This window comes from Ranitomeya imitator, chromosome 1 (assembly GCF_032444005.1).
Source record: "Ranitomeya imitator isolate aRanImi1 chromosome 1, aRanImi1.pri, whole genome shotgun sequence".
In the NCBI taxonomy this organism is placed as follows: domain Eukaryota; kingdom Metazoa; phylum Chordata; class Amphibia; order Anura; family Dendrobatidae; genus Ranitomeya; species Ranitomeya imitator.
In genome coordinates this window covers 347,893,795-348,182,152 of record NC_091282.1, presented here as the reverse complement: position 1 = coordinate 348,182,152, position 288,358 = coordinate 347,893,795, and the positions used below count along the sequence as shown (strand labels likewise).

The following is a 288,358-nucleotide window of genomic DNA, read 5'->3' as shown; positions in this document are numbered from 1 at the left end:
GCACAAGGGGGGTGGGGAGGGGTGGGAGGTGACGCCAAACTTTAATTTAAACAAAAAAAACAAAAAAAATTAATCTTTCATTCCTTCTCTCCTGCGAGCGCTGCTTTCAGCCGAGCAGGACAGAAGGGATGAATGGTGGCTTCAGCAGCACACACAGGGGACAGTGCTTACTATATCGCTGTTCCGTGTGGTCCTCAGGCGGCACACGGATGGCAAAGGACAGCATCCGTGTGCGGTACGTATTTACACGGACCCATTGACTTTAATGGGTCCGTGTGATCCGTGCGCTCCCACAAACACTGACATGTCTCCGTGTTTTGCAAACGGACACACGGTCCGTGAAAACACGCTGACATGTGCAGAGACACATTTATTTTAATGTGTCTACGTGAGTCAGTGTCTCCGGTACGTGAGGAAACTGTCACCACACGTACCGGAGCCACTGACGTGTGAAACCAGCCTAAAACTGTACAGTGGTCTCTTTATTTTTGCCAGAGCTGTACATCCACTGTTACCTTGTTGCAAAGTCACAATATCAGATTTTTTATTGGAAGTTATTTTCTTTACTACATGAATAAGCGAAGTGTAGCAATGAAGTTGCATTACTTAACCAGAAATTTTTTTTTGTAATATCAGTCATAGCAAGTAAAAAGAAACAGTGAGACAGAAGTGTCAGAAGTGTAGACTAGTGGCCCTTTTAGAAGAAAAGGTGTGGGGTCTGGAAGAAAGAATAGCAACTTTGAAACTCATCAAAGAGAATGAAGACTTTCTAGACAGAACAGAAGCATCTCTACTGGTCACAGAAGGTGAAAAAAGTGTCAGAGAACCTCCAAAAGCAGATGAGTGGAAGCATGTGACCAAAAGAAGCAAGAAGAACATGGAGAAATCACCAACCACACAACTGAAGAACCGATATCAAATCTTTGCAGAGGATGAAGATGGCACACCTAAGGATGAAGCAATACCAGCAAGCAAAAAAGAAAAGGGCACACAGCAACAAGTGACAGCAAAAAGTACAGCCAAGAAGCAACGAAGAGTGGTGGTGGTGGGAGACTCACTACTGAGAGGCACAGAAGCAGCCATCTGCAGACCGGACATAACTGCAAGAGAAGTATGCTGCCTTCCAGGTGCGATGATCAAGGATGTGACCGATAGGATACCAAAGCTCTTCAGCTCCAAGGACGTCCACCCATTTCTTCTGATACATGTTGGCACCAATGACACGGCAAGGAAGGACCTACCGACAATCTGCAAAGACTTTGAAGAGTTGGGGAGGAAAGTAAAGGAACTGGATGCACAGGTAGTTTTTTCTTCTATCCTTCCAGTAGACGGGCATGGCACCAGGAGATGGAACAGGATCCTTGATGCAAACAACTGGCTAAGACGATGGTGCAGACAACAAGGATTCGGATTCCTGGACCACGGTGTGAATTACTTGTACGATGGACTCCTCGCCAGAGACGGACTCCACCTCAACAAACCTGGGAAACACACATTCGCCAGAAGACTCGCTACACTCATCAGGAGGGCGTTAAACTAGAAGAAGAGGGGACGGGAAGAAAAACATTAGACTTGAACAAAGAAGATCCAGGAAAACATACTCAGAAGGGAGGTAAGAACATTTCTAAAACAATCCACAGCGAGGAGATTGGAACAAAACAAAATCCTCTAAACTGCATGCTCGCAAACGCCAGAAGCCTGACAAACAAGATGGAAGAACTAGAAGCAGAAATATCTACAGGTAACTTTGACATAGTGGGAATAACCGAGACATGGTTAGATGAAAGCTATGACTGGGCAGTTAACTTACAGGGTTACAGTCTGTTTAGAAAGGATCGTAAAAATCGGAGAGGAGGAGGGGTTTGTCTCTATGTAAAGTCTTGTCTAAAGTCCACTTTAAGGGAGGATATTAGCGAAGGAAATGAGGATGTCGAGTCCATATGGGTCGAAATTCATGGAGGGAAAAATGGTAACAAAATTCTCATTGGAGTCTGTTACAAACCCCCAAATATAACAGAAACCATGGAAAGTCTACTTCTAAAGCAGATAGATGAAGCTGCAACCCATAATGAGGTCCTGGTTATGGGGGACTTTAACTACCCGGATATTAACTGGGAAACAGAAACCTGTGAAACCCATAAAGGCAACAGGTTTCTGCTAATAACCAAGAAAAATTATCTTTCACAATTGGTGCAGAATCCAACCAGAGGAGCAGCACTTTTAGACCTAATACTATCTAATAGACCTGACAGAATAACAAATCTGCAGGTGGTTGGGCATTTAGGAAATAGCAATAGTAAAAAATAGTAAGAAATATCAATAGTAAAAGAATAAAAACTGAAAATGTAGGCCCCTTAAAAAATAGTGAGGAAATGGTTGTAGATGACGAGGAAAAAGCTAACATATTAAACACCTTCTTCTCCACGGTATTCACGGTGGAAAATGAAATGCTAGGTGAAATCCCAAGAAACAATGAAAACCCTATATTAAGGGTCACCAATCTAACCCAAGAAGAGGTGCGAAACCAGCTAAATAAGATTAAAATAGATAAATCTCCGGGTCCGGATGGCATACACCCACGAGTACTAAGAGAACTAAGTAATGTAATAGATAAACCATTATTTCTTATTTTTAGGGACTCTATAGCGACAGGGTCTGTTCCGCAGGATTGGCGCATAGCAAATGTGGTGCCAATATTCAAAAAGGGCTCTAAAAGTGAACCTGGAAATTATAGGCCAGTAAGTCTAACCTCTATTGTTGGTAAAATATTTGAAGGGTTTCTGAGGGATGTTATTCTGGATTACCTCAATGAGAATAACTGTTTAACTCCATATCAGCATGGGTTTATGAGAAATCGCTCCTGTCAAACCAATCTAATCAGTTTTTATGAAGAGGTAAGCTATAGGCTGGACCACGGTGAGTCATTGGACGTGGTATATCTCGATTTTTCCAAAGCGTTTGATACCGTGCCGCACAAGAGGTTGGTACACAAAATGAGAATGCTTGTTCTGGGGGAAATTGTGTGTAAATGGGTTAGTAACTGGCTTAGTGATAGAAAGCAGAGGGTGGTTATAAATGGTATAGTCTCTAACTGGGTCGCTGTGACCAGTGGGGTACCGCAGGGGTCAGTATTGGGACCTGTTCTCTTCAACATATTCATTAATGATCTGGTAGAAGGTTTACACAGTAAAATATCGATATTTGCAGATGATACAAAACTATGTAAAGCAGTTAATACAAGAGAAGATAGTATTCTGCTACAGATGGATCTGGATAAGTTGGAAACTTGGGCTGAAAGGTGGCAGATGAGGTTTAACAATGATAAATGTAAGGTTATACACATGGGAAGAAGGAATCAATGTCACCATTACACACTGAATGGGAAACCACTGGGTAAATCTGACAGGGAGAAGGACTTGGGGATCCTAGTTAATGATAAACTTACCTGGAGCAGCCAGTGCCAGGCAGCAGCTGCCAAGGCAAACAGGATCATGGGGTGCATTAAAAGAGGTCTGGATACACATGATGAGAGCATTATACTGCCTCTGTACAAATCCCTAGTTAGACCGCACATGGAGTACTGTGTCCAGTTTTGGGCACCGGTGCTCAGGAAGGATATAATGGAACTAGAGAGAGTACAAAGGAGGGCAACAAAATTAATAAAGGGGATGGGAGAACTACAATACCCAGATAGATTAGCGAAATTAGGATTATTTAGTCTAGAAAAAAGACGACTGAGGGGCGATCTAATAACCATGTATAAGTATATAAGGGGACAATACAAATATCTCGCTGAGGATCTGTTTATACCAAGGAAGGTGACGGGCACAAGGGGGCATTCTTTGCGTCTGGAGGAGAGAAGGTTTTTCCACCAACATAGAAGAGGATTCTTTACTGTTAGGGCAGTGAGAATCTGGAATTGCTTGCCTGAGGAGGTGGTGATGGCGAACTCAGTCGAGGGGTTCAAGAGAGGCCTGGATGTCTTCCTGGAGCAGAACAATATTGTATCATACAATTAGGTTCTGTAGAAGGACGTAGATCTGGGGATTTATTATGATGGAATATAGGCTGAACTGGATGGACAAATGTCTTTTTTCGGCCTTACTAACTATGTTACTATGTTACTATGTTACAAAAACAGTTGTCTCAACAAAATGCTGTGATTTAATCCTTTAGTGACCGGGGCAAACTTTTAAAATCTGACCACTGTCATTTTATGTGGTAACTAGGTGAAGAGCCCGGCGTTGCCTGGGCATAGTAAATATCTGTGGTTAGTTATAGCACCTCACGTCTCTTATTTTCCCATCACGCCTCTCATTGTTTTGAACAGCTGACATGTGCCCGTAATAGGCGCGGGCAGAATCGCGATCTGCCCGCACCTATTAACTAGTTAAATGCCGCTGTCAAACGCAGACAGCGGCATTTAACTACCGCTTCTGGCCGGGCGGCCGGAAATGACGTCATCGCCGACCCCCGTCACATGATCGGGGGTCGGCGATGCTTGTGAATGGTAACCATAGAGGTCCTTGAGACCTCTATGGTTACTGATTGCCCGTCGCTGTGAGCGCCACCCTGTGGTCGGCGCTCACAGCACACGTGCAATTCTGCTACATAGCAGCGATCAGCAGATCGCTGCTATGTAGCAGAGCCGATCGTGCTATGCTTGCTTCTAGCCTCTCATGGAGGCTATTGAAGCATGGCAAAAGTAAAAAAAAAAAGTTTAAAAAAATGTGAAAAAAATAAAAAAAACATAAAAGTTTAAATCACCCCCCTTTCGCCCCAATCAAAATAAATCAATAAAAAAAAATCAAATCTACGCATATTTGGTATCCACGCGCTCAGAATCGCCCGATCTATCAATTAAAAAAAAGTATTAACCTGATCGCTAAACAGCGTAGCGGGAAAAAAATTCGAAACGCCAGAATTACGTTTTTTTGGTCGCCGCGACATTGCATTAAAATGCAATAACGGGCGATCAAAAGAACGTATCTGCACCGAAATGCTATCATTAAAAACGTCATCTCGGCACGCAAAAAATAAGCCCTCAACCGACCCCAGATCACGAAAAATGGAGACGCTACGAGTATCGGAAAATGGCGCAATTTTTTTTTTTTTTTAGCAAAGTTTGGAATTTTTTTTCACTACTTAGATAAAAAATAACCTAGTCATGTTTGGTGTCTATGAACTCGTAATGACCTGGAGAATCATAATGGCAGGTCAGTTTTAGCATTTAGTGAACCTAGCAAAAAAGCCAAACAAAAAACAAGTGTGGGATTGCACTTTTTTTGCAATTTCACCGCACTTGGAATTTTTTTCCCATTTTCTAGTACACGACATGCTAAAACCAATGATGTCGTTCAAAAGTACAACTCGTCCCGCAAAAAATAAGCCCTCACATGGCCAAATTGACGGAAAAATAAAAAAGTTATGGCTCTGGGAAGGAGGGGAGCGAAAAACGAACACGGAAAAACGAAAAATCCCCTGGTCATGAAGGGGTTAATGACCAGGCCAATTTTTACAATTCTGACCATTGTCCCTTTATGAGGTTATAACTCTGGAACCCTTCAACGGATCCCAGTGATTCTGACATTGTTTTCTTGTGACATATTGTACTTCATGATAGTGGTAAAATTTCTTTGATATTACCTGCATTTATTTGTGAAAAAAACGGAAATTTGGCGAAAATTTAGAAAATTTTGCAATTTTCCAACTTTAAATTTTTATGCAATTAAATCACAGAGATATGTCACACAACATACTTAATAAGTAACATTTCCCACATGTCTACTTTACATCAGCACAATTTTGGAAGCAACTTTTTTTTTTGTTAGGGAGATATAAGGGTTAAAAGTGGACCAGCAATTTCTCATTTTTACAACACCATTTTTTTTAGGGACCACATCTCATTTGAAGTCATTTTGAGGGGTCTATATGATAGAAAATACCCAAGTGTGACACCATTCTAAAAACTGCACCCCTCAAGGTGCTCAAAACCACATTCAAGAAGTTTATTAACCATTCAGGTGTTTCACAGGAATTTTTGGAATGTTTAAATAAAAATGAACATTTAACTTTTTTTCCACCAAAAAATTACTTCAGCTCCAATTTGTTTTATTTTACCAAGGGTAACAGGAGAAAATGGACCCCAAAAGCTGTTGTACAATTTGTCCTGAGTACGCCGATACCCCATATATGGGGGTAAACAACTGTTTGGGCACATGACAGAGCTCGGAAGCGAAGGAGCGCCATTTGACTTTTCAATGCAAAATTGACTGGAATCGAGATGGGGCGCCATGTTGCGTTTGGAGAGCCCCTGATGTGCCTAAACATTGAAACCCCCCACAAGTGACACCATTTTGGAAAGTAGACCCCCTAAGGAACTTATCTAGAGGTGTGGTGAGCACTTTGACCCACCAAGGGCTTCACAGAAGTTTATAATGCAGAGCCGTAAAAATAAAACAAAATTTTTTCCCACAAAAATTATTTTTTAGCCCCCAGTTTTGTATTTTCCCGAGGGTAACAGGAGAAATTGGACCACAAAAGTTGTTGTCCAATTTGTCCTGAGTGCGCTGATACCCCATATGTGGGGGGGAACCACCGTTTGGGCACATGGGAAGGCTCGGAAGGGAAGGAGCGCCATTTGGAATGCAGACTTAGGGTACCGTCACACAGTGGCACTTTTGTCGCTACGACGGTACGATTCGTGACATTCCAGCGATATCCATACGATATCGCTGTGTCTGACACGCAGCAGCGATCAGGGATCCTGCTGAGAATCGTACGTCGTAGCAGATCGTTTGGAACTTTCTTTCGTCGCTGGATCTCCCGCTGTCATCGCTAGATCGGTGTGTGTGACACCGATCTAGCGATGCGTTCGCTTGTAACCAGGGTAAACATCGGGTTACTAAGCGCAGGACCGCGCTTAGTAACCCGATGTTTACCCTGGTTACCAGCGTAAATGTAAAAAAACAAACAAACAGTACATACTTACATTCCGGTGTCGGTCAGGTCCCTTGCCGTCTGCTTCCCGCACTCACTGACTGCCGGCCGTAAAGTGAAAGCAGAGCACAGCGGTGATGTCACCGCTGTGCTGTTCATTCACTTTACGGCCGGCAGTCAGTGAGTGCGGGAAGCAGACGGCAAGAGACAGACACCGGAATGTAAGTATGTACTGTTTTTTTTTTTTATGCTGGTAACCAGGGTAAACATCGGGTTACTAAGCGCGGTCCTGCGCTTAGTAACCCGATGTTTACCCTGGTTACCCGGGGACCTCGGCATCGTTGGTCGCTGGAGAGCTGTCTGTGTGACAGCTCTCCAGCGACCACACTACGACTTACCAACGATCACGGCCAGGTCGTATCGCTGGTCGTGATCATAGGTAAATCGTATAGTGTGACGGTATCCTTAGATGGAATGGTCTGCAGGCGTCACATTGCGTTTGCATAGCCCCTTATGTACCTAAACAGTGGAAACCCCCAAGTGACACCATTTTGGAAAGTAGACCCCCTAAGGAACTTATGTAGATGTGTTGTGAGAGCTTTGAACCCCCAAGTGTTTCACTACAGTTTATAACGCAGAGCCGTGAAAATAAAAAATATTTTTTTTTCCACAAAAATTATTTTTTAGCCCCCAGTTTTGTATTTTTCCAAGGGTAACAGGAGACATTGGACCATAAATATTGTTGACCAATTTGTCCTGAGTACGCTGATACCCGATATGTGGGGGGGGGGGAACCACCGTTTGAGCGCATGGCAGAGCTCGAAAGGGAAGGAGCATCATTTGGAATGCAGACTTAGATGGATTGGTCTGCAGGCGTCACATTGCGTTTGCAAAGACCCTAATATACCTAAACAGTAGAAACCGCCCACAATTGACCCCATATTGGAAACTAGACCCCCAAGGAACTTATCTAGATGTGTTGTGAGAACTTTGAGCCCCAAAGTGTTTCACTACAGTTTATAACGCAGAGCCGTGGGCGCATGGGAGGGCTCGGAAGGGAAGGAGCACTGTTTTACTTTTTCAACGCAGAATTAGGCTAGTTTCACACTAGCGTTCCCCTGATGTGTGGCGGGCTGCGGACTTCCTCCGTGAAGCCCCGCACTCAGCCGCACCTCCCCGCATGCGACCTGCGTACCTATATTTAACATTAGGTACGCAGGTCGTGCAGCTGTAAGCGGATGGTGCCGCATGCGTCGTTTTGACGATGCGGCAACCAGCGGAGACGCAGCCATGCAGCATTTCTTTTTGCCGCATCGTCAAAACGACGCATGCGGCACCATGCTCTGAGCAGGCGCTGTGAAGCCACCTCCCTCCCTGCAGGACCCGGATGCCGCGGCCATTTTGGATCCGGGGCCTGCAGCGAGGAAGGAGGTAAGAGACCTTCGGGGGGCTCCGGGGATCTCAGGGAAGCACGCAGGGAGCCCCCTCTCTGCGCGATGCTTCCCTGTACCGCCGGCACACCGCGATCATGTTTGATCGCGGTGTGCCGGGGGTTAATGTTCCGGGAGCGGTCCGTGACCGCTCCTGGCACATTGTGCCGGATGTCAGCTGCGATAGGCAGCTGACACCCCCCCGCGATCGCTATGACGTACTATCCCGTCAGTGGGCATACGGGCCCACCCCACCTCGACGGGATAGTACGTCAGATGTCAGAAAGGGGTTAAAAATGTAGCAGTAATATTTTCATTTTTTCAAGGAAATTTACATTTATTTTTTTTAGGAACTTATCCAGGTTTGAAGTGACTTTGGGGGTCCTATATATTGAAAAACCCCAAAAAGTGATACAATTTTAAAAACTGCACCCCTCAATATATTGAAAACGGTTGTCAGATAGTTTATTAACCCTTCAGGTGATTTTCAGTTATTAATGTAAAGTGACATAACAGAAACTAACAAATTTATTTTTTCCTCCTTCATGTCGCTAACTTCTGAACAGGTTACTATAGCCAGCAGACTCTAAGGCTGCTGTTTGGCCGTGAATTGCCATGGCAAACATCAGGACCACACAATCATGATCTCTGGGTGCCGACTGGGTTAAATAGGAAGCTCCCACACTCTGTTAACCATTTATGCAGTCATTTTCCAGAGTAGCATCTAAAAGGTTAAACAGATATGAATGGTGCCATCGCTGATTGTGGCTAATGCAGCAAGTTGTGTACTGCCAACAGCTGCTGGATTGTCAACTGTGTGGGGATGCTATTCTCTTATATCTTAGGTCAGTAAAGACGTATTGGCGGTTATTAAGAGGTTAAATGGCTTGAAGTTAAATTGAAGCTTTCAGAAAGTAACAGATTATGCTTCTTGACAGACTATGTAGATTTCAAGAGAAAATTGAACTTTTAGAAAAGTCTAACCCACACCTCTATTCTCCTAACATGGGGGACAAAGATAGAGTTGACTCATTTTTATCTTGCATCAGTCACCAAGCTAGCTATTTAAAGCAACATTCCAGTTCAGTTGTTTTTATTGAACATCATATTTTCAGAGATATGAGTCATTACCTGGACAATTCTGGAGCTATATCAGACTGCATAAACACTGCATGTCTAAACTATAAGGAAATTAAGGAGGCTAGAAACTTTTGCAACTGAACCCTCACCTTTTACATTTGGTGTCAGCGTTTGTTTTATAGTTATCTAGTTTTTAATAATTGTTATTTGTCTATTTAATCAGCATATATATACATTTTAGTAAAATGTATAAATTCATCATCTCCATGCTATTAGAGTAGCTAGTAAAGGCCTGGAGGCTGAATGCAGAAAACATTATTCAGCTCAACAAATGTTGACTTTTTTTTTTTTTATGTTTATGTTTACAAATACATTATCTTTAGGTAGTTTGAGCTGCTGATTTCAGATATGTTATCAGATTGTCTCTAGCACGTACCATTTACATTAAATTTTCATTTAGCATTACTAATAGGCATTATATGAAATGCAAATACATTTACACATCGTTCTTTTGACAGCAATAATTGTAATTAGTAATAATGCATAATAGACTCGGTTTGTTATAATATACTGCACTTGATGTCTTGTCTAACCATGCAACATACTGATTATGCACGCTCAGGCATGACAAGGGTTTGAATGTTTTCATGGCAATGTAGTCTAATATATAGCAGCAGTAATGATGTATCATTCCTTCTTGGTGATGTCTGTTTTAATGACTATTTCATAAGGAGGAAAACAGTCTAAGGCCGGCGTCACACTCAGCGTATAAAAATACGGTCCGTAATTTACGGCCGTAATACGCAGAAAAGTCCCCAAAATAGTGGTCCGTATCTCCTCCGTAGGCAGGGTGTGTCAGCGTATTTTGCGCAAGGCATCCTCCGTATGTAATCCGTGTGGCATCTGTACCGCGAGATTTTCTCGCAGGCTTGCAAAACCGACATACGGATATACAAGGGATCCATGTGCTCAAAAAATAATAAAAACATATGCACTGTTATATATATATATATATATATATATATATATATATATGTTAGTGAGATACACACACATTATATATATATATATATATATATATATATATATAATATATATATATATAAAGAAAAAAATTAGAACAGCATCATATTACCAAACTTGCGGTGCAAAGCTTTCCAAACCAATATCCAAGTGGTTCCAATAATATAAGAAAAAAAGGAAAACAGCACACAAAAAAATAGAAAAAAGTGGGCTTTAATGCCTGGACGGCGTGGCAACGTTTCGGATTTCCAATCCTTTTTCAAGCAGTGAATATACAAATGAAGTGGGTTTATATAGCTAATACAAATGTTCTCTATTAAACATCATTAAAATAATACTCATATTTTTAACATTAGTGCTGATAGACTCCATATTTTAGTAAAGTGCATTAGTGTCCATGTGCATATATCTACCAATACATCATAAAAATGATAACCATCATGTACAGTGCACTATAAATATCACACATATATAGTAATGAGCAATTAAACCTAAACAGATGTCCCAATCTAGTACATAATTAGATAGAAAGCACACTTACAGGCATATCGCCGTTTGTATGCAGTTCTCGGCGTCTTCCTGGAGTCACTGCGCATGTCTATAGCAACTGACCCATAGCATTCTGGTCAGCGCCTGCGCAATAGTGCTCTGAAGACATCAGCGCCATTTTGGATAAGGGGATAACTAAACTTCTCGGCGTCTTCCTGGAATCACTGCGCATATCTATGGCGTCTGACCTCTCACACATATTATGGTCAGCGCCTGCGCACTAGTGATCTGAAGATATTAGCACCATTTTGGAAAAGGAATTAACCTTAATTCCATGAAAGAACATAAACAACTCTGCCTTTCTGCAACAAACCTTTATATTTGAAACAGCGCTAGCCGCATAAAGGTCTTTTAAGTGTCAAACTATTAAAGACCATAGTATAAATTTATTGGGCTAAAACAAGCGCTATAGGTTATATATTAGAACGCACCCTCACATGTCTTAATAAGGAAAAACTTATTTATATCAGATTTTTATAACGGTCCTGGCAAAGGCCCATAATTGATTTAATAAACTCTCCCAACTACGTGGGTATCATAAATCAAGACTGGAGTACAGAGAAATAAATTCCCCATAATCCCCATGTATCCTTCATTAGGAAAACCGTAATGAGCTTTCATCATGTTACTATAGAAAAATATAAAGACAAGTGAGTGCCATTCATATATTTATTGAGATAACAGCAGAGTAATAATAAATAGCTCATTACGCTCATTTATGCGCTCATACGTCCGTAAAACTCGCTAGTGTGACGCCGGCCTAATAAATAGAATTAATTAACAAGCTGTAGAATGTTGCACCAATGTCAAAATAATAGTGACACATTTTGTTATATATGTGGTAACTATAGTCCTAAAACCCAGAAAAAGAACATATCTGGAGCTGTGAAGAAGGCTTATTAGTTATACAGTACTTCGCGTCAAAATTGGTGACCAGCTTATAGCATGAGCTACTCATATGTTGCCCATCTTGTGCTACCAGTTTATGACTTTGGCTAAAGTGTGTGTGACCATTTATGCGATTTGCCATCCCAATGATCGGGAGGCAGCAGCAAGATCATATAAGTGAAGGAAGAAAAGCTTGAAGTATTTGTCATGCAGACATAACAAAGAACAGGAGGTTTATTGAGTATCCCAACCTTGCCTTGGCATTGAAACCAGTATCGCACGACAAAAGTCTACCAATTACAAAACCGCCACAGGTGTGGACAATAGAGGATGAGGAGGTGAAGATGGCTGAATGAACTGAGATGAAAGGTGAACATGCTGTTCATATGAAGGAAACTTGTAAGAACTTGCAGCTTATGTTGAACAACATTCAATATACCATAGCTGTAAGGGTATGTGCATACGTTGCAGATTTCCTGTGGATCAGCAGTTTTTTACGCTGCAGATCCGCAAGTGATTTACAGTACAATGTAAATCAATGGAAAAAAAATGCTGTGCTAATGGTGCGGAAATCTCCGCACGGAAAACGCAGAGGATTAAAAGAAAGACCATGTCAATTCTTTGTGCGGATCTGCAGCGTTTCTGTACCCATTCCATAATAGAAATCCGCAGGGGTAAAAATGTATGAAATCCGCCCAGAATCTGCAGTAATTCCACAACAAAAATGCACAAAATCCGCAAAAAAAAGCGCAGATTTTGATCTGCGTTTTCTGCCAAGAGATGCAGAATCCGCGCAGAAAATTCCACAGGCAAATCTGCAACGTGTACCCATACCCTAAAAAAAACAAAAACAAACATGGACTGCACATATAAAAAATCATACATTTATCTAACATGTGGTTCTTTGTTTAACATTCTGAACAGACTGTATCAACCAGTACTCCTCCTATTTGACCCATATGCTTTTTAAATTAGCAGGAGACTGCCAGAGGGGGTCAGCATATTTTTGCTCAGTCTGTGAACATGTGGAACGTGAGTTTTTTTAGATGCTGTGTGGTGGGCACTGCTTCTGTGATGGTGTGCCTGCGGGATGGTGTGACCTGGAGCCATGGGGGCTTTCCCTTGCAAAATGTATGCTGTGGGGCACTGGATATCTCCTTCTGCTAGTAGGCTGTTACTTTGGCAAATGGAGCTGCACTTTTTGAGCTAGGGCCTAACAGAGAGTTCACTGTGACGTGGTAGTCTTCATACAGCTTGATCAGAATGTTAAACTAAGAACCTCATGTTCAGTTTGTAAATGTTTACTTTGCTGCATGAGTGGGATGCATGCTAGTCACAACCCACCGACAGGCTGAGAGTCAATGAAGTCAGACGTTCCGGGGTCAATACCAAAAGAGCACGTAGTCAACTAAAGGAAAATATGAAGTCGGAAGTCAGATCACATTCCAGGGTCAGAATACCAGAAAAATAGCAGATAAGCAAAGGGGCAATAACAAACGGGTAGTCAGAACATGGTTGAAAGGTCAGCAGCACAAGATCAGAATTTTACAGCACAGGGATCATGCGGACACACACCAGAGAGCATAAGCTTTTGACTGGCAGTGATCTGGGCCAGACAGCTCACCTAAATACCATGGCAATTGCTTAGACAAGGGAGGACCTGTGGAAATCTCTGCACCCCCCAGTCTCAGATAGGTCAACCGCGCTGTCAATCAAAACAGTGACAGCTCAGCATGCCCCGGCACAGGATAGGATAACAGAGCTGTCCATCACTGAGTACCAGACACTCTGAGCAGAGGAATTTTGCTAATTAGATGTAGAGAAAGACATTGACTGCACATCCAAATATCACACATTAATCTATGATATATTATATGGTCTGTACATTTTTTTATCTTTTGCTCGGACAAGCACTTCTCCCATTTGACCCAGGTGTTCTTAACCTCTTCACGATCTTAAACGTATCCATACATCCTGGCTGAGAAGGGTTCCCGGCCTAGGACATATGGATATGCCCTGGCTCATGGGCGGACATACTGCCGGTTCAACCGATGTGACTGCACCGGGGCCCAGAGGCTCCGGGGGGCCCCTGCAGGGCGGCTAATAATGAGGGCAATCTGGCCAGTTTATCCGGCCCCGAGACTCCGGGGGGGGGGGGGGGCCCTGACCAGATTGCCCTCATGTGCGGCAGGTAGGGAGCAATCCCTGCAGCTCCGCTGCCTGAAACAGAGAATGGGAGCAGAGCTGCAGGGAATGGATCCGTCTCACTCTCACTTCCTGCCTTTTCTTGCTGCAGTGCGAGTGCTGACTGAACTATCCTCCCACATTCCTCTGCGCATTGTGGGGGCGGAGCCACAAGATCCCAGAAAATTCAGAGGCCCGTGTGCGTAGCTGCTCCCGACACCATGGCAACCACAACCGGGGCCCCCAGGGGCCAGCCGCGCAGTCCGGTGCAGGTGAGGAGCAGGCGTCCGTCCCTGAGGTAGGACAGAGCACAAGCTGCCTAGTGCAGGCTCCTTGTCCCCTACAAGAAAGGGGAGAATAAATAATAAGGCTCGAAACCTGCACATAGGGGATGGACACCCCGTGCCAGAGTAGTCACTGGGACCGGGAGGGTGCTGGGATCTGCAGACGCAGAGCAAGAGGAACCTGACATCTCCATGCTGTTTACCACACAGTGGTCCTATGTTAGATGTCTTCCTTGTCTAGGGCTCTTATATGGGCAACCGGACTTCCAGCACCTGTCCTCTGATTAGAGGACCTCTTCCCTCCGATGTCCAGGTGTGTGGGGGAGAGGGGCTCGTCGACACCATCTGCGCTGTAATGCCTATGCATTTCAGCATGGAAAGCAAGAATCCTGCCTCTGTATGCTGAAGCTGGCCGGCGTGTGACATCACCTCCTGCCGACGGCTTCAGACCCAAAGTTCTTGCGTGTGCGCGCCCAGTGTGACACACTGCCTGGATCCGCAAAGGCGGAGGAGAGCTCAGAGAGGCCTCCAGCTGAAGAAACCCCTGCAGACCTTACCCAAAGGTGCAGACTGGAGGAGGGTCCCGAGTCCATAACGGTCATGGGAGCAGCGCTCGGGGACGAGAGGTAAGTCTGCTTCCCCTGCTGCCCGGCCTGAATCTATTTTCCCCCGATTACTGTTGCCGGCACAACACACCATGGATGACCTCTTCATCCCTAGTAGGGATAGGAAAGAACACTGAAGGGGTGGATGTGGGAGGGGTTATTTAACCTCTTTGATATTTCTTGTCCCTATTAGGGAAGGGGTAACATCCTCCGGTGTGCTGTCGTGGGGGTTACTAGAGAAAAAATGTTTCCAAAATTGTGCAGATGTAAAGTAGACATGTGGGAAATATTATTTATTAACTATTTTGTGCGACATACCGTAACTTTCTGATTTAACCCCTTAGTGACGGAGCCAAACTTTTGAAATCTGACCAGTGTCACTTTATGTGGTAATAACTCTGCAACGCTTCAACAAATCCCAGTGATTTTGAGACTGTTTTTTCATGACATATTATACTTTATGAAAATGGTAAATTTAGGTCAATATGTTTTGTGTTTATTTATAAAAAATATCAAAAATTTGAGAAAAATGTTAAAAAATTAGCAATTTTTAAAATTTGAATGATTATCCCTTTAATCCAGATAGTCATACCACAGCAAAACATTAATAAATAACATTTCCCACATGTCAGCTTTACATCGGCATCATTTGTAAAATGTTATTTTATTTTTTTAGCATTTTAGGAGGTTTAAAATTGTAGCAGCAATTTTTCATTTTTTCAAGGAAATTTACTAAATTTATTTTTTTAGGGACTTATCCATGTTTGAAGTGACTTTAGGGGTCTCATATATTGGGAAACCCCCAAACGTGATACCATTTTAAAAACAGCACCCCCTGACATATCAAAAACTGCTGTCAGGTAGTTTATTAACCCTTCAGGTGCTTTACAGGAATTAATGCAAGTGGTATGACAGAAATGAAAATGTGTATTTTTACCACCTAAATGCCTCTAACTTCTGAACAGATTACTACAGCCGTCAGACTCTAAGGCCGCTATTTGGTCATGAATTGCCATGGCAAACATCAGGACCACACAATCATGATCTGAGGGCACCAATTTGGATAAAGAGGAAGCCCCCACACTCTGTTAACCATATATAATGATGTAGTCACTATTTACAGCAGCATCTATTGGGTTAAACAGATTTGGACGGTGCAAACACTGATCGTGGCTGATGCAGAAAGTTGTCAGCTATAGTGCACAACCGACAGATGCTGGATTGTTACCTGTATGGGGAGGCTATTCTCTTATATGTAAGGTCAGTTAAAAGGCGTATTGGCTGTCATTAAGGGGTTAATTCCTTTCTGACACTAGATATAATAATCCATCCATGTGACCTGGGCCTATCTGACCAGGGACTACACGATCGCCTGACCACACGGGTGGTGTGTGGGCAATCGCCACCAGGTGTCAGCTGATTCTGACAGCTGACACCCGGCACTAAGTGCCAGGAATGGTCACGCTCCGCTCCCGACACTTTAACCCCAGAAATACTGCTGCGGTGCCCCAGAGTCCTGGTCGTCGTAGTGGTATTGCTTTCCTCTCGGGGAGAGTGATGCTACGTTTGGAGGCAATGAAGGATAACTGCGTCCAGGTATCACATACATGCAAAACATTTCACACTCCAGGCCACCAGGGGGAGCTTCTGCTCCTATTTATTAGGTCACTCCCCACATATATATAACTGGTAGTCAGTAGGGAAAGTTAGAACGTTCCAGACCAGAGTCTGAGGAGGATGGAAGGTTAAAGGAGCTGTGCATGCCCTCAGAGCTGCAGCTCCCAGAAAATGACATTGAAGGCAGAATTGTATTCCAGCAAGCGTGTAAGGAGAGGAAGCAAAAGGAGAGGATACCAGAAGGGGACCAGCCCTGCACAGGCTGACTCCTTCTGAGGCGCAGGATCCCGGTAGCCAGAACACCGAGGGAGTAAGGACCTTTATGCTTTACTTTAGAGACAGGCAGGACAGCTAATTTCACGTTACCTCTCCGCCCCTACACCCAGGAGGCACGGTGGCACCCCTTAGAGGCTGGGGCATGATAAACCGCCTCAAGCCACCAGTCATACGGGTTTGTCCTATCCGGGGGACAGAGAAAGACAGAACATCTACAACAGTTGTGAGGACCTTATGAGAAGCTTAGCAGTAAGGGACTACAACACCACAGCGCTAGAGGAAGGCTTTTATTTCCACCTGGACAAGGGGACTCTGGACTTGCCTCCAAACCGGCCGGGCTCTGCCTGCCCTGTGATCTGGTGCCCTGGACTGTGGATGCTGAAGTCTTCAGTAAAGGTAAAGAGACTGCAACCTTGTGTCCTTGTTCTTCACTGCGCCAGTCATCATTCACCATCTTCACACTGGGAAGCCCTGGGGATACACTTCACCTGTGGGAAGGTTTACCATCTAGCTGCCATAACATCACCCCAGCGGACCCCTTAAAGCAGCGTCGGTCACCCTGACCGAATACCACAGGTGGCATCACGAGCACAAACTTTATCCCTTTAAAGACCTTTCCCTTTTACACGGACGTTCCAGGGCCACGGACCGGGACAGCCACGGTGACATCCAGACAGCAATAGCAATTGGATATTATAAAACTTAACCTTTAATAGGTTTCTCTAAAATTGTATATAAAATCATGAAAACAAGACCCCCAAAAAGGGGGGTGGGGAAGGGGGGGACCCTAGTGAAATGAAGTGCCCTATTGCCCAACACAAAAAGAGAAAACCATACAAAAAGACAAAAAACATGCACAAATTTTTTTGTTTACTGAACAATACTATGGGTATCACAAACAGTAAATGTCCCAAGACAAAAAAAAACTAAATTCTGCTATGGTGGAGAAATTTTTTTTAGGACTGCTGCTGCAAGAACCTAATTTCGAAGAAACCACTAATTGAACAGAAATCAGAAATATTGATCAGGGTTGTATATAAACTGTGTATCCGTATGGACTGGTACACCATCTAGTGTCCCAAATGCAACATCATATCCAATATTCGTGCAGCATACTTAGGTCTAAACACTGAGTCTGGCAACCTGTGTGTCCTTAGACTCTGATACTGTATCAACAAGGCTTGCTACAAAATTAGTTTATCAATTATTTCTATGTACCAAATCTCACTGTTACTGTTAGTAACAAAAGCAGCATAAACATGAGGCTATAAAACCAATGAGAGGGAAATCATCTGCAGAAAGTATAATCACATATACAGTGGGGCAAAAAAGTATTTAGTCAGTCAGCAATAGTGCAAGTTCCACCACTTAAAAAGATGAGAGGCGTCTGTAATTTACATCATAGGTAGACCTCAACTATGGGAGACAAACTGAGAAAAAAAAATCCAGAAAATCACATTGTCTGTTTTTTTAACATTTTATTTGCATATTATGGTGGAAAATAAGTATTTGGTCAGAAACAAAATTTCATCTCAATACTTTGTAATATATCCTTTGTTGGCAATGACAGAGGTCAAACGTTTTCTGTAAGTCTTCACAAGGTTGCCACACACTGTTGTTGGTATGTTGGCCCATTCCTCCATGCAGATCTCCTCTAGAGCAGTGATGTTTATGGCTTTTCGCTTGGCAACACAGACTTTCAACTCCCTCCAAAGGTTTTCTATAAGGGTTGAGATCTGTTGACTGGCTAGGCCACTCCAGGACCTTGAAATGCTTCTTACGAAGCCACTCCTTTGTTGCCCTGGCGGTGTGCTTTGGATCATTGTCATGTTGAAAGACCCAGCCACGTTTCATCTTCAATGCCCTTGCTGATGGAAGGAGGTTTGCACTCAAAATCTCACGATACATGGCCCCATTCATTCTTTCATGTACCCGGATCAGTCGTCCTGGCCCCTTTGCAGAGAAACAGCGCCAAAGCATGATGTTTCCACCACCATGCTTTACAGTAGGTATGGTGTTTGATGGATGCAACTCAGTATTCTTTTTCCTCCAAACACGACAAGTTGTGTTTCTACCAAACAGTTCCAGTTTGGTTTCATCAGACCATAGGACATTCTCCCAAAACTCCTCTGGATCATCCAAATGCTCTCTAGCAAACTTCAGACGGGCCCGGACATGTACTGGCTTAAGCAGTGGGACACGTCGGGCACTGCAGGATCTGAGTCCATGGTGGCGTAGTGTGTTACTTATAGTAAGCCATGTTACATTGGTCCCAGCTCTCTGCAGTTCATTCACTAGGTCCCCCCGCGTGGTTCTGGGATTTTTGCTCACCGTTCTTGTGATCATTCTGACCCCACGGTGTGGGATTTTGCGTGGAGCCCCAGATCGAGGGAGATTATCAGTGGTCTTGTATGTCTTCCATTTTCTAATTATTGCTCCCACTGTTGATTTCTTCACTCCAAGCTGGTTGGCTATTGCAGATTCAGTCTTCCCAGCCTGGTGCAGGGCTACAATTTTGTTTCTGGTGTCCTTTGACAGCTCTTTGGTCTTCACCATAGTGGAGTTTGGAGTCAGACTGTTTGAGGGTGTGCACAGGTGTCTTTTTATACTGATAACAAGTTTAAACAGGTGCCATTACTACAGGTAATGAGTGGAGGAAAGAGGAGACTCTTAAAGAAGAAGTTACAGGTCTGTGGGAGCCAGAAATCTTGATTGTTTGTTTCTGACCAAATACTTATTTTCCACCATAATATGCAAAAAAAATGATAAAAAAACAGACAATGTGATTTTCTGGATTTTTTTTTCTCAGTTTGTCTCCCATAGTTGAGGTCTACCTATGATGTAAATTACAGACGCCTCTCATCTTTTTAAGTGGTGGAACTTGCACTATTGCTGACTGACTAAATACTTTTTTGCCCCACTGTATATATGAAATCGGAACCATGCTTCCTCATCAAATATTTCTATGAGCATTCCTTTGTGATTAGATTGCGGACCTCTTGTACCTTTATCGTATTTCATACATTTATACGCTGACACAATGTTATGATCTGGTAATTCAGTACCACAATGGACATAGAAGTCAGAGCACATACAGTGACCTGACAATAACCCAAAAATATAGAACGAGCTCTGAGACGTGGAAACTCTGCTGACCGCAATCCCTAATCCTCTCCAACCATACACTAGAGGCAGCCGTGGATTGCGCCTAACGCTCCCTATGCAACTCGGCACAGCCTGAGAAACTAGCTAGCCTGAAGACAGAAAATAAGCCTACCTTGCCTCAGAGAAATACCCCAAAGGAAAAGGCAGCCCCCACATATAATGACTGTGAGTAAAGATGAAAAGACAAACGTAGAGATGAAATAGATTTAGCAAATTGAGGCCCGACTTTCTGAACAGAGCGAGGATAGGAAAGGTAACTTTGCGGTCAACACAAAACCCTACAAACAACCACGCAAAGGGGGCAAAAAGACCCTCCGTACCGAACTAACGGCACGGAGGTACACCCTCTGCGTCCCAGAGCTTCCAACAAGCAAGAAAAAACAAATAAGCAATGCTGGACAGAAAAAACAGCAAACAAAATAGCAAAAGCGGAACTTAGCTATGCAGAGCAGCAGGCCACAGGAATGATCCAGGAGGAGACAGGTCCAATACTAGAACATTGACTGGAAGCCAGGATCAAAGCACTAGGTGGAGTTAAATAGAGCAGCACCTAACGACTTCACCACATCACCGGAGGAAGGAAACTCAGAAGCCGCAGTACCACTCTCCTCCACCAACGGAAGCTCACAGAGAGAATCAGCCGAAGTACCACTTGTGACCACAGGAGGGAGCTCTGCCACAGAATTCACAACACACAAATGGACAGCATGTTAACATAAACCCACTGATATGGGTGGATCTCACCACAAGTTGCAGAGAATTTACTCTGTATTCTGTTTCTCTAAATCGGTGAGATGAAGGTGAAGCCTCAGATATAACTAGCGTTTCATCCTTGCGGAATCATCAGGGGAGTATAGTGACCTGCCGCTGACCGTGACATCCCCCTGTGAACCGCAGCACCCGGTACCAAGTACCCCACGGTCCCATGGGGGCGATCCACTGTGATCGAATGAAATCGCAGCATTCCAGGAGCCGGCAGAGAACTGACAGCCCCTCTGACTTTGGATCGGATACCCCGCGGTGTCACGGAAAAGGAAGGAAACTTGATGATCATGCCCAGTGCATGAAAAGCAAGTCTCTCTGTCAGTGCAGAACTGACAGTTTCTACAGCATGGGGATGTCGCTGCATCCCCATGCTGTAGAAGCGATCAGCCTGCAAAAAATGATAGTCCCACTATGGGACTAAGTAAAAAAAAAGTTAAAAAAAAGTAAGTTTTTTCTAATAATTGTAAAAATATTTAAAAAATAATAATAAGAATGAAAAAATATTGTATCAATAATTAAAAATTTGAATGAAAAAAATATAAACAATAAAAGTACACATATTTGGTATCGCCTCGTCCGCAACGACCGACCTCTAAAACTGTCCCACAAGTTAACCCCTTTAATGAAACTCATAAAAAAACAGGGCAAGAAGCAATGCTTTATCATCATACCGCCAAACAAAAAGTGGAATACCAGCAATACAGAATACCAGCAAGCAAAAAAGAAAAGGGCACACAGCAACAAGTGACAGCAAAGAGTACAGCCAAGAAGCAACGAAGAGTGGTGGTGGTGGGAGACTCACTACTGAGAGGCACAGAAGCAGCCATCTGCAGACCGGACATAACTGCAAGAGAAGTATGCTGCCTTCCAGGTGCGATGATCAAGGATGTGACCGATAGGATACCAAAGCTCTTTAGCTCCAAGGACGTCCACCCATTTCTTCTGATACATGTTGGCACCAATGACACGGCAAGGAAGGACCTACCGACAATCTGCAAAGACTTTGAAGAGTTGGGGAAGAAAGTAAAGGAACTGGATGCACAGGTAGTTTTTTCTTCTATCCTTCCAGTAGACGGGCATGGCACCAGGAGATGGAACAGGATCCTTGATGCAAACAACTGGCTAAGACGATGGTGCAGACAACAAGAATTCGGATTCCTGGACCACGGTGTGAATTACTTGTACGATGGACTCCTCGCCAGAGACGGACTACACCTCAACAAACCTGGGAAACACACATTCGCCAGAAGACTCGCTACACTCATCAGGAGGGCGTTAAACTAGAAGAAGAGGGGACGGGAAGAAAAACATTAGACTTGAACAAAGAAGATCCAGGAAAACATACTCAGAAGGGAGGTAAGAACATTTCTAAAACAATCCACAGCGAGGAGATTGGAACAAAACAAAATCCTCTAAACTGCATGCTCGCAAACGCCAGAAGCCTGACAAACAAGATGGAAGAACTAGAAGCAGAAATATCTACAGGTAACTTTGACATAGTGGGAATAACCGAGACATGGTTAGATGAAAGCTATGACTGGGCAGTTAACTTACAGGGTTACAGTCTGTTTAGAAAGGATCGTAAAAATCGGAGAGGAGGAGGGGTTTGTCTCTATGTAAAGTCTTGTCTAAAGTCCACTTTAAGGGAGGATATTAGCGAAGGAAATGAGGATGTCGAGTCCATATGGGTCGAAATTCATGGAGGGAAAAATGGTAACAAAATTCTCATTGGGGTCTGTTACAAACCCCCAAATATAACAGAAACCATGGAAAGTACTTCTAAAGCAGATAGATGAAGCTGCAACCCATAATGAGGTCCTGGTTATGGGGGACTTTAACTACCCGGATATTAACTGGGAAACAGAAACCTGTGAAACCCATAAAGGCAACAGGTTTCTGCTAATAACCAAGAAAAATTATCTTTCACAGTTGGTGCAGAATCCAACCAGAGGAGCAGCACTTTTAGACCTAATACTATCTAATAGACCTGACAGAATAACAAATCTGCAGGTGGTCGGGCATCTAGGAAATAGCGACCACAATATTGTACAGTTTCACCTGTCTTTCACTAGGGGGACTTGTCAGGGAGTCACAAAAACACTGAACTTTAGGAAGGCAAAGTTTGACCAGCTTAGAGATGCCCTTAATCTGGTAGACTGGGACAATATCCTCAGAAATAAGAATACAGATAATAAATGGGAAATGTTTAAGAACATCCTAAATAGGCAGTGTAAGCGGTTTATACCTTGTGGGAATAAAAGGACTAGAAATAGGAAAAACCCAATGTGGCTAAACAAAGAAGTAAGACAGGCAATTAACAGTAAAAAGAAAGCATTTGCACTACTAAAGCAGGATGGCACCATTGAAGCTCTAAAAACTATAGGGAGAAAAATACTTTATCTAAAAAACTAATTAAAGCTGCCAAAAAGGAAACAGAGAAGCACATTGCTAAGGAGAGTAAAACTAATCCCAAACTGTTCTTCAACTATATCAATAGTAAAAGAATAAAAACTGAAAATGTAGGCCCCTTAAAAAATAGTGAGGAAAGAATGGTTGTAGATGACGAGGAAAAAGCTAACATATTAAACACCTTCTTCTTCACGGTATTCACGGTGGAAAATGAAATGCTAGGTGAAATCCCAAGAAACAATGAAAACCCTATATTAAGGGTCACCAATCTAATCCAAGAAGAGGTGCGAAACCGGCTAAATAAGATTAAAATAGATAAATCTCCGGGTCCGGATGGCATACACCCACGAGTACTAAGAGAACTAAGTAATGTAATAGATAAACCATTATTTCTTATTTTTAGGGACTCTATAGCGACAGGGTCTGTTCCGCAGGATTGGCGCATAGCAAATGTGGTGCCAATATTCAAAAAGGGCTCTAAAAGTGAACCTGGAAATTATAGGCCAGTAAGTCTATCCTCTATTGTTGGTAAAATATTTGAAGGGTTTCTGAGGGATGTTATTCTGGATTATCTCAATGAGAATAACTGTTTAACTCCATATCAGCATGGGTTTATGAGAAATCGCTCCTGTCAAACCAATCTAATCAGTTTTTATGAAGAGGTAAGCTATAGGCTGGACCACGGTGAGTCATTGGACGTGGTATATCTCGATTTTTCCAAAGCGTTTGATACCGTGCCGCACAAGAGGTTGGTACACAAAATGAGAATGCTTGGTCTGGGGGAAAATGTGTGTAAATGGGTTAGTAACTGGCTTAGTGATAGAAATCAGAGGGTGGTTATAAATGGTTTAGTCTCTAACTGGGTCGCTGTGACCAGTGGGGTACCGCAGGGGTCAGTATTGGGACCTGTTCTCTTCAACATATTCATTAATGATCTGGTAGAAGGTTTACACAGTAAAATATCGATATTTGCAGATGATACAAAACTATGTAAAGCAGTTAATACAAGAGAAGATAGTATTCTGCTACAGATGGATCTGGATAAGTTGGAAACTTGGGCTGAAAGGTGGCAGATGAGGTTTAACAATGATAAATGTAAGGTTATACACATGGGAAGAAGGAATCAATATCACCATTACACACTGAATGGGAAACCACTGGGTAAATCTGACAGGGAGAAGGACTTGGGGATCCTAGTTAATGATAAACTTACCTGGAGCAGCCAGTGCCAGGCAGCAGCTGCCAAGGCAAACAGGATCATGGGGTGCATTAAAAGAGGTGTGGATACACATGATGAGAGCATTATACTGCCTCTGTACAAATCCCTAGTTAGACCGCACATGGAGTACTGTGTCCAGTTTTGGTCACCGGTGCTCAGGAAGGATATAATGGAACTAGAGAGAGTACAAAGGAGGGCAACAAAATTAATAAAGGGGATGGGAGAACTATAATACCCAGATAGATTAGCGAAATTAGGATTATTTAGTCTAGAAAAAAGACGACTGAGGGGCGATCTAATAACCATGTATAAGTATATAAGGGGACAATACAAATATCTCGCTGAGGATCTGTTTATACCAAGGAAGGTGACGGGCACAAGGGGGCATTCTTTGCGTCTGGAGGAGAGAAGGTTTTTCCACCAACATAGAAGAGGATTCTTTACTGTTAGGGCAGTGAGAATCTGGAATTGCTTGCCTGAGGAGGTGGTGATGGCGAACTCAGTCGAGGGGTTCAAGAGAGGCCTGGATGTCTTCCTGGAGCAGAACAATATTGTATCATACAATTAGGTTCTGTAGAAGGACGTAGATCTGGGGATTTATTATGATGGAATATAGGCTGAACTGGATGGACAAATGTCTTTTTTTCGGCCTTACTAACTATGTTACTATGAATAAAACACGATCAAAAAGATGGATATAAATAAACATGGTACCGCTGAAAACATCATCTTGTCCCGCAAAAAACAAGCCACTGTACAGCTCCAACAGCGAAAAAATTAAAAAGCTATAGCTCTCCAAATTTAGCGATGCAAAAATAATTATTTTGTCTGTAAAATAGTTTTAATTGGGTAAAAGCGCCAAAACATTGAAAAAACGATATAAGTGGGGTATAGCTGCAATCCTACTGACCTGAAGAGTAAAACTGGCTTATCTATTTTACCACACACGGAAAGGCATAAGCACCCCTCACCCTAAAAAATAATTCCTGAATTCCTGGTTTTTGTTCATTCTGCCTCCCAAAAATTGGAATAGAAAGCGATTAAAAAATGTCATGTGCCCGAAAATGGTACCAATAGAAACATTCTCGTCCCACAAAAAACAAGCCATCACATGACTCTGTGTTCCAAAACATGGAAGAATTATAGCTCTCAAAATATGGTGAGGCAAAAATTAGTTTTTGCAATAAATAGCGTCATTTAGGCTATTTTCCCACATCAGGCTTTTTCATTCCGGCGATTACGGCTCTTTTGTGAAAAACCGGAACCGTTTTTTCCCCATTGACTTTTATTAGTGCCGGATGGCCCAGCGTTCCTTGTAGGAAACTGCTGCTGCAGCAGAAGAGGTGCTTCCATAAGAAGACCGATGGGGTGGAGAAAGATCTGGAGCAGGATCACAATCGGTATGTTTCTTTCATGCATCATGGAACCACAAAACACACACTACACCTAACACATAAAAACAAAAGATCCTTACAGAAAGAACAATGCACACAACACATAGAAACAGATCATTGGACTCCTCACACAACATAAACAGAATGATCATTATAGATATAAAAATGTACACAACACATAAAAAGGCTAACTACAAGCACATAATTGTTATGTTATTTTTCTTCTAGAGTTTGGATTTTTTTAATTTTCACAGCTCAGTGTTATAAACTTCTGTGAAGCACCTGATGGTTCAAGGTGCTTACCACACATCTAATTACATTCCTTGAGGGGTTTAGTTTCCAAAATGGGTTCATTTAGGGGGGTTGAGGGGGGGGGTTCCACGGTTTAGGCACCTCTGGGGCTCTCCAAATGGGATATGATGTGCGCTAATGATTCTAGGAAATGTTACATTCAAAATGTCAAATGATTCTCCTTCCCTTCCGAGCCCTTACTTGCGCCCAAACAATAGTTTTCTCCCTCATATTTGGCATTGGAGAACTCAGGATAAGTTGCACAACAAACTGTATGATGCAATTTCTCCTTTTACCCTTATGAAAATGCTATATTTTGTGCTAAAATCATATTTGTGGGGAAAATGTAAATTTTTTTTTATGGCTCAACATTATAAACTTCTGTGAAGCACATGAGGTTTCAATGTGCTCACAACACATCTAGATGAGTTCCTTGAGGGGTCTAGCTTCCAATATGGTGTCACTTGTGGGGGATTTTTACTGTTTAGTCACATCAGGAGCTCTCCAAACTCGACATGGCATCCACCAATTGTTCCAGCAAATTTTGTGTTCAAAAAGTCAAATGGCGCTTCTTCCCTTCCAAGCTCTTCTGTGCGCCCAAACAGTGGTTTTCTCCCTCATATGGGGTATTGGCATGCTCAGGAGAAATTACACAACAAATTTTGGGGTCTATTTTTTCCAGTTACCATTGTCAAAATAAAAAAAATGGATCTGAAGTCAATTTTTTGTGAAAAAAATTTAAAAGTTATTTTTTTTTTCTTCAAAAAATTCCTGTGAAGCACCTAAAGGGTTAATAAACTTCTGGAATGTGGTTTTGAGCATCTTGAGAGGGGTAGTTTTTACAATGGTGTCGCTTTTGGGTATCATCTATCATATAGACCACTCAAAGTGACATCAAATGTAATGTGGTCCATAAAACAATGGTTTTGTAAATTTTGCTGAAAAAATGTAAAATCGCTGGTCAACTTTTAACCCTTATAACTTCTTAAGAAAAAAAAATTTTGGTTACAAAATTGTGCTGATGTAAAGTAGACATGTGAGAAATGTTATTTTTCACTATTTTGTGTGACATATCTCTGTGATTTAAGGGCATGAAAATTCAAAGCTGGAAAATTACAAAATTTCCACATTTTTGCCAAATTTCCATTTTTCCACAAATAAAACGCAAGTCATATCGAAGAATTTTACCACTATCATGAAGTACAATATGTCACGAAAAAAATACTCTTAGTATCACCAGGATCTGTTGAAGTGTTCCAGAGTTATTACCTCAAAAATTGACAGTGGTCAGAATTGTAAAAACTTGCCCAGTCATTAACCCCTTTACCCCCAAGGGTGGTTTGCACGTTAATGACCAAGCCAATTTTTACAATTCTGACCACTGTCCCTTTATGAGGTTATAACTCTGGAACGCTTCAACGGATCCCGGTGATTCTGACATCGTTTTCTCGTGACATATTGTACTGCATGATAGTGGTAAAATTTATTTGATATTACCTGCGTCTATTTATGAAAAAAACTGAAATTTGGCAAAAATTTTGAAAATTTCGCAATTTTCCAACTTTGAATTTTTATGCAATTAAATCACAGAGATATGTCACACAAAATACCGTACTTAATAAGTAACATTTCCCACATGTCTACTTTACATCAGCACAATTTTGGAACCAAAATTTTTTTTTTTTAGGGAGTTATAAGGGTTAAAAGTTGACCAGCAATTTCTCATTTTTACAACACCTTTTTTTTTAGGGACCACATATCATTTGAAGTCATTTTGAGGGGTCTACATGATAAAAAATAACCAAGTGTGACACCATTCTAAAAACTACACCCCTCAAGGTGCTCAAAACCACATTCAAGAAGTTTATTAACCTTTCAGGTGTTTCACAGGAATTTTTAGAATGTTTAAATAAAAATGAACATTTAACTTTTTTTCACAAAAAATTTACTTCAGCTCCAATTTGTTTTATTTTACCAAGGGTAACAGGAGAAAATGGACCCCAAAGGATGTTGTACAATTTGTCCTGAGTACGCAGATACCCCACATGTGGGGGTAAACCACTGTTTGGGCGCATGACAGAGCTCGGAAGCGAAGGAGCGCCATTTGACTTTTCAATGCTAAATTGACTGGAATTGAGATGGGACGCCATGTTGCATTTGGAGAGCCACTGATGTGCCTAAACATTGAAATCCCCCACAAGTGACACCATTTTGGAAAGTAGACCCCCTAAGGAACTTATCTAGATGAGTGGTGAGCACTTTGACCCACCAAGTAACATAGTAACATAGTAACATAGTTAGTAAGGCCGAAAAAAGACATTTGTCCATCCAGTTCAGCCTATATTCCATCATAATAAATCCCCAGATCTACGTCCTTCTACAGAACCTAATAATTGTATGATACAATATTGTTCTGCTCCAGGAAGACATCCAGGCCTCTCTTGAACCCCTCAACTGAGTTCGCCATCACCACCTCCTCAGGCAAGCAATTCCAGATTCTCACCGCCCTAACAGTAAAGAATCCTCTTCTATGTTGGTGGAAAAACCTTCTCTCCTCCAGACGCAAAGAATGCCCTCTTGTGCCCGTCACCTTCCTTGGTATAAACAGATCCTCAGCTAGATATTTGTATTGTCCCCTTATATACTTATACATGGTTATTAGATCGCCCCTCAGTCATCTTTTTTCTAGACTAAATAATCCTAATTTCGCTAATCTATCTGGGTATTGTAGTTCTCCCATCCCCTTTATTAATTTTGTTGCCCTCCTTTGTACTCTCTCTAGTTCCATTATATCCTTCCTGAGCACCGGTGCCCAAAACTGGACACAGTACTCCATGTGCGGTCTAACTAGGGATTTGTACAGAGGCAGTATAATGCTCTCATCATGTGTATCCAGACCTCTCTTAATGCACCCCATGATCCTGTTTGCCTTGGCAGCTGCTGCCTGGCACTGGCTGCTCCAGGTAAGTTTATCATTAACTAGGATCCCCAAGTCCTTCTCCCTGTCAGATTTACCCAGTGGTTTCCCGTTCAGTGTGTAATGGTGATATTGATTCCTTCTTCCCATGTGTATAACCTTACATTTATCATTGTTAAACCTCATCTGCCACCTTTCAGTCCAAGTTTCCAACTTATCCAGATCCATCTGTAGCAGAATACTATCTTCTCTTGTATTAACTGCTTTACATAGTTTTGTATCATCTGCAAATATCGATATTTTACTGTGTAAACCTTCTACCAGATCATTAATGAATATGTTGAAGAGAACAGGTCCCAATACTGACCCCTGAGGTACCCCACTGGTCACAGCGACCCAGTTAGAGACTAAACCATTTATAACCACCCTCTGCTTTCTATCACTAAGCCAGTTACTAACCCATTTACACACATTTTCCCCCAGACCAAGCATTCTCATTTTGTGTACCAACCTCTTGTGTGGCACGGTATCAAAAGTGCTTCACAGAAGTTTATAATGCAGAGCCGTAAAAATAAAAAATCATATTTTTTCACAAAAATGATCTTTTCGCCCCCAATTTTTTATTTTCCCAAGGGTAAGAGAAGAAATTGGACCACAAACGTTGTTGTAAAATTTGTCCTGAGTACGCTGATACCCCATATGTGGGGGTAAACCACTGTTTGGGCGCATGGCAGAGCTCGGAAGGAAAGGAGCGTCATTTGACTTTTCAATGCAAAATTGACAGGAATTGAGATGGGACGCCATGTTGCGTTTGGAGAGCCACTGATGAGCCTAAACATTGAAACCCCACACAGGTGACATCATTTTGGAAAGTAGACCCCCTAAGGTACTTACCTAGATGTGTGGTGAGCACTTTGACCCACCAAGTGCTTCACAGAAGTTTATAATGCAGAGCCGTGAAAATAAAAATTATTTTTTTTCCCACAAAAATTATTTTTTAGCCCCCAGTTTTGTATTTTCCCAAGGGTAACAGTAGAAATAGGACAACAAAAGTTGTTGTCCAATTTGTCCTGAGTACGCTGAAACCCCATATGTGGGTGGGGGGGGAACCACCGTTTGGGTGCATGGGAGAGCTCGGAAGGGAAGGAGCGCCATTTGGAATGCAGACTTAGATGGAATGGTCTGCAGGCGTCACATTGCGTTTGCAGAGCCCCTAATGTACCTAAACAGTAGAAACCACCCAAAAGTGACCCCATATTGGAAACTAGACCCCCCAAGGAACTTATCTAGATGTGTTGTGAGAACTTTGAACCCCCAAGTGTTTCACTACAGTTTATAACGCAGAGCCGTGAAAGTAAAAAATCTTTTTTTTCCACAAAAATTATTTTTTAGCCCCCAGTTTTGTATTTTCCCAAGGGTAACAGGAGAAATTGGACCCCAAAAGTTGTTGTCCAATGAGTCCTGAGTACGCTGATACCCCGTATGTTGGGGTAAACCCCTGATTGGGCACAAACAGAGAGCTCGGAAGGGAAGGAGCACTGTTTTACTTTTTCAACGCAGAATTGGCTGGAATTGAGATCGGACGCCATGTCGCGTTTGGAGAGCCCCTGAAGTGCCCAAACAGTGGAAATCCCCCAATTATATCTGAAACCCTAATCCAAATACACCCCTAACCCTAATCCCAACGATAACCCTAACCACACCCCTAACCCTGACACACCCCTAACCCTATTCCCAACCCTATTCCCAACCGTAAATGTAATCCAAACCCTAACCCTAACTTTAGCCCCAACCCTAACCCTAACTTTAGCCCCAACCCTAACTGTAGCATTAACCCTAGCCCCAACCCTAACCCTAGCCCTAACCCTAATGGGAAAATGGAAATAAATACTTTTTTTTAAAAATTCTTATTTTTCCCTAACTAAGGGGGTGATGAAGGGGGGTTTGATTTACTTTTATAGCATTTTTTTTTAGCGGATTTTTATGATTGGCAGCCGTCACACACTGAAAGAACCTTTTTATTGCAAAAAATATTTTTTGCGTTACCACATTTTGAGAGCTATAATTTTTCCATATTTTGGTCCACAGAGTCATGTGAGGTCTTGCTTTTTACGGGACGAGTTGACGTTTTTATTGGTAACATTTTCGGGCATGTGACAATTTTTGATAGCTTTTTATTCCGATTTTTGTGAGGCAGAATGACCAAAAACCAGCTATTCATGAATTTCTTTTGGGGGAGGCGTTTATACCGTTCCGCGTTTGGTAAAATGGATGAAGCAGTTTTATTCTTCGGGTCAGTACGATTACAGCGATACCTCATTTACATCATTTTTTTATGTTTTGGCGCTTTTATACGATAAAAACTATTTTGGAGAAAAAATAATTATTTTTGCATCGCTTTATTCTGAGGACTATAACTTTTTTATTTTTTCGCTGATGATGCTGTATGGCAGCTCGTTTTTTGCGGGACAAGATGACGTTTTCAGCGGTACCATGGTTATTAATTTCCATCTTTTTGATCGCGTGTTATTCCACTTTTTGTTTGGCGGTATGATAATAAAACGTTGTTTTTTGCCTCGTGTTTTTTTTTTTTACCGCGTTCACTGAAGGGGTTAACTAGCGGGACAGTTTTATAGGTGAGGTCATTACGGACGTGGCGATACTAAATATGTGTACTTTTATTGTTTTTTTATTTAGATAAAGAAATGTGTTTATAGAAACAATATTTTTTTTTTGGGGGGGGGGGGAATTTTTTGAGGAATTTTCTTAATTTTTTTTTTACACATGTGAATATATATATATTTTTTATACTATAACATTGCCCCGGGGTGGGGGGGGGGGGGGAGGGGGCATCATGTTATAGTGTAAGATCGCTGATTTGACACTTTGCTGTGCACTGTGTCAGATCAGCGATCTGACATGCACAGCTCCAGGCTTCACAGTGCCTGCTCTGAGCAGGCGCTGTGAAGCCTCCTCCCTCCCTGCAGGACCCGGATGTCGCGGCCATCTTGGATCCTGGCCTGCAAGGAGGAGGAGAAGGTAAGAGACCCTCGTAGCAACGCGATCACTTCACGTTGCTCCGGGGGTCTCAGGGAAGCCCGCAGGGAGCCCCCTCCCTGCGCGATGCTTCCCTATACCACCGGCACACTGCGATCATATTTGATCGCGGTGTGCCAGGGTTTAATGTGCCGGGAGCTCCTGGCACATTGTGCCGGATGTCAGCTGCGATAGTCAACTGACACCCGGCCGCGCTCCCCCCGTGAGCGCGGCCGATCGCTATGACGTACTATCCCGTTGGTGGTCATACGGGCCCACCCCACCTTGACGGGATAGTAAGTCACATGTCAGAAAGGGGTTAACATGCAAATCACCCTCGGGGGTAAAGAGGTTAAGGGCATAAAAATTAAAGCTTGAAAATTGCTAAATTTTCACCAAATTTTTTATTTTTCTTTCACAAATAAAATGCAAGTCATATTGAAAATTTTTTACAACTGATATATGCAGAAGTGGAGCATTTGTTTCTATTATACTTTTCCTCTAATTGTTCCACTCCTGGTTTTGGCTTACAAATACTGATGTAAAATACTGACCAAATACTTATATTGTGACCGTAGCCTAAGTCATGAAAAAACAGACTCAGACTTAGTGGGATCCGTTGAAGCGCTCCAGAGTAATTACCACACTAAGTGACACTGGTTTACAATATTAAAATTTGGCCTGGTCGTGAAGGTGAAAACAGGCTTGGAGAGGGAGAGGGTGAAATGGTTAAAGAAAACAAACAATTCTTCTCACCTTCTCCTGGCCCCAGGATGCCAGGCGGATGCTTTGGTCTGCCCACACGTGACGGGCACACAATGTCAATTGACAGCCTGTGACTGGCCAACAGCGTGAACTGCAGTGCAAGTTGCCAGTGGGTATCTGCACCAGGCATGGGCTGACATACCGCCTGTTCAACCTGTGCAACCGCACAGGGGCCCAGAGCGGGAGGGGGCCCCCAACGGGCATACAAAGCAGTGAATGTGAATGACAGCCGGCGGTAGTATTACTGCTAACAGGAGAAGCAGGGGGACCCGCTCTTCTGCACGCATGTGATATGACAGTTAAACGGGTCCCCCTCCTCACCTGCTAGCATATATTATGCTGCTGTCCAGACGGCTGTCACTGCTGTGGTCTGCGGTGAGGTGACGGGTAGCAGACGCTGGACCAGGAAGAGAGGAGTCACTGAAGCTTGCTCAGGACCTGTGATGAGGCCACAGGAGGGGAGGAGTCAGGACTCACATGATTAGGGGTCTCCGTGTATTGCAGGACTCTGTTGTGCTGTCATGGTGCTAGACGGTAAGCTTATGTGTAATGTCAGGAGTTGTTTACAGTGTGTGTATGAGGTGTACGGAGCGGAGCCGTGTGTGTGTATAAGGTGTACGGAGCAGAGCCGCGTGTGTGTATGAGGTGTACGGAGCGGAGCCGTGTGTGTTTGAGGTGTACGGAGCGGAGCCGTGTGTGTGTATAAGGTGTACGGAGCGGAGCCGCGTGTGTTTGAGGTGTACGGAGCGGAGCCGTGTGTGTGTATGAGGTGTACGGAGCGGAGTCGTGTGTGTGTATGAGGTGTACGGAGCGGAGCCGTGTGTGTATGAGGTGTACGGAGCCGCGTGTGTGTATGAGGTGTACGCAGCAGAGCCGCGTGTGTGTATGAGGTGTACGGAGCGGAGCCGCGTGTGTGTATGAGGTGTACGGAGCGGAGCCGCGTGTGTATATGAGGTGTACGGAGCAGAGCCGCGTGTGTGTATGAGGTGTATGGAGCGGAGCCGTGTGAGTGTATGAGGTGTATGGAGCAGAGCCGTGTGTGTATGAGGTGTATGGAGCAGAGCCGTGTGTGTATGAGGTGTATGGAGCAGAGCCTTGTGTGTGTATGAGGTGTATGGAGCAGAGCCGTGTGTGTATGAGGTGTATGGAGCAGAGCCGTGTGTGTATGAGGTGTATGGAGCAGAGCCGTGTGTGTATGAGGTGTATGGAGCAGAGCCGTGTGTGTATGAGGTGTATGGAGCAGAGCCGTGTGTGTATGAGGTGTACGGAGCAGAGCTGTGTGTGTGTATGAGGTGTACGGAGCAGAGCCGTGTGTGTATAAGGTGTGCGGAGCGGAACCATATGTGTGTATGAGGTGTACGAAGTGGAGCCGTGTGTGTGTGTGTGTATGAGGTGTACGGAGCAGAGCCGTGTGTGTATGAGGTGTGCGGAGTGGAACCGTGTGTGTGTATGAGGGGTACGGAGCGGAGCCGTGTGTGTGTGTATGAGGTGTACGGAGCGGAGCCGTGTGTGTATGAGGTGTACAAAGCGGAGCCGTGTGTGTGTATGAGGTGTACGGAGGGAAGCCGTGTGTGTGTATGAGGCGTACGAAGCGGAGCCGTGTGTGTGTATGAGGCGTACGGAGCGGAGCCGTGTGTGTGTATGAGGTGTACGGAGCGGAGCCGTGTGTGTGTATGAGGTGTATGGAGCGGAGCCGTGTGTGTATATGAGGTGTACGGAGTGGAACCGTGTGAGTGAATAAGGTGTACGGAGCGGAACCGTGTGTGTATGAGGTGTACGAAGCGGAGCCGTGTGTGCGTATGAGGTGTACGGAGCAAAGCCGTGTGTGTATAAGGTGTCCGAAGCGGAGCCATGTGTGTGTATGAGGTGTACGGAGCGGAGCCGTGTGTGTGTATGAGGTGTACAGAGCGGAGCTGTGTATGCAAGGTGTACGGAGCAGAGCCGCGTGTGTAGGAGTAAATATTTGTGGCCATTATACAGTATGTAGTATCATGTGGGGCCATCATACAGTATGTAGCATCATGTGTGGCCATTATACAGTATGCAGCATCATGTGTGGCCATTATACAGTATGTAGCATCATGTGTGGCCATTATACAGTATGTAGTATCATGTGTGGCCATTATACAGTATGTAGCATCATGTGTGGCCATTATACAGTATGCAGCATCATGTGTGGCCATTATACAGTATGGAGCATCATGTGTGGCCATTATACAGTATGGAGCATCATGTGTGGCCATTATACAATATGGAGCATATGTGGCCATTATACAGTATGGAGCATCATGTGTGGCCATTATACAGTATGGCGCATCATGTGAGTGTGGCCATTATACAGTATGGAGCATTATGTGTGGCCATTATACAGTATGGAGCACTGTGTGGCCATTATACAGTATGGAGCATCGTGTCTGGCCATTATACAGTATGGAGCATCATGTGTGGCCTGTTGTGAATTCTGTGGCAGAGTTCACTCCTGTGGTCACGAGTGGTACTTCGGCTGATTCTCTCTGGGAGCTTCCGTTTGTGGAGGAAAGTGGTACTGCAGCTTCTGAGTTTCCTCCCTCAGGTGATCTGGTGAGGTCGTTAGCTGCTTCTCTACTTAACTCCACCTGATGCTTTGATCCATGCTTCCTGTCAATGTTCCAGTGTTGGACTTGTGTTTCTCTGGATCATTCCTGTGGCCTGCTGCTCTGCATAGCTAAGTGCTTCTTTGCTATTTGTTGCTATTTTTTCTGTCCAGCTTGTCTATTTGTTTTGCTGGAAGCTCTGGGACGCAAAGGGTGTACCTCCGTGCCGTTAGTTCGGTACAGAGGGTCTTTTTGCCCCCTTTGCGTGGTTTTCTTTAGGGTTTTGTGTAGACCGCAAAGTTATCTTTCCTATCCTCGTTCTGTCTAGAATATTGGGCCTCACTTTGCTGAATCTATTTCATCCCTACGTTTGTCTTTTCATCTTACTCACAGTCATTATATGTGGGGGGCTGCCTTTTCCTTTGGGGTATTTCTCTGAGGCAAGGTAGGCTTATTTTTCTATCTTCAGGCTAGTTAGTTTCTCAGGCTGTGCCGAGTTGCATAGGGAGCGTTAGGCGCAATCCACAGCTGCCTCTAGTTGTGTTTGGAGAGGATCAGGAATTGCGGTCTACAGAGTTTCCACGTCTCAGAGCTCGTTCTATTATTTTGGGTTATTGTCAGATCACTGTATGTGCTCTGATCGCTATGTACATTGTGTTACTGAATTGCCTAGCATAACAGTGGCCATTATATAATATGGAGCACTGTGTGGCCATATTTTTTTGTTTATAATTACTGTTTATGAAACAGTGTGATCAGCAATGCTAAATGGCTGTGGTTCGGATGTGGATATGGGTGTGACTAGTTGTGACATGGGTGTGGTCAGAGGCGTGGCTTAAAATTTGCCGCTGAACACGCCACAAACTTTATCCCTCTTTCCCCTCTTTAAAAGTTGGGAGGTATGGTTTAACTGCGCCCCTACTTGAATATGTTTGAGGAAAAGGTGTGTGTAAATGGGTGTGGCTTAAAAATGGCTGTGGTTTTCCTACACAAACACAGAACCTGTTGTTAAAAATTTGAATCCCACCCCTGCCTATATGTTTACATAACTTTGTTGCGCGCTATTGGGGGGGGGGCCGGGAGGATTTCTTGCACAGGGGCCCTCTGCAGTCTGTGTCCGCCCCTGGCACCAGGGCCGCCATCAGGGCATTACTGCCCTGACTGGCATATGGGGCCCGATTGTTGTGAATTCAGTGGCAGAGCTCCCTCCTGTGGTCACAAGTGGTACTTCGGCTGATTCTCTCTGTGAGCTTCCGTTGGTGGAGGAAAGTGGTACTGCGGCTTCTGAGTTTCCTTCCTCAGGTGATGTGGTGAAGTCGTTAGGTGCTGCTCTATTTAACTCCACCTAGTGCTTTGATCCTGGCCTCCAGTCAATGTTCTAGTATTGGACCTGTTTCCTCCTGGATCGTTCCTGTGGCCTGCTGCTCTGCATAGCTAAGTTCCGCTTTGCTATTTTGTTTGCTGTTTTTTTCTGTCCAGCTTGTCTATTTGTTTTTTCTTGCTTGCTGGAAGCTCTGGGACGCAGAGGGTGTACCTCCGTGCCGTTAGTTCGGTACGGAGGGTCTTTTTGCCCCCTTTGCGTGGTTTTTGTAGGGTTTTATGTTGACCGCAAAGTTACCTTTCCTACCTTTCCGGGCCTCACTTTGCTAAATCTATTTCATCTCTACGTTTGTCTTTTCATCTTAACTCACAGTCATTATATGTGGGGGCTGCCTTTTCCTTTGGGGTATTTCTCTGAGGCAAGGTAGGCTTATTCTCTATCTTCAGGCTAGCTAGTTTCTCAGGCTGTGCCGAGTTGCATAGGGAGCGTTAGGCGCAATCCACGGCTGCCTCTAGTGTGGTTGGAGAGGATTAGGGATTGCGGTCAGCAGAGTTCCCACGTCTCAGAGCTCGTTCTATGTTTTTGGGTTATTGTCAGGTCACTGTATGTGCTCTGACCTCTATGTCCATTGTGGTACTGAATTACCTTATCATAACACCGATCAGCAAAGGGGGCTCTCATCGGGCCCTGTCTCTTCTGCTGATCGGGCCCCAGTGGCAGGCTTCTGCTCCGTGCAGTAACTGAACCTGCGTCCAAGACGCAGGTTCATTTACTCTATTGCCGTGCGGGCCCGGGCCCACACGGCAATAGTTAAAGCCGCCAGCCAATCAGAGGCTGGCAGCTGACATCAGACATATGACGTCATAGTCATTCACCGCAAGTGCGTGCTTGAGACGTCTAGAGGGATCATCATTGCCGCAAGAGCGCGTCCAGGTAAGAAGAAAGTTTTTTTTTTTTTTAATTGAAAGCAATATGTTTCATCGGCAGAATGGATACACATAGATACACGCACGGGGCAGAATGGAGACAAATGGGAGACACTAGGGCAGAATGGGAGACACGGGGGCAGAATAGAGACAAGGGGCATGATTGGAGACACGGGGGCAGGATTGGAAACACGGGGGCAGAATGGAGACAGGGGGCAGAATGGAGACAAGGGGCAGGATTGGAGACACGGGGCAGGATGAAGGCAGATGGGGCAGGAATATGGGGCAGGATGGAGACAGATGGTGCAGGATCATGGGGCAGGATGGAGACACATGGTGCAGGAATATAGGGCAGTATGGAGACAGATAGTGCAGGATCCTGGGGCAGGATGGAGACAGATGGGGCAGGATGGAGACAGATGGGGCAGGATGGAGACAGATGGGGCAGGATGGAGACACATGGTTCAGGAATATGGGGCAGGATGGAGACAGATGGTGCGGGATGGAGACAGATGGGGCAGAATGGAAACAGATGGGGCAGGATCATGGGGCAGGATGGAGACACATGGTGCAGGATCATGGGGTACGATTGAGACAGATGGTGCAGAATCATGGGGCAGGATGAATACGATGGAGACAGATGGGGCAGGATCATGAGAAAGATGGGGCAGGATCATGGGACAGATGGGGCAGGATGATGGGACAGATGGGACAGGATCATGGGACAGATGGGGCAGGATGGGGAGATCAGATGGGGCAGGATGAGACATCACATGGAGTCAGGATGGGAGAACATATGGCTGGAGCCAGGAATGAGACACACAGGGGTCAGGATGGGGGAAATTATTACTGAAGTGAGGTGTTTATTTTATTTTTTGAAGACACTGTTTTAAATGGGGGTGGCGATCCTGTTACAACTGTCGCCTTTTTTTCTTCATCTGGTGTAGTTTCGAATTTGGGCAAAACAAAGTAATGTGTTCTGCAAGCGGAGCTCTAGATAACTGTGTTCTTTCATGCAGAGATGAGCCCTGTCTGTAAGAAGTGACGGCGGTCTGTGCTGGATGAAAATGAAAAGCAAAGATGAATAACTTCACCTAGAGACATCACTGGTGAGTCAGTGTGTTAACTGTGCAATGACACTATACACTGTATAATATATATAGCGGTCCTGTGTACAATGTCACCAGTGGTCACTGTATTACCTGTACACAGACACTGCATACTAAGTACAGATCTCCTGTGTATAATGGCACTTATGGTGATATTAGTATTGTGGTTTTTTTTTACTACTGATCAGTATTTTAGTATTCAGTTACTATGTGGTGGTGATATGTTGTCCGACTATGGTGTGGAGGTATTTGTTCTTTATATGTGGCATTATTGGTCACTATGTGGTGTTAATATGGTGTCTGGTCATGGTGCAGTGGCATTGGTCCCCTGTATGTGATATTATTGGTCATTTTAAAAAATTGAAAAATACAAATATACCTAACTTGTATTGGATATTTTAACAAATGATTAATAGGATAGAGTAGAGTAAAGAGTAATTTGTAAAGCGCTGCGGAATATGTTGGCGCTATATAAATAAAATTATTATTATTATTATTATAGTAGGGCCCGGCCAAAAGAGTCTACCTAGTTGTGGTGGCAGCTTAAAAAAATCTTTTGACTGTGGACAGTTCGAGGGGTGGAGGTGGAGCCTGGGAGGTGTCACACGGGGACCCTGAAAATTTTGCCAGTATGGGGCCCCGAAATTCCTAGTGGCAGCCCTGCTCTGCACCACAACACATTTCAGCTTAAAGGAAACCTGTCACCAGGAAAAATGCTATTAACCTGTAGATATGGGGTTAATCTACAGGTTAAGAGCGTTACTAACCTGACCGGGGCATGCACTTAGAAAATGAATTTTACCCCCTACCCCCCCCCCCCCCCAGTTTTGACTTCAGTCACTGGCTCTGCATGGTCAGTCACTGACGAGGCGCGGTCACAGCTGCCACTCTTAACCATAGAGTGGTGACCGAACCAGCGCCAGTGCCGCTCCCATGATTCAAACCAGCACACTGTAGGTCAGACCTGGGCAAGATGCGGCCCTTTTCCTTTGGGGTATTTCTCTGAGGCAAGGTAGGCTTATTCTCTATCTTCAGGCTAGCTAGTTTCTCAGGCTGTGCCGAGTTGCATAGGGAGCGTTAGGCGCAATCCACGGCTGCCTCTAGTGTGGTTGGAGAGGATTAGGGATTGCGGTCAGCAGAGTTCCCACGTCTCAGAGCTCGTTCTATGTTTTTGGGTTATTGTCAGGTCACTGTATGTGCTCTGACCTCTATGTCCATTGTGGTACTGAATTACCTTATCATAACACCGATCAGCAAAGGGGGCTCTCATCGGGCCCTGTCTCTTCTGCTGATCGGGCCCCAGTGGCAGGCTTCTGCTCCGTGCAGTAACTGAACCTGCGTCCAAGACGCAGGTTCATTTACTCTATTGCCGTGCGGGCCCGGGCCCACACGGCAATAGTTAAAGCCGCCAGCCAATCAGAGGCTGGCAGCTGACATCAGACATATGACGTCATAGTCATTCACCGCAAGTGCGTGCTTGAGACGTCTAGAGGGATCATCATTGCCGCAAGAGCGCGTCCAGGTAAGAAGAAAGTTTTTTTTTTTTTTAATTGAAAGCAATATGTTTCATCGGCAGAATGGATACACATAGATACACGCACGGGGCAGAATGGAGACAAATGGGAGACACTAGGGCAGAATGGGAGACACGGGGGCAGAATAGAGACAAGGGGCATGATTGGAGACACGGGGGCAGGATTGGAAACACGGGGGCAGAATGGAGACAGGGGGCAGAATGGAGACAAGGGGCAGGATTGGAGACACGGGGCAGGATGAAGGCAGATGGGGCAGGAATATGGGGCAGGATGGAGACAGATGGTGCAGGATCATGGGGCAGGATGGAGACACATGGTGCAGGAATATAGGGCAGTATGGAGACAGATAGTGCAGGATCCTGGGGCAGGATGGAGACAGATGGGGCAGGATGGAGACAGATGGGGCAGGATGGAGACAGATGGGGCAGGATGGAGACACATGGTTCAGGAATATGGGGCAGGATGGAGACAGATGGTGCGGGATGGAGACAGATGGGGCAGAATGGAAACAGATGGGGCAGGATCATGGGGCAGGATGGAGACACATGGTGCAGGATCATGGGGTACGATTGAGACAGATGGTGCAGAATCATGGGGCAGGATGAATACGATGGAGACAGATGGGGCAGGATCATGAGAAAGATGGGGCAGGATCATGGGACAGATGGGGCAGGATGATGGGACAGATGGGACAGGATCATGGGACAGATGGGGCAGGATGGGGAGATCAGATGGGGCAGGATGAGACATCACATGGAGTCAGGATGGGAGAACATATGGCTGGAGCCAGGAATGAGACACACAGGGGTCAGGATGGGGGAAATTATTACTGAAGTGAGGTGTTTATTTTATTTTTTGAAGACACTGTTTTAAATGGGGGTGGCGATCCTGTTACAACTGTCGCCTTTTTTTCTTCATCTGGTGTAGTTTCGAATTTGGGCAAAACAAAGTAATGTGTTCTGCAAGCGGAGCTCTAGATAACTGTGTTCTTTCATGCAGAGATGAGCCCTGTCTGTAAGAAGTGACGGCGGTCTGTGCTGGATGAAAATGAAAAGCAAAGATGAATAACTTCACCTAGAGACATCACTGGTGAGTCAGTGTGTTAACTGTGCAATGACACTATACACTGTATAATATATATAGCGGTCCTGTGTACAATGTCACCAGTGGTCACTGTATTACCTGTACACAGACACTGCATACTAAGTACAGATCTCCTGTGTATAATGGCACTTATGGTGATATTAGTATTGTGGTTTTTTTTTACTACTGATCAGTATTTTAGTATTCAGTTACTATGTGGTGGTGATATGTTGTCCGACTATGGTGTGGAGGTATTTGTTCTTTATATGTGGCATTATTGGTCACTATGTGGTGTTAATATGGTGTCTGGTCATGGTGCAGTGGCATTGGTCCCCTGTATGTGATATTATTGGTCATTTTAAAAAATTGAAAAATACAAATATACCTAACTTGTATTGGATATTTTAACAAATGATTAATAGGATAGAGTAGAGTAAAGAGTAATTTGTAAAGCGCTGCGGAATATGTTGGCGCTATATAAATAAAATTATTATTATTATTATTATAGTAGGGCCCGGCCAAAAGAGTCTACCTAGTTGTGGTGGCAGCTTAAAAAAATCTTTTGACTGTGGACAGTTCGAGGGGTGGAGGTGGAGCCTGGGAGGTGTCACACGGGGACCCTGAAAATTTTGCCAGTATGGGGCCCCGAAATTCCTAGTGGCAGCCCTGCTCTGCACCACAACACATTTCAGCTTAAAGGAAACCTGTCACCAGGAAAAATGCTATTAACCTGTAGATATGGGGTTAATCTACAGGTTAAGAGCGTTACTAACCTGACCGGGGCATGCACTTAGAAAATGAATTTTACCCCCTACCCCCCCCCCCCCCCAGTTTTGACTTCAGTCACTGGCTCTGCATGGTCAGTCACTGACGAGGCGCGGTCACAGCTGCCACTCTTAACCATAGAGTGGTGACCGAACCAGCGCCAGTGCCGCTCCCATGATTCAAACCAGCACACTGTAGGTCAGACCTGGGCAAGATGCGGCCCTTTTCCTTTGGGGTATTTCTCTGAGGCAAGGTAGGCTTATTCTCTATCTTCAGGCTAGCTAGTTTCTCAGGCTGTGCCGAGTTGCATAGGGAGCGTTAGGCGCAATCCACGGCTGCCTCTAGTGTGGTTGGAGAGGATTAGGGATTGCGGTCAGCAGAGTTCCCACGTCTCAGAGCTCGTTCTATGTTTTTGGGTTATTGTCAGGTCACTGTATGTGCTCTGACCTCTATGTCCATTGTGGTACTGAATTACCTTATCATAACACCGATCAGCAAAGGGGGCTCTCATCGGGCCCTGTCTCTTCTGCTGATCGGGCCCCAGTGGCAGGCTTCTGCTCCGTGCAGTAACTGAACCTGCGTCCAAGACGCAGGTTCATTTACTCTATTGCCGTGCGGGCCCGGGCCCACACGGCAATAGTTAAAGCCGCCAGCCAATCAGAGGCTGGCAGCTGACATCAGACATATGACGTCATAGTCATTCACCGCAAGTGCGTGCTTGAGACGTCTAGAGGGATCATCATTGCCGCAAGAGCGCGTCCAGGTAAGAAGAAAGTTTTTTTTTTTTTTAATTGAAAGCAATATGTTTCATCGGCAGAATGGATACACATAGATACACGCACGGGGCAGAATGGAGACAAATGGGAGACACTAGGGCAGAATGGGAGACACGGGGGCAGAATAGAGACAAGGGGCATGATTGGAGACACGGGGGCAGGATTGGAAACACGGGGGCAGAATGGAGACAGGGGGCAGAATGGAGACAAGGGGCAGGATTGGAGACACGGGGCAGGATGAAGGCAGATGGGGCAGGAATATGGGGCAGGATGGAGACAGATGGTGCAGGATCATGGGGCAGGATGGAGACACATGGTGCAGGAATATAGGGCAGTATGGAGACAGATAGTGCAGGATCCTGGGGCAGGATGGAGACAGATGGGGCAGGATGGAGACAGATGGGGCAGGATGGAGACAGATGGGGCAGGATGGAGACACATGGTTCAGGAATATGGGGCAGGATGGAGACAGATGGTGCGGGATGGAGACAGATGGGGCAGAATGGAAACAGATGGGGCAGGATCATGGGGCAGGATGGAGACACATGGTGCAGGATCATGGGGTACGATTGAGACAGATGGTGCAGAATCATGGGGCAGGATGAATACGATGGAGACAGATGGGGCAGGATCATGAGAAAGATGGGGCAGGATCATGGGACAGATGGGGCAGGATGATGGGACAGGATCATGGGACAGATGGGGCAGGATGGGGAGATCAGATGGGGCAGGATGAGACATCACATGGAGTCAGGATGGGAGAACATATGGCTGGAGCCAGGAATGAGACACACAGGGGTCAGGATGGGGGAAATTATTACTGAAGTGAGGTGTTTATTTTATTTTTTGAAGACACTGTTTTAAATGGGGGTGGCGATCCTGTTACAACTGTCGCCTTTTTTTCTTCATCTGGTGTAGTTTCGAATTTGGGCAAAACAAAGTAATGTGTTCTGCAAGCGGAGCTCTAGATAACTGTGTTCTTTCATGCAGAGATGAGCCCTGTCTGTAAGAAGTGACGGCGGTCTGTGCTGGATGAAAATGAAAAGCAAAGATGAATAACTTCACCTAGAGACATCACTGGTGAGTCAGTGTGTTAACTGTGCAATGACACTATACACTGTATAATATATATAGCGGTCCTGTGTACAATGTCACCAGTGGTCACTGTATTACCTGTACACAGACACTGCATACTAAGTACAGATCTCCTGTGTATAATGGCACTTATGGTGATATTAGTATTGTGGTTTTTTTTTACTACTGATCAGTATTTTAGTATTCAGTTACTATGTGGTGGTGATATGTTGTCCGACTATGGTGTGGAGGTATTTGTTCTTTATATGTGGCATTATTGGTCACTATGTGGTGTTAATATGGTGTCTGGTCATGGTGCAGTGGCATTGGTCCCCTGTATGTGATATTATTGGTCATTTTAAAAAATTGAAAAATACAAATATACCTAACTTGTATTGGATATTTTAACAAATGATTAATAGGATAGAGTAGAGTAAAGAGTAATTTGTAAAGCGCTGCGGAATATGTTGGCGCTATATAAATAAAATTATTATTATTATTATTATAGTAGGGCCCGGCCAAAAGAGTCTACCTAGTTGTGGTGGCAGCTTAAAAAAATCTTTTGACTGTGGACAGTTCGAGGGGTGGAGGTGGAGCCTGGGAGGTGTCACACGGGGACCCTGAAAATTTTGCCAGTATGGGGCCCCGAAATTCCTAGTGGCAGCCCTGCTCTGCACCACAACACATTTCAGCTTAAAGGAAACCTGTCACCAGGAAAAATGCTATTAACCTGTAGATATGGGGTTAATCTACAGGTTAAGAGCGTTACTAACCTGACCGGGGCATGCACTTAGAAAATGAATTTTACCCCCTACCCCCCCCCCCCCCAGTTTTGACTTCAGTCACTGGCTCTGCATGGTCAGTCACTGACGAGGCGCGGTCACAGCTGCCACTCTTAACCATAGAGTGGTGACCGAACCAGCGCCAGTGCCGCTCCCATGATTCAAACCAGCACACTGTAGGTCAGACCTGGGCAAGATGCGGCCCGCGGGCCGCATCCGGCCCGCCTGATGATTTTAAGCGGCCCGCCAGCTAGCTGTCGCTTCTGACAGCCGCCCCCGGCACCGCTCGGCCAGCCGCTTCTGAAAAAAAAAATTGCGCCATTTTCCGATACCCGTAGCGTCTCCATTTTTCGTGATCTGGGGTCGGTTGAGGGCTTATTTTTTGCGTGCCGAGATGACATTTTTAATGATAGCATTTCGTTGCAGATACGTACTTTTGATCGCCTGTTATTGCATTTTAATGCAATGTCGCGGCGACCAAAAAAACGTAATTCTGGCGTTTTGAATTTTTTTCCCGCTACACTGTTTAGCGATCAGGTTAATGCTTTTTTTTAGTTGATAGATCGGGCGATTCTGAGCGCGGCGATACCAAATATGCGTAGATTTTATATTTTTTTTATTGATTTATTTTGATTGGGGCGAAAGGGTGGTGATTTAAACTTTTATATTTTTTTTAACATTTTTTTCAACTTTTTTTTTTTACTTTTGCCATGCTTCAATAGCCTCTATGGGAGGCTAGAAGCAGGCACAACTCGATCGCCTCTGCTACATAGCAGCGATCTGCTGCTCACAGCCACCAGCGATCAGTAACCATAGAGGTCTCAAGGACCTCTATGGTTACAATGGAGACGCATCGCCGACCCCCGATCATGTGACGGGGGTCGGCGATGACGTCATTTCCGGCCGCCCGGCCGGATGCAGTAGTTAAATGCCGCTGTCTGCGTTTGACAGCGGCATTTAACTAGTTAATAGGTGCGGGCAGATCGCGATTCTGCCCGCGCCTATTACGGGCACATGTCAGCTGTTCAAAACAGCTGACATGTCCTGGCTTTGGTGCGGGCTCACCGCAGAGCCCTGCATCAAAGCAGGGGATCTGACCTCGGACATACTATCCCGTCCGAGGTCAGATAGGGGTTAAGTGAGTTTTTACCTGTCCGATGGGTGGCGTTTCATCTTCATTTTTCCACCCCGTCCGTCCCGGTTGTCCGCCATATGTTAGTGAATTAGAGTACCTGTGCATCATAGTTGGTGCGTGTGCAATGCAATCTTCGATCGTGCACGCGCAGCATACTTTGCCCAACTGCGGGCAAAGCCAAAAAGCATTACTCCGCATGCGCCTGCGCACTATGTCCTGGAAGTATTTCGCTGTGTTGCGGGACATAGTTCGTGGGCACATGCGCAGTAATGCTTTTCGGCTTTGCCGTACTCTAATTCACTAACATAGTGCGGACAACAGCGACGGACGGGGTGAGGAAATGCAGATGAAACGCCGCCTATCGGACCGGTAAAAACTCATTTAAATATCCCGTCAATTTGAGGTGACAGGTTCCCTTTATGATGGCTACAAACCTCGTTTTACACCTGGTATGGAGGAGAAATAACTGTCCCCCCCACAGATCAGCACCCACAAACACACCTGACAGAAGTGTCCACCTACAGTTAGTTGGTGTATAGTAAGCCCCTAACCTGGCCAGCCAGAAGCCATATCTGTATATATAAGGTAATTGTGGCTGTCCTGTCGCTCCGCCTAACTATGAAACACTATTTTTGCTGGAGACGTGCGCTCCTTTCCCGCCTAAACTGCTCCAAACCAATCAGAAGGCGCAGTTCTCCCAGCGCAATCACAGTTCCAACTATTACGCAATGTAACTGATACACCTCCTCCCGGGGCAGAGCAGCGAGAGGCTACAGGCTTGACCAGCCGGCTCCACCCTCAGGCGATCACCTGACCTGTTTCCTTGCGTGTCAGAGTTCGAGCGAAGACCCTCAATGTCCCGTACACTACAAAATCAAATACAGGGTAACTGGGCGGAATTGGGGGGTTGTGCAATGATTAGGCCGTGCATAGGCTGCGCTGCTGGTGTAGTGACGGCCTGAGCTTCCGTGTGTGATTACTGTCTGCAGAGGAGGAATGGAGGAGGCTATTGTATGTGTAGTGTGCAGCTCGCACTGAGGTCGTGGTTCTGTTCGCTCTGATAAAAGAAGACTTTAGACTATCTCTTGGGGCATTCTCCATGTTGTAGAGTGTTGTCACCAGCTATTCCATCCGAACAGGGCACTTTCCCATGTCCATAACCCCCACAAGAACTTGATGTAGCCCCGCTTGTTAATGACGCCGGAGAAACTTGTGCAGGTCCCTCGTTTGTGTGCACATGTTGCGGTTTTTTCGCGTTTTTCCCAATAAAAACGCTATAAAACCGCAAAAAAACACGAGGCTGAAGTTGGTTTCTTATTCGTTCAGTTTCTTATTCGGAGCTGAAGTTGGTTTCTTATTCGTCGGTTTCTTATTCAGCAATTTATTCTTTTCTGTTTTTTATAGGTTTAACAACAAAAAATAATCATCACAATAATAAAAGACAATGCAGCGAGGAGCCCTGATGTGAATACGCTTAAAAACGGCTACAAAAACAATAAAACTGGCACAAAAATGGGCACCAAAGAGCACTGAAGAAAGGGTTAAATGCCTTTGGGCCACTGATCTCACACTGCAGACATATAGAACAGGGAGCCCCACATCAAAACCAGTTATTTCCAGCCTGGCCCAAATGGGTTCTGGGCATCAGAACTGGCATCAAAGTGGGCAAACAGCCCATTTTCACAGATTTGAATACGTAACTGATGTTTTTAAGGGGTTAAATGCCTTTGGGCCACTGATATGACACTTACAATACACAGAAAGTGATGCCCTGCATCAAACCCAGATCCCTTCAGCCTGGCCCAAATGGGTTCTGGGCACCAGAACTGGCATCAAAGTGGGCAAACAGCCCATTTTCACAGATTTGAATAAGTAACTGATGTTTTTAAGGGGTTAAATGCCTTTGGGCCACTGATACGACACTTAAAATACACGGATAGTGATGCCCTGCATCAAACCCAGGTCCTTTCAGCCTGGCCCAAATGGGTTCTGGGCACCAGAACTGGCATCAAAGTGGGCAAACAGCCCATTTTCACAGATTTGAATAAGTAACTGATGTTTTTAAGGGGTTAAATGCCTTTGGGCCACTGATACGACACAAAAAATACACAGACAGTGATGCCCTGCATCAAACCCAGGTCCCTTCAGCCTGGCCCAAATGGGTTCTGGGCACCAAAACTGGCATCAAAGTGGGCAAACAGCCCATTTTCACAGATTTGAATAAGTAACTGATGTTTTTGAGGGGTTAAATGCCTTTGGGCCACTGATATGACACTTACAATACACAGAAAGTGATGCCCTGCATCAAAACCAGGTCCCTCCAGCCTGGCCCAAATGGGTTCTGGGCACCAGAACTGGCATTCACGTGTGCAAACAGCCCATTTTCACAGATTTGAATAAGTAACTGATGTTTTTAAGGGGTTAAATGCCTTTGAACCACTGATACGACACTTAACATACAAAGACAGTGCTGTCCTGCATCAAACCCAGGTCCCTTCAGCCTGGCCCAAATGGGTTCTGGGCACCAGAACAGGCATCAAAATGGGCAAACAGCCCATTTTCAGAGATATGAATAAGTAACTGATGTTTTTAAGGGGTTAAATGCCTTTGGGCCACTGATATGACACTTACAATACACAGAAAGTGATGCCCTGCATCAAAGCCAGGTCCCTTTAGCCTGCCCCAAATGGGTTCTGGGCACCAGAACTGGCATCAAAGTGGGCAAACAGCCCATTTTCACAGATTTGAATAAGTAACTGATGTTTTTAAGGGGTTAAATGCCTTTGGGCCACTGATACGACACTTAAAATACACAGATAGTGATGCCCTGCATCAAACCCAGGTCCTTTCAGCCTAGCCCAAATGGGTTCTGGGCACCAGAACTGGCATCAAAGTGGGCAAACAGCCCATTTTCACAGATTTGAATAAGTAACTGATGTTTTTAAGGGGTTAAATGCCTTTGGGCCACTGATACGACACTTAAAATACACAGATAGTGATACCCTGCATCAAACCCAGGTCCCTTCAGCCTGGCCCAAATGGGTTCTGGGCACCAGAACTGGCATCAAAGTGGGCAAACAGCCCATTTTCACAGATTTGAATAAGTAACTGATGTTTTTAAAGGGTTAAATGCCTTTGGGCCACTGATATGACACTTACAATACACAGAAAGTGATGCCCTGCATCAAACCCAGGTCCCTTCAGCCTGGCCCAAATGGGTTCCGGGCACCAGAACTGGCATCAAAGTGGGCAAACAGCCCATTTTCACAGATTTGAATAAGTAACTGATGTTTTTAAGGGGTTAAATGCCTTTGGGCCACTGATATGACACTTACAATACACAGAAAGTGATGCCCTGCATCAAACCCAGGTCCCTTCAGCCTGGCCCAAATGGGTTCTGGGCACCAGAACTGGCATTCACGTGTGCAAACAGCCCATTTTCACAGATTTGAATAAGTAACTGATGTTTTTAAGGGGTTAAATGCCTTTGAACCACTGATACGACACTTACAATACACAGAAAGTGATGCCCTGCATCAAACCCAGGTCCCTCCAGCCTGGCCCAAATGGGTTCTGGGCACCAGAACTGTCATCAACTGCCACCAACTCCGATTAACGGGTCCGGAGCCAACGCAAATCAGTAGCGCAATTCACCTCAGAGGACACAGTTCGTTATAGAGCAGAAGAGACAAGATAGCAATTAAATATTTTACTCCATGAAAAATTAGGCAGTGTTTACAAAGTATAAAAAGATATTAGAAAGGAGACAATTCATATATACCGTATTTTCTTGTGTATAAGACGAATGGGCATATAAGACGACCCCCAACTTTTCCATATAAAATATGGAGTTTGGGATATTTGCCGTATAAGATGGGGGACATCTTATACGCCCAGTTATCTTATACGCCAAGTGCGGTGGGGATGGTTCCCAGGGTCTGGGGGAGAGGAGACTCTCCTTCAGGCCCTGGGATCTATATTCATGTAAAAAAAAGAATAAAAATAAAAAATATGGGATATACTTACCCTCCGACAGCCCGCGACTCTCAGCGGCGCAAGAGGCGGCCTCCGTTCCTAAGGATGCATTGAACGAAGGACCTTTTGATGACGTCGCGGTCGCGAGACCAGTCGGGTGACCGTGACGTCATCGAAGGTCCTTCGATCTATGCATCCTTAGAATTGGAGGCCGGCCCTTGCACCGATGAGAGCCGCGGGCCGTCGAAGGGTAAGTGTATCCCATATTTTTTATTTTTATTCTTTTTTTTTACATGAATATGGATCCCAGGGCCTGAAGGAGAGTCTCCTCTCCTTTAGATCCTGGGAACCATACAGGAGCACTCCCTGCACATGCCGTACCCGGCATAGAAGACGACCCCCGACTTTTGAGATGCTTTGCAGGGGTTAAAAAGTCGTCTTATACGCCGGAAAATATGGTACATTACAGATTACAAAATAAAAAAGGATTAACATTGAAAAGAGAACTTACAGGTTATGTCATGGTATCATCTTGGCTGGCACTGTGGCTTAGGCTACTTTCACATTAGCGTCGGGCTCGGCCCGTCGCAGATTGTCGGGCCAGGTACCGACGCATGCTGTGGAAGCGCCGCACAATGGGGGCAGCGGATGCATTTTTTCCACGCATCCGCTGCCCCATTGTGAGTTGCAGGGAGGAGGGGGCGGAGCTTCGGCCGTGAATGCGCGGCCGAAAATGGCGGACACAATGCACAAAAAAGTTACATTGAACGTTTTTTTGTGCTGGCGGTCCGCCACAACACGGCACAACCGTCGCGCGACGGTTGTGACGTGTGGCAATGCGTTTGTAATGAAAAAATGCATCCTGCAGACAACTTTATTATCTTGGCTGGCTTGTGGCTTAGGAGGATAAATACATCCAGATGCATGGAACAGCTTTGCCAAGCTGTGTTAGATCGCTTCCCGGCCAAGACTGAACGCTGGTCTAAGAGTATAGTGACTTATACTTCTGAGCTTGTGACATCACTAAAGGGCTGGTTAATGATATGCACTGATCGGATAGTTCTTTACCTTATTCCAAGGTCTCAGACAAAGGCATTCCTGAGTGAGAGGGGAGGGACAACGGGTGGCTTTGCCGGATTGGTCACCTGCAGTTTAAAGCCACACCCTGCCCACCATTAGTATCAGGTTGCCCAGTCTCTATCATAGGCTTTGTTTCGGGTAGGAGTGAAGCTGAGTGGGGGGAAGAGCAAGGGGTCGCAGCTGCATTGTGAGTGTGTGGTTAGCCATGTCCTTCTTAAACTACACTCACAATATGACAATTTTTGGCATTATCGTGACAGCAGCACAGGGCCATATAAATTCTTCAATGAAGCTGGCAGGCTCGTCTTACATTACGGCTGTATAGAGGGGGGAGGGAGAAAGAGTGGCTTAGAATTCCAGCTTTGTGTGGGCAGGCAGAGGAAATTGCAGGTCAGAGTGCTGTATGTGTAATTGAAGTAATCAGGACTTCTTCCTATTTCCTGACATATGCACTGTGGTATCAGTGGCTCAAAGGCATTTAACCCCTTAAAAACATCAGTTACTTATTCAAATCTGTGGAAATGGGCTGTTTGCCCACTTTGATGCCAGTTCTGGTGCCCAGAACCCATTTGGGCCAGGCTGAAGGGACCTGGGTTTGATGCAGGGCATCACTGTCTGTGTATTGTAAGTGTCGTATCAGTGGCCCAAAGGCATTTAACCCCTTAAAAACATCAGTTACTTATTCAAATCTGTGAAAATGGGCTGTTTGCCCACTTTGATGCCAGTTCTGGTGCCCAGAACCCATTTGGGCCAGGCTGAAGGGACCTGGGTTTGATGCAGGGCATCACTTTCTGTGTATTGTAAGTGTCATATCAGTGGCCCAAAGGCATTTAACCCCTTAAAAACATCAGTTACTTATTCAAATCTGTGAAAATGGGCTGTTTGCCCACTTTGATGCCAATTCTGGTGCCCAGAACCCATTTGGGCCAGGCTGGAGTGACCTGGTTTTGATGCAGGGCATCACTGTCTGTGAATTTTATGTGTCATATCAGTGGCCCAAAGGCATTTAACCCCTTAAAAACATCAGTTACTTATTCAAATCTGTGAAAATGGGCTGTTTGCCCACTTTGATGCCAGTTCTGGTGCCCAGAACCCATTTGGGCCAGGCAGAAGGGACCTGGGTTTGATGCAGGGCATCACTGTCTGTGTATTTTAAGTGTCGTATCAGTGGCCCAAAGGAATTTAACCCCTTAAAAACATCAGTTACTTATTCAAATCTGTGAAAATGGGCTGTTTAACCCTTTCTTCAGCGCTCTTTGGTGCCCACTTTGATGCCCATTTTTGTGCCAGTTTTATTATTTTTGTAGCCGTTTTTAAGCGTATTCACATCAGGGCTCCTCGCTGCATTGTCTTTTATTATTGTGATGATTATTTTTTGTTGTTAAAGCTATAAAAAACAGAAAAGAAAAAATTGCCGAATAAGAAACTGAACGAATAAGAAACCAACTTCAGCCTCGTCAAAAAAACAGCATACAATAATCATCCCATCATTTAGAATGAATTCCGCATGTTTTGTGCACATGATGCGTTTTTTTCCGCGGTAAAAAACGCAACATGTTCATTAACCCCTATCTGACCTCGGACTGGATAGTACGTCCGAGGTCAGATCCCCTGCTTTGATGCAGGGCTCCGCGGTGAGCCCGCACCAAAGCCGGGACATGTCAGCTGTTTTGAACAGCTGACATGTGCCCGTAATAGGCGCGGGCAGAATCGCGATCTGCCCGCACCTATTAACTAGTTAAATGCCGCTGTCAAACGCAGACAGCGGCATTTAACTACTGCATCCGTCCGGGCGGCCGGAAATGCCGTCATCGCCGACCCCCGTCACATGATCGGGGGTCGGCGATGCGTCTCCATTGTAACCATAGAGGTCCTTGAGACCTCTATGGTTACTGATGACCGGTGGCTATGAGCGCCACCCTGTGGTCGGCGCTCACAGCACACCTCTATTTCTGCTACATAGCAGCGATCAGCAGATCGCTGCTATGTAGCAGAGCCGATCGCGTTGTGCCTGCTTCTAGCCTCCCATGGAGGCTATTGAAGCATGGCAAAAGTAAAAAAAAAAAGTTGAAAAAAATGTTAAAAAAATAAAAAATATATAAAAGTTTAAATCATCCCCCTTTCTCCCCATATCGCCGCGCTCAGAATCGCCCGATCTATCAACTAAAAAAAAGCATTAACCTGATCGCTAAACAGCGTAGCGGGAAAAAAATTCAAAACGCCAGAATTACGTTTTTTAGGTCGCCGCGACATTGCATTAAAATGCAATAACGGGCGATCAAAAGAACGTATCTGCACCGAAATGCTATCATTAAAAACGTCATCTCGGCACGCAAAAAATAAGCCCTCAACCGAGACGCTACGGGTATCGGAAAATGGCGCAATTTTTTTTTTTTTTTTAACCCCTTTCTGCCATTGGACGTAATATTCCGTCCATGTGGGGTGGGCCTTAATTCCCAAGGACGGAATATTACGTCCAGCGCGATCGGCCGCGCTCACGGGGGGAGCGCCGCCGATCGCGGCCGGGTGTCAGCTGCTTATCGCAGCTGACATCCGGCACTATGTGCCAGGAGCAGTCACGGACCGCCCCCGGCACATTAACCCCCGGCACACCGCGATCAAAGATGATCGCGATGTGCCGGCGGTGCAGGGAAGCATCGCGCAGGGAGGGGGCTCCCTGCGGGCTTCCCTGAGACCCCCGCAGCAACGCGATGTGATCGCGTTGCTCCGGGGGTCTCCTACCTCCCTCCCTGCAGTAAGTCCCGGATCCAAAATGGCCGGGGATCCGGGTCCTGCAGGGAGGGAGGTGGCTTACCAAGTGCCTGCTCAGAGCAGGCATTTGGTAACGCTGCACTGCTCTCAGACAGATCGGTGATCTGTCAGAGTGCTGTGCAAACTGGCAGATCACCGATCTGTATTGTCCCCCCCTGGGACAAAGTAAAAAAGTTAAAAAAAAAATTTCCAAGTGTGTAAAAAAAAAAAAAAAAATCCTAAATAATGAAAAAAAAAAAAAAATATTATTCCCATAAATACATTTCTTTATCTAAATAAAAAAAACAAAACAATAAAAGTACACATATTTAGTATCGCCGCGTCCGTAACGACCCGACCTATAAAACTGGCCCACTAGTTAACCCCTTCAGTAAACACCGTAAGAAAAAAAAAAAAAAAAACGAGGCAAAAAACAACGCTTTATTATCATACCGCCAAACAAAACGTGGAATAACACGCGATCAAAAAGACGGATATAAATAACCATGGTACCACTAAAAGCGTCATCTTGTCCCGCAAAAAACGAGCCACCATACAGCGACAACAGCAAAAAAATAAAAAAGTTATAGTCCTCAGAATAAAGCAATGCAAAAATAATTATTTTTTTCTATAAAATAGTTTTTATCGTATAAAAGCGCCAAAACATAAAAAAATGATATAAGTGAGGTATCGCTGTAATCGTACTGAACCGAAGATTAAAACTGCTTTATCAATTTTACCAAACGCGGAACCGTATAAACGCCTCCCCCAAAAGAAATTCATGAATAGCTGGTTTTTGGTCATTCTGCCTCACAAAAATCGGAATAAAAAGCGATCAAAAAATGTCACATGCCCGAAAATGTTACCAATAAAAACGTCAACTCGTCCCGCAAAAAACAAGACCTCGCATGACTCTGTGGACTCAAATATGGAAAAATTATAGCTCTCAAAATATGGTAACGCAAAAAATATTTTTTGCAATAAAAAGCGTCTTTCAGTGTGTGACAGCTGCCAATCATAAAAATCCGCTAAAAAACCCGCTATAAAAGTAAATGAAAAAAATGTATTTATTTCCATTTTCCCATTAGGGTTAGGGCTAGGGCTAGGGTTAGGGCTAGGGTTAGGGCTAGGGTTAGGGCTAGGGTTAGGGCTAGGATTAGGGCTAGGGTTAGGGCTAGGGTTAGGGCTAGGGTTAGGGCTAGGGTTGGGACTAGGGTTAGGGTTAGGGTTGGGGCTAGGGTAAGGGCTAGGGTTAGGGTTAAGGCTACAGTTAGGGTTGGGGCTAAAGTTAGGGTTAGGGTTTGGATTACATTTGCGATTGGGATTAGGATTAGGGGTGTGTCTGGGTTAGAGGTGTGGTTAGGGTTACCGTTGGGATTAGGGTTAGGGGTGTGTTTGGATTAGGGTTTCAGTTATAATTGGGGGGTTTCCACTGTTTAGGCACATCAGGGGGATCTCCAAACGCGACATGGCGACCGATCTCAATTCCATCCAATTCTGCATTGAAAAAGTAAAACAGTGCTCCTTCCCTTCCGAGCTCTCCCGTGTGCCCAAACAGGAGTTTACCCCAACATATGGGGTATCAGCGTACTCAGGACAAATTGGACAACAACTTTTGGGGTCCAATTTCTCCTGTTACCCTTGGAAAAATACAAAACTGGGGGCTAAAAAATAATTTTTGTGGGAAAAAAAGAGATTTTTTATTTTCACGGCTCTGCGTTATAAACTGTAGTGAAACACTTGGGGGCTCAAAGTTCTCACAACACATCTAGATAAGTTCGTGGGGGGGTCTAGTTTCCAATATGGGGTCACTTGTGGGGGTTTCTACTGTTTAGGTATATTAGGGGCTCTGCAAACGCAATGTGACGCCTGCAGACCATTCCATTTAAGTCTGCATTCCAAATGGCGCTCCTTCCCTTCCGAGCCCTCCCATGCGCCCAAACGCTGGTTCCCCCCCACATATGGGGTATCAACGCACTCAGGACAAATTGGACAACAACTTTTGGGGTCCAATTTCTCCTTTTACCCTCGAGAAAATACAAAACTGGGGGCTAAAAAATAATTTTGAGGGGAAATTTTTTATTTTATTTTCACGGCTCTGCGTTATAAACTGTAGTGAAATACTTGGGGGCTCAAAGTTCTCACAACACATCTAAATAAGTTCCTTGGGGGGTCTAGTTTCCAATATGGGGTCACTTGTGGGGGGTTTCTACTGTTTAGGTACATTAGGGGCTCTGCAAACACAATGTGACGCCTGCAGACCATTCCATCTAAGTATGTATTCCAAATGGCGCTCCTTCCCTTCCGAGCCCTCCCATGCGCCCAAACGCTGGTTTTCCCCCACATATAGGGTATCAGCGCACTCAGGACAAATTGCACAACAACTTTTGGGGTCCAATTTCTCCTGTTACCCTCAGGAAAATACAAAACTGGGGGCTAAAAAATTATTTTTGTGGGAAAAAAATTTTGTTTTATTTTTACGGCTCTGCATTATAAACTTCTGTGAAGCTCTTATTGGGTCAAAGTGCTCACCACACATCTAGATAAGTTCCTTAGGGGGTCTACTTTCCAAAATGGTGTCACTTGTGGGGGGTTTCAATGTTTAGGCACATCAGTGGCTCTCCAAACGCAGCATGGCGTCTCATCTCAATTCCTGTCAATTTTGCATTGAAAGGTCAAACGGCGCTCCTTCCCTTCCGAGCTCTCCCATGTGCCCAAACAATGGTTTACCCCCACATATGGGGTATCAGAGTACTCAGGACAAATTGTGCCACAACTTTTGTGGTCCAATTTCTTCTCTTACCATTGGGAAAATAAAAAATTGGGGGCAAAAAGATAATGTTTGTGAAAAAAAATGATTTTTTATTTTTACGGTTCTGCATTATAAACTTCTGTGAAGCACTTGGTGGGTCAAAGTGCTCCCCACACATCTAGATAAGTTCCTTAGGGGGTCTACTTTCCAAAATGGTGTCACTTGTGGGGGGTTTCAATGTTTAGGCACATCAGTGGCTCTCCAAACGCAACATGGCGTCCCATCTCAATTCCAGTCAATTTTGCATTGAAAAGTCAAATGGCGCTCCTTCCCTTCCGAGCTCTGCCATGCGCCCAAACTGTGGTTAACCCCCACATATGGGGTATCAGCGTACTCAGGACAAATTGTACAACAACTTTTGGGGTCCATTTTCTCCTGTTACCCTTGGTAAAATAAAACAAATTGGAGCTGAAGTAAATTTTTTGTGAAAAAAAGTTAAATGTTAATTTTTATTTAAACATTCCAAAAATTCCTGTGAAGTACCTGAAGGGTTAATAAACTTCTTGAATGTGGTTTTGAGAACCTTGAGGGGTGCAGTTTTTAGAATGGTGTCACACTTGGGTATTTTCTATCATATAGACCCCTCAAAATCACTTCAAATGAGATGTGGTCCCTAAAATAAAATGGTGTTGTAAAAATGAGAAATTGCTGGTCAACTTTTAACCCTTATAACTCCCTAACCAAAAAAAATTTTGGTTCCAAAATTGTGCTGATGTAAAGTAGACATGTGGAAAATGTTACTTATTAAGTATTTTGTGTGACATATCTCTGTGATTTAATTGCATAAAAATTCAAAGTTGGAAAATTGCAAAATTTTCAAAATTTTCGCCAAATTTCCGTTTTTTTCACAAATAAACGCAGGTAATATCAAAGAAATTTTACCACTATCATGAAGTACAATATGTCACGAGAAAACAATGTCAGAATCACCGGGATCTGTTGAAGCGTTCCAGAGTTATAACCTCATAAAGGGACAGTGGTCAGAATTGTAAAAATTGGCCCGGTCCATAACGTGCAAACCACCCTTGGGGGTAAAGGGGTTAATGGCAGGTTAGTTTTAGCATTTAGTGAACCTAGCAAAAAAGCCAAACAAAAAACAAGTGTGGGATTGCACTTTTTTTGCAATTTCACCGCACTTGGAATTTTTTTCCCGTTTTCTAGTACACGACATGCTAAAACCAATGATGTCGTTCAAAAGTACAACTCGTCCCGCAAAAAATAAGCCCTCACATGGCCAATTTGACGGAAAAATAAAAAAGTTATGGCTCTGGGAAGGAGGGGAGTGAAAAACGAACACGGAAAAACGAAAAATCCCAAGGTCATGAAGGGGTTAATTTTGCGGGTTTTGTTTTTTTTTGCAGATTTCCCACTACAAAATGCATTGGGAAATGTCCGGAAAAATCCGCATCAAAAACGCATGCAGATTTCTTGCAGAAAATTTCAGGTTTTTCTCAGGAATTTTCTGCGAGAAATCCTGAACGTGTGTACATAGCCTAAAGTTCCCAGTGACTGCAGCTAATATCATATCAGTATTATGGGCTGTAGAAGTCTCGTTCCTAATCCTACTCGTTAATTATGGTTTTCCAATGTGTTTGCAAATAATGTCGGCTGTCTGTGATTTTTCTATAAGCTGCTTAGAAACAAAGAAAGGAAAAAAATGAAGTTGTCACCCGTGGTTGGCATATTTCTAGACTACATTATGGGGGTCAATTTAGCGACGATGCTGAACTTAGTTATTTGTCCAGTTTTTTATTCGGAACTGAAGTTGGTTTCTTATTCAGCAATTTTTTTTCTTTTGTTTTTTTTTATAGGTTTAACAACAAAAATTAAGCATCACAATAATAACATACAATGCAGCGAGGTGCCCTGATGTGACTATACATGGGTTCTGGACATCAGAATTGGCATAAAAGTGGGCAAACAGCCCATTTTCACAGATTTGAATGCAAAACTGATGTTTTTAACCCCTTCATGACCTTGGGATTTTCCGTTTTTCCGTGTTCGTTTTTCGCTCCCCTCCTTCCCAGAGCCATAACTTTTTTATTTTTCCGTCAATATGGCCACGTGAGGGCTTATTTTTTGCGAAACAAGTTGTACTTTTGAACGACATCATTGGTTTTAGCATGTCGTGTACTGGAAAACAGGAAAAAAAATTCCAAGTGCGGTGAAATTGCAAAAAAAGTGCAATCCCACATTTGTTTTTTGTTTGGCTTTTTTACTAGGTTCACTAAATGCTAAACCTGACCTGGCATTATGATTCTCCAGGTTATTACGAGTTCATAGACACCAAACATGTCTAGGTTCTCTTTTATCTAAGTGGTGAAAAAAAATTCCAAACTTTGCTAAAGTAAAAAAAAAAAAAAAAAAGGCGCCATTTTCCGATACCCGTAGCGTCTCCATTTTTCATGATCTGGGGTCGGATGAGGGCTTATTTTTTGCGTGCCAAGCTGGCATTTTTAATGATACTATTTTGGTGCAGATTAGTTCTTTTGATCACTCGTTATTGCATTTTAATGCAATGCCGCGGCGACCAAAAAAAACGTAATTCTGGCATTACAAATTTTTTTCTCGCTACGCTGTTTAGCGATCAGGTTAATCCTTTTTTTTATTGATAGATCAGATTGGGCGATTCTGAACTCATCAGATCGCTGCTATGTAGCTTATTAACAGGCTTGCTATGAGCGCCGACCACATGGTGGTGCTCGCAGCTAGCCGGGATCAGTAACTATGGAGGTCTCAAGGACCTCTATGGTTACCATTCTGATGCATCGCTGACCCCCGTCACATGATCGACAATGCGCTAATTTCCGTCCGGAAGCATCGGTTAAATGCCGCTGTCAGTGTTTCACAGCGGCATTTAACTAGTTAATAGCGGCGGGTGAATCGCGATTTCACCCGCCGCTATTGGGGCGGCATGTCAAAACAGCTGATATGTCTTGGCTTTGATGCGGGCTCACCGCGGAGCCCTGCATCAAAGCCGGGGATCTGACCTCGGACGTACTATCCCGTCCGAGGTCAGAAAAGGGTTAAGGGGATAAATGTTAGGCCACTGATCTCACACTAAAAATACACAGATATTGATCTTCTGCATCAAACCCAGGTCCCTCTAGCCTGGCACAAATGGGCTCTGGTCATTAGAACTGGCATCAAAGTGGGCAAACAGCCAATTTTCACAGATTTGAATAAGTAACTGATGGTTTTTAAGGGGTTAAATGACTTTGGGCCACTGATCTCACACTAATAATACACAGACATTGATGCCCCACAAGAAACACAGGACCCTCCAGCCTGGCCCAAACAGATGCTGGGCATTAGAATTGGCATCAAAGTGGGCAAACAGCTGATTTTCACAGATTTGCATAAGTAACTGATGTTTTTAAAGGGTTAAATGACTTTGGACAACTGATTCCACACCACCATTACATACATAGTGATGCTGTCCATTAAACCCAGGTCCCTCCAGCCTGGCCCAAATAGGTTCTGGACATCAGAAATGACATCAAAGTGGACAAGTAGCCAATTTTCACACATTTGAATAAGTGATGTTTTTTCAGGAGTTAAATTACTTCGGGCCACTGATCTCACATCACCATTACATACATAGTGATATCAAACCCAGGTGACTTTAGCCTGGCCCAAAAGGGTTCTGGCCCTCAGAATTAGCATCAAGTTTGGCATAAAAACAATTTTCACAGATTTGAATAACTGGTGATTTGAAGGGGTTGAGATCACTTAAAAACATCAGTTATTTATTCAAATCTGTGAAAATGGGCTGTTTGCCCACTTTGATGCCAATTTTGATGCCCAGAACCCATTTGGGCCAGGCTGGAGGGACCTGAATTTAGGGTATGTGCACACGTTGCGGATTCTCTGTGGATCCGCAGCATTTTTTGCAGTGCAGAAACGCTGCAGATCCGCAATTGATTTACAGTACAATGTAAATCAATGAGAAAAAAAAAATGCTGTGCACACTTTGCGGAAAATCCGCTGCGGAAACGCTGCGGTTTAAAAGAAGTACTGTAGCATGTCACTTCTTTTTTGTGAATCTGCAGCGTTTTTGTACCCATTCCATTATAGAAAACCGCAGGGGTAAAAAACGCAGCAAATCCGCAAGAAATCCGCAGGTGCGTTTTCTGCCAGGAGAGGCATAATCCGCACCAGAAATTCCTAAGCCTAATCCGCAACGTGTGCACATAACCTTAATGTGGGGCTCCCTGTTCCATATGTCTGCAGTGTGATATCAGTGTCCCAAAGTCATTTAACCCTTTCATTATTGCCCACTTTGATGCCCATTTTTGTGCCAGTTTTATAATTTTTGTAGATGTTTTTAAGTGTGTTCACTTTAGGGCACTTCACTGCATTGTATGTTATTGTGATGCTTATTTTTTTGTTAAACCTATAAAATGCAGAAAAGAAAAAATTGCTGAATAAGAAACCAACTTCAGCATCGTAATTTAGCGACTTTTGGTGTTTTCATTATTAAACCTTCAGTCTAAGTAACCTACACACAGCCGTACATATGACTCATCGAGTTCAGTGTTTTAACCCCTACCTCATCCTGTCCTTAGATTACATATCAAAAAATTGCTGACAGATTCCCTTTAAGATGTTCAGTGCTTCACAAATGATTAAAAGTTTGTTTCTCGTGCCCTTTTAGGTACATGGCTGTCGCAGAGTTTAGCGCTGCAAAGGACAGACCGAGCTATGTGTAATTCTTCATTTTTCCTTCTACAGCCACTGCGAAATAACATCTCATCATTGGAGGTTGTGTTATAGAAGCTGGACCCATGCTGATTGGTTAATTTCAGGGGGTTGTCTAAGGGTATGTTCCCACGATCAGGAATTAGCTACGCTTTGGACACAGCGTATTTTCACTCGGTCCAAAACGCTGCGTTCTAATCACGCAGGTAAATCTGCATGTGTTCATTGAACCATGCGGATTTACCGCATCCAAATACATTCTATTGTTGAAATTTCTGTTGTGGAGGCTAGTGGCTCTGCAAGAGAACTTGACTTACTGAGGCTTGTAAAACCACACCGCAGGTGATTTGCAGGCGCACATGCATGCATAGTGGACATGGGATTTCTAGAAATCGCATCCATTATAGGCTCTAACATCTAGCTGCTGTGGTTTTGATGCTGCGTACAGTTTTCAGTGTCAAAACCACAGCAATTCCTGATCGTCAACATGTACCCTAAGGATACGTGCTCACGATCAGTAAACGCTGCAGGTTGGATGTTGCGTACTTCTGCAGCGTCCAACCCGCAGCGTCCAGATGTTACAGCATAGTGGATGGGATTTCAAGAAATCCCATGCCCACTATGTGTTCAGTCCATGGAGACAGACATGTGGCGCATTTCTTCAGACCGCATCATGTTTATTTATCTTGCGGAGATGCTAGACTCTGCAAGAGAAACTTCACCTGTACAATGTATTGGATGCGGTGAATCCACACGGTTCAGTGAACACATGTGGATTCATCCTCATTAAATTGCTGGCATCACTTTGGCCGCAGCGGGCATGCGCTGCGTTCAAAGCGCGGCAAATTCCTGATCGTGTGCACATACCCTAAGTCAGACTTCGTTTACTCTGGTCTCTGCTTATAGTTAGTGATGAGCGAGTGTACTCGATGCTCGGGTGACCTCAGAGTATTTGACTGCTCAGAGATTAAGTTTTCACCGCCTCAGCAGCATGATTTACAGCTATTAGCCAGCTTTATTACATGTGAGGATTCCCTAGCAACCAGGCAACCCCCACATGTACTCAGCCTGGCTAATAGCTGTAAATCATTCAGCTGAGGCGATGAAAACTTAATCTCCGAACACTAACAAATATTCGGAGGTCACCTAAGCGTGCTCGAGAAAACCCGAGCAGCGAGTACACTCGCTTATCACTACTTATGATCTTTCAAACATCCGTGTTTGTTCACACACGTTAAAATAATCATCTGAGTTATCAGTGTTTGTAATTTTTCTTTTCATTTGTGAAAAACACTGATGGTAAAAACTGACAGTCTCTTCTTTCCTTTGCAACGTTAATCAAGGTAGAATGTAGGACCTGTAATTACATCCTTAGGCCGGGATCACACATGCGAGAAACACGTCCGTGTCTCGCATGTGAAATACAAGCTCTGGCGCCAGCACTCCAGAGCAGAGCGTGCGGCTCCATGTGTTGCTATGCGGCCGCACGCTCCGCTCTGGAGTGCCGGCGCCAGAGGAGGGATTTCACATGCGAGACACGGACGTGTTTCTTGCATGTGTGATCCCGGCCTTAAAAGCAAGACATTTATCAGTGCCACGACAAAAAAAGTATACACAAATCGAGAGTTTGCGAACAGTAAGACAAAAGCTGTTGTCTATATGGCAACATGTCCATGCCCACTCAACTGTGTAGGTAAAACCAAAAGCGAGCTCAGGAGAAAGGTTCTTGATCATATCGGATACATTAAAAGAAAGGAGGATACTTCACTTGCTAGGCATATGCTTAGCTTTAAAGTTCCAAGCAGTAGAGGTTGTACGTTCTTCCCTGAGAGGAGGTGACTGGGACCAGTTGCTCCTCCAGAAGGGAGAGTAGATGGATTCATAAATTACAATCTAACTGTCCAAAAGGATCAATGAATCCTTGTCATTTTCTTGCTTCATTCGCTCTTTAACCCTTCATATAACTTTCTGCAGTCTTTAATATTAATCCAGAATCCTGTATTAAATCTTTTATAACCACAATTATGTATTTTGTATCTAACTTTCATGTATTTTATCGCATACTGGCATTTTCCTGATCCATTCCAATAAAAGAAAAGGATTTACCTTTTGTGAAGAAACCAGATTGTATCTTAATTTCCCAGACAACCATGTTTTTTGCAAACCAAAAGAACTGGCTTTTTATCTGTATATTGGCTTGTGAATTTAAGTGTTTATGTCTAGTGGGTCAAGAAGACAGACTTGCCAACTGATATACTATCTAGCATACTGTGTAAAGGTACCTTCACACTGAACAACTTAACAACGATAACGATAGCGATCCGTGACATTGCAGCGTCCTGGATAGCGATATCGTTGTGTTTGACACGCAGCAGCGATCAGGATCCTGCTGTGACATCGTTGGTCGGAGCTAGAAGGCCAGCACTTTATTTCGTTGCTGGATCTCCCGCTGACATCACTGAATCGGCGTGTGTGACGCCGATTCAGCGATGTCTTCACTGGTAACCAGGGTAAACATCGGGTTACTAAGCGCAGGGCCGCGCTTAGTAACCCGATATTTACCCTGGTTACCATTGTAAATGTAAATAAAAACAAACACTACATACTTACATTCCGGTGTCTGTCGCGTCCCCCGGCGTTCTGCTTCCCTGCACTGTGTCAGCGCCGGCTGGCCGTAAAGCAGAGCACAGCGGTGACGTCACCGCTCTGCTTTACGGCCGGCGCTGGGAGCTTTCAAGGAAAGTTCCCACGATCTATGAACAGCCAGCAGAGGGCGCCTCACCGCTAATGAAGCTAAATATAGCTCATTGATCTATATTTAGACTCATTCCCCGGGGTTTTGCAGCGAGGAGTAGCATTGCATTAGCAAAGCTCCTGGCTGCAAAATGTTTTAACCCCTTCAGAAGGATTTACATCGTTGGACTTTACAGATCTGTGGAAGGTTAAGTATATTGTTGGTTTATTATTTTTTTTTTGTCACAGAACGAGGGTCTTCACTGAGTGGATTGGGCGTTAAATAAAAAATTACAACAACCTTTGTTTTTATTTCATTAAAATAATTTTTAATAATGTGTGTGTGTATTTTTTTAACCCTTTCTTTCAATTGGATTAATAATGGATAGGTGTCATAATTGACGCCTCTCCATTATTAATTAGGCTTAATGTCACCTTATAATTGCAAGGTGGCATTAACCCTTCATTACCCCATATCCCACCGCTACACGGGAATGGGAAGAGAGTGGCCAAGTGCCAGAATAGGCGCATCTTCCAGATGTGCCTTTTCTGGGGTGGCTGGGGGCAGGTGTTTTTAGCCAGGGGGGGGCCAATAACCATGGACCCTCTCCAGGCTATTAATATCTGCCCTCAGTCACTGGCTTTACTACTCTGGCGGAGAAAATTGTGCGGGAGCCCACGCCAATTTTTTCCGCCATTTAACCCTTAAATATAATAGCTAGAACGCCCAAATTTTGCATATACACACTACTAACATTAGTAGTGTGGAATATGCAAAAAAAATGGTGATATGAGATGGTTTACTGTATGTAAACCAGGTCTCATATCATGTCGGGTTTGTGAAGGAGAAAGCAAAAGCCGGTAATTGAATTACCAGCTTTAAAGCTATCTCGCGCTGCATTAAATATAAATATATATATATATAGGTGTCTCCCTGACATAGAATAGGTATATATACATATATATATGTGTATATATCTACTCTCATCTAACCTGTCAGTGTGATTTTACTGTATTCTGCGCTGAATTGCCGGCTTTTCTAAGGACACGGGTGCGTAAAAATCGGACAGTACTCGCATGGTGCGAGTGCTGTGCGTTTTTTTTCTCGCACCCATTGACTTGCATTGGCGAGTCTCGTCCGAGAATCTCCGCAATACGCAGCATGCTGCGATTTTTTTCTCAGCCGACACAGATTTTTCTCAGTCCGATTTCGGCTGGGAAAAAAATCGCAAATGGAGTGTCACATATTGATTTACATTGGTCCGAGTGCAATCCGATTTTTTTATCGGATTGCACTCGTCCGTTTTCCTCACAAGTGGAGATGAGCCCTAATACTGATGATTTTGGCATACAACTCCTGATAACCCAAAAAACCTGTCTCAATAAATTAGCATATCAAGAAAAGGTTCTCTAAACCAGGGGTCCCCAACTCCAGTCCTCAAGGCCCACCAACAGGTCATGTTTTCAGGATTTCCTTAGTCTTGCCCAGGTAATAATTGCATCACCTGTGCAATGCAAAGGAAATCCTGAAAACATGACCTGTTGGTGGGCCTTGAGGACTGGAGTTGGGGACCCCTGCTCTAAACGACCTATTACCCTAATCTTCTGAATCAACTAATTAACTCTAAACACATGCAAAAGATACCTGAGGCTTTTATAAACTCCCTGCCTGGTTCATTACTCAAAACCCCCATCATGGGTAAGACTAGCGACCTGACAGATGTCAAGAAGGCCATCATTGACACCCTCAAGCAAGAGGGTAAGACCCAGAAAGAAATTTCTCAACAAATAGGCTGTTCCCAGAGTGCTGTATCAAGGCACCTCAATGGTAAGTCTGTTGGAAGGAAACAATGTGGCAGAAAACGCTGTACAACGAGAAGAGGAGACCGGACCCTGAGGAAGATTGTGGAGAAGGACCGATTCCAGACCTTGGGGAACCTGAAGAAGCAGTGGACTGAGTCTGGTGTGGAAACATCCAGAGCCACCGTGCACAGGCGTGTGCAGGAAATGGGCTACAGGTGCCGCATTCCCCAGGTAAAGCCACTTTTGAACCATAAACAGCGGCAGAGGCGCCTGACCTGGGCTACAGAGAAGCAGCACTGGACTGTTGCTAAGTGGTCCCAAGTACTTTTTTCTGATGAAAGCAAATTTTGCATGTCATTCGGAAATCAAGGTGCCAGAGTCTGGAGGAAGACTGGGGAGAAGGAAATGCCAAAATGCCTGAAGTCCAGTGTCAAGTACCCACAGTCAGTGATGGTGTGGGGTGCCATGTCAGCTGCTGGTGTTGGTCCACTGTGTTTCATCAAGGGCAGGGTCAATGCAGCTAGCTATCAGGAGATTTTGGAGCACTTCATGCTTCCATCGGCTGAAATGCTTTATGGAGATGAAGATTTCATTTTTCAGCACGACCTGGCACCTGCTCACAGTGCCAAAACCACTGGTAAATGGTTTACTGACCATGGTATTACTGTGCTCAATTGGCCTGCCAACTCTCCTGACCTGAACCCCATAGAGCAGGGGTCCCCAACTCCAGGCCTCGAGGGCCGCCAACAGTGCAGGTTTTCAGGATTTCTTTAGTATTGCATCGGTGGTAATGTGATCATCTGCACAGGTGATGATTCCAACCCCTGTGCAATACTAAGGAAATCCTGAAAACCTGCACTGTTGGCGGCCCTCGAGGCCTGGAGTTGGGGACCACTGCCATAGAGAATCTGTGGGATATTGTGAAGAGAAAGTTGAGAGACGCAAGACCCAACACTCTGGATGAGCTTAAGGCCGCTATTGAAGCATCCTGGGCCTCCATAACATCTCAGCAGTGTCACAGGCTGATTGCCTCCATGCCACGCCGCATTGAAGCAGTCATTTCTGCCAAAGGTTTCCCGACCAAGTATTGAGTGCATAACTGAACATTATTATTTGTTGGTTTTTTTGTTTGTTATTAAAAAACACTTTTATTTGATTGGATGGGTGAAATATGCTAATTTATTGAGACAGGTTTTTTGGGTTATCAGGAGTTGTATGCCAAAATCATCAGTATTAAAACAATAAAAGACCTGACAAATTTCAGTTGGTGGATAATGAATCTATAATATATGAAAGTTTAATTGTAATCATTACATTATGGTAAATAATGAAATTTAACACTATATGCTAATTTTTTGAGAAGGACCTGTAAGTATGTAGTGTTTGTTTTTTCCACATTTGCACTGGTAACCAGGGTAAACATCGGGTTACTAAGCGTGGCCCTGCGCTTAGTAACCCGATGTTTACCCTGGTTACCCGGGGACTTTGGCATCGTTGGTCGCTGGAAAGCTGTCTGTGTGACAGCTCTCCAGCGACCACACAGCGACGCTGCAGCGATCGGCATCGTTGTCTATATCGCTGCAGCGTCTCTTAATGTGACGGTACCTTAAGTCTGTAATAGTGACTGTACATAGGGTGTGTTAAGCTTTGTTTATTAATGTGTGCTTATATGCTGATAGTGCTACTTAATCCCATCACCATTGTTTACCTTATTTTGATGTTGGACTGAAGGACCCTGAGTAATTCTAAAAATAGCTCACATGCCTTGGGTATAAAAAGACTCAGAGATCATATCCTGGGGAACTGAAGTAACACAGCTACCAGCCAGACATTCTGCAAACCACCCCACAGACAAGAGAACGGACTGCAGCCAATTCATCATGGCACCATCACGAGGGACACTGATCTATGATTCTATAGGAAACAACCTAGGGGTTTTCAGCTCTGGTTGGAAGGACACAGATCTGATCCAGTGACCATCTCTGAACCATGGATGTGTTTGGAGAAAGCCAGATTTGGGACCTGCTGGTCACCTGGTTCCATGGAGATGGTCAGATAAGCCAGGTGGTGACTCTCGTGTCAACTGGCTTTGGACCTTGTATGGACTCTATGGACAGTTCTTCGTCATATCTCTATGCTTGTCAGTACCTCTTCTCTGTGTGTGCATCCACAGATGAAGTAGCGACCCTGGGAGCTCTGACATCATGTCATACTGGAAATACGTGGAGACGCAGTGATCTTTTATATGCGCCCATGTAATCAAGCAATTCCAGCCATGTTGGGATTGTTCTGTTTGCTATTGTGTGCTGTGGTTCAATAAAGTATTGCCACACTGTTTTACCTTAACCCTGTGTTGTCTGTGTAGTGTATTGTCCACTGGGAGATAGAGCGGGCGTTCAGTGGTATGCGCCGTGGTCCATGCAGTCTTGCTAAAGACAGCCGGGCCAGCGGACGAGCACCCACTGACCCCGTTTCTTCACAATTGGTGGCAGCAGTGGGACACTACTCAGCCCGGCGGAATCGTGGAGCTGCAGGGGACTGGTGTTCATAGACACCGTCCAGGGCTTCACAACCAGGGAGGTATACAGACAGACCCAGCAGACCATTGATGAGGCATGCACAGCAGGTTTCGGATGTCACTATATCCAAACCCACCAAATCGGCCTTGGGAAGAGGACCAGAGTAGCTATATGACCTCAACAAAAAACGGAAACTACAGGAGATGTTCCAGCTTCAACGGATTGACTAGAATTTAATGCAGGAGCTACGGAATGTGGAGGAAGCCATGCGTGGACCCAATGGATACCAGTTGTTACTCTTCAATTACGTATGGAGTTTATTTTTGTAAGGAGCATATGGAATATGCTCTAAGGAAACTTGATGATCGGAAGCCTATCATGTCTGGTTCATTAATATAGGGGAGGAATGGGAAGAAACCAGATTGTATCTTAATTTCCCAGACAACCATGTTTTTTGCAAACCAAAAGAACTGGCTTTTTATCTGTATATTGGCTTGTGAATTTAAGTGTTTATGTCTGGTGGGTCAAGAAGACATTTGCCAACTGATATACTATCTAGCATACTCGTATGCATGATAGGCGGTTGCCTTTGTTTGTTGTACAATTGGCTGATGAATTTGAGCCCCTTTGCTATCGTAGCACTCAATAGACTTAGGATTACATATTGCACCTCTACCATTGGTGCAACTGAGAACGCCAACAGCAGAAGGTGGGACTAACTTACCCTTAAATATGCGTCAGTTTGGCGCCACACATGGCCTGCAACCATGCCGATACGTTCTATCATTCATGACTGAAAGAAAAATAATCTGCTAATAACTGCTAGCCCCTGATCATAGCAGTCACAAATTTTGATGAAACGCGTAGGGATTGATTAATGTATATGGGCTTTACTTATTTCTGTGCTAAGGGGAGAATTTAGTCATATTGCACAATTATCATTGGACTAATTCCCTAGGGATTTTGGCATTTAATATTCAAAAGGAAATGGATCTGAAAAAATATTTCCCTTTCTTTCTAATTAATTGCACTGATAGCACCATCCTAAACACAGCTACTGTACTGTCACATCGTTACACATACGAGCGGCAATAATATTTAATAAATCGAATGACCTTAGACCTCAGTCCAGAGCCTCTCACCTAGCCAAATCAGTTCTCATGCTTCGCACTGACAAGGGCCAACAGCCCGAAACACCGTGTCTGCGAATTGAGATACTGATTTGGCTTTTATCCTAAGTCATATTGCAAGACTTGTTAATGGGTTGATTGTGACTTGTAGGATCGCTACTTCCAACAGGTAATTTGCATATTACCCACTAAAATTCAGTGTCTTGCTATTAAAAAAAAATCACATTCCTCTATAGGAGCATGGTTATAAGATCTAACTGCAATGATAAGGATAAAATATCAACAACAAAATAGACTGATGCTTAACAGCAACCAGAGGAATATTATTTTCGATCTGATTAAATCCTCTAGTTGCAAAAGCTACATCTACATAGCCTTTGTATAGGATTGGTGCATTTTATATTCATCAATAGTGTAAAACGTTTTCTTAATCCCTACAATCAAATTTCATATTAGGACAGTGAACAATCTGGCACTTTGTATTTCTTTAAATGTATTCACTTATTGTACCATTTTTATTAATACTATTAAAAGTTACATTTTAAATTTTCACTGCAATTGAAATAGTCAGTGAATTATATTTACTTAGTTGGAGAAATAGTTTGCTTTGAATTATATTTACTTATTTGGAGAAATAGTTTGCTTTTATTTAACCCCTTCCCGACCTGTGAAACAGCGTATGCGTCATGAAAGTTGGTGCCAATCCGACCTGTGACGCATATGCTGTGTCACAGAATGATCGCGTCCCTGCAGGCCGGGTGAAAGGGTTAACTCCAATTTCACCCGACCTACAGGGACAGGGGAGTGGTACTTTAGCCCAGGGGGGTGGCTTCGCCCCCCCGTGGCTACGATCGCTCTGATTGGCTGCAGTTAGGGCTAGGGTTGCACTTAGGGCTAGGTTTGCACTTAGGGCTAGGGTTGCACTTAGGGTTAGGGTTGCACTTAGGGCTAGGATTGCACTTAGAGTTGCACTTAGGGCTAGGGTTGCACTTAGGGCTAGGGTTGCACTTAGGGTTAGGGTTGCACTTAGGGCTAGGGTTGCACTTAGGGCTAGGGTTGCACTTAGGGCTAGGGTTGCACTTAGGGCTAGGGTTGCACTTAGGGTTAGGGTTGCACTTAGGGTTAGGGTTAGAATTAGGGCTAGGGCTGGAATTAGGGCTAGAATTAGGCTATGTGCACACGGTGCGGATTTGGCTGCGGATCCGCAGCGGATTGGTCGCTGTGGATTCGTAGCAGTTTTCCATCAGGTTTTCAGTACCACGTAAACCTATGCAAAACCAAATCCGCTGTGCCCATGGTGCGGAAAGTACAGCGCGGAAACCGCAGCGTTTTACACCTGCTCCATAATAGGAATCCGCAGGTGAAATCCACACAAAAAACACTGGAAATCCGTGGTAAATCCGCAGGTAAAGTGCAGTGCGTTTTACCTGCAGATTTTTCAAAAACGGTGCGGAAAAATCCCCACACAAATCCGCAACGTGGGCACATAGCCTTAGGGTTAGGGTTAAGATTAGGGTTAGGGGTGTGTTGGGGTTAGGGTTGTGGTTAGGGTTGGGATTAGGGTTAGGGGTGTGTTGGAGTTAGAATTAAGGGGTTTCCACTTTTTAGGCACATCAAGGGGTCTCCAAACGTGACATGGCGCCACCATTGATTCCAGCCAATCTTGCGTTGAAAAAGTCAAATGGTGCTCTCTCCCTTCCGAGCCCCGACGTGTGCCCAAACAGTGGTTTACCCCCACATATGGGGTATCAGCGTACTCAGGAGAAACTGGACAACATCTCTTGGGGTCAAATTTCTCCTGTTACCCTTGGGAAAATTAAAAAATTCTGGGCTAAAAAATTATTTTTGAGGAAAGAAAACTTATTATTTTCACGGCTCTGCGTTATAAACTTCTATGAAGCACCTGGGCATTCAAAGTGCTCACCACACATCTAGTTAAGTTCCTTGGGGGGTCTAGTTTCCAAAATGGGGTCACTTGTGGGGAGTTTCTACTGTTTAGGCACATCAGGGGCTCTGCAAACGCAACGTGACGCTCGCAGAGCATTCCATCAAAGTCTGCATTTTAAAACGTCACTACTTCTCTTCCAAACCCCGACGTGTGCCCAAACAGTGGTTTACCCCCACATATGGGGAATCTTCGTACTCAGGAGAAACTGGACAACAACTTTTGGGGTCAAATTTCTCCTGTTACCCTTGGGAAAATAGGAAATTAACATAGTAACATAACATAGTAACATAGTTAGTAAGGCCGAAAAAAGACATTTGTCCATCCAGTTCAGCCTATATTCCATCATAATAAATCCCCAGATCTAATAAATAATAATAATAATATTATTAATAATAATAATATAATAATAATATAATAATAATATAATAATAAATAATAAATTCCGGGCTAAAAAATCATTTTTGAGGAAAGAAAAAATTGTATCCTATTGCCCATGTGAAAATGAAACAATTGAGGCTAAAAGAAATTTTTTGTGAAAAAAAAGTACTTTTTCATTTTTACGGATCAATTTGTGAAGCACCTGAGGGTTTAAAGTGCTCAATATGTATCTAGATAAGTTCCTTTGGGGGTCTAGTTTCCAAAATGGGGTCACTTGTGGGGGAGCGCCAATGTTTAGGCACACAGGGGCTCTCCAAACGCGACATGGTGTCCGCTAACGATGGAGATAATTTTCCATTCAAAAAGTCAAATGGCGCTCCTTCCCTTCCGAGCCCTGCCGTGCGCCCAAACAGTGGTTTAACCCCACATATGAGGTATCAGCGTACTCAGGACAAATTGGACAACAACTTTTGTGGTTCAGTTTCTCCTTTTACCATTGGGAAAATAAAAAAAATAGTTGCTGAAAGATCATTTTTGTGACTAAAAAGTGAAATGTTCATTTTTTCCTTCCATGTTGCTTCTGCTGCTGTGAAGCACCTGAAGGGTTAATAAACTTCTTGAATGTGGTTTTGAGCACCTTGAGGGGTGCAGTTTTTTAGAATGGTTCACTTTTGGGTATTTTCAGCCATATAAACCCCTCAAGCTGACTTCAAATGTGAGGTGGTCCCTAAAAAAAATGGTTTTGTAAATTTCGTTGTAAAAATGAGAAATTGCTTGTCAAATTTTAACCCTTATAACTTCCTAGCAAAAAAAAATTTTGTTTCCAAAATTGTGCTGATGTAAAGTAGATATGTGGGAAATGATATTTATTAACTATTTTGTGTCACATAACTCTCTGGTTTAACAGAATAAAAATTCAAAATGTGAAAATTGCGAAATTTTCAAAATTTTCGGCAAATTTCCGTTTTTATCACAAACGCAGAATTTATTGATCTAAATTTACCACTAACATGAAGCCCAATATGTCACGAAAAAACAGTCTCAGAACCGCTAGGATCCGTTGAAGCGTTCCTGAGTTATTACCTCATAAAGGGACACTGGTCAGAATTGCAAAAAACGGTCAGGTCATTAGGGTCAAAATAGGCTGGGTCATGAAGGGGTTAAACTCACTCAGGGTACTTATCTAAAGATGGAAAAATAGTTAGAATTAAGAGTCCTCAGTGGTTGATACCTTTTAGTGGCTAACTGAAAAGATGGTAACAAATTGCAAGCTTTCAAGACTATGCAGGTCTCTTCTTCAGGCATAGACTAATACAAAATCTGAAAAATCACATATTTATGCACAACACAGCACAGAAATAATGCCATGGGTAAGACAGGTGACAAGAAGCAGAACTACCATTATGGGAGAGTGATAAACTGTGAATTGAGCGAGTCCAGCCACATGAGACCACCTGCTCCTGAGTATCCTGACATTGCTAAAGGTACCTTCACACATAACGATATTGTTAACGATATCGTTGCTTTTTGTGACATAGCAACGATATCGTTAACTAAATCGTTATGTGTGACAGCGACCAACGATCAGGCCCCTGCTGGGAGATCGTTGGTCGCTGGGGAAAGTCCAGCACTTTATTTTGTCGCTGGATCTCCCGCTGACATCGCTGAATCGGCGTGTGTGACGCCGATTCAGCGATGTCGTCACTGGTAACCAGGGTAAACATCGGGTTACTAAGCCCAGGGCCGCGCTTAGTAACCCGATGTTTACCCTGGTTACCGTTGTAAATGTAAAAAAACAAACACTACATACTTACATTCCCGGTGTCTGGTCATGTCCCTCTCCTTCAGCTTCCCGCACTGACTGGTGAGCGCCGGCCAGCCATAAAGCAGAGCACAGCGGTGACGTCACCGCTGTACTTTACGGCCGGCGCTCAGTCAGTGCTGGAAGCTGAAGGCGAGGGACATGACCAGACACCGGGAATGTAAGTATGTAGTGTTTGTTTTTTTACATTTACAACGGTAACCAGGGTAAACATCGGGTTACTAAGCGCGGCCCTGCGCTTAGTAACCCGATGTTTACCCTGGTTACCCGGGGACTTCAGGATCGTTGGTCGCTGGAGAGCTGTCTGTGTGACAGCTCTCCAGCGACCAAACAGCGACGCTGCAGCGATCAACATCGTTGTCGGTATCGCTGCAGCGTCGCTGAGTGTGAAGGTACCTTAACTGAAACCCAAGCCTGGATAACTCCTTAAACCCCTTTACCCCCAAGGGTGCTTTGCACGTTAATGACCAAGCCAATTTTTACAATTCTGACCACTGTCCCTTTATGAGGTTATAACTCTGGAACGCTTCAACGGATCCCAGTGATTCTGACATTGTTTTCTCGTGACATATTATACTTCATAATAGTGGTAAAAATTTCTTTGATATTACCTGCGTTTATGAAAAAAACGGAAATTTGGCGAAAATTTTGTAATTTTCCAAATTTTAATTTTTATGCCCTTAAATCATAGAGATATGTCACACAAAATACTTAATAAGTAACATTTCCCACATGTCTACTTTACATCAGCACAGTTTTGGAGCCAACATTTTTTTTTGTTAGGGAGTTATAAGGGTTAAAAGTTGACCAGCAATTTCTCATTTTTACAACACCATTATTTTTTTTAGGGACCACATCACATTTGAAGTCACTTTGAGGGGTCTATATGATCCAAAATACCCAAGTGTGACACCATTCTAAAAACTTCACCCCTCAAGGTGCTCAAACCACATTCAAGAAGTTTATTAACCCTTCAGGTGTTTCACAGGAAGTTTTGGAATGTTTAAAAAAAAAATTAACATGTAACTTTTTTTTCACAAAAAATTTACTTCAGCTCAAATTTGTTTTATTTTACCAAGGGTAACAGGAGAAATTGGACCCCAAAAGTTGTTGTACAATTTGTCCTGAGTGCGCCTATACCCCATATGTGGGGGTAAACCACTATTTGGGCGCATGGCAGAGCTCGAAAGGGAAGGAGCGCCATTTGACTTTTCAATGCAAAATTGACTGATGTGCCTAAACATTGAAACCCCCCACAAGTGACACCATTTTGGAAAGTAGACCCCCTAAGGAACTTATCTAGATGTGTGGTGAGCACTTTGACCCACTAAGTGCTTCACAAGTTTATAATGCAGAGCCGTAAAAATAAAAAATCATATTTTTTCACAAAAATGATCTTTTCGCTCCCAATTTTTTATTTTCCCAAGAGTAAGAGAAGAAATTGGACCCCAAAAGTTGTTGTGCAATTTGTCCTGAGTATGCTGATACCCCATATGTGGAGGTAAACCACTGTTTGGGCGCATGGCAGAGCTCGGAAGGGAAGGAGCGCCATTTGACCTTTCAATGCAAAATTGACAGGAATTGAGATGGGACACCATGTTGCGTTTGGAGAGCCCCTGATGTGCCTAAACAGTGGAAACCCCCAATTCTAACTGAAACCCTAACCCAACCACACCCATAACCCTAATCCCAACCCTAACCCTAATCCCAACCATAACTCTAACGACATCCCTAACCCTGACACACCCCTAACCCTAATCCCAACCGTAAATGTAATCCAAACCCTAGCCCCAACTTTAGCCTTAACCCTAGCCCTAACCCTAATGGGAAAATGGAAATAAATACATTTTTTTTAATTTTTGCCTAACTAAGGGGGTGATGAAGGGGGGTTTAATTTACTTTTCTAGCGGAATTTTATGACTGGCAGCCGTCACACACTAAAAGATGCTTTTTATTGCAAAAAATATTTTTTGCGTTACCACATTTTGATAGCTATAATTTTTCCATATTTTGGTCCACAGTCATGTGAGGTCTTGTTTTTTGCAAGATGAGTTGACGTTTTTATTGGTACCATGTTCGGGCACGAGACATTTTTTGATTGCTTTTTATTCCGATTTTTGTGAGGCAGAATGACCAAAAAACAGCTATTTTATGAATTTCTTTTTTTTTTGGGGGGGGGGGGGGGGCGTTTATACCGTTCCACGTTTGGTAAAATTGATAAAGCAGTTTTATTATTCGGGTCAGTACGATTACAGCCAGACCTCATTTATATCATTCTTTTATGTTTTGGTGCTTTTATACGATAAAAACTATTTTCTAGAAAAAATAATTATTTTTGCATCTCTTTATTCTGAGGACTGTAACTTTTTTATTTTTTCGCTGATGATGCTGTATGGCGGCTCGTTTTTTGCGGGACAAGATGACGTTTTCAGCGGTACCATGATTATTTATATCCGTCTTTTTGATTGCATGTTTCCACTTTTTGTTCGGCAGTATGATAATACAGTAAAGCGTTGTCTTTTGGCTTTTTTTTTACGGTGTTCACTGAAGGGGTTAACTAGTGGGACAGTTTTATAGGTCGGGTCGTTACGGATGCGGCGATACTAAATATGTGTACTTTTATTGTTTTTTTTTTTATTTAGATAAAGAAATGTATTTATGGGAACAATATATATATATATATATATATATATATATATATATTTTAGGAATTTTTTTTAAAATTTTTTTTACACGCGCATCATGTTATAGTGTAAGATCGCTGATCTGACACTTTGCTGTGCACTGTGTTAGATCAGCGATCTGACGTGCCCCCCTGGAGGCTTCCCGGCGCCTGCTATGAGCAGACGCTGGTAAGCCACCTCCCTGCAGGACCCGAATGCAGCCCCGCTGCCATTTTGGATCCGGGGCCTGCAGGGAGAAGGTAGGAGACCCTCGGAGCAACGCGATCACATCGCGTTGCTCCGAGGGTCTCAGGGAAGCCCGCAGGGAGCCCTCTGCCTGCGCGATGCGTCCCTATACCACCGGAACACTGCGATCATGTTTGATCGCAGTGTGCCGGGGGTTAATGTGCGGGGGCGGTCCGTAACTGCTCTTGGCACATAGTGCTGGATGTCAGCTGCGGGTCATTCCATGTCAAGTGAACCAATGATTTTTACCACTATATTTTTAATTCTTTTGAGATTTTGTTATTTGGTAATAGTGTGTCAGAGAATGCAAAATGTGAAGAAAAAAAATTCTAGATTTTTTTTATTTTTTATTGATTTTTAAAGTTCGGAAAAAGTGCGAATTTCGGTGTTGCCTGCCTTTACATTTCTCCCCATAACTCAGGCTAGAAAGAAGATAGAAACAAAATAAACACCATTCTACTCAAAACTGTACAGGCTTTCACCAGATATGTCACAAGAGTATCTTTGATAATATTTTACCTATGCGAACGCAAGCACAAAACTTTAAAACGCATTTCCGAAAAAAACTTTTAATTTACAAATTTCAAAAACTGCACATGTGCCTGATATGCTCCTAGCCACATCTGTACCAAAATACAAGCTGGGATTGTGATGAGATCCTATTTTAAAAAATAAAACTATTACAGTGTCAATTCGAAAATCTCGCATTCAGATCTGTTCAGCCTGTGGGGTCTATATTTGCCAAATAATCCATGATTTTTAGATATTACTGTATTATTTTATTATGTTACAGCGTAGAAGCAGGAGAGGGCAGAGGAGAAAGCTTTGTTAGGGCTGAGAATGACCAGGGGTGTAGAAAGGATAACCTTCGACACTCAACAAGTCCACAAATATTTACTCTCAATGGAAAATGATTTATTGGTAGACATCCAGCAAAAAAACAGACATTAGAACTCCAACGTTTCGGCATACAATGCCTTTGTCAAGGAAGTCTGTATATGATCCGAAATATTCTCAATATGCCATTTGCCAAAAAATGGCTTACTGAAGAGGAATAATGGCTGTAATCATAGGAGATAATCCTACTATGTCGTTTGCCAAAAAATTGGCTACTGAGGATGAATCATGACCAAAGCCGGATACTAAATCAGGGAGGTCCACAAATGTGTGACCGCATACTTAAGGAGGATAAGCTGCCGGCGTGCGTCCCGAGGTTTAATGGAAAGGAGGATACTGGAAACACCATGTGAACAGAAAACACCCTGTAAGAACGAGAGAAAAAAAGGGAATTATATTTTTTTTGAACAATAAGAAAATTGGGTACCAAACGGACAAAACAAAAGGGATACATAAAAAATGAAAACCCAGGATGAAAAGAGAAAGGTAATATATAACAGTGAATAAATATCCTAATTAGGTCCATATCAAAGTGCATGTGAACGTTGTCACAAAGAATAAGAAGTATACACGCAACTTATATATATATATATATATATATATATATATATATATATATATATATATATATATATATATATATATATATATGTGTGTGTGTGAATGTGTGCGTTTACATTCATACCCATCCATCTACATCCATGCAAAGAGAGGGAAAAACCCAATCAAGGGCAGATCAATAGAGAAAAGACACCATAATATACCTGTATATGATCCGAAATATTCTCAATATGCCGTTTGCCAAAAAATGGCTTACTGAAGAGGAATAATGGCTGTAGAAAAACCCAAAACAATATGGCATGAACTCCAATCCTTAATAGAGACGAGTGTAATTCCATGTGCGATAACATATCAATAGCCAGACACTAGGTCAGGGAGGTCTACCCACATAACAACCAATATACCCATATGTACAGGGAAGGAAAACCTTTCAAAAGAAAATCAATCAGGATAAAGTAATAATATACCTGTAATCATAGGAGATAATCCTACTATGTCGTTTGCCAAAAAATTGGCTACTGAAGATGAATCATGACTGTAAAGAAACCCAAAGCAATATGGCATAAGTTCCAATTGTTAATAAAAAGCCATGTATAGCCAAATGAGCACCAAAGTGTAGACCATACCCAAAGCAGGATACTAAATCAGGGAGGTCCACAAATGTGTGACCTCATAACTATAATAAACAAGAGTACCAATAAATATATGGTGGCACATGACCATGAAAAGTCACTGGTCACATAGAGAAGGCAAAGTCCCCAACTATGACATACCTAAGGAGGATAAGCTGCCGGCGTGCGTCCCGTGGCTTCAGGGCAGGGTGACGTGCAGTGTGCCGTAAACCCGGTATATATGTCATAAAATCCATGAGGTCACATCCGTTTATACGAGTGACACTCGTATGCAGCGCGGAAAAAGCCGACAGAAAGACGGCGCGTGTGCAGTATGCCGGGATATGTGCTTAGAGACCAATACAAGGTAAGCCGATGACAGAAGACGGCGCATGCGTGGTGCACCGAAAAACTTCACGTAGATGGGCAAACAAATGCAGCCAAAAAATAAGATAGTTAGACACTTATCCCGCAGGGAGAGGGTATATCAAGAAACACTAACTCAAACCATAACAGAAATATACACAAAGACTAATTATCATGTGAATCAAAACCGTGGAGGGACAAAACTAACCACCAGGAATGGACCTAAGGATATAAAGATATAAATAAAAACTCTCAGTGAGAGAAAAAAAGGAGAAAGAAAAGATAAAAGCGACATATATGCAATGCATAGTATATACATAATTTTCAAATCGCATAAAAGCGACATACTGTCATAATACCACATCACAGTGTGCAAACAAGATCCCATGGAGAAAATCTATATTCTCAATCTAAGGTTATGTGTAAAGGTTAGGAAGGGAAATACCCCAGCAAGAAAAGCGACTTTGAGAGGAAGGTGGTAATCACAATGGCACCTAGAAGGAGGGAATCATACAGAGATAGTCAACATAAGTGATCAATGACATAAAAATAAACCATAAAAACAAATAGACCATAACTAATTCTGTATAGCCTCATATTCCCTATTCATGTCTTGTGGATGCAGTGTCTGAAGGGTGAAAATTCAGACAGCTCTCTCTTTTAATTTCTGAACCCTATTCCCACCACGCCTAGAGGAGGGAATACTCCCAAGCACTTGAAATTTCAATTGTGAAATTGAATGTCCAGCTGAAATGAAGTGAAACGGAACCGGTAGCATGGTGCGGTTGCACCGGATGGTAGATTTATGCTGAGAAATGTGGTCTCGGATATGTTGGGTAGTCTCCCCAACATATCCGAGGCCGCAGGGGCATTTAATTAAATATATTACATGGGAGGAGTCACATGTAAAAAAACCTTTGATCGGGAAAAGTTTCCCCGACCTCGGATGGGAAAAAGTGTCGCCCCTGGTTATATTTGAACACTGTGGGCAATGTAAACACAGAAATGTGCCCTGTCTTTGTGTTGCCAAGAGGGTTTGCCGCTGCAGTGTCTTTTTAGAGCCTATATCGGCCCGTACTAGCATGTTTTTAATGTTTGGTGGTCTCATAACAAATTAGAGGTGGAATGGAAAATTCCAATGTGGAGGGGTAGGCCTTGTTTTTAAACAGATTGGTATAGGAGTGGTAAGTAGTAACAAAGGTTACTTTTTCCTTTGAGCACCACATAACTCGAAGAGTGCACCACTTTTGAAATGACCAGGGGTGGTCAGTGACTGCAGAGCAGACGACAGGCCAGCAGCTCCAGCCTCCAGAGGCCATATTCACACCAAATCTTAATACCCAGGCAACTCCTCAAATGGAGGGAGAAAAATATTCTTAACATCCAGTTCATGTATTGTACAAACCAGGACTACGAAGAGGAGGAGAGTTTGTGAAAACCTCGGTTACAGTAAGCAGAAAGGGGACTCAGCAATACCAGACTGTCATCCCATGTAGTGAAACAGAAATAAAAACAAGGGTTTTTTCATTCAGCAAAGAGGGTGACGTCCATGACGTGGTAGAAGGAGGCACAAGATCGGCAATGGATGACATAACTGGTGATGTGACCTGTGAATATGATCGGCACTGGTGGCGGCTACTGTACTCTCCAAAGATTGTGAAAATGAAGAAGTAGAAGTGACTTTTATGCAGCTTCTGGTCCAGCGCCGTCCTTTGTGTATCCAAGAAAACCAGACATTGTAAAAGTTAACAAAAATCAGATATGAACCGAGGTGGAGCCGAGCACCATGACAGGCCGTCCATACTCTGACGCAAAAGGAAATGGCCATTGCTAGTAAGCGCTTATGGACAAGATTAAATTTCACCTACTAGAAGGGACACATTGATGCTAAAAGGCCAGTGTAAAAACCTACTATTAATTGTTTGATTAGTTCATATTTTATAAAACGAGGATTTAACTACTGTACAATTCTTCTTAAACACTTCATAAATGACATGTTTAGTGATACATTACTGTTTAGGTACATTAGGGGCTCTGCAAACGCAATGTGACGCCTGCAGACCATTCCATCTAAGTCTGCATTCTAAATGGCGCTCCTTCCCTTCCGAGCCCTCCCATGCGCCCAAACGGTGGTTCCCCCCCCACATATGGGGTATCAGCGCACTCAGGACAAATTGGACAACAACTTTTGGTGTCCAATTTCTCTTGTTACCCTCGGGAAAATACAAAACTGGGGGCTAAAAAATAATTTTTTTGGGAAAAAATGTTTGTTTTATTTTTACGGCTCTGCATTATAAACTTCTGTGAAGCCCTTGGTGGGTCAAAGTGCTCACCACACATCTAGATAAGTTCCTTAGGGGGTCTACTTTCCAAAATGGTGTCACTTGTGGGGGGTTTCAATGTTTAGGCACATCAGTGGCTCTCCAAACGCAACATGGCGTCCCATCTTCAATTTTACATTGAAAAGTCAAATGGCGCTCCTTCGCTTCCGAGCTCTGTCATGCGCCCAAACAGTGGTTTACCTCCACATATGGGGTATCGGCGTACTCAGGACAAATTGTACAACAACGTGTGGGGTCCATTTTCTCCTGTTACCCTTGGTAAAATAAAACAAATTGGAGCTGAAGTAAATTTTTTGTGAAAAAAAGTTAAATGTTCATTTTTATTTAACCCCTTTCTGCCATCAGACGTACTATTGCGTCCATGGGGGGTGGGCCCTACTTCCCAAGGACGCAATAGTACGTCATATGCGATCGGCAGCGCTCACGGGGGGAGCGGCGCCGATCGCGGCCGGGTGTCAGCTGCCTATCGCAGCTGACATCCGGCACTATGTGCCAGGAGCGGTCACGGACCGCCCCCGGCACATTAACCCCCGGCACACCGCGATCAAAGATGATCGCGATGTGCCGGCGGTACAGGGAAGCACCGCGCAGGGAGGGGGGCTCCCTGCGGGCTTCCCTGAGCCCCCCGCAGCAACGCGATGTGATCGCGTTGCTGCGAGGGTCTTGCCGCCCTCCCTCCCTGCTCCAGGTCCCGGATCCAAGATGGCCGCGGATCCGGGTCCTGCAGGGAGGGAGGTGGCTTCACAGAGCCTGCTCAGAGCAGGCACTGTGAAGCCTGCACTGCTGCATGTCAGATCAGTGATCTGACAGAGTGCTGTGCAAACTGTCAGATCACTGATCTGTGATGTCCCCCCCTGGGACAAAGTAAAAAAGTAAAAAAAAAATTTTCCAAATGTGTAAAAAAAATTAAAAAAAAATATTCCTAAATAATGAAAAAAAAAAAAAAATATTCCCATAAATACATTTCTTCATCTAAATAAAAAAAAAACAAAACAATAAAAGTACACATATTTAGTATCGCCGCGTCCGTATCGACTCGCCCTATAAAACTGGCACACTAGTTAACCCCTTCAGTAAACACCGTAAGAAAAAAAAAAAAAAAACGAGGCAAAAAACGACGCTTTATTATCATACCGCCGAACAAAAAGTGGAATAACACGTGATCAAAAAGACAGATATAAACAACCATGGTACCGCTGAAAGCGTCATCTTGTCCCGCAAAAAACGAGCCACCATACAGCATCATCAGCAAAAAAATGAAAAAGTTATAGTCCTGAGAATAAAGCGATGCCAAAATAATTATTTTTTCTATAAAATAGTTTTTATCGTATAAAAGCGCCAAAACATAAAAAAAATGATATAAATGAGATGTCGCTGTAATCGTACTGACCCGAAGAATAAAACTGCTTTATCAATTTTACCAAACGCGGAACGGTATAAACGCCTCCCCCAAAAGAAATTCATGAATAGCTGGTTTTTGGTCATTCTGTCTCACAAAAATCGGAATAAAAAGCGATCAAAAAATGTCACGTGCCCGAAAATGTTACCAATAAAAACGTCAACTCGTCGCGTAAAAAACAAGACCTCACATGACTGTGTGGACCAAAATATGGAAAAATTATAGCTCTCAAAATGTGGTAACGCAAAAAATATTTTTTGCAATAAAAAGCGTCTTTCAGTGTGTGACGGCTGCCAATCATAAAAATCCGCTAAAAAACCCGCTATAAAAGTAAATCAAACCCCCCTTCATCACCCCCTTAGTTAGGGAAAAATAAAAAAATGTATTTATTTCCATTTTCCCATTAGGGCTAGGGTTAGGGCTAGGGTTAGGGCTAGGGTTAGGGTTAGGGCTAGGGTTAGGGCTAGGGTTAGGGCTAGGGCTAGGGTTAGGGCTAGGGTTAGGGCTAGGGTTAGGGTTAGGGCTAGGGTTAGGGTTAGGGTTAGGGCTAGGGTTAGGGCTAGGGTTAGGGCTAGGGTTAGGGTTAGGGCTAGGGTTAGGGCTAGTGTTAGGGTTAGGGCTAGGGTTAGGGCTAGGGTTAGGGCTAGGGTTAGGGCTAGGGTTAGGGCTAGGGTTAGGGTTAGGGCTAGGGTTAGGGTTAGGGCTAGGGTTAGGGCTAGGGTTAGGGTTAGGGCTAGGGTTAGGGCTAGGGTTAGGGCTAGGGTTAGGGCTAGGGTTAGGGCTAGGGTTAGGGTTGGGGCTAGGGTTAGGGCTAGGGTTAGGGCTAGGGTTAGGGCTACAGTTAGGGTTGGGGCTAAAGTTACAGTTAGGGTTTAGATTACATTTACAGTTGGGAATAGGGTTGGGATTAGGGTTAGGGGTGTGTCAGGGTTAGAGGTGTGGTTAGGGTTACCGTTGGAATTAGGGTTAGGGGAGTGTTTGGATTAGGGTTTCAGTTATAATTGGGGGGTTTCCACTGTTTAGGCACATCAGGGGCTCTCCAAAAGCGACATGGCGTCCGATCTCAATTCCAGCCAATTCTGCGTTGAAAAAGTAAAACAGTGCTTCTTTCCTTCCGAGCTCACCCGTGTGCCCAAACAGGGGTTTACCCCAACATATGGGGTATCAGCGTACTCAGGACAAATAGGACAACAACTGTTGGGGTCCAATTTCTCCTGTTACCCTTGGGAAAATACAAAACTGGGGGCTAAAAAATAATTTTTGTGGGAAAAAAAAGATTTTTTATTTTTACGGCTCTGCGTTATAAACTGTAGTGAAACACTTGGGGTTCAAAGTTCTCACAACACATCTAGATAAGTTCCCGGGGGGGTCTAGTTTCTAATATGGGGTCACTTGTGGGGGGTTTCTACTGTTTAGGTACATTAGGGGCTCTGCAAACGCAATGTGACGCCTGCAGACCATTCCATCTAAGTCTGCATTCAAATGGCACTCCTTCCCTTCCGAGCCCTCCCATGCGCCCAAACAGTGGTTTCCCCCCACATATGGGGTATCAGCGCACTCAGGACAAATTGGACAACACATTTTTGGGTCCAATTTCTCCTGTTACCCTCGGGAAAATACAAAACTGGGGGCTAAAAAATAATTTTTGTGGGAAAAAAATTTTGTTTTATTTTTACGGCTCTCCATTATAAACCTCTGTGAAGCCCTTGGTGGGTCAAAGCGCTCACCACACATCTAGATAAGTTCCTTAGGGGGTCTACTTTCCAAAATGGTGTCACTTGTGAGTGGTTTCTACTATTTAGGTACATTAGGGGCTCTGCAAACGCAACATGGCGTCTCATCTCAATTCCTGTCAATTTTGCATTGAAAAGTCAAACGGCGCTCCTTCCTTTCCGAGCTCTCCCATCCGCCCAAACAGTGGTTTACCCCCACATATGGGGTATCAGCGCACTCAGGACAAATTGTACAACAACTATTGGGGTCCAATTTCTTCTCTTACCCTTGGAAAAATAAAAAATTGGGGGCGAAAAGATAATTTTTGTGAAAAAATATGATTTTTTTATTTTTACGGTTCTGCATTATAAACTTCTGTGAAGCACTGGGTGGGTCAAAGTGCTCACCACACCTCTAGATAAGTTCCTTAGGGGGTCTACTTTCCAAAATGGTGTCACTTGTGGGGGGTTTCAATGTTTAGGCACATCAGTGGCTTTCCAAACGCAACATGGCATCCCATCTCAATTCCTGTCAATTTTGCATTGAAAAGTCAAACGGCGCTCCTTCCCTTCCGAGCTCTCCCATCCGCCCAAACAGTGGTTTACCCCCACATATGGGATATCAGCTTACTCAGGACAAATTGTACAACAACTATTGGGGTCCAATTTCTTCTCTTACCCTTGGAAAAATAAAAAATTGGGGGCGAAAAGATAATTTGTGTGAAAAAATATGATTTTTTATTTTTACGGTTCTACATTATAAACTTCTGTGAAGCACTTGGTGGGTGAAAGAGCTCACCACACCTCTATATAAGTTCCTTAGGGGGTCTACTTTCCAAAATGGTGTCACTTGTGGGGGGTTTCAATGTTTAGGCACATCAGGGGCTCTCCAAACGAAACATGGTGTCCCATCTCAATTCCTGTCAATTTTGCATTGAAAAGTCAAATGGCGCTCCTTCGCTTCCGAGCTGTGCCATGCGCCCAAACAGTGGTTTACCCCCACATGTGGGGTATTGGCGTACTCAGGACAAATTGTACAACAATGATTGCGGTCCATTTTCTCCTGTTACCCTTGGTAAAATAAAACAAATTGGAGCTGAATTAAATTTTTTGTGAAAAAAAGTTAAATGTTCATTTTTATTTAAACATTCAAAAAATTCCTGTGAAGCACCAGAAGGGTTAATAAACTTCTTGAATGTGGTTTTAAGCACCTTGAGGGGTGTAGTTTTTAGAATGGTGTCACACTTGGGTATTTTCTATCATATAGACCCCTCAAAATGACTTCAAATGAGATGTGGTCCCTAAAAAAAAATGGTGTTGTAGAAATGAGAAATTGCTGGTCAACTTTTCACCCTTATAACTCCCTAACAAAAAAAAATTTTGGTTCCAAAATTGTGCTGATGTAAAGTAGACATGTGGGAAATGTTACTTATTAAGTATTTTGTGTGACATATATCTGTGATTTAATTGCATAAAAATTCAAAGTTGGAAAATTGCGAAATTTTCATAATTTTCGCCAAATTTCCGTTTTTTTCACAAATAAACGCAGGTACTATCAAAGAATTTTTACCATTGTCATGAAGTACAATATGTCACGAGAAAACAATGTCAGATTCACTGGGATCCGTTGAAGCGTTCCAGAGTTATAACCTCATAAAGGGACAGTGGTCAGAATTGTAAAAATTGGCCCGGTCATTAACGTGCAAACCACCCTTGGGGGTAAAGGGGTTAAACATTCCAAAAATTCCTGTAAAACACCTGAAGGGTTAGTAAACTTCTTGAATGTGGTTTTGAGCACCTTGAGGAGTGCAGTTTTTAGAATGGTGTCACACTTGGGTATTTTCTATCATATAGACCCCTCAAAATGACTTCAAATGAGATGTGGTCCCTAAAATAAAATGCTGTTGGAAAAATTAGAAATTGCTGGTCAAATTTTAACCCTTATAACTCCCTAACAAACAAAAAATTTTGGTTCCAAAATTGTGCTGATGTAAAGTAGACATGTGGGAAATGTTACTTATTAAGTATTTTGTGTGACATATCTCTGTGATTTAATTGCATACAAATTCAAATTTGGAAAATTGCGAAATTTTCAAAATTGTCGCCAAATTTCCGTTTTTTTCACAAATAAACGCAGGTAATATCAAAGAAATTTTACCACTATCATGAAGTACAATATGTCACGAGAAAACAATGTCAGAATCACCGGGATCCGTTGAAGCGTTCCAGAGTTATAACCTCATAAAGGGACAATGGTCAGAATTGTAAAAATTGGCCCTGTCCATAACGTGCAAACCACCCTTGGGGGTAAAGGGGTTAAACATTTTTCAAATAACTACAACCACTGGGAAAATCTCCCCGAATAAATCACATACAAAAACAGAAACAGAAGTCCTGGAACTGTTTAAATATAGGGATATTAAACTAGTATCTTCTGTATACCATATTGACATTTCCATATATGTAAATAAGACCAAGAGTCTGATTTAACCTGCAAACAAAAAAGATATTTGCCATCCAGCGAAGGTTCATTTATACTGTGTATTACAAGCCGGGAAAGTTAGTTTAGTGTGTAGAGGCGAAAATATTTTTCCTGACTCTCGACCGTAAACCTACCAAGTGGTATACTTACCTTTTTGGTATTAAGTCTAAAGACGTGCAGTATGAATAGATATGACAGAAACAAAGTCCAATTACATATACACAATAGCAGACTTTATTTTCAACATCATCTAAATGTTATGTTCACATCACTGCCACTAAGTATAAAGACATGCCCAGTACAAATTACTGTGATAACAACAGAGTCCAAAGACATGCTCAGTGTCAGTATTGTAATTGTGATGTAATTAGAGGAGGCATCTCATGATGTGGTGGGGGGACCTGTGAGGTCATTAGACAAGCCTCCGCTCTAGCTAAAGGTACCTTCACACTGAATGATATCGCTAGCGATCCGTGATGTTGCAGCGTCCTGGCTAGCGATATCGTTCAGTTTGACAGGCAGCAGCGATCAGGATCCTGCTGTGACATCGTTGGTCGCTGCAGAAAGTCCAGAACTTTATTTCGTTGCTGGACTCCCTGCAGACATCGCTGAATCGGCGTGTGTGACGCCGATTCAGCGATGTCTTCACTGGTAACCAGGGTAAACATCGGGTTACTAAGCGCAGGGCCGCGCTTAGTAACCCGATGTTTACCCTGGTTACCAGCGTAAAAGTAAAAAAAAAAAAACACTACACACTTACGTTCCGCTGTCTGTCCCCCGGTGCTGTGCTTCTCTGCACTGTGAGTGCCGGCCAGCCGGAAAGCAGGGCACAGCGGTGACGTCACCGCTCTGCTTTCCGGCTGCTGTGCTTACACAGTGCAGAAAAGCAGAACGCCGGAGGACAGACAGCGGAAGGTAAGTATGTAGTGTTTTTTGTTTTTTTTTTACTTTTACGCTGGTAACCAGGGTAAACATCGGGTTACTAAGCGCGGCCCTGCGCTTAGTAACCCGATGTTTACCCTGGTTACCAGGGGACTGGCATCGTTGGTCGCTGGAGAGCTGTCTGTGTGACAGCTCTCTAGCGACCAAACAGCGACGCTGCAGTGATCGAGATCGTTGTCTGGATCGCTGCAGCGTCGCTTAATGTAACGGTACCTTAAGGCCTGTACCACACGTCCAGATAATTCCGGTACCGGAAAAATCGGTACCGGAATTATCCGTGTTCGTGTGCTTACAGAGCACATCAGTGTGGCACACGTGCGGCAGTTGTGTGCCGCCCGTGTGCCAACTGAGGACCACACGGACCGTGCAGGAGACAGCACTACAGTTAAGCGCTGTCCACTGCGTGCGGTGCTGAAGCCGGTATTCATCCCTTCTTCCGAGCAGCGTTAGCTGGAAAGAAGGAATGAATAATCTTTTTTTTTTTCCCCCTTTAAAAATAAAGTTTGTGCGTCCCCTCCCGCCTCCCATCCCCTGTGCGTCCCCCCCCCGCTTGCCATAAAATACTCACCGACACCCAGCTCCAGCGATGTCTCCTCTCAGCGCCGGCAGCAGGCCCTATGTGAGCGGTCACGTGGTCCCGCTCATTACAGTGAGGAATATGCGCAAATTCCTCACTTTAATGAGCGGGACCACGTGACCGCTCACACAGCACAGGCTGCAGCCGCTGAGAGGAGACATCGGTGGAGCTGGGTGTCGGTGAGTATTTCATGGCAAGCGGGGGGGCGCACAGGGGATGGGAGGGGACGCACAAACTTTATTTTTAAGGGGAAAGAAAAAAAAAAAGATTATTCATTCCTTCTTTCCAGCGAACGCTGCTGGGAAGAAGGGATGAATACCGGCTTCAGCACCACACGCGGGGGGGACAGTGCTTACAATAGCGCTGTCTCCTGCACGGCACACGGACAGCATCCGTGTGCAGTACGGGTTTTACACGGACCCATTGACTTTAATGGGTCCGTGTAATACGTGCGCTCCCACGAACACTGTCATGTCTCCGTGTTTTCCAAACGGACACACGGTCCGTGAAAATACGCTGACATGTGCACAGACACATTGATTTTAATGTGTCTACGTGAGTCAGTGTCTCCGGTACGTGAGGAAACTGTGACTTCACGTACCGGAGCCACTGACGTGTGAAACCGGCCTAAAAGATGATTGACTGTGTTATATGCCAATCACTCCTGGGAGATGCATCAGCACCTTTAACTGGTGTTAATGATGTACATCAATAGTGAAGGACCTTCATAGGTCCTAAAAGTCTCTGAAAACTGGCAGGCCATGCCATAACTCCATAGGCCATTGATTATACTGCTGGTTGGGTGAAACATGTTGGGCCGAGGTTGATTTTTTGGTTTTATTTGCAGTCAAACAGACATTATATCTTAGCTTCACTGCAGGCACACTGCCTATCTCCTACGCACTATCTAAGACTTGGGGCCGGCGTTACTGTCTGGCTCTCCCGGGTAAGTGCTGGGGCCCTGGACAAACGGGGTGACCACTTGCGCACGCTGGTATCCATTTTCTGCTGTGTCTGGTCCTGCTCTTGGGGGCATACCCATCTTGCTGTTGCTGCCCGTCACTTCCCCCTTACAGACTATAGCAGTAGCGGTGGGACCCGTGCTGTGAGATTCTAACAAGAAAGTAGCAGGGAGGACACCCTCACGCCTCCCCTCGGGCAGTAGCGTTACGTCTCATGGTGGCTATATGTTCCACTCCCAGTGCTCCCACCTTTTTTGGCTGTAAGCAAAATGATGAAGGGGGGGTGATATATGTGAACTAGGATGAGGGGGCAGGCTGGGCCCTGTGGGGGATATATGTGAGGGTTCAGGAGTGGGGCTGGCGTGGATGAACCCATGTCTTGCAAGTTATGTGTGCTGGACTCATACCAGTGGTTCTCCTGATTATATAATTTTATATAATATACAGTCCCATGTAAAAGTTTGGGCACCCCTGGTCAAAATTACTGTTGTTGTGGATAGTTTTAAAACATTTTTAAAAATTACAAAAAGGAAAATGGGCCAACTCTACAATAACAAGAACTAGTTGCTTCCACGCCCGGAGACCGTGGGACATGCAGGGACCGCGTCAGGAGCGCTGGGAGCAGGTGAGTATTTCATATTCACCTTTCCGCGTTCCACCGACGCCCCGTCTTCTGCGTCCTCGGCACTGACTGTTCAAGTCAGAGGGCGCGATGACGTATTGGTGTGCGCGCTGCCCTCTGCCTTGAACAGTCAATGCGGAGAGACGGGATGCTGAGGAGCAGCGGGCAGCGACGAGAGGTGAGTATGTCATTTTTTTTTATTTTTTTTTAAGTGGAGCAGCAGCATTACATGTGGCATATTGTTATATGGAGCATCTATGGGGCCATAGAGAACTGCATGGAGCATTATATGGGGCATCTATGGGGCCATAATCAATTGCATGGAGCATTACATGGGGCATCTATGGGGCCATAATGAACTGCATGGAGCATTATATGGGGCATCTATGGGGCCATAAAGAACTGCATGGAGCGTTATATGAGGCATCTATGGGGCCATAAAGAACTGTATGGAGTATTATATGGGGCATATTTGTATGGAGCATCTTGTGGGGCCATAAAGAACTGTATGGAGCATTATATGGGGCTCTTGATTCAATATGGACATTCAAAAACACTTAACCTACTGATGTCTCAATTAATTTTACTTTTATTGGTATCTATTTTTATTTTTGACATTTAGCGGTAGCTGTTGCATTTTCCACCCTAGGCTTATACTCGAGTCAATAAGTTTCCCAGTTTTTTGTTGCAAAATTAGGGGGGTCGGCTTATACTCGGGTCGGCTTATACTCGAGTATATACGGTATATACAAAGATGTTACAGATTGGCTCAGAGCTTAGCAGAGGGAAGCACTCCTCAGAGCAACGGACAGAACCACAAAGTACTGTGTTTTCCAGAACTGTCAAATGACAAAAACCCAAACTCGACTTTTTATTAGGTAAAGGTTACACTCACATACCTCCCCTTAGTGAGCTCATAAAGGGGGCTGATCGTGAGATGTGCTAGGTCTTTAGAGGACTTTGAAATTCCCAACTTTCAGGATATCTTTGTCCCTGGAGGTCCCCGAGAGGGAGATATTGTTGCCATGTTTCCTATCATAACTTTACCTTTCTATAGAGGTGAAACATGGCATGGATAGCATCATCCGTGATTAAGTTGGAGGTGATTAGCTGGCCTTTCTGTGATGAGTGAATGCGTTTTATTCGTGCCTTCGTTATATATCTCCGAGAAATATCGGATTGATGCAAACTCCAATATTCATCACTGACCACTGGCTTCAGAGTGCCTGAGATAATTCCTTTTGAAATCCCTGTACTTCTGCGCCTCAGAGTATACGAATTGTTCTCAGTAGATCTCCTGTTATAATAACCTGTTCATGGCACAAGGTCTTGCTTCAATGAAGGTTTTAGTGTGAGCTCAGTCTCACTTCACCAGTTATAATTAATCTAATTTTTTTCAATGTAAGGTGAATATGTCCCTTGTCCGGAAAGGTATTTATGGATTTTACAATTGTCTCTACGAAGGTATATAATAAAAGTTACATTTTATGCATTCATCTGTTGCTGGATGCCAGGTATTATTTGTCTAATAGAACAATTTGTAAATAGTCTATTATAAAAACAGCACAATTTTTGGATCTGTTTAGAATAAGAGCTAGTCAGTCTGACCTGACACGATTATAAGCTTCCCCCTTGATATGGTAGTACATTTTCATCACTGATCTGCTTTAAATATAGAACATATCTTGTTATTGGGCTTCTAAATATGTGGGATTTTCCAATTATGTCCTGATAATGCATCCTACCTAAGGTCATTATTTTCCTATTTCTAGATCCTATGACTTGCCTCAAGTTTGCTGTGTCTATATGATGATTAATACAAGAGCCTTTCTCAGGCTCATCCTACTTTTTCCGTGAAACTTAAAAGCAAGTTATGACAGTGTCTGCTGACTACGTGTTATGCTTTCTATATCTTTCCACATTCCAGATAGTTGTATAATCAGGAGGTGGGAAGTTGGCAATAACCTGACTGCCATTCAGATGATGCAAGACTTCCGGGCAACAAGAAAAAGTTCTTTGTGTTGGTTATGACACATCCCTGCTGCAGAGAAAAGACAGGACCCTGATAATGTTATACAGAAAAGCAGATTAGGTGGGCAGTGCTGTAATTATATTACAGTGAAATGCCTTTAATATGACTTCTGATAATCATGAAAGTCTTATATAATCTGACTCTTCTTTCCAGCGCAGGAACAGAAACTGCAGACCAAGCAACACATTTTTCTGAATTAAAGTGAACCTGACAGCTGATACATGCTGCCCAATCCACAGGCAGCATATATCAGACACTGGCTGTATGATCACAGCCAGGTGTGTTTGGCTCTGAAATGCTGCGGCATATTGGAGAAAAGCATAAGTCAGAAGCCGCCGGGGACCCATCTACGCTTGAGACTATACTAACAAAATTATTCACCAATTAGTAGAAATGTCCCCCTATAAATATCTAAGGCAAAAAAAATTTTTTTCCCCTATAAAAAAAAAAACTGTAGTGTAGACAATACGGAAAGAACAGCTGAGAGGGCAATTGAAAAAGTTCATAGATGGATATTGCTATAATGCCCAAATGCTTACAATTCGTGGTAGGTAGAGGAACAACTAAAAACATATATAGGAAGAAAAGAGAGAGAGAGATTGTGGTGCAATCATTTAATAGAATAAATACCTTGAGACATGGTAAAGAGATAAAGCCAAATGGAGGACAGGAGGGGGCGCATACCGCTAGAGACTAGTCGGACAGTGGAGTCCTTAGAGACTTCTAAAGTGTGTTTTTGTCTGAAATGCCACAGTGTTTGAGTCAAACATACCGCTCTGGCAAAAATTAAAAGACCATCACATCAAAACCTTGTCATGGGCAGCCTAATCTCCAGACCTGAACCACATTGAAAACCTCTGGAATGTAATCAAGAGGATGATGGATAGTCACAAGCCATCAAACAAAGAAGAACTGCTTAAATTTTTGTGCCAGAAGCAGCGTGAAAGACTGGAAAGAATGCCAAGACGCATGAAAGCTGTAATTAAAAATCATGGTTATTCCACAAAATATTGATTTCTGAACTACTTTTTTTTAGATCAAGTACTTTTTATTAAGGCATATGTAAAAAATGTAATACAGACTGACACAAATTTCAGACAGATACCAAAATTACAAAGCAGATTGATACATTTTCATTTAACATGATCTAGCCCCTTTACCCAGTAGACCCCCCCCCCCCCCCAAACCCCATCCAAATATCCTTTATTGTCAAACGGGTACCCCTCCTCTTAATAAATTTATACACTGCTTTACAAAAGCTCAGCCGCACAAGTACAATTTCTGCAGAGGTAATTAACCGACTCCCAACCTACTCTGCAACTGATGCCACACCTGGACAATCTATCCTTCCGCCCCACACATTTTCAGATTTTGTATGTTGACCTCTCTTAATTCCTTTCCATGAGGACAATAAAGTAAATTTTATTCACAAACTCTTTTTGACTGGTGGTTTTTCCTCTAGCCAATGCCAATGAGCTTCCTAGCAGCATATAGCAATCTTACAATAGCCAGTTTCCCACATTCATCCGTAGCAATATCATCCATACATCCCAGGAGTCAGGTCAGTAGGTTATGCACAATATTTACTTCTTGAATCAGATTGAGCACTTTCACCCAAAAGGGCTGAAGGCAAGAACACGACCACATCAGGTGTAGAAGGTTGGCTCCTTCCTCAGAACACCTTGGACATTTTGAGTCTCCTCAGACCTGCCTTCATCATCCATAACTGGGTCCTGTAAACTCTATAGACTAAATATAGCTGTGACACCCTTTTAACCTCTCTTAAAGAAACCTTGGGAATATATTGTAATATGGAATCCCACTGAGACTCCGATAAAGGACCCAGGTCCGCCATCCATTTTTCCTCAACATTAACGGATGTCTTAGTAAAAAAGTGTCCAACAGGCCCCTGTTCATCAAAGTGATGAACCCACTCGAATTCCTCCGAGGTCCTATGAGATTCAACAAACTATCTGACTGCAGAACCACACCTGACACTTCGTTTTGTTTATTTAGGGCATGTCTCAGCTGCAGTTACTGGAAAAAATCTTCTGGCTCAGAGCAAACTCATTCCTGAGCATTTCAAATGTTTTAATAACACCTCCATCGAACAACTGAGTCATGAACCAAATGCCAATACACCTCCACTGGCTGAATCCCCGCAATCTCATGAGCTCCGTCATTCTAGGGTCAAACCAAATCGATGCATATCGCGTAAATTCTGTCACCCCCCTCCGCTGTTTAATTTTCTGCCAAACTTTCCTCATCATAACTATGGTTGGGAATTTTTCTTGGTTCAGTATAAATCTACCTGCTTCCAAACTAGTTAACAATGGACCCTTCCCCACTATATATTAAGTGATTATCCCAGCTAATGTATTTTGGCTAGATTCTCCCCAGCCCACCATATGCTGACATTGAGACGCAATATAATATATCCAGGGGTTAGGGACTGCCAATCCACCCTCGTCCTTTGATCTCTGCAGATGCTCTAATTTGATGCTTGCCCGTCCACCCTTCCAAATCAGATCCCTAAATAGAGTCTTCTATAAAATTTGCTCTGGGCCAACCACACTGGAGCATTATGCAGTATATCAGTGTTTCTCAACTCCAGTCCTCAAGACCCACCAACAGGTCAAGTTTTCAGGATTTCCTTAGAACTGCACAGGTGATAATTTCATTGCCTGCTCAAGCAATAGTTCCATCACCTGTGTAATAGTAAGGAAACCCTGAAAACATGACATGTTGGGGGGTCTTGAGGACTGGAGTTGAGAAACACTGCAGTATATAGAGCAGCTGAGGCATAAGTATCGTTTTGATCAGATTGACTCTACCTGCCACAGACAGAAATAGTTTCTTCCAGGCCCCAATCTTCTGCTGAAATTTCCCAAGCAAAGGAGTCAGGTTGAGCCGCACATAGTCCTCTATCTTAGCCGAAATTATAATACCTAAATATTTAAACTCAGAAACCATCCGTAAGGGAATCACAGAATCCACAGTCAGAGGAGCCGCCACGACCAAGAGGAGCAACACAGACTTGTCCCAGTTAATAGATAGTCCCGAAAGAGCCCCAAATTTAGTAATGCTATGCATAGCCACTCTCAAAGACTCCTGCGCATCTTACAGAAATAATAATACATCGTCCGCGTACAGGGCTATCTTGATTTCTGAACTCTTCCTGAGTTAAAACATTAGTATTGTTGTTTCTAAATGATTATGGCCTTGTTTTCTGTGCATTATTTGAGGTCTGAAAGCACTGTTTTTTTGTTTTTTTTTATTACCATTTTTCTTTGTAAAAAAAAAATACAAAATTTATTGCTTGGAAATTCGGAGACATGTCAGAATTTTATAGAATAAAAGAACAACTTACATTTTACTCAAAAATATACCTGTAAAGAAAAAAATCAGTCAAACTGAACATTTTGCAGTGGTCTCTCCATTTTTGCCAGAGCTGTATTTGGCTGAGATCATACAGCCAGTGTCTAATGCATGCTGCCAATGGATTGGGCTACATGTAACAGCTGTCGGGTTCCCTTTAATTCATACTAACATAACCGACATTAGCATTTTATTTGGTACTGTCCTCCTTCAAGTGACATTAATCATCCAGTAATCCTAAATTTCTGACACCAGGCATCATATGCTCTACTGTAGTAGTACAGGTAAAAATATGTTATGAGAAGATCTACTCCTCAATTGACTTGACCAAGGGGTAAAGGGACCTCTACCTACCATATGAAAAACAAGCATATGGGTGTGGGAAAGAGTATGCAAGTCTCATGGGAAGAATAGCACTTAAATCTATTCAGCCGGTGAAGAAAATGTGGGCAAAATGTGGTGCCTGAGGCCACAGAGATGTGTGATGCTGCAAATTGCTAATTGCCCTGGTAATAATGTGGTGCCTGCATGGAGATCATGAGTGTGCCTTCAGTGGAGGTGTCATAAGATAAAAAGTTCACTCTTCCAAGCAGACATTAAAAAAGTGTTCATACTTGTCTTATGAAGATCCTGCTGCTATTAACTTTTGTTTGTGGGATATTTCATTATCTTTTTGACATTTTTGTAAACTTCATATTTAATTAATTCATGTTTATGACAGGTTTAGTGTTGGCATGTTTTTTCACAGAATAGGAGCAATTTGTTTCTGACTTGTGTGGTATTGCAGTTTTTATACAACATGTAGATGTGTTGGCAATAAATAAATAATCTAATATTCTCTTTGTCGAGCACTATGTCAGGGTTTCTATTGGAGTCTTAAAATCGCTGTATTCTGACAGGAACCCTGACGGAGCCATTCACTTGAATGAAACTAATGGAGTCACTGGACACTGCTTCGCGTACGTTTTGGCAGTATTCATATTTTTCATGCAAAAAATGTGGAAAATAAAGTTTTTGTGTGTTGTGAAAAAGATGAATACTACCAGGATTAAGTCCAGACAGTGGCTACAGTGACTGTCATTCAAGTGAATGGCTCTGCTCTGTTGGGGCTTCCGTCGGAGATCAGTTTTCGATGATGCTGACAGAAACACCAGTGCTTGAGGTAGAGAACTGCATAAACGTGATCCTATTCTGAACCTAATACAGTGCTGTGCAAATTAATTGGGACAAAGCATTTTTTAAGTAAAATCTTAAGTTGGTTACCAGTCAGTGATTCAAACCAGTTTTAATATATAATAAATAAATCTTGGTCAACTTGCCAGTGGAAAAAGGTAATTTTCAGAATTAGTATGTAACAGTGCATTATAGCATTTCATATTTTTTTGCTTTGTCCCAATTAATTTGCACAGCACTGTATATTTAGATTCTGTTTGCTTGCTTCACTAATTTACTTTGCATTGCAGGGTGAAATTATTCAACCTCCTGTTGGCACAACAGTCTGGTAAGATCTTCTGCCGCCACATACAGTACCAGCCTGTTTGCTACATGAGTAATAAAAGCATTGTGAGTCATGAAGACGTCCAGCCTCAATCCATCTTGGAAGAATTCAAAATTCCCTTTTCTTGTGCATTGATTGGAAACTTTTTCCAAGATCAGCCTCGATTGGGGAACCAGTTTCTAGAGGATTCTCTTCTTCGGGGTTACCTCAAGAGACATCTTCCTCCTGTGGTACGCAAACTGTTATTTCTGTTCCTCTAATGTATTTATATTCAAAGTCTTTCATTCTCATTTACCTATCAATTCAAACGCTGATTTATCAATATCTCAATGGACTGGCGATGTAAAGGTATTGGTGTACTTTACTTCGAATGTGCTACATGCACATATAAATAGTATAGGAGTGAAATCCTGCAGATTCCCTTGACATGTCTTTACATGTGCAGTACAAGGTGGTAGCGGGTATATGGAGCTGGCTCACGGGGAGGGGGGGGGGGGCTGACCTATACCCAGCAGATAATATCTCTGACGCACATCCAGGACTTCCCTATAACAACCGTGGGTGGAGCAGAGCTTTTTCCAGGATCCAAAAATGTATAACTTGTTGATGTGATATTATGGGACACTATAGTACAGCTTCAATGCCCTGGTATTGTATGTAGGACAAGCAAAAAGAGGGATGAAGCTGTCCTAAGAAAGTTACACTTAAATTTACTGCAGCAGTGAAGATGCTGAAAAATCTGATGGCGATATAGAATATGTTACTCACATGGATGAATGCATAACATTAACCTTTTTCCGACATCGGGTTTAATAGTACGCGATGGCGTACTCACCGTGTTTGGTGCGGGCTCTGGCACTGAGCCTGCACCTTTCCGGGCACATGTCAGCTGATATATACAGCTGACGTGCCTGCAACAGCCTTGGGTGGAATCGCAATCTACCCGCGGCTGTTAACTAGTTAAATGCTGCTGCCAATTTCTGATAGCGGCATTTAACTCGTGCTTAATGGAAGTGTGTCATAAATCCCGTCCATCGATGACCCCATCACATGATCGCAGGTCACCGATGGACCTCTAGTGACCTCTATGGTTGTCATTGCCAGATTACTATGAGCGTCGCCAATCCGGCTGCTTAAATATAGTTATCTATTTATTTTTATGCAGATTTTTTTTGAATGTGTGTGTAGGTGTTGAAAGAAGCTAGCCAGGATCTGGAACGTTTTGGACAACGTTTAGTAGATGAGATTGACTCCCTTGGACGTGAATGTGAGCTCAATCAACCACACTTGCAGCATTATGATGCCTGGGGCCGAAGAGTTGATCGTATCATTACTTGTCCAGCTTGGCAAAGGATGAAGGTGGTGTCTGCAGAGGAAGGCTTGGTGGCAGAAGGATATGAGAGAAAATACTCTAGTTGGAGGTAAATCTATACATTTTTATATGCTTAATCATTTACAATATACGTAAAAATTGTTACACATTATCATTATATACTGTTACCCTCTCATCCTTAAAAGTCTCAGCACCAACATCCTATTTCATAATACACATAACTTTTCATTCTAATAGTCCTCAAGCATTTAACTATTTACAAATGTAGCCAATGATCCTGTCGTAGTAAAGCTACTGCCTAAGCGTGTGTGCACACGTTATCTTATTTTATCAGTTTTGAAATTTTTTTCTGCTCAGATTTATCACAAAATATGAAAGATTTCCTAGCACCAGAAAAGCGAATGAGATTCTCGAAGTCTCATGTTGCTTATTTTTTCCTTGCAGATTTTACCCATGCTAATGAATGGGAAAACATATGAAAAAACAGTCAAAACCCATGTATTTTATGGTGTTTTCCCTGCCGATATATCACTATTTGCAGCAGATTATTCTGTTGCAAATACTGAATGTGTGCACATACCTTAATAGTTCTAGCTCCCACACACTTATACCCAACACTTAGCGTGGGCACACACTGGCTTTGCCAAGCCAGTGCCACCCGGTAGCCCACTCATTCAATATCACATTAATAAAAATTTAGAAATATTAAATTAGTGCCAATTTATATTCCCCTATTGGCAAATTGATAATAAATCACACTCTGAAAATTTTCAGTCACAACTGTTTTTTTTTTTTTTTTTCAACAATGCATTAATGACATGCTGAATAGTCATACTTGGAGCTTTGTAAATTGTTAGATGCCTCATTTTATTAGTTGGCAATAGGAGTCTAACTTTCTACTAACCATGCAAATTGAACCTTTTTTTCTCTATTTTGCTATGTGTAGAAATTAATGTACATTTCAGAATTTTCTGACAGAAAACCACCTTGCAATGTGAGCGTTTCCTGGAAATACTCTGGTAAAGCGTTTGATTGAATATTTGCATCATTGGCTCTTTTATTTTTTGCACAGAGACCAAAAGTACAGATTTTTGATCATATCAATTTCCGTAGATGGAAAAAAATAACACAAATGGATTTTCTAAAATAACATCCAAATATACTGACTTCATATAAAATGCTTATATTTTGCTTTGCCATTTTCCTGTAAGCATTTTTTGTTGATCTGGTTGATGCAATTAATCATACGATCAGTGCTATAGTTACAGTGCCTTGCGAAAGTATTCGGCTCCCTGGAACTTTTCAGCCTTTTCCCATTTGTCTTCCAACAAGACAATGATCCTAAACATAAAGCAAAATCTACAATGGAATGGTTCACAAATAACCGTATCCATGTGTTAAAATGGCCAAGTCAGAGTCCAGACCTCAATCCACTCGAGAATCTGTGGAAAGAGCTGAAAACTGCTGTTCACAAACGATCTCCATCAAACCTCACTGAGCTCGAGCTGTTTGCCAAAGAAGAATGGGCAAGAATTTCAGTCTCTCGATGTACAAAACTGATAGAGACATACTCCAAGCGACTTGCAGCTGTAATCGCAGCAAAAGATGGCGCAACAAAGTATTAAGTTAAAGGGGCTGAATAATATTGCACGCCCCACTTTTCAGTTTTTGAATTTCCACAAAAATTTATAATAACCAATAAATTTCGGTCAACTTCACAATTGTGTTCCACTTGTTGTTGATTCTTCACCAAAAATGTATATTTGGTATCTTTATGTTTGAAGCATGATATGTGGGAAAAGGTTGAAAAGTTCCAGGGAGCCGAATACTTTCGCAAGCCACAGTATCTAGTGCCACGATTTCACAATTTTTCTTTTAAAGGGAACCTGTCACCCCCAAAATCGACGATGAGCTAAGCCCACCAGCATCAGGGGCTTATCTATAGCATTCTGGAATGCTGTAGATAAGCCCCCGATATATCCTGAAAAATAAGAAAAAGAGGTTGGATTATACTCACCCAGGGGCGGTCCCGCTGCGGTGGGCGTCACGGTCCGGTCCGGGGCCTACCATCTTCATAGGATGACATCCTCTTCTTGTCTTCATGCTCCGGCGCAGACGTACTTTGTCTGCCCTGTTGAGGGCATAGCAAAGTACTGCAGTGCGCAGGCGCCGGGCCTCTCTGACCTTTCCCGGCACCTGCGCACTGCAGTTCTTGGCTCTGCCCTCAACAGGGCAGACAAAGTGCGCATGGGCCAGAGCCGTAGTGTGAAGACAAGAAGAGGATGTCATCGTAAGAAGATTGGAGGCCCCGGACCGCAGTGGGACCGCCCCTGGGTGAGTATAATCTAACCTCTTTTTTTTTCATCTTTCAGGATACATCGGGGGCTTATCTAAAACATTCCAGAATGCTGTAAATAAGGCCCTGATGCTGGTGGCCTTAGCTCATCATCGATTTTGGGGGTGACAGGTTCCCTTTAAAGGGAATCTGTTACCAGGTTTTTGCTACCTCATCTAACATTATGATGAAGTAGAAAAAGAGACCCTGAATCCAATGATGTATCACTTACTTTACTGAGTGTAGCAGTTGTGATACAATTAGAATTCTTAGATTTAGAATGCAGTAGAGCTGGAAGGGGCGAAGTGCCTGCTAGTCACAGCAATGATAAAACCTTCTCTGTAAGTAAACCTCTGCACACAACTTGGTAAGTGAGACATCACAGAATTATGTGTTTTAACCCGTACCTCATACTGTCCTCAGATTACATAGCAAAAACCTGCTGACAGATTGCCTTTAAATTTTACAATGAAATTAATTGAAATGAGAGAACCGATACACAATGGAAAAATGCAGTAATGTAAAAAATAAACTATAAGGCCATGCAGGGTACATAACAATGTAACCCTATGGAAAACAGTCACTGCTGTGCACATGGTCCGTAATTTCGTTTAAAAAGCCGCGCAGAATAGCTGCGGCAAAAAAGAAGGAGCATGTCACTTCTTTTTCCTGAACCGCAGCGGTTCTGCACCCATAGACCTCCATTGTGAGGTCAAAATCGCAGTAAAACCCGCAGATCAAAAATATATCTGCGGGTTTTACTGCGATTTGATGTGCAGAACCGCTGCAGCAGGAAGTGCGGGGGAGCGGGCGGAAGTGCGTGGGCGGAGTGTGGCTGCCCCCCCGTGCTCCGATCCCGCCCCCCCGTGCTCCGATGCCCCCCCCCCCCCCCCCCGTGCTCCGATGCCCCCCCCAGTGCTCCGATGCCCCCCCCCGTGCCCTAATCTCCCCCCCTTATACTTACCCGGCGTCCCGGTGTCCGTCCGGCCGTCTTCTCCCTGGGCGCCGCCATCTTGCAAAATGGCGGGCGCATGCGCAGTGCGCCCGCCGAATCTGCCGGCTGGCAGATTCGCTCCAAAGTGCATTTTGATCACTGAGATATAACCTATCTCAGTGATCAAAATAAAAAAATAGTAAATGACACCCCCCCCACTTTGTCACCCCCATTGGTAGGGACAATAAAAAAATTAAGAATTTTTTTTTTTTTTTTTCACTAAGGTAGGGTTAGGGTTAGGGGTAGGGTTAGGGGTAGGGGTAGGGTTAGGGGTAGGGTTAGGGTATTTTCAGCCATTTTAGCCCTAAAAAGCTTCCTAGGAAACACACAGTCTCTGCATAGAAAACTGCATAAAAAAAGGATAAAAAAACGCATCAAAAAACGCATCAAAAAACGCATCAAAAAACGCATCAAAAAAGGACAAAAAAAGGACCTGCGTTTTCTGCCAAGAGCTGCAGTTTTTTAAAAAAACTGTCCTGAAAAAAAAAGGATGGAAATCCTGAACGTGTGAACATACCCTAAGGGTAAGTTCACACAGGGCGTTTTTGCTGCCTTTTTTCTGCAGCAAAACCTGATCTTCTAGGCAGGAAAGAAGCTGATTGCTATTGTGTCAAAAATGTAAGTTTAGGTGCATTTTTGTTGCGTTTTTTTCCCTTTTTGTCCATGCTATTGTCCTTGGATTTTCAGCAGCAAAAATGCAGCAAATAATGATACCTGCCTTTTTTTTTTTTAATTCGTTTATTAATTTCAGAATAAAACAAACATTACACAGATTGCATTTGTCATTGTCAGTTATAGGCTACAGATAATTACAGAGATGTATCCTATCCAAAATTTACAGGGGTAATACACTGCGTGTTTTTTCATACGGGATAATCGAATTCACCAAATCCATCCAAGCCCTGAGAGTCAGGGGGGAACCACCCATCCATCTTAATGCCAACACCTTCCGTGCCATGAAGAGTGTCTCTCGAAGGAAGATCCCAGTATAGTGATCCCAAGTTTCCGCATCCCGTACCCCGAATAAACAGGTCAATGGCTCAAGTGGGACAGGAATCGACAATAAAGATGTTAGTAGTGTCGTCACCTCTTTCCAGTAATGTAGAACTACCGGGCACCTCCAAATCATGTGAATAAAATCTGCATCATGTGTACGACACCGTAAACAATCTGACGAGAGGAGGCGACCCATTTTGAAAAGTCGTGTCAGAGTCAAATAAGTCTGGTATATAATATATAACTGGGTCATCTTATTGTTTACTGAAGGAGAAACTTTAGTTGGAGATTCCAAAATTTCCTCCCATTCCTCTCCCAGTACATCGGGAAGAAGTTCCTCCCATTTCCCTTTGATAGAATTGATGGTGGACCCATCTCCGACAGATAATAAATACGTATACAAAGAGGAAATGAGTCCTTGGGGTCTGTTGTGAATTCTGTGGCTGAGTTCACTTCTGTGGTCACAAGTGGTATTGCAGTCTCTGGGCTTCCTCCCTCAGGTGTTTTGGTGAGCTCGTTGGCTGCCTTGCTATTTAGCTCCACCTGAGTCTGTCTTCCTTGCTCCTTGTCAATGTTCCAGTGTTGGATCTGAGCTACTGCATCTTTCCTTGGGCCTGCTGCTCTGCTAGATAAGTGCTTCTAGTTTGTTTTCTGTTTTTTCTGTCCAGCTTGCTATTAACTTTTGCTGGAAGCTCTGAGAAGCAAAGGGGTGCACCGCCGTGCTGTTAGTTCGGCACGGTGGGTCTTTTTGCCCCTTTGCGTGGTTTTCGTTTTAGGGTTTTTTGTAGACTGCATAGTTCTCTTTGCTATCCTCGCTCTGTCTAGAATATCGGGCCTCACTTTGCTGAATCTATTTCATTCCTACGTTTGTCTTTTCATCTTGCTAACAGTCATTATATGTGGGGGGCTGCCTATTCCTTTGGGGTATTTCTCTGAGGTAAGTCAGGCTTGTATTTCTATCTTCAGGCTAGTCAGCTCCTCAGGCAGTGCCGAGTTGCATAGGTAGTTATAGGCGCAATCCACTGCTGCTTATAGTTGTGTGAGGATAGATCAGGTACTGCAGTCTACAGAGATTCCACGTCTCAGAGCTCGTCCTATTGTTTTTGGTTATTGCCAGATCTCTGTATGTGCGCTGATTACTGCACGCTGTGTTGCCTGATTGCCAGCCATAACAGGGGTCCCTGCGATTTGAGGATGCCTATCAGAGGTAAAGATGAAATCGCTCGACCTGTACCAACACTTCGCATGTGCGACTGGAAAGCTGACCTTAGCTGTAGATACCGGAAAAATTGAGATCTCGCGATGTTATAAGTATTTTGCAGTTGTTCAAAGGATACAAAAACCCCTTGGGCATGTACTGTACGTCACCTACCGAGAGAACACCATATGAGATCCAAAAATCAGTAGACGGGTGATTCAGTAGCTCTGGGATACAACTATTATTCCACAATGGCATTTCAGCTACTATATCTACAAATTTAATAACTCTTTTAATTTGTCTCCATATTAATCTTGCCAATCGGAGTAAAGGTAGTAAACGAGGAGTACTGACTTTCTCTATCTCCAAGAACCCCAGTGGGCAATCAATCCGGGCAGAGTGAAGTAAATGACTCTCAGAATTGGGCAGAGAGTTATTGGGCATCCATTTATTTATCGCCTTAGCTTGTCCAGCAAGATAGTACAAATAAAAATTTGGTAAGGCCGCCCCACCCCCTTTTTTCGGTCTCTGCAGAGTAGATAATTTAAGTTTAGGCCTAGTCTTCCCCCATATGATACCTGCCTTTTTGCTGCGTTTTTGCTGCTTTTTTTTTAAGACCCATTCAAGTCAATGGGTGAAAAAAGCTGCAAAACCGCTGAAAGAAGTGGCATGCTCTATGTCCAAAAAACGCAGCAAACCACAAAATACTGATCATACAAAAAAAAAATGTGCGTGCATGAGTTTTCTGAAATCTCATAGGCTTTGCGGGTATTGTAAAAAGCAGCTGAAAATTAGCATTAAAAAAAAGCAGCGCAAATAACGCCCTGTGTGAACTTACCCTAAATCCTACAAATGATGTATACCAGTGAAATACAATACAATGAAGAGGACATGTAGGATTTTGGGCCTAGTAAAGTGTTTAAGCATATAATGGATATATAACCAGCCATGTAATATACAGTATGCTACCGCATAATGCTCAATCATAGTTGTGATTATTCATCTTGTGAATCCTCACACTAGATAACCTGGTGTTGATTAACTTTCGCAGCTTAATCGAGCGTACATATATTGAAATGCTACTTTGTATGTCCTCTATCAGGACATTAATAAATATATTCTGAAGAGCTGACCCGTGTTGTGCCTCACTGTTGACTGTAACCCAGTCAGAGTGTCTTCCATTAATTACCATACTATGTTTCCTATAACGGAGCACGTTGTTTGCCTAATAACATATTTTCCTCTAGTCCGTTTGAATTTGTGCCATATGAAAGGTTGGTTTATAAAATGAGAACAAGTGCTTTTGAAAAGTCCAGATCTAGAATCTCCACAGGGTTACCCTGCATTTTAGACTGCAACTTATCTCTTCATAGAAGCTTATTAGATTAATCTGACAGGACCAATATCTCATAAACCCATACTGATATTGGGTTATAAGGTAAGTTTTTTTAAATACTCCAAGATGGCATCTCTTAGAAAACCATCAAAGGTTTTTCCCACAGTAGAAATTAAAATTTCAGGCCTATAGTTTGAATATTTTTACTGCATTTGCTATGTGCCAGTGCTCTGGTGCGAACCTTGCTATTGTGGAATCCTTGAGTATTAGAAATAATAATCTGTCTTAACACCTAAGGTATATTCTATCCAGATCCAGAGATTTGTCTATTTTAGTGTTTTTGAGGCATCACAACATATTATCTGCGGGGTTAAGAAGGTGACTTTTAATGGAGCATTTATGATCATGACATCTGAGAATAAGGCATTTTATAGACTGTCTTTTTCCACATCCTTTACTACCATTTCACCTAAGTTATTTTAGAGGGGGACAATAATTTCTGGTTTGCTTATTTAGTAGAAGAATATTTTTGGGTTATTTTTACTTTCTTTGGCAATGAGGCTCTATGTCTCAATCTTTGCTGATTTGATTTGTTTATTTATTTATTTTTACACAATTTATTATTCTGTCAATAATTTTTTATTAATCCCCACCCTTTTTCATTAGTTCTCCAAATGCCTTCTTTTTGTCATTCATTGAGCTCCTTATGGCTCTGGAGCTCTATATAGCCATATATTGTGTGTAGTGCAGTGGCACAGGGATAGTTACATAGTTACATAGTTATTAAGGTTGAAGGAAGACTATATGTCCATCTAGTTCAACCCATAGCCTAACCTAACATGCCCTAACATGTTGCGCAGTTCCACTCACAAAGAGGTCTCCCATTGACACAACCACTGGCTGCCAATAAGTTGCCATGACAGCTGGAGGTTTGCTGAAGACTCCTGTGCCTGCCATGGTGGTGCATCTACAAAGACCAGCCTGTGATATTGCAACATATAGTGTACATTATTGGTTGATTGTAGGTTCAAGTTACCTAAGGGGACTAAAAAAAAGTCAAAAAGTTAAAACTAGAGAGTTTGAATCATTCCCATGAAAAACGAAAAATGTAAAAAAAATAATTGCATCTGTAAAAGTCCACTCTATTAAAACATAAAATTAGTAGATCCCGTAATAAGAAAGAAAATTAAAACTCCAGAATTGCGTGTTTTGTTTTTTTTGTTTGTTTCCGCAAAGAAAATGCAATGAGATTAAGCTATTTCAAAATGGTGTCAATACAAATGTCTAGACTTGCCAAAAAAAAACATCCCTCGCACAGCTTCAGTTGCCGAAAAATAAAAATATTACAGAGATTAGAAAATGGTGACACAAGCCAAAACATTTTTTTTATACCTTTATACGAAATTCAGATTTTTTTCACCTCTTAAAAAAAAAATGCTATTCAAGTTTGGTACCTTTTGTAATTGTGCAGTCATGGCCAAAAGTTTTGAGAATGACACCAAAATTATATTTTCAAATGATTTGCTGCCCTCTGGTTTTTATTAGTGTTTCTCTGATGTTTATATCACATACAGAAATATAATTGCAATCATATTATGAGTACCAATAGGTTATATTAACAGTTAGAATGAGTTAATGCAGCAAGTCAATATTTGCAGTGTTGACCCTTCTTCTTCAAGACCTCTGCAATTCTCCCTGGCATGCTCTCAATCAACTTCTGGACCAAATCCTGACTGATAGCAGTCCATTCTTGCATACTCAATGCTTGCATTTTGCCATAATTTGTTGGTTTTTGTTTGTCCACCCGTCTCTTGATGATTGACCACAAGTTCTCAATGGGATTAAGATCTGGGGAGTTTCCAGGCCATGGACCCAAAATCTCTGTTTTGTTCCATGAGCCATTTAGTTATCACCTTTGCTTTATGGCAAGGTGCTCCATCATGCTGGAAAAGGCATTGTTGGGCGCCAAACTTCTCTTGGACGGTTGGGAGAAGTTGCTCTTGGAGGACATTCTGGTACCATTCTTTATTCATGGCTGTGTTTTTACGCAAGAATGTGAGTGAGCCGATTCCCTTGGCTGAGAAGCAACCCCACACATGAATGGTTTCAGGATGCTTTACAGTTGGCATGAGACAAGACTGGTGGTATCGCTCACCTCTTCTCCGAATAAGCTGTTTTCCAGATGTCCCAAACAATCGAAAAGGGGATTCATCAGAGAAAATGACTTTGCCCCAGTCCTCAGCAGTCCACTCCCTGTACCTTTTGCAGAATATCAGTCGGTCCCTGATGTTTGTTCTGGAGAGAAGTGGCTTCTTTGCTGCCCTCCTTGAAACCAGGCCTTGCTCAAAGAGTCTCCACCTCACAGTGCGTGCAGAAGCACTCACATCAGCCTGCTGCCATTCCTGAGCAAGCTCGGCACTGCTGGTAGTCCGATCCCGCAGCTGAAACAGTTTTAAGATACGGTCCTGGCGCTTGCCGGTCTTTCTTGGGCGCCCGGGAGCCTTTTTGACAACAATGGAAGCTCTCTCCTTGAAGTTCTTGATGATGCGATAGATTGTTGACTGAGGTGCAATCTTTGTAGCTGCGATACTCTTCCCTGTTATGCCATTTTTGTGCAGTGCAATGATGGCTGCACGTGTTTTTTTTTAGAGATAACCATGGTTAACTGAAGAGAAACAATGATACCAAGCACCAGCCTCCTTTTAAAGTGTCCAGTGATGTCATTCTTACTTAACCCCTTTACCCCCAAGGGTGGACCCGTTGAAGCACATACCGTGCGAAACGGCCGTCGTCCACACTCCACCTCCGCACCCTCTCGCTGACCTCATGTCCTAACGGATGTTTTAAATATATTTTTCTCCAATAAAGAGCACGATTTCACAGCTTCAAAAAGGGTGAGTGCCGCACTGTTTTCTTTTCTTGTTTCATCGAATTTACTGTGGATTGTTTATCAGTGCTGAGCACCGTACACCCAGAGCATACGTGCCACCTGCGTATTTTTCGGATATTTTTCGGATGTTCTTTAAGGAGTTAATGTCCATATTGATTTGTGCTTCTCTAGTGCCGTCCATTGCTCATTCTGTGTGTTGGTTGTATTCTTACTTAACCCCTTTACCCCCAAGGGTGGTTAGCACGTTAATGACCGGGCCAATTTTTACAATTCTGACCACTGTCCCTTTATGAGGTTATAACTCTGGAACGCTTCAACGGATCCCAGTGATTCTGACATTGTTTTCTCGTGACATATTGTACTTCATGTTAGTGGTAAAAATTCTTTGATAGTACCTGCGTTTATTTGTGAAAAAAACAGAAATTTGGCGAAAATTTTGAAAATTTCGCAATTTTCCAACTTTGAATTTTTATGCAATTAAATCACAGAGATATGTCACACAAAATACTTAATAAGTAAAAAATTCCCACATGTCTACTTTACATCAGCACAATTTTGGAACCAAAATTTTTTTTGTTAGGGAGTTATAAGGGTTAAAAGTTGACCAGCAATTTCTCATTTTTACAACACCATTTTTTTTTAGGGACCACATCTCATTTGAAGTCATTTTGAAGGGTCTATATGATAGAAAATACCCAAGTGTGACACCATTCTAAAAACTGAACCCCTCAAGGTGCTCAAAACCATATTCAAGAAGTTTATTAAACCTTCTGGTGCTTCACAGGAATTTTTGGAATGTTTAAATAAAGATGAACATTTAACTTTTTTTCACAAAAAATTTACTTCAGCTCCAATTTGTTTTATTTTACCAAGGGTAACAGGAGAAATTGGACCCCAAAAGTTGTTTTACAATTTGTCCTGAGTACGCTGATACCCCATATGTGGGGGTAAACCACTGTTTGGGCGCATGACAGAGCTCGGAAGCGAAGGAGCGCCATTTGACTTTTCAATGCAAAATTGACTGGAATCGAGATGGGATGCCATGTTGCGTTTGGAGAGCCCCTGATGTGCCTAAACATTGAAACCCCCCACAAGTGACACCATTTTGGAAAGTAGACCCCCTAAGGAACTTATCTAGATGTGTTTTGAGCGCTTTGACCCACCAAGGGCTTCACAGAAGTTTATAATGCAGAGCCGTAAAAATAAAACAAACATTTTTTCCCACAAATATTATTTTTTTTTAGCCCCCAGTTTTGTATTTTCCCGAGGGTAGCAGGAGAAATTGGACCCCAAAATTTGTTGTCCAATTTGTCCTGAGTGCGATGATACACCATATGTGGGGGGAACCACTGTTTGGGCACATGGGAGGGCTCGGAAGGGAAGGAGCGCCATTTGGAATGCAGACTTAGATGGAATGGTCTGCAGGTGTCACATTGCGTTTGCAGAGCCCCTAATGTACCTAAACAGTAGAAACCCCCCACAAGTGACACCATTTTGGAAACTAGACCCCCTAAGGAACTTATCTAGATGTGTGATGAGCGCTTTGACCCACCAAGGGCTTCACAGAAGTTTATAATGCAGAGCCGTAAAAATAAAACAAAATTTTTTTCCCCAAAAAATTATTTTTTAGCCCCCAGTTTTGTATTTTCCCGAGGGTAAGAGGGGAAATTTGACCTCAAAAGTTGTTGTCCAATTTGTCCTGAGTACGCTGATGCCCCATATGTGGGGGGGAACCACTGTTTGGGCGCAAGGTAGGGCTCGGAAGGGAAGGAGCGCCATTTGGAATGCAGACTTAGATGGAATGGTCTGCAGGCGTCACATTGTGTTTGCAGAGCCCCTAATGTACCTAAACAGTAGAAACCCCCCACAAGTGACCCCATATTGGAAACTAGACCCCTCAATGAACTTATCTAGATGTGTTGTGAGAACTTTGAACCCCCAAGTGTTTCACTACAGTTTATAACGCAGAGCCGTGAAAATAAAAATCTTTTTTTTCCCACAAAAATTATTTTTTAGCCCCCAGTTTTGCATTTTCCCAAGGGTAACAGGAGAAATTGGACCCCAAAAGTTGTTGTCCTATTTGTCCTGAGTACGCTGATACCCTATATGTTGGGGTAAACCCCTGTTTGGGCACACGGGAGAGCTCGGAAGGGAAGGAGCACTGTTTTACTTTTTCAACGCAGAATTGGCTGGAATTGAGATCGGACGCCATGTCGCGTTTGGAGAGCCTCTGATGTGCCTAAACAGTGGAAACCCCCCAATTATAACTGAACCCCTAATCCAAACACACCCCTAACCCTAATCTCAACGGTAACCCTAACCACACCTCTAACCCTGACACACCCCTAACCCTAATCCCAACCCTATTCCCAACTGTAAATATAATCTAAACCCTAACCGTAACTTTAGCCCCAACCCTAACTTTAGCCCCAACCCTAACTGTAGCATTAACCCTAGCCCCAACCCTAGCCCTAACCCTAGCCCTACCCCTAGCCCCAACCCTGACCCTAGCCCTAACCCTAGCCCTAATGGGAAAATGGAAATAAATACATTTTTTTCATTTTTCCCTAACTAAGGGGGTGATGAAGGGGGGTTTGATTTACTTTTATGGTGGGTTTTTTAGCGGATTTTTATGATTGGCAGCCGTCACTCACTGAAAGACGCTTTTTATTGCAAAAAATATTTTTTGCGTTACCACATTTTGAGAGCTATAATTTTTCCATATTTTGGTTCACAGAGTCATGTGAGGTCTTGTTTTTTGCGGGACGAGTTGACGTTTTTATTGGTAATATTTTCGGGCACGTGACATTTTTTGATCGCTGATTAAATTCCGATTTTTGTGAGGCAGAATGACCAAAAACCAGCTATTCGTGAATTTCTTTTAGGGGAGGCGTTTATGCTGTTCTGCATTTGGTAAAATTGATAAAGCAGTTTTATTCTTCGGGTCAGTACGATTACAGCGACACCTCATTTATATCATTTTTTTATGTTTTGGCGCTTTTATACGATAAAAACTATTTTATAGAAAAAATAATTATTTTTGCATCGCTTTATTCTGAGGACTATAACTTTTTTATTTTTTTGATGATGATGCTGTATGGCGGCTCGTTTTTTGCTGGACAAGATAACTCTTTCAGCGGTACTATGGTTATTTATATCCGTCTTTTTGATCGCGTGTTATTCCACTTTTTGTTTGGCAGTATGATAATAAAGCGTTGTTTTTTGCTTCGTTTTTTTTTTCTTTCTTACGGTGTTTACTGAAGGGGTTAACTAGTGGGCCAGTTTTATAGGTTGGGCCGTTACGGACGTGGCGATACTAAATATGTGTACTTTTATTGTTTTTTGTTTTTTTTATTCAGATAAAGAAATGTATTTATGGGAATAATATATATATTTTTTTTTCATTATTTAGGATTTTTTTTTTTTTTTTTTTTTTACACATTTGGAAATTTTTTTTTTAAACTTTTTTACTTTGCCCCAGGGGGGGACATCACAGATCGGTGATCTGACAGTTTGCACAGCACTCTGTCAGATCACCGATCTGTCAGAGAGCTATGCAGGCTTCACAGTGCCTGCTCTGAGCAGGCTCTGTGAAGCCACCTCCCTCCCTGCAGGACCCGGATGCCGCGGCCATCTTGGATCCGGGCCTGCTACAGGGAGGGAGGTAGGGAGACCCTTGCATCGCGTTGCTGCGGGGGGCTCAGGGAAGCCCGCATGGAGCCCCCTCCCTGCGGGAAGCTTCCCTATACCGCCGGCACATCGCGATCATGTTTGATCGCGATGTGCCGGGAGCGGTCCGTGACCGCTCCTGGCACATAGTGCCGGATGTCAGCTGCGATAGGCAGCTGACACCCGGCCGCGATCGGCCGCGTATGACGTGCTATCCCATCGGTGGGCATACGGGCCCACCCCACCTCGACGGGATAGTACGTCTAATGTCAGAAAGGGGTTAATCATGACTGACTGATCGCCAGCCCTGTCCTCATCAACACCCACACCTGTGTTAATGGATCAATCACTAAAACGATGTTAGCTGCTCCTTTTAAGGCAGGACTGCAATGATGTTGAAATGTGTTTTGGGGGTTAAAGTTCATTTTCTGGGCAAATATTGACTTTGCAAGTACAGTAATTGCTGTTAAGCTGATCACTCTGACATTCAGGAGTATATGCAAATTGCCATTAGAAAAAATGAAGCAGTAGACTTTGGAAAAATTAATATTTGTCTCATTCTCAAAATTTTTGTCCATGACTGTACTTACATGGAGCGTTATTTTCACAAGACATGTTTACCAATCATCGAATATCATAGAATCAAGAAAATAATTGCAGAATTACATTTTTTTTTCTCAATTTCACCCCACTTTTTTTTCCTTTTTGCCAGTACATCACATGATAAAATGAATCTTGCAACTAAAAACTACAACTTGTCCAACCCCCAAAAAACATATACAGCTATGTAACCCAAAAAATTAAAAAGTTATAGGTCTTGGAAGAAAGGGAAGAGGAAATGAAAGTGCAGAAAAGGAAAATCGTCTGGTCGAAAACCTGACCAGTTATACATTCTACACAATTCAGGAGCAGCATGTATCGTATCCGACACTGGCTGCATTATCTCATCCAGATATGTTTGACTCTGTCAGGGTCACTGAATAGGAGTTGTCTGCCCTTAGGCTACAAGTCTGCAGTCACACTATCTGACTGCAGACTTGTGAAAGCTCACAGCACCTGCAATGTGCCATTGTGAGAATTTTACTGCTGGGAGCAGTGGGTGCGATTTGCATATATGCTGTCAAATGCTGACTAGATGTGGCTGCCTCACTGAATGCGAGTGTATTGAGGAAGGCTGGACATGTCTAATCGAAATGTGGCCTGAAGTCTACAGATCGCATACTTGCACTCACTTGACCGCCTGCTCTCGGCGCCGGCACCAGAGAATACACATAGTGCGCACGTAGTGAGGATTCACAAGACTTCAGTCACGTACAGTGACTGCAGACTTGTACCCCAAGGCCCGGTAACCCGTTTAAAGATGTTTTCCCAGTTAATGGCAAAGAACCTAAGGGACCACCTCGTCTCCAGCCACTATCCCGAGCGCCCGTTGCCCACCTTCTTGGATAGCTTTCAAAGGAGAGGTGGATGTGCTCCGTGTGGTGGGTGCGTCGCTTGTCCCAACATTGACCGGTGCAACAATTTTTCCAACTCCGAGGGCACAAGGTCATTTGAAATTAGGCAGCGTATCACGTGTACGACTAGATACGTGATCTATTATGCCACGTGCCCGTGCGGCCTTATTTATGTTGGATTAACAACTCGCCAACTTAAGGTCCGCACGAGGGAGCACGTGTTGGGTATCCAGGCGGCGGCCCGCCATGCGGACGCATCCACACTTAAGACGATACCACGGCATTTTAGAAATATGCATAATTGTGATAGTACCCTACTGAGGGTACGTGGTATCGATGCCCTGAAAATCAATATTAGGGGTGGTGGGTTATCTGAGCGTTTGGCGAGGCTGGAGACGAGGTGGATCTGGACTCTCAATACAGTCCACCCTTTTGGCCTTAATGAGTGCCTCTCGTTTGCCCCATTTCTGGAGTCCGCGGGGTGATGTGTATCAAGGGGTGCGGAGTTTTCCGCATTTTCTTGGTTTTATGTGATTTTAATTATGTTTTTTCCGTTTTTTAGTGTCACCATTTATATCCATTGGATGTGCGGTATGTCTTGTGTGGAAGAAAGCTGCTCTTCTGTACTTCATCTGTTTCTCTGTGCGCTGAATTTGACCATGATGTGGACTCGACATCTAAGTTGGGCTGCGGATGCCACATGTTGCTATCTGTATGGCATTTGGTTGCTGTGCTATTTGGACTATGGACATCATATGCTGTTACTCATATGGAGTTTATTTATTATGCTATCAGCTACACTAGTAGCATATATGTTATGTTTTATTAAATAATATATTATTGAATACAGAATATGAGATATGGTCATGGTATGTCGCAGCTATGCGGCCACTTCTACTTTTCATCATATCAAATTGTTGTGTACTGTTACATGCTATTTAATATTTGTGTACACTATGTATATTTCTTTTTGATATATACTTGTCATTTGAACTGCCGGATGTACTATGTATTTTATCTGGTTATAGGTAGTTGCAGATATGTTATTTATGTCTATATGCCACTTGTGGGGGGCTGTTCCCTGTGTATGCGGGCTCCGCTGCCCGTCGGATGTAGTGGTCGCATGGGGCCCCATGCGTCCCTGCATCTGCGGTTCTGCGGTTGCCGGCATGTGTGGGGTGCATCCCCCGTCAGTGGCTGCTCACTCGTGAGCTTATTATGAGTGCAGCCTTGTTTTGCTTCAGCGCTAGATACAGTATGTTTATGCCCTTTTAGAATATGGCCGCGGCTGTGCTTCCGTGCGGCTGGGTCCCGCCTTGTCCCGCTTGTTGGCTCCGCCTTCCATCTGACGTAGTGGTCGCTTGGGGCTCCTGGTGGCCTGGCGTCGGCGGTCAGTGCGGCGCTTCAGGGTGGGCATGTTTGTCCCGCCCGGTGGCTCCGCCTACTGCCGGACGTCATGGTCACGTGGGGTCCCTGGTGTCCTGACGTCGGCGGTGTGGTGAGGCGCTTGTGGGGTGGGCGGGTTTTCCTGTGCCGGCCGGTGTACACTTCCGGCCCTGCTCTTTATTTAATGGTGACCCATCTCCACTGTGTATTCCCCCTGAGGAAGGAAGTTGTTATACTTCCGAAACGCGCGTCAGGGGAGGGCGGGAGTGCCTCTATGTGACCCTGCTGTATTTACAGGTATGTGATGTGAGACATGCTCATGGTGCAGGATGCCCTGCTTGTATGTACATTTGTGACTCTATGCTGTCTCCCAGGTGTCTTCACATACGGCCCTTTTCCGCCTATTTCTTATGTGGGAAGATCTGTTACCCTTTTATTATCTGTACTGTCTTTTGGTCTATTCTGTGTATTTAATAAACTTTTTGTATTGTGACCTCGATATTAGTTTGTGGACGTTTGTACACTGATTTTTTTCTGGTGGTGTTTGTTCCAGTTAATGGCAGTAAGATCATATCTTATTTGGTGGAAATTGGCTTCTTGAAGTGTAGAGTTTTTACTGTTCTTCTACTATACATGTTATTATAGGATAAGGATAAGTGAAATCTTATTATTCTGTGATCATTATTAGCTAAGTGACTCCCAACCTAAACATTTGATCAATCGTCTGGTCTATAGGATAAAATTAGGTCTGCAGGTATGTTGGCGCTATATAAATAAATAAAAATTATTATTAGTGATGAGCGATTTGTACTCGATGCTCGGGTGATTAGTGTTCAGAGATTTAGTTTTCATCGCCTCAGCTGAATGATTTACAGCCAGCCTGAGTACATGTGGGGGTTGCCTGGTTGCTAGGGAATCCTCACATGTAATCAAGCTGTCTAGTAGCTGTAAATCATTCAGCTGCAGCGATGAAAACTTAATCTCCGAACACTAACATATACTCGGAGATCACCCGAGCAACGAGTATACTCGCTCATCACTAATTGTTATTACTTCCCCTGTTGTTGGGTCTAGCACCTATTGTGAAAGGTAAGGTAATTGTCTTTTGTCTTTAAAAAAAAACCTATCTAATTTGCTGGAGCTGCAGGTTTCTGCTCCACAATTTATAACAGGTAGTTGAAGTCCCCCATAGCAAATGTGCTAATAGATATGAATGAGGATTTGCCACATTTCTGCATTGGGAGGTATTCACAATCTAATGAATAGGATTGGTGCCGCTCACCTCCCGATGATGAAGTGGCTCCAAACACTGTAAAGAGGATTTGAGCAAGGATTCTGCACCTAACCCTTCATAAAAACAAATGATATTCCACATTTAATGCAAGTGACTTGGGTATATCATATCATACTCTCATACAGCTGAGGGAATGTACATGTGGAATAATGACTGCTCTGCAAAGCACCACATCATGGCACTTTATCAATCTTATCTTCCTCTTACTAATGAGCAGGTATCCCATACTTGTGAGATATGTTCATTTGTAATTGTCCTGTATCAGACTACTATAATGCTTTTTAGAAAAAGCATTGAGCCAAACCTAAGTTTTATATGTTGGATTACTTTGGCAACTTTGTGCCATGTTGGTAGGGCCCTAGGTACTGAGACTGAATTATCCGCTATTTACGGTAGTTGTATTTCACATTTTCCATTAAAACTACTGTATATTTTTCAATTGTGTTGTGATAAAGGAATTTCCCCTTCAATCACTTTTGTTTATCAACTTAGTATAAAACTATAGGAAAAAAACACATTGTATATAAATAGACAGTTACGTACACGAACTACACAACTCCATTTAGCTTTCGTGTATGCATGAACACATTTGCACCTCATACAGGCCCATACTCAAAAACACTCCGCATTCAACAGTGCTTTGATGACTTCCATCTGTATGCCTAATCCAGACATGTTCCTGATAGTGCCATCTAATATATAATGTGTGTGTGTATGTGTGTGTGTATGTCCGGGATTGGCATCTGCACTGTCGCAGCTACAGCCACAAAATTTTGCACAGTCACACGTCTGGACCCCGAGTGTTATGATCAGGCGGCCTTGGAACAGCATGAAAAAACCTTCGCTGGAGTAGTGGTAACTATACAGACCGCAAACCCTGATCTTATCACAGACACTAGAAGTAGCCGTGGGGTGTGCCTAACCAGACCTAGACACCTCGACACAGCCGGAGGACTAAATATCCCTAAAGATAGAAAATAGGAAAACTGACTTGTGTTGTGAATTCTGTGGCAGAGCTCCCTCCTGTGGTCACAAGTGGTACTTCGGCTGGTTCTCTCTGTGAGCTTCCGTTGGTGGAGGAGAGTGGTACTGCGGCTTCTGAGTTTCCTTCCTCAGGTGGTGTGGTGAAGTCGTTAGGTGCTGCTCTATTTAACTCCACCTAGTGCTTTGATCCTGGCCTCCAGTCAATGTTCTAGTATTGGACCTGTTTCCTCCTGGATCGTTCCTGTGGCCTGCTGCTCTGCATAGCTAAGTTCCTCTTTGCTATTTGTTTGCTGTTTTTTTCTGTCCAGCTTGTCAATTTGTTTTTTTCTGCTTGCTGGAAGCTCTGGGACGCAGAGGGTGTACCTCCGTGCCGTTAGTTCGGTACGGAGGGTCTTTTTGCCCCCTTTGCGTGGTTTTGGTAGGGTTTTGTGTTGACCGCAAAGTTACCTTTCCTATCCTCGCTCTGTTCAGAAAGTTGGGCCTCACTTTGCTAAATCTATTTCATCTCTACGTTTGTCTTTTCATCTTAACTCACAGTCATTATATGTGGGGGCTGCCTTTTCCTTTGGGGTATTTCTCTGAGGCAAGGTAGGCTTATTTTCTATCTTCAGGCTAGCTAGTTTCTCAGGCCGTGCCGAGTTGCATAGGGAGCGTTAGGCGCAATCCACGGCTGCCTTTAGTGTGGTTGGAGAGGATTAGGGATTGCGGTCTACAGAGTTCCGACGTCTCAGAGCTCGTTCTTGGTTTTTGGGTTATTGCCAGGTCACTGTATGTGCGCTGACCTCTATGTCCATTGTGGTACTGAATTACCTTTCATAACAGTACTGGAGGCCTAAAGTACTAATGATTCCCAATAGAGGGAAAAAAGAAGTTCTGAGACCATTTTTTTTTTCTTTGCACTGTGTTTTGCCTTTTTTTTCCCCTAGACATTTGGGTGGTTCAGGACACAGGTGTAGCAATGGACATTAAAGGTCTGTCTTCATGTGTGGATCAGCTCACGGCAAGAGTACAAACTATTCAAGACTTTGTGGTTCAGAATTCTATGTTAGAACCGAGAATTCCTATTCCTGATTTGTTTTTTGGAGATAGAACTAAATTTCTGAGTTTCAAAAATAATTGTAAACTATTTCTGGCTTTGAAATCTCGCTCTCTGGTGACCCAGTTCAACAAGTTAGGATCGTTATTTCTTTTTTACGTGGCGACCCTCAGGACTGGGCATTTTCTCTTGCGTCAGGAGATCTTGCATTAAGTAATATCGATGCATTTTTCCTGGCGCTCGGATTGCTGTACGATGAGCCTAATTCTGTGGATCAGGCAGAGAAGAATTTGCTGGCTCTGTGTCAGGGTCAGGATGAAATAAAGGTATATTGTCAGAAATTTAGAAAGTGGTCCGTACTCACTCAGTGGAATGAAGGTGCGCTCGCAGCTATTTTCAGAAAAGGTCTCTCTGAAGCCCTTAAGGATGTCATGGTGGGATTTCCTATGCCTGCTGGTCTGAATGAGTCTATGTCTTTGGCCATTCAGATCGGTCGACGCTTGCGCGAGCGTAAATCTGTGCACCATTTGGCGGTATTACCTGAGCTTAAACCTGAGCCTATGCATTGCGATAGGACTTTGACCAGAGTTGAACGGCAAGAACACAGACGTCTGAATGGGCTGTGTTTCTACTGTGGTGATTCCACTCATGCTATCTCTGATTGTCCTAAGCGCACTAAGCGGTTCGCTAGGTCTGCCACCATTGGTACGGTACAGTCAAAATTTCTTCTGTCTGTTACCTTGATCTGCTCTTTGTCATCATATACTGTCATGGCATTTGTGGACTCAGGCGCTGCTCTGAATTTGATGGACTTGGAGTATGCTAGGCGTTGTGGGTTTTTCTTGGAGCCCTTGCAGTGTCCTATTCCATTGAAAGGAATTGATGCTACGCCTTTGGCCAAGAATAAGCCTCAGTACTGGACCCAGCTGACCATGTGCATGGCTCCTGCACATCAGGAGGTTATTCGCTTTCTGGTGTTGCATAATCTGCATGATGTGGTCGTGTTGGGGTTGCCATGGCTACAAGTCCATAATCCAGTATTAGATTGGAAATCCATGTCTGTGTCCAGCTGGGGTTGTCAGGGGGTACATGGTGATGTCCCATTTCTGACTATTTCGTCATCCACCCCTTCTGAGGTTCCTGAGTTCTTGTCTGATTACCGGGATTTATTTGATGAGCCCAAGTCCGATACCCTACCTCCGCAAAGGGATTGTGATTGTGCTATCGATTTGATTCCTGGTAGTAAATTCCCAAAAGGTCGACTGTTTAATTTATCTGTGCCTGAGCACGCCGCTATGCGGAGTTATGTGAAGGAGTCTTTGGAGAAGGGGCATATTCGCCCGTCATCGTCGCCATTAGGAGCAGGGTTCTTTTTTGTAGCCAAGAAGGATGGTTCACTGAGACCTTGTATAGATTACCGCCTTCTAAATAAGATCACGGTTAAATTTCAGTACCCCTTGCCATTGTTATCTGATTTGTTTGCTCGGATTAAGGGGGCTAGTTGGTTCACCAACATAGATCTTCGTGGTGCGTATAATCTTGTGCGTATTAAGCGAGGCGATGAGTGGAAAACTGCATTTAATACGCCCGAGGGCCATTTTGAGTATCTAGTAATGCCATTCGGACTTGCCAATGCTCCATCAGTGTTTCAGTCCTTTATGCATGACATCTTCCGAGAGTACCTGGATAAATTCCTGATTGTGTACTTGGATGACATTTTGATCTTCTCGGATGATTGGGAGTCTCATGTGAAGCAGGTCAGAACGGTGTTTCAGGTCCTGCGTGCTAATTCTTTGTGAAGGGATCAAAGTGTCTCTTTGGTGTTCAGAAGGTTTCATTTTTGGGGTTCATCTTTTCCCCTTCTACTATCGAGATGGACCCTGTTAAGGTCCAAGCCATCCATAATTGGACTCAGCCGACATCTCTGAAAAGTCTGCAAAAGTTCCTGGGCTTTGCTAATTTTTATCGTCGCTTCATCTGCAATTTTTCTAGTATTGCTAAACCATTGACCGATTTGACCAAGAAAGGTGCTGATTTGGTCAATTGGTCTTCTGCTGCGGTGGAAGCTTTTCAAGAGTTGAAGCGTCGTTTTTCTTCTGCCCCTGTGTTGTGTCAACCAGATGTTTCGCTTCCGTTCCAGGTCGAGGTTGATGCTTCTGAGATTGGAGCAGGGGCTGTTTTGTCGCAGAGAAGTTCTGATTGCTCGGTGATGAAACCATGCGCCTTCTTTTCCAGGAAGTTTTCGCCTGCTGAGCGAAATTATGATGTGGGCAATCGAGAGTTGCTGGCCATGAAGTGGGCATTCGAGGAGTGGCGTCATTGGCTTGAAGGAGCTAAGCATCGCGTGGTGGTCTTGACTGATCATAAGAACTTGACTTATCTCGAGTCCGCCAAGCGGTTGAATCCTAGACAAGCTCGTTGGTCGTTGTTTTTTGCCCGTTTTGACTTTGTGATTTCATACCTTCCGGGCTCTAAAAATGTGAAGGCGGATGCTCTGTCTAGGAGTTTTGTGCCCGACTCTCCGGGTGTATCTGAGCCGGCGGGTATCCTCAAAGAGGGAGTAATTGTGTCTGCCATCTCCCCTGATTTGCGTCGGGTGCTGCAAAAATTTCAGGCTAATAAACCTGATCGTTGCCCAGCGGAGAAACTGTTTGTCCCTGATAGGTGGACGAATAAAGTTATCTCTGAGGTTCATTGTTCGGTGTTGGCTGGTCATCCTGGAATCTTTGGTACCAGAGAGTTAGTGGCTAGATCCTTTTGGTGGCCATCTCTGTCGCGGGATGTGCGTACTTTTGTGCAGTCCTGTGGGATTTGTGCTCGGGCTAAGCCCTGCTGTTCTCGTGCCAGTGGGTTGCTTTTGCCCTTGCCGGTCCCGAAGAGGCCTTGGACACATATCTCTATGGATTTTATTTCAGATCTTCCCATCTCTCAAAAGATGTCAGTCATTTGGGTGGTCTGTGATCGCTTCTCTAAGATGGTCCATTTGGTACCCTTGTCTAAATTGCCTTCCTCCTCTGATTTGGTGCCATTGTTTTTCCAGCATGTGGTTCGTTTACATGGCATTCCAGAGAATATCGTTTCTGACAGAGGTTCCCAGTTTGTTTCGAGGTATAGGCGAGCCTTTTGTGGTAGGATGGGCATTGACTTGTCTTTTTCCTCGGCTTTCCATCCTCAGACTAATGGCCAGACCGAACGAACCATTCAGACCTTGGAAACATATCTGAGATGCTTTGTTTCTGCTGATCAGGATGACTGGGTGTCCTTTTTGCCTTTGGTTGAGTTCGCCCTTAATAATCGGGCCAGCTCGGCTACCTTGGTTTCACCGTTTTTCTGCAACTCTGGGTTCCATCCTCGTTTCTCTTCAGGGCAGGTTGAGTCTTCGGACTGTCCTGGTGTGGATACTGTGGTGGACAGGTTGCAGCAGATTTGGACTCATGTAGTGGAGAATTTGACTTTGTCCCAGGAGAAGGCTCAACGGTTCGCTAATCGCAGACGCTGTGTGGGTCCCCGACTTCGGGTTGGGGACTTGGTTTGGTTATCTTCTCGTCATATTCCTATGAAGGTTTCCTCTCCTAAGTTTAAACCTCGTTTTATTGGTCCGTATAGGATTTCTGAGGTTCTTAATCTTGTGTCTTTTCGTCTGACCCTTCCAGATTCTTTTTCCATACATAACGTATTCCATAGGTCATTGTTGCGGAGATACGTGGCACCTATGGTTCCATCTGTTGATCCTCCTGCCCCGGTTTTGGTGGAGGGGGAGTTGGAGTATATTGTGGAGAAGATTTTGGATTCTCGTGTTTCAAGGCGGAAACTCCAGTATCTGGTTAAGTGGAAGGGTTATGCTCAGGAAGATAATTCCTGGGTCTTTGCCTCTGATGTCCATGCTCCCGATCTTGTTCGTGCCTTTCATATGGCTCATCCTGGTCGTCCTGGGAGCTCTGGTGAGGGTTCGGTGACCCCTCCTCAAGGGGGGGTACTGTTGTGAATTCTGTGGCCAAGCTCCCTCCTGTGGTCACAAGTGGTACTTCGGCTGGTTCTCTCTGTGAGCTTCCGTTGGTGGAGGAAAGTGGTACTGCGGCTTCTGAGTTTCCTTCCTCAGGTGGTGTGGTGAAGTCGTTAGGTGCTGCTCTATTTAACTCCACCTAGTGCTTTGATCCTGGCCTCCAGTCAATGTTCTAGTATTGGACCTGTTTCCTCCTGGATCGTTCCTGTGGCCTGCTGCTCTGCATAGCTAAGTTCCTCTTTGCTATTTGTTTGCTGTTTTTTTCTGTCCAGCTTGTCAATTTGTTTTTTTCTGCTTGCTGGAAGCTCTGGGACGCAGAGGGTGTACCTCCGTGCCGTTAGTTCGGTACGGAGGGTCTTTTTGCCCCCTTTGCGTGGTTTTGGTAGGGTTTTGTGTTGACCGCAAAGTTACCTTTCCTATCCTCGCTCTGTTTAGAAAGTTGGGCCTCACTTTGCTAAATCTATTTCATCTCTACGTTTGTCTTTTCATCTTAACTCACAGTCATTATATGTGGGGGCTGCCTTTTCCTTTGGGGTATTTCTCTGAGGCAAGGTAGGCTTATTTTCTATCTTCAGGCTAGCTAGTTTCTCAGGCCATGCCGAGTTGCATAGGGAGCGTTAAGCGCAATCCACGGCTGCCTTTAGTGTGGTTGGAGAGGATTAGGGATTGCGGTCTACAGAGTTCCGACGTCTCAGAGCTCGTTCTTGGTTTTTGGGTTATTGCCAGGTCACTGTATGTGCGCTGACCTATATGTCCATTGTGGTACTGAATTACCTTTCATAACAGACTTGCCTCAGAGTAGACCCCCAAAGGATAGGCAGCCCCCCACAAATAATGACGGTGAGTAGGAGAGGAAAAGACACACGCAGGCGGAAAACAGGATTAGCAAAGGAGGCTACTTCTACCTAGATAGGAAAGTATAATGCAGGATACTAAGCGGTCAGCACAAAAACTACAAAATATCCACAGCAGAAAAATACAAAAACTCCACCACCTAACTAAAGATGTGGAGAGTATATCTGCGACTCCAGCGAATCCAACCAGACTGAGAAAACAACAGGACAGTCTAAGCTGGAACAAAATAGAAACTATGAACAGCACAGAAAATAGACACACAGCCTGTGTGCCTAAGAAAATGAAGCAGACACTTATCTTTTGCTGAAATGGCAGCAAGCAGGAGAGGCCAGGCAGAGAACCAATACTTCCAATAGAACATTGACAACTGGCAAGGACTAATAAGTCCTGCAAAGCTAAATACCCCAGTCCGAATTGCAATTAGCAGAAACACCTGTCCAGGACTGCCGCCCAGGCACAACTGCATTACCATCAACAACCATCGGAGGGAGCCCAAGAACAGAATTCACAACAGTACCCCCCCCTTGAGGAGGGGTCACCGAACCATCACCAGAGCCCCCAGGCCGATCAGGATGAGCCAAATGAAAGGCACGAACCAAATCAGCGGCATGGACATCAGAGGCCGAAACCCAAAAATTATCCTCCTGGCCATAACCCTTCCATTTGTTGTACAATACTGATGGTAAATGAACTGGCGATCCTTTTTGTCCGCTTAGGGCAGACAGAAATGACATGAGAAGCGTCGCCACAATAAAAACACAACCTATTGAGACGTCTGAAACCTTGTCGTTCCGTTTTAGACAGAATCCTATCACACTGCATAGGCTCAGGAACTTGTCCTGAAGATAATGCCATATCGCGCACAGCCCTGCGCTCCCGCAAGCGCCGGTCAATCTGAATGGCCAAAGACATAGAATCACACAGATTGGAGGGTGTGGGAAACCCCACCATAACATCCTTAACGGATTCAGAAAGACCCTTTCTGAAGATTGCCGCCAAAGCATCATCATTCCATTTAGTCAGCACAGACCATTTTCTGAATTTCTGACAATACAATTCAGCCTCCTCTTGCCCCTGAGATAGGGCCAACAAGGTCTTCTCAGCCTGATCCACCGAATTAGGTTCATCATACAATAATCCCAATGCTTGAAAGAAAGAATCAATATTAAGCAAAGCAGGATTGCCAGATTCCTGGGAAAATGCCCAATCCTGGGGATCACCACGCAGCAGGGAGATGATGATTTTAACCTGCTGAATGGGATCACCAGAGGAACGGGGTCTCAATGCAAAAAACAGTTTACAGTTATTTTTGAAACTCAAAAATTTGGACCTGTCACCAAAAAATAAATCAGGAGTGGGAATCTTAGGTTCTAAAGCAGGAGTCTGAACAATATAATCTGAAATACCCTGTACCCTAGCAGCAAGCTGGTCTACACGAGAAGCTAATTCCTGAACATTCATGCTAGTACTAGGTTCCTCAGCCACCCAGAGATTAAGAGGGAGGAGAAGACAAAACAGGCTGAAGAAAAAAAAATGGCTCAAAACCTTTCCTCCCTTCTTCTGAGATGCATTTAACTAATGTGGTGGACAGGCCAGTTGTACTGTTATGATCAGGCGGCCTTTTGAACAGCATGAAAAAACCTTCGCTGGAGTAGTGGTAACTATACAGACCACAAACCCTGATCTTATCACAGACACTAGAAGTAGCCGTGGGGTGTGCCTAACCAGACCTAGACACCTCGACACAGCCGGAGGACTAAATATCCCTAAAGATAGAAAATAGGAAAACTGACTTGCCTCAGAGTAGACCCCCCAAAGGATAGGCAGCCCCCCACAAATAATGACGGTGAGTAGGAGAGGAAAAGACACATGCAGGCGGAAAACAGGATTAGCAAAGGAGGCTACTTCTACCTAGATAGGAAAGTATAGTACAGGATACTAAGCGGTCAGCACAAAAACTACAAAATATCCACAGCAGAAAAATACAAAAACTCCACCACCTAACTAAAGATGTGGAGAGTATATCTGCGACTCCAGCGAATCCAACCAGACTGAGAAAACAACTGGACAGTCTAAGCTGGAACAAAATAGAAACTATGAACAGCACAGAAAATAGACACACAGCCTGTGTGCCTAAGAAAATGAAGCAGACACTTATCTTTTGCTGAAATGGCAGCAAGCAGGAGAGGCCAGGCAGAGAACCAATACTTCCAATAGAACATTGACAACTGGCAAGGACTAATAAGTCCTGCAAAGCTAAATACCCCAGTCCGAATTGCAATTAGCAGAAACACCTGTCCAGGACTGCCGCCCAGGCACAACTGCATTACCATCAACAACCATCGGAGGGAGCCCAAGAGCAGAATTCACAACACCCGAGAGCGTCATAGGCTATGTTGTGAGGCGAAATTTTAACCCCGCGTGTTCCAATTCACCAAACCATTTTGCCCCTATCTACATAATGGGGAAAAAGTGAAAGGAAAAGTGTTGGAGGCAAATTGACAGCTGCCAGATTTGAACAAGGGGGACTTAAAGAGTGAGAGCGATGGCGCCAAAGAGTATATACCGTACAGTTGCTAAGGTGGGGCCCCAACATGGGATACTCACCACACACGGGGATATGAACACACACACAAAATGTGCCACACACTACCACGTGCTTGAAGACATATACCACCCTCAGCACACATTTCACCACACATACACCTACCTCGCCACATAAAAGTCGAAACACAAAAGTCGCCGCTCGAAACTCGCCATGCGCAAAACTCGCCACATGCAAATCTAGGCTCACGCAAAACTCGCCACACATGCAAAACTCAACTCATGGAAAACTCGCCACACGCAAAACTTGCACACGCGGAAAAATTGCCACATGCACAAAAGTTGCAACACATGCAAAAGTTGCCTCACACAAAACTTGCACATACTCAAAACGCACCACACATAACTCGCCACGCGCAAAACTCGCCATGTGCAAAACTTGCTGCACACAACTTGCTACACTAACCTGTCAAATGCAACTCGACACACAAAAAGTTGCTACACGCATTTCTCCACACAAAACTGATCTCACAAAAGTCGCTGCAAAATGTCGCCACATGCAACTCAACACACACAACTTGACAGATGAAACTCGCCCTAAAACACACACAAGTCTGGTATTATCCTTCAAAAATAAAAATCTGATTAATAAGCAGACAAACTACAAGAGCAACAAATATACCATATAGGAAATACGGCAGCTGTCAGTCACATGACCTGTCTATTATGTGTATGTGTGAGCTAATATATACTGCCAGGGGGGAGGGCTTCCTGTTGGCCGGGGATTTATCAGGCTGCCAATTTAGCTAACAAATACTGAGGTAAAGATACTGACCAAATAACGTGTGAACGCGGTCTAATACAGGAGGAGATGACATACAGATATATACTATATACAGGAGAGATTACACACAGGTATATACTATATACAGGAGGAGATGACACACAGGTATATACTATAAACAGGAGGAGATGACACACGTATATACTATATACAGGAGAAGATGACACACAGGTATATGCTATATACAGGAGGAGATGACACACAGGTATATACTATATACAGGAGGAGATGACACACAGGTATATACTATAAACAGGAGGAGATGACACACAGGTATATACTATATACAGGAGGAGATGACATACAGGTGCATACTATATACAGGAGAAGATGACACAGATATATATATATATATACAGGAGGAGATGACATACAGGTATATACAGGAGATGACACACCGGTATATACTATGTACAGGGGAGATGACACACGTATATACTATATACAGAAGGAGATGACACACAGGTATATACTATATACAGGAGGAGATGACATACAGGTATATACTATATACAGGAGAAGATGACATACAGGTATATACTATATAAAAGAGGAGATGACACATAGGTATATAGAGGAAGAGATGACATACAGCAGGTATATACTATATAAAGGGGAGATGACATACAGGTATATACTATATACAGGAGATGACATACAGGTATATAGTATATACAGAAGAGATGACATACAGGTATATACTATATACAGGAGGAGATGACACATAGGTATATACAGTATCCTGAGGAGATGACATACAGGTATATACAGGAGATGACACACCGGTATATACTATGTACAGGGGAGATGACACACGTATATACAGGAGGAGATGACACATAGGTATATACAGTATCCTGAGGAGATGACATACAGGTATATACAGGAGATGACACACAGGTATATACTATACACAGGGGAGATGACACACGTATAAAACCAGGGATTCAAGCTTCAGGAGGCTAATTTGCATATTCCAGGTGCCTTCTGGGAGAAGCGAAGTCTCCCTAAGCTAGAAGATCGTTGGGTACAGCCGGGACCAGCTGCTTCGAAAGCATCACCAAACCAGGGATTCAAGCTTCAGGAGGCTAATTTGCATATTCCAGGTGCCTTCTGGGAGAAGCGAAGTCTCCCTAAGCTAGAAGATCGTTGGGTACAGCCGGGACGAGCTGCTTCGAAAGCATCACCAAACCAGGGATTCAAGCTTCAGGAGGCTAATTTGCATATTCCAGGTGCCTTCTGGGAGAAGCGAAGTCTCCCTAAGCTAGAAGATCGTTGGGTACAGCCGGGACCAGCTGCTTCGAAAGCATCACCAAACCAGGGATTCAAGCTTCAGGAGGCTAATTTGCATATTCCAGGTGCCTTCTGGGAGAAGCGAAGTCTCCCTAAGCTAGAAGATCGTTGGGTACAGCCGGGACCAGCTGCTTCGAAAGCATCACCAAACCAGGGATTCAAGCTTCAGGAGGCTAATTTGCATATTCCAGGTGCCTTCTGGGAGAAGCGAAGTCTCCCTAAGCTAGAAGATCGTTGGGTACAGCCGGGACCAGCTGCTTCGAAAGCATCACCAAACCAGGGATTCAAGCTTCAGGAGGCTAATTTGCATATTCCAGGTGCCTTCTGGGAGAAGCGAAGTCTCCCTAAGCTAGAAGATCGTTGGGTACAGCCGGGACCAGCTGCTTCGAAAGCATCACCAAACCAGGGATTCAAGCTTCAGGAGGCTAATTTGCATATTCCAGGTGCCTTCTGGGAGAAGCGAAGTCTCCCTAAGCTAGAAGATCGTTGGGTACAGCCGGGACCAGCTGCTTCGAAAGCATCACCAAACCAGGGATTCAAGCTTCAGGAGGCTAATTTGCATATTCCAGGTGCCTTCTGGGAGAAGCGAAGTCTCCCTAAGCTAGAAGATCGTTGGGTACAGCCGGGACGAGCTGCTTCGAAAGCATCACCAAACCAGGGATTCAAGCTTCAGGAGGCTAATTTGCATATTCCAGGTGCCTTCTGGGAGAAGCGAAGTCTCCCTAAGCTAGAAGATCGTTGGGTACAGCCGGGACCAGCTGCTTCGAAAGCATCACCAAACCAGGGATTCAAGCTTCAGGAGGCTAATTTGCATATTCCAGGTGCCTTCTGGGAGAAGCGAAGTCTCCCTAAGCTAGAAGATCGTTGGGTACAGCCGGGACCAGCTGCTTCGAAAGCATCACCAAACCAGGGATTCAAGCTTCAGGAGGCTAATTTGCATATTCCAGGTGCCTTCTGGGAGAAGCGAAGTCTCCCTAAGCTAGAAGATCGTTGGGTACAGCCGGGACCAGCTGCTTCGAAAGCATCACCAAACCAGGGATTCAAGCTTCAGGAGGCTAATTTGCATATTCCAGGTGCCTTCTGGGAGAAGCGAAGTCTCCCTAAGCTAGAAGATCGTTGGGTACAGCCGGGACCAGCTGCTTCGAAAGCATCACCAAACCAGGGATTCAAGCTTCAGGAGGCTAATTTGCATATTCCAGGTGCCTTCTGGGAGAAGCGAAGTCTCCCTAAGCTAGAAGATCGTTGGGTACAGCCGGGACCAGCTGCTTCGAAAGCATCACCAAACCAGGGATTCAAGCTTCAGGAGGCTAATTTGCATATTCCAGGTGCCTTCTGGGAGAAGCGAAGTCTCCCTAAGCTAGAAGATCGTTGGGTACAGCCGGGACCAGCTGCTTCGAAAGCATCACCAAACCAGGGATTCAAGCTTCAGGAGGCTAATTTGCATATTCCAGGTGCCTTCTGGGAGAAGCGAAGTCTCCCTAAGCTAGAAGATCGTTGGGTACAGCCGGGACCAGCTGCTTCGAAAGCATCACCAAACCAGGGATTCAAGCTTCAGGAAGCTAATTTGCATATTCCAGGTGCCTTCTGTGAGAAGCGAAGTCTCCCTAAGCTAGAAGATCGTTGGGTACAGCCGGGACCAGCTGCTTCGAAAGCATCACCAAACCAGGGATTCAAGCTTCAGGAGGCTAATTTGCATATTCCAGGTGCCTTCTGGGAGAAGCGAAGTCTCCCTAAGCTAGAAGATCGTTGGGTACAGCCGGGACCAGCTGCTTCGAAAGCATCACCAAACCAGGGATTCAAGCTTCAGGAGGCTAATTTGCATATTCCAGGTGCCTTCTGGGAGAAGCGAAGTCTCCCTAAGCTAGAAGATCGTTGGGTACAGCCGGGACCAGCTGCTTCGAAAGCATCACCAAACCAGGGATTCAAGCTTCAGGAGGCTAATTTGCATATTCCAGGTGCCTTCTGGGAGAAGCGAAGTCTCCCTAAGCTAGAAGATCGTTGGGTACAGCCGGGACCAGCTGCTTCGAAAGCATCACCAAACCAGGGATTCAAGCTTCAGGAGGCTAATTTGCATATTCCAGGTGCCTTCTGGGAGAAGCGAAGTCTCCCTAAGCTAGAAGATCGTTGGGTACAGCCGGGACCAGCTGCTTCGAAAGCATCACCAAACCAGGGATTCAAGCTTCAGGAGGCTAATTTGCATATTCCAGGTGCCTTCTGGGAGAAGCGAAGTCTCCCTAAGCTAGAAGATCGTTGGGTACAGCCGGGACCAGCTGCTTCGAAAGCATCACCAAACCAGGGATTCAAGCTTCAGGAGGCTAATTTGCATATTCCAGGTGCCTTCTGGGAGAAGCGAAGTCTCCCTAAGCTAGAAGATCGTTGGGTACAGCCGGGACCAGCTGCTTCGAAAGCATCACCAAACCAGGGATTCAAGCTTCAGGAGGCTAATTTGCATATTCCAGGTGCCTTCTGGGAGAAGCGAAGTCTCCCTAAGCTAGAAGATCGTTGGGTACAGCCGGGACCAGCTGCTTCGAAAGCATCACCAAACCAGGGATTCAAGCTTCAGGAGGCTAATTTGCATATTCCAGGTGCCTTCTGGGAGAAGCGAAGTCTCCCTAAGCTAAAAGATCGTTGGGTACAGCCGGGACCAGCTGCTTCGAAAGCATCACCAAACCAGGGATTCAAGCTTCAGGAGGCTAATTTGCATATTCCAGGTGCCTTCTGGGAGAAGCGAAGTCTCCCTAAGCTAGAAGATCGTTGGGTACAGCCGGGACCAGCTGCTTCGAAAGCATCACCAAACCAGGGATTCAAGCTTCAGGAGGCTAATTTGCATATTCCAGGTGCCTTCTGGGAGAAGCGAAGTCTCCCTAAGCTAGAAGATCGTTGGGTACAGCCGGGACCAGCTGCTTCGAAAGCATCACCAAACCAGGGATTCAAGCTTCAGGAGGCTAATTTGCATATTCCAGGTGCCTTCTGGGAGAAGCGAAGTCTCCCTAAGCTAGAAGATCGTTGGGTACAGCCGGGACCAGCTGCTTCGAAAGCATCACCAAACCAGGGATTCAAGCTTCAGGAGGCTAATTTGCATATTCCAGGTGCCTTCTGGGAGAAGCGAAGTCTCCCTAAGCTAGAAGATCGTTGGGTACAGCCGGGACCAGCTGCTTCGAAAGCATCACCAAACCAGGGATTCAAGCTTCAGGAGGCTAATTTGCATATTCCAGGTGCCTTCTGGGAGAAGCGAAGTCTCCCTAAGCTAGAAGATCGTTGGGTACAGCCGGGACCAGCTGCTTCGAAAGCATCACCAAACCAGGGATTCAAGCTTCAGGAGGCTAATTTGCATATTCCAGGTGCCTTCTGGGAGAAGCGAAGTCTCCCTAAGCTAGAAGATCGTTGGGTACAGCCGGGACCAGCTGCTTCGAAAGCATCACCAAACCAGGGATTCAAGCTTCAGGAGGCTAATTTGCATATTCCAGGTGCCTTCTGGGAGAAGCGAAGTCTCCCTAAGCTAGAAGATCGTTGGGTACAGCCGGGACCAGCTGCTTCGAAAGCATCACCAAACCAGGGATTCAAGCTTCAGGAGGCTAATTTGCATATTCCAGGTGCCTTCTGGGAGAAGCGAAGTCTCCCTAAGCTAGAAGATCGTTGGGTACAGCCGGGACCAGCTGCTTCGAAAGCATCACCAAACCAGGGATTCAAGCTTCAGGAGGCTAATTTGCATATTCCAGGTGCCTTCTGTGAGAAGCGAAGTCTCCCTAAGCTAGAAGATCGTTGGGTACAGCCGGGACCAGCTGCTTCGAAAGCATCACCAAACCAGGGATTCAAGCTTCAGGAGGCTAATTTGCATATTCCAGGTGCCTTCTGGGAGAAGCGAAGTCTCCCTAAGCTAGAAGATCGTTGGGTACAGCCGGGACCAGCTGCTTCGAAAGCATCACCAAACCAGGGATTCAAGCTTCAGGAGGCTAATTTGCATATTCCAGGTGCCTTCTGGGAGAAGCGAAGTCTCCCTAAGCTAGAAGATCGTTGGGTACAGCCGGGACCAGCTGCTTCGAAAGCATCACCAAACCAGGGATTCAAGCTTCAGGAGGCTAATTTGCATATTCCAGGTGCCTTCTGGGAGAAGCGAAGTCTCCCTAAGCTAGAAGATCGTTGGGTACAGCCGGGACCAGCTGCTTCGAAAGCATCACCAAACCAGGGATTCAAGCTTCAGGAGGCTAATTTGCATATTCCAGGTGCCTTCTGGGAGAAGCGAAGTCTCCCTAAGCTAGAAGATCGTTGGGTACAGCCGGGACCAGCTGCTTCGAAAGCATCACCAAACCAGGGATTCAAGCTTCAGGAGGCTAATTTGCATATTCCAGGTGCCTTCTGGGAGAAGCGAAGTCTCCCTAAGCTAGAAGATCGTTGGGTACAGCCGGGACCAGCTGCTTCGAAAGCATCACCAAACCAGGGATTCAAGCTTCAGGAGGCTAATTTGCATATTCCAGGTGCCTTCTGGGAGAAGCGAAGTCTCCCTAAGCTAGAAGATCGTTGGGTACAGCCGGGACCAGCTGCTTCGAAAGCATCACCAAACCAGGGATTCAAGCTTCAGGAGGCTAATTTGCATATTCCAGGTGCCTTCTGGGAGAAGCGAAGTCTCCCTAAGCTAGAAGATCGTTGGGTACAGCCGGGACCAGCTGCTTCGAAAGCATCACCAAACCAGGGATTCAAGCTTCAGGAGGCTAATTTGCATATTCCAGGTGCCTTCTGGGAGAAGCGAAGTCTCCCTAAGCTAGAAGATCGTTGGGTACAGCCGGGACCAGCTGCTTCGAAAGCATCACCAAACCAGGGATTCAAGCTTCAGGAGGCTAATTTGCATATTCCAGGTGCCTTCTGGGAGAAGCGAAGTCTCCCTAAGCTAGAAGATCGTTGGGTACAGCCGGGACCAGCTGCTTCGAAAGCATCACCAAACCAGGGATTCAAGCTTCAGGAGGCTAATTTGCATATTCCAGGTGCCTTCTGGGAGAAGCGAAGTCTCCCTAAGCTAGAAGATCGTTGGGTACAGCCGGGACCAGCTGCTTCGAAAGCATCACCAAACCAGGGATTCAAGCTTCAGGAGGCTAATTTGCATATTCCAGGTGCCTTCTGGGAGAAGCGAAGTCTCCCTAAGCTAGAAGATCGTTGGGTACAGCCGGGACCAGCTGCTTCGAAAGCATCACCAAACCAGGGATTCAAGCTTCAGGAGGCTAATTTGCATATTCCAGGTGCCTTCTGGGAGAAGCGAAGTCTCCCTAAGCTAGAAGATCGTTGGGTACAGCCGGGACCAGCTGCTTCGAAAGCATCACCAAACCAGGGATTCAAGCTTCAGGAGGCTAATTTGCATATTCCAGGTGCCTTCTGGGAGAAGCGAAGTCTCCCTAAGCTAGAAGATCGTTGGGTACAGCCGGGACCAGCTGCTTCGAAAGCATCACCAAACCAGGGATTCAAGCTTCAGGAGGCTAATTTGCATATTCCAGGTGCCTTCTGGGAGAAGCGAAGTCTCCCTAAGCTAGAAGATCGTTGGGTACAGCCGGGACCAGCTGCTTCGAAAGCATCACCAAACCAGGGATTCAAGCTTCAGGAGGCTAATTTGCATATTCCAGGTGCCTTCTGGGAGAAGCGAAGTCTCCCTAAGCTAGAAGATCGTTGGGTACAGCCGGGACCAGCTGCTTCGAAAGCATCACCAAACCAGGGATTCAAGCTTCAGGAGGCTAATTTGCATATTCCAGGTGCCTTCTGGGAGAAGCGAAGTCTCCCTAAGCTAGAAGATCGTTGGGTACAGCCGGGACCAGCTGCTTCGAAAGCATCACCAAACCAGGGATTCAAGCTTCAGGAGGCTAATTTGCATATTCCAGGTGCCTTCTGGGAGAAGCGAAGTCTCCCTAAGCTAGAAGATCGTTGGGTACAGCCGGGACCAGCTGCTTCGAAAGCATCACCAAACCAGGGATTCAAGCTTCAGGAGGCTAATTTGCATATTCCAGGTGCCTTCTGGGCGAAGCGAAGTCTCCCTAAGCTAGAAGATCGTTGGGTACAGCCGGGACCAGCTGCTTCGAAAGCATCACCAAACCAGGGATTCAAGCTTCAGGAGGCTAATTTGCATATTCCAGGTGCCTTCTGGGCGAAGCGAAGTCTCCCTAAGCTAGAAGATCGTTGGGTACAGCCGGGACCAGCTGCTTCGAAAGCATCACCAAACCAGGGATTCAAGCTTCAGGAGGCTAATTTGCATATTCCAGGTGCCTTCTGGGAGAAGCGAAGTCTCCCTAAGCTAGAAGATCGTTGGGTACAGCCGGGACCAGCTGCTTCGAAAGCATCACCAAACCAGGGATTCAAGCTTCAGGAGGCTAATTTGCATATTCCAGGTGCCTTCTGGGAGAAGCGAAGTCTCCCTAAGCTAGAAGATCGTTGGGTACAGCCGGGACCAGCTGCTTCGAAAGCATCACCAAACCAGGGATTCAAGCTTCAGGAGGCTAATTTGCATATTCCAGGTGCCTTCTGGGAGAAGCGAAGTCTCCCTAAGCTAGAAGATCGTTGGGTACAGCCGGGACCAGCTGCTTCGAAAGCATCACCAAACCAGGGATTCAAGCTTCAGGAGGCTAATTTGCATATTCCAGGTGCCTTCTGGGAGAAGCGAAGTCTCCCTAAGCTAGAAGATCGTTGGGTACAGCCGGGACCAGCTGCTTCGAAAGCATCACCAAACCAGGGATTCAAGCTTCAGGAGGCTAATTTGCATATTCCAGGTGCCTTCTGGGAGAAGCGAAGTCTCCCTAAGCTAGAAGATCGTTGGGTACAGCCGGGACCAGCTGCTTCGAAAGCATCACCAAACCAGGGATTCAAGCTTCAGGAGGCTAATTTGCATATTCCAGGTGCCTTCTGGGAGAAGCGAAGTCTCCCTAAGCTAGAAGATCGTTGGGTACAGCCGGGACCAGCTGCTTCGAAAGCATCACCAAACCAGGGATTCAAGCTTCAGGAGGCTAATTTGCATATTCCAGGTGCCTTCTGGGAGAAGCGAAGTCTCCCTAAGCTAGAAGATCGTTGGGTACAGCCGGGACCAGCTGCTTCGAAAGCATCACCAAACCAGGGATTCAAGCTTCAGGAGGCTAATTTGCATATTCCAGGTGCCTTCTGGGAGAAGCGAAGTCTCCCTAAGCTAGAAGATCGTTGGGTACAGCCGGGACCAGCTGCTTCGAAAGCATCACCAAACCAGGGATTCAAGCTTCAGGAGGCTAATTTGCATATTCCAGGTGCCTTCTGGGAGAAGCGAAGTCTCCCTAAGCTAGAAGATCGTTGGGTACAGCCGGGACCAGCTGCTTCGAAAGCATCACCAAACCAGGGATTCAAGCTTCAGGAGGCTAATTTGCATATTCCAGGTGCCTTCTGGGAGAAGCGAAGTCTCCCTAAGCTAGAAGATCGTTGGGTACAGCCGGGACCAGCTGCTTCGAAAGCATCACCAAACCAGGGATTCAAGCTTCAGGAGGCTAATTTGCATATTCCAGGTGCCTTCTGGGAGAAGCGAAGTCTCCCTAAGCTAGAAGATCGTTGGGTACAGCCGGGACCAGCTGCTTCGAAAGCATCACCAAACCAGGGATTCAAGCTTCAGGAGGCTAATTTGCATATTCCAGGTGCCTTCTGGGAGAAGCGAAGTCTCCCTAAGCTAGAAGATCGTTGGGTACAGCCGGGACCAGCTGCTTCGAAAGCATCACCAAACCGCGCGCGAATTTTTGCCTGTAGGACATTATTGCAAGAGAGCTTGGCTGAGTAGATTACACAAGAAGGAAAACACACAGCAAGTCAGCAGGATCTAGGAGCAACATGGCAGATGTGACAACCTACATGGTGAGCTGCAGCATGTGCTACATGTTCACAGATCGACCAGAAGAAGAATCCAATTTCACCTGTCAGAAGTGTAGACTAGTGGCCCTTTTAGAAGAAAAGGTGCGGGGTCTGGAAGAAAGAATAGCAACTTTGAAACTCATCAAAGAGAATGAAGACTTTCTAGACAGAACAGAAGCATCTCTACTGGTCACAGAAGGTGCAAAAAGTGTCAGAGAACCTCCAAAAGCAGATGAGTGGAAGCATGTGACCAAAAGAAGCAAGAAGACCATGGAGAAATCACCAACCACACAACTGAAGAACCGATATCAAATCTTTGTAGAGGATGAAGATGGCACACCTAAGAATGAAGCAATACCAGCAAGCAAAAAAGAAAAGGGCACACAGCAACAAGTGACAGCAAAAAGTACAGCCAAGAAGCAACGAAGAGTGGTGGTGGTGGGAGACTCACTACTGAGAGGCACCGAAGCAGCCATCTGCAGACCGGACATAACTGCAAGAGAAGTATGCTGCCTTCCAGGTGCGATGATCAAGGATGTGACCGATAGGATACCAAAGCTCTTCAGCTCCAAGGACGTCCACCCATTTCTTCTGATATATGTTGGCACCAATGACACGGCAAGGAAGGACCTACCGACAATCTGCAAGGACTTTGAAGAGTTGGGGAAGAAAGTAAAGGAACTGGATGCACAGGTAGTTTTTTCTTCTATCCTTCCAGTAGACGGGCATGGCACCAGGAGATGGAACAGGATCCTTGATGCAAACAACTGGCTAAGACGATGGTGCAGACAACAAGGATTTGGATTCCTGGACCACGGTGTGAATTACTGGTATGATGGACTCCTCGCCAGAGACGGACTACACCTCAACAAACCTGGGAAACACACATTCGCCAGAAGACTCGCTACACTCATCAGGAGGGCGTTAAACTAGAAGAAGAGGGGACGGGAAGAAAAACATTAGACTCGAACAAAGACGACCCAGGAAAACAAACTCAGAAGGGAGGTAAGAACATTTCTAAAACAATCCACAGTGAGGAGATTGGAACAAAACAAAATCCTCTAAACTGCATGCTCGCAAACGCCAGAAGCCTGACAAACAAGATGGAAGAACTAGAAGCAGAAATATCTACAGGTAACTTTGACATAGTGGGAATAACCGAGACATGGTTAGATGAAAGCTATGACTGGGCAGTTAACTTACAGGGTTACAGTCTGTTTAGAAAGGATCGTAAAAATCGGAGAGGAGGAGGGGTTTGTCTCTATGTAAAGTCTTGTCTAAAGTCCACTTTAAGGGAGGATATTAGCGAAGGGAATGAGGATGTCGAGTCCATATGGGTTGAAATTCATGGAGGGAAAAATGGTAACAAAATTCTCATTGGGGTCTGTTACAAACCCCCAAATATAACAGAAAGCATGGAAAGTCTACTTCTAAAGCAGATAGATGAAGCTGCAACCCATAATGAGGTCCTGGTTATGGGGGACTTTAACTACCCGGCTATTAACTGGGAAACAGAAACCTGTGAAACCCATAAAGGCAACAGGTTTCTGCTAATAACCAAGAAAAATTATCTTTCACAATTGGTGCAGAATCCAACCAGAGGAGCAGCACTTTTAGACCTAATACTATCTAATAGACCTGACAGAATAACAAATCTGCAGGTGGTTGGGCATTTAGGAAATAGCGACCACAATATTGTGCAGTTTCACCTGTCTTTCACTAGGGGGACTTGTCAGGGAGTCACAAAAACATTGAACTTTAGGAAGGCAAAGTTTGAACAGCTTAGAGATGCCCTTAATCTGGTAGACTGGGACAATATCCTCAGAAATGAGAATACAGATAATAAATGGGAAATGTTTAAGAACATCCTAAATAGGCAGTGTAAGCGGTTTATACCTTGTGGGAATAAAAGGACTAGAAATAGGAAAAACCCAATGTGGCTAAACAAAGAAGTAAGACAGGCAATTAACAGTAAAAAGAAAGCATTTGCACTACTAAAGCAGGATGGCACCATTGAAGCTCTAAAAAACTATAGGGAGAAAAATACTTTATCTAAAAAACTAATTAAAGCTGCCAAAAAGGAAACAGAGAAGCACATTGCTAAGGAGAGTAAAACTAATCCCAAACTGTTCTTCAACTATATCAATAGTAAAAGAATAAAAACTGAAAATGTAGGCCCCTTAAAAAATAGTGAGGAAAGAATGGTTGTAGATGACGAGGAAAAAGCTAACATATTAAACACCTTCTTCTCCACGGTATTCACGGTGGAAAATGAAATGCTAGGTGAAATCCCAAGAAACAATGAAAACCCTATATTAAGGGTCACCAATCTAACCCAAGAAGAGGTGCGAAACCGGCTAAATAAGATTAAAATAGATAAATCTCCGGGTCCGGATGGCATACACCCACGAGTACTAAGAGAACTAAGTAATGTAATAGATAAACCATTATTTCTTATTTTTAGTGACTCTATAGCGACAGGGTCTGTTCCGCAGGACTGGCGCATAGCAAATGTGGTGCCAATATTCAAAAAGGGCTCTAAAAGTGAACCTGGAAATTATAGGCCAGTAAGTCTAACCTCTATTGTTGGTAAAATATTTGAAGGGTTTCTGAGGGATGTTATTCTGGATTATCTCAATGAGAATAACTGTTTAACTCCATATCAGCATGGGTTTATGAGAAATCGCTCCTGTCAAACCAATCTAATCAGTTTTTATGAAGAGGTAAGCTATAGACTGGACCACGGTGAGTCATTGGACGTGGTATATCTCGATTTTTCCAAAGCGTTTGATACCGTGCCGCACAAGAGGTTGGTACACAAAATGAGAATGCTTGGTCTGGGGGAAAATGTGTGTAAATGGGTTAGTAACTGGCTTAGTGATAGAAAGCAGAGGGTGGTTATAAATGGTATAGTCTCTAACTGGGTCGCTGTGACCAGTGGGGTACCGCAGGGGTGAGTATTGGGACCTGTTCTCTTCAACATATTCATTAATGATCTGGTAGAAGGTTTACACAGTAAAATATCGATATTTGCAGATGATACAAAACTATGTAAAGCAGTTAATACAAGAGAAGATAGTATTCTGCTACAGATGGATCTGGATAAGTTGGAAACTTGGGCTGAAAGGTGGCAGATGAGGTTTAACAATGATAAATGTAAGGTTATACACATGGGAAGAGGGAATCAATATCACCATTACACACTGAACGGGAAACCACTGGGTAAATCTGACAGGGAGAAGGACTTGGGGATCCTAGTTAATGATAAACTTACCTGGAGCAGCCAGTGCCAGGCAGCAGCTGCCAAGGCAAACAGGATCATGGGGTGCATTAAAAGAGGTCTGGATACACATGATGAGAGCATTATACTGCCTCTGTACAAATCCCTAGTTAGACCGCACATGGAGTACTGTGTCCAGTTTTGGGCACCGGTGCTCAGGAAGGATATAATGGAACTAGAGAGAGTACAAAGGAGGGCAACAAAATTAATAAAGGGGATGGGAGAACTACAATACCCAGATAGATTAGCGAAATTAGGATTATTTAGTCTAGAAAAAAGACGACTGAGGGGCGATCTAATAACCATGTATAAGTATATAAGGGGACAATACAAATATCTCGCTGAGGATCTGTTTATACCAAGGAAGGTGACGGGCACAAGGGGGCATTCTTTGCGTCTGGAGGAGAGAAGGTTTTTCCACCAACATAGAAGAGGATTCTTTACTGTTAGGGCAGTGAGAATCTGGAATTGCTTGCCTGAGGAGGTGGTGATGGCGAACTCAGTCGAGGGGTTCAAGAGAGGCCTGGATGTTTTCCTGGAGCAGAACAATATTGTATCATACAATTATTAGGTTCTGTAGAAGGACGTAGATCTGGGTATTTATTATGATGGAATATAGGCTGAACTGGATGGACAAATGTCTTTTTTCGGCCTTACTAACTATGTATGTATGTTACTATGTATATACTATATACAGGAGGAGATGACACACAGATATATTCTATATACAGGAGTATATGACACACAGGTATATACTATATACAGGAGGAGATGACACACAGGTATATACTATATACAGGAGGAGATGACATACAGGTACATACTATATACAGGAGGAGATGACCCACGGGTATATACTATATACAGGAGTAGATGACACACAGGTATATACTATATACAGGAGGAGATGACTTACAGGTATATACTATATACAGGAGGAGATGACACACGTAAATACTATATACAGGAGGAGGTGACATACAGGTATATACTTTATAAAAGAGGAGATGACACATAGGTATATAGAGGAGATGACATACAGCAGGTATATACTTTATACAGGGGAGATGACATACAGGTATATACAGGAGATGACATACAGGTATATACTATATATAGGAGGAGATGACATACAGGTATATACTATATACAGGAGGAGATGACACATGGGTATATACAATATACAGGAGGAGATGACATACAGCAGGTATATACTATTCACAGGGGAGATGACATACAGGTATATACTATATACAGGAGATGACATACAGGTATATACTATATATAGGAGGAGATGACATACAGGTATATAGTATATATAGGAGGAGATGACACTCATATATACTATATACAGGAGGAGATGACATACAGGTATATACTATATAAAAGAGGAGATGACACATAGGTATATAGAGGAGGAGATGACATACAGCAGGTATATACTATATAAAGGGGAGATGACATACAGGTATATACTATATACAGGAGATGACATACAGGTATATACTATATACAGGAGGAGATGGCACATAGGTATATACAGTATCCTGAGGAGATGACATACAGCAGGTATATACTATTTACAGGGGAGAAGACATACAGGTATATACTATATACATGAGATTACACACAGGTGTATACTATATATAAGGGAGATGACAAACCTGTATATACTGAGGAGAAAATGAGAGGTGTGAGGTGAAAATGAGGGGTGTGAGGTGAAAATGAAAAGGTGTGAGTGCAAAATGAGAGGAGTGAAGGAAAATAGTGGAGGGATCGGAAAATGACAGATGTGAGGTCGAAATGACAAGTGTTAGGGGGGAATGAGAGGAGTGAGGGGGAAAATAAGAGGAGTGAGGGGGAAAATAGGAGGTGTAAGGGAGAAAATGAGAGATGTGAGGGGGAAAATGAGAGGCGTGATGGAAAAATAAGAGAAGTGAGGTGCTATAACTAACCACAGATATTTACTATGCCCAGGCAACGCCGGGCTCTTCAGCTAGTTCATTATAAAGACATAAATGGAGAGTCCTTCTTTAGAGGGACGCAAGAGCATAGATGTCATATGCACTAAGCATAACTCAATTAAGCTACGTTCACATTAGCGTTGTGCGGTGCTGCGTCGGGCGCAGCCGCGGCGACGCATGAGTCATGCACCCCTATATTTAACATGGGGGGGCATGGACATGCGTTGTCTTGTGTTTTGTGACGCATGCGTCATTTTGGCGCAAGCGTCGGCGCAGAGGACGCTGCATGATGCAGTTTTTTCTGCGCAAAAAAAATGCAAAAATGAATGCATGCGCCGACGCAGCACCGCACAACGCTAATGTGAACATAGCCTAAAGCGGTTAAATGTACAATTGGCATGTATCGTGCATGTGTCCCTGAACGCACGTGTGAATTCACGTGTGATCACAATGTCATCTCCATTCACCTCTGATGTGGGCGTAAGCAATGCTAGAATTCTAACCCCTTAGTGACCAGGCCCAATTTTTGAAATCTGACCAGTGTCACTTTGTGTGGTAATAACTCTGGAAATCCCAGTGATTTTGAGATTGTTTTTACGTGGCACAGTATAACTTATGATAATGGTAAATTTAGGTTAATATGTTTTGTGTTTATTTACAAAAAATATCTGAAATTTGATTTGATACCATTTTAAAAGCAGCACTCCTCGACATATTGAAAACTGCTGTCTGATAGTTTATTAACCTTTAATGGTGCTTTTCAGGAATTAACCCCTTCGTGTCCGGGCCAAATTTTTGAACTCAGACCAGTGTCAATTTATTTGGTAATAACTCTGGAACGCTTCAACATATCCCATTGATTTTGAAATTTATTTTTTTTTGTGACAAATTGTACTTTATGATAGTCATAAATTTATGTCAATATTTTCTGCATTTATTTATAAAAATATCAGAAAAGTTACAAAAATTTAAAAAAATTTGCAATTTTCGAACTTTGGTTATCCCTTTAATCCAGACAGTCATACCACACAAAAATATTAAATAGTAACATTTCCCACATGTCTGCTTTACATCAGCACCATTTGTAAATGTAATTACTCATTTTTTCAAGGACATTTACAAAAATTTTTTTTTTAGGGACCTATTGAGTTTTGAAGTGACTTTGATGGTCCGATATATTTTAAACCCTCAAAAGTGATACCATTTTAAAAACTGCACCGCTCAACATATTCAAAATTGCTTTCAGATAGTTTATTAACCCTTCAGGTGCTTTTCAGGAATTAATGCAAAGTGAAATGACTGGAATGAAGAAGTTTATTTTTACCACCTAAATTTTGGTAACTTCTGAACTTTAAGGCCATTATTTCACCACTAGATGGTTGCTCGATTCTAACGCATCGGGTATTCTAGAATATGTATGTCAACGTAGTATATTGCCCAGCCACGTAGTAGATTGCTCAGCCACGTAGTATATTGCCCAGCCACGTAGTATATTGTCCAGCCACGTAGTATATTGCCCAGTTACATTGTATATTGCCCAGTGACATAGTATACAGCAGAGCCACATAGTATATTGCCCAGTTACGTAGTATATTGCCCAGTGACGTATTATATTGCCCAGTGACGTAGTATACAGCACAGAGCCACATAGTATGTTGCCCAGTGACGTAGTATACAGCACAGAGCCATGTAGCATATTGCACAGCCCATGTAGTATATTGCCCAGCTATGTAGTATATTGCCCAGCCACGTATGACACAGGTTAAGAAAATAAAAAATAAACATATACACACATTCCGCAGGCGCGTTGTAGCACTGTCGCCTGTGTGGGGTGCAGGCGGCATCTTCCGGTCCCAGGGTGTGCTGACGTCGCGGTCACATGACCGTGACATCACGTCAGGTCCTTGTCGTGCAGAACCTTTCTTGACGTCGCGGTCACATGACCGTGACGTCACGGCAGGTCCTTTCTGCGCAGGCGCGCAGGACTTGTGATGACGTCGCGGTCACATGACCGTGACGTCATGGTAGGTCCTTCTGCCAGACCATCCGTGCGACCGGAACGTGCCGGTTGCATCGCGAGGAGCAGGAAAGGCGGCGTAGGTGAGTATATAATCATTTTTTATTTTTTTAAAATTATTTTTAACATTCGATGTTTTTACTATTGGCGCTGCATAGGCTGCGTCAAAAGTAAAAAACTTGGTCACACAGGGTTAATAGCAGCGGTAACGGACTGCATTACACCGCGGCATAACGCGGTCCGTTACCGCTGCCATTAACCCTGTGTGAGGGCAGACTGGAGGGGTGTATGCGGGCGCCGGGCAGTGAGTGCGGGGAGTAAGGAGCCGCCATTTTATTCCGGACTCTGCGTGTCGCTGATTGGTCGCTGCAGCCATGACAGGCAGCTGCCGAGACCAATCAGCGAACGAATAACCGTTACAGACAGACAGACAGAAGGACAGATGGAAGTACCCCTTAGACAATTATGTAGTAGATGAATTACCTTTGGAAACACCACACGATCAAGATCTCAGGGTGCCGGTGGTGTTAAAAAGGGAGTCCCAACGCTCTGTTAACCAGCAATGTGCTGTAGTTATTCATGACAGCAGCATTTAATGGGTATGTATGGGAATGCTATTCTTATATCTCAGGTCAGTAAAAAGATGTATTGACTCATTAAGGGGTTAAAAGTTAGCTGTTAGAAAGGATGTTCAGTTCAGAGCTGACTATCTAATTATCTCCTGTAGATCAGAAGAAATGCTGATGAGGCCTCAGCTGTCAGGTGATCTTGATGTAATCAATTCTAGTCTGGCAGCGGACAAATTCTGGGGGTATGAATGCTGCCTTCTTTTGTTTTTAAAGCATTTCTTCCCACTGTTATCTTTTAAAGAAGCGAAAAACCCCTCTGTCATAGACTTTGCAAAGCATTCCAATGTGATCATGTACATTTTGTATTTCATAGATGCATTCACCAGTAACATACACTCTTCTATACCTTCTATACAGGTTTGTAGAAACTCTGTGCTAGGGCAAGGGCAGGTACAATCCTGTAAACTGAAATGTTTCAGCACAATCAAGCTAAGTAGGAAGGGGAGCAAGAGACCAAGTACTTAAATTTCTGCTTCAGAACAAATTCTTGACAAGAGCTGTATGTCAGAAGCAGCTAGAATGTATAGTTACTTAGGTCATGAAGCAGATGCAGTAACTCATCTGATTCCTGTTAGCAAGCAGGACACTGAAGTTAATGTGCACTGGAGTAGGACAGCAGGAAAAGCCCACTCTGCAATACAGATTGGTTTAATAGGCACCTTTCCTCATTGGGGCAACATAACTGTAAAGCTCACCTGGCTGGTCCAAGACCACCCCCACTAAAATATAGCAAGCTTTTCCCCTGCAGTTACAGTCAATCCCTATAAGTACTTGTGGCATTAAATATTAGAAGGCATAAGTGTAAGCTGTGTTCACAATCCTAGAGTTGCTAAAAAAAAAAAAGTGAAGTATTTACTATGAGCTTCAGCTGTCAATGCATTAGGCATTAAAGCAGATGAAGAGCACAGCCCAGAGGTGGAGGTGCCAAAAAAGTAGGTGCCCAGACCTTGAAATGTAGTATAGGATATACTTTGGCACACTCGTAGGGGTCTGATGCAAAAAGTGTTTATTATGTACAGTACAGACCAAAAGTTTGGACACACCTTCTCATTTAAAGATTTTTCTGTATTTTCATGACTATGAAAATTGTGAATTCACACTGAAGGCATCAAAACTATGAATTAACACATGTGGAATTATATACTTAACAAAAATGTGTGAAACAACTGAAAATATGTCTTATATTCTAGGTTCTTCAAAGAAGCCACCTTTTGCTTTGATGACTGCTTTGTACACTCTTGGCATTCTCTTGATGAGCTTCAAGAGGTAGTCACCGGAAATGGTTTTCACTTCACAGGTGTGCCCTGTCAGGTTTAATAAGTGTGATTTGTTGCCTTATAAATGGGGTTGGGACCATCAGTTGTGTTGAGCAGAAGTCTGGTGGATACACAGTTGATAGTCCTACTGAATAGACTGTTAGAATTTGTATTATCGCAAGAAAAAAGCAGCTAAGCAAAGAAAAATGAGTGGCCATCATTACTTTAAGAAATGAAGGTCAGTCAGTCCGAAAAATTGGGAAAACTTTGAAAGTGTCCCCAAGGGCAGTTGCAAAAACCATCAAGCACTACAAAGAAACTGGCTCACATGAGGACCGCCCCAGGAAAGGAAGACCAAGAGTCACATCTGCTTCTGAGGATAAGTTTATCCGAGTCACCAGCCTCAGAAATCGCAGGTTAACAGCAGCTCAGATTAGAGACCAGGTCAATGCCACACAGAGTTCTAGCAGCAGACACATCTCTACAACAACTGGTAAGAGGTGACTTTCTGCAGCAGGCCTTCATGGTAAAATAGCTGCTAGGAAACCACTGCTAAGGACAGGCAACAAGCAGAAGAGACTTGTTTGAGCTAAAGAACACAAGAAATGGACATTAGACCAGTGGAAATCTGTGCTTTGGTCTGATGAGTTCAAATTTGAGATCTTTGGTTCCAAACACCATGTCTTTGTGCGACGCAGAAAAGGTGAACGGATGGACTCTACATGCCTGGTTCCCACGTGAAGCATGGAGGAGGAGGTGTGATGGTGTGGGGGAGCTTTGCTGGTGACACTGTTGGGGATTTATTCAAAATTGAAGGCATACTGAACCAGCATGGCTACTGTTGTGAATTCTGTGGCTGAGTTCACTTCTGTGGTCACAAGTGGTATTGCAGTCTCTGGGCTTCCTCCCTCAGGTGTTTTGGTGAGCTCGTTGGCTGCCTTGCTATTTAGCTCCACCTGAGTCTGTCTTCCTTGCTCCTTGTCAATGTTCCAGTGTTGGATCTGAGCTACTGCATCTTTCCTTGGGCCTGCTGCTCTGCTAGATAAGTGCTTCTAGTTTGTTTTCTGTTTTTTCTGTCCAGCTTGTTATTATCTTTTGCTGGAAGCTCTGAGAAGCAAAGGGGTGCACCGCCGTGCTGTTAGTTCGGCACGGTGGGTCTTTTGCCCCTTTGCGTGGTTTTCGTTTTAGGGTTTTTTGTAGACTGCATAGTTCTCTTTGCTATCCTCGCTCTGTCTAGAATATCGGGCCTCACTTTGCTGAATCTATTTCATTCCTACGTTTGTCTTTTCATCTTGCTAACAGTCATTATATGTGGGGGGCTGCCTATTCCTTTGGGGTATTTCTCTGAGGTAAGTCAGGCTTGTATTTCTATCTTCAGGCTAGTCAGCTCCTCAGGCAGTGCCGAGTTGCATAGGTAGTTGATAGGCGCAATCCACTGCTGCTTCCAGTTGTGTGAGGATAGATCAGGTACTGCAGTCTACAGAGATTCCACGTCTCAGAGCTCGTCCTATTGTTTTTGGTTATTGCCAGATCTCTGTATGTGCGCTGATTACTGCACGCTGTGTTGCCTGATTGCCAGCCATAACAGTACAAGGAGCCATTCAATGATTTCCAATAGAGGGAAAAAAGAAATCCTGACATCATTTTTTTTTCTTAGCTCTGTCTTCAGTCTTTTTTTTCCCCTAGACATTAGAGTGCTTCAGGACACAGCTGTGGACATGGATATTCAGGCTCTGTGCTCCTCAATGGATAATCTCGTTGTAAATGTACAAAAGATTCAAGATACTATTGATCAGAAATCGATGCTAGAACCAAGAATTCCGATTCCTGATTTGTTTTTTGGTGACAGAACTAAGTTCCTGAGCTTCAGAAATAATTGTAAGCTATTTTTGGCCTTGAAACCTCATTCTTCTGGTAATCCTATTCAACAGGTTTTGATTATTATTTCTTTTTTGCGCGGCGACCCACAGGACTGGGCGTTTTCTCTTGCACCAGGAGATTCTGCATTGAGTAATGTTGATGCATTTTTCCAGGCGCTGGGATTGCTTTACGATGAGCCTAATTCAGTGGATCAAGCTGAGAAAAATCTGCTGGCTTTATGCCAGGGTCAGGATGATGTAGAAGTATATTGTCAGAAATTTAGAAAATGGTCAGTACTCACTCTGTGGAATGAATCTGCACTAGCGGCTTTGTTCAGAAAGGGTCTCTCTGAAGCTCTTAAGGATGTAATGGTGGGATTTCCTATGCCTGCTGGTTTGAATGAGTCTATGTCCTTGGCCATTCAGATCGGTCGTCGCTTGCGCGAGCGTAAATCTGTGCACCATCTGGCGGTATTGTCTGAGAGTAAGCCTGAGCCTATGCAGTGCGACAGGACTATGACTAAAGTAGAACGGCACGAACACAGACGTCTGAACAGACTGTGTTTCTATTGTGGTGATTCTACTCATGCTATTTCTAATTGTCCTAAACGCACTAGGCGGTTCGATAGCTCTGCCGTTATTGGTACTGTACAGTCCAAATTCCTTTTGTCCATTACCTTAATGTGCTCTTTGTCATCATATTCTGTCATGGCGTTTGTGGATTCAGGCGCTGCCCTGAATCTGATGGATTTGGATTATGCTAAACGTTGTGGATTTTTCTTGGAGCCTTTGCGGTGTCCTATTCCGTTGAGAGGAATTGATGCTACACCTCTGGCCAAGAATAAGCCTCAGTACTGGGCCCAGCTGACCATGTGCATGGCTCCTGCACATCAGGAAGTTATTCGCTTTTTGGTACTGCATAATTTGCATGATGTGGTCGTGTTGGGGTTGCCATGGCTACAAACCCATAATCCAGTATTGGATTGGAACTCTATGTCGGTAACCAGCTGGGGTTGTCAGGGAGTACATGGTGATGTTCCATTTTTGTCTATTTCGTCATCCATTCCTTCTGACATCCCAGAGTTCTTGTCGGACTTTCAGGATGTATTTGAAGAGTCCAAGTCTGATGCCCTTCCTCCGCATAGGAATTGTGATTGTGCTATCGATTTGATTCCTGGTAGTAAATTCCCTAAGGGTCGTTTATTTAATTTGTCCGTACCTGAACACACCGCTATGCGCAGTTATGTGAAGGAGTCCCTGGAGAAGGGACATATTCGCCCATCGTCGTCACCATTGGGAGCAGGGTTCTTTTTTGTAGCCAAGAAGGATGGTTCGCTAAGACCGTGTATTGATTACCGCCTTCTTAATAAGATCACTGTTAAGTTTCAGTATCCCTTGCCATTGATTTCTGACTTGTTTGCTCGGATTAAGGGGGCTAGTTGGTTTACTAAGATTGATCTTCGTGGTGCGTATAATCTGGTGAGAAGCAGGCAGGGAGATGAATGGAAAACGGCATTTAATACGCCCGAGGGTCATTTTGAGTATCTGGTGATGCCGTTCGGACTTGCCAATGCTCCATCTGTTTTTCAGTCTTTTATGCATGACATTTTCCGTGAGTATCTGGATAAATTCTTGATTGTTTACTTGGATGACATTTTGATCTTCTCAGATGATTGGGAGTCTCATGTGAAGCAAGTCAGAATGGTTTTCCAGGTACTGCGTGCTAATTCCTTGTTCGTGAAGGGATCAAAGTGTCTCTTCGGTGTGCAGAAAGTTTCATTTTTGGGGTTCATCTTTTCCCCTTCTACTATCGAGATGGATCCGGTTAAGGTTCAGGCCATCCAGGATTGGACTCAGCCGACATCTCTAAAAAGTTTGCAGAAATTCCTGGGCTTTGCTAATTTTTATCGTCGCTTCATCTGTAATTTTTCTAGCATTGCCAGACCATTGACCGATTTGACCAAGAAGGGTGCTGATTTGGTTAATTGGTCTTCTGCTGCCGTGGAAGCTTTTCAGGAGTTGAAGCGTCGTTTTTGCTGTGCCCCTGTGTTGTGTCAACCTGATGTTTCTCTTCCGTTCCAGGTCGAGGTTGATGCTTCTGAGATTGGTGCAGGGGCGGTTTTGTCACAGAGAGGTTCTGGTTGCTCAGTGTTCAAACCATGTGCTTTCTTTTCCAGGAAATTTTCTGCTGCTGAGCGTAATTATGATGTGGGCAACCGAGAGTTGCTGGCCATGAAGTGGGCATTTGAGGAGTGGCGTCATTGGCTTGAGGGTGCTAAGCATCGCGTGGTGGTTTTGACTGATCATAAGAACCTTACTTATCTTGAGTCTGCCAAGCGCTTGAATCCTAGACAGGCCCGTTGGTCGTTATTTTTTGCTCGTTTTGATTTTGTGATTTCATACCTTCCGGGCTCTAAAAATGTGAAGGCGGATGCTCTGTCTAGGAGTTTTGTGCCCGACTCTCCGGGGTTATCTGAGCCGGCGAGTATCCTCAAGGAAGGAGTCATTGTGTCTGCCATCTCCCCTGATTTGCGGAGAGTGTTGCAGAAATTTCAGGCTAATAAACCTGATCGTTGTCCGGCCGAGAAACTGTTCGTCCCTGATAGGTGGACTAGTAAAGTTATCTCTGAACTTCATTGTTCGGTGCTGGCCGGTCATCCAGGAATCTTTGGTACCAGGGAGTTGGTTGCTAGATCCTTCTGGTGGCCATCTCTGTCACGGGATGTGCGTGCTTTTGTGCAGTCCTGTGGAATTTGTGCTAGGGCTAAGCCCTGCTGTTCACGTGCCAGTGGGTTGCTTTTGCCCTTGCCGGTCCCGAAGAGGCCTTGGACACATATTTCGATGGATTTCATTTCTGACCTTCCCGTTTCTCAAAAGATGTCTGTCATTTGGGTGGTCTGTGATCGCTTTTCTAAAATGGTCCATCTGGTGCCCTTGGTTAAATTGCCTTCCTCCTCTGATTTGGTGCCTTTGTTCTTCCAGCATGTGGTTCGTTTACATGGCATTCCTGAGAATATTGTTTCTGACAGAGGTTCCCAGTTTGTCTCGAGGTTCTGGCGAGCCTTTTGTGGTAGGATGGGCATTGACCTATCTTTTTCCTCGGCCTTCCATCCTCAGACTAATGGCCAGACCGAACGAACCAATCAGACCTTGGAAACATATCTGAGATGTTTTGTTTCCGCTGACCAGGATGATTGGGTGTCATTTTTGCCGTTGGCTGAGTTCGCCCTTAATAATCGGGCCAGCTCGGCTACCTTGGTCTCTCCATTTTTCTGCAATTCTGGGTTCCATCCTCGTTTCTCTTCAGGACAGGTTGAGTCTTCGGACTGTCCTGGTGTGGATTATGTGGTGGACAGGTTGCAGCAGATCTGGACTCAGGTAGTGGACAATTTGACCTTGTCCCAGGAGAAGGCTCAGCTTTTCGCTAATCGCAGACGCCGTGTGGGACCCCGACTTCGTGTTGGGGATCTGGTTTGGTTATCTTCTCGTCATATACCTATGAAGGTTTCCTCTCCTAAATTTAAACCTCGTTTTATTGGTCCGTATAGGATTTCTGAGATTCTCAATCCGGTGTCTTTTCGTCTGACCCTCCCAGACTCCTTTTCCATACATAATGTATTCCATAGGTCGTTGTTGAGGAGATACGTGGCACCTATGGTTCCATCTGTGGAGCCTCCTGCCCCTGTTTTGGTGGAGGGGGAATTGGAGTATATTGTGGAGAAGATTTTGGATTCTCGTGTCTCTAGACGGAAACTCCAGTATCTGGTCAAATGGAAGGGTTATGCTCAGGAAGATAATTCCTGGGTTTTTGCCTCTGATGTCCATGCCCCAGATCTTGTTCGTGCCTTTCATGTGGCTCATCCTGGTCGGCCTGGGGGTTCTGGTGAGGGTTCGGTGACCCCTCCTCAAGGGGGGGGTACTGTTGTGAATTCTGTGGCTGAGTTCACTTCTGTGGTCACAAGTGGTATTGCAGTCTCTGGGCTTCCTCCCTCAGGTGTTTTGGTGAGCTCGTTGGCTGCCTTGCTATTTAGCTCCACCTGAGTCTGTCTTCCTTGCTCCTTGTCAATGTTCCAGTGTTGGATCTGAGCTACTGCATCTTTCCTTGGGCCTGCTGCTCTGCTAGATAAGTGCTTCTAGTTTGTTTTCTGTTTTTTCTGTCCAGCTTGTTATTATCTTTTGCTGGAAGCTCTGAGAAGCAAAGGGGTGCACCGCCGTGCTGTTAGTTCGGCACGGTGGGTCTTTTGCCCCTTTGCGTGGTTTTCGTTTTAGGGTTTTTTGTAGACTGCATAGTTCTCTTTGCTATCCTCGCTCTGTCTAGAATATCGGGCCTCACTTTGCTGAATCTATTTCATTCCTACGTTTGTCTTTTCATCTTGCTAACAGTCATTATATGTGGGGGGCTGCCTATTCCTTTGGGGTATTTCTCTGAGGTAAGTCAGGCTTGTATTTCTATCTTCAGGCTAGTCAGCTCCTCAGGCAGTGCCGAGTTGCATAGGTAGTTGATAGGCGCAATCCACTGCTGCTTCCAGTTGTGTGAGGATAGATCAGGTACTGCAGTCTACAGAGATTCCACGTCTCAGAGCTCGTCCTATTGTTTTTGGTTATTGCCAGATCTCTGTATGTGCGCTGATTACTGCACGCTGTGTTGCCTGATTGCCAGCCATAACAGGCTACCACCATCTTGCAGCAGCATGCTATTCCATCCGGTTTGCGTTTAGTTGGACCATCATTTATTTTTCAACAGGACAATGATCCCAAACACACCTCCAAGATGTGTAAGGGCTATTTGAATGGGAGTGATGATGTGTTACGCCAGATGACCTGGTCTCTACAGACACCAGACCTGAACCCAATCGAGATGGTTTGGGGTGAGCTGGACCGCAGAGTGAAGGCAAAAGGGCCAACAAGTGCTAAGCATCTCTGGGAACTCCCTCAAGATTATTGGAAGACCATTTCCGGTGACTACCTCTTGAAGCTCATCAAGAGAATGCCAAGAGTGTGCAAAGCAGTCATCAAAGCAAAAGGTAGCTAGTTTGAAGAACCTAGAATATAAGACATATTTTCAGTTGCTTCACACTTTTTTGTTAAGTATATAATTCCACATGTGTTAATTCATAGTTTTGATGCCTTCAGTGTGAATTTACAATTTTCAGAGTCCTGAAAATACAGAAAAATCTTTAAATGAGAAGGGGTGTCCAAACTTTTGGTCTGTACTGTGCATACAGTATTTACACGATTCAAACGTTTCGGTCTACCAAGGACCTTCATCAGTGTGCTCTATAGAGAGCTGGAAAGGGTATAAAGCATAGACCCTTAAAAGTAGTATTGCATAAAAATAATAGGACAACCAGGAAATTCTGAAATAGAGGGCTCTAGACCAGCCGATCAAGCCTTGGGGGAGGCGGTAGAGAGAAGGAGATGGACACGGTATCCACCGCAGGTCACAGGAGCTGGATGGCGGCGGTCAGGAAATATCATTGCAATACAGTAATGCATGGCCACTGAACAAAGATAACAGAAAATAAACTGTAGGAGGTAATATTAGAGGTATATATTCATCCTACAAGAAGAGTCAATACTTCAGACAACACTTTATGATACTGGGCCTACACAATTTACATCTGGCATAATTAAGAAGAAATGCAGTGTCGTCACAACCACCAATACGTCTTTTTACTGACCTGATATGTAAGGGAATAGCATTCCCCGATTGGTGAAAATGCAGTAGCTGTCAGCTATACAAAATAGTTGACGCCCTGCTGCATCAGCTTTGATCGGTGTTGGCACTGACCATGGCCATTTAACCTCTTAGATGCTGCTGACATAGTGAAAATGGCATCTAGATGGTTAAATGGAATCTGTCATCAATGCTTTACTTTGTAATATGAAGACAGCACAAAATAAGGGCTGAAATACGGAATGCAGCAATATGTCGTTTATTAAGCTGTGTGATGTTGTTTAGTTATAAAGAAGGTTTTATCACTAGGACATTATCATTGCCGGGTCTGATTTTCACATGACTGCTAGCCGAACCACGCCCACTCCTGTGAAAAGCAGTTTACTGTCAATAGACTATGTACATACAAGTGGTACATCGCCGGATTCATGGTCTCTTTTCCTACCTTAGGCTGCTCTCAGATGAAATAGCAAAAACCTTGTGACAGATTCTCTTTAACAGAACGTGGATGCTCTCTCTTTAAAGGGAACCTGTTAGCAGGATTGTCCACAGTAACCTACAGGCAGTGCCATGTTGACGCCATTATACTTATTAAAATGATACCTTGGTTGATGAAATCAGTTTTTTGATTGTTGTTTAATCTTTATTTTCAGTTTTGTGTTAATGATATTCTAATGTGCCGGGGCAGCGTGGGGGGGACTTCATGTGGTGTTCTGCTTAGGTATTCAAGTGTATGGCTTCTGGCAGGTCATTGATCTCTCAGTGACCTGCCCCCTAGTTTACATAATGAATATTATACAGCTCTGGCAAATATTAAGAGACCACACCACTTCAAAACCCTGTCATGGGCAGCCCAATCTCCTGACATGAACCCCATTGAAAATCTCTGGAATGTAATCAAGAGGATGATGGATAGTCACAAGCCATCGAACAAATAAGAACTGCTTACATTTTTACGCCAGAAGCAGTGTGAAAGACTGGTGGAAAGCATGCGAAGACGCATGAAAGCTGTGATTTTTTTAATCATGGTTATTCCACAAAATATTGATTTCTGAACTCTTCCTGAGTTCAAACATTAGTATTGTTGTCTCTAAATGATTATGAACTTGTTTTCTTTGCATTATTTGAGGTCTGAAAGCGCTGGGTTTTGTTTTTTTTTATTTTGACCATTTTTCTTTGGGAGGAAAAAAAAATTCCAAATTTCCAAGCAATAAATTTTGTGACATGTTGTCAGAAGTTTATAGACTAAACTAGATGGTGGCCTGATTCTAACACAATGGGTATTCTAGAATATGTATGTATGTATGTACAGTGGGGCAAAAAAGTATTTAGTCAGTCAGCAATAGTGCAAGTTCCACCACTTAAAAAGATGAGAGGCGTCTGTAATTTACATCATAGGTAGACCTCAACTATGGGAGACAAACTGAGAAAAAAAAATCCAGAAAATCACATTGTCTGTTTTTTTAACATTTTATTTGCATGTTATGGTGGAAAATAAGTATTTGGTCAGAAACAAACAATCAAGATTTCTGGCTCTCACAGACCTGTAACTTCTTCTTTAAGAGTCTCCTCTTTCCTCCACTCATTACCTGTAGTAATGGCACCTGTTTAAACTTGTTATCAGTATAAAAAGACACCTGTGCACACCCTCAAACAGTCTGACTCCAAACTCCACTATGGTGAAGACCAAAGAGCTGTCAAAGGACACCAGAAACAAAATTGTAGCCCTGCACCAGGCTGGGAAGACTGAATCTGCAATAGCCAACCAGCTTGGAGTGAAGAAATCAACAGTGGGAGCAATAATTAGAAAATGGAAGACATACAAGACCACTGATAATCTCCCTCGATCTGGGGCTCCACGCAAAATCCCACCCCGTGGGGTCAGAATGATCACAAGAACGGTGAGCAAAAATCCCAGAACCACGCGGGGGGACCTAGTGAATGAACTGCAGAGAGCTGGGACCAATGTAACAAGGCCTACCTTAAGTAACACACTATGCCACCATGGACTCAGATCCTGCAGTGCCAGACGTGTCCCACTGCTTAAGCCAGTACATGTCCAGGCCCGTCTGAAGTTTGCTAGAGAGCATTTGGATGAACCAGAGGAGTTTTGGGAGAATGTCCTATGGTCTGATGAAACCAATCTGGAACTGTTTGGTAGAAACACAACTTGTCGTGTTTGGAGGAAAAAGAATACTGAGTTGCATCCATCAAACACCATACCTACTGTAAAGCATGGTGGTGGAAACATCATGCTTTGGGGCTGTTTCTCTGCAAAGGGGCCAGGACGACTGATCCGGGTACCTGAAAGAATGAATGGGGCCATGTATCGTGAGATTTTGAGTGCAAACCTCCTTCCATCAGCAAGGGCATTGAAGATGAAACGTGGCTGGGTCTTTCAACATGACAATGATCCAAAGCACACCGCCAGGGCAACGAAGGAGTGGCTTCGTAAGAAGGATTTCAAGGTCCTGGAGTGGCCTAGCCAGTCTCCAGATCTCAACCCTATAGAAAACCTTTGGAGGGAGTTGAAAGTCTGTGTTGCCAAGCGAAAAGCCAAAAATATCACTGCTCTAGAGGAGATCTGCATGGAGGAATGGGCCAACATACCAACAACAGTGTGTGGCAACCTTGTGAAGACTTACAGAAAACGTTTGACCTCTGTCATTGCCAACGAAGGATATATTACAAAGTATTGAGATGAAATTTTGTTTCTGACCAAATACTTATTTTCCACCATAATATGCAAATAAAATGTTAAAAAAACAGACAATGTGATTTTCTGGATTTTTTTTTCTCAGTTTGTCTCCCATAGTTGAGGTCTACGTATGATGTAAATTCCAGACGCCTCTCATCTTTTTAAGTGGTGGAACTGGCACTATTGCTGACTGACTAAATACTTTTTTGCCCCACTGTATGTATATAGCAGCCACATAGTATATAGCACAGGCCATGTAGTATATAGGAGCCATGTAGTATATAGCAGACACGCAGTATATAACACAGCCACATAGTATATAACACAGCCCATGTAATATATAGCACAGCCCACGCAGTATATAACACAGCCTACGCAGTATATAACACAGCCCACGCAGTATATAACACAGCCCACGCAGTATATAACACAGCCACATAGTATATAACACAGCCCATGTAATATATAGCACAGCCCACGCAGTATATAACACAGCCTACGCAGTATATAACACAGCCCACGCAGTATATAACACAGCCCACGCAGTATATAACACAGCCATGGGCGACACCTCTATTCTTGATAAACAGTCTTGTTCAAGCTGACAGCTGAGGGTTGCAGCCACAGCTGTGAGTTTTGCCTGGTTGGTTATCAAAAATACAGGGGAACCCATGCCGGGTTTTTTTTTAAATTATTTATTTACAACTCAGGAGCAGCTACTGAATACACATCCATCAGCCACTCCTGCTCTCACTGTTATTAGCGACAGCAGGTGTCAGATGATGGGAGCAGTAGTTCCATCAGCTGACTCCAGTAACTGGAGGTGCTGTAAGCTTTATACCTCCGATCACAGCTGAGTGCTCACGCTGTTTTTTGACAGTGTGGGAACTGCGGCTCGCTGACCAGCAGGGTTTATTTCACCACCGATCAGAAGCGGTGTTTGCCGTGCTGTCATGCACATGACAGCGTGGCAAACACTGGATGTTAGGGTACTGTTCTGGAACTTGAACTTTTTGTAACTGTTCGGACGGACCTGAACATCCAGGTTTTCGCCCATCTCTACTGGCCACTTACTTTACACGTACCCTAGATAAGTTTGACATTTATTGTATAATGTGCTCTTTTAAGTTCACATATAATTTCTCAGAGCTCATACACAATTGCTGTACTAGTTTTTCCTTAACCCCTTCACGATGGGGGCAATTTCAGTTTTTCTGCTTTTGTTTTTTATTCCTGGAGCCGCAACTCTTATTTTTCTGTCCACCTAGACAGACATATGAGGGCTTGTTTTTTTTTCGGGACTGCCAGTGCAGTGAATATTTATTTCTCTTTAGCAGCAGGCACGGGCTTTATCTACAGCTGCCGGCTGCTGCCTCTGTGACCCGCTGCTCCGCCTCTCCCCCTCCCCCACCGTCTTTCTGTGACAAGGACTCGTGTATAAGCCGAGTTGGGCATTTTCAGCTCAAAAATGGTGCTGAAAAACTCAGCTTATACATGAGTATATACAGTAATGATTGTCCCCTTCGCTCAAAATGGTACAGCTACACTACCTTTCCAAAGTTTAGGGTCACTTAGAAATGTCCTTATTTTTGAAGGAAAAGCACAGTTTTTTTTCCAAAGAAGCTAACATTAAATGATTCAGAAATACACTCTATACATTGTTAATGTGGTAAATGACTATTCTAGCTGCAAACGTCTGGTTTGTAATGCAATATCTTCATAGGTATATAGAGGCCCATTTCCAACAACCATCACTCCAGTGTTCTTATGGTACTTTGTGTTTGCTAACTGTGTAAGAAGGCTAATGATGATTAGAATACCATTGAAAACCCTTGTGCAGGTATGTTAGCACAGCTGAAAACAGTTTGGCTGATTAGAGAACCTATAAACCTGACCTTCCTTTGAGCTAGTTGAGAATCTGGAGCATTACATTTGTTGGTTCCATTAAACTCTCAAAATGGCCAGAAGAAAAGAACTTCCATGTGAAACTCGACAGTCTATTCTTGTTGTTAGAAATGAAGGCTATTCCTTGCGAGATATTGCCAAGAAACTGAAGATTTCCTACAACGGTGTGTACTACTCCCTTCAGAGGAGAGCACAAACAGGCTCTAACCAGAGTAGAAAGAGAATTGGGAGGCCCCGCTGCACAATTGAGCAACAAGACAAGTACATTAGAGTGTGTAGTTTGAGAAATCGACGCCTCACAGGTCCTCAACTGGCAGCTTCATTAAATAATACACGCAAAATGCCAGTGTCAACGTCCACAGTGAAGAGGCGACTCTGGGATGCTGGCCTTCAGGGCAGAGTATCAAAGAAAAAGCCATATCTGAGACTGGCTAATAAAAGGAAAAAATTAATATGGGCAAAAGAACACAGAAATTGGACAGAGGAAGATTGGAAAAAAGTGGTATGGACAGACAAATCCAAGTTTGAGGTGTTTGGATCACACAGAAGAACATTTGTGAGACGCAGAACAACTGAAAAGTTGCTGGGAGAGTGCCTGACGCCATTTGTCATGCATGGTGGAGGTAATGTGATGGTCTGGGGTTGCTTTGGTGCTGGTAAAGTGGGAGATTTGTACAAGGTGAAAGGGATTTTAAATAAGGAAGGCTACCACTCCACTTTGCAACGCCATGCCATACCCTGTGGACAGCGCTTGATTGGAGCCAATTTCATACTACAACAGGACAATGACCCAAAGCACACCTCCAAATTATGCATGAACTATTTAGGGAAGAGGTGAAAAATCACTGCACTCATCCAGTTCAAAAAGCTTGTTTAGGTGAAAATTTTATTGAGATATGGTGATGAAAACGAAACGACAGGTAATAAGGCAATTAACGTTTCGGCCACCCCGTGGCCTTGATCACAATAATGCTGTAAGAAATAGAAAAAATATAATGAACCTCCAGGTTAATCGTCACACGGTTATATACAGTGCTACAATATATACAAAATGTACAGTTACAGGAAACACTATTTACAATTTCAGGCAAAAGTCATATATACAATCTTAGAAAACATGTCAGGGTCCTCCGATAACCTTCAGAAATGGAGAGAGCTATATTCTGAGACATATGTTGCAAAGGACAATCAAAAGAACCTGGTTTATAAAAGTTAGGTCAAATTAAAAGAGATGCTATACATCACATATTACATGACTGGGCCATCTTCACAATTGATTATCCCTAAAACAACAAAAACATCCATTGATAGAAACGAACCGCCACAAAGGGTATGTCCATTCGTCTTATCATCTGTAATATGTGATGTATAGTATCTCTTATCTCTTATAATTTGACCTAACTTATATAAACCAGGTTCTTTTGATTGTCCTTTGCAACATATGTATGATCAGCCTGTAAAAACTATTGGTGGTCGAATTTTCCTGAAAGTTCAACCCACGCGTTTACATGGGTATGCATTCAATCTGGCTTGTTTAACTTCACTGACATAATCAACTATAATACGCAAATTTTACATTTCTATGATGAGCTGAAAACAAAATTCTCCCTCAGTTCTCTCACATTACTTCAATATATTAAAATTAGGCACTTTGCCTCATCATTATTTCACAGTCTGCAGACCTCCATTCCTACTTCCTTTGAGGAACTGTGCAAATATAGTTCAATAGCAACAAGTTTAATATCTACTGTAGTATTTACAATATTTTTCGAGCTCCAGACTCAGATTCCCTAACTAGACACGCTTATATGCTCAAATGGGAGAAATATTTGGGTAAAACATTTGACCGTGGTAGAGTGGAAAAATGTTTGGACCAGAGCAGCCAATACTGCATCTTGTATTTCATACAAAGAAAATCAGTACAAAATCGTTCCACCATATGCCAGATTTTTTTCCATAAAATGGACCCATCTATTCCTTCCCTTTGCTGGCATTGCTCCTGTCTAGAGGTTCTATTTTTCACATTTTTGGGGTCTGGCCACTGATTAAACCGTTTTAGGTAATAGTCCAACTCCTCACTAAGCAAGTTTTTGGAGTAGATCGCCCACAGAATGCTCAGCTCTTTCTATTGAATATTTTCCCTGGATCCATATTCAAGTGATGCATTAGATTGCTTTTACATACAGTATGTTAACAGCAGCACACTGTTTGATTGCCTACCATTGGAAGCAAACCTCTCAACCTTCTCAACTAGATCTTTATTCTCGCATCAATGATATCAAGAACTTTGAATGCTGGGCAGCCCTTAATGACAATACTGTAAAGAGATTTAACCTTGTTTGGTCTCCTTGGGATTCCTTATGGGCCATGTTAAATATATGACCTCTATGAGATGGATATAACTAGGTTATAGCATTCCACATCATTTCCCCCCCATTTCCTTTTGCCTGAGTCTATTGTTAAGATTTTACTCTTTATATACCGTATATACTCGAGTAAAAGCCGAGATTTTCAGCCCATTTTTTTAGGCTGAAAGTGCCCCTCTCGGCTTATACTCGAGTCATTCCCAGGGGGTCGGAGGGGGAGCTGTGGCTGTCACTTCATACTCGCCTGCTCCCGGCGCGGTCCCTGCTTCTCCGATGCGATGGTCTCCGGGTGCCGGCAGCTCTTCCTGTGTTCAGCGGTCACGTGGTACTGCTCATTAAAGTAATGAATATGGACGCGACTCCACTCCCATAGGGGTGGAGCGCATATTCATTACTTTAATGAGCGGTACCAGTGACCGCTGAACACAGGAACAAGCGACGGAGAAGCAGGGACATCGCCGGGAGGGTGAGTATAACGGGGGAGGATGAGCATTCACCTGTCCCCGTTCCACCGTCGGGTTCCGTCTTCTGCGTCCTCTGGCTGTGTCATTCAGGTCAGAGGGCGCGATGACGTGATTAGTGTGTGCCCTCTGCCTGAACAGTCAGAGAGCCGGACGACGGAGCGGCGCACGGCAGTGGAACGGGGACAGGTGAATATCGCAAGTGTCGGGGGCCTGAGTGACGAGAGGTGAGTATGTCATTTTTTTTTTCATCGCAGCAGCAGCGTATGGGGCATAATCTATGGAGCATTTTATGGGACAATCAACCTTTGTGCAGCAGCATATGGGGCATAATCCTTGGAGCATCTTATGGGGCCATCACCCTTTGTGCCGCAGCATATAGGGCATAATCTATGGAGCATCTTATGGGGCCATCAACCTTTGTGCAGCAGCATATGGGGCATAATCTATGGAGCATCGTAAGGGGCCATCATCAACCTTTGTGCAGCATTATATGGGGCATAATATTCTATGGAGCATCTTAGGGGGCCATCATTAACCTTTTGTGCAGCATTAAATGGAGTATACTTAAATATGGAGTATCTTATGGGGCCCATAATGAACTTTATGGAGCATTATATGGGGCATATTTTGTATGGAGCATCTTATGGGGCCCATCATGAACTGTATGGAGCATTATATGGGGCTCCTGATTAAATATCGATATTCAAAAAAACTTAACCTACTGATGTCTCCATCAATTTTACTTTTATTGGTATCTATTTTTATTTTTGAAATTTACCAGTAGCTGCTGCATTTCCCACCCTAGGCTTATACTCGTGTCAATAAGTTTTCCCAATTTTTTGTGGCAAAATTAGGGGTCTCGGCCAGGGCCGCCATCAGGGCATTACAGCCATGACTGGCATATGGGGCCCGGTGGGCAGAAGGGGCCCGCAACGGGCCCCATCTCATCTACTCACCGGGCCCCCCTACAGGCGCTGCGGCACGCTATTGACGTGCGGGCCTGCGCCCGTGCGTCAATAGTTAACAGCCGCCAGCCAGTCGGAGGCTGGCAGCTGACTTGAGCTGCAGTGCGCACTTTGCTAGCGTCTGAAGTCATTGTCAGCCGCCGGCGAGTGCGTGCTTCACCTGCGTGGAGGGAGTGAGCTTCGCCAGGTAAGAACTCGTGTTTTTTTTTTTTGAGAGCGGCGATCCAGGGGGCCCCGGGGCAGAATGCTGGACACGCTGGAGCAGAGATGCTGGACACAAGGGGCAGACTGTGAGACACAGGGGCAGAATGCTGGACACGGGGGCAGAATTATGGACATGGGGGCAGAATGCTGGACACAAGGGGCAGAATGCTGGACACGAGGGGCAGACTGTGAGACATGGGGGCAGAATACTGGACACGAGGTGCAGACTGAGACACAGGCAGAATGCTGGACATGGGGAAAGACTCTGAGACATGGGGGCAGAATGCTGGACAGTGACACGGGGCAGAATGCTGGACACGGGGGCAGAATGCTGGACACTGGCAGAATGCTGGACACGGGGAAAGACTGGGACACGGGCAGAATGCTGGACACGGGCAGAATGCTGGACATGAGGGGCAGACTGTGAGACACGGGGGCAGAATGCTGGCACGGGGGCAGAATGCTCGACATGAGGGGCAGAATGCTGGATGCAAGGGGCAGACTATCAGAACCCTGTCAGCACCGGCGTGCTGCCACGGCTGAGCAGGGTGACTCACCCACACTGTGGGAGATCCCGGGGTCAGATGGCACAGGGAAAGCTCAGGCAGATAGGACCTGCGCAGAGAGCTAAAGGTAGAAGGAAACAGAAGGCCCTACGATCATGTGACAACAGGGGGCGGGGCTTAGCATCCTGCTACTGAAGATAAATGCAGGATTCTACAGGCACCCTAAAATAGAGGAAAAGAAAACTTAAGTCGTACAAACGGGGGTCAGACACAGAGAGGGCGGCGCGGTACAGAAGGGACGAGCAGAGAATAGTCAGAACGTAAGCAAGTAGTCATACACAGAGATAGCAGCGGAGTACAAAAAGACAGACAGAACTCTAAACGGGGACAGAACCAGATCAGAACCAGACAAGCATAAATTAGCACAGGCACAAAGCACAGGCACAAAATACAGGCACAACAGGGTCACACACACTCGGCCAAGAGTCAGAGTATAAGCGACAGAGGATGGCTCCACAATGAGGCTATAAAAAGCCTCCCAAAATCCTAGAGTGAGGCCATCCAAGTTAACCCTAAAACCACCTAATCCCAGAAACTCAGCAGACCATGACACAGACTGAGACACGGGCAGAATGCTGGACATGAGGGGCAGAATGCTGGACATGAGGGGCAGAATGCTGGACATGAGGGGCAGAATGCTGGACACGAGGGGCAGACTGAGACATGGGGGCAGAATGCTGGACACGAGGGGCAGAATGTGAGACACGGGGCAGAATGATGGACACAGGGGCAGACTGTGAGACACGGGGGCAGAATTCTGGACACGAGGGGCAGACTATGAGACACGGGCAAAATGCTGGATACAGAGGCAGAATGCTGGACACAGGGACAGAATGCTGGACACCAGGGCAGAATAGAGATACGGGGCATGACTGGAGACATGGGGGCATTATTGGAGCCATAGGGGGCAGAATGGAGATACGGGCATGATTGGAGACACGGGGCAGAATGGAGATACACGGTATGATTGGAGACACGGTGCAGGATGAAAGACATGGGGGCATGATTGGAGACAAATGGAGCAGGGTTGGAGACAGATCGTACAGGATCATGGGACAGGATGGATACGATGGGGCAGAATGGGGAGATCATATGGGGCAGGATGGATACTCATGAGGGCAGGATGGGTGAACATATGGCTGAAGCCAGGAATGAGACACACGGGGCCAGGGTGGGGGACATTATTATTACCATAGGGGCTAATTAACCCCTTTACCTCCAAGGGTGGTTTGCACGTTAATGACCGGGCCAATTTTTACAATTCTGACCACTGTCCCTTTATGAGGTTATAACTCTGGAACGCTTCAACGGATCCCAGTGATTCTGACATTGTTTTCTCGTGACATATTGTACTTCATGATAGTGGTAAAAATTCTTTGATAGTACCTGCGTTTATTTGTGAAAAAAACGGAAATTTGGCGAAAATTATGAAAATTTCGCAATTTTCCAACTTTGAATTTTTATGCAATTAAATCACAGAGATATGTCACACAACATACTTAATAAGTAACATTTCCCACATGTCACTTTACATCAGCACAATTTTGGAACCAAAATTTTTTTTTGTTAGGGAGTTATAAGGGTTAAAATTTGACCAGCAATTTCTCATTTTTACAACACCATTTTTTTTTTTAGGGACCACATCTCATTTGAAGTCATTTTGAGGGGTCTATATAATAGAAAATACCCAAGTGTGACACCATTCTAAAAACTGAACCCCTCAAGGTGCTCAAAACCATATTCAAGAAGTTTATTAACCCTTCTGGTGCTTCACAGGAATTTTTGGAATGTTTAAATAAAAATGAACATTTAACTTTTTTTCACAAAAAATTTACTTCAGCTCCAATTTGTTTTATTTTACCAAGGGTAACAGGAGAAAATGGACCCCAAAAGTTGTTGTACAATTTGTCCTGAGTACACCGATACCCCATATGTGGGGGTAAACCACTGTTTGGGCGCATGAGAGAGCTCGGAAGCGAAGGAGCGCCATTTGACTTTTCAATGCAAAATTGACTGGAATCGAGATGGGACACCATGTTGCGGTTGGAGAGCCCCTGATGTGCCTAAACATTGAAACCCCCCACAAGTGACACCATTCTGGAATGTAGACCCCCTAAGGAACTTATCTAGAGGTATAGTGAGCACTTTGACCCACCAAGTGCTTCACAGAAGTTTATAATTCAGAACCGTAAAAATAAAAAATCATATTTTTTCACAAAAATTATCTTTTCGCCCCCAATTTTTTATTTTCCCAAGGGTAAGAGAAGAAATTGGACCCCAAAAGTTGTTGTACAATTTGTCCTGAGTACGCTGATACTCCATATGTGGGGGTAAACCACTGTTTGGGTGCATGGGAGAGCTCGGAAGGGAAGGAGCGCCATTTGACTTTTCAATGCAAAATTGACAGGAATTGAGATGGGACGCTGTTGTGAATTCTGTGGCTGAGTTCACTTCTGTGGTCACAAGTGGTATTGCAGTCTCTGGGCTTCCTCCCTCAGGTGTTTTGGTGAGCTCGTTGGCTGCCTTGCTATTTAGCTCCACCTGAGTCTGTCTTCCTTGCTCCTTGTCAATGTTCCAGTGTTGGATCTGAGCTACTGCATCTTTCCTTGGGCCTGCTGCTCTGCTAGATAAGTGCTTCTAGTTTGTTTTCTGTTTTTTCTGTCCAGCTTGCTATTAACTTTTGCTGGAAGCTCTGAGAAGCAAAGGGGTGCACCGCCGTGCTGTTAGTTCGGCACGGTGGGTCTTTTTGCCCCTTTGCGTGGTTTTCGTTTTAGGGTTTTTTGTAGACTGCATAGTTCTCTTTGCTATCCTCGCTCTGTCTAGAATATCGGGCCTCACTTTGCTGAATCTATTTCATTCCTACGTTTGTCTTTTCATCTTGCTAACAGTCATTATATGTGGGGGGCTGCCTATTCCTTTGGGGTATTTCTCTGAGGTAAGTCAGGCTTGTATTTCTATCTTCAGGCTAGTCAGCTCCTCAGGCAGTGCCGAGTTGCATAGGTAGTTGATAGGCGCAATCCACTGCTGCTTACAGTTGTGTGAGGATAGATCAGGTACTGCAGTCTACAGAGATTCCACGTCTCAGAGCTCGTCCTATTGTTTTTGGTTATTGCCAGATCTCTGTATGTGCGCTGATTACTGCACGCTGTGTTGCCTGATTGCCAGCCATAACAGTACAAGGAGCCCTTCAATGATTTCCAATAGAGGGAAAAAAGAAATCCTGACATCATTTTTTTTTCTTAGCTCTGTCTTCAGTCTTTTTTTTCCCCTAGACATTAGAGTGCTTCAGGACACAGCTGTGGACATGGATATTCAGGCTCTGTGCTCCTCAATGGATAATCTCGTTGTAAATGTACAAAAGATTCAAGATACTATTGATCAGAAATCGATGCTAGAACCAAGAATTCCGATTCCTGATTTGTTTTTTGGTGACAGAACTAAGTTCCTGAGCTTCAGAAATAATTGTAAGCTATTTTTGGCCTTGAAACCTCATTCTTCTGGTAATCCTATTCAACAGGTTTTGATTATTATTTCTTTTTTGCGCGGCGACCCACAGGACTGGGCGTTTTCTCTTGCACCAGGAGATTCTGCATTGAGTAATGTTGATGCATTTTTCCAGGCGCTGGGATTGCTTTACGATGAGCCTAATTCAGTGGATCAAGCTGAGAAAAATCTGCTGGCTTTATGCCAGGGTCAGGATGATGTAGAAGTATATTGTCAGAAATTTAGGAAATTGTCAGTACTCACTCTGTGGAATGAATCTGCACTAGCGGCTTTGTTCAGAAAGGGTCTCTCTGAAGCTCTTAAGGATGTAATGGTGGGATTTCCTATGCCTGCTGGTTTGAATGAGTCTATGTCCTTGGCCATTCAGATCGGTCGTCGCTTGCGCGAGCGTAAATCTGTGCACCATCTGGCGGTATTGTCTGAGAGTAAGCCTGAGCCTATGCAGTGCGACAGGACTATGACTAAAGTAGAACGGCACGAACACAGACGTCTGAACAGACTGTGTTTCTATTGTGGTGATTCTACTCATGCTATTTCTAATTGTCCTAAACGCACTAGGCGGTTCGATAGCTCTGCCGTTATTGGTACTGTACAGTCCAAATTCCTTTTGTCCATTACCTTAATGTGCTCTTTGTCATCATATTCTGTCATGGCGTTTGTGGATTCAGGCGCTGCCCTGAATCTGATGGATTTGGATTATGCTAAACGTTGTGGATTTTTCTTGGAGCCTTTGCGGTGTCCTATTCCGTTGAGAGGAATTGATGCTACACCTTTGGCCAAGAATAAGCCTCAGTACTGGGCCCAGCTGACCATGTGCATGGCTCCTGCACATCAGGAAGTTATTCGCTTTCTGGTACTGCATAATTTGCATGATGTGGTCGTGTTGGGGTTGCCATGGCTACAAACCCATAATCCAGTATTGGATTGGAACTCTATGTCGGTAACCAGCTGGGGTTGTCAGGGAGTACATGGTGATGTTCCATTTTTGTCTATTTCGTCATCCATTCCTTCTGACATCCCAGAGTTCTTGTCGGACTTTCAGGATGTATTTGAAGAGTCCAAGTCTGATGCCCTACCTCCGCATAGGAATTGTGATTGTGCTATCGATTTGATTCCTGGTAGTAAATTCCCTAAGGGTCGTTTATTTAATTTGTCCATACCTGAACACACCGCTATGCGCAGTTATGTGAAGGAGTCCCTGGAGAAGGGACATATTCGCCCATCGTCGTCACCATTGGGAGCAGGGTTCTTTTTTGTAGCCAAGAAGGATGGTTCGCTAAGACCGTGTATTGATTACCGCCTTCTTAATAAGATCACTGTTAAGTTTCAGTATCCCTTGCCATTGATTTCTGACTTGTTTGCTCGGATTAAGGGGGCTAGTTGGTTTACTAAGATTGATCTTCGTGGTGCGTATAATCTGGTGAGAATCAGGCAGGGAGATGAATGGAAAACGGCATTTAATACGCCCGAGGGTCATTTTGAGTATCTGGTGATGCCGTTCGGACTTGCCAATGCTCCATCTGTTTTTCAGTCTTTTATGCATGACATTTTCCGTGAGTATCTGGATAAATTCTTGATTGTTTACTTGGATGACATTTTGATCTTCTCAGATGATTGGGAGTCTCATGTGAAGCAAGTCAGAATGGTTTTCCAGGTACTGCGTGCTAATTCCTTGTTCGTGAAGGGATCAAAGTGTCTCTTCGGTGTGCAGAAAGTTTCATTTTTGGGGTTCATCTTTTCCCCTTCTACTATCGAGATGGATCCGGTTAAGGTTCAGGCCATCCAGGATTGGACTCAGCCGACATCTCTAAAAAGTCTGCAGAAATTCCTGGGCTTTGCTAATTTTTATCGTCGCTTCATCTGTAATTTTTCTAGCATTGCCAGACCATTGACCGATTTGACCAAGAAGGGTGCTGATTTGGTTAATTGGTCTTCTGCTGCCGTGGAAGCTTTTCAGGAGTTGAAGCGTCGTTTTTGCTGTGCCCCTGTGTTGTGTCAACCTGATGTTTCTCTTCCGTTCCAGGTCGAGGTTGATGCTTCTGAGATTGGTGCAGGGGCGGTTTTGTCACAGAGAGGTTCTGGTTGCTCAGTGTTCAAACCATGTGCTTTCTTTTCCAGGAAATTTTCTGCTGCTGAGCGTAATTATGATGTGGGCAACCGAGAGTTGCTGGCCATGAAGTGGGCATTCGAGGAGTGGCGTCATTGGCTTGAGGGTGCTAAGCATCGCGTGGTGGTTTTGACTGATCATAAGAACCTTACTTATCTTGAGTCTGCCAAGCGCTTGAATCCTAGACAGGCCCTTTGGTCGTTATTTTTTGCTCGTTTTGATTTTGTGATTTCATACCTTCCGGGCTCTAAAAATGTGAAGGCGGATGCTCTGTCTAGGAGTTTTGTGCCCGACTCTCCGGGGTTATCTGAGCCGGCGAGTATCCTCAAGGAAGGAGTCATTGTGTCTGCCATCTCCCCTGATTTGCGGAGAGTGTTGCAGAAATTTCAGGCTAATAAACCTGATCGTTGTCCGGCCGAGAAACTGTTCGTCCCTGATAGGTGGACTAGTAAAGTTATCTCTGAACTTCATTGTTCGGTGCTGGCCGGTCATCCAGGAATCTTTGGTACCAGGGAGTTGGTTGCTAGATCCTTCTGGTGGCCATCTCTGTCACGGGATGTGCGTGCTTTTGTGCAGTCCTGTGGAATTTGTGCTAGGGCTAAGCCCTGCTGTTCACGTGCCAGTGGGTTGCTTTTGCCCTTGCCGGTCCCGAAGAGGCCTTGGACACATATTTCGATGGATTTCATTTCTGACCTTCCCGTTTCTCAAAAAATGTCGGTCATTTGGGTGGTCTGTGATCGCTTTTCTAAAATGGTCCATCTGGTGCCCTTGGTTAAATTGCCTTCCTCCTCTGATTTGGTGCCTTTGTTCTTCCAGCATGTGGTTCGTTTACATGGCATTCCTGAGAATATTGTTTCTGACAGAGGTTTCCAGTTTGTCTCGAGGTTCTGGCGAGCCTTTTGTGGTAGGATGGGCATTGACCTATCTTTTTCCTCGGCCTTCCATCCTCAGACTAATGGCCAGACCGAACGAACCAATCAGACCTTGGAAACATATCTGAGATGTTTTGTTTCCGCTGACCAGGATGATTGGGTGTCATTTTTGCCGTTGGCTGAGTTCGCCCTTAATAATCGGGCCAGCTCGGCTACCTTGGTCTCTCCATTTTTCTGCAATTCTGGGTTCCATCCTCGTTTCTCTTCAGGACAGGTTGAGTCTTCGGACTGTCCTGGTGTGGATTATGTGGTGGACAGGTTGCAGCAGATCTGGACTCAGGTAGTGGACAATTTGACCTTGTCCCAGGAGAAGGCTCAGCTTTTCGCTAATCGCAGACGCCGTGTGGGACCCCGACTTCGTGTTGGGGATCTGGTTTGGTTATCTTCTCGTCATATACCTATGAAGGTTTCCTCTCCTAAATTTAAACCTCGTTTTATTGGTCCGTATAGGATTTCTGAGATTCTCAATCCGGTGTCTTTTCGTCTGACTCTCCCAGACTCCTTTTCCATACATAATGTATTCCATAGGTCGTTGTTGAGGAGATACGTGGCACCTATGGTTCCATCTGTGGAGCCTCCTGCCCCTGTTTTGGTGGAGGGGGAATTGGAGTATATTGTGGAGAAGATTTGGATTCTCGTGTCTCTAGACGGAAACTCCAGTATCTGGTCAAATGGAAGGGTTATGCTCAGGAAGATAATTCCTGGGTTTTTGCCTCTGATGTCCATGCCCCAGATCTTGTTCGTGCCTTTCATGTGGCTCATCCTGGTCGGCCTGGGGGTTCTGGTGAGGGTTCGGTGACCCCTCCTCAAGGGGGGGGTACTGTTGTGAATTCTGTGGCTGAGTTCACTTCTGTGGTCACAAGTGGTATTGCAGTCTCTGGGCTTCCTCCCTCAGGTGTTTTGGTGAGCTCGTTGGCTGCCTTGCTATTTAGCTCCACCTGAGTCTGTCTTCCTTGCTCCTTGTCAATGTTCCAGTGTTGGATCTGAGCTACTGCATCTTTCCTTGGGCCTGCTGCTCTGCTAGATAAGTGCTTCTAGTTTGTTTTCTGTTTTTTCTGTCCAGCTTGCTATTAACTTTTGCTGGAAGCTCTGAGAAGCAAAGGGGTGCACCGCCGTGCTGTTAGTTCGGCACGGTGGGTCTTTTTGCCCCTTTGCGTGGTTTTCGTTTTAGGGTTTTTTGTAGACTGCATAGTTCTCTTTGCTATCCTCGCTCTGTCTAGAATATCGGGCCTCACTTTGCTGAATCTATTTCATTCCTACGTTTGTCTTTTCATCTTGCTAACAGTCATTATATGTGGGGGGCTGCCTATTCCTTTGGGGTATTTCTCTGAGGTAAGTCAGGCTTGTATTTCTATCTTCAGGCTAGTCAGCTCCTCAGGCAGTGCCGAGTTGCATAGGTAGTTGATAGGCGCAATCCACTGCTGCTTACAGTTGTGTGAGGATAGATCAGGTACTGCAGTCTACAGAGATTCCACGTCTCAGAGCTCGTCCTATTGTTTTTGGTTATTGCCAGATCTCTGTATGTGCGCTGATTACTGCACGCTGTGTTGCCTGATTGCCAGCCATAACAGGACGCCATGTTGCGTTTGGAGAGCTCCTGATGTGCCTAAACATTGAAACCCCCCAAAAGTGACACCATTTTGGAAAGTAGACCCCCTAACGAACTCATCTAGATGTGTTTTGAGCGCTTTGACCCACCAAGGGCTTCACACAAGTTTATAATGCAGAGCCGTAAAAATAAAACAAAATTTTTTTCCCACAAAAATTATTTTTTTTACCCCCAGTTTTGTATTTTCCCGACGGTAACAGGAGAAATTGGACCCCAAAATTTGTTGCCCAATTTGTCCTGAGTGCGATGATACCCCATATGTGGGGGGAACCACTGTTTGGGCGCATGGGAAGGCTCGGAAGGGAATGAGCGCCATTTGGAATGCAGACTTAGATGGAATGGTCTGCTGGTGTCACATTGCGTTTGCAGAGCCCCTAATGTACCTAAACAGTAGAAACCCCCCACAAGTGACACCATTTTGGAAAGTAGACCCCCTAAAGAACTTATCTAGATGTGTGGTGAGCGCTTTGACCCACCAAGGGCTTCACACAAGTTTATAATGCAGAGCCGTAAAAATAAAACTAAAATTTTTTCCCACAAAAATTATTTTTTAGCCCCCAGTTTTGTTTTTTTCCAAGGGTAACAGGAGAAATTGGACCACAAAAGTTGTTGTCCTATTTGTCCTGAGTACGCTGATACCCCATATGTGGGGGGGAACCACTGTTTGGGCACACGGGAGAGCTCAGAAGGGAAGAATCACTGTTTTACTTTTTCAACGCAGAATTGGCTGGAATTGAGATCGGACGCCATGTTGCGTTTGGAGAGCACCTGATGTGCCTAAACAGTGAAAAACACCCAATTATAACTGAAACCCTAGTCCAAACACACCCCTAACCCTAATCCCAACAGTAACCCTAACCACACCTCTAACCCTGACACACCCCTAATCCCAACCCTATTCCCAACTGTAAATGTAATCTAAACCCTAACCGTAACTTTAGCCCCAACCCTAACTTTAGCCCCAACCCTAACCCTAGCCCTAACCCTAACCCTAATGGGAAAATGGAAATAAATACATTTTTTTTAATTTTTCCCTAACTAAGGGGGTGATGAAGGGGGGTTTGATTTACTTGTATAGCGGGTTTTTTAGCGGATTTTTATGATTGGCAGCCGTCACACACTGAAAGACGCTTTTTATTGCAAAAAATATTTTTTGCGTTACCACATTTTGAGAGCTATAATTTTTCCATATTTTGGTCCACAGAGTCATGTGAGGTCTTGTTTTTTGCGGGACGAGTTGACGTTTTTATTGGTAACATTTTCGGGCACGTGACATTTTTTGATCGCTTTTTATTCCGATTTTTGTGAGGCAGAATGACCAAAAACCAGCTATTCATGAATTTCTTTTGGGGGAGGCGTTTATACCGTTCCGCGTTTGGTAAAATGGATAAAGCAGTTTTATTCTTCGGGTCAGTACGATTACAGCGATACCTCATTTATATTTTTTTTATGTTTTGGTGCTTTTATACGATAAAAACCATTTTATAGTAAAAATAATTATTTTTGCATCGCTTTATTCTGAGGACTATAACTTTTTTATTTTTTCACCTCCTTGCCTGAGGAGGTGGTGATGGCGAACTCAGTCGAGGGGTTCAAGAGAGGCCTGGATGTCTTCCTGGAGCAGAACAATATTGTATCATACAATTATTAGGTTCTGTAGAAGGACGTAGATCTGGGTATTTATTATGATGGAATATAGGCTGAACTGGATGGACAAATGTCTTTTTTCGGCCTTACTAACTATGTTACTATGTTACTATGTTACCTCATTTATATTTTTTTTATGTTTTGGTGCTTTTATACGATAAAAACCATTTTATAGTAAAAATAATTATTTTTGCATCGCTTTATTCTGAGGACTATAACTTTTTTATTTTTTCGCTGATGATGCTGTATGGCGGCTTGTTTTTTGTGGGACAAGATGACACTTTCAACGGTACCATGGTTATTTATATCTGTCTTTTTGATCGCGTGTTATTCCACTTTTTGTTTGGCAGTATGATAATAAAGCGTTGTTTTTTGCCTCGTTTTTTTTTTTTTTTTCTTACGGTGTTTACTGAAGGGGTTAACTAGTGGGCCAGTTTTATAGGTCGGGCCGTTACGGACGCAGAGTTACTAAATATGTGTACTTTTATTGTTTTTTTTTATTTAGATAAAGAAATGTATTTATGGGAATAATATTTTTATTTTTTTTTCATTATTTAGGAATTTTTTTTTTTTTTTTTACACATTTGGAAATTTTTTTTTTTAACTTTTTTACTTTGCCCCAGGGGAGACATCACAGATCGGTGATCTGACAGTTTGCACAGCACTCTTTCAGATCACCTATCTTACTTACAGGACTGCAGGCTTCACAGTGCCTGCTCTGAGCAGGCTCTGTGAAGCCACCTCCCTCCCTGCAGGACCCGGATGCCGCGGCCATCTTGGATCCGGGTCTGGAGCAGGGAGGGAGGTGAGGAGACTCTCGCAGCAACGCGATCACATTGCGTTGCTGTGGGGGGCTCAGGGAAGCCCGCAGGGAGCCCCCTCCCTGCGGGAATCTTCCCTATACCGCCGGCACATCGCGCTCATGTTTGATCGCGGTGTGCCGGGGGTTAATATGCCGGGAGCGGTCCGTGACCGCTCCTGGCACATAGTGCCGGATGTCAGCTGCGATAGGCAGCTGACACCCGGCCGCGATCGGCCGGTCTCCCCCCGTGAGCGCAGCCGATCGCGTATGATGTACTATCCTGTCGGTGGTCATAGGGGCCCACCCCACCTCGACGGGATAGTACGTCTAATGTCAGAAAGGGGTTAAGGGATATTACTGCAGTGATATATTTATTTTATTTTTTGAGGACACTGTTTTAAATGGGGGGTGGCGGTCCTGTTACTGTGTAGAGTGACACTATGTAGCCTCTTTTTCTTCATGTGGTGTAATGTAGAAGTTGGAAAAAATTAAGTAATGTGTTCTGCAAGCGGAGCTCGAGATAAGGCTGGGTTCCCATTGCGTTATGGGACCGCGTTTAACGGACAGCGTTGCACGGCGAAATTAACGCCGTGCAACGCGTCCGTTAACGTGCCCATTGAAGGCAATGGGAACGCGCTTCACTAGCGCGTGCCATGTTCGGCATGCGCTAGCGATGCGCCGGTGAATCATGGCGCGCCGCGGACGCTGCTTGCAGCGTCCGAGGCGCGCCCGCGGTCCGTTCCCTGCTCTCGCAGATCGGGGATCTGCGAGAGCGGGGACGTTACCGCGACCCCGACCGCAGCCCCATAGAAAACATTGCGTTAGCGCAATCCGCTAGCGCTAAACGGATTGCACTAACGCAACGTGACCCTAGCCTAACTGTGTTATTTCCTGCAGAGACAAGTCCTGGCAGGATGAAGTGATGGCGGTCTATGCTGGATGAAAGATGAAGGATTTCACCTTGAGACGTCACTGGTGAGTCAGTGTGTTACCTATACACTGACATCATACACTGTATACTATATACAGACGTCCTGTGTATAATGTCACCGGTGATCACTGTATAACCTGTACACAGACACTGCATACTAAGTACACATCTCCTGTGTATAATGGCACTGATGATGATATTAGTATTGTGTTTTATTTTATTACTGATCAGTATTGTATTCAGTCACTATGTAGTAATAATATGTGGTCTGGTCATGGTGCGGTGGTATTTGTTCCTTGTATGTGATATTATTCGTTCACTTTGTGGTGGTAATATGTGGTCTGGTCATAGTGGGGTGGTATTTGTTCCTTGTATGTGATATTATTCGGTCACTGGTGGTAATATGTGGTCTGGTCATGGTGTTATATTTGTTCCTTGTATGTGATATTATTGGTCATTTTAAAAATTGAAAAATAAATAAAAATATACCTAAATTGTATTGCATATTTTAACAAATATTTAGTAGGTTGCAGCAGAGTAGGGCCCAGCCAAAAGTGTCTACCGTGTTATGGTGGTGGCTTAAAAAATCTTTAAGCCAAAACAAAAGCTGCTGGCTATATGTGTGATCTGGTGATGGGAACTGTTAATGTGTGATAGGTGAGAAGTGGAGTTTTTCAAAGAGAGTGGTGGGACTGTGGACAGTTCAAGGGGTGGAGGAGGCGGGGCTGGGGTGGAACCTGGGTGGAGTCTCAAAGGGGCCCCAAAAATTTTGCGAGTATGGGGCTCCGAAATTTCTAGTGGTAGCCCTGGTCTCGGCTTATACTCGGGTCGGCTTATACTTGAGTATATACAGTACTTAAAAATGTTTAGCTATTGCTATAGTTAACTATTACTATAGTATAAGATTGGTTGGTAACCTTTAAATGATAGTGAACATCTAAAATGTCTACGTATTTTTCTTTTCCTGTAAAATGTAAAAAGAAAAAAAAATACAATTTAAAAAAACTATTGGTGGTACTATTGGTGGTGGCAGCTAGTTCTTGGTTTATCACGGAGTTATCAGTGACCAAATCATTCACGGTAACAGCCACAGCCTTATCCATTAATCACCGGCCAATCGTGTAATTCTCCTGACAATAGGCAGCAGCAGAGTGATGTTTATGACAAAAAAGAGGTAACAGCGGGGTGGTTCAGTGTGACTCCCCTGAATGTGATCTCTGACAATTGGTGCAGGGGTGTGATCTGCGTGATCTCTCCGATGTTTTCCTTGACAGATACCATCCATTTTACCACATAGTGTACTGGAACACAGGAATAAAATTCAAGTGTGGATAAATTGTGAAAAAAAAAAACGAATTACTACATTGTTTTTGGAAATTGATTTTACGGTGTAAATTTTGTGATAAAAATGACTTTGCAGTATGATTCTTGCGCCATACATGTACGGTGAAGGTGTTAAGTCATCATTTTATTAAAAGGTCATTACTATGCTCCAGACTCTAATTTATTGGGTATATAAATGTAATACTATTACTTCTTTTGTGAATTCTGCAGCCGCTTGATCCAGGTTGTAAAGCTCTATCTCTATTCACCATCCTCTGGAATGTTCAGCTGTCCTCTTGCTATGACCGATGGTGCAGCAAAGGTCATAGAGGTAAGATGATGATTGTGTGGAGAGAGTATACTGTATTCTGGGAGCCAGGGCTGGTTTTAGACTAAGTGGGGCCCTTGGCAAAAGTTTAAACTTGGTCCACAAGTCCTAACATATTGCACCATCACACAGAAACATTTTGGTTCTATTTACATGGATGGAATTTAAGCAGTTAAATGAGCAAGATCAACAATATTGAAGTTGTTCGATTCTTGTTTCCCTGCCTCTTTACACCGGCTGACAAAGAATGCTGGGCACCGATCTATCACAAGTAGATCATTCAGTCCCCATACAGTATCATGTTATCAGCAGCATATCTGTAGTTTTCACCGGGCTATGTGCTGCTGAAAACAATGATTTCTGTTCTGGCATAAACAATTAAATAATCCAATCACTCAATGAATAAGCAGCGTTTTGCTTTTTTTAGTATAATGCATACCCCACAGTCCTCCATATAGTATAATACGCTCCCCATAGACCTCCATGAAGTATAATACAGTACCCATATTCCTCCATATAGTATAATGCACTCCCCATAGTCTTCCACATAGTATAATGCACACCCCATAGTCCTCAATATAGTATAATGCATCCCATGGCCCTCCATATAGTATAATGCACCCAATAATCTTCCATATGGTATTGTGCACCCCATAATCTTCCATACAGTATAATACTCCCCATAGTCCCTAGTGTAGCATAATGTATCCCATATATTTCCATATTGTATAATGCACCCTCATATACCTCCATATAGTACAATGCACTCCCCATAGACTGTGAGCCCTTGCGGGCAGGGTCCTCTCTCCTTCTGTACCTGTTAGTGCCTTGTTTTTGCTCATGTTTATTGTATTTGTCTATATTTGTCCCTTTGCACATGTAAAGCGCCTTGGAATAAATGGCGCTATAAAAAATGTATAATAATAGTCCTGCATACAGTATAATGCATTCCCCGTAATTCTCCATACAGTATAATAAAGCCCCCATATAGTATAATGCACTCCTAATAGTCCTTGATAGAGTATAATGCAGCCCCATATAGTATAATACACACTCCATATTACTCCAGTATTATGGCCACCACGTACTCAATGATTTAAAAGTAAATACATACTCTCCTCTCCCCGTTCCCCCGCTTCTCTGATCTCTGCCGTGTGTCTACAGTGCAGCTACACTGCACAGCGTGGCACGAGATGAAGTGATGTCATTGTGCCCACTGTGTCAGAAGCAGAGGGGGAATGATAGGATATTTACGCTCTCTCCTCCATCATTGATTTCAACTGTATCTGCATCTATGATACTGATACTGTTAAATGCACTATGTGATGTGGGGGGGAGTAGCCGGCGCTGGCATCGGATCCCCCTGACTCACGGGCCCCATATCAGCATGCCACTGAGTGTGGGGGCCTTAGGCAAATGCCTAGTTTGCCTGCCCCTAACGCCGGCCCTATTGGGGCTCAAAAGGGGTTGTTCAACAATGTGAAACTTTTTTTTTTTTAACTTAAATGCATATATTTTTATATTAAAAGTAAATTTTGCATTTGGGTTTTATTAGAAATTTTGCACATTTTGCCACACATTGCCTCTGTATTATACTGTCTACTGCTGCCTTCAGAAAGCGTTAACTGTGAATCTGCTATTATGGTCTGACTCATAGTTTTTAACTCTTGCATCTGTATTTTTCTGATATCCGCTCAGCTTATTTATGAGCACAGACCAAATCAAAGTTACAAGTGCCGGGAAACAAAGACCCTGTTAGTGCCAAACAGTGCAATATTTTAATTGAAACCCAGTTGCAAAAAGTGATTATTTATCATCCAATTTATTCCAATATTTAGTGGCGTAGTTTTAACTTAATATTGAAATAACTTGCATAATTTTATCCTCGAGGTCTGGAACATTTTTCATTTCCATCTTGCTGGAAGTCAAAGTACAGGACAAGAAAAATCTTAGTATTCCCCCATTAAGCATCTGTATTCGCATTTAGTAGACCACCCAGGATGTTATTTTTGAAGAGGTAGATGACAAGGGATATTATTAAAGGGAATCTGCCATCACATTTGACCTATCTAAACTATTAATATGGGCATATACATTTAGGTCCATATATATTTGGACAGAGACAACATTTTTCTAATTTTGGTTATAGACATTACCACAATGAATTTTAAACAAAACTATTTAGATATAGTTGAAGTTCAGACTTTCATCTTTCATTTGAGGGTATCCACATTAAAATTAGATGAAGGGTTTAGGAGTTTCGGCTCCTTAACATGTGCCACCCTGTTTTTAAAGGGACCAAAAGTAATTGGACAGATTAAATAATTTTAAATAAAATGTTCATTTTTAGTTGAAAACCCTTTGTTGGCAATGACTGCCTGAAGTCTTGAACTCATGGACATCACCAGATGCTGTGTTTCCTCCTTTTTGATGCTCTGCCAGGCCTTCACTGCGGTGGTTTTCAGTTGCTGTTTGTTTGTGGGCCTTTCTGTCTGAAGTTTAGTCTTTAACCAATGAAATGCATGCTCAATTGGGTTGAGATCAGGTGACTGACTTGGCCATTCAAGAATATTCCACTTCTTTGCTTTAATAAACTCCTGGGTTGCTTTGGCTTTATGTTTTGGGTCATTGTCCATCTATAGTATGAAACGACGACCAATCAGTTTGGCTGGATCTGAGCACACAGTATGTCTCTGAATACCTCAGAATTCATTCGGCTGCTTCTGTCTTGTGTCACATCATCAATAAACACTAGTGACCCAGTGCCACTGGCAGCCATGCATGCCCAAGCCATCACACTGCCTCCGCCGTGTTTTACAGATGATGTGGTATGCTTTGGATCATGAGCTGTACCACGCCTTCGCCATACTTTTCTCTTTCCATCATTCTGGTAGAGGTTGATCTTGGTTTCATCTGTCCAAAGAATGTTCTTCCAGAACTGTGCAGGCTTTTTTAGATGTTTTTTAGCAAAGTCCAGTCTAGCCTTTTTATTCTTGATGCTTATGAGTGGCTTGCACCGTGCAGTGAACCCTCTGTATTTACTTTCATGCAGTCTTCTCTTTATGGTAGATTTGGATATTGATACGCCTACCTCCTGGAGAGTGTTGTTCACTTGGTTGGCTGTTGTGAAGGGGTTTCTCTTCACCATGGAGATTATTCTGCAATCATCCACCACTGTTGTCTTCCGAGGGCGCCCAAGTCTTTTTGCATTGATGAGTTCACCAGTGCTTTCTTTCTCAGGATGTACCAAACTGATTTTGCTTTTTGTAGCAATTTCTCAGATGGTTTTTTTCTGTTTTCGCAGCTTAAGGATGACTTGTTTCACCTGCATGGAGAGCTCCTTTGACCGCATGTTTACTTCACAACAAAACCTTCCAAATGCAAGCACCTCACCTCAAAACAACTCCAGCCCTTTTATCTGCTTAATTGAGAATGACATAACAAAGGGATTGCCCACATCTGTCCATGAAATTGCCTTGGAGTCAATTGTCCAATTACTTTTGGTCCCTTTAAAAACAGGGTGGCACATGTTAAGGAGCTGAAACTCCTAAACCCTTCATCCAATTTTAATGTGGATACCCTCAAATGAAAGCTGAAAGTCTGAACTTTAACTGCATCTGAATTGTTTTCTTTAAAATTCATTGTGGTAATGTCTAGAACCAAAATTAGAAAAATGTTGTCTCTGTCCAAATATATATGGACCTAACTGTAGACTGCCGAAAAAAGCCCTCCCTGTATGCCTCATATCAGATGCCTTGTCTAATATATAATTGCCTAGAATACTACTTCCTGCAATTTGTGCCAACTTCCGTGGCTTTGTCCGGAGCTAATGTCCGGAGCTAATGTCCGGAGCTAATGTCCGGAGATTAATTGCCTAGAATACTACTTCCTGCAATTTGTGCCAACTTCCGTGGCTTTGTCCGGAGCTAATGTCCGGAGCTAATGTCCGGAGCTAATGTGCGGAGCTAATGTCCGGAGCTAATGTCCGGAGCTAATGTCCGGAGATAAGTGACGTCAACAGTGTCCAGTGTCTGATTGGTTGCCGCCTGCTGCGAGCGACCAATCAGAAACGTGCCGTACTGTGACACACTCCGCCCGCCATTTTGGTGTGATTTTTGAATTTTTACCTCACAGCAAGTTTCTACTGCGTGGAGGCGGGCCCAGTGACGTTGCTCTTCAAGCTCCTGCCGAATTTCGTCAAAAAAATGATAATACCATTTACCAAAACTATATATATTTAGTTGTCAAGTGGTTCAGTGACATTTTCACACCAATTTTGAACTTTTGTTTGGTGTTTTCTCCATATACTGCCTATTATTTTTGTTCTTTCTTACTATTATTTATTAATTGTATTATTCTTACATTTGAATAAATAAAGTATATATGGATTCTAGACTCCCGATTCTTTAGAATCGGGCTGCCATCTAGTTTATAAATAATCTTTTATCACTTTATATAAAATGGCCTCTTCCAGGCTCTTGGGAGGACGTTGCCTGGAAGATAACTGCCTCCAGATGTTGTTTTACATGAAGGGGAGTTACCAGTGTGGTATATAATGGCCGCTCTCTGCTCTTCTGATCTCACTGCAGAACTCTGTGGGTTTATAACGGACACAGCTGCAGGTTTCTCTCAGCTGCAGCTTCCATCTCACAGGCAGAAAGGGTTGCAATGTTGTGGCAATATAGCAGAGCTCAGAGAGAAGCAAAAAATGTGTTTTGTTAGAAGAGAAATTTAATTTCTCCTGTTCTATGTTAGTTATTTGTCTCACATTGGTAACTCCCACTTGTAAAATAAGCTATGGAGCCTGAGTTATCTTCAAGGCATCGTCCTCCCATAGCCTGGAACAGCTCATTCACTTAAAGTGATAAAAGATGATTTATCAACAACACATCTGATAATAATAATAATAATAATCTTTATTTTTATATAGCGCTAACATATTCCGCAGCGCTTTACATTTTTTGCACACATTATCATCGCTGTCCCAGATGGGGCTCACAATCTAAATTCCCTATCAGTATGTCTTTGGAATGTGGGAGGAAACCGGAGTGCCCGGAGGAAACCCACGCAAACACGGAGAGAACATACAAACTCTTTGCAGATGTTGTCCTTGGTGGGGTTCGAACCCAGGACTCCAGCGCTGCAAGGCTGCAGTGCTAACCACTGCGCCACCGTGCCGCCCTGATATGTTACACACAGGGATGAACTTTGTTTTTAGCATTCTACAACCTGTATGCCCAAACTAATAGTTTAGAAAGGTCAAATGTGGTGACAGATTCCCTTTAGACTTGACAAAGCATGACCACTAGAAAATAAGTAACGGCCAAGGAGTAGAGGAAAAGAAACTAAACAAAATCATTTACTTTAGGTATCAAGAATAGTGAGAGTTTCCGTAAAACCACAACCAAGAATATAAACAAGGATAAAGTTCATTATGTACATTTCTTAATTATCTGTTATTGTTAATGAAATATAATTTTAATTCCTGAACTTTCCTTTCACAGTCACTGGGTATGCCTGAGGCACTGCAGGATGCATTCAGACACCTTACATCCACAGATCCTAAAATATTTTGGACATCTGGCCAGTGGATGACAGAACGCAAAGGAGGATCAGATGTTGGTGGGTGATTAAATCCATCAGTGTGAAACATTCACAGCCAGAATAAACCAGTATGTTTCCTATTTTCTGTTTTCAGCACATGGCATAGAAACAGTGGCTCATGCCCAGGCGGATGGCACTTACAAGCTTTATGGGTACAAATGGTTTACATCAGCCTCGGACTCTGACATGGCTTTGACTCTGGGCAGAGTGATGAATGCACAAGGACATATGTCGGTAAATCCCATTTAAGCCCTTAATTGGGGTGAATCAGATTAATTTTTTATCTGCAATTTTTATAATCCTAACAGAACCATATATTTGCTGTAATTATGAAAATTCAAAAAAAGTCATGTTAATATACACAATTGATATACTTGAAATAAATTAAATGTAATAAACTTAAGCTGTTTACATTTTGCAGGGCACAAAAGGACTATCACTTTTTTACTTGGAGGTCAGGGATGCAGATGGAGAACTAAATGGAATCGAGGTTCAGCGTCTTAAAGAAAAGTTGGGTACTAGGCAGTTGCCAACGGCAGAATTGCTCCTTGATGGGGTAAAGGCTCTGCGGGTAAGTATTTTCTGATCATTGTTTTGTAATATGGGAAATTCTTAACCATGTAATAAACATATTCTACCCAAAGATGATTACTTTAATCATGACTATTTAAAGATAAATTTACTTTTTAGTCAATAAATTAGAAGATGTAAATGTGTCTGAACGCTTAGTGGGAGTTTTGTTTCAAACCGTGGAGTTTTTCTAAGCCAATTTGACCAAATTGTAGATTACTGCTAAATCTAATGGTGTATTTAAAAACCTAAAGCTATGGCCATTTTTAAAGGCAAAATGTAAATGTGTGCCTATTTGATGTCAGTATCCACTTACAACAGATTAATACATGAGGGTCTGGAACAGATCAGGAATAACTGTATTTGTGTCTTAAAAATGCACACATGCTTTTCTTTCAGGCGGATCCTATTTAAGGATCTTTTCCAGAAGGCGTCTGACTATAAGCAGTTTAAGCTTTGCATAGTGATGAAAATTACATGTTTTGCCAACATACTAAACAGGCCGAGAAGTAGGACAGAGGGTGTAACAATTATGTTAATCATTTGGTAATAACAGCCACAAATACAGCCATGCAAACAGTTTCCAACAGTGCACATTTAACACATACTGTAATATTTCCCAAAGAGTTCAGTGGTATAAACTTTGAGTGTCCCTTCAACTTTTTATTTTCACAAATTCATTAAAGGGAATCTGTCAGCGGGTTTTTGATGTCCCATCTGAGAGCAGCATGATGTAGGAAAAGAGACCGTGAATTCAAGTATGTATCACTTATTTTACTGGGTACAGGCATTCTGACACAATCAGAGCCTTTATATTTAGCAATGCAGCAGAACTGAGAAACTGCCCCCACTCACACCAAGGCTCTGTATATACATTGTCTATAGACGGTGAGATGCTTATAAAAGAACGGGTTGGATTCGGATGATTGACTACGTGTCTGATAGTCACAGCAATGTTAACCACCTGGTAATTATTTTTTCAGTCTAAGCAAACAACACCAAACATCTGGACATGTGATACATTATTGAGTTCAGCTTCTTCCTGCCTGCTGACAGTGACTGGCAAGCCTCTGCCTATGTGCGCACGTAGGGAGAGGCTTGCCGTCAAGGTCAGTGGGCAGTGAGAAGGCCGCTGGGGACCCACAAGTATGACTGTTCTATAACATGACTCGGTCCCCAGCGGCTACTAAGGCTACTTTCACACTTGCGTAGAAATGACAGAAAAACGACTGGCACATCAAAACTAGTGTGAATAGGTGCATACCAGGAGCAGCTACCTCCATATACAGTATACATATTTTCATATTATTTTTTTTGTATATTGAATATGGAGGTAGCTGCTCCTGGTATGCACCTATTCACACAAGTTTGGATGTGCCAGTCGTTTTTCTGCCATTTCTATGTTAGCTTACTGACTGAGCACTCCTCCCTTCACCATGTGGTTTTTAATTACATCTAATCACACTTGGTTTTGGCCAACCCATATGTGGGCTTTGCTGAGAGAGGTTGTCCACATTCACCCAAGCATACCGACCTTAGCCTTCGGTAAGAGTTCACATTTGGACAGGGAGGTCAGGGACCCATCAGATTAATGAGACCACCTTGACGATGGTTGATGGGCTCACACTATTTGTCCAAATTCTGTGCAAAGCATCTCTCAAATATTTTTCCTAATGTTCAAAAGCCATTTTGCTATTCATATTTCATGTATTTCATATTAGACATGCTTTGGCACGATAGAGTGCAACCTTTTTTTGTATACTTTCACACTTGAGTCGGTACGTGGCCATCGCTAAGCGTCGGCGCGACGTATGTTGTGAAAATTCGGGCAGCGGATGCAGTTTTTCAACGCATCCGCTGCCCATTCTAAGTGCCGGGGAGGAGGGGGCGGAGTTCCGGCTGCGCTTGCGCGGTAAGAAATGGCGGACCCGACATACGAAAAAACGTTCCCTTGAACATTTTTTCGTGACGACAGTGTGCCAAAACACGACGCATCCAGTGCACGACGGACGCGACATATGGCCATACGTCGCGATCCGTCGACAATACAAGTCTATGGGAAAAAAACGCATCCTGCGGGCACATTTGCAGGATGCGTTTTACTCTGTCACCTCATTGGGGGACACAGGACCATGGGTGTTATGCTGCTGTCCACTAGGAGGCGACACTATGCATAATCTAAAAAAGATTAACCGTGGCTCCTCCTCTGCAGTATACACCCCTGGACGGCGTCAGCCTTCTCCAGTCTTTGCTTAGTGTCGCATAGGAGGCACACCTAAGATTTTTTACTCCGTTTTTTTTTCCGACGGATTACAGATGAAGAAAAGTGGGTCTCCTGTGAGACTCCCGGCATGGCTCCTTCCTCGGCCCCCTATTACGGGGCTCCCGGTTGAAGTCGAGATGGCTATTCCCTATGTCGCTCCTTCCCCAGTCCCTCGGGTGCTGGTTCAAAGTCGAGAACCCCCCTCCTTCCCCAATTCCTTTTGGTTTCAGGGTTGAGGTCAAGGCGAGGATAAAGCCCCCTGAAGGTGACAACAGCACCCTCCCTAATCCCCCTCTGGGGGCATTAGGTTGAGACGCCTCAGGTAGGGCCTGTACAGGCAGCACTCTGCAGCTCCCAGCAATGGGCCAGCACACTGCGCCTGCATCCAGGGACCCCAGCCCAGCTGCGGGCTCCTGTCGGGGTCGGGGGGAGTGCAGGCAGGCATGGCACAATAGAGAGACAGGGCTCCCTGCGCCTTTTTCCTCTCTCTCCGGCCCCTTCTCTCCCTGTCTCTTCTCCTCGGCTGCCATTTCTACTGCAGCGAGGATTAACCCTGCATCTCCCAGTCAGCAGGACCAGGCCAGCCAGTCTCCGGGGGCACAGGACTGTTGTTCTTCGGCGCTGGAACTAGGAGCAAACTGGTGGACGCAAGCGGACCCACAGGTCACGTTCATCTGCATCATCCCATAGCCCATGGTCATCCCCTTCTAGGGAGAGACACCGTAGATCTAGGTCATCTAGACCGTCCCCTTCCAGGGACAGACAATGCAGATCTCCGCAATCCCCGACCAGAGAAGGCCTCCGCCCCAGCTCACCCAGCAGGGGACGCCTCAGTGATACACTGGATTCGGAAGACATCTGTGACTCCGACTCAGACAAGGAAACGGAGAGATCCCTGATCCCAATCCCTCCTAGCAATACAGTGCTAGTTGAGGACTTAATCTCTTCCATCCATCGAGTGCTGGACATTTCTGATCCGCCACCAGAGGCCCCAGAACACAAGATTTCCTTTGAAGGACCTCTGAAGCCGCCTAAGGTTTTCTTTAACCACCCAGAGTTTAAGGCAATCCTTAAAAAGCAGCTTTCACAGCCTGGGAAAAAATTTGCTAATCGCAAATATCTGGAGGCTAGGTACCCCTTCCCACAGAAGGATACTCAAGGAATGGACAGACCCACCCGAAGTGGACCCCCCAGTCTCTAGACTAGCAGCACAGACCATCCTTTCACTGCCAGATAGCTCAACCCTCAGGGATGCAGCAGACCGGCAGGTAGAACGCATGGCTCGTTCAATTTTCGAGGCTGCAGGGGCATCCCTGGCTCCTGCGTTCGCTTCAGTTTGGGCTGCCAAGGCCATTCTGGCCTGGGCCAAAAATTTACAAGCTGGCCTCCAAGCTTCCGCTCCTGAGCTGTCGGACCAAGCGGTTCAAATAGCAATCGTAGCAGATTACATGCTTCATGCAGCTCTAGATTCAGCAAGGGGTGTAGTGGGGATAGCATCAAACGCCATCACAATTCGGCGTATCCTCTGGGAATGGAAAGCAGACGCAGCCTCAAAGAAGTCCCTCACACACCTCCCCTACCTCAGTGGGCGACTTTCTGGTGAACAGTTGGACACAATGATATCCAACGCCACCGGGAGTAAGAGTACCTCTCTTCCCCAACTGAAACCTAAACGCAATTACAAGAAGCGTAACCAAACTCGATTCCGATCCTTTCGGAATTCTTCGGGCTGGTCCGTCTCACGTCCAGCACAAAATCGTAACCGTTCCCCACGGAGGGACAACTCACGGTCGACGCACAGGTCGGACAAGACCTGGCAGTCAAAAGCAGCTCAGTCTAAGCCCAGAGGAGGAAAATCTCAGACTTTCTCCTCATCATGACTCACGGAATCCGGAAGACACCACACCCGTAGGCGGCCGACTTTTGCTCTTTCATCAAGTCTGGCTGCCTATTACAGAAGACAGGTGGGTCAGGGAACTAGTGTCTTCCAGATAGAAGATAGAGTTCACCTCCAACCCACCGGAACGATTCTTCCTTTCTGTCCCCCCAAAACCACCGGCCAAGGTTCGTGCCTTCCGACAAGTGGTCTCCTCGCTTCTTCAAGCAGGAGTCATAGTACCGGTCCCCACGGCCGAGTGCTTCCGAGGGTTCTACTCCAATCTATTCGTAGTCCACAAGAAAGGAGGCAGTGTGCGGCCCATATTGGACCTAAAACAACTCAACAAATATGTACGGGTCCGTCACTTCCGCATGGAGTCTCTTCGGTGTTGTGAATTCTGTGGCAGAGCTCCCTCCTGTGGTCACGAGTGGTACTTCGGCTGATTCTCTTTGTGAGCTTCCGTTGGTGGAGGAAAGTGGTACTGCGGCTTCTGAGTTTCCTTCCTCAGGTGATGTGGTGAAGTCGTTAGGTGCTGCTCTATTTAACTCCACCTAGTGCTTTGATCCTGGCCTCCAGTCAATGTTCTAGTATTGGACCTGTTTCCTCCTGGATTGTTCCTGTGGCCTGCTGCTCTGCATAGCTAAGTTCCACTTTGCTATTTTGTTTGCTGTTTTTTTCTGTCCAGCTTGTATATTTGTTTTTTCCTGCTTGCTGGAAGCTCTGGGACGCAGAGGGTGTACCTCCGTGCCGTTAGTTCGGTACAGAGGGTCTTTTTGCCCCCTCTGCGTGGTTTTTGTAGGGTTTTGTGTTGACCGCAAAGTTACCTTTCCTATCCTCGCTCTGTTTAGAAAGTCGGGCCTCAGTTTGCTAAATCTATTTCATCTCTACGTTTGTCTTTTCATCTTTACTCACAGTCATTATATGTGGGAGCTGCCTTTTCCTTTGGGGTATTTCTCTGAGGCAAGGTAGGCTATTTTTCTATCTTCAGGCTAGCTAGTTTCTCAGGCCGTGCCGAGTTGCATAGGGAGCGTTAGGCGCAATCCACGGCTGCCTTTAGTGTGGTTGGAGAGGATTAGGGATTGCGGTCAACAGAGTTCCCACGTCTCAGAGCTCGTTCTTGTTTTTTGGGTTATTGCCAGGTCACTGTATGTGCGCTGACCTCTAGGTTCATTGTTCGGGGTTGGCTGGTCATCCTGGAATCTTTGATACCAGAGAGTTAGTGGCTAGATCCTTTTGGTGGCCATCTCTGTCGCTGGATGTGCGTACTTTTGTGCAGTCCTGTGGGATTTGTGCTCGGGCTAAGCCCTGCTGTTCTCGTGCCAGTGGGTTGCTTTTGCCCTTGCCAGTCCCGAAGAGGCCTTGGACACATATTTCTATGGATTTTATTTCAGATCTTCCCGTCTCTCAAAAGATGTCAGTCATTTGGGTGGTCTGTGATCGCTTCTCTAAGATGGTCCATTTGGTACCCTTGTCTAAATTGCCTTCATCCTCTGATTTGGTTCCATTGTTTTTCCAGCATGTGTTCGTTTACATGGCATTCCAGAGAATATCGTTTCTGCCAGAGGTTCCCAGTTTGTTTCGAGGTTTTGGCGAGCCTTTTGTGGTAGGATGGGCATTGACTTGTCTTTTTCCTCGGCTTTCCATCCTCAGACTAATGGCCAGACCGAACGAACCAATCAGACCTTGGAAACATATTTGAGATGCTTTGTTTCTGCTGATCAGGATGACTGGGTGTCCTTTTTGCCTTTGGCTGAGTTCGCCCTTAATAATCGGGCCAGCTCGGCTACCTTGGTTTCACCGTTTTTCTGCAACTCTGGGTTCCATCCTCGTTTCTCTTCAGGGCAGGTTGAGTCTTTGGACTGTCCTGGTGTGGATACTGTGGTGGACAGGTTGCAGCAGATTTGGACTCATGTGGTGGACAATTTGACCTTGTCCCAGGAGAAGGCTCAGCGTTTCGCTAATCGCAGACGCTGTGTGGGTCCCCGACTTCAGGTTGGGGACTTGGTTTGGTTATCTTCTCGTCATATTCCTATGAAGGTTTCCTCTCCTAAGTTTAAACCTCGTTTTATTGGTCCGTATAGGATTTCTGAGGTTCTTAATCCTGTGTCTTTTCGTTTGACCCTTCCAGATTCTTTTTCCATACATAACGTATTCCATAGGTCATTGTTGCGGAGATACGTGGCCCCTATGGTTCCATCTGTTGATCCTCCTGCCCCGGTTTTGGTGGAGGGGGAGTTGGAGTATATTGTGGAGAAGATTTTGGATTCTCGTGTTTCAAGGCGGAAACTCCAGTATCTGGTTAAGTGGAAGGGTTATGCTCAGGAGGATAATTCCTGGGTCTTTGCCTCTGATGTCCATGCTCCCGATCTTGTTCTTTCCTTTCATATGGCTCATCCTGGTCGTCCTGGGAGCTCTGGTGAGGGTTCGGTGACCCCTCCTCAAGGGGGGGTACTGTTGTGAATTCTGTGGCAGAGCTCCCTCCTGTGGTCACGAGTGGTACTTCGGCTGATTCTCTTTGTGAGCTTCCGTTGGTGGAGGAAAGTGGTACTGCGGCTTCTGAGTTTCCTTCCTCAGGTGATGTGGTGAAGTCGTTAGGTGCTGCTCTATTTAACTCCACCTAGTGCTTTGATCCTGGCCTCCAGTCAATGTTCTAGTATTGGACCTGTTTCCTCCTGGATCGTTCCTGTGGCCTGCTGCTCTGCATAGCTAAGTTCCACTTTGCTATTTTGTTTGCTGTTTTTTTCTGTCCAGCTTGTATATTTGTTTTCTCCTGCTTGCTGGAAGCTCTGGGACGCAGAGGGTGTACCTCCGTGCCGTTAGTTCGGTACGGAGGGTCTTTTTGCCCCCTTTGCGTGGTTTTTGTAGGGTTTTGTGTTGACCGCAAAGTTATCTTTCCTATCCTCGCTCTGTTTAGAATGTCGGGCCTCACTTTGCTAAATCTATTTTATCTCTACGTTTGTCTTTTCATCTTTACTCACAGTCATTATATGTGGGGGCTGCCTTTTCCTTTGGGGTATTTCTCTGAGGCAAGGTAGGCTATTTTTCTATCTTCAGGCTAGCTAGTTTCTCAGGCCGTGCCAAGTTGCATAGGGAGCGTTAGGCGCAATCCACGGCTGCCTTTAGTGTGGTTGGAGAGGATTAGGGATTGCGGTCAACAGAGTTCCCACGTCTCAGAGCTCGTTCTTGTTTTTGGGTTATTGCCAGGTCACTGTATGTGCGCTGACCTCTATGTCCATTGTGGTACTGAATGACCTTTCATAACATTGCGTCCATGGAGAATATCTCGCCTCCATAGACATACAAGACGCATACCTGCATATACCGATTGCACCTGCCCATCAGAAGTTTCTCAGGTTCGCAATCGACCAGGACCACTACCAGTTCGTGGCTCTCCCGTTCGGACTCGCCACGGCTCCCAGAGTGTTTACCAAAGTCATGGCAGCCACCATGGACGTCCTGCACTCCAGAGGCATAGTAGTCGTTCCATTCTTGGACGATCTACTCATCAAGGCTCCCACCTTCAAGGACTGCGAGCTCTGCGTCTCAATTACAATCGACACTCTGAGTCACATGGGCTGGTTAGTCAACTTACAAAAGTCATCACCAACCCCGAGTCAGTCTCTGACCTTCCTGGGAATGCTATTCAACACCTCCAGGGGTCTAGTGCTTCTTCCCAAGGAAAAGGCACTGCTCTTTGCCTAGGAGTTCGCACCCTCCTCCGCAAACCCCCTCGATCTCCAGTTTGCCATGAGAGTCCTCGGCAGGATGGGAGCAGCAATAGAAGCCGTCCCATTTGCCCAGTTTCGCCTCAGGCCTCTCCAACTTGCCATTCTCAAGTTCTGGGACAAAAACCCTTTCTCTCTCGACAGGGAGTTCCGGCTAACATCGTCAACCAAGAAGTCCCTGCACTGGTGGCTCAAGCCAACCTCGCTAGCAAAGGGGAAATCCTTTCTCACAGGTCAATGGAAGGTTCTGACCACTGATGCGAGCCTGACAGGGGGCTTTTTCAAAGGCGCATTGCTACCAAGCCGCAATTAAGGACTTTTCTTCAGGGGGTTTCCCGATTGGTTCCCCCCTACAGACGACCACTAGAAACGTGGGACCTCAACCTGGTTCTGACAGCATTGCAGGAACCACCCTTCGAACCCCTTAAGGAGGTCCCGCTCCGCCTTCTATCCCAGAAGGTGGTTTTCCTGGTGGCAATCACCTCGCTACGCAGGGTGTCTGAACTGACAGCACTCTCCTGCAGATGGCCCTTCCTGGTTTTTCACCAGGACAAGGTAGTTCTCCGTACGGTCCCATCCTTCCTTCCGAAGGTTGTGTCCCACTTCCACCTCAATGAGGAAATTTCACTGCCATCCCTTTGTCCGGTCCCGGTTCATAGAGTGGAGAAGGCTCTGCATACGCTTGACCTTGTCAGGGCATTGCGTATATATGTGTCTAGGACTGCGTCCTTCCGGAGGTCTGACTCTCTTTTCCTTCTTCCGGAAGGTAGCCGCAAGGGTCTGCCCGCTTCCAAAGCTACCCTTGCCAGGTGGATCAAATCCACCATACAAGACACCTACCGCATTAAGAATTCTCCTCTTCCAGCCGGTATTACGGCACACTCTACACGGGTGGTAGGGGCCTCCTGGGCCATTCGGCACCATGCTTCGGCACAACAAGTGTGTAAGGCGGCCACTTGGACTAGCCTACACACGTTTACTAAACACTACAGTGTTCATACCCAGTCCTCAGCGGACGCGAGCCTGGGTAGATGTGTTCTGCAGGCGGCGGTGCCCCAAGTGTAGCGACCTGTCTGCACAATATTCGTCCATTGCTTCCCACCCAGGGACTGCTTTGGGACGTCCCATGGTCCTGTGTCCCCCAATGAGGCAACAGAGTAAAGGAGATTTTTGTGTACTCACCGTAAAATCTCTTTCTCTTAGCCTCTAATTGGGGGACACAGCTCCCACCCTGTTGCCCTTCCAGGCCGTTGTTACTGTCGAGTTCTCATATTGTTTGCTTGAGCTCGCACATAGTTGCCTTCTTATAGGCATGGTTATGTTATTCATGTCACGTTCCTCCTACTGCTTATGCACAAAACTGGAGAAGGCTGACGCCGTTCAGGGGTGTATACTGCAGAGGAGGAGCCACGGTTAATCTTTTTCAGATTATGCATAGTGTCGCCTCCTAGTGGACAGCAGCATAACACCCATGGTCCTGTGTCCCCCAATTAGAGGCTAAGAGAAAGAGATTTTATGGTGAGTACACAAAAATCTCCTTATTTCCCAAAACGACGCATTGCGACGGACAGCAAACGACGCAAGTGTGAAAGTAGCCTAAGGCCTCTTTCACACTTCCGTCTTTCAGTTTCCATCACAATCCGTCGATTTTTGAGAATGCAGGATCCTGCAAAAAAATTTGCAGGATCCTGCATTTTCTTATAGACTTGTATTAGCGACGGATTGTGACAGATGGCCATCCATTTCATCCATCTTTCACTGAATCCTGCATAAAAAAACTGTCCGTCAGGCAGAGAAAATGTTCAGAGGAACGTTTTTTCTGCACGTCGGGAAATCGGTTAGCGACGCATCCTGCGCTGCCCGTCACTGGCTACAGCAGTAGCCTATGGGCGCAGGATGCGTCGCTGCCTGTGAAAAAGCAGGAATCCAGCGACGGGTCCCGCTTTTTCAAAGAGAGCATGCGTGGAAGAATTTCCCATCAGGGAAATTCTCTCTCGCTCGCTCTCTTTCTCTTTTTACTATTGATGCTGCCTATGTAGCATCAATAGTAACAAGATAGAATGCTAAAAATAAAAAAATAAAAAATCGCAATATTCTCACCTACCGGCGTTCCCGCGCAGCGTTACCGATGTTCCCGGCAGCTAGCGTTACTTCCTTGTAGTACATTGCGAAATCTTGCGAGAAGTTGCGATCTCGTGAGATTTTGCAATGTATTACTAGGAACGCTAGCTGCCGGGACCATCGGTGCATGGGGATGCCGGTAGGTGAGAATACTGCAATTTTTTTAATTTTTTTTTTAACCTGGTTTGTGTTGTGTATGCGTTTTCGCAGCGGAAAACCGCTGCAAAGACGCATACACGATAGATGCACATAGGCTCGACAGGTCCGTCAAAGACGGGCCCAGTGCACATGTTTTCCACAATCTGCACAGGATCTGTCATTTCAACGTCTTGACGGATCCTGTGCAGATTTGGAAGACGGAAGTGTGAAAGAAGCCTAAAGGTACCGTCACACTCAGCAACTTTCCAACGATCACGACCAGCGATACGACCTGGCTGTGATCGTTGGAAAGTCCTTGTGTGGTCGCTGGAGAGCTGTCACCCAGACAGCTCTCCAGCGACCAACGATGCCGAAGTCCCCGGGTATCCAGGGTAAACATCGGGTCAGTCGAGGGGTTCAAGAGAGGCCTGGATGTCTTCCTGGAGCAGAACAATATTGTATCATACAATTAGGTTCTGTAGAAGGACGTAGATCTGGGGATTTATTATGATGGAATATAGGCTGAACTGGATGGACAAATGTCTTTTTTCGGCCTTACTAACTATGTTACTATGTTACTATGTTACTAAGCGCAGGGCCGCGCTTAGTAACCCGATGTTTACCCTGGTTACCATTGTAAATGTAAAAAAAAAAAAAAACACTACATACTTACATTCCGGTGCCTGTCACGTCCCTCGCCGTCAGCTTCCCGCACTGACTGTGAGCGCCGGCCGTAAAGCGCAGCACAGCGGTGATGTCACCGCTGTGCTTTACGGCCGGCATTCACAGTCAGAGCGGGAAGCAGATGGCGAGGGACGTGACAGGCACCGGAATGTTTGTATGTAGTGTGTTTTTTTTTACATTTACAATGGTAGCCAGGGTAAATATTGGGTTACTAAGCGCGGCCCTGCGCTTAGTAACCAGATGTTTACCCTGGTTACAGGTGAACACTTCGCTGGATTGGCGTCACACACATCCAGCGATGTCAGCGGGTGATCCAGCGACGAAATAAAGTTCTGGCCTTCTAGCTCCGACCAGCGATGTCACAGCAGGATCCTGATCGCTGCTGCGTGTCAAACACAATGAGATCGCTATCCAGGACGCTGCAACGTCACGGATCGCTATCGTTATCGTTCTAAAGTTGCTCAGTATGAAGGTACCTTAAGTGTGTTTATCTCTGAAACAACAACAAGGAGACAAACAAACATGGAAGTGATTGTACAGCCACTGCCTAAAGGTACCATCACACATAACGATATTGTTAACGATCTCGTTGCTTTTTGTGACGTAGCAACGATATTGTTAACTAAATCGTTATGTGTGACAGCGACCAACGATCAGGCCCCTGCTGGGAGATCGTTGGTCGCTGGGGAAAGTCCAGCACTTTATTTTGTCACTGGATCTCCCGCTGACATCGCTGAATCGGCGTGTGTAACGCCGATTCAGCGATGTCGTCACTGGTAACCAGGGTAAACATCGGGTTACTAAGCGCAGGGCCGCGCTTAGTAACCCGATGTTTACCCTGGTTACCGTTGTAAATGTAAAAAAACAAACACTACATACTTACATTCCCGGTGTCTGGTCATGTCCCTCGCCTTCAGCTTCCCGCACTGACTGGTGAGCGCCGGCCAGCCGTAAAGCAGAGCACAGCGGTGACGTCACCGCTGTACTTTACGGCCAGCGCTCAGTCAGTGCTGGAAGCTGAAGGCGAGGGACATGACCAGACACCGGAATGTAAGTATGTAGTGTTTGTTTTTTTACATTTACAACGGTAACCAGGGTAAACATCGGGTTACTAAGCGCGGCCCTGCGCTTAGTAACCTGATGTTTACCCTGGTTACCGGCATCGTTGGTCACTGGAGAGCTGTCTGTGTGACAGCGACCAAACAGCGGTGTTGCAGCGATCGACATCGTTGTCTGTATCGCTGCAGCGTCGCTTAGTGTGACGGTACCTTTATACTTGCTGCCCACTGTTAGGGGAGCATGTATCAGCTGCCAGGTTGTCTTTAATAAAAAAACCCTAAACATAGTTATTCCATCAATTGAAAAAAGACTTGTGTCCATCAAGTTCAACATTTCTTCACGAATTGTACATTGTTTGTCACTGAATTATCTATATCCCATAAAACTGATCCTTTAGCTCAATGGCCAAACACTTCCATTTTAATTCCTCTCCTTGTGTTTATCAGTGCCATGAAATTGGTTTGGTTGATAAAGGAAGTTGTAACTGATGGACAATCCACCTGCTCTGCTGGCATGCCAAGAGATATCTCCTGGACTAACTGATAGATTTGGCAAGTGTGGCTTCCTTACAGTATATATGATACACACAAAAAGCCATCATATGTATTCTTTTGAATGAGAATCACTACAGAAAAAAATCTAGATACTCTGGATCAGATTACAAATCACATCACGCTGTGAAAAAGAGACGTTGCTTGCGAAATAGTAGAAGCTGCATTTCAGTGGAATTTCTCCGTAAAATTTTTGTGTATGGTGTTAAAACCATGGTGAGCAAAATAGTGGATCCTTTTTTCTCTTACTAAACCATTAAGTTGAAAAGGTGACTGTATGCAGATGACTAACATGTACTTTCCAAAGTACAATTGCAGTTAAAGGGAAATTGGCAGCCATTTCATGCTGCCTGAAAGCGCAGGGAGCATGGACTCTACACAAGGTCACCCATTACAAAAGATAAGGTTTTAGTCTGAAATACTGCACAGAGAGACCCTATGTTGAGAAGGAGCCAGGGAAAAGTGTTGACTGAGCGGCTTACTGTCTGTTCTGATCACCTAGGTTGGATTGATTGATGCTCTCCAGTAAAAATATATATATATATATTTGCACATTGGGAAAATAAATGTCAGTCAAACTGTGGGAGGTGCCCGGCAGACTCCTATTTTTGTGCCTAGCTTGTTTGTAAGCTAGGTTTTCTCTGAAGCACTGTATCCATTTACAGTAAAAGGTAGCGTCTTGGATATATAAATGTTGCGGATTACTGCAACATTTTTTCAAACTGAGTGTTTTTGGTTTTACTATTCTCTTTTGTGTCTTCAGGTTTCTTGGTGGTGTGTGAACATGATCATACAGACTTGTTCACTGTGCAAGTAGCCCATGTGTTCTTGTTTCCATAATTGTTCTCTTGTGTCTACAAGACTGGGGAGCTCCACCACTCCTCTTGGGCTATCTGCACAAAAGCTGTTCTACCCTGTATGCACACATGGATTTTTCCTCTCTGAACCCTGTTCACACAGGTTATATACAGATGATCAGGTTTTTAAATACATCAGATAGGGATTGCATACATTAGTTAGGACTGCTCTGATAAGGGTATACCGTGAAGATTGGTAGAGCAGCTTAGTATACATTTTTTGCAAAAAACGTATCAACCAAATACCCTGTTTTTTACATCTTTTACTAGCACTTGCGGATTACTGCAACATTTTTTCAAACTGAGTGTTTTTGGTTTTACTATTCTCTTTTGTGTCTTCAGGTTTCTTGGTGGTGTGTGAACATGATCATACAGACTTGTTCACTGTGCAAGTAGCCCATGTGTTCCTGTTTCCATAATTGTTCTCTTGTGTCTACAAGACTGGGGAGCTCCACCACTCCTCTTGGGCTATCTGCACAAAAGCTGTTCTACCCTGTATGCACACATGGATTTTTCCTCTCTGAACCCTGTTCACACAGGTTATATACACATGGTCAGGTTTTTAAATACATCAGATAGGGATTGCATACATTAGTTAGGACTGCTCTGATAAGGGTATACCGTGAAGATTGGTAGAGCAGCTTAGTATACATTTTTTGCAAAAAACGTATCAACCAAATACCCTGTTTTTTACATCTTTTACTAGCACTTGCGGATTACTGCAACATTTTTTCAAACTGAGTGTTTTTGGTTTTACTATTCTCTTTTGTGTCTTCAGGTTTCTTGGTGGTGTGTGAACATGATCATACAGACTTGTTCACTGTGCAAGTAGCCCATGTGTTCCTGTTTCCATAATTGTTCTCTTGTGTCTACAAGACTGGGGAGCTCCACCACTCCTCTTGGGCTATCTGCACAAAAGCTGTTCTACCCTGTATGCACACATGGATTTTTCCTCTCTGAACCCTGTTCACACAGGTTATATACAGATGATCAGGTTTTTAAATACATCAGATAGGGATTGCATACATTAGTTAGGACTGCTCTGATAAGGGTATACCGTGAAGATTGGTAGAGCAGCTTAGTATACATTTTTTGCAAAAAACGTATCAACCAAATACCCTGTTTTTTACATCTTTTACTAGCACTTGCGGATTACTGCAACATTTTTTCAAACTGAGTGTTTTTGGTTTTACTATTCTCTTTTGTGTCTTCAGGTTTCTTGGTGGTGTGTGAACATGATCATACAGACTTGTTCACTGTGCAAGTAGCCCATGTGTTCCTGTTTCCATAATTGTTCTCTTGTGTCTACAAGACTGGGGAGCTCCACCACTCCTCTTGGGCTATCTGCACAAAAGCTGTTCTACCCTGTATGCACACATGGATTTGTCCTCTCTGAACCCTGTTCACACAGGTTATATACAGATGATCAGGTTTTTAAATACATCAGATAGGGATTGCATACATTAGTTAGGACTGCTCTGATAAGGGTATACCGTGAAGATTGGTAGAGCAGCTTAGTATACATTTTTTGCAAAAAACGTATCAACCAAATACCCTGTTTTTTACATCTTTTACTAGCACTTGCGGATTACTGCAACATTTTTTCAAACTGAGTGTTTTTGGTTTTACTATTCTCTTTTGTGTCTTCAGGTTTCTTGGTGGTGTGTGAACATGATCATACAGACTTGTTCACTGTGCAAGTAGCCCATGTGTTCCTGTTTCCATATTTGATAAAAAGGTATATTTTATTGAAAAGCAATTACTGACACAAACACTTACAGTTGTGGCCAAAAGTATTGACACCCCTGCAATTCTCATTTTCTTCCTGAAAATGATTGCAAACACAAATTCTTTGTTATTATTATCTTCATCTAATTTGTCTTAAATGAAAAAACACAAAAAGAATTGTCCTAAAGCCAAATTAAATATAATTCCACACCAAACATAAAAAAGGGGGTGGACAAAAGTATTGGCACTGTTCCAAAAATCATGTGATGCTTCTCTAATTTGTGTAATTAACAGCACCTGTAACTTACCTGTGGCATCTAACAGGTGTTGGCAATAACTAAATCACACTTGCAGCCAGTTGACATGGATTAAAGTTGACTCAACCTCTGTCCTGTGTCCTTGTGTGTACCACATTGAGCATGGAGAAAAGAAAGAAGACCAAAGAACTGTCTGAGGACTTGAGAAACCAAATTGTGAGGAAGCATGAGCAATCTCAAGGCTACAAGTCCATCTCCAAAGACCTGAATGTTCCTGTGTCTACCGTGCGCAGTGTCATCAAGAATTTTAAAGCCCATGGCACTTTGGCTAACCTCCCTAGATGTGGACGGAAAAGAAAAATTGACAAGAGATTTCAATGCAAGATTGTGCGGATGTTGGATAAAGAACCTCGACTAACATCCAAACAAGTTCAAGCTGCCCTGTAGTCCGAGGGTACAACAGTGTCAACCCGTACTATCCGTCGGCATCTGAATGAAAAAAAACTGTATGGTAGGAGACCCAGGAAGACCCCACTTCTTACCCCGAGACATAAAAAAGCCAGGCTGGAGTTTGCCAAAATTTACCTGAAAAGCCTAAAAAGTTTTGGAAGAATGTTCTCTGGTCAGATGAGACAAAAGAATGCAAAGAGGCATTCAAAGAAAAGAACACGGTCCCTACAGTCAACCATGGCAGAGGTTCCCTAATGTTTTGGTGTTGCTTTGCTGCCTCTGGCACTGGATTGCTTGACCGTGTGCATGGCATTATGAAGTCTGAAGACTACCAACAAATTTTGCAGCATAATGTAGGGCCCAGTGTGAGAAAGCTGGGTCTCCCTCAGAGGTCATGGGTCTTCCAGCATGACAATGACCCAAAACACACTTCAAAAAGCACTAGAAAATGGTTTGAGAGAAAGCACTGGAGGCTTCTAAGGTGGCCAGCAATGAGTCCAGACCTGAATCCCATAGAACACCTGTGGAGAGATCTAAAAATGGCAGTTTGGAGAAGGCACCCCTCAAATATCAGGGACCTGGAGCAGTTTGCCAAAGAAGAATGGTCTAAAATTCCAGCAGAGCATTGTAAGAAACTCATTGATGGTTACTGGAAGCGGTTGGTCGCAGTTATTTTGGTTAAAGGTGGTGCAACCAAGTATTAGGCTGAGGGTGCCAATACTTTTGTCTGGCCCATTTTTGGAGTTTTGTGTGAAATGATCAATGTTTTGCTTTTTGCTTCATTCTCTTTTGTGTTTTTTCATTTAAGACAAATTAAATGAAGATAATAATAACAAAGAATTTGTGTTTGCAATCATTTTCAGGAAGAAACTGAGTATTATCTGACAGAATTGCAGGGGTGTCAATACTTTTGGCCACAACTGTAAATACTGGGCAAAAAAGAGATAAAGGTAAATCGGTGACAAATAATCCAGAGATGATGGAGCCCGCGGCATTGCATGTATAATAATAACCAAAGGGTAATATATGAAGATAAACAGTGATGGTAAGTATGAAAGGTAATCATCCTTTTCTCACCCAGGAGCTTGTCAGATTCTAGTGTGCTGGTGAGCATGGATATGGAACTATATTACATTCTGCCACAGTGCATGGACTGCTGGAGATCCATTTCAATGTGAACACACACTATGTAGTTCAGACCTACCACGTGTGCATTTTATACTTTTGGCTAATAGATCATTTTATTTGATTTGCTTCAGGATAGTTACCTTTTATACTTACCATCACTATTTATCTTTATATATTACCCTTTGGTTATTATTATACATGCAGTACTCCTGGCCCCATCATCTCTGGATTATTTGTCACTGATTTACCTTTATCTCTTTTTTGCCCAGTATTTACGCATTTGTCTGCAATTGGTTTTTCAATAAAATATATTTTTAATAAAGGATTGTGCACAGTAAACTACAGACATGAGATGAAATTCACCTTGTGGTTGTTTAATCTTTATTTTCAGTTTTAAGTTAATGAGATTCTTGTGCTCCAGGGCCTGCGAGTTTCGGGGGGAGGGGGGCTTCATGTGCTGCTCTGCTTAGGTATTCATCAGTATGACTTCTGGCAGGTCACTGAGGGACCCTAATTTACATAAAGAATATTGCAAAAATGGTGCCATCTTAGTGGAGACAATTTTTTCTTCTCTTTCAGGATGACGCCACCTGCACAGTAGCAGCTATCGGATCACTCATAGCTGCTACTGCGCAGACAGGGCCAGCGCCATTTTCAAACTGATTTTTTTTTTTAAAGAATTTATGGATATCATGAATAACAGGATTACATACACATTATATATACCATCATGGTGCAGTGCAGGTGCCACCGCCAATACCTGCAGAAGGTAATTTTTTTTTCAAGATATATATATATATAATATTCATTATGTAAAATAGGGATTATGTAACTGAGGGATCATTGACTTGTCGGAAGCCATACAAAGGCATACATAATCAAAGTACCACTTGGAGAGCCCCCCACAGGCCGCCCCAGAGCACGAGAATCTCATGAACTAAAAACTGAAAATAAATATTAAACAACCACAAGACAACAACCACAAGATGGATTTCATCAACCCAGGTATCATTGTAATCAGTGTAACGGCGATGACCTGACCGTGTCTGTAGGTTACTGTGCACGATCCCATTGACAGGTTCCCATTAAGTTGCATAGACTCAGGTTCCTCCTTGTTTATATACCATCAACGGATTGTGTTTTTTGGGATCTCCTCTTTATTGCCCGTGTGGTGGCATTATCACCTGTGCAATGCTAAAGGAATCCTGAAAACGTGATCTGTTGCAGGGCCTTGAGAATTTGAGTTGAGGAACACTGCTGTGTGTGGGGTTCGAGCAGCATAAAATGTCTGGCCGGTTCCCTTTTAACCCCTTAACGACCACCGATACGCCTTTTAATGGCGGTAGTTAAGGGTACTTAAACCACAGCACCGTTAATTATCGGCACTATGGAAAAAGTGTATAGCGCCCCCCAGAGTTGGATTTTCTACTGGGGTCTCGGCTGCCAGGGGTAGCCGAGACCCCAGAGAACATGATTCGGGTCAGTTTTTACCGACCCCCGGGTTGCGATCGCCGTTATTAACAGTATAACGGCATCCGCAAAAAAAAGGCGCGATTGCCATTTAATTTCTCTGTCCTCTGATGTGATCTCACATCAGAGGACAGAGAAATGGGGTCTCCGATCGCCCCAATACTTACCAGTGTCACCCGATGTCCCTGGATCCTCCTGCTTCCCTCCACGGCCGCTGGCGTCTTCTCCCGGTAATAAAATAGCGGGCGCATGCTTAATGCGCCCGCTGAGATCTGCCGGCCGGCACCCGGCAACAGTAGGAAGATTTTTCCTATTGGTTCATTTTGGTCACTGTGATAGATCCTAACACAGTGAGCAAAATAAAAAAAATAGTAAATAACACCCCCCCTTTATCACCCCCTTAATTAGGGAAAAATAATAAAATAAAGAAAATGTATTTATTTCCATTTTCCCATTAGGGTTGGAGTTGGGCTAAAGTTAGGGTTAGGGTTGGGGCTAAAATTAGGGTTAGAGTTGGGATTAGGGTTAGGATTAGGGTTGGGATTAGGGTTTGGGTTAGGGTTGGGATTAGGGTTAGGTTTGTGCTTAGGGTAGGGGTGTGTTTGGATTAGGGCTGGGATTAGGGTTAGGCGTGTGTTGGGGTTAGGGTTGTGATTAGGGTTATGGTTAGGGTTGGGATTAGGGTATAGAGGTGTGTTGGGGTTTCCACTGTTTAGGTACATCAGGGGGTCTCCAACGGTGACATGGCGCCACCATTGATTCCAGCCAATTTTGCGTTCAAAAAGTCAAATGGTGCTCCCTTCCTTCTGAGCTCTGCGCCCAAACAGTGGTTTACCGCCACATATGGGGCAGCAGTGTACTCAGGACAAATTGGACAACAACTTTTGGGGTCCAATTTCTCCTTTTACCCTTGGGAAAATAAATTGGGGGCTAAAAAATAATTTTTGTGGAAAAAAAAAGATTTTTTATTTTCACGGCTCTGCGTTATAAACTTCTATGAAGCACCTGGGCATTCAAAGTGCTCACCACACATCTAGATAAGCTCCTTGGGTGGTCTAGTTTCCAAAATGGGGTCACTTGTAGGGGGTTTTTACTGTTCAGGCACATCAAGGGCTCTGCAAATGCAACATGACGCCCACAGACCATTCCATCAAAGTCTGCATTCCAAAACATCACTACTTCCCTTCTGAGCCCCGACGTGTGCCCAAACAGTAGTTTTCTCCCACATATGGGGTATCGGCGTACTCAGGACAAATTGGACAACAACTTTTGGGGTCCAATTTCTCTTATTACCCTTGTGAAAGTAACAATTTGGGGTTGAAAGGATCATTTTTGTGGAAAAAAATATGATTTTTTATTTTCACGTCACTACTTTCCTTCCGATCCCCGATGTGTGCCCAAACAGTGGTTCCCCCCTCCCCACATATGGGGTATCGGCGTACTCAGGAAAAACTGGACAACAACTTTTTGGGTCCAATTTCTCCTGTTCCCCTTGTGAAAATAAAAAAATTGCTGGCTAAACATTTTTTTATTTTCACGGCTCTGCATTCTTCTGTGAAGCACTTGGGGGTTCAAAGTGCTCACCACACATCTAGATAATTTCCTTAAGGGGTTTAGTTTCCAATACGATGTCACTTGTGGGGGGTTTCCACTGTTTAGGCACGTCAGGGGGTCTCCAAAAGCGACATAGCGTCTGATCTCATTTCCAGCCAATTCTGCATTGAAAAAGTCCCTTCCGAGCTCTGCCGTGCGCCCAAACAGTGCTTTACCCTGACATATGGGATATAGGCGTACTCAGGACAAATTGCACAAGTTTGGGGGTCTAATTTCTCCTGTTACCCTTTTGAAAATAATAATTTGGGGGCAAAAACATCATTTATTCGGACTCCCATGACAGCACTACGAGAGAGGGGATCCGCCCTTCAGGAATAGGAAACCTACAGATACAAAAGGGCGGCACCTCTCCCCATGCATCAGTTGGTTTCCTGTTCCTGGAGGGACGGGATCGTACAGACCTCGTAATGAATCCCAGGCCGGCCGGCCGAATCTGGTAGCGGGGGGTCTCCTACCTCGGCCAGTGCGGAAGTCCCTGGAGACGCCACGGTGGTCCTGGCTGGACTGCACGTCAGTGGTGTATACAGCAGAGAGCAGAGTCCGGAGGATTCCTGATCTCCTTTAGCGCCAGCGCCGGTAAGTATAGCGCTCCTTTGGGTCCATGCGGCGGTACAGCGCGGTGGTGAGGTAGCGGTGTCAGGAGGGGAACGCTGTCCGGAGCGCTGCTGCATGTTTTTCGGCATCCTGCACCGCTCTCAGCGTTTGCTGGAGCGTTTCCGGGTGCGGTGACATCGAGGGGCGGAGTTAGCAGGCGCTTCCGGGTCGTTGGGGGACTGCGCATGCGCAGTCTATCCAAGATGGCAGCGCCCATCGTTCCTGAACGCCGGATTCCTCATAGACTACGCTGACCTCCCAGCTGCAGCCTCATCAAGCAGGGACCTATGAGAGTGGCGCCAGGCAGCCTGCTGACCGGATCTCAGGGGGATTTAAGCAGGTGTTGGATTTAGAGCCCTGCTTTTGGAGAGTGATGGTGAGCAGCAGCCTCAGCTGCTGGATGAAGTGCGACAGAGGCCCATGGAAAAGGAGCATGTCAGAAGTGACCAGTACAGCCGTAAAAGCTCATCCAAGCAGGGATCTAGAGCATCGACTGGCAAAGAACCCCCTCGTGTTCCGGTACCTTTTTTGGCCTACGCTGGTAAGTGATCTACGTGAATGTTCACTCAGTGATGCGGGCCCCTTATACTTTGTCATTCTAGGGGAAGAAAAGTACAAAGATGAAACATAAGGAGTGCGCCCTATGTGGAATCCCTTTACCAGAATCTTACCCTAAAAAATTATGCGCCCCCTGTATACAGCAGACGGTGAGGTCTACAGGAGTGGTAAGGGTTGAGTGACATCAGGTTAGATAGAAGATATCACCCTTATTGTCCTCCCCTAGGTAGCGGAAAAATCTGCATCTATGGCTAATCTAAAGGAGATGATCCGTATGGAAGTAAGGGAATCCCTGCGGTCGCTATCCTAGGCGGGAAGTTCAAAGCATAAAGCTACGGTGATCTCTGATTCTTCGGAGGAAGAAAAGGAGGAAGGTTCTTGTGGCTCGATTTCCTCTTCCTCGTCATCAGAAGAGGACTCTGGCCGATTTTGTCTACCTCTGGACCGGGTTGATAAATTATTTAAATCGGTCAGGGGTACGATGGGCTTAGAAGAGCCTAAAACGCAGCTTTCCCGTCAAGAGTTAATGTTCAGCGGCTTGGATCACAAGAAACGTAGATCCTTTCCAGTGAATGAAAAGATTCAAGACTTAATTCTCCGGGAGTGGAAAAAACCGGAGAAGGAAGGTTCATTGCCACCAGCTTTAAAGCGCAGGTATCCCTTTGAGGATGCGGCTGTGGATACCTGGGACAAGGCCCCTAAATTAGATGCTGCGGTGGCGAAAGCATCGAAAAAAGCCTCACTACCTTTTGAGGACATGGGGACCCTTAAAGATCCTCTTGATAGGAAGGCAGATACCTTCCTTAAAGGTACCTGGGAGATGGCAGCTGGATCTTTGAGACCGGCAGTGGCCGCGACATGTACAGCCAGATCCTTAATGGTCTGGCTGGAACAGTTGGAGTCCCAACTTAAAGAAGGTGCTTCCAGAAATTCAATCCTAAGTGCGCTCCCAGTAATTCAGGATGCTGCTGCCTTCCTGTCGGACGCTTCGGTGGATTCAGTCAAAATGGCGGCCAGAGCGGCAGGACTCTCCAACGCGGCTCGTAGAGCCTTATGGTTGAAGTGTTGGTCGGGTGACATTCAGTCAAGATCCAAGCTATGTGCTATTCCATGCAAAGGGGAATATCTCTTTGGACCAACCTTGGATGAGTTGCTCGAGAAGGCAGGGGATGACAAGAAAAAATTCCCTAATTTGTCATCGGCCTCTTACCAGCGTCCGTTCAACAGAAGGAGATTTGGTCGTGGAAGAAAACGCGCATCCTCGCCTTCTAGAGATAATTTTAGATGGGAGGATAGACGCAGGAGAGGTACGGGCTACATGTTTCGCCGTTCCTCAAAAGAACGTAAAAAACCAGACCAATGACTAGCAATCCCTGTGGGAGGGAGATTGGCAACCTTCTCTTCCGCATGGTCTGACATCACAAACAGTGACTGGGTCCGAGGCGTTATATCGGAGGGTCTGAGACTGGAATTTAATCACTGGCCTCAGGATAAATTTAAGCTAACCCCCTTACGTTCCTCCACCATTGAACAGACGGCTTTGGAGGCAGAGGTCATGAATTTATGCCTTAAAAAAGTGCTGATTGAGGTCCCAGAATCAGAAAGAGGAAGAGGATTCTACTCTCCTCTATTTCTGATTCAAAAACCAGACAAATCATTTAGGACTATCATTAATCTTAAATCCCTTAATGAGTACCTGGTTAATACTACCTTTAAAATGGAGTCAATCAGCTCAACAATAAAGATGTTATTCAAAAACTGCTTCATGGTAGTTGTGGATTTAAAGGATGCATACTATCATGTTCCTATCCATGAAAACTTCCAGAGGTTCCTAAGAGTAGCGGTGTCTATGGGAGGAATTGTTCGCCATTTTCAATTTAGAGCTCTTCCCTTCGGCCTTTCAGCAGCACCTAGGGTGTTTACTAAAGTAGTCGCTGAGGTCATGGCACACTTACGAGAATTCAATATCCTCATTATTCCTTATCTGGATGATTTCCTTATAGTTGGAAGCTCAGCAGACCATTGCCTTGCTCAAGTAAAGACAGCTACGACTAAACTAGAACATCTGGGCTGGATCATAAATTATGAAAAATCCCGATTACAGCACCTAAAAATCCAGAGATTCCTAGGGCTGTTATTAAATTCCGAGACCCAACAATGCTGTCTTCCACCTGATAAATTACTCCATATTCAACAGCAGGTGTTAAAAGCGATTAATAAACCATCCATGACCCTCAGACAGGCTATGTCACTATTAGGTTCCCTAACTTCGTGTATTCCTGCCGACCGTTGGGCCCAGTTCCATACCAGGCCTTTACAGTTTGAAGTACTGGATAGTGATAGAGCCTTACAGGGTTCCTTGCAGGGTCAAGTGACATTAAGTCCAGCGGTTCTTACATCTCTTAGATGGTGGCTAGAAGAAGACAAACTGTCAGCAGGAGTTCCCTGGGTGACACACGTGACTCGAGTAATAACAACAGACGCCAGCCCCACGGGGTGGGGGGCACACATGGGAGACATTGTAGTTCAGGGTCTATGGGACCCCCAAACATCAGCCTCTTCTAATCAGAGAGAGTTAATGGCGATTGAACTATCAGTTAAGAAACTCCTCGTATATCTACAGGGTCACCATGTCAAGATCCTCTCGGACAACCTAGTAGCAGTGGCCTACGTGAATCACCAGGGTGGAACACGTTCTGAATCTCTGATGGAAGTAGCGGACCGCCTGCTCCAGACAGCAGAGAACCATTTTCTATCTTTAACTGCACTACATATAAGAGGGAAATAAAACATAAGAGCAGACTTTCTAAGCCGCAACACCTTAAAACAATGGGAATGGTCTCTGAACAGAGGCATCTTCAACCAGATTGTCCGCTTGTGGGGTCATCCAGAGGTGGATTTATTTGCCACCAAGGACAACAGAAAAACAAAAAAATTCTGTTCCCTAAATCCCAGGGAGTATCCGCTGGCAGTGGATGCCTTCCTGATCAGATGGGATTTCCGATTGGCTTATGCGTTCCCCCCGCTGGGCCTATTGCCTCTGGTGGTCAGAAAGATAAGGGAGGATCAAGCGAGAATCATACTGATCGCTCCATTCTGGCCCAGAAGAGCTTGGTTTTCCTGGCTCAGGACCATGTCAGTGGAAGACCCCTGGGTACTTCCGTACATTCCGGATTTGCTTCGTCAAGGTCCGATCAGCCATCCACAAGTGAAGGGACTCCATTTGACGGCATGGTTTTTGAGAGGTCATTGTTAAAGAACAGAGGTTTTTCCCCAAATCTAATTGATACCCTTATGAAGAGTAGGAAACATATAACAACTAAGATCTACTCTAGAACTTGGAGAAACTTCCTGGCCTCTTCAAATTTTAATATTGAAGAAGGAATACCAATCAACCAGATTTTAGAATTCCTGCAGAAGGGGCTAGAGCTAAATCTATCTACAAGTACGCTAAAAGTACAAGTCTCAGCCCTAGGTGCCCTGTTTTCTTGTAACATTGCTAGTAACTATTGGGTATCGAGGTTTATCAAGGCATCTAGTAGAGCTAGACCTATACACAGGAATAGATCGGTGCCTTGGGATCTCAACCTAGTCCTTTCAGCTTTGACTAGGGAACCGTTTGAGCCCTTACATTCAGCCTCAGTTAAATTATTATCCCTCAAAACAGCATTTTTGGTGGCAATAACATCTGCTCGTAGGATAGGGGACATACAGGCTCTTTCTAGACTTTCCCCTTATACAGAGTTTCTACAGGACAGAGTAGTCCTCAGACCGGACCCGGCTTATTTACCAAAGGTAGCCTCAGATTTCCACAGATCTCAGGAGATAGTTTTACCGTCATTTCTCCCTAGGTTACTAAGTGCAGGGCCACGCTTAGTAACCCGATGTTTACCCTGGTTACCAGTGTAAATGTAAAAAAAAAAAAACACTACATACTTACATTCCAGTGTCTGTCGCGTCCCTCGGCGTTCTGCTTCCCTGCACTGTCAGCGCCGGCCGGCCGTAAAGCAGATTACAGCGGTGACGTCACCGCTCTGCTTTACGGCGGGCGCTCACAGTCAGTGCAGGGAAGCAGAACGCCGGGGGACGCGACAGACACCGGAATGTAAGTATGTAGTGTTTTTTTTTTACATTTACACTGGTAACCAGGGTAAACATCGGGTTACTAAGCGCGGCCCTGCGCTTAGTAACCCGATGTTTACCCTGGTTACCCGGGGACTTCGCATAGTTGGTCGCTGGAGAGCTGTCTGTGTGATAGCTCTCCAGCGACCACACAGCGACGCTGCAGCGATCGGCATCGTTGCTTAATTTGACGGTACCTTAAGGCGTTAAGGAATTTTGCTAAAGCAAATCTAAAAGCTTTTGTCTGTTTACAGAAGTTCTTATTTATTCTCTATGAGAAAATGTTAAGTGAGAAGACTCCCACAGAAGCACAAGGCAAATTCGGAGACATAGAGTACCTTAATTAGAATCTAATCCCAAGGACCTGCGCTGAGCACTGACAAAATCGTGTAGTCATTACATAGTAACATAGTAACATAGTTAGTAAGGCCGAAAAAAGACATTTGTCCATCCAGTTCAGCCTATATTCCATCATAATAAATCCCCAGATCTACGTCCTTCTACAGAACCTAATAATTGTATGATACAATATTGTTCTGCTCCAGGAAGACATCCAGGCCTCTCTTGAACCCCTCAACTGAGTTTGCCATCACCACCTCCTCAGGCAAGCAATTCCAGATTCTCACTGCCCTAACAGTAAAGAATCCTCTTCTATGTTGGTGGAAAAACCTTCTCTCCTCCAGACGCAAAGAATGCCCCCTTGTGCCCGTCACCTTCCTTGGTATAAACAGATCCTCAGCGAGATATTTGTATTGTCCCCTTATATACTTATACATGGTTATTAGATCGCGCCTCAGTCGTCTTTTTTCTAGACTAAATAATCCTAATTTCGCTAATCTATCTGGGTATTGTAGTTCTCCCATCCCCTTTATTAATTTTGTTGCCCTCCTTTGTACGCTCTCTAGTTCCATTATATCCTTTCTGAGCACCGGTGCCCAAAACTGGACACAGTACTCCATGTGCGGTCTAACTAGGGATTTGTACAGAGGCAGTATAATGCTCTCATCATGTGTATCCAGACCTCTTTTAATGCACCCCATGATCCTGTTTGCCTTGGCAGCTGCTGCCTGGCACTGGCTGCTCCAGGTAAGTTTATCATTAACTAGGATCCCCAAGTCCTTCTCCCTGTCAGATTTACCCAGTGGTTTCCCATTCAGTGTGTAATGGTGATATTGATTCCTTCTTCCCATGTGTATAACCTTACATTTATCATTGTTAAACCTCATCTGCCACCTTTCAGCCCAAGTTTCCAACTTATCCAGATCCATCTGTAGCAGAATACTATCTTCTCTTGTATTAACTGCTTTACATAGTTTTGTATCATCTGCAAATATCGATATTTTACTGTGTAAACCTTCTACCAGATCATTAATGAATATGTTGAAGAGAACAGGTCCCAATACTGACCCCTGCGGTACCCCACTGGTCACAGCGACCCAGTTAGAGACTATACCATTTATAACCACCCTCTGCTTTCTATCACTAAGCCAGTTACTAACCCATTTACACACATTTTCCCCCAGACCAAGCATTCTCATTTTGTGTACCAACCTCTTGTGCGGCACGGTATCAAACGCTTTGGAAAAATCGAGATATACCACGTCCAATGACTCACCGTGGTCCAGCCTATAGCTTACCTCTTCATAAAAACTGATTAGATTGGTTTGACAGGAGCGATTTCTCATAAACCCATGCTGATATGGAGTTAAACATTGATTATCATGTAAGATTGTTCTCATTTTATGTAGGTTGTCCTGAGAACAACAGCATGCGCTCTTCTCAGTGGGAAGATCTGCTGCACAACAGTAGTGTGTATTAATCAGAAACATAAATGCCTCTTGGATTGTTTAGTTTCAGCATGATCATGTGGCTATTTCACACTGTAATAGTTTACAGATTTTTTTTTTTGACTGATATCCTAAAAAAGTTTACTTTCTGGCGGGGATATTTCTGAGCTGGAGTTTAACTCTTTAAGGTGTTTAGTCATGTGGTAGTACTTTAATACTATTGAGAGACTATTGTTGTTATTATTATTAATTATTATAGCGCCATTTATTCCATGGCGCTTTACATGTGAGGAGGGGTATACATAATAAAAAAAACAAGTACAGTAATCTTAATGCAAGTCACAACTGGTACAGGACCCTGCCCGCGAGGGCTCACAATCTACAAGGGATAGGTGAGGATACAGTAGGTGAGGATATAGCTGGTCGTGCAGTTGTTTGGTCGATCGGTGGTTACTGCAGGTTGTAGGCTTGCCGGAAGAGGTAGGTCTTCAGGTTCCTTTTGAAGGTTTCCATGGTAGGCGAGAGTCTGATGTGTTGTGGTAGAGGGTTCCAGAGTAGGGTGATGCGCAGGAGAAATCTTGTATCCGACTGTGGGAAGAGGAGATTAGAGGGGAGTAGAGAAGGAGATCTTGGGAGGACCAGATGTTGTGTGTAGATAAGTACCGGGAGAAGAGGTCACAGATGTATGGAGGAGACAGGTTGTGGATGGCTTTGTATGCCATGGTTAGGGTTTTGAACTGGAGTCTTTGGGTATTGAGCCAGTGCAGGGATTGACAGAGGGGAAAGGCTGGGGACTAGCAGGGGGACTGATACGAAGTTCATTCATGTCTGCAATACGTTAGGGGCACATTTGTAAAATTTGTGAAACCAACTTAGAAAAGATAATAATAATCTTTATATAGTGCCAAAATATTCCGCAGCACTTTACAGTTTAACAGTTTCAAACACAACAGTCATAAGTAGCAACGTTAACACAAAGATAACAATTGTCAGTACTCAATGGTTGACACCTGCTTAACTGAAGACATGATGAGAAATAGCAGGCATTTCAAGATTATAGCAGACTCTTAAATGAGGCTAAGTTCCTATTTGCCATTATCTTTCAGATGGCCAATGTAAAAACACATACTTATATATTTCTACACCTAAAAGCTGTGATAATTATGCCACATTTCAAGGGATGTAGTTTCTTAATACTTTTAAACCCTTTTTGCTTTGTGTGTTAAAGGCTTTTTCTTTATTTATTCCCTGTACTCTGGTAGGTTACCCTTAAGTTGTTTCTCGTTAATACATCAAATAGGTGACACCAGAATCCCTGTACTTTTCTTCTCTGAAGAGGCTATTTGCATACCTTGTTACTAGAGGACTAACATTTTTCAAATCTGTTTTTTATCCACTATATCAGATTGTCAGTTATATTTAAGGGCTGATATGTATTTTTCTTTATTTTGGTAAACTTAAGATCTCACCTGAAGGTCGCGGTGTTGCTTCAATCTCCAATATGTTCACAATAACTCGCATTCACAACACCATCACTGCAGTTGCTGGCATGAGAAGGTAAAATCTCTCTACAATATATTTGTACTATGTATTCAGGCAGATAACAGCACATTTTTTTAAAAAAAATCTAGGGTAATTTATCTGGCCCGTGATTATGCATCAAAGAGATTTGTATTTGGCAATCTGATAAAGGACCATCCTTTGCATATGCAGACTATTGCACGCATGGAGGTAAGTGCTTTTTCTTTGATATTGTTTCTTGCTGAAATTTAACAACTCTGGCGATATAGCAACATTTTAGGCTACTTTCACACTTGCGTCGGTATGGGTCCGTCTGGCCGACATACCGACGCACGTTGTGAAATTTCTGTCTGGCCGACATACCGATGCACGTTGTGAAATTTCTGCACGACGTGGGCATCCGCTGCCCATTCTGAATTCCGGGGAGGAGGGGGTGGAGTTTCGGCCGCGCATGCGCGGTAGAAAATGGCAGACGCGACGGATAAAAAAACGTTGCATTGAACTTTTTTTGTGACAACGGTCCGCCAAAACACGACGGATCCGTCACACAACAGATGCAACGTGTGGCTATCCGTCGCGATCCGTCGCTAATACAAGTCTATGGGCAAAAAACGCATCCTGCGGGCACATTTGCAGGATCCGTTTTTTGCCCAAAACGACGGATTAAAAAAAAAGCTAGTGTGAAAGTAGCCTTAGTTATACAACATTGAGAAAAATGAATTCAGACAACTTGTTTATACATCTACGGACACTGACCACTTGAGATAAAAAGTTGCCCTGATTTTTTAGGCTGCAGTTTTCATTCCTTAATTTTTAGACCTTCTGATGTTCATTTTACAATCTACTTCTAGTATAAAACTTTGCACCTGCTCTCTCTTTGTTTTCCACTCCATTCTCTTAAGTATACCTGATGGATGCCAACAGCAGCCTGAAGCTGTGTGCTGTCTGCAGGGCTGCCATCCGGTTATTACTGCCCTAAATGGTGTATGGGTCCCGGTGAGTAGAGGGGAACCCGGTCTGGGCCCACCCTCTTTCTTCTGCTCACTGGGCTCCAGCTGCAGGGTCTGCCAGTTCGGTAACTGAACGTGTGTCCTCAGATGAATGTTCATATGAAATGCATTGCAGTGCAGCAAGCTAGTGGCTTTCTGCACAGCAATAGTTAACAGCCGCCAGCTGACATCGGCTTATAACGTCACTGCCATGCGCCGGCATGACCGCGCCTCAGATGGATGAGGAGAGGATGCCAGTGGACCCTGGCCAGGTAAGAAGAAACCTTTTTTTTTTGTAAAGCCACACAATGGGGAGCAAAATGGGAGATCTTATGGGGCAGGATGGAGGAGACAAGGGGGCATGATGGCAGAACATATGGAGCCAGGAATGGGAGACTACAAGGGGCCATGATTGAGACATGTGGGGTCCAGAATGGAGTATATATGGGAACAGGATGTGAGACATTATTACTGTAGGTGCTAATTAAGGGATTTATTTTATTTTTGAGGATACTGTTTTCAGTGAGGGGGAGGAAGTCCTGTTACTGTACAGGGCGACACTGTCACTTTTTTTCAACTGATGTAGTGGAGAAGTTGAAGAATAATTGGTGAATTTGTTTTGGAAGTGGTGCTTTAGATAACTGTGTCTTATTTTCTGCAGAGACAAGTCCTACCTAGAAGAAGTGTTGGGGGCTATGCTGCATGAAGAAGAAAAGGGAAGATAAAGGACTTCAACTAGAGATGTTGCCGATGTGTCAGTGTGTTATCTTTACACTGACACACTACACTCTATACTATATAGAGAGCTCCTGTGTAAAATGTCACTGGTGATCCCTGTATTACCTGTACACTGACATTATGCGCCGGATCTCTATATATAGTGTCAGTGTACAGGGATCACCAGTGAGATTATATGCCTGAGTTCTGTATAATGTCTCTTGTGATCCCTGTATTACCGGTACACTGACATTATGCGCCGGATCTCTGTATATAGTGTCAGTGTACAGGGATCACCACTGAGATTATATGCCTGAGTTCTGTATAATGTCTCTTGTGATCCCTGTATTACCGGTACACTGACACTATATACTGTAGACCAGAGGTTCCCAACGTTTCTGACCTTGAGAGCCATATTCAGCTCTGACAGAGGGTCGCGAGCCACATCCAGGCTTGAGAGAGGGTCGCGAGCCACATTCAACTCCCGCCCCATCACAATAGTGTCAACCAAAGCCCCCATTACTGTCATAATGGTAACTAAAGCTTTTCCACAAAAATCACCCCAAAGCAGTATACAAAGATCCAGGGGATCCCACAATATCCCCCATTCAGTGTTCTCCTATAAAGCACTCCCAAGACACTGTTACATCCAGCGTCAAACACCTCCTCTGACAGGTGGTGTCATCTTGTCTCCAGTGTACCATACTTAAATCATCTCAAAATCCCTAAGACCAGTACATGTTCATCCAGATCTGCTCTTCTGTGCAGTGCTGCTCACAAAATTCACCATTTTCAGATGTGCTCTTCATACCTGTTTGCTAGAACTGGAACTAATGTACCAAGCTGACAGCCGCGAGCCACAATTCATGGGACCGCGAGCCACATGTGGCTCCCGAGCTACAGGTTGGGGACCCCTGCTGTAGACTATAGCAGAAAAGTGGGTCACAAGGGCCCAAAGAAAACGACCTACACGTCCATATAGAGCAATATATAAAACATGTATCTTTATTAATTCATAAAAAATGTGGAAAATACACAAAAATACATCACATTACCGAGAACAGGTGAGGTACAGTGCTGCATGGTGTGCACAGACACCGCACAGGCGTGTAGGCATACTAGGGGCGCACGGAGCCAGGGACAAAAACACCCGCATTAATAAATAAATAAATTGACCGACAAGGGGTTAAGGCTCCTCCTATATAACTAGGGTGTATACAAATAACAAGGATAAATCCACTATCTTTTATAGTTAAACATGTAAGACCACCTTATTATATCCAATATAAGATCTTTGCAATGTATGCATAATTGAAAGAGCCATAGTCCCACGTTTCTGATGTAAGTAAAAGATGTTAGTTACCTCTTAGTAGAGAAATGGGTGAGATGTACACGGGGTCGGTGCGCCCTCCCCGACGGACGTTTCGGTTGTCACACCTTCTTCAGGGAGGTCTGTTTTATATATTGCTCTATATGGACGTGTAGGTCATTTTCTTTGGGCCCTTGTGACCCACTTTTCTGCTAAAATTCTTTAGCGACTTGTCCTGATATGTAGTCTTCTGCTCCACTTTCTCCTTTCAGTATAATTAGCTAATTGGTCTCTGTGACATTTAAATAAGGACTTGCTCTAATTATGATGGCTTTTGTTGTGTTTTTGGTTATTTATACTGTAGACTACAGTCATGGCCAAAAGTATTGACACCTCTGCAATTCTGTCAGATAATACTCAGTTTCTTCCTGAAAATGATTGCATACACAAATTGTTTGGTATTATTATCTTCATTTAATTTGTCTTAAATGAAAAAACACAAAAACAATTGTCCTAAAGCCAAATTGGATATAATTCCACACCAAACATAAAAAGGGGATGGACAAAAGTATTGGCACTGTTCCAAAAATCATGTGATGCTTCTCTAATTTGTGTAATTAACAGCACCTGTAACTTACCTGTGGCACCTAACAGGTGTTGGCAATAACTAAATCACACTTGCAGCCAGTTGACATGGATCAAAGTTGACTCAACCTCTGTCCTGTGTCCTTGTGTGTACCACATTGATCATGGAGAAAAGAAAGAAGACCAAAGAACTGTCTGAGGACTTGAGAAACCAAATTGTGAGGAAGCATGAGCAATCTCAAGGCTACAAGTCCATCTCCAAAGACCTGAATGTTCCTGTGTCTACCGTGCGCAGTGTCATCAAGAATTTTAAAGCCCATGGCACTGGCTAACCTCCCTAGATGTGGACGTAAAAGAAAAATTGACAAGAGATTTCAACGCAAGATTGTGCGGATGTTGGATAAAGAACCTTGACTAACATCCAAATAAGTTCAAGCTGCCCAACAGTCCGAGGGTATAACAGTGTCAACCCGTACTATCCGTCGGCGTCTGAATGAAAAAAACTGTATGGTAGGAGACCCAGGAAGACCCCACTTCTTACCCCGAGACATAAAAAAGCCAGGCTGGAGTTTGCCAAAACTTACCTGAAAAAGCCTAAAATGTTTTGGAAGAATGTTCTCTGGTCAGATGTGACAAAAGTAGAGATTTTTGGGCAAAGGCATCAACATAAAGTTTACAGGAGAAAAAAAGAGGCATTCAAAGAAAAGAACACGGTCCCTACAGTCAAACATGGCGGAGGTTCTCTGATCTTTTGGGGTTGCTTTGCTGCCTCTGGCACTGGACTGCTTGACCATGTGCATGGCATTATGAAGTCTAAAGACTACCAACAAATTTTGCAGCATAATGTAGGGTCCGGTGTGAGAAAGCTGGGTCTCCCTCAGAGGTCATGGGTCTTCCTGCAGGACAATGACCCAAAACACACTTCAAAAAGCACTAGAAAATGGTTTGAGAGAAAGCACTGGAGACTTCTAAGGTGGCCAGCAATGAGTCCAGACCTGAATCTCATAGAACACCTGTGGAGAGATCTAAAAATGGCAGTTTGGAGAAGGCACCCTTCAAATATCAGGGACCTGGAGCAGTTTGCCAAAGAAGAATGGTCTAAAATTCCAGCAGAGCATTGTAAGAAACTCATTGATGGTTACTGGAAGCGGTTGGTCGCAGTTATTTTGGCTAAAGGTTGTGCAACCAAGTATTAGGTTGAGGGTGCCAATACTTTTGTCTGGCCCATTTTTGGAGTTTTGTGTGAAATGATCAATGTTTTGCTTTTTGCTTTATTCTCTTTTGTGTTTTTTCATTTAAGACACATTAAATGAAGATAATAGTACCAAAGAATTTGTGTTTGCAATCATTTTCAGGAAGAAACTGAGTATTATTTGACAGAATTGCAGGGGTGTCAATACTTTTGGCCATGACTGTATGTACATAGCTCCTGTATATAATGGCACTTGTGGTAATATTAGTATTATGTTTTTTTATTAATAAGAATTGTAGAATTCGGTCACGATATGGTGGTAAAATGTGGTCTGGTCATGGTGTGGCAGTATTTTTCCTTGTATGTGTTATTAAGTCACTATGTGGTCTGGTCATGGTGTGCTGGTATTTTTCCCCAGTATATGGTATTATTCGGTCACTGTGGCGGTAATTTGTGGTCCGGCTTGGTGTGGCGGTATTTGTCCCTTGTATGTGGTATTATTTTATCATTTTTATCATTATCATTTTAAAAAATGTATGTGACACATTCCCTTGAAGATCAATAAATAAAAATATATGTAAAAAGAGTATTGGATATTTTAATAAATGTCTAATATGCTAGAATAGAGTAGGTAGAATAGGCCCTGACAAAAGAGTGTACCTTGTTGTTGTAGTGGCAGGTTTAAAAAAAAATCTTTTGACCAAAATAAAAGCTGATGTACGTGTATGTGATATGGTGTTCGGAACTGTTCATGTGTGATTGGTGAGGACATGGTGCAGAAGTGGAGTTTTCCGAGAGTGGTCGGTGGGAATCTGGAAGGGTTGAGTCGTGTAGGCGGAGTCTCAGGTGGGCATGAACATTTTGCCAGTATGTGGCCCTGAAATTCCTGGTGGTAGCCCGGGCTGTCTGCATACAGTGGGGGAAATAAGTATTTGATCCCTTGCTGGTTTTGTAAGTTTGAACACTGACAAAGACATGAACAGTCTATAATTTTAAGAGTAGGTTAATTTTAACACTGAGAGATAGAATATCAAAAATAAAATCCAGAAAATCACATTGCATAAATTCTATAAATGTATTTGTATTTTGCAGTGAGAAATAAGTATTTGATCCCCCTGGCAAACAAGCCTTAAAACTTGGTGGTAAAACAATGGCAAGCACAGCAGTCAGACGGTTTTTGTAGTTGATGATGATGTTTGCGCACATGTCAGGAGGAATTTTGGTCCACTCCTCTTTGCAGATCATCTCCAAATCATTAAGATTTTGAGGCTGTTGCTTGGCAACTTGAGCTTCAACACCCTCCATAAGTTTTCTATGGTATTAATGTCTGGAGACTGGCTAGGCCACTCTATGACCTTAATGTGCTTCTTTTTGAGCCACTCCTTTGTTGCCTTGGCTGTATATTTTGGGTCATTGTCTTCCTGGAAGACCCAGCCACGACCCATTTTTTATGTTCTGGGGGAGGGAAGGAGGTTGTCACTCAGGATTTTACAGTACATGGATCCATCCATTCATGCAGGGAAGTAGTCTTGTGCCCTTAGCAGAGAAACACCCTCAAAACATAATGTTTTTACCTCCATACTTAACAGTGGGGACGGTGTTCTTTGGGTCATAGGCAGCATTTCTCTTCCTCCAAACACGGCAAGTTGAGTGAATGCCAAAGACCTCAATTTTTGTCTCATCTGACCACAGTCCTTCTCCCAATCACTCACAGTATTATCCAGGTGTTCATTGGCAAACTTCAGACAGGCCTGCACATGTGCCTTCTTCAGCAGGGGGACCTTGCGGGCACTGCAGGATTTTAAACCTGTACGGCGAGATTATACTTGGTGCTCCAGATCGATGTCGATCGACAGTAATTTTATATTTCTTCCATTTTCTTACTCTTGCACCAACAGTTGTCTCCTTCTCATCCAGCATCTTATCGTTTTGCAGCCGATTCCAGCTTTGTGCAGGTCTATGATCTTGTCCCTGACATCCTTATAAAGCTCTTTGGTCTTGCCCATGTTGTAGAGGTTAGAGTCTGACTGATTAATTGAGTCTGTGGACAGAATTCTTTTATAAAGGTGACTATGTAAGACAGCTGTCTTAAATTCAGGTAACGAGTTGATTAGGAGCGTCTAACTGGTCTGTAGGAGCCGGAATTCTTAATGGTTGGTAGGGGATCAAATACTCATTTCTCACTGCAAAATGCAAATAAATGTATATAAGTTATACAATGTGATTTTCTGGATTTTATTCTTGATATTCTTTCTCTCAGTGTTAAAACTAACGTACCCTTGAAATTATAGACTGTTCATGTCAGTGGGCACACTTACAAAATCAGCAAGGGATGAAATACTTATTTTCTCCACTGTATATGTCAGAAGGAACTACACAACCAGTTATGTGAAGAAATTGCACAGACTCTGCATCAACTAAAGGGTAGACATTTTTGAATGAAAATGATTTGGAAAGTTGATTGATTTTGAATTTAGGAAGTGAATTAAAAATAAAGAAAAAAACAGTGCAAATTATATAGTATTTTTCATACTATAAGACGCACTGGACCATAAGACGCACCTAGGTTTTAGAGGAGTAAATTAGGTGAAAAAATTGAAGCAAAAAATGTGGTCAATTCTGTACTTAATATCCCCTATCCTGGTATATATGGCCCCCTCATTCATACCCTGGTATGCATGTCCCCCCTCATCCCTATCCTGGTATGCATGGCCCCATCATCCCTATCCTGATATGCTTGGTCCCATCACTATCCTGGTATACATGGCCTCCTCATCCCCGTCCTGGTATGCATGGCTCCCTCATCCCCATCGCGGTATGCATGGCCCCATCATCCCTATCCTGGTATGCTTGGTCCGTCCCTATCCTGGTGTGTATGGCCCCATCCTTATAATTGGCCCCCATCCCCATCCTGGTGTGCATGGCCCCATCCTTATAATAGGCCCCCACCCCAACCCCATCCTGGTGTGCATGGCCCCATCCTTATAATTGCCCCCATCCCCATCCTGGTATGCTTGGCCCCATCAGAAAACATTTAGAAAAAACAAACCATTACATTCCCCTACCCAGTGCTCCCTCGCAGGATCCTGCTCCAGTGCCAGAAACTGCTTTATGCTTGTAAGCAGCGCATGGCAGGGATGTCATGCCCTGCTCACAAGCAGACCACTGCTACCGGAATACTCCCTGGGATTGTGCGCGCAAAGAGCAGTCAGTATTTATTGCTCTTCTGTTAGCGCGCAGTGTCGTCAACTGGCTTCCTGCTGCTGCCGGCAGTCTCGTGTGCTGCTACTTAAGATAAATGAATATTCATGACCACCGGGCAGCAGCAGGAAGCTGGTTGCTGACACTGCGCGCTACAGAAGAGCAATGAATACTCACTGCTCTTTGCGCGCACAGTCCCGGTGAGTATTCCGGCAGTTGTGCTCTGCTTGTGAGCAGCGCATGACGTCTGTGCCATGCGCTGCTTACAAGCATAAAGTAGTTGCTGGCACCTGAGCAGGACGCTGCAAGTGAGCGCCCTGTAATGGTTTGTTTTTTGATGGGGCCATGCATACCAGGATGGGGGTGGGGGCCAATTATAAGGATGGGGCCATGCATAACAGGACTGGGATTGGGGGGAAATCATGCCAGGATAATATTATTAAAGAGAAATGAATATTCATTGCCCTCCATGCCCATGGGTGTGGAATGCAGTGAATTCATTTCTCTTTAGCAGCGGGAACAGGAGTTAGCTGCAGCCATCGGCTCCAGCCTCCTGTGACCTGCTGCTCTGCTGTTGCCATTCCCCCACCTCCACACCACAGCCAGACTATACACCGTACCGCACCATACATCCGGACTATAAGATGCACCCCCCATTTTCCTCCATATTTTTGGAGGAAAAAAGCGCGTCTTATAGTCCGAAAAATAAGGTATTTCAGTTTAAAATATTTTTTTTTTTATAAAATAATGCATGTATACATTGTCTAAGACCTTGGCAAAGTGTGCACTTCCAACCCTTTAGCTGTACCTATTTTACCTACTGTCTGAAACAGCCAAAGGCGCCCATCCCACACTATACAGTTGCACTCTGCTCGCCATCTCGATTTTATTGGTATCTGCGATATGCAGGAATAGAATAATTGAATCTGTAGATACTGCTTCCCTGTTCCCGTCATTCAGTCTGTGCCACATAGTCTCTGCTCAGCGGGCATGATGACATCAACAGATTATGTCTGCTGTGCAGAGATTCAGTACACACATTGTACAGAGCTGAGCAATGCAATGGAGCAGTCGGGATGGGAGTGAGTAGTTTTATTTTTTATTTTAATTATTGGTCAGTACTAGTATGGAAAAAATATGAAAAAATCGGTGTCATTTTACTATGTGAGGGTCTGTGGAGTCATCATACTTGTGGGGAGGAGCATAATGTGTGAGGAGTTGTGGGTACATCACATATTGTGTTGGGGGCCATAATACTATGTTAGGGGCTGTTTGGATATCATACTTGTGTGAGTCGCTGTAAGTACATTAGAATTTTATGGAGTGTCATACTGTGCCAGTGACTTTGGTCACCATAATTGTGGTTGGGGCTATAATACTGTGTGAAAGGTGGTCGGAACATCATGCATGTGTGGGGGACTCATAAAACTTTGTGAGGGGCTTTGGAAATGGAATTTATTATGTGCAGGCTATTGTACTGTGTGGGCTACTGTGGGGCCATCATACTATGTGAGGGTTGTTGGGCTCGTCATACTTCATACTGTGTTTGAGTACTGTAGGGCCACCATAATGTGTGTAGGGACATCATACTATGTGTGAAGCTGTGAGGATATGTAGAGGCATCGTTCTATGCATGTGGGGGTGTCACACTATATATGAAGACTGTAGGGACATCATATTGGGTGCTTGTTGATATAGGTAAATCTACTTATTAACTATACTTGAAGCTGAATAACGAACAGTATGATTTCCTGCTTTTAATAAACTTTATAAAATACATTATAAAAAGCAGTAAATTATACGGTTTTGATTAGCTGCTACAGGCAAGAATACATGTTGCAATGTTCCCTATTGTAACTTGTGCTAACAGTAGCAGCTGCTCAACATACTTAATTGTGCTCAATATTAAGTGATAAAAATTAACATATAATCTTAAACACCGTTAAACGTATATTCCCACCTCCAAGATCCTATACCAATGTGTAGTAGGTGTAATAATAATATTAGCTAATGCCTCCAATTAGATATGTAGTATAGGTTTTCTGATTCGCTATGTTGCTTACCCCATGTGCAGGCATTATTATTATTACTACTACACCCACTACATATTGGGATAGGATTTTGGAGATGGGAGTGCCCCTTTGAATTCAGCCAGTTGGTTCGGCCCTCCACAACAGTCAGGGTCTCCCATGTGAACCTTTTGGGAAAATTAATTTCCCACCCCTGGCATGGTTACATGACATGGTCTGGCCACAAGGAAATCCACTGAAAATTTTAATACAACTGGGTCTAATCCATGGCTTTTCTGTGTGGCATTGATGGAAGTAATTTTAAAATCCACAGCATGTTATTTATTGTAAACAGATTTTTTCTGGAACATGTAATTGGGGAATGAAATGGCCCATTCAAGGGGAATGTTAGCGGGTGCATAATCCAGAACATGTATACATAGCTTTACCTAATCTTGCAAAACGTATATTTACATCTAATATTTTAAAAAATAAGGATTGAGTAAAACTAAATTTGATACCATACATATGCAGAGACTTAGTGTGATTATTTTTTTTTTTTGATCCTGCAGAGACGATATTCACTTAGTCAGTAAAGTTCACTGGTGACTACTTGTCTCCCTCCATATCAATACTGCCCGCATATGGCAGTCTACATCACTGCTTTTTGAATCCTTGCACTTGTGACCTGTTGACAGTAGTGTGGGCTGTAATTATCAACACTTGCCTCTTAGCTGATTGACACATCTTACGTGAAAACCCCAACAAAGAGAAAAAAAAAAAGGTGCTCCAACAGGTTTTTACTAGATAAAGTTCAAAACTCCGAATAATGAAATCCTTTAATTACATCTTGAAGCTCAATAAAAACCTCAAGGGAATCAGACAATTGCTTGTGAAGCTGGAAGCTCTTATAATTTTTCTGATTTCCTCCTTTGCGCTGTATTAAATTCATATACAGTGGGGAAAATAAGTATGTGAAACACTGCCAATTTTGCAAGTTTTCCCACCTACAAAGCTTGGAGAGGTCTGTAATTTCTCCTTCGCCTCATTGGGGGACACAGGACGATGGGTGTTATGCTGCTACCACTAGGAGGACACAAAAAAGTTAACTCTTCCTCCACAGTATACTCCCTCTGCTGGCTCTCTCGTGAACCAGTTTTTGCTTAGTGTCTTTAGGAGGCACAAGGGTCTGATTTCAGACCCAGACTTTATTTTATTTTTCAATTTTTTTCCATTTTTTTCACTGATTGGATGGGCGACAGGGCCTTTCAAGGTCCCGAACTCCCTAAAACATCAACAGGCGGGAACGCGGAGTGTCGCCTCCCCGTACCCCCTCCTGCAACTTCTATGTCTGCCTGGCCTTTTTTAGGGGCGACCGCTCCTTTAATGGGTCCACGCTCCCCACAACAACAACGGATGGAAACATGAGGTGTCGCCCTCACGTACCCCCTTCCGGAGCCAGGCCTTTACCGAAAAGCTGTTTCCTGCAGCGGAGGCTCCCTGCAGCAGCTATGTACCCCTGCACCACCACTGTCAGAAAGCGGCTGATGCCAGGAGGCAAATGGACCCTCTCCACCTCCCTATCAAAGGGATTGTGGATTGAGGAAGAATTAAGTGCCATAGACCCCCTACAGAAACCGTGAGTACCTGGAGGCTGGAGATGGCAGACAAATGCACTCCGTCGGCAGGGGGAGGAAGGCTCGTTCCCTCCCCCCTCCAGGGATCCTGTGCGGAGGTCCGGAGCCCAGAAGGGATAAATACAAGGTGTCTTCTCTCCCTGTGCGTCATTGCAGGGCATCACCGCCGTTTGAGCCCCCAACTCCCCCCCCCGGTCCTCACTGGAGCTGTCCCCTCTGCCGCGACCACAGTGCTGGTCGTGGCATGCCACAGCGCTGGCCGCAGCTCCCCCCAGCGCTGACAGGCCGTCACCACTGAAGGCGGCTGTCTGCTCTGACCGCGGCCGCTAATTTAGGCCCCGGTTTCTGGCCGTAGTAGGCCAAGATCCCGGCCGACTCCAAAACTCTACATTGGCGCTCGCCGGTCGGCATTCTTCTCGGGACGCTGCATATTGCAGCTGCATCCCTCCCATAGCTCCACCTACTCTTTCTGGCACTTCTCGTTGCAAACGAGAAGCGCCGACTTCATTCTCGGGGGCTACTTCCTAGACAACGGAAGCTTGGCTCCAGGAGTCTATTCTGCGGCAGGACAATCTTTTCTGGATAATCACTGGGGGCACGGACGCAGGACCTGGGTAAGCTAGCGCACGCTGCTTTACCCATTCTACTGCACATAGTTAACCCCTCCATTGCAGGCTCACTCTGCTAACCCAAGCACATCACTAGAGCTATCAGCAGCATCTGCAGCTCCCTACAAACGTCTGCAACATGTCTCAGTCACAGACTAATAAAAAGGCAGATAAAACGCACATGGTGATCTATGCCTCATGTACCTCATGCAATGCTTCCCTACCGCGGAAACATCCAAAACCTCTCTGTGAAGCTTCAGCCTCTCAGGAGCCCCCCCCCCCCCCCCCCGCTACTGTAGAGCACAGCAGTGTCAGCCCCCCTGAGTGGGCTTCTTCTCTGACACAGTCCATGGCTTCCCTCGCATGGGCCCTAGAATCCTTTTGTGATTCATCCTCAAGCCAGGGCATTGCCTTACCCCCAATAGAGGGGCTCCCAGCTGCACAACAGTCTTCAGACAGGGGCCGGACAGTGATGGGGAGTACACATTCCTCCAGGAAGCGTACCCATGGCGCATCCCCACAGAACTCTGATGTTTCCTCATCCGCTGATTCCGTATCTCGTACCCCTTCTCCAGGGGCTTACGGTGAGCACGACTCAGAATACGAATCCGATGTCGCCCCAGACCCGGAATCCCCTGAGTTCCAGGAGTCTATTGATTCCCTCATCGAGGCTGTCAATCACACTCTAAAAATAGACGATGTGCTCGGTACTAATCAGGACCACCCAGTGTCCTTTAAGCGTACAAAACGGCCTCACAGGGTTTTTTTACCAACCACCCTGAGTTTACAGACATTATTACAAGATATAGAAGCCGCCCAGATAAGCGTTTCTCGGGCCTAAAGCCGCTAGAAGCTCGGTACCCCTTTTCATCCGATCTAAGAAAGGACTGGACTGAGTCCCCTACAGTATATCCACCTATATCAAGACTCGCTTCAAAAACCCTCTTATCTCTGGCGGATGGGTCTTCCATTAGGAATCCCACTGATCGTCAGATTGACAGCTTGGCCAGGTCGGTCTTTGAGGCCGCCGGAGCAACTCTATTGCCATCATTTGCCACCACTGGGGTAGCTAGCGCTATGGTGGCCTGGGCCGAGGCCATAGTGAAATCCAGTATAGACAATAGCTTGCCGCCCGATGTACTCAATCTCGCCTATCAGATTGCCCGAGCAGGGGATTACGTTATTCATGCCTCTCTAGATGCGGCTAATTGTGCCACACTTGCGGCCGCAAACTCTGTTTCTATCAGGAGGGCATTGTGGCTCCGAGAATGGCGGGCAGATGCCGCTTCAAAGAAATCTTTGACTTCACTGCCGTACCAGCATGGGCGCCTGTTCAGAGATCAACTAGATCAGATTATCTCAGACGCTACTGGCGGAAAAAGCAAATTCCTCCCTCAGTGTAGGCCCACTCGCCCCTTTCGGAACCAATCCCAGGTTCGCTTCCAACCCTTTCGGGGCACCACAGGCTGGTCTTCCGCAATCGCTCCAGCTAGCTCTTTTTGCCCCCCACGCAGAGGCAGGGGCTCACAACCTTCCTTCAGACCTTCTAATTCCTGGAGAAACAGATCTCCCCGATCCAGGCCCAAAAGTGCCCCTTCCCAAAAATTCTCTTCTCAATGACTTCTGGCCGTGTCCGGTAGACACAGGCAGGCAGGCGGCCGTCTACTTTTGTTTCGCCAAGTATGGTTATCGGTCGTTCACGACCAGTCGGTCAGAGATCTCGTGTCTTCCAGATACAGGTTCGACTTCATCTCCCCCCCTCCGGCATGCTTCTTTCAGTATCGTCTTCCAAGGTCCAAGGCGCATGCAGTTCCCTTTTACCAGGCCTTACAAGCCCTCCGCAACAGCGCAGTTAACATTCCGGTTTCTCCCACAGAAAGGGCTTCTACTCGAACCTATTCGTGGTCCCCAAGAAAGACGGAACCATGCGTCCCATTTTGGACCTGAAGTTGTTGAACAAATTCCTCTGTGCGCCACTTCACGGTGGAATCGACATCAAGGACGCATATCTTCACATCCCAATTTTCGAAAGTCATCAAAGATTCCTACGCTTTGCAGTTGGAGACGATCATTTTCAATTCACCGCTCTGCCCTTCGGGCTCGCCACAGCCCCCAGGGTATTCACAAAAGTCATGGCAGCCTTCATGTCTATTCTACACTCCCGGGGCGTGGTGATTCTTCTATATCTCGACCATCTTCTCATCAAAGGTCCATCTTATCAGGCTTGCGAAGAGATGAAAAGAACGTCACTGTCACCATCGACACTGTCTCATCTAGGTTGGCTGGTGAACATGGAGACATTATCACCAGTTCCATCCCAGCAAGTCCCCTTTTTGGGGATGATCTTGGACACTTCCCTAGGGTTGGTAATTCTCCCTCCGGAAAAGATTTCCTCTCTAATCCGGGGAACCCAATTGCTATCTCTGGGCCGCTCTCACTCCCTGTGGTTCGCCATGCACGTACTCGGGAAAATGGTGGCATCTATCGAGGCAGTGCCGTTTGCCCAATTTCACTTCCGTCCCCTGCAGCAGGCTTTGATCTCAGTATAGGACAAGAATCCAGCCTCCCTTTCGCCTGGCACCCAGAATCAGGCGATCTCTCAGGTGGTGGACTGCAAAGTCGTCCTTGGATCAGAGAAGGTCTTTCCTCCCGGTTCACTGGCTGGTAGTGACCAACGACGCCAGTCTCCTCGGATGGGGAGCGATTTTTCGTCACCACACATCTCAGGTACGTTGGTCCGCTCACGAAGCCAACATCCTTGAGATCCGAGCGATAACACTGGCTCTTCATCATTTCCATCATATCTTGGCGGGACGTCCTGTACAGATCCAATCTGACAACGCCACGGTTGTGGCGTACATCAATCGCCAGGGAGGCATTCGCAGCAGAAGAGCGATGACCGAGGTTCCGCACATTCTACAATGGGCCGAGGCAAATCAATCGCTCATCTCCGCAGTTCATATTCCAGGGGTAGAGAATTGGGCGGCAGACTTTCTCAGCCGCCAGGACTTAGCCCGAGGATAGTGGTCTCTTCACCCGGAAGTCTTTCTCGGGATTTGCCAGCGTTTTGGCACTCCAGATTTGGACCTCATGGCCTCCAGGCTGAATGCCAAGGTTCCGGTCTTTGTAGCCCGATCCCGCGATCTATTAGCCATCGGCTCGGATGCCCTAGTTCTCCCATGGAGCCAATTTTGTCTCCCTTACATCTTTCCACCTCTTCCGCTGATCCCAAGGGTCATCCGAAAAATCAAAGCGGAAGGCGATCCGGTGATCCTTGTTGCTCCGGACTGGCCATGCCGAGCTTGGTACGCGGAGCTAATGCATCTCGTTGCCGACGTTCCCTGGAGGTTACCAGATCTTCCGGACCTTCTCTCCCAGGGACCCATTTGCCACCAGAACTCGAGAGTTCTCAGTTTAACGGCCTGGCCATTGAATCCTGGATCCTAGCCCAAGCCAGGTTCTCTCATCAAGTGGCATCTACCATGATCAACGCTAGGAAGCCTGTTTCCATTTGTATTTACCATCGCGTTTGGAGAACTTTATTCTCATGTTGTAAAGATAAGGGTCTTTCCCCGTTGGTGTTTTCCATCCCCTCCATTCTGAAGTTTCTCCAAGCGGGTCTGGATTCAGGCCTAGCGCTGGCCTCTCTCAAAGGCCAGATCTCGGCCCTCTCCGTCCTTTTCCAGCAACGGATAGCTTCCAAGCCTCAGGTTAAGACCTTCATGCAGGGAGTTTCACATCTTGTCCCTCCGTACAAGATGCCTTTAGAACCTTGGGACCTTAACTTAGTCCTCAGTGCTTTACAAGAGACTCCCTTCGAGCCATTACAGGATGTTTCCCTCTCTCTCCTTTCATAGAAAGTTGCCTTTCTGGTGGCAATAACATCCATCAGACGGGTCTCGGAACTGGCAGCTTTGTCGTGCAAACCTCCGTTTTTGATTTTCCACCAGGACAAGGCGGTGCTCAGGACGTCTCCGTCCTTCTTACCTAAAGTCGTCTTGTCTTTTCATTTGAATGAAGCCATTGTCCTACCCTTATTCTGTCCGGCTCCAGTACATCGTACTGAGAAAGCCCTTCATACTCTGGACTTGATGAGGGCTCTTAGAAAGTACATTTCCAGAACAGCGTCTTTTCGCAAAGCTGATGCCCTTTTTGTGCTTCCGGATGGTCACAGAAAGGGTTTGCCTGCCTCTAAGGCCACGATAGCCAGATGGCTTCGTTCAGTGATTCAAGAAGCTTACCGTGTCAAAGGCCAGCCTATCCCCGCGGGGATTAAGGCACACTCCACTCGGTCAGTGGGGGCCTCCTGGGCCATTTGGCACCAGACATCCGCACAGCAAGTGTGTAAGGCGGCGACTTGGTCCAGTCTTCACACGTTCGCTAAACATTACAACATTCATGTTCAAGCTTTTTCTGGTGCGGCTGTCAGCAGACAGATTCTGCAATCGGCAGTTTTGCATCTGTAGGCTTCATTTAACCTCTTAATTCTTTAAGTATTGGGTGCGCAAGGTTTCACCTATTGTGACGTTTTCCCATCCAGGGACTGCTTTAGGACGTCCCATGGTCCTGTGTCCCCCAATGAGGCGAAGGAGAAACAGGGATTTTTGTGTACTCACCGTAAAATCCTTTTTCTCCGAGCCAATCATTGGGGGACACAGCACCCACCCTGTTAGCCCGTTGGCTTGTAGTCTTTAGTGGTTTTGACATATTGCAATTCTGTTTGTGACCTCCTACTGCTTTGGCACCAAACTGGTTCATGAGAGAGCCAGCAGAGGGTGTATACTGCGGAAGAGGAGTTAACTTTTTTGTGTATTTGTTTAGTGTCCTCCTAATGACAGCAGCATAACACCCATGGTCCTGTGTCCCCCAATGATTGGCTCAGAGAAAATAATTTTACACAAATCCCTGTTTTTATCGTAAACACAATATACCCCACCAACAGACACACGTTATGCTATATTAATCAATATCACTTAACCTTATCATTTTATATATACGGTGTGATGGATCATAGTAATGGACACATCAAAAACATGAACAAAGAACAATTGCGAAAGCAACAAATGATGTATTAGTCCAGAATTGTTAAAAAATTTACAAACGTTATCGCTAAAACAGAAACCGTACAGGGAAGGTAAACATGTAGGGACTATCAGTGTGTAAGTTGCTACTATAAACAAGGGCACACTACCCCGTGGGTCTCCCTATATATGTATACTACCGTTATTCCATCTGAGGTATACTGTAAGTATTGTAAATACAATCTATAATTCAAATTATATTATCTCAGAGGTAAAGGTTAAAAACATAACAATAATTCTTATCCAATAACATAATGTGATACAAATCTCCATAATGTAACAGCCATCATATTACCTAAGAAAATAAACCACAGCTCCAGAGAGGTGTGTGTGCCTGCCCCATCGCGCTTTTCAGTCCGGTCTTCGTCAGGGGGCAAACACACACTGTGCAGCCTTATAAACCTTTTGCCCCTCAAATGCCGCCAAATAGTGAGTGGCGTCTCCCTCACTAGTAAGCCACACCCCCACTGGAAGTGATGCATGTATCGCTATGTGAACCAGGATGCCGCTTGTAGTCACATGGCTGGGGGCGGAGCCACCCACCATGTGCTGACGCCGAGAGTTGGGAGGAGCCACGGACACAGTGAGAAAGCGTGTGCAAGTGAGGGATGAGCCATCAATAACTACATTACCACATTGTATACACAGATCAAACACCAATGCAATTCCATGACAGCTAGCAAGAAATTATCTGTCATAATATGCAAAATACTTAAAATAGAATACAATCAATAAAGTATCCATGTATAGCAGTTATTGGACATAACATATATAACACAATTAGCACAATGTAGCAAATTCATCGATGTGAATAATGCACTATTGGTAAGATACAGTATATGGCCATTTTTATCGTAGGTATACTTTAACTGTGGGAAACGGAATCTAAAAATAAAATTGCATTTTATTGCATTAAATAAATAATTGATCACCTACCAACCAGCAAGAATTCTGTCTCTCACAGACCTATAGTTTTTCTTTAAAGGTATTTTCACACGTAGAATGGTCCTCTGCGGATTTTTCCACAGCGGATTTTAGAAATTCGCAGGTAAAAGGCACTGCGGATTTACCGCGGTTTTTATGCGGATTTTGTGCGGATTCTCCTGCGGTTTTACACCTGCGGATTCCTATTGTGGAGCAAATGTAAACCGCTCAGTAATCCGCAGAATTGACATGCTGCGGAATGTAACCCGCAGCGTTTCCACGCGTTTTTTTTCCGCAGCATGTGCACTGCGGATTGCTTTTTCCATAGCTTTACATTGTACTGTAAACGCATGGAAAGCGGATCCGCAGCAAAATCCGCAACGTGTGCACATAACCTTAGACGTTCTCCTACTCTGCACTCATTACCTGTATTAATTGCACCTGTTTGAACTCATTACCTGTATAAAAGACACCAGACCACACACCCAATCACAGTCCAACCTCTCCACCATGGCCAAGATCAAAGAGTTGTCTAAGAACACCAGGGACAAAATTGTAGACCTGCACAAAGCTGGGATGGGCTACAGGACAATAGGCAAGTAGCTTGGTGAAAAGGAAACAACTGTTGGCACAATTATTAGAAAATGGAAGAAGCACAAGATGACCTCGGTCTGGAGCTGCATGCAAGATCTCAACTTGTGGGGTAAAGATGATTCTGAGAAAGGTCAGGAATAAGCCAAGAACTATATGGGTGGACCTGGTGAATGACCTGAAGAGAGCTGGGACCACAGTCTCAAAAATTACCATTAGTAACACGCTACACCGTCATGGATTAAAATCCTGAAAGGCACGTAAGGTCCCCCTGCTCACACCAGCACAGGTCCAGGCCCATTTGAAGCTCACCAATGACCATCTGGATGATCCAAAGGAGGCATGGGAGGAGGTCATTTGGTCAGATGAGACCAAAATATAACTTTTTGGTATCGACACCACTCGCCATTTTTTGCAGAGAGAAAGATGAGTACAACCCCAAGAACACTGTCCCAACCATGATGCATTGTGGGGAAACATCATACTTTGGGGTGTTTCTCTGCAAATGGCGACAGGACAACTGCACCGCATTAAAGGGAAGATGGATGGGGTCATGTATTGCTAGATATTAGCCAACAACCTCCTTCCCTCAGTAAAAGCAATAAAAATGGGTCGTGGCTGGGTCTTCCAGCATGACAATGACCCGAAACACACAGCCAGGGCAAATAAGGAGTGGCTCCGTAAGAAGCACATAAAGGTCATGGAGTGACCTAGCCAGTCTTCAGACCTGAACCCAACAATAAATCTTTGGAGGAAGCTGAAGCTCAAGGTTTCCCTGCAACAGACCCGAAACTTGAAAGATCTGGACAAGATCTGTATGGAGGAGTGGGCCAAAATCCTTTCTGCAGTGTGTGCAAACTTGGTCAAGAACTACAGGAAACGTCTGACCTCTGTAATTGCAAAGTTTTCTGTACCAAATATTAAGTTCTGTTTTTCTATTGTATCAAATACTTATTTCATGAAATGAAATGCAATTTAATTATTTAAAAATCATACAATGTGATTTTCTGTTTTTTTTTTATTTTTTTTTATTTTAAGATTCTGTCTCTCACATGATAGACCTCTCCATTCATTGTAGGGGGGAAGACTTATTTTCTACAGACCCTTCATACTATTCCTGTAATAGAAGAGGATGAGTGCAGGACAGATAAGGAGAGAGCTCATACTTCAAATATATTGTATAATTGCATTATTCCGTTTGTAAATACATGTCTGAAAATTTCAAAGGCTAGACAGTTAGTCATCCCACATCATCAAGGTTATCTATGGTACCCATTAAAAATGCAAGTTTAATTATTCAAACATATGTCCCGCACGTAGCAGTGTGGATTGTTTAACTCCCAGGGGAATGACATCACATGGTAGAAGGGAGCTAAGGGTCTAGCTACTATGAATATGAAATTAATGATTTGATACAGGCATTGTTCATATCTATTCCTTGTATGTTTGTGGTTTATAATATAGTATAGAGTGCCCTCATACTAAATACATTTCAGTTTGCTGCCAACATGAGTAAAACAAAGTCTTCATTTTACAGCATTGAAATCTGCTGTGCACCACACAAAATTAAAATTTTAATTACAAATGTTCTAGTACATGCATGCCCTCATGTGTAGTGGCTTGTTATTCCACAAACCATAGCCAGGTCACTTGGCTTTGATAATTATTGCCATCTGCTGATTAATGGCAGGTTTAGAGGAGTGCGTGGAACAGACTCCTCACTTCATTATGCTGTTTGTCGTATAGTCAGAAGTGAGGATAGCGTTTTTACAATTATACAGTAATTGTGTACAGACAGAGTTTACTTTGAACTTTAATGTTTCAATAAAAGATGTTAAGTGGGTTTACAGACGACATAACCTTTTAAATACAAGATTATCATTTTAAAAGTCACAGTATTATATTTCAGTCTGACCCCAAACCTCTTTCTAGACGCCCCTTTTCCACACCACTGTTAATTTGTTTGGAAGCAAAAAGCCCATCCTAGATTGTTTCTTTTTCTCATAATCAAAGTATTTCTAAAGCTCTAGTCACGGCTAATCTGTTCTTTGCTTTTTGATTTAGGAATGCCAAGCTATTAGCTTATTTGCACACGCTAAGTGCTTGTTGCATACCTTTCAGCATCAAAAATGTGTCTCTTGGCAGGAAAAATGCTGCATAAAAAACGCACTCATTGTGTTTTTTCCCAGCCATTAGAATGGGTGAAAATCGCTGAATCGCTGGGCTAAGTTCCTCATGAGAATGCACTCATTGTTTTGGGGGTGACAGACTCTTTTTTTATTGTCACTTTTTTCTTTTACTTTAAAATCCATCACATTCATCATCATTATTAGCCCCTAAACAAAAAAAATCACATACAGGTACATGTGAGGATGTGGTGCATTTACTCATTAAGCCATAAATGTACGTGATTGATTTAAACTGTCCTCACAAAAAATTACAGTGACGTTTTAATAAACTGATACCTGGCCAGTTAGCTGCTCATCTCCAGTGCCAGGGAGAGCAATCAGGTTTGGTCCTGCCCAGCGATTGCCATGACGGGTTTTGACCATCTCAGCAATGTCACAGAACTTGCTGACAAAAACAGCGAGTGCGTCGGCAAAAACCCTGACGCCCTGCTACAAGAGATTAACTTCTTAGATGCCGTTTTTAATAGTGGCATCTAAATGGTTAACAGAAAGAGGGCAATCCGAGGCCAAGTAATGACCTTGGGGTATGCCAGCTACGGTAGCCTGTATATAAATACATGTAAAATAAATCGAAATTCTTAATTCTGGAAAAAAAAAATGAGAAAAAATGTTTTGCACTAAAAATGCAGGTTTTGGGTAACAAATAAAAGTACGCACACATTGCCAAGTCTGGAACGACCAAGCTATAAAACAGTTATTCATCCCGTGCAGTGAAAACGGTAAGAAAAAAAAAAAAAAAACTACAAGAATGTAGCTTTCACCAAACTGACACAAAGCATAGAATGAATAAAAATTGATGCACGGGTAATTTTTCTTCTCCATTGCAGAGCTCTTTGCTTGTAACATTTAGGTTACAATTTATGTAAAGTTCAATTGGGCATTATCAGAGATTTGTCTCTGGGGGTGTGTGCTTCTTCCCCCTTTTCAGGTTCACAAATCGTAAGCCGGCAGCAACAGACAGGGCAAAAAAGGACACGCCCTCTCACTTTTCTCTGCAGCTGCTGTATAGAGACAGCAGAGCTGAGTTATATCATTACAAACCCTTCAGCTCTCATCTCCCAGTGATGACAGTTCTCACAACACTGCCCTCACACTGACTGCCATGAGATGAGATTTGTCAAGGATTGTAATGATGCATAACTTGGCCCTTATGTACTGTAGCACATTTGCTGCAGAGATCAGTTAGAAGACATGCGTATTTTCTTTTCTCGCCTTTTCTGTTGCTTTATGTTTATGATTTTTCAGCCTCCTACATAAATCTCTGGTGATGCATAATTGAACTATAGCATAACGTTACAAGCTAATATCTCCAGAGAGAAGTTTTAAAAATAAACTGCTTTACTCAGCTCTGCTAGGTCTTTAAAGGGTTAAAGGATGTGGCTCAAAAATACTGCTTTTACATGGTGTTATATAACGCTGTTCTACATGAATGTTTCACTTATCTATAATGATCGATTTCACAGTGGAAAAAGCTTCAATTTGATGTTTTTACCTTCATCGGAGTGATGGCAACATTTTCATCTTTGTAGTTGATCTGAGCTCATTAACTTTGCATGTGCTGGATTTTCTTAGGTGCAAGCCCGTGGAGCTTTTCTTCTACTTATGGAGGTTGCGCGCTTGCTTGGGCTACAAGAAACAAACATGGCAACGGTACAGGACGAAAATCTTCTCCGGCTACTAACTCCCATAGCCAAGCTCTACACAGGAAAACAGGTACACTAGTCCACACTCTTTGCTGTTGTACATAAACCTGTTTATGTAAACAGTATATATTGAAGCACTAGTACTCTATTTTAAATGCCAAAAAAGTAGCAATGGAGCAGGCACCACCTGTATACTGATGGAGTGTTCACCAATGTATGTATAAGACAAATGCAGTTCAACAAAGAGGAAAGACACGTAGAAAAAAATGGTTGTGCTTCCTAAATTTAGGAAAACATTTAAAATCGTGCATATTGTGCCAAAACCGGCTTCCTTGGCCAGAAAGTGGCACTGGTACACAACCAATATGACCGGCATGATAACCAATAAAGTTATGTAAATGTGATGAATATCTGAGATAATGACGCCTGAGGAAGCCATCTCTTGTGGCAATATGTGGGGGGGGGGGGCCTTTTTCCCATATGATCTTTTTTTATTAGCCAATTTAGCCTGGTGAATCTCGTTATGGCACTTTACTCCATAGTTATTCCATATTCTCTTTTAGATATTCTTTTGATACTGCATTATTTACTGTCTGTACATTTGCATTACACTTTCTTCTTTACTAAATACTACTTGATATTACTTTAGTGATAGTGTCCATTTACATGTTTCTATTGGTTATCATGTACAATATGCAAAATTCTAAATGTTTTTATTTGTATTGCTTAGGTTGTGTTTGTTACATAATAAATGTTTACATTTTTTAAATTTAGGAAGTGGAACTGACCTTTTATATAGCTCCTAACCGGAACGGATTTGGCAGGACTGTCCCGATTTGAGGGCTCAGTCCCGCATCCCAGCTGTTCTCCTGGCTGCGATACTCACCTCTCCAACGTTTTCATTGCTCCCGGAGCTCTTGCTCGGGGGCAGGGCTGCTTCTTTGCTGAGTTATGAATTAAATTATATATTCACTTCATCTGCCTCCTGTAATCAGTCTCCACGGGACTTGAGCTCAGTGTCCACAATCTGTTGCTTCACCAGTGAGCCACAACTCACAGTGCTGGAGATTTTAGAAATTGGTTATCTGCAGTCAATGAACCCAGAAGCAGAGTATACATACAGTATTCATAGAAATACATTGTGTATATAACAATGTATTTTATGGTGCCTGTATACTGAGGTGAAGAAAAATTTTTTTTTTGTTCCTATGAAAGTATTAAAAATAATATTAATCACAAAAAATGTTTTTGTTTTTTTTTTCCCGTGAGCCTCCCTGGTCTTGAACTCACAACTTTAACATTACAGACACAGATGCTAACTGCTGAGTCACAAGAATTTTGTGGTTGATCTGTACTGCAGGATGTGACTACAGGCAAATTATACTGATAGCAATACACTGCTGTGTACAGTTAATGTACCGTATTCTTTTCCTAGAGGGGAGAATAAGAGATTTTTTTTTTCATCCTATAAAATTACTAAAAAATAATGAAAAACACTTGCTAATGAAAAAAGTAAGTTTTAGGCTATGTGCACGCGTTGCGGATTTTGATTTCCACGGCGTTTTTGGACTCACAGAATTGCATCAAATCTGCAGTGTAGTGCACAAGCAATTAGTCAATGGGAAATTGAGATTTGTTGTGCACATGATGCGGAAAAAAAGTGTGGATGTGCAGCGTTTTATTTTCCGTAGCATGTCAATTCTTTTTGCAGATCTGCAGCGTTTCTGCACCCACTGAGTCAGGCAAATCCGCACAAAACCGCAGTTTTAAAAAGATCTGCTCATTTGTTGCGGAGTTGCCAAGTGCTTCACAGAAGTTTATAATGCAGAGTCGTGAAAATAAAAAATATTTTTTTTTTCCACAAAAAAGATTATTTAGCTCCCAAGTTTTTATTTTCACAAGGGTAACAAGAGAAATTGGACCCCAAACGTTGTTGTCCAATTTGTCCTGAGTATGCTGGTACCCCATATGTGGGGGTAAACCACTGTTTGGGCGCACGGCAGAGCTCGGAAGGAAGGAGCGCCGTTTTGGAATGCAGACTTTGATAGAATGGTCTGCGGGCATTATGTTGCGTTTGCAGAGCCCCTGATGTACCTAACCAGTAGAAACCCTCCACAAGTGACCCCATTTTGGAAACTAGACCCCAAGGAACTTATCTAGATGTGTGGTGAGAACTTTGAATGCCCAAGTGCTTCACAGAAGTTTAGAATGCAGAGTCGTGAAAATAAAAAATGTTTTTTTTTTCACAAAAAAGATATTGTAGCCCACAAGTTTAATTTTCACAAGGGTAACAAGAGAAATTGGACCCCAGAAGTTGTTGTCCAATTTATCCCGAGTACGCTGATGCCCCATATGTGGGGGTAACCCACTGTTTGGGCGCACGGCAGAGCTCAGAAGGGAGGGAGTACCATTTGACTTTTTGAGCGCAAAATTGGCTGTCGTGTTTGGAGACCCCCTGATGTACCTAAACAGTGGAAACCCCCCAATTCTAGCTCCAACCCTAACCCCAACACACCCCTAACCCTAATCCCAACCTGATCCATAATCCTAATCACTAACCCTAACCATAATCACAACCCTTACCCCAAAACAACCCTAATGTCAACCCTAACCATAACCCTAATCAAAACCCTAAATCCAACACATCCCTAATCCTAATCTCAAACCTAACCCAAATCCCAATACACCCCTAATCACAACCCTAACCTTAACCCTAATCCCAAACCTAACCCTAATCCCAAGCGTAACCCTAATCCCAAACCTTAACCCTAATACCAACCCTAATCCAAACCCTAACCCTAATCCCAACTCTAACCCTAACTTTAGCCCCAACCCTAACCCTAGCCCTAAGGCTACTTTCACACTTGCGTCGTTTGGCATTCCGTTGCAATCCGTCGTTTTGGACAAGAAACGGATCCTGCAAATGTGCCCGCAGGATGCGTTTTTTGCCCATAGACTTGTATTGCCGACGGATCGTGACGGATGACCACACGTCGCGTCCGTCGTGCACTGGATCAGTTGTGTTTTGGCGGACCGTCGGCACAAAAAACGTTCAATGAAACTTTTTTTGTACGTCGCATCCGCCATTTCTGACCGCGCATGCGTGGCCGTAACTCCGCCCCCTCCTCCCCAGGTCATACATTGGGCAGCGGATGCGTTGAAAAACTACAGCCGCTGCCCACGTTGTGCACAATTTTCACAACGTGCGTCGGTATGTCGGGCCGACGCATTGCGACGGCCCCGTACCGACGTAAGTGTGAAAGAAGCCTAACCCTAAATTTAGCCCCAACCCTAACCCTAAATTTAGCCCCAACCCTAACCCTAAATTTAGCCCCAACCCTAACCCTAAATTTAGCCCCAATCCTAACCCTAAATTTAGCCCTAACCCTAGCCCTAACCCTAGCCCTAACCCTAATTTTAGCCCCAACTGCTGTTCTCCTGCCGGCCAGCAGATGGAGACAGATGGCGGGCGCACTGCGCATGCGCCCGCCATTTTCTTTTGCCGGCGGCCAGGAGGAGCAGCAAGAGGATCCAGGGACACAGGTGAGTATTGTAGGGTCCCCGAATCCCCCTATTTCTCTGTCCTCTGATGTGCAATCACATCAGAGGACAGAGAATTACACTTTACTTTTTTTTTTTTTTTGCGATCGCCGGTAAACAGTTAATTACCGGCGATCGCAAAACAGGGGTCGGTAAAACCGACCCCGATCATGCTCTTTGGGGTCTCGGCTACCTCGGCAGCCGAGACCCCAAAGATCCTAGCGGGGCCGGCCGGCTGGCTCAATGCGCATGCGCCCGCCATTTTGAAGATTGAGGCGCCCATCGGGAGCCACGAGGAGCACCGGGGGAGACAGGTAAGTATTGGGGGGCTACCTGGGACCCCTTTTGTCTGTCCTCCGATGTGCGATCACATCGGAGGACAGAGAAATTAAAAAGAGATTGCGTTTTGTTTTTTTTGCGATCGCCGGTAAACGGTTAATTACCGGCGATCGCAAATGCGGGGTGGGTAAAAAAAACCCCGAATCATGTTCTCTGGGGTCTCGGCTACCCCTGGCAGCCGAGACCCCGGAGAAAATCCGACTCTGGGGGGCGCTATTTACTTTTTCCACAGCGCCGTTAATTAACGGCGCTGTGGTTTAAGTACCCTTAGCGGCCGCCGTTAAAAGGCGTATCGGCGGTCGCTAAGGGGTTAAACCCATAAAAAATGTAATAAAACTGTAAGGCTGTGATCACACATGCGAGAAACACGTCCGTGTCTCGCATGTGAAATCCAAGCTTTGGCGCCGGCACTGTGGAGCTGAGCGTGCAGCCGCATAGCAACACATGGAGCCACACGCTCCGCTCTGGAGTGCCGCTGCCAGAGCTTGGATTTCACATGCGAGACACGGACGTGTTTCTCGCCTGTGTGATCCTGGCCTAATGCTGAGGCCGTGTTGACATGTAGCGCAAATGCTGCTTTTTTTCTGCAGGTGTCCGCACCACACAACACAATAACAATCTTCTCTGATTATTGTGTTTGCCGCGTTTCCTTCATGCATTTTCCCCCTTATTTGATGAAATTGTTGGGCAGATATGAAGCAGAGTTTTTAACGCTTTTTTAATAGTATAGAAAAGCTTTGATTCTGCTCTTTAAAATGCAACGTCATTTTTTTCTTCATACAATTTTTTCAGAAGCAGCCTATAGAGAGAAAAAATTCACTAAAACTGCAGAATTTGACAGTGTCTTCAGACCACAGAGAGCGGAGATTTTATGGAAGCACATCCACTTTGCTTTGAAATTTAGACCATGTTCACATGTAGCGTAAATTCATTCTGCTGTGTTTAACTGTCCAAACAAAGTGGATGCGATTTCATGAAAATTACGCCCGGTATATGATTTCGATAAACAGTATTTTACATTATTTAACAGTTAGTATTTATCAATATGCTTGTGGCTACTTCTGTTTTACAGGTGTTCTTTCGTTCCTGTTTCTTTCCTTGCCTTTCCCATTCCCCCCCCCCCATCTCGTAAATGTTTTATATATAAGGTATCTTATATGTGTATTGTCACTCCTTTCCTTTCCTATCCTGTACATAACAATTTTTTTCATTTTCCTTCTGTCCCTTTAATTTTTTCTTTCCCATTTTCCTTAATAAATCACATTTTTCCTTCCCTTCTCATCCTTAACCCTTTCCACCCTTTATTTAGCCTATGTCTTTGATCCCTTTAAATTTAGCTTTTATTATGTTCTTGTTTGTGTCTTTATTACTGTGTATTTATAATATATCTCCCCTTTTTTTACCCCCCTTTATGTAAAAAATCCTTAATAAAAACTACTTTAACCCCTTAATGACCACCAATATGTCTTTTTACTGAGATATAAGAGACTAGCATCCTCCGACGCGTGACAATCCGGCAGCTGTCGGCTGTCCACTATAGCTGACAACTTGCTGTATTAGCCATGATCAGTGTTGGAACTAACCATATCTGTTTTACACCTTAGATGCTGTTGTCAATAGTGACTACATCATATAAATGGTTAACAGAGTGTGGGGGCTTCTGCTTTATTCCCATGTGCACCCAGAGATCATGATTGTGTGGTCCTGATGTTTGCCTTGGCAATTAATGGCCAAATAGCGGCCTTAAGGTACCTTCACACTCAGCAACTTTACAACGAGAACGACAACAATCCGTGACGTTGCAGCGTCCTGGATAGCGATCTCGTTGTGTTTGACTCGCAGCAGCGATCTGGATCCCGCTGTGATATCGCTGGTCGGAGCTAGAAGTCCAGAACTTTATTTCGCCGTCAGGTCGGCGTGTATCGTCGTGTTTGACAGCAAAAGCAACGATGCCAGCAACGTTTTACATGGAGCTAACGACCTGCGAGAACGATAAGTGAGTTGCCGTTACGTCACTGGATCGCTCCTGCATCGTTCTGGAGTTGCTGTGTTTGATGTCTCTACAGCGACCTAAACAGCGACGCTCCAGCGATCGGCTCGTTGTCAATATCGCTGCAGCGTCGCTGAGTGTGACAGTACCTTTAGAGTCTGCCGGCTATAGCGGCCTGCTCAGAAGTTAGCGACATTTAGTTGGTGTAAATTCTCTTTTTATTTCTGTCATGCCGCTTTGCATTAAATCCTAAAAATCACCTGAAGGGTTAATAAACTTCCTGACAGAAGTTTTCAATATGTCCAGGGGTGCAATTTTTAAAATGGTATCACTTTTGGGGTTTTTCCAATATATAGAACCCTCAAAGTCACTTCAAACCTGGATAGGTCCCTAAAATTATATATTTTGTACATTTCCTTGAAAAAATGAAAAATTACTGCTACATTTTTAAACCTCCTAAAATGCAAATAAAGTAAAATAACATTTTTACAAATGGTGCTGATGTAAAGCAGACATGTGGGAAATGTTATTAATGTTTTTGTGTTGTGTGACTATTTGGATTAAAGGGATAATCATTTAACCCCTTAATCCCATATGACGTACTATCCCGTCAAGGTGGGGTGGGCCTTAATTCCCACCGACTGGATAGTACGTCATAGCGATCGGCCGCGCTCACGGGGGAGCGCGGCCGATCGCGGCCGGGTGTCAGCTGCCTATCGCAGCTGACATCCGGCACTATGTGCCAGGAGCGGTCACGGACCGCTCCCGGCACATTAACCCCCAACACACCGCGATCAAAGATGATCGCGGTGTGCCGGCGGTGCAGGGAGGGGGCTCCCTGCGGGCTTCCCTGAGACGATCGGTACACGGTGATGTACTCACCGTGTACCGAGCGTCTTCTCCCTGCAGGCCCCGGATCCAAAATGGCCGCGGGGCTGCATCCAGGTCCTGCAGGGAGCACTTCCGGGTCAGGAGCAGGCTGCAGCTTCAGCTCTGGCTGAAGCTGCCGGCTGTTTGTCAGATCACCGATCTGACAGAGTGCTGTGCACACTGTCAGATCGGTGATCTGTGATGTCCCCCCCTGGGACAAAGTGAAAGAGTAAAAAAAAAAATTTCCACACGTGTAAAAAAAAAAAAATTCAGAAGAAAAAAAAATTATTCCCATAAATACATTTCTTTATGTAAAAAACAAAACAATAAAAGTACACATATTTAGTATCGCCGCGTCCGTAACGACCCATCCTATAAAGCTGGCCCACTAGTTAACCCCTTCAGTGAATGGCGTAAGAAAAAAACGCTTTATTATCATACCGCCGAACAAAAAGTGGAATAACACGTGATCAAAAAGACGGATATAAATAACTATGGTACCGCTGAAAACGTCATCTTGTCCCGCAAAAAACGAGCCGCCATATAGCATCATAACCAAAAAAATAAAAAAGTTATAGTCCTCAGAATAAAGCGATGCCAAAATCATTATTTTTTCTTTAACCCCTTCATGACCGGGGGATTTTTCGTTTTTCCGTGTTCATTTTTCGCTCCCCTCCTTCCCAGAGCCATAACTTTTTTATTTTTCTGTCAATTTGGCCATGTGAGGGCTTATTTTTTGCGGGACGAGTTGTACTTTTGAACGACATCATTGGTTTTAGCATGTCGTGTACTAGAAAACGGGAAAAAAATTCCAAGTGCGGTGAAATTACAAAAAAAGTGCAATCACACACTTGTTTTTTGTTTGGCTTTTTTGCTAGGTTCACTAAATGCTAAAAATGACCTGCCATTATAATTCTCCAGGTCATTACGAGTTCATAGACACCAAACATGACTAGGTTATTTTTTATCTAAGTGGTGAAAAAAAATTCCAAACTTTGCTAAAAAAAATAAAAAAATTGCGCCATTTTCCGATACTCGTAGCGTCTCCATTTTTCATGATCTGGGGTCGGTTGAGGGCTTATTTTTTGCGTGCCGAGATGACGTTTTTAATGATAGCATTTCGGTGCAGATACGTTCTTTTGATCGCCCGTTATTGCATTTTAATGCAATGTCGCGGCGACCAAAAAAATGTAATTGTGGCGTTTCGAATTTTTTTCCCGCTACGCTGTTTAGCGATCAGGTTAATACTTTTTTTAATTGATAGATCGGGCGATTCTGAGCGCGGCGATACCAAATATGCGTAGATTTGATATTTTTTTTATTGATTTATTTTGATTGGGGCGAAAGGGGGGTGATTTAAACTTTTATGTTTTTTTTATTTTTTTCACATTTTTTTAAACTTGTTTTTTTAACTTTTGCCATGCTTCAATAGCCTCCATGGGAGGCTAGAAGCAGGCACAGCACGATCGCCTCTGCTACACAGGGTGGCGCTCACAGCGACGGGCGATCAGTAACCATAGAGGTCTCTAGGACCTCTATGGTTACCATCCAGACGCATCGCCGACCCCCGATCATGTGACGGGGGTCGGCGATGACGTCATTTCCGGCCGCCCGGCCGGAAGCGGTAGTTAAATGCCGCTGTCTGCGTTTGACAGCGGCATTTAACTAGTTAATAGGTGCGGGCAGATCGCGATTCTGCCCGCACCTATTACGGGCACATGTCAGCTGTTCAAAACAGCTGACATGTCCCGGCTTTGGTGCGGGCTCACCGCGGAGCCCTGCATCAAAGCAGGGGAGCCGGCATCGGACGGTATAGTACGTCCGATGCCGGTAAGGGGTTAAAATAGTTTTTATCGTATAAAAGCGCCAAAACATAAAAAAATGATATAAATGAAGTATCGCTGAAATCGTACTGACCCGAAGAATAAAACTGCTTTATCAATTTTACCAAACGTAGAACGGTATAAACGCCTCCCCCAAAAGAAATTCATGAATAGCTGGTTTTTGGTCATTCTTCCTCACAAAAAATCAGAATAAAAAGCGATCAAAAACTGTCACGTGTCCGAAAATGTTACCAATAAAAACGTCAACTCGTCCCGCAAAAAAAAAAGACCTCACATGACTCTGTGGACCAAAATATGGAAAAATTATAGGTCTCAAAATGTGGAGGCGCAAAAACTTTTTTGCTATAAAAAGCGTCTTTTAGTGTGTGACGGCTGCCAATCATAAAAATCCGATATAAAAAACGCTATAAAAGTAAATCAAACCCCCCTTTATCACCCCCTTAGTTAGGCTAGGTTCACATTGCGTTAATTGGTTAACGCTAACGGACAGCGTTGCACGGCGAAAATGTCGCAATTAACGCCGTGCAATGGGTCCGTTAGCACACCCATTGATAGCAATGTGATTTTTGGGTGTAGCGCATTGCTAGAGCGTGCCATTTTCGGCTCGCGCTAGCAAGGTGCCATTCTTTTGTGGCGCACCTCGGACGCTGCTTGCAGCGTCTGCGGCACGCCCGTGGTCCGATCCCCGATCTTCCAGAGCGGGGACGTTAACGAAACCACTAAACGCGACACCTAAAAAGACATTGCGTTAGTGCAATCCGCTAGCGCTAAACGGATTGCCCTAACGCAATGTGAACATAGCCTTAGGGAAAAATAATAAAATTTAAAAAATGTATTTATTTCCATTTTCCCATTAGGGTTAGGGCTAGGGTTAGTGCTAGGGTTAGGGCTAGGGTTAGGATTACATTTACGGTTGGGATTAGGGTTGGGATTAGAATTAGGGGTGTGTCAGGGTTAGGTGTGTGGTTAGGGTTACAGTTGGGATTAGGGTTAGGGGTGCCTTTGGATTAGGGTTTCAGGTAGAATTGGGGAGTTTCCACTGTTCAGGCACATCAGGGGCTCTCCAAACGCGACATGGCGTCCGATCTCAATTCCAGCCAATTCTGCATTGAAAAAGTAAAACAGTGCTCCTTCACTTCCGAGCTCTCCCGTGCGCCCAAACAGGGGTTTACCCCAACATATGGGGTATCAGCGTACTCGAGACAAATTGGACAACAACTTTTTGGGTCCAAGTTCTCTTGTTATCCTTGGGAAAATAAAAATTTGGGGGGCTAAAAATCATTTTTGTGGGAAAAAAAGGATTTTTTATTTTCACGGCTTTGCGTTGTAAACTGTAGTGAAACACTTGGGGGTTCAAAGTTTTCACAACACATCTAGATAAGTTCCTTGGGAGGTCTAGTTTCCAATATAAGGTCACTTGTGGGGGGTTTGTACTGTTTGGGTACATCAGGGGCTCTGCAAATGCAACGTGACGCCTGCAGACCAATCCATCTAAGTCTGCATTCCAAATGGCGCTCCTTCCCTTCCGAGCTCTGCCATGCGCCCAAACAGTGGTTCCCCCCCACATATGGGGTATCAGCGTACTCAGGACAAATTGGACAACAACTTTTGGGGTCCAATTTATTCTGTTACCCTTGTAAAAATACAAAGCTGGGGGCTACAAAATCATTTTTGTGAAAAAAAAAAAGAATTTTTATTTTCACAGCTCTGCGTTATAAACTGTAGTGAAACACTTGGGGGTTCAAAGCTCTCAAAACACATCTAGATAAGTTCCTTAGGGGGTCTAGTTTCCAAAATGGTGTCACTTGTGGGGGGGTTTAATGTTTAGGCACATCAGGGGCTCTCCAAACCAACATGGCGTCCCATCTTAATTCCAGTCAATTTTGCATTGAAAAGTCAAATGGCGCTCCTTCCCTTCCGAGCTCTGCTATGCGCCCAAAAAGTGGTTTACCCCCACATATGGGGTATCGTCGCACTCAGGACAAATTTCACAACAACTTTTGTGGTCTAATTTCTTCTCTTACCCATGGGAAAATAAAAAATTGGAGGCGAAAAGATGATTTTTGTGAAAAAATATGATTTTTTATTTTTACGGCTCTGCATTATAAACTTCTGTGAAGCACTTGTTGGGTCAAAGTGCTCACCACACATCTAGATAAGTTCCTTAAGGGGTCTACTTTCCAAAATGGTGTCACTTGTGGGGGTTTCAATGTTTAGGCGCATCAGGGGCTCTCCAAACGCAACATGGCATCCCATCTCAATTCCAGTCAATTTTGCATTGAAAAGTCAAATGGCGCTCCTTCCCTTCCGAGCTCTGCCATACGCCCAAACAATGGTTTACACCCATATATGGGGTATCAGTGTACTCAGGACAAATTGGACAACAATTTTTGAGGTCCAATTTCTTCTCTTACTCTTGGGAAAAGAAAAAATTGGGGGCGAAAAATCATTTTTGTGAAAAAATTTGATTTTTTATTTTTACGGCTCTGCATTATAAACTTCTGTGAAGCACTTGGTGGGTCAAAGTGGTCACCACACATCTAGATAAGTTCCTTAGGGTGTCTACTTTCCAAAATGGTGTCACTTGTGGGGGGTTTCAATGTTTAGACACGAGGGGCTCTCCAAACGCAACATGGCGTCCCATCTCAATTCCTGTCAGTTTTGCATTGAAAAGTCAAATGGCGCAATCTCCCCATCATATTCCCAATGAAAATATTAAAAGAGATTCAAGCAATGATTTTAAAATACATTTGGCAAGAGAGAAAACCCAGAGTCCAAGCGGACACGCTTTACATCCCTACGAGTAAGGGTGGCCTAGGGTGCCCCTCAGTGGTCCGGTACTACAGGGCCGCATTATTCGAACAGTTACGATTCATGTGGAATAATGATGATGATCGGCACTGGATAGCAATTGAAAAACATTTGATGAGAACCTCCAATGTCTCAGCTTTTTACCATGCACATCAAACTAAAGTCCCTAATAGAAACCTAAAAATGTCCCCAACAATAGACTCTGCTCTGGAGCTATGGAGAGTGTTGACTATTAAATTAGGCCTTATACAAACCGCATTCCTCAAAGCTCCTATAGAGACACTGGAGCATTGTATCCCGGACCTCAAACTTAAAAATTGGAATTTACCCAAAACCACCTCAATTGGGAACTTGTATGAGGGGGAGGAATTACCGTATTTTCCGCTTTGTAAGACGCACTTTATTTCCCCCAAATTTGGGGGGGAAATGTGGGTGCGTCTAACAAAGCGGATATACCGCTTACCATTACAGGCTGGGAGGAGGGGGTGTCCGCCGCCGCTACCGCCTGCCGCCGCTGTCGTCCGCCGCCACTGCCGGGGTTGTCCGCTGCTGCCCCGGGTGATGCTGAAGGCTCCGGTGCTGCGGGGGGCTCTGGCGACATTTTGTGAAAGACCAGAGCCCCCCGGCAGTTCTTCCATGCGTTCCAGTATGACTAATTCCGGGAAAATGGCCGCCAGAATCTCGGGAGATGAGATTTCAGCGCTGAGATCTCATCTCTCGAGATTCCGGCGGCCATTTTCCCGGAGTTAGTTCCAGTATGACTGACTCCGGGAAAATGGCCGCCGGAATCTCGGGAGATGAGATTTCAGCGCTGAGATCTCATCTCTCGAGATTCCGGCGGCCATTTTCCCGGAATTAGTCATACTGGAACGCATGGAAGAACTGCCGGGGGGCTCTGGTCTTTCACAAAATGTCACCAGAGCCCCCCGCAGCACCGGAGACAGCCCTACAGCACAGGAGCCCCCTGCAGACCCCTCATCCCAGCCTGCAGCAAAGGAGCCCCCTGCAGACCCCTCATCCCAGGCTGCAGCACAGGAGCCCCCCTGCAGCACAGGAGCCCCCTGCAGACCCCCTCATCCCAGCCTGCAGCAATGCTCCATTCCTGCCTCCGGCAACGAGCCTGGGACTCTGATCCACCACAACCACAACCCCTGGTAAGTAATAAGACAGATGGATTATAAGACGCCCCACCAATTTATTAAAAAATAGTTTTTTCCTATTTTTCTCCTCAAAATTTGGGGTGCGTCTTATAATCCGGAGCGTCTTACAAAGCGAAAAATACGGTAATTACTTTTACATCATTGAGAGATAAATACAATGTTCCTCAAAGGGATTTTTACAAATATTTGCAGATCCGGCATTTCCTAACTGAAAGGAAAAAACAGATGCCTGCACCGCCATCTAAACTTTACTCTATGCTGATGAACCCGACATCACAGATTAGGGCGCTGTCCACAAACTACGACTGTATGTTGGAGAATACCCTGCCCTCTCTAACTACATACCTGCAAAAGTGGGAAAAAGACCTAAACTGCACATTCACACCGGATCAGTGGAGGGCATCCTTCTTAGTTATTGGAAGCCAATCTAAATGTACTAACCACATAGAAAACGCCAGGAAATTGTTATATCGGTGATATTTCACTCCCAGTAGATTGTCTAGGATGTTCCGCAGTTCCCCAGACACGTGCTGGAGGTGTGGAGACCCCTGTGCAGACATGTTACATATATGGTGGAGTTGTGACAGAATTAGACGTCTGTGGGAAGCCGTAGATCATCTGATGTTCCAGATTTGTGGTATACCGGTGAATCTTAATGCACAGCAGGCGTTACTCGCTATTGATTTGGACTCGTTTCCCTATGAGTTCCGTACAGTGATTGTACATATTATTGTAGCAACAAGAATCAAAATTGCTAGTTACTGGAAAAACTCCAAGTGCCCCTCACTGCCCGAGGTCGTATCACTGATCAACGAAAATTGCCTATCAGAAAAAATAATCGCTACATCTAATAATAATATAGCTCAATTTCATAAAAAATGGAACAATTGGTTATCTTTCCGTTTAAATACCGTTCTTAAATAACTTTGCAGATTTGCATATAGAGAATGTGATTGGATAGTTATTGTAATGTCACCATTTCCCCTATCCTCTTCCCTTCCCTAATCCCCATAACGTTGTGTTAATTATTAAGAATTTAATGTCAATAAGATGTAATGCTCGACACAATTTGTAAATAAATAAAAATTTATGTTTCGAAAAAGAAAAGTCAAATGGCGCTCCTTTCCTTCCGAGCTCTGCCATGCGCCCAAACAGTGGTTTACCCCCACATATGGGGTATCAGCGTACTCAGGACAGATTGTACAGCAACTTTTGGCATCCATTTTATCCTGTTACCCTTGGTAAAATAAAACAAATTGGAGCTGAAATACATTTTGTGTGAAAAAAAGTTAAATATTCATTTTTATTTAAACATTCCAAAAATTCCTGTGAAACCCCTGAAGGGTTAATAAACTTCTTGAATGTGGGTTTGAGCACCTTGAGGGGTGCAGTTTTTAGAATGGTGTCACACTTGGGTATTTTCTATCATATAGACCCCTTATAACTCCCTAACAAAAAAAAATTTTGGTTCCAAAATTGTGCTGATGTAAAGTAGACATGTGGGAAATGTTACTTATTAAGTATTTTGCGTGACATATCTCTGTGATTTAAGGGCATAAAAATTTAAAGTTGGAAAATTTCCGTCTTTTTCACAAATAAACGCAAGTTATATCGAATAAATTTTACCACTACCATGAAGTACAATATGTCACGAGAAAACAATGTCAGAATCGCCAAGATCCGTTAAAGCGTTCCAGAGTTATAACCTCATAAAGGGACAGTGGTCAGAATTGTAAAAATTGGCCCGGTCATTAACGTGCAAACCACCCTCGGGGCTTAAGGGGTTAAAGTTTGAACATTACACATTTTTTTTACATTTGTCAAATTTTTGATATTTTTTATAAATAAACACAAAACATATTGACCTAAATTTATCATTATCAAAAATTATAATGTGCCGCGAAAAAACAATCTCAAAATCACTGGTATTTGGAGCAGAATTCCAGAGTCGTTACCACATAACATAAAGTGACACTGGTCAGATTTAAAAATTTGGCCTTGTCACTATGGGGTTAACAAAAAAGGTGCCCACTGTGCGCCCAAGGATGCTGCTGAGCTGTGTGGTTTTGGTGCTTTTTTTTCTCTTCTATGTGGAGCCTTAAAAAAGCATGTAAAAAACTGCAGTTACTTTAAGTGCAGAATCTAAGCTTTTCTGTGCTATAAAAACACATTGAAAACATGGCTTCATATCTGTACCAAAAACGCATCAAATAAGGGGGAGAAGATTGCTAATGTGTAGTTTGGTGCTGACATCTGCAGAAAACAAAAAAAGCACATGCTATGTGTGAACACGGCCTTACAGACACAAAAAAGCTGGATGTGATATAGTGAAGCTACATAAAGACGATAAGGTTCTGGAGGCTCCAACTGTGAATGAAAGAACAAAAAATAAATCCACAGGTCCCAACTAGAGATGAGGAGGATGCACAGATGACATCCTGCCGGCGCCAGAAGGTTAGAAATTCATGGCCTCCGTTCAAGCTGCCAGGTACTACTGACCTGGATGCTGGACCAGACACCCATGAATAATAATCTTTATTTTTATATAGCGCTAACATATTCCGCAGCGCTTTACAGTTTTGCACACATTGTCCCCGTTGGGGCTCACAATCTAAATTCCCTATCAGTATGTCTTTGGAATGTGGGAGGAAACCGGAGTACCCGGAGAAAACCCACGCAAACACGGAGAGAACATACAAACTCTATGCAGATGTTGTCCTTAGTGGGGCTTGAACCCAGTACTCCAGCGCTGCTGTGCTCTCCACTGCGCCACCGTGCTGCCCATGAATCCATCTGCTCACAGGACAGTCCTGGATTTAGGCTTGTGCAATGTAGTCGTGAGAGTTTGCTGAATTTCCTTCACAAAGGCTATGTGCACACGTTGCGGATCTGCAGCTGCGGGTCCGCAGCAGCTTTCCATGCGTTTACAGTACAATGTAAACCTATGGAAAAAGCAATCCGCAGTGCCCATGCTGCGGAAAAAAACGCGCGGAAGCGCTGCGGGTTACATTCCGCAGCATGTCAATTCTTTGTGCGGATTGCGCAAAAAATCCGCATAAAAACTGCGGTAAATACGGAGGTAAAACGCAGTGCCTTTTACCTGCGGATTTCTGACATCCGCTGCGGAAAAATCCGCAGAGCTCTTTTCTATGTGTGCACATAGCCTAACAGTGCCCCTTTTAACCAATCCTTTTGCCAGGGAAGGAAGACATGGTAATTGGGTGTGAATTGGGGTGTGACCAAAATTTGCCATGGTACTCTGCATGATCTGTCCCTCTTTCTGTTCGTCTAAAGTTGGGAGGTATGCTTTTGTAGGTGTCTTTCCTCTTTTTTAAGGAGTATTAATCTTTGTACATGCTAGGCTATTGCTGTCATATCGGAAGGATTGGAGTGCTTTGGAGGACAGGGCTATATGGAAGATACAGGACTACCAACTTTGCTGAGAGATGCCCAAGTAAGAACTCAGTGTTCAATAGTGAACCAGAATCGCCTTGTATTTCCATTGCTCACCCTGTCATATATCTGTGATAGGTGCTAACAATCTGGGAAGGAACAACCAACATTTTATCTCTGGATGTCCTACGGTCAGTCATAAAGAGCCAGGGACAGGTTTTGGGTGCTTATTTCTCTTCCAGTCAGGTAAAGTTCATCACAGTCTGTTATGACCAGCATTGCCATGGTACACAAGCCTCGTTATTACTGTGACTACTAATTTCCACAAGATCTCAGCTAATATTCATAGAAAACTTGTGATATATACATTTTTTACTGCAGGAAATGCTGGAAGCCTCATCTAATGTTCCTGGTCTGTCTCAACCTGTCTCACATCTGCTGCAAGCTCTGCAGAGCCTAAAAGCCTTCACACAGAAGGCGGGAGAGAGAGGAAGCAACTATATGGAATTAGCAGCACGGGATTTTGCTTACAGTATCGCCAAAATCTACATAGGTAATGTTTTTACATGGAATGGTTTACTTTACATCATTGATTATCTTTTTTTCTCATGACTTTCAGAAGTATAATGACCATTAATTTACCATTCATGGTATGCAACATAATAAGTATTTGTTAAACTGCTTTTATTGCTGAAACAGCTCTCTGCACAAGTGGTAGCAGTCCAGTAAAGGAGTAATGAACCTCTTAGCCTAGCTTGTTGTGTGCAGGTGGATTTGCAGTGTAGCAGCTGCTTCTAGGGGAGTATATCGCTATAATATAATGCTTCCTGTAGCGGATCCATTGTGTTGCTCTGCCATGTACAGGACACCTTTCACTGTTATTTGAGCATTTCCATAATAAAATGCCTCTTAAATAATGGTTAAAGGGGTTGTACAATACTTCTGAAATTTTTTATGCTGCTGCCGCTAGAAGGACACTAAGTAATACAGAAAGAACAGCTCCTCCCCTGCAGTATACACCCTCCTGTTGGCTCCAAGTGAACCAGTTCTTGCTTAGTGTATGTAGGAGGCACTTGGGTCTGCTTTCAGACCCCACCGTTTTTATTTTTATTTTAATTCTATTTTTCCCTTAACGGAGCGAATGGGGGCGACGGATCCTTTCTAGGTTCCGATCTCCCCCGAACCATCAACAGGCAAGAACGCAGAGCGTCCCTCCCCGTACCCTTTCCTGCACCTTTGGATGCCAGCCCTGAGCTCACTTTACAGGCGACGGTTCCTTCGCGTTCCGATCTCCCCCCTCCATAGCAGGCGACCACATGGAGTAGCCCTCCATCTATCTCTCCTGGAGCCAGGTGCATAGCCGGACATGATGTTTATGGCGTCCGTGCAGCCCCCTACTGCATCACCACTGCTATAGCGGATGATGGAAGGCGGCAGAAGCTCTCCACCCCCTCCCTGACAATGGCGACGGTGGATTGAGCACCGGCCCACCGCATTTACCATGAGTACACCTGTGGGGCCAAGGCGCTGGCAGGTCCTGGTCTCTGGGATAAGGGAGGTCCACATATACCTTAAAGCCCGGGTGCGTGGGTCATGTCGGTCCGCACAAATAGCGGCCGCGGCGCTGCAGGCCGCAACCGCAAGCTTAATTTAGCCCCCGGCTTTTCTCTCTTCCAGGCCGGAATGTTGGCTCCGCCCACTTGCGGTTACCGCCACCCACTCTCTCTCTGGCGCTTTTCGTTCTGCGGGAAGCGCCTTCTCTTCCTGATCTCGGCGGTCATCTTTGGACACCCACAGGGCTATGCTGCAGCGCTGCTCCAGCGTTCTGAATCACAGCTTCAGGGATTAGTGATTTCTGTGGACACATTGCGGACCTCCCCCGGGGACTCAAGACACAGAACCTGGGTAAGCTGCAGAAACATAGCTTAACCCTTCCCCTGCTAGTAAGCGCTCTCCTCAAGGCTACACTATGTCTCAATCAAAGCCTAACAAAAAGACTGGGAAAACCCACACTGTTTTTTGCTGCTTGTACCTCTTGTAAGGTATCTCTACCCCGGGGTTACAATACTGTGTTATGCTCAGCTTGTGAACCGGTGACTGCTCAGGGACCACCTGTTACTGATACCGAACCCAGTGAGCCTAGTCCCCCTGAGTGGGCTACCTCCCTTACCCGGTCTATGGCATCCCTGGCCAAAGCGTTAGACTCGTTCCGAGACCCTTCCTCTAACCAGGGCACTCTTACGGACAACGCTTCCGATGATCAGAACCCCTTGTACACTAAGGGTTGTGCCTTACCAAGGAGCTCTCGCTCTTCCAGGAAAAGGACTCATGCCTTGTCCCAAGACCATCACCGGGAATCGGGTTCTAAGAGTTCCATCTCTCGCTCCCCCTCACTTGGGGCTAGTAGAGAACCTGGCTCAGAGGACGATTCTGACACGTCCCTAGATCAGCAATTTCAACACGATCAGGAGACTCTCAACTCTCTCCTTGAGTCAGTAAACAAGGCCCTGAAGCTAGATGAGGAGCCTTTATCTAAAACGGATCATGCTGTGTACTTTAAGAGGACCAAGCGGGCTCACAGAGTGTTCCCCAATCATCCCGAATTTAAAGAAATCATTGAATCTCATAGGATCCGTCCAGATAAATGCTTTACAGGGCAAAAGCCCATGGAGTCAAAATATCCCTTCGCTCCTGATCTAAGAAAAGATTGGTCACAGTCTCCTCCGGTACATCCTCCGGTATCGCACCTAGCTACTAAATCTATTTTATCCTCTTCAGAGGGCGCTTCAATTAAAAACCCCACCGATCGTCAGATCGACAATGTGGCTCGTTCAGCCTCCAAATGGCTTTTTCCTGTCGTGTCCTCCCAGGGCAAAGGCATCAGAGTTCTTCCAAGCCATAAGCTCTCTAAAAGAAGACGGGGTTATTATCCCTGTCCCTCAAAGTTAAAGGTTTCAAGGTTTTTATTCAAACCTGTTCATTGTTCCAAAGAAGGACAGTACAGTACGGCCGATACTGGACCTAAAACTGCTGAACAAGTTCATCAGGGTATGACGGTTCCGAATGGAATCGCTTCGTTCTGTCATCGCCTCCATGGGAAAAGCCACGTTCCTGGCGCCTAGACATCCAGGACGCGTACCTCCACATTCCAATTTTCCCTTCTCGCCAGAGGTTCCTTCGCTTCGCAGTTCAGGAACAACACTTCCAATTCGTTGCTTTGCCCTTCGGCCTCGCCTCCGCTCCCAGGGTATTCACCAAAGTCATGGCGGCCGCCGTGGCCATCCTTCACACCCGAGGCGTGGTGGTGCTACCCTATCTAGACGATATCCTCATCAAAGGCCCCTCTTTTCGCACCTGCAAGGAGGTCGTGAACATCACAATAGATTCTCTTTGTCGCCTGGGTTGGAAGATAAATTTCAAAAATCTTCCCCAGTACCCGCCTCAGCGAATTTCCTTTCTAGGGGTTGGTGTTTCTTCCCCCGGAAAAGCTCTCAGCGTTACAGCGGGGAGCTTAGAAGCTCTCTCAACCTCGCACTCTCTGCGCTTCAGTATGAGAGTCCTCGGCAGGATGGTAGCAGCTATGGAGGCGGTTCCATTTGCCCAATTACACCTCTGTCCCTTACAGCATGCCCTCCTGGCTGTTTGGGACAGGAACCCGTTCCCCTCGACCGTCGGTTCTTCCTTCCCCAGCGAGTCAGACAGTCTCTCAGGTGATGGACATTGAAGTCTTCCCTGAATCAATGGAAGTCTTTTCTTCCAGTGCATTGGCTAGTTGTGACAACAGATGCCAGTCTTCTAAGCTGGGGAGCGGTGTTCCTACATCACACTGCTCAGGGCCGCTGGTCACTTCAGGAATCACGCCTTCCGATCAACATCTTAGAAATTCGGGCAATCAGGTTACCTCTTCTCCATTTCCATCCCATCCTGGAGGGTTGTCCCATCAGGATTCAGTCAGACATTGCCACTGCGGTGGTATACATCAACTCACAGGGGGTAACCCGCAGCATGGCAGCCATGTGCGAGGTAGGCTACATTCTCCGTTGGGCCGAGGAAAATCGCTCAATGATTTCTGTGGTTCACATCCTGGGAGTGGACAATTGGGAGGCAGATTTCCTCAGTCGTCAAGGCCTCGATTCCGGGGAGTGATCTCTTCATCCGGAGATCTTCCACCAGATCTGCTGTCGTTGGGGAACTCCGGACGTGGATCTGATGGCCTCACGGCTAAATTCCAAAGTTCCCGACTTCATAGCTCGGTCCCACGATCCAGCAGCCATCGGGGCAGATGCACTCATACTCCCGTGGCATCATTTTTGACTTCTGTACATATTTCCCCCGCTCCCCTTACTGCCGAGAGTCATCAAGAAGATCAGAGCGGAGGGAGTACAAGTAATCCTGATTGCGCCAGATTGGCCGCGCAGGGCGTGGTACGCTGTTGTGAGTTCTGTTTTTGGGCTCCCTCTGGTGGTTACTGATGGTACTGGGTGACTTGTCTTTCCTGGGTTTCTGGGTTCCACCTGTTCCATCAGCATATGGGAGTTTCCTATTTAACCTGGCCTTGCTGGCATTTCCTCGCCGGTTATCAATGTATCCAGTGTGTCTTGTTACCTCTGCTCCCTGCTCCTAGAACCTTCTGGTCAAGCTAAGTTTGGATTTTCCTGTTTTTGTGTTTTGCTTTATTTGGTTTTTAGTCCAGCCTGCAGATATGTGATTCTTGCTGCTGGTTGCTCTAGTGGGCTGAAATTGCTCCTCATGTACCATGAGTTGGCACATGAGTTCAAGTAATTTCAGGATGGTTTTTTGAAGGGTTTTTCGCTGACCGCGCAGTTCACTTTTGTATCCTCTGCTATCTAGCTTTAGCGGGCCTCATTTTGCTGAAACTGTTTTCATACTGCGTATGTGCTTTCCTCTCATTTCACCGTCATTATATGTGGGGGGCTGCTATTTCTGTGGGGGATTTCTCTGGAGGCAAGAGAGGTCTGTGTTTCTACTAATAGGGGAAGTTAGATCTTCGGCTGGAGCGAGACGTCTAGGATCATCGTAGGCACGTTCCCCGGCTACTTTTATTTGTGTGTTAGGTTCAGGGTCGCGGTCAGCTCAGGTTCCATCGCCCTAGAGCTTGTTTGTATCTGTGCTTGTCCTTTGGTGATCCCCTGCCATTGGGATCATGACAGTATAACCGGCCCACAAAGTGTTAATTGTATTGGCTGAAGTAGGAGGATAAGTAGTCTGAGGAAGTTTTCTTTTTTTTTTTTTTTTTTTCCTTCTCTTTCCCTCAGAGTTTGCTGCCTAGCCTTATTGCAGCCTGGCTACTTCCTCCTCCTCTTAATCTTTGAATGGCTCTGATCCCAGCTGTTTATCATGGACGTCCAGAGTTTGGCTTCCAGCCTGAATAATCTTGCCACTAAGGTTCAAAATATACAGGATTTTGTTGTACATGCTCCTATGTCTGAACCTAGAATTCCTGTCCCAGAGTTTTTTTCTGGAGATAGATCTCGTTTTCTGAATTTTAGGAACAATTGCAAGTTGTTTCTTTCTCTGAAATCTCGCTCCTCTGGAGACCCTGCTCAGCAAGTCAAGATAATTATATCTTTCCTGCGGGGTGACCCTCAGGATTGGGCATTTGCATTGGCACCAGGGGACCCTGCGTTGCTTAATGCGGATGCGTTTTTTCTGGCATTGGGTTTGCTCTATGAGGAACCTAACCAAGAGATTCAGGCTGAAAAAGCTTTGTTGGCCCTCTCTCAGGGGCAAGATGAAGCAGAAATTTATTGTCAAAAATTTCGGAAGTGGTCGGTGCTTACTCAGTGGAATGAGTGCGCTCTGGCTGCAAAGTTCAGAGATGGCCTTTCTGAGGCCATTAAAGATGTTATGGTGGGGTTCCCTGCGCCTGCTGGTCTGAATGAGTCTATGACTATGGCTGTTCAGATTGATCGGCGTTTACGGGAGCGCAAACCTGTGCATCATTTGGCGGTGTCGTCTGAACCGTCACCTGAGATAATGCAATGTGATAGAATTCAGTCCAGAAGTGAACGGCAAAAGTATAGGCGGAAAAAAGGGTTGTGCTTTTATTGTGGTGATTCAGCTCATGTTATATCAGCATGCTCTAAACGCACAAAAAAGGTTGATAAGTCTGTTGCCATTAGTACTTTACAGTCTAAGTTCATTCTGTCTGTGACTCTGATTTGTTCATTATCATCCATTTCCGTCGATGCCTATGTGGATTCAGGCGCTGCCCTGAGTCTTATGGATTCGTCATTTGCCAATCGCTGTGGGTTTAGTCTGGAGCCTCTAGAAATCCCTATTCCTTTGAAGGGAATTGACTCTACACCTTTGGCTATGAATAAACCTCAGTACTGGACACAAGTGACCATGCGTATGACTCCCGTTCATCAGGAGGTGATTCGCTTCCTGGTACTGTATAATTTGCATGATGTTCTAGTACTTGGTCTGCCATGGTTACAAACTCATAATCCAGTCCTTGACTGGAAAAAAATGTCTGTGTTAAGCTGGGGTTGTCAGGGGGTTCATGATGATGCACCTCCGATTTCTATCGCTTCATCTACTCCTTCTGAGATTCCTGTGTTTTTGTCTGACTATCGGGATGTTTTTGAGGAGCCTAAGCTCAGTTCGCTTCCTCCTCACAGGGATTGCGATTGTGCTATAAATTTAATTCCAGGCAGTAAATTTCCTAAAGGTCGTTTGTTCAATCTGTCAGTGCCAGAGCATACTGCTATGCGGGATTATGTTAAGGAGTCCTTGGAAAAGGGACATATTCGTCCATCTTTGTCCCCTTTGGGAGCAGGTTTTTTTTTCGTGGCCAAAAAAGATGGTTCCTTGAGGCCTTGTATAGATTATCGTCTTTTGAATAAGATTACCGTAAAATATCAGTATCCTTTGCCATTGTTGACTGATTTGTTTGCTCGCATTAAGGGGGCTAAATGGTTCACTAAGATTGATCTTCGGGGTGCGTATAATCTTATACGAATAAAGCAAGGTGATGAGTGGAAAACCGCATTTAATACGCCTGAGGGCCATTTTGAGTATTTGGTAATGCCTTTTGGACTTTCTAATGCTCCTTCAGTCTTCCAGTCCTTTATGCACGATATTTTCCGTGAATATCTGGATAAATTTATGATTGTGTATTTGGATGATATTTTGGTTTTTTCTGATGACTGGGAGTCTCATGTTCAGCAGGTCAGGAAGGTGTTTCAGGTCCTGCGGGCCAATTCCTTGTTTGTAAAAGGCTCAAAGTGTCTCTTTGGAGTCCAGAAGATTTCTTTCTTGGGGTATATTTTTTCCCCTTCTACTATTGAGATGGATCCCGTCAAGGTTCAGGCTATTTGTGACTGGACGCAGCCTACATCTCTTAAGAGTCTACAGAAGTTCTTGGGCTTTGCTAATTTCTATCGTCGTTTTATAACTAATTTTTCTAGTGTTGTTAAGCCTTTGACGGATTTGACTAAGAAGGGTGCTGATGTTGCTGATTGGTCTCCTGCGGCTGTGGAGGCCTTTCAGGAACTTAAGCGCCGGTTTTCTTCTGCTCCTGTGTTGCGTCAGCCAGATGTTTCGCTCCCTTTTCAGGTTGAGGTTGATGCTTCCGAGATTGGAGCGGGGGCGGTTTTGTCACAGAGAAGCTCCGATGGCTCAGTGATGAAGCCATGCGCGTTTTTTTCTAGAAAGTTTTCGCCGGCTGAGCGGAATTATGATGTTGGTAATCGGGAACTTTTGGCCATGAAGTGGGCATTTGAGGAGTGGCGTCATTGGCTAGAGGGTGCTAGACATCGTGTGGTGGTCTTGACTGATCACAAAAATTTGATTTACCTTGAGTCTGCCAGGCGTCTGAATCCTAGACAGGCTCGTTGGTCACTCTTTTTCTCTCGTTTCAATTTTGTGGTTTCATACCTGCCAGGTTCAAAGAATGTGAAGGCGGATGCTCTTTCTAGGAGTTTTGTGCCTGACTCCCTTGGAAATTCTGAGCCCTCTGGTATCCTTAGGGATGGGGTGATTTTGTCTGCTGTCTCCCCAGACTTGCGACGTGCTTTGCAGGAGTTTCAGGCGGGTAAACCTGATTGTTGTCCGCCTGAGAGACTGTTTGTTCCGGATAATTGGACCAGTAGAGTCATCTCCGAGGTCCATTCTTCTGCGTTGGCAGGTCATCCTGGAATATTTGGTACTAGAGACTTGGTGGCCAGGTCTTTTTGGTGGCCTTCCTTGTCGAGGGATGTGCGTTCTTTTGTGCAGTCTTGTGAGGTTTGTGCTCGGGCTAAGCCTTGCTGTTCTCGGGCCAGTGGATTGTTGTCACCTTTGCCTATCCCGAAGAGGCCTTGGACACACATTTCCATGGACTTTATTTCGGATCTCCCTGTCTCTCAAAAAATGTCCGTCATCTGGGTTGTGTGTGATCGCTTTTCTAAAATGGTTCATCTGGTACCCTTGCCTAAGTTGCCTTCCTCCTCTGAGTTGGTCCCTCTGTTTTTTCAGAATGTGGTTCGTTTGCATGGGATTCCTGAGAACATCGTTTCTGACAGGGGATCCCAGTTTGTGTCTAGATTTTGGCGGACGTTCTGTACTAAGATGGGCATTGATTTGTCCTTTTCGTCTGCATTCCATCCTCAGACGAATGGCCAGACTGAACGAACTAATCAGACCTTGGAAACTTATTTAAGGTGTTTTGTTTCTGCTGATCAGGATGACTGGGTTACCTTTTTGCCGCTGGCCGAGTTTGCCCTTAATAATCGGGCTAGTTCTGCTACCTTGGTTTCTCCTTTCTTTTGTAATTCGGGGTTTCATCCTCGTTTTTCCTCTGGTCAGGTGGAACCTTCTGATTGTCCTGGAGTGGACATGGTGGTGGATAGGTTGCACCGGATTTGGAGTCATGTGGTGGACAATTTGAAGTTGTCCCAGGAGAAGGCTCAGCAGTTTGCTAATCGCCGTCGCCGCGTGGGTCCTCGACTTCTTGTTGGTGACTTGGTGTGGTTGTCTTCTCATTTTGTTCCTATGAAGGTCTCTTCTCCTAAGTTCAAGCCTCGGTTCATCGGTCCCTATAGGATCTTGGAAATTCTTAACCCTGTGTCGTTTCGTTTGGATCTCCCGGCATCGTTTGCTATTCATAATGTGTTCCATCGGTCGTTGTTGCGGAAGTATGAGGTACCTGTTGTTCCTTCGCTTGAGCCTCCTGCTCCAGTGCTGGTGGAGGGAGAATTGGAGTATGTTGTGGAGAAGATCTTGGATTCTCGTGTTTCCAGACGGAAACTCCAGTATTTGGTCAAGTGGAAGGGTTATGGTCAGGAGGATAATTCTTGGGTGGTTGCCTCGGATGTTCATGCTGATGATTTGGTTCGCGCTTTTCATAGGGCTCATCCTGGTCGCCCTGGTGGTTCTCGTGAGGGTTCGGTGACCCCTCCTCAAGGGGGGGATACTGTTGTGAGTTCTGTTTTTGGGCTCCCTCTGGTGGTTACTGATGGTACTGGGTGACTTGTCTTTCCTGGGTTTCTGGGTTCCACCTGTTCCATCAGCATATGGGAGTTTCCTATTTAACCTGGCCTTGCTGGCATTTCCTCGCCGGTTATCAATGTATCCAGTGTGTCTTGTTACCTCTGCTCCCTGCTCCTAGAACCTTCTGGTCAAGCTAAGTTTGGATTTTCCTGTTTTTGTGTTTTGCTTTATTTGGTTTTTAGTCCAGCCTGCAGATATGTGATTCTTGCTGCTGGTTGCTCTAGTGGGCTGAAATTGCTCCTCATGTACCATGAGTTGGCACATGAGTTCAAGTAATTTCAGGATGGTTTTTTGAAGGGTTTTTCGCTGACCGCGCAGTTCACTTTTGTATCCTCTGCTATCTAGCTTTAGCGGGCCTCATTTTGCTGAAACTGTTTTCATACTGCGTATGTGCTTTCCTCTCATTTCACCGTCATTATATGTGGGGGGCTGCTATTTCTGTGGGGGATTTCTCTGGAGGCAAGAGAGGTCTGTGTTTCTACTAATAGGGGAAGTTAGATCTTCGGCTGGAGCGAGACGTTTAGGATCATCGTAGGCACGTTCCCCGGCTACTTTTATTTGTGTGTTAGGTTCAGGGTCGCGGTCAGCTCAGGTTCCATCGCCCTAGAGCTTGTTTGTATCTGTGCTTGTCCTTTGGTGATCCCCTGCCATTGGGATCATGACAGTACGCGGAACTAGTTCAACTAGTTGCCGATGTTCCCTGGCGATCACCGAATCGCGCAGACCTGAGATGAGTCTCAGAGCTGGCGGCTTTGTCTTGTCAAGTTCCGTTCCTGAATTTTCATCAGTATTAGGTGGTTTTGAGAACTTTTTGCCAAAAGTTGTCTCATCCTTCCATCTCAATCAGGAGATTGTCTTACTGTCACTCTGTCCAGCACCAGCACATCGCATCGAGAAGGCCCTCCACACACTTGATTTAGTGAGAGCTCTCAAGAGATACGTCTCGCGGACTGCATCCTTCCGCAGGTCAGATGCCCTGTTTGTGCTCCCGGAAGGGCCAAGGAAGGGGTTTCTCGCTTCCAAGGCGACAATAGCCAAATGGATTCGTTCAACTATTCAGGAGTCCTACCGAGTCAGAGGTCATCCTGTCCCAGCAGGGATTAAGGCTCATTCCACTCGGTCAGTGGGTGCGTCTTGGGCCATCCGGCACCAAGCTCGGCTGCACAAGTTTGCAGAGCTGCGACCTGGTCCAGTCTACATACATTTACAAAACATTACCATATTCATTCTCAGGCCTCGGCAGATGCGACCGTCGGCAGATGAATTTTGCAGGCGGATGTGCCGCATCTGTAACCTGTGGGTACAAGGAGCAATTACAGTTGATTGTTCCCCACCCAGGGACTGCTCCAGGACATCCCATGGTCCTGTGTCCCCCAATGAGACGTAGGAGAAACAGGGATTTTTGTGTACTCACCGTAAAATCCTTTTCCCCGAGCCAATAATTGGGGGACACAGCACCCACCCTGTTAGCCGAACGGCTTTGGTTTTCTGTGTTGGCTTGGTTTTGACATAGTTCATCCTGGTTAAATGTTAAGCTCCTACTGCTTTGTTACCGAACTGGTTCACTTGGAGCCAGCAGGAGGGTGTATACTGCAGGGCAGGAGCTATTCTTTCTGCATTACTTAGTGTCCTAGTAGCAGCAGCATAACACCCAAGGTCCTGTGTCCCCAATGATTGGCTCGGAGAAAAGGATTTTACGGTGAGCACACAAAAATCCCTGTATTGCCTAATCTATAGATCATTAATTGCAGTGGGATAACAACACCCGACATCCCCACTGATCAGCTGCCTAGCAGCTATGGCAGCGAGAAGATGTAAACCTTGTCCAGAGCTGGAACAGAGCAGATCTATTCACTGTTTAATAGATGCTCCTGGTTATTACAGCTTAGCTCCTATTCAATTACCACGCGTTGGACCCTTACCAACCTGATATTGAAGAATTATCCTGTGGATAGTTCATAAATATCAAGTTAGTGGACAGCTCCTTTAATCAGTACTTCCATAAGATATATCTTTTTTTTTGTTAATTCATTTTACTTAAACCTGTCGGCAGTTTTGGCCAATATAAGATACGGCCACTGCCTTTCAGGGCTTATCTACAGCATTCTATAATGCTGTAGATAAGCCCCCGATCCGACCTGAAAGATAAGAGAAATAGGTCCTATTATACTCATCCGGGGGTGTTCTGGTGCGGTCCGGTCCGATGGGTGTCGCAGGTCCGTGTCCGGTACCTCCCATCTTTTTGTGATTCCTGCTTGCTTCATTGCTCATCGACATCGCGCTCCTGCGCAGGCGTACTTGTCTGCCCTGTTGAGGGCAGAGCAAACTACTGCAGTGTGCAGTGCTGGGCCTCTCTGACCTTTCCCAGTGCCTGTGTACTGCAGTACTTTGGTCTGCCCTCAACAGGACAGATAAGTACGCCTGCGCAGGAGCACGATACCAGGGAGCGATGAAGCAAGCAGGAGGGAGGCACCACAAGAAGAAAGGAGGTGTCGGACCCGTACCTGGGACACCCACCGGACCGGACTGCCTCCCCGGGTAAGGATAATAAACGTATTTTTTTTATCTTTCAGGTCGGACCAGGGGCTTATCTACAGCATTATGGAATGCTGTAGATAAGCCCTGAAAGGCAGTGGCTGTATCTTATTTCCGCCAAAACTGCTGACAGGTTTGCTTTAACATGTTGCAAAACAAAGAATTTGATGAGCTAGAAGAAGATACATGATCAATTAAGTGATTACCTATACAAAACAAAAGTCATATTATTACAGCCTGGGTTAACACATAGATGGAGCAGAGAAATATGAAGGACTCTCCGGTTAGATAAGAGATCAGGACTGATTATCAGAGACCCAAGCCAAGAGCAAAACAGGGTTCTGGTATCCCAGTACTTTAGGTTGAGATGAGGGAAGGAGAAAAGCAAAATGCGTATATAATAGAAAAGGAACAGAACAAGAAAAATATTTAACCAGTGTGTTACTTGAGGGTCAAGGGTTAGAAGACAAAAGACCTTTTGAAATTTAGCTGGTCATCCCCTATTCTGAAAGAAAACTTTCTCATATGTAACAGTAGTGTTAACCAGTGCCTTCCATCTGCCAATTGTGGGAGGCTTTTCAGCCATCTTTCAGGGAGCAATTGTTTTCCTAGGCAAGAATAAGATTTCCCTGAGAAAGTGTGATGTTGCCAATGTTATTCATCTAACTACTCAAATAATAACCGTTTAGATTTGCACACTATAGGGATTGATAGAGAGAACAGCAACCTAAAAAATATTAACCCCTTTACCCCCAAGGGTGGTTTGCACGTCAATGACCAGGCCAATTTTTACAATTCTGACCACTGTCCCTTTATGAGGTTATAACTCCGAAACGCTTCAACGGATCCTGGTGATTCTGACACTGTTTTCTCGTGACATATTGTACTTCATGATAGTGGTAAAATTTCTTTGATAGTACCTGCGTTTATTTGTGAAAAAAACGGAAATTTGGCGAAAATTTTGAAAATTTCGCAATTTTCAAACTTTGAATTTTTATGCAATTAAATCACAGAGATATGTCACACAAAATACTTAATAAGTAACATTTCCCACATGTCTCCTTTACATCAGCATAATTTTGGAACCAATTTTTTTTTTGTTAGGGAGTTATAAGGGTTAAAAGTTGACCAGCAATTTCTCATTTTTACAACACCATTTTTTTTTAGGGACCACGTCTCATTTGAAGTCATTTTGAGGGGTCTATATGATAGAAAATGCCCAAGTGTGACACCATTCTAAAAACTGCACCCCTCAAGGTGCTCAAAACCACATTCAAGAAGTTTATTTACCCTTCAGGTGTTTAATAGGAATTTTTGGAATGTTTAAATAAAAATGAACATTTAACTTTTTTACACAAAAAATTTACTTCAGCTCCAATTTGTTTTATTTTACCAAGGGTAACAGGAGAAATTGGACCCAAAAAGTTGTTGTCCAATTTGTCCTGAGTACGCTGATACCCCATATGTGGCAGTAAACCACTGTTTGGGCGCATGGGAGAGCTCGGAAGGGAAGGAGCGCTATTTGACTTTTCAATGCAAAATTGACAGGAATTGAGATGGGACGCCATGTTGCGTTTGGAGAGCCACTGATGTGCCTAAACATTGAAACCCCCCACAAGTGACACCATTTTGGAAAATAGACCCCCTAAGGAACTTATCTGGATGTGTGGTGAGCACTTTGACCCACCAAGTGCTTCACAGAAGTTTATAATGCAGAACCGTAAAAATAAAAAATCATATTTTTTCACAAAAATTATATTTTTGCCCCCAATTTTTTATTTTTCCAAGGGTAAGAGAAGAAATTGGACCTCAAAAGTTGTTGTCCAATTTGTCCTGAGTACACTGATACCCCATATGTGGCAGTAAACCACTGTTTGGGCGCATGGGAGAGCACGGAAGGGAAGGAGCGCAGTTTGACTTTTCAATGCAAAATTGACAGAAATTGAGATGGGACGCCATGTTGCGTTTGGAGAGCCACTGATGTGCCTAAACATTGAAACCCCCCACAAGTGACACCATTTTGGAAAGTAGACCCCCTAAGGAACTTATCTAGAGGTGTGGTGAGCACTTTGACCCACCAAGTGCTTCACAGAAGTTTATAATGCAGAACCGTAAAAATAAAAAATCATATTTTTTCACAAAAATTATATTTTTGCCCCCAATTTTTTATTTTTCCAAGGGTAAGAGAAGAAATTGGACCTCAAAAGTTGTTGTCCAATTTGTCCCGAGTACGCTGATACCCCATATGTGGCAGTAAACCACTGTTTGGGCGCATGGGAGAGCTCGGAAGGGAAGGAGCGCCGTTTGACTTTTCAATGCAAAATTGACAGGAATTGAGATGGGACGCCATGTTGCGTTTGGAGAGCCACTGATGTGCCTAAACATTGAAACCCCCCACAAGTGACACCATTTTGGAAAGTAGACCCCCTAAGGAACTTATCTGGATGTGTGGTGAGCACTTTGACCCACCAAGGGCTTCACAGAAGTTTATAATGCAGAGCCATAAAAATAAAAAAAAAATTTTCCCACAAAAATTATTTTTTAGCCCCCAGTTTTGTATTTTCCCTAGGGTAACAGGAGAAATTGGACCCCAAAAGTTGTTGTCCAATTTGTCCTGAGTACGCTGATACCCCATATGTGGGGGGGAACCACCGTTTGGGCGCATGGGAGGGTTCGGAAGGGAAGGAGCGCCATTTGGAATGCAGACTTAGATGGAATGGTCTGCAGGCGTCACATTGCGTTTGCAGAGCCCCTAATGTACCTAAACAGTAGAAACCCCCCACAAGTAACACCATTTTGGAAAGTAGACCCCCTAAGGAACTCATCTTGATGTGTTGTGAGAGCTTTGAACCCCCAAGTATTTCACTACAGTTTATAACGCAGAGCCATGCAAATAAAAAATTTTTTTTTTTCCACAAAAATTATATTTTAGCCCCCAGTTTTGTATTTTTCCAAGGTTAGCAGGAGAAATTGGACCCTAAATGTTGTTGTCCAATTTGTCCTGAGTACGCTGATACCCGATATGTGGGGGGGAACCACCGTTTGGGCGCATGGGAGGGCTCGGAAGGGAAGGAGCATCATTTGGAATGCAGACTTAGATGGATTGGTCTGCAGGCGTCACATTGCGTTTGCAGAGCCCCTAATGTACCTAAACAGTAGAAACCCCCCACAAGTGACCCCATATTGGAAACTAGACCCCTCAATGAACTTATCTAGATGTGTTGTGAGAACTTTGAACCCCCAAGTGTTTCACTACAGTTTATAACGCAGAGCCGTGAAAATAAAAAATCTTTTTGTTTTCCCACAAAAATTATTTTTTAGCCCCCAGTTTTGTATTTTCCCAAGGGTAACAGGAGAAATTGGTCCACAAAAGTTGTTGTCCAATTTGTCCTGAGTACGCTGATACCCCATATGTTGGGGTAAACCCCTGTTTGGGCACACAGGAGAGCTCGGAAGGGAAGGAGCACTGTTTTACTTTTTCAACGCAGAATTGGCTGGAATTGAGATCGGACGCCATGTCATGTTTGGAGAGCCCCTGATGTGCCGAAACAGTGGAAACCCCCCAATTATAACTGAAACCCTAATCTAAACACACCCCTAACCCTAATTCCAACGGTAACCCTAACCACACCTCTAACCCTGACACACCCCTAACCCTAATCCCAACCCTATTCCCAACTGTAAATGTAATCTAAACCCTAACCCTAACTTTAGCCCCAACCCTAACTGTAGCCCCAACCCTAACCCTAACCCTAGCCCTAACCCTAGCCCTAACCCTAGCCCTAACCCTAACCCTAGCCCTAACCCTAGCCCTAACCCTAGCCCTAACCCTAGCCCTAACCCTAGCCCTAACCCTAACCCTAGCCCTAACCCTAGCCCTAACCCTAGCCCTAGCCCTAACCCTAGCCCTAACCCTAACCCTAGCCCTAGCCCTAACCCTAACCCTAGCCCTAGCCCTAACCCTAGCCCTAACCCTAGCCCTAACCCTAGTCCTAGCCCTAACCCTAGCCCTAACCCTAGCCCTAATGGGAAAATGGAAATAAATACATTTTTTTTTATTTTTCCCTAACTAAGGGGGTGATGAAGGGGGGTTTGATTTACTTTTATAGCGAGTTTTTTAGCGGATTTTTATGATTGGCAGCCGTCACACACTGAAAGACCCTTTTTATTGCAAAAAATATTTTTTGCAATACCACATTTTGAGAGCTATAATTTTTCCATATTTTGGTCCACAGAGTCATGTGAGGTCTTGTTTTTTGCGGGACGAGTTGACGTTTTTATTGAAAACATTTTTGGGCACGTGACATTTTTTTATCGCTTTTTATTCCGATTTTTGTGAGGAAGAATGACCAAAAGCCAGCTATTCATGAATTTCTATTGGGGGAGGCGTTTATACCGTTCCGCGTTTGGTAAAATTGATAAATCAGTTTTATTCTTCGGGTCAGTACGATTACAGCGATACCTCATTTATATCATTTTTTTATGGTTTGGCGCTTTTATAAGATAAAAACTATTTTACAGAAAAAATAATTATTTTTGCATCGCTTTATTCTCAGGACTATAACTTTTTTTTTTTTTGCTGATGATGCTGTATGGCAGCTCTTTTTTTGCGGGACAATATGACGCTTTCAGCGGTACCATGGTTATTTATATCTGTCCTTTTGATCGCGTGTTATTCCACTTTTTGTTCGGCGGTATGATAATAAAGCGTTGTTTTTTGCCTCGTTTTTTTTTTTTTTTTTTCTTACGGTGTTTACTGAAGGGGTTAACTAGTGGGACAGTTTTATAGGTCGGGTCGTTACGGACGCGGCGATACTAAATATGTGTACTTTTATTGGTTTTTTTTTTTATTTAGATGAAGAAATGTATTTATGGGAATAATATTTTTTTTTTTTTTCATTATTTTGGAATATTTTTTTTATTTTTTTTACACATTTGGAAAATTTTTTTTTTTACTTTTTTACTTTGTCCCAGGGGGGGACATCACAGATCAGTGATGTGACAGTTTGCACAGCACTCTGTCAGATCACTGATCTGACATGCAGCGCTGCAGCCTTCACAGTGCCTGCTCTGAGCAGGCTCTGTGAAGCCACCTCCCTCCCTGCAGGACCCGGATCCGCGGCCATCTTGGATCCGGGGCTGGAGGGAGCAGGGAGGGAGGTGAGACCCTCGCAGCAACGCGATCACATCGCGTTGCTCCGGGGGTCTCAGGGAAGCCCGCAGGGAGCCCCCTCCCTGCGCGGTGCTTCCCTGCACCGCCGGCACATCGCGATCATCTTTGATCGCGGTGTGCCAGGGGTTAATGTGCCGGGGGCGGTCCGTGACCGCTCCTGGCACATAGTGCCGGATGTCAGCTGCGATAAGCAGCTGACACCCGGCCGCGATCGGCCGCGCTCCCCCCGTGAGCGCGGCCGATCGGCTATGACGTACTATCCCGTCCAGGGTCAGATAAGCCCAGGGCACCTCGACGGGATAGTACGTCTAAGGTCACAGAGGGGTTAAAGGGAGCCTGTCACCCCCAAAATCGAAAGTGAGCTAAGTCCACCGGCATCATTATTCTGTAATGCTGTTGATAAGCCCCCGATGTATCCTGAAAGATGAGAAAAAGAGGTTAGATTGTACTCACCTGGGTGGGCGGGTCCGGTCCAATTGATGCCACGGTCCGATCTGGGGCCTCCCATCTTCTTACGATGACGTCCTCTTCTTGTCTTCACACTCCGGCTTCGGCGTGCTTTGCTTGCCCTGTTGAGGACAGGGCAAAGTACTGCAGTGCGCAGGCGCCGGTAAAGGTCAGAGAGGCCCGGCGCCTGCGCACTGCAGTACTTTGCTCTGTCCTCAACAGGGCAAATCAGTATGCCTGCATCGGAGCCGCAGCATGAAGAGAAGAAGAGGACGTCATCGTAAGAAGATGGGAGGCCCGGACTGGACCGCGTCACCCATCGGACCAGAACCGCAGCAGGACCGCCCCTGGGTGAGTGTATTCTAGCCTCTTTTTCTCATCTTTCAGGATACATCGGGGGCTTATCTGCAGCATTACAGAATGCTGTAGATAAGCCCCTGTTGCCGGTGGGCTTAGCACACCTTCGATTTTGGGGGTGACAGGTTCCCTTTAATCCAAAATAGATATTGGGAGCAAGACCATTTCATATGCCAAAATTTGGCATTTAGAGAATGTCAGGACATTCTGCAAAAGGAATACTGCCCATCTTGTGTTAGACGAGCAGGAGTCAGTTATGTTTGGTAGATAATAGAAAGCTGGATCAGCTTATTGTTAATTGCTGGCTAGGCTACAAGATGTGAACAAGTCACACCTGCAAGGCCTTTGCTGACAATGACAGAATTGAGTCTCCATCTCGCCTCCTCTACTATCTGAGAAGAATCAACTTTAGTTAAGAAGAGAAGTCCGTAGAGAGCAGAGATCATCCCTTTAGGACCCTGGGAGTTAAGGATACCAATGAGGGCGTACGATGAGATAGAGATGGTGGTTCCATTTAACTGTGTGTTCAAGGCATGTCTTATCTGAAAGTACCTAACATGTATGAGCAAGAGATACCAAAGGTCCCCTGCAACTGTGCAAATGAACAAAGTGTATTATTACTGTACACCTTGCCCAAACTCCTAAGCCCCAGCAATCCATTAGTGAGGTTCTGGAACTGGTAATATAGTTGGAACGGTCAGATTGTGCCAAACGAGACAGTCACAGAAGAGAAACTGCAGAAGCTTTTTAGGATCTTCCCACCAAGACATTTTTTATTTGGTCTAGACATTGGGGAGAGTTCAATATTCTTGGCTAATGTGATGCAGTTATGTATTTACAGTTAAACTTTCCATGTCTCACAATTATGGTACATTACCATTGTAGGTTGTCTTTTCGTGGACCATGCAGCTTGGGCTGGTGCAAAAGAATCAGATGTATACTGTGCTCAAAGGTAATATTCAAAAAGTTCCAAACAATGCTACTGGTGTTGGTTTAGAGTAGGCATGGACAAAAAGTACTGGGTCCCATCTGTCCCTCTGGCTGTTTCAGTCTAGCCTGTGGACCTAGACAGTCAATGGCTTAAAACAGTGGCCCTTGTGTGCCGCCTCCCACGTCTCATCTGCATCCTCAGGATGTAAACACCAGTGAATACATTGGTGGGGGATGGAGCCATCGGCTCTGTCTTCCACCAATCAGCGTGTGCAACTGAGACAGCAGACGCAATGACATCACTACATCATAACTGCCGTACGGAGAGTCCGTGCACCAGAGGAACGAGAGCGAAGTGACAGTGTTTTTTTTTTTTTTCCCCCCTTCATATGTGTATGGGATTTGTGCCTGTATATAGGGAGCTATGTGCAGGCTCATAGTGTGTATGTGTGTGTGTGTATATATATATATATATATATATATATATATATATATATATATATATATTATAGTACAGGCCCAAAGTTTGGACACACCTTTTCATTTACAGATTTTTTCTGTATTTTCATTACTATGAAAATTGTACATTCACACTGAAGGAATCAAAACTATGAATTAACATATGTGGAATTATATACTTAGGAAAAAGGTGTGAAACAACTGAAAATATGTCTTATATTCTAGGTTCTTCAAAGTAGCCACCTTTTGCCTTGATGACTGCTTTGCACACTCTTGGCATTCTCTTGATGAGCTTCAAGAGGTAGTCACCGGGAATGGTTTTCACTTCACAGGGGTGCCCTGTCAGGTTTAATACGTGGGATTTCTTGCCTTATAAATGGGGTTGGGACCATCAGTTGTGTTGTGCAGAAGTTGGGTGGATACACAGCTGATAGTCCTACTGAATAGACTGTTAGAATTTGTATTATAGCAAGAAAAAAGCAGCTAAGTAAAGAAAAACGAGTGGCCATGATTACTTTAAAGGCCCCGTCACACATAGCGACGCTTGAGCGATTCCGACAACGATACGACCTGTCAGGGATCGCTCAAGCGTCGCTATGTGGTCGCTGGTGAGATGTCAAACAGTGAGATCTCACCAACGACACAGCAGCGATGCGGCGACCTGTAGCGACCTGTAGCGACCTGTAGAACGATGCTATTTCATGATGATTCAATGGGACATCCTGTCAGCGAGGTCGTTGGTAAGGTGTCAAACACAGCGATGTGTGCTACCCAGCGGGACCTCAACGATCAAAAAATGGCCCAGGCCATTCCGACACGACCAGCGATCTCACAGCAGGGGCCTGATCGCTGCTACGTGTCACACATACCGAGATCGTTACTGAGATCGCTGTTGCGTCACAAAACTTGTGACTCAGCAGCGATCTCGCTAGCGATCTCGCTGTGTGTGACGGGGGCTTAAGAAATGAAGGTCAGTCAGTCCGAAAAATTGGGAAAACTTTGAAAGTGTCCCCAAGTGCAGTGGCAAAAACCATCAAGCGCTACAAAGAAATTGGCTGACATGAGGAAAGGAAGACCAAGAGTCACCTCTGCTTCTCAGGATAAGTTTATCCGAGTCATCAGCCTCAGAAATCGCAGGTTTACAGCAGCTCAGATTAGAGACCAGGTCAATGCCACACAGAGTTCTAACAGCAGACTCATCTCTACAACAACTGTTAAGAGGAGACTTTGTGCAGCAGGCCTTCATGGTAAAATAGCTGCCAGGAAACCACTGCTAAGGACAGGCTAAAGAACACAAAGAATGGACATTAGACCAGTTGAAATCTGTGCTTTGGTCTGATGAGTCCAAATTTGAGATCTTTGGTTCCAACCACCGTGTCTTTGTGCGACGTAGAAAAGGTGAACGGATGGACTCTACATGCCTGGTTCCCACCGTGAAGCATGGAGGAGGAGGTGTGATGTGTGGCGGTGCTTTGCTGGTGACACTGTTGGGGATTTATTCAAAATTGAAGGCATACTGAACCAGCATGGCTACCACAGCATCTTGTAGCGGCATGCTATTCCATCCGGTTTGCGTTTAGTTGGACCATCATTTATTTTTCAACAGAACAATGACCCCAAACGCACCTCCAGGCTGTGTAAGGGCTATTTGACCAAGAAGGAGAGTGATGGGGTGCTGCGGCAGATAACCTGGCCTCCACAGTCACCAGACCTGAAGCCAATCGAGATGGTTTGGGGTGAGCTGGACCGCAGAGTGAAGGCAAAAGCATCTCTGGGAACTCCTTCAAGATTGTTGGAAGACCATTCCCGGTGACTACCTCTTGAAGCTCATCAAGAAAATGTCAAGAGTGCAGAGCAGTCATCAAAGCAAAAGGTGGCTACTTTGAAGAACCTAGAATATAAGACATATTTCAGTTGTTTCACACTTTTTTGTTAAGTATATAATTTCACATGTGTTAATTCATTGTTTTGATGCCTTCAGTGTGAATGTTCTAAACCTCCTGTTCTAAACCGTACCCTAAGTCTTCTGAAGGGAAATACGCTACTGTTGTGTTGGGCTAGCTTCGGACCCGTTTAATCGAAGCTGGTGGCAGCGATACCGTGTGCAGACTGTTGAGTGATGCAGTAGCGACTGTGGCGTTGATAATTATTGTTCCTGCCTGAGTGGGAGTAGTTTATCGCGTCGCTGCAGCGTGCCCAATAGCCAGTACATAGCAGGCAGCCTTTCTGGCGACTAATTACCCAGGGTGCAGTACCTAATCTGACCTGAGAGTAAGGGGGGCGCCAGAGAGCTGCAAGTGTTAAGTGGAACTGTAAGCGGGATATACATAAATCCCTGCAGTTTGTGGTATATTGAAAGCAGTGGGATACCTAGAATAAGCCCCTGCTGTAAACTAAGAGGTTAATAGCCTTGTGTGTGTTTTCTCATCACATTGCTAGCAGTGGAGGGATAACTAAGATAAGCCCCCCTGCACATGTGATAGCCGTCTGTTGGCCCAAAATCACCCCGACCCGTGACGTAGGGGTGACGGTCACGGTGTGAATTGTGACAAATTGGTGGCAGCGGTCAGGGGAATCCTGACATTCCCATCACTCAACTGAAACTGCCCTAACTAAAGTCACCAATGACCTACTAACTGCCAGGAGCAAGCGACACTACTCTGTCCTCCTTCTCCTGGACCTATCTTCTGCCTTTGACACTGTGGACCACTCCCTTTTGCTACAAATTCTCTCATCTCTTGGCATCACAGACTTGGCCCTTTCCTGGATCTCGTCATATCTGACAGACCGAACATTCAGTGTCTCCCTCCCCCACACCACCTCCTCACTTCGCCCCTTGTCAGTCGGTGTTCCTCAAGGCTCTGTTCTAGGACCCCTACTCTTCTCCATCTACACTTTTGGCTTGGGACAGCTCATAGAATCCCACGGTATGCAGTACCATCTCTACGCTGATGACACGCAGATCCACCTATCCAGACCTGACCTCACCTCCTTACTTACCAAAATCCCGCACTGTCTGTCTGCTATTTCAGCCTTCTTTTCTGCTCGCTTTCTACAACTGAACATGGACAAAACAGAATTCATCATCTTTCCCCCATCTCACTCTACCCCTCCACCAGACCTATCCATCAATGTCAATGGCTGCTCACTTTCCCCAGTCCCACACGCCCGGTGCCTCGGGGTGATCCTCGACTCTGCCCTCTCTTTCAAGCCACATATCCAAGCCCTTGCCTCCTCCTGCCATCTCAAACTCAAAAATATTTCCCGGATCCGTGCTTTCCTTGACCGCGACACCGCAAAAACGCTAGTGCATGCCCTTATCATCTCCCGCCTCGACTACTGCAACCTCCTACTCTCTGGACTCCCCTCTAGCACTCTGGCACCGCTCCAATCCATTCTACACTCTGCTGCCCGACTAATCTACCTGTCTCCCCGCTATTCCCCAGCCTCTCCCCTATGTCAAGCCCTTCACTGGCTTCCTATCGCCCAGAGACTCCAGTTCAAAACCCTCACAATGACATACAAAGCCATCCACAACCTTTCTCCTCCATACATCTATGACATGGTCTCCCGGTACCTACCTACACGCAACCTCCGATCCCCTCAAGACCTCCTTCTCTACTCCCCTCTCATCTCTTCTTCCCACAACCGCATCCAAGACTTCTCCCGTGCTTGCCCCATACTCTGGAACTCTCTACCCCAACACATCAGACTCTCGCCTACCATAGAAACCTTCAAAAAGAACCTGAAGACTCATCTCTTCCGACAAGCATACAGCCTGCAGTGATCCTGAAGTTACTGAACCACCGCGCAACCTGCCCTACCCTCTCCTAGTGTTTCATCACCCATCCCCTGCAGACTGTGAGCCCTCGCGGCAGGGTCCTCCCTCCTTATGTACCCGTGTGCCTGTAATCTGCTCATGTTTAATGTATTTGTCTATATTTGCCTCGTATTCACATGTAAAGCGCCATGGAATAAATGGCGCTATAAAAATGTATAATAATAATAATGTACAATTTTCATAGTCATGAAAATACAGAAAAATCTTTAAATGAGAAGGTGTGTCCAAACTTTTGGTCTGTACTGTATGTATATATCTAATATATAATTGCCTAGAATACTACTTCCTGCAATTTGTGCCAACTTCCGTGGCTTTGTCCGGAGCTAATGTCCGGAGCTAATGTCCGGAGCTAATGTCCGGAGATAAGTGACGTCAACAGTGTCCAGTGTCTGATTGGTTGCCGCCTGCTGCGAGCGACCAATCAGAAACGTGCCGTACTGTGACACACTCCGCCCGCCATTTTGGTGTGATTTTTGAATTTTTACCTCACAGCAAGTTTCTACTGCGTGGAGGCGGGCCCAGTGACGTTGCTCTTCAAGCTCCTGCCGAATTTCGTCAAAAAAATGATAATACCATTTACCAAAACTATATATATTTAGTTGTGAAGTGGTTCAGTGACATTTTCACACCAATTTTGAACTTTTGTTTGGTGTTTTCTCCATATACTGCCTATTATTTTTGTTCTTTCTTACTATTATTTATTAATTGTATTATTCTTACATTTGAATAAATAAAGTATATATGGATTCTAGACTCCCGATTCTTTAGAATCGGGATGCCATCTAGTTTATATATAAATATATATATATATATATTTATATATATATATAATTAGTCTATGGGGGCTCATACTGTATAGCGGGAATGTGTGGGGGGGTCATAATTTATATGGGGGTTGTGTAGGGGCTCATACTATATACAGGGGGGCTGTGTCAGAGCTCATACCATATTTAGGGGGATGCCAGCACCCTTAAGTCTGCTCAACCTCTTACCGTCCTTGGACGTAATCAGTACGTTTTAGTCGGCTGGTACATATCGACCTTGGATGTATTGAGTGCGGTCAGGCGATTTTGCGCTCAGAGGTTGTGCGCACGTGATCGACTCTGTCTGTCAACTGATTCTGACAGCTGACATGAGGCACTCAGTGCCGAAGTGGTGCTCCATCGCCCCCTGTACTTTAACCCCCTAAATCCTGCAATGGCAGCATTTAGCAGGCGTGCAGGTACTGTCCCTCTTCCTTCACAAGTGGCAGGTGTGCTTCGGAGATCCTTCCGATGCTCTGAGCAACTCCATTTTCAAATATTCTCGCCCCAGCCGTGCTTGTAATAGCGCCCTCTTTTTTTTTTTATTCTCTGACAGCCCTCCCCTCCCCCTGTCATCATTTTTTTTTCAAACGCTCCTATCATAGCACATGTTTCTTAACAGACGTCCCCTGACCATCTATCCAATCATCGGGAAGGTTCGGGCACATCCCTTCCTCTTCTCTCCTATTGGCGACGCAGGCTTAAAGCTGTGATCTCAGCACAGCCTTGCCGCTCCACTCCTTCTCCATGCTGTTCTGTCAGGCAACAGGACGCCAGCCCCGGTGACATTTCTTCTGGCTGTCGGCAGGACGCCAGCCATCAGAACTGTGCTTCCTTCCTCAGCACCTAGCTACAGTCAGCGTTTAACTACAGCTGCTTCCCTGCAGACCAGCCTCTTTCCTCAGCGCCTTTCTACTCAACACTGTCCAGGATTACCACTCTTCTAGGACCAGGTAGGCTCTGTCCAGGCTACTTTTTTCTTGTTAGGGGCCATCCTCAGCAGTATTCCCCAGGCCTTCGCATATGCCCCGACCTGGGGAGTCTCTCTCCCATTCCCCCACTATCATTCGCTACGCCTGCTCCATTTATAAAAGAAAGTGGCCCACAGGTCAGGCATGGGCCTACTGCCAATCCTGCAATCCTACCATGTTGGTGTGACGGGGTGTACGGCAGAGCAAGAAGGGACAATAGGCCAAGGGATGATTCCACAGATTTATTATCAAGAACGCTGGAACAGCACATGCAGGTAGATCTACAGAGTCCACAATTAGTCCAATGGAACAGGTTCAGGGGCACCTCCCGATAATCCTTGTGCCAGGTAACAAAGCAATAGTCCACAATTAGTCCAATGGATCCCAAAACAATCTCACGAACGACGAGATATGTCCTCAGCTCAAGTCTCGCCCCGTTCGCTTCCGCAGTCCCAGATGGACATGGGGTCTTGCCTCAGCTAAGAATCCCCACTCCTTCTCCTTCAAGGATCAACTGGTCAGCTCCGCTTAAGGTACCTTCACACATAACGATATTGTTAACGATATCGTTGCTATTTGTGACGTAGCAACGATATCGTTAATGAAATCGTTATGTGTGACAGCGACCAACGATCAGGCCCCTGCTGGGAGATCGTTGGTCGCTGAAGAAAGTCCAGAACTTTATTTCGTCGCTGGATCTCCCGTGGACATCGCTGGATCGGCGTGTGTGACACCGATCCAGCGATGTCTTCACTGGTAACCAGGGTAAACATCGGGTAACTAAGCGCAGGGCCGCGCTTAGTAACCCGATGTTTACCCTGGTTACCATGCTAAAAGTAAAAAAAAACAAACACTAGATACTTACCTACCGCTGTCTGTCCTCCAGCGCTGTGCTCTGCTCTCCTCCTGTACTGGCTGTGAGCCGGAAAGCAGAGCGGTGACGTCACCACTCTGCTTTCCGGCTCCCAGACAGTACAGGAGGAGAGCAGAGAAGCAGAGCGCAGCGCTGGAGGACAGACGGCTGTAGGTAAGTATGTAGTGTTTGTTTTTTTTTACTTTTAGCATGGTAACCAGGGTAAACATCGTGTTACTAAGCGCGGCCCTGCGCTTAGTTACCCGATGTTTACCCTGGTTACCGGCATCGTTGGTCGCTGGAGAGCGGTCTGTGTGACAGCTCTCCAGCGACCAAACAGCGACGCTGCAGCGATCCGAATCGTTGTCGGTATCGCTGCAGCGTCGCTAAATGTGAAGGGGCCTTTAGGCTATCTAGTATGTACATATGACTAGCCACCTGCTGTGAGGAAGAATGGCTATTCCTCCACTAGTGATGTTGACAAAGCTTAATTACATTACAGCTTAGGGCTGCAAGTATTGGGGGAAGGAGACATTGTTACAGGTGAACTCCCAGCCAAGAAAATACATAAATTACAGCTAATAGAAACCAGAGAACAGTTACATACATCAAATGGCATATTATTCAAATACAGGACAGGGCAAAAGTACATATCATGACAATCCCTTCCCCTCCCAATTTGTGTACGTACTAGGGACCTCTACAGGTCGCTGGTTAAGTACACACAGGCAGAGTGTAACTTACATGTGGCTTCATGCAGCCACGAATTGGTATCGTAGCTCTCCCACATCATTGCCCAGGAGAACATCTGCAGGCAGACCACCCATCACCCCAACCACACATCGCCTGACCCCAAAACCAAAGTTCAGATCCACAGTGGCTGTGGGAATAGTCCTCCATTGTTCACCAGCCAGTTCAATGACAATCCCAGGTCCTCGATGGATTGCCTCAGGCCGAACCACTCGGGGATCAGCCAGTGTGAGGAAAGCCCCTGAGTCACAAAATCCAATAAGTCTCTGTCCATCCAGCACGACCTCCTGCAAGTGCTTACCTCGATGAGCAGAAGTCGTCATAGCTGCAGGTCGCACACCATAAACTCCTAGTGGTGCAACATGGGTGGGTGAGGCACTAGGCCAGTTCTCACGTAGTGGTGACACGTCGTGCTCCATGGCACTTGGGTGTACATAATTAATAATACGACTGGGTACAGGATTAATCCTCATTTGAACAGCTGGGCAGGAGGCTTGCAGATGCCCTGGCTGTCCACATCGATAGCATCTCTGCTGGGTCTCACTCCATCCAAGGCGTCCTCTTGGGCGAGGGGTAAGGGAACCTGGAGGCCGGCTCCCACCTGAAGGTGCTGTAGGGGTTTGAGGACGACTTCTACATGAGCTGGCTAGGCATGAGGCCTGCAGATGCCCCAGATGCCCACAACCATAACACCTGCGCTCTGCTACTTCCTCTCCTCGTCGTATTCCAGAAAACAACTGGAGCAACTGGAGGCACATTTACACGGGTATCAGCATGAGGTGGTGGCTTAGAGGAACGGGGAACAATGGGGACAGAAGAACAGGGGGCCACCGGTGTTGTGGAGCTGGTAGGCCTCTCTCCATCCTCCATCAGAACCCTCCACTGAGGCTTGATGGTGAGAGCCTCATCAGCTAGAGCTGCAGCTTCCTCCACAGTGGCTGGTCTCCTCTCACGCACCCATTCCCGGATCTCAGCAGGGCACTTGAAGTAAAACTGCTCTTTTAGGATAACCTGGAGAAAGGTCTCCCAGGTTAAGGCCTCCTCTGCCTCTAGCCAGCGATGACATATTTGTTTGAGTCTGTGGGCATACATCTTGAAAGACACTTCCTCATCACAGGCTAAAGTACGGAACTGAGTCCTGTAAGTGTCTGGGGTAACAGCATAATGTTCTAGAATAGTCCGTTTAATCTCCGCATACTCACAGTTTCCCCGAGGGTCCATAGCTCTATAGGCTGCGGCAGCTCCACCCTCTAAGAGCCCCACCAGATGTCGGACTCGCTCCCTTTCCGGGACTTCCATTAATCGACACTGATGCTCAAAGTCCTGGAAGAAGCCCTCAATGTCGCCTGCAGCCTCATTAAAGGGCTTGAAGTCTTTGCGGGACACTCTGGGGAGTTCCCTCATGGTGGGTGCTGGGGTTACAGTCTGTCTGGAGCTTCTAGCTGCTTCCAAAGCGATCTGCCTCTCCAGCAATGCCATCTCCTGAGCTCTGTCCTCGGCTCTGTGAATGGCCTCCCTCTCCTCGGCTCTGTGAATGGCCTCCCTCTCCTGAGCTCTGTGAATGGCCTCCCTCTTATCGTCCATGGTGGCCTCTTCTCCCAGCAATGCCAACTCCTCCTCGTACCACACAACCCACTGACTTTTTTGGGTATTTACCTCCGGCTGCAGTCTTTCCTCCATTTGCTGTGAGGATCCTTCCTCAGCGTCATCTTGCAGGTGAACTCCTTCCAAAGCCTCAATTAGCTGCTCCTTGGAGAGTCCTTTAAAACGGACTCCTACTTCCCGGGCCTTTGATTGTAGGCTCCCCAAACTCCAGTTCTTGTACTCTGTGGTGCTGGTTCTCGATGTTGATGGGCCGTTGTCCTCCATTCCTTCTGCTCTGATCCCACTGCTGCCACCAGTTTGTGACGGGGTGTACGGCAGAGCAAGAAGGGACAATAGGCCAAGGGATGATTCCACAGATTTATTATCAAGAACGCTGGAACAGCACATGCAGGTAGATCTACAGAGTCCACAATTAGTCCAATGGAACAGGTTCAGGGGCACCTCCCGATAATCCTTGTGCCAGGTAACAAAGCAATAGTCCACAATTAGTCCAATGGATCCCAAAACAATCTCACGAATGACGAGATATGTCCTCAGCTCAAGTCTCGCCCCGTTCGCTTCCGCAGTCCCAGATGGACATGGGGTCTTGCCTCAGCTAAGAATCCCCACTCCTTCTCCTTCAAGGATCAACTCACATCTGATCTCAAAATAAGAATGGATTGTCTGGGCTCCTGGGATCCGCCCATGCAGGGGTAGGGGTCACACCTTCTATTCAATGGTTGAGTCCACCAGAAGATTCTAGACTGGTCGGCTCCGCTTAGGCTATCTAGTATGTACATATGACTAGCCACCTGCTGTGAGGAAGAATGGCTATTCCTCCACTAGTGATGTTGACAAAGCTTAATTACATTAGAGCTTAGGGCTGCAAGTATTGGGGGAAGGAGACATTGTTACAGGTGAACTCCCAGCCAAGAAAATACATAAATTACAGCTAATAGAAACCAGAGAACAGTTACATACATCAAATGGCATATTATTCAAATACAGGACAGGGCAAAAGTACATATCATGACAGTTGGCATCACAGGAACCCTCCGCTGCCCAGGACATGTCCACACCCCCTCCCCCAGAGTGGGCTGTGGCTATCTCTGTCTGTGTCGGACCTCACCGAGTTTTCTCAGTACCTGGTCCAGGTCCTTGAATGTCTTCGTAACCTACCTGTTGCCACCAGTGCCCCGATCGCTCCTCTAGAGGATTCACAGGCACACCATCACCACTTTCCCAAGGGCAGATCAAGGGTTAAATCTAAGAAGTGGGCATATTCATGCTCCTCATCCAGCTCTCCATCCCCTTTCATATCCTCTATGTTGCACTCAATATCCCATGCCTCTTTATAGGTGGCCCTGGGGTCAGAGTCTGAAGCCGGTTCAAATTCCGAGCACGACCAGGACCAGACCACCAAGACCCAGGATATGGTTGACAGCCTTATATCCGCAGTTTACCAAGCCCTTAATGTTAAAGACGACAAGGGTTCTCCTCAGGATCACTCTGTCTTTAATAGAGTGAAACGCCCTCAATCATAAGGAGTTTGAAGGGATATTCTTGAAACACTGGGAACATCTGGAGAAACTGTTTTCAGGTAGAGAAAACAAATGGATATCCTATATCCCTTTCACACACATCTTGTCACTAAGTGGTCAGAGTCACCCGCTGTTGATCCGCCTGTTTCATGACTATCCGCCAAGATGGTCTTGTCCCTTCTTGATGGCTCCTCCCTTTAGGATTCCACTGACAGACAGATTGAGGCTGTAGCCAAATCTGTCTTCGAGGCCGCTGGTGCATCCCTCTGCCTTGCATTTGCTTCCACATGGATGGCCAAATCGGTTTCCGCCTGGGCAAAACTCCTCCGTCAGGGCATATTATAATCTGCGTAATTTTCCAGACTGGCCCAGACGGGCCTGGTTCGTAGAACTAGTAAACATGATTATGGACACCCCCTGCAAACTTCCAGATCATCCATCTCCTTTCGTAGGGTCCCCTCTTCCACCAGAATTTTCATTTGCTGAATTTAAAGGCAAGGCCGTTGAGGCCGCCGTTCTGAAGAAAGCAGGATTTTAACCTCCGGTCATACAGACAATTATCTGTGTGAGAAAGCCCTCAGCTTCTCGAATGTATCATAGAACCTTGAGGGCCTATTTCCGCTGGTGTGAAGACAATCAGTCCTCTCCATGTCCTTCTTACTTCCAGCCATCCTGGGCTTTCTCCAGTCTGGCCTCGACTCCCAAGCTTTCCCTCTGCACTCTTAAGTGTCAAGTCTCCGCCATCTCTAATAATCTTTATTTTTTTCTTTATTGTTCTGTTTCAGAAGGATCTGGCATCTCGGCCCCAGGTCAAGACTTTGCTCAAGGGTGTTGCTCATCTGGCTCCACCTTATCAGCATCCGGTAGATCCATGGTACCTTAACTTGACCCTATGTGCTCTTTAGCACTCTCTGTTCAAGCCCATCCAGGACATTACAACTTCGCTTGGTGTCTATCACTTCAATCAGATGAGTTTCATAACTGGCAACGCTTTCCTGTTATTCTCATTTTCTTGTTATCCATGAAGACAAAATAGTTCCCAGATCGGTTCCTTCCGAAAGTAGTTTCTTCTTTCCACTTCAATGAGAATATAGTTCTGACTTCCCTTTGGTATTCCCCAGTTCATCATCTGGAAAGGTCTCTCCACAAACTTGATCTGGTCTGAGCTCTTCGTTCCTACCTCTCTAGGACAGCTCCTTTTCGGGGCTCTGATTCTTTGTTTGTCGTAACTGAGAGTTGTCGTAAGGGTCTTCCAGGCTCTAAATCTACCATCGCTCGCTGGATTCATTCTGCTATCTTGGAGGTATATCAGGATAAGGGCAGACCACCCCCTTGGGGGTAAGGGCTCACCCCTCCCAGGCGGAGCCTCCTGGGCCGTTGGTCTCCAAGACTCTGCATCTCAAATTTGCAAGGTAGCTACCAGGTCTTCCCTTCACACTTTTATGAGGTTTTACCGAATACATACATACACTTCGGTGCAGATTCCAGCCTGGAAAGAAAAAGGTTTTGCAGACGGCAGTCATCCGCCGTCCAACCTGAGTTTTCAAGAGCTAATTTATCCCCTACCTTGGGACTGCTTTAGGATGTTCAATGGTTACCTGTGTCCCCAAATGAAATGATAAAGAGGTGGATTTTTGGTACTCACTGTAAAATCTTTCATGGAGTCTTCATTGGGGGACACAGCACCCTCCCTGTTTTGTGCCTTCGGTTGGGCCTGTTTTTTTTTTATTTTGGTTTCTATGGTTGCTTCTACTGATTTTTCACTAACTGACAAACTTGTCTGTCGGTGAGTGTATACTGCTGAGGAGGAGCTAATTCTTTTTTTTTTTGCCTTGTGTCACCCTCCTAGTGACAGCAGCATATACCCATGCTTACATGTGTCTTACAATGAAGGCTCCAAGAAAGAGATTTTATGGTGAGCACCAAAAATCCATCTTTTCATTCTGCCTCCCAAAGATCGCGCAGTAAGGCTCAGCGCACATTTATCCTGTGCTCTGCGCTGAGGGCTTACACCGGGGTTTCCATGTAATTCTCTGAAATACGTGATTCACACGGAACCTCCAGAGGAAGATTCCCTTTAACAAGGCAGATGGAGGCACTGTTGTAACTGTCTGTCCTACGACTCGGCTTTGTAAGTCTTTTTCGGCATGCATAAAAACGCGGTCTGCCAGTTTTGTGCACTTCTGAAAATAAGGACACTGCTGGATAATGCCAGAAGGCGTCCAGAAGAACTCTGCTGCCTATTAGAGTGAGTGGATCCCTCAGGGTTTTCATCTGAATAGCGTCACTTGGCGATTTAGATGGCAACCCTAAATTAAGTGCTCAGTGTAGAACGCAGGATAAATGTGATCCCATACATTATGTAAAATTTGTAAAAAAAAAAAAAAAAAAGATAAAAAAGGAACAGAAAATGCAAGTCCTCACTCAGGTCCGCCGCCTGTCAATGGAATTATAGGGTGCCTCAACGTTACTGCTAGCACAAAAGCTCTGGAAAAGCGCTATAGCTCCTCACACCCCTAAACAAATCCAGCGACTTCTGCTCTCCAAAATCTGTAGCAATGACAACCACTCAAATTACAGGTGCATGTCTCCAGAAGCATGAGCTGGACACCTCAACATTCTGGTCAGTACAATATCAGTTTGCAATTTACTCAGTAACATCCACTGCTTCGTGTTTCTGGAAAATGCCCATGGAGTCAAAATCGTCACTCCACCTGTAGATAAATTCCCAAAGGGGTATAATTTCCAAAATGGAGTCACTTGGGGGATTCTTTTCTTCTAGCACTTAGGGGCTCTGTATACGGAGTCTGCAAACTATTCTTGGAAAGTCTGCTCTCCAGGAGGCAAATTGCACTCCGTCCCAAGTCTCTCCGTACGGCTAAGCAATACTGAACAGCCACACATGGGGCATTTCTACATTCAGCAGAAACAGGGGGACACATTTTGGTGCCATTTTTACCGATTTCTCCTTGTAACAATGTAAAATCTGGGGATACAACAAAATTTTGGTAGTTAAAAATTTAATTTTTTTTTCTTCATAGCCCAATGCTATAAAATTCTGTGACACACCTGTAGTGTCAATATGATCACTGTAACCCTAGATTAATTCATCAAGAGGTGTATTTTGTAAAATTGTTCACTTATGAGGGTCATGGCACCCACAAACCATAACAGTAATATCTGCAATGGTGCCCCTTCCCTTCTGAGCTTTGCATTGTGTCTGAAAAGTATTTCCCGTTTATATATAGGGTATTGTCGTACTCAGGAGAAATTTTTGTAACAAACTAAGGTCCATTTTTTCCTATTAGCCCTTAGAAAAATTACAAACTTTGAGCTAAAACAACATATTAATGATAAAAATGTAATTCCTTTTTCACTGCCCAATAGTATAAAAATCTGTGATGCACATGTGGTATAAATATGGTCACTGCACCCCTAGATGAATTCTTTGGGCTCTGCCAATGTGACATGGCACCCTCAAACCATTTGAGCAAAATCTGAACTCCAATATGGCACTTCTTCCCTTCTGAGCTTTGCACTACGCCTCAAAAGTAGTTTTCGACCACATATAGGGCTTGTACTCAGGAGAAATTGCACAACGAATTTTGGGGTCAATTTTCTCCTGTTACATTACTTTTCATTTCTACAGATCAGCGTTGTAAAATTCTGTGTAGAACTTGTGGTTCAAGGTGCTAACCACACATCTAGATACATTTCTTGAGGGGTTTATTTTCCATAATGCTGTCACTTGTTGAGGTTTTCACACCGGGGCTCTTCCAACACGACTTGACACCCGCACACAATTCAATCAAAGTCTGCATTCCAAAACGTCACTCCTTCCTTTCTGAGCCCTGCTGTTCACCCAAACAGTAGTTTTCCCCAAAATATGGGGTATCGCCATACTCAGGAGAAATCGCAATATACAATTTGTTGTGAAATTTCTCCTGTTACCCTTATGAAAATACAAAATTTTGTGCTAAAAACATTTTTGTGGGGAAAAGGTTTTTTTGTTTTTGTTTTCATTTTCATGGCTCAATGTTATAAACCTCTGAGAAGCACCTGGGGATTCAAGGTGCTCACCGCACATCTAAATAAGTTCGCTGAGGGATCTAGTTACCAAAATGGTGTCACTTGTGGGTTGTGGGGGGTTTCCACTGTTTAGACACATCAGGAGGCTCTCCAAACGAGACAAGGCGTCAGCTAATTATTCCAGCAAATTTTGCATTCAGATAGTCAAATGGCGCTCCTTCCCTTCCGAGCCCTGCATGCACCCAAACAGTGGTTTTCCCCCACATATGGGGTATCACTATGCTCAGGAGAAATTGAACAACAAATTTCGCTGTCCATTTTTTTTGCTGTTACCCTTGAGAAAATAACAAAATTTGGGTTTAAAGGGAATCTGTCACCCATTTTTTGTGATATGATGTAAAAATATTATTCAATTTATTGTCACATAAGCATTATAGCAGTACTTTTGATAACCCCGGACTTATGCATCAAAGGTGGGGCTTTGATGCATAAATACCGTTTTTAGCTCCCCTGTGGTGTATGTAAATCTCCTCAGTCCGGTCCGATGGGCGGGGCTTATTCTCCTCCCCCCCTTTCCTCCTTGGCTTGCTGTACATATTGTGTGAGCTGTGAATATCACAGATCCCATAGAGTTGCCTTACGTGCTCATTGAAATGGCCTCTCACGTGTGCGCAGTATGCTTGGCCCAACTGTGGGCTGGGCAAAGCCGAAAAGCATTAGTGCGCATGCGCCGTAAGTACTATGTCCCGGAAGTCTTTCGCTGTTTTCCAGGACATAGTTCACCGGCGCATGCGCACTAATGCTCCTCGGCTTTGCCCACAGTTGGGCAAAGCATACTGCGCATGCGCAGGAGGCAATTTGAAGGCGCTCGCGTAGGAACTGTACGTGAACAACACTATTCACAGAACGGAATGCGTACAGCATGCCGATTTGAGGTGGAGAGAGGGACCAGAACCAACGCCCATTGGACCGGACCAAGGATATTTCCATACAGCGCGAGAGCAATATAAAAGGTTTTTATTGGGGATTCATGGGGAGTCAGGGGGTTTCACAAGTAGTTGAGGAATGTTAGATGATATTTTTAGTTGATAAGCCAAAAAACTGGAGACCAATTCCCTTTAAAGTGAAATTTTTGTGGAAAAAAAATTAAATGTTCATTTTTTCCTTCCACATTTCAAAAATTCCTGTGAAGCACAAGAAGAGTTAATCAGCTTCTTGAATGCGGTTTTGAGCACCTTAAGGCTATGTGTACACGTTCGGAATTGCCACGGAAATTTCCGCTGTGATTCCGCAGCTCCCTGCCACGGGAAATACGCATGTGGAATTGGCATGTGTATTCCCGCTAAACACTAGCGTTTCGCAAGCGTAATTAGCTTGCAGAATGCTAGCGTTTTCCAAGCGCCTGGAAAACTGATTGACAGGATAGTCACTTGTCAAACATAGTGTTTGACAAGTGTGACCAACTTTTTACTATTGATGCTGCCTATGCAGCATCAATAGTAAAAGATAGAATGTTAAAAATAATTTAGAAAATGAAAAATTGTGATATTCTCACCTTCTGGTGGCCCCCGCAGCCTTCCCGATCCTCGCAATCCTCCCGGCAACTCCTTTTCCCAGCGATGACTTGCAACAATGACTCCAGATGACGTAGCATCACGTGAAACCGCTAAGTTATCACAGGTCAACGTCGCAAGGCCTCACTAGGAACGGGAGCTGCCGGGAGCATCGCTAAGGCCTGGGCTGGATCCGGGGGCCATCAGAAGGTGAGTATTAACTATTTTTTATTCCCAGGGCCTGGAGGAGAATCTCTTCTCCTCCACACCCGGGTACCATCCGCACATGATCCGCTTACTTTGCGCATGGTGGGCATAGCCCCATGCGGAAAGTAAGCGTATCATTGCATTCCTATATGTGTGGATTCGCCGCGATTCTGCACAAAGAATGATCATGCTGCGTATTTTTCCGCTATGCGATTCCGCCGTGGAAAAATACACAGCATTAGCACAGCATTGCAGAATCCCATTGAATTCAATGGGTTGTGTTGTGTAATTGTTTAGCGGAGAAAAAACGCTGCAAAAACGCATACAATCCACAACGTGTGCACATAGCCTTAGGGGTATAGTGGTATCACTTGTAGATATTTTATGCCATATAGACCTCCCAAAATCACTTCAAATGTCACGTGGTCCCTAAAAAAAAATGGTTCTGTAAATTTTGTTGAAAAATGAGAAATCGCTGGTCAACTTTTTAACCCTTATAACTTCCAGAGACATATTGATAGGGATTCTGGATTCTGAGCCCCAATGGGGACAGTGCCAATAATGTTTGTAAAGCGCTGTGGAATTAATGGCGCTATATAAATGAGTAAAATAAATAACTTCCTAACAAAAAAAATGTTTAAAAAACTGTGCTGATGTAAAGTAGACATATGAAAAATGTTATTTATTAACTATTTTGTGTGAAATAACTCTGATTTAAGGGCATACAAATTAAAAGTTTGAAAATTGCGGAGGTTTCAAAATTTTCAACAAAATTCAGGTTTTTTTCCACAAATAAACACAAGTCATATTGAAGAAATTTTACCACTATCATGAAGTACAATATGACACAAAAAAAAACTGTCTCCGAATCCAGTGGGATCTGTTGAAACGTTCCAGAGTTATTGCCTCATAAAGTGACACTTGTCAGAATTGTAAAATTTGGCTTGGTCATGAAGGTGCAAACAGGCTTGGGGGGTAAAGGGGTTAATATTAAATAATACAATTAATATAAAACAATAATAATCAATATGTTAATATGTGAGCAGAATTAATTTCATCCCTCCACAACAGTCAAGCGACACCTTGAGAAAATTAATTGCCCACCCTTGGTCTAGGGGCATGAAAACAAGAATGAATGTTTGCAACAAATTTTAAAATATTGTCTTTTGGCATCTTCTTAGATGGAGTGAACAAGATTTGTGTCCTGTCATCACCGCCGAAGCGTCTGGATGCTATGATTCAGATACAGCTTCCATGGAAAGACAGCTTGTGTATGAAAAAAGCCCTTTATTAAAGGGAAAGCTATAAGCTATTAATTTTTTTACCTGATTTGCCTTTATCCTGTTAAGGACTCATTTAGTGGTTACTACCTAATCTTTTTATCAATAAAAATAGGTGAATAGCTTTGACCATCTAACCTGACAATATACACTGTGTGCAGAATTATTAGGCAAGTTGTATTTTGATCCCATGATACTGTTTATACATGTTGTCCTACTCCAAGCTGTTCAGGCTTGAGAGCCAACTACCAATTAAGTAAATCAGGTGATGTGCATCTCTGTAATGAGGAGGGGTGTTGTCTAATGACATCAAACCCCTATATAAGGTGTGCTTAATCATTAGGCACCTTCCTTTCTTTTGGCAAAATGGGTCAGAAGAAAGATTTGACGGGCTCTGAAAAGTCCAAAATTGTGAGATGTCTTGCAGAGGGATAAAGCATGATCACCGAACAATCAAGCGTTTCATGGCAAATAGCCAACAGGGTCGCAAGAAGCGTGTTGGGCAAAAAAGGCGCAAAATAACTGCCCATGAATTGAGGAAAATCAAGCATTAAGATGCCAAGATGCCATTTGCCACCAGATTTGCCATGTTTCAGAGCTGCAATGTTACTGGAGTAACAAAAAGCACAAGGTGTGTGATACTCAGGGTCAATGTAAGGAAGGCTGAAAAATGACCACATTTGAACAAGAAACATGAGATAAAACATCAAGACTGGGCCAAGAAATATTTTAAGACTGACTTTTCAAAGGTTTTATGGACTGATGAAATGAGAGTGACTCTTGATGGGCCAGATGAATGGGCCAGATGGATGGATGAGTAAAGGGCAGAGAGCTACACTCTGACTCAGACGCCAGCAAGGCGGAGGTGGGGTACTGGTATGGGCTGGTATCATCAAAGATGAACTTGTGGGACCTTTTCAGGTTGAGGATGGAGTGAAGTTCAACTCCCAGACCTACTGCCAGTTTCTGGAAGACAACTTCTTCAAGCAGTGGTACAAGAAGAAGTCGGTATCGTTCAAGAAAAAACATGATTTTCACGCAGGACAATGTTCCATCACATGCCTCCAACTACTCCACAGCGTGGCTGGCCAGTAAAGGTCTCAAAGAAGAAAAAATAATTACATGCCCCCCCTTGTTCACCTGATCTGAACCCCATTGAGAACCTGTGATCCCTCATAAAATGTGAGATCTACAGGGAAGGAAAACAATACACCTCTCGAAACAGTGTCTGGGAGGCTGTGGTGGCTGCTGCACGCAATGTTGATCGTAAACAGATCAAGCAACTGACATAATCTATGGATGGAAGGCTGTTGAGTGCCATCATAAAGAAAGGTGGCTATATTGGTCACTAATTTTGGGGGGTTTTGTTTTTGCATGTCAGAAATGTTTATTTCTAAATTTTGTGTAGTGATATTGGTTTACCTGGTGAAAATAAACAAGTGAGATGGGGATATATTTGGTTTTTATTAAGTTGCCTAATAATTCTGCACAGTAATAGTTACCTGCACAAACATATATCCTCCTGAGATAACCAAATCGAAAAAAAAACCACTCCAACTTCCAAAAATATTAAGCTTTGATATTTATGAGTCTTTTGGGTTGATTGAGAACACAGTTGTTGATCAATAATACAAATAATCCTCTAAAATACAACTTGCCTAATAATTCTGCACATAGTGTAATTAAACGTAAATAACATTGTCATTTACATACACACATTAGTTGAAATGGCAATGTGATGATCAAGTTCAACTGTTCAAACGATCTGTATGGGTTTGATCTATACTCTGATCAAATATTTAGTATGTGTGATAAGAAAATCTTATTATTCCTACATGACTAAGCAATATTCTGCAGAATGATTTATTACTTCTACACTAAAGTTAGAACTAGACCTGTCGGGCACAATGGTGCATATTTATCAAGCTAAATGCGCCATAATTCTGGAGTATTTTACAGCAAGACACTTCTCTTTCATGACCTTCACCATACTTATGCGTTTCAGACACTTTTTGCAACTTGCGCGACAAGGATGCTTGGACTCACTGAAAAGGAGTCTCGCCAAAAAATGCTCCAGAATTGTGGTGCACCTTTGTTGCACAAAGTAAGCCAATTAATATGTGATGTAAACGTAGATAAGACAATATTCAAATTAAGCAGCATGAACAACTTTTGTAAATCTAGCACATTTTACGACTGTCTAGTTTGTACTTCCTACAAATTAGTTTTGCTAAATCTACTCCAATGTGTGCAATACTTAAGTGAAATAAATTTGTTGCATCTTGCTTGGTATGTCAGCCACTCTCCTATCTTATACTACCTCTGGCATACTTGCACTAATATTTGGTGCTGTGCTTCATTCTACAAACTAGTGCAATTTACAACTCTTTTTAGATACAACTTTTTGTTTCCTAATCACTTTCTACACCTGTATAAAGTGTACACAACACAGAAAATTTTGGCATAAGCTGTTTTTTCCACTGTTATGCGTAATTTCTGTTAGAATTCTAGCTAATGTACTTGCCAAACAGTGGAGAACACCTTTAGACTATCTGCACACGTGGATTTTGATGCGTTTATGCAGCGTGGAATTGCATCAAATCCGCAGTGTAGTGCACAAGCAATGTTAGTCAATGGGAAATTAGTAATTGGTGTGCACATGCTGCGGAAAAAAATGCGCAGATTTGCAGTGTTTTATTTTCTGCACCATGTCAATTCTTTTTGCGGATCTGCAGCATTTCTGCACCCATTAACTTCCATTCATTCAGTTAAATCCGCAGCAAAACTGCAGGTTTAAAAAGATCTGCTGTTTTCCTGCGGAGTTGCGTGCAAGAAACACAGATAGGGAGAAGGAAGTGTGTGTGGGCGGAGACTATGTGCGTGTGTGTGTCTGTGTGTGTGCGCGAGGGTCTGTATATAGGCAGGCATCATCTGATGGGACTACAAGTCCCATCCGGCTATGCCTGCTACAGTGAATGGAACAGTAGTAGTCCCATCATCTGGCTACTGTGTTCAAGTGTAAAAGAAAAAGCACATACACACACACACACACACACATACAGTACATACTCACCACACAGCTAATTCCCCGGCGACCACGATCACCTGTAAAAAAAAATAAAAATAAACCAACAGTGTACTCCCTGTTCCGATGTAGTATATTTAATAACAAGTGTCCCACGACGATCTTCCGTGAAGAGCTGTCACATCGGCAGATATGACCGCTCTCCAGGGGCCTCCAGTGATACAATGACAGAAGGTATCCTTCCGCAGTGTCATGAGTGTGAAGAGAAATATGCGGCAGCACTCACCCAACTTTGTGTGGTCCAGTTCTTTATTAAGACATGAAAAAATACAGCTTCACGGCTCGAGGGAGTGCAGATGGGAGGGAGGTGAGCAGGGAACGACGACAGCTGTTTTGCGCTGATCCAAGCGCTTCTACAGTTCCTTCCGCAGTGTAATCACTCCGCCATCAGAGGTCTTTGTCACTTGCAGTACCGCTGCATGGGGAAATTCTCACGCAGCAGTGCTGTAAAGTGACAGCATGAACCTCAGTGATAACACTGCAGAAGCCATTGTCTCCTGCCAGTGTGTCACTGGAGGCCCTGTAGACCAGTCACATCTCCTGATGTGACTGTTCTATAGAGGAGATCGTCCTGGGACAGCCGTTATTAAATGGACTATGTCAGACCAGGGAGTATTTGTGTTGGTTTATTTATTTTTACAGGAGATCGAGGATGTTGCATTGATTAGCTGAATAATAAAGATGGAAAAACTGTTGTGTTTTATTTCGTTAAAATACTTTATTCTGGCTGTGTCTTTATTTAACCCTTTACCAACTTTAGGATTTGTAATGGATAAGTTTTTTATTGATGTCTCTCCATTAATAAGCCCGCTTGATGTCACCTTACAATACAAAGGTGACATAAACCCCACAAATATTACCTCATATGCCACCGCTACAGGGTAGTGGGAAGAGAAAGGCTAAGTGCCGGAATTGGCGCATCTTAGAGATGCGCCATTTCTCTGGCAGCTGAGAGCTGGTGTTTGTAGCTAGGGGGGTCCAATAGCCATGGCC

The 288,358-nt window shown here is 44.4% G+C and overlaps 1 protein-coding gene and 1 long non-coding RNA gene across 2 annotated transcripts; both read left to right on the top strand.

Moving 5' to 3' along the window:
• Positions 1–46,671: 46,671 nt before the first annotated feature.
• Positions 46,672–286,525, top strand: LOC138672052 (acyl-CoA dehydrogenase family member 11-like). Its single transcript, XM_069760128.1, has 16 exons — positions 46,672–46,800; positions 91,877–92,041; positions 96,823–97,087; positions 98,046–98,278; positions 174,074–174,173; positions 179,675–179,792; positions 179,869–180,008; positions 180,196–180,345; positions 208,792–208,886; positions 208,961–209,060; positions 231,455–231,595; positions 247,441–247,533; positions 247,611–247,718; positions 247,854–248,025; positions 266,365–266,431; positions 284,182–286,525. Exons 3-16 carry the CDS (start codon positions 96,905–96,907, stop codon positions 284,306–284,308), a joined length of 1,827 nt encoding a protein of 608 aa, XP_069616229.1. The 5' UTR covers positions 46,672–46,800; positions 91,877–92,041; positions 96,823–96,904; the 3' UTR covers positions 284,309–286,525.
• Positions 102,499–114,945, top strand: LOC138672060 (uncharacterized). The gene is made up of 2 exons (XR_011319558.1): positions 102,499–102,589; positions 113,625–114,945. It is a non-coding gene; the product is annotated as an uncharacterized lncRNA (long non-coding RNA).
• Positions 286,526–288,358: the final 1,833 nt, after the last annotated feature.

What these genes read in the sequence shown, in the direction of transcription:
- LOC138672052 (XM_069760128.1), top strand. Translation starts at nt 96,905, where the DNA reads ATGAGTAATAAAAGCATTGTGAGTCATGAAGACGTCCAGCCTCAATCC. An exon ending in CAAAGGAGGATCAGATGTTG is followed by an intron (nt 179,793 to 179,868) that starts GTGGGTGATTAA and finishes TTCTGTTTTCAG; the next exon opens with CACATGGCATAGAAACAGTG. An exon ending in ATGCACAAGGACATATGTCG is followed by an intron (nt 180,009 to 180,195) that starts GTAAATCCCATT and finishes TACATTTTGCAG; the next exon opens with GGCACAAAAGGACTATCACT.